The sequence below is a fragment of the Drosophila hydei genome, unplaced genomic scaffold (assembly GCF_003285905.1).
Source record: "Drosophila hydei strain 15085-1641.00,03,60 unplaced genomic scaffold, DhydRS2 tig00008139-arrow-pilon, whole genome shotgun sequence".
Lineage (NCBI taxonomy): Eukaryota > Metazoa > Arthropoda > Insecta > Diptera > Drosophilidae > Drosophila > Drosophila hydei.
This window is the reverse complement of record NW_022045847.1, coordinates 2,919,187-3,157,192: the sequence shown is the minus strand read 5'-3', so window position 1 is coordinate 3,157,192 and position 238,006 is coordinate 2,919,187. Positions and strand designations below refer to the sequence as shown.

Genomic DNA, 238,006 nt, shown 5'->3' with positions numbered 1-238,006 from the left:
ACGCCATTTATTAACTGGCTCGTCTGCTAAATACAACTCAGCGTGGGAACTAATATGCAAGCGCTACGAAAATAAGCTCGAAATATTTGCTAACGCCGTTAACCAGCTAGTGGACATGGAAAAGCTGAAGAACAATGATGAAGGTAGTATCCGCTAGTTCTTGGTCACAGGAACAGAACAGGAATTTATTTAGAAAATGGTCAATTTGGTAATGAAGCTGACTTTTCATTCGCTCAAATTATGTTGCGACGATTCTCTACGGAAGTCCTACAACTTTACGAGCAACACGTAAAAAAGGCCGGAGAAATTCAGTCCTTGGACGATGTACTAGAGTTTATTGAGCAACTGTATAGCTCAATAGACTCAGTGCAAAAAAGCGCCGCCCATACATCAAGGGAAGCAAAGACAACGAGCCACGATAGATGCCGTTTTTGCCAATTGACAGGACATGAAATAACCAGGTGTCAGAAATTTAGAGCTGAGCCGGTTAAAAAACGCAAGGAGTTTGTGTTCAAAAACTCGCTTTGCTACAAATGTCTAGCTAGCCACAGCGTTAAAGATTGCAAAAAAGAATTGGACTTGCAATCAATGCACCAAAGCACCCAACAATTTGCTTCACGAAGATGCAAATAATAAGGAGACCGTCAGCAGCAAACTGTCTAAATGAAAATAAAGGGCAAGATACGTTGCTGGCGGCTGTGCTCATTCAGATTACAAACATGTAAGAAAGCTCTAGTCGGGATGCCCGACTAGGAGATACCCTGATCCCAGTCCTCCTATCTGCGTTTTTAAATATTTTCCGTAGATTGTATCGAGTATTCAAAAAAAAAAATAAAAATATAAATTGACATTACACGCCAAGATTTTAACCCACATTTTTTACGCAATAAAACATGTCTGATTGCTGCGATTTTCGAACCCAGGGATTAACTGATTACGAGCGCCGCCTCTACCAACGCAGCCACAGCGTAAGAAGTTGCTATTTGAAGTTAGGTATCAGGTAATAATTCAGCACAATTCAATCGCAATTTGGATTCTTCGAATAGAAAAGAATACACGCATTTGAATATATGTGTGCACACGCATAGGAATAATGCGTGCGCGTGGCGCTGCTGACATGTGATTTTGCAAATTGGCCAAATAAATACAAAAGAAGCTCTTAAGACGTTCGAGATATAAATTATTTACTGCATTTCAAGAATGTTTTTATTCGATAACAATTAAATGCGAATAGTTATCGAATATTTGAAAAAAACTTGACCTGCGCGTGCTATACACGGACCTACAAGTCTCTAGCTCTTATAGATGCTGAGGTCAACGCGTTCACACATACGGACAGACGAACAGACAGACAGACAGACGGACAGGGCCAAATCGATTCAGCTTGTCGTCTTCATCAAGAATATACATATATACTTTATGGGGTCTGTCACGCCTCCTTCTGCCTGTTACATACATTTGCACAAAACCATTATACTCTGATTTCCCATTTTCAATGGGATCAGGGTATAAAAAATGTACAAGCTTATCTTTTTTCAGATAACTCATCCCATTTCCTTATTATGGATTAGTATCAGTTCAGAAAAAATTCGCAAAAATAAACCGAAAACTATGAACATATCGCAGGCTATTTAACTAGAAATGCAGATTGACCCTTAATAACAAACTGTAACCAAATATTTGTTAAACCCATTCGTAGCCACTTCTGGGGAACTACATTAATACCCAGCACTCACATAATGCAGAGGTTTCAATCGAAACTGCTAAGAAAATTAGTAAACATACAAATTACTTGGATGTCAACATAACAGTCAGAAGTACATACGTACGAAGACTAAAACGATTACACCCTCGAGATATTTCCTTCAGGTTGATTTAAACGGAATTACTTACTACATTTACAACTTTTGCAATCCCGCCCACCACTATTGTCATTAAAGAAAGTTGAAGGATAAAAAAAATGACATTGAATGCCGGAGTCAGTGCTTGCAGTGTTTGTCCATTAAGAGTATCGCTTTTCCTCCATATCGATTCGCTCTTACTATTCGCTATCCAAATGCTTAAGTGCTACTGAAATTGCCTTCCTTTATCTCAGTTCTTAATAAAAATTTAATATACCTTATTGCCGCCTGTAGGTGGCTGTATATTGTATATATCTGTATATTCCACATTCAAAGTGTCAATATTGCACTAATGGAACTTACTTAATCCTCATTTTTTATTACAGTTAGATCCTTATGAATTATTTCATTATTTATAGGCTTGATTTTTTGATGTAGAGGAGCTGGAATTTTAATTGGAAATTGGAAATTTAATTTTAAAAAATGTTCTATCCTGTGCCCCTTTTCCCCTTTGCCCCTTTGTGGACATGTTCATGGTAATGAGTTATTGTGCAAGGTGATTTTATCGAAATTATTAAATCGAAATTCATACTACCTTATTGCGACAAAACATTTTTATGAATTATTTAGCCTTTCTGTGTTTTAGTAATGATCTTAAAGATTTATAGATAAATCCATTTCTATTCCCGATGATCTACATTATTATACTTTAGAGGTTTTAATATTACACCTTTTGGAATTATTTTTTCTATAACATTTTAAACCGCATTCTGCAAAAATTTTCCTTTAGATCGCCTTGAGCCTGCTTCTAATAAGCCACGGTTGTACTCAAGACTCTTTCTAATTTGAAATAATTTGAATTAAATATTTTTGAAAGTTATAAGAGTTTAGTTCGCTTACTTATGAAAATAGTCCGAAATATTCATTTAAAAAAACGTTTCTTTAAGATGAACATTTTTAATATGTGTGTATAATACAATGAAAAATAAGCAGCAAGTACAGGGACTCGCTGGACTCGCTGTTTCTTATCGATCAATCAGCTTAGATTCAGGAGCAGAGTGTTCATTAATGAGAAATCGGCTTACAAAAAAGCGATGTGGTAAAAAAGTAATGCACTTAGCCTCAAAGCTATTGGAATATCAATCGTTTATAGCACAATACAAATCGAAAATTATGTTTTGAGATCGACGTGTTCGGATATACGGACAAACGGACGGATGGACGGTCAGGTAGACGGCCTTAACCGACTCAGCTCGTTTCCCTGACCAACATATACATATATACATCATGGAATATTGTACTCTGTAGAATATTCATAATTCCATGCCTCCCTCGGCCTGTTATCTTAACAAAAGGACAAAATATTTGTTTGTAAAATCATATTGATAAAAATGTTAATTTATTTAGTGAAAATTTGAATGTAAAAAGTATGTATATTTGGGTAGCTTTGTCACCAAAAAAGGAAACAAAAAGTTTATTTGGCAATATAATGAATTACTAATAGATGGAAAACTATATCGTGTATATCTTTCACGAAGGCATGCAATTTATCTGAATGGATGCGTCGGAGAAATACTTATTATTAGGACAGATAGGCTTGTCGATAATTATCTCAGTATTGTGTAATTCTGTTTAAGTGTGATGTAAGTGAGCATTAAAATCGAAGGCGACTCTGACGAGGTTGCCAGATCAGTGGGCTCTGAGAACGTAGTAAAAAAGTATGTAGAGTGATTTTACCAGAAATGAGGGAAGCAGGTGCAAGGAAGCGCTGCACTTAGACGATATAAGATAGAATTGAAATGCTAAATATTTTAGGTTAACCCAAATATTTATAATGTTTGGTAAATCAATAGAGGAGGTCAACAGAAAGTTAGTTGCTCAGTTGCTGAGTTTCTAAATCTGCTGATTTGCCACGTACCAGATATTTGTAATGCTTTTTGTTTATCATATATATACGCCGGTTTGATAGTGTCTAAGAGTTGCAGAATAGTTCGGTTAAAAAGCTTAACCACCAACTATGCAATAAATAGATAGGATGTTAGGATTATTGGGTCCCACTCAGTTTCGAATTTACTTCCCCTTACTTTCAGCTTCAACCCCCTTACTTTCAGCTTCAACCGGTGTGGTCGATCCCTAAATTATGTCCCAATTTTGCAATCTCTGAAATACATCTTTATATAAATATGTATGTATGTGCTGAAAATCAAATTCGTATATCTCAAGGTCCCATGTCTTCTTTTCTGAGAAAAGAGTACAGCAAAATCATGAAGGCTTGTCGTGCTCATACATTATTTTAATGTTTTCATTATTATTATGGGAAGGGTATAAAAGCGTTAATTAAAAAAAACAAATACTTTTTTGGGATGAGTAGGTACTCACACTTACCGCCCATTTTTCACATATATACAGTTTGTCAAGATACTCTTTACGCACTGAAAAAATACAAATTTTTTCTTTACATATAAATTTAAGACTTTTTATTCAACATAATGTTTTTTTTAATGCTTACCTGTTTAATAATATTTATTGAGTTAAATTATAAAAAAGATAGCAATACAAAAAATGTGTACCAAACTAAACAACTAAAACTAAAATCACCGCTGGAAGCAGCGGTCTCTTTCGTGCAACTCTTGAAGAGTACCTATGCCGTAATATGGCCGGGCTTACTGTATCATGTACTACATCTATGTAACATTCTTCCTTAGGCTTCCTTGGGTCCATGGCAAGTATCTCTTCTGATATTTGCGGGTTTTGGTCAACAAATTTTCACAGCCATATTGAAAGAAATAAAAAAAACATGAGCTATGAGACGGAAAGGGTAAAGAATCGTTCTTTCGACGAATCATATCAAAACAGAATTGAAAAACGTAAAATGTAAAGCTGTCAAGAAACAGCTTAAAGAGGAGTACTTTTAGATTTTGTTGTTTATTTTGTTACACATTTTTAATTTAGCACTCTTTTTTTATAATTTTATTTAGACCTTATTGTTAAGCAATAAAGCATTAAAAAATTTATCAAATTAAATAAAAGGTGATTAATTTTGAATCTAATGTCAAAAATTGTTTTTTTTTTTCAGTGTATAAATAGTTTCTTGATAGACTGTAAGTATCTATTGGCTTGTGTGCAAAACTCTAACTGACTTTTAAATTGTAAAAATCTACAATTATATGTTTTTACAATTTCAGAAATTGTGCTGAGCAGATATTCCAAGCATTCCTCGCTTGTTTTATACACATGCACGCAGAAGAACGCGTTCTGGTTACAGAGCAGTTCCAGTATGAGCTATTGTGGAATGAATTGTTGAATAATTTTTCTTCTAGATGGACTTTCCTAATCAGAGCGTGATAATGACATTCAAATGTATTTACTTGTTAGGTCGCAAGTCGCTAGTATTTGAATGGCAATACCGATTTCCCCAAAATCGCAAAAAACTTATTTCAAATTATTTAAAAAAATGAATATATTTAAAAATATGAATGTAATTATAACGCTCGGAAAGTTGTACTAAAAAATCGATCAAAAACAAGTTATTCAACAATTAAGATCTTATCATTATACCCATGCTGCAGACAGAGCGCAGCCGCTGCAAAGCACGTGCTAATGTGCTCGTCTGCAAATGTGAATGCAATGTTTGCTGTGTGGGTGTTAAAGAAGCATAGTTTAAGGTTTAATAATTTGTTTTCCAATTTTAAAACATAAAATATGGAACAGTTTATAAGCCATGACACAATGACACAAAAATTTCTAATAATCAATGAAAATTAACTTGGTTTGAACCAATTTGTGTATCTGCAATCGTATGTGATCAATTAAATTTTATAATCATTTGAACACATTTAAGTTTTCAGTTTATTGTTTAATACATTGACCTATTAATATATACACTTATTGCTAATAATTATTTTTTTGAAGGGTATAGCTTATCCTAGCATATAAAGCCAAAATTTCATTTTATGAAATTAAAGTTTAAAATAGCATTATCATTTTAAAAAATTTATTGTATTAGAAAATACACACATAACTGAATTGAGTACACATTTTTAGAACCGAAAGAATGTAATGATAAGATGCTTTTACCATGCTCTACCTTGCAATGGTAAGTAGCCTCCACATTGTTGTTGATGACCATTCGAAATAAAATTATTTTGGTTTCGATAGGCCATAGCTAAACTATTGGACATTAGAGCATTATTGCAGGGTTGTTGTAACATAGAAGCATTGGAACCTCCAACTGTCCCACTGTAACTTGCTATCAGAGAAGAAGATGTGTCAGGTGAATGAGAGTTAGGCGCATCTCCAGGGATCAGATTTAGGACACTTGGTACGTTGCTTGCAACTGAAGTTGTTCCAGCTACCCCATTTGCATTGCCATTACTATTATTGCTGTTGTTGCCAGACGTTGTAGAGCTGTTAGTATGCGTTTGCGGTTGTACTGAACTGCTTGCTCCAGGGCATGGTTTACCATCCTTTACTAAAACTGGAACAGCAACGCGCCTTGGCGAGCTTGCAGACTATTGAAAAATTAAAAAAGAAAATGTATTGGTTTAAAATGTAAAAGGAATATTTTGTAATATTTCAATTGCGAGACAAATTTCACAAATTAGCAACATTTTTAGACTTTAAATTTTAGACATTAAATTTCAGACCTTAATTCAATTATTTTGTACTATTTTTAAACATATTTTTATTTTTGCATGTTTATTTTCTCGAGTTATTTTCCTATGAAGTAAATAGCATACAAAAACAAGTAAGAAAGCTCTAGTCGGGGTGCCCGACTTGGAGATACTGATCCCAGTCGTATATGCGTTTTTTAATATTTTCCATAGTTTGTATCGAGTATTTAAAAAAAAAAGAAATCGATATTACGAAACCAGGATTCGAACCCACTATTTTTATGCAACTCTAATAACACTGATTTCCCATTTTCAATGGGATCAGGGTATAAAAAAATATGTTTATTAAATACCTACGGTTATCCAAAATTGTACTTGCTTTTTCAATTTTCTTTATTTTAATAATATTTAATTCAAAGTTTGTTTTTTAACACGGCGATTGGAATTGTCTTCGCACAATACCCGGTGGAATACTCTATTCAATTTGTGTTAAAATTCCATTGCAAATTTTATTTAATATTTTTTTTAATGCCTGTATAGTTAACTCTTTATTTAAAAAAAGTTGACGATAAAACAGTTTTAAATGCTTTCCGAAAAAAAAACAACAAGGAAGATTGTTCTAGTTAGGAATGACTAAGCCCTACGTAAACTTGCAATTATTGAAAATTGCTCAGTAATCTGAGCAGTGAATTTAGGTTTTTTAATTAATAATTAAGGTTCTAAAGAAATATAAGCTTTTACTTTAAATAGAATATAAATTTAAGATTTAAAATTTCTTGCTACATAACTGTTACGAGATCGTTTTGGACAATTAGATAGCAGACGGACAGCTTGTCATCCTGATCAAGAATTATTTAATTTAATTGGCTATTTCATTTAGGGGGCCTGTCACACCTTCACCATTTCGCCCATTAATTAACATTATCATATATTTTATAATTTAAAAATTAAAATCTTTAATATATTTTGCGGAATAGATTTAGTAAAATATTTAGATAATTACCTGATTGTGCTGATTTTGTTCTGCCATTGCCTTTTCTTTCGCTTGTCGTTTGCACTTATACCGATGGTTTTGAAACCAAATTTTTACCTGAAGTTATGAATGTACGAATGTTCGAATAAATAACTATAAAATTGTTTATTGTTGTTAAAAACTATAGTATATCGCATAATTGTTGTATAATACATATTTAAGAAACGCACGTATTTTTTGAAAGCAAATAAAAGCATTGCAATACGTCTCCGATTGCATAACAATAATAATAATATTATTATTATTTTGTACATTTATCTGTAGAGGAGGTCAATAGTGATGGTCCTGCAAATCTTAGTGAACCCAGATCAAAAAAAGGAAGAAGATTTTGTTTTTCCTAATTTGTCTCTCCATTGAGAGCATACCAAAAATATCTACTTTGACAACAAAAAGCAAACATGGATATATTGACGATAATTGTGGTCATGGCGAGTTGAAAAAAAAATCGAGATCTTCCATAGTGTTAGAGCTTTAAACTATAAAAGCAATCGCGTTACTATTGACCTCTTCTATCGATGCTCCAAACAACATTTTCAGTCAAAAAATGTATATTCTACATTTCTACAGTTAGAGTTTAAAATTGATATATATATATATATATATATATATTGATATATATATATATATATAACTCTTGAGGGCTTGGAAAATCGGTAACCCATATCTAAAGTTTTGAAGCTGGCAGAGTTCAGACTTACTTGGTTTTATGTTTATATGTCGGAGGTTGTCTACATGAATATGGAATACATATTTTTTAAGTCTGTAGACCCAATACCGCTAGTAATTTAAAAGAATTTATATATAATAGAATACAGTCATCCCCAATTTCCTGTACCGTCAATATATAGAGGATGTCTACATAATGTATGTACCAAATGTGGGGATCTATATCTAAAACTGTGGAAGAAATAGTTTTACGGGCTTGGTCATCCCTCAATAGGCGTAGACACACATATACAGTATACATTTTTATTTGGGGGTTGCCTACACATATATACATTCCAAGTCCAAAATTTCCGTTTCCTTACTACTTTATGTAATAACCTTTCTGTTTCAAAATATATAGTATACAAAAATATGAGCATTTGCAAAACTGGGGATATAATAGTTCTATGACTGCTTAATTATTTGTGGATCATTCAGATAGGTGGACAATGCGCAAGGCCAATTTACTTCGTGAACGGGTACCCTACATTGTTCAGTAGTCGATTGCAGTCGATGCATTGTTTTTCAGTTTCTTTATGCTAAGCATTTATTACCCAAAAACTAACAACATTTTATTATTTTGAAGCAATCATTAAACCTATATACATATTTGTGGTTTTCATCTGAAAATAGGCAATTCATTCTTAAATAGTATATGCAATTGTTTAAATATATATATATGTAGGTATAAAGTATTTATAAGAAGAATGTGTATTCCGCTTGATGAGTTAGATTATTTTACTACACAGAGCGTTTTTTCATTGAACACAATACGAACAACCTTTTATAGGAAAGAGCGTGTTCAAACAATGAGTATATTTCAATACAAAAGTTAGGGTGAGTTTAAATATATTTTTCCCCATTGTTCATTAATGCGTTTTTATCTTTCAAAAACATGCCACTGTTGTTCGCATACTTATTTCAATGTGCTCTAGAGATGCTTTATTCTAAGGTAATCAGCACTCCTGTTTAGGTGGGTAGGCATTGTATGAAATTTCCAGATAATAAAATTCAAGGGTGACAATGCACAATTCAAATATTTTTTATTGTTATAACACGTCACACCCCATATCTATTGTTAGTAAAGTAATTGCTTAACCTAATGACAATTAAATTATATTTAAAGTGTAAGGCTCTGCCATTCGCCATTCCCATCCCGGTATATTTTTAGCAACATAAACATTGTCTTATCAATTAAATTGCATTGCCTTCATCTGAAATGTTTTACCTCTTCATAAGCATGTGCTACCAGAAATAATATTACTTTTTAGCTGCTATGATATACTTTGCATATGTATTTTTTAGAGTTTTGTGTGAATTCTTTGAAGAGACTACAAAAAGATTTTGACTGAAAAAAATCATATAATAAATAAATGAATATATGAAAATAATAAAAATAATAAATATGAAGTAAGAAAGCTCTAGTCGGGGTGCCCGATTAGGAGATACCCTGATCAAATTCCTATCTGTTTTTTAATATTTTCAATAAGTGCATCGAGAATAAAAAAAAAAAAACAAATAAAAACCGACATACCGACACTAGCATTCGAACCAACATTGCCTACGCAACGCGCAACAACTCTACCAACACCGGCGGAACGAAAAGCAAAAAAGTCACTTCGCCGCCTGGAGTCAAACCCAGAGCTTGACGGCAACGAGCCCCGTACCTTCGAAAGTCGCCATTGCACAGCTTACGTAAGAATTTGCATCGTAATTTAGATTTTTGGAATAGAAGAGAATGCACGCATTTGAATGTAGGGCCTTGCTTGACATGTTCTTTTGCGTATAGGTCAAACGTTTAGTTTAATAATACACACTGGATTTTAATGAAAATTTTTCAGCATATGATCTGCATATGGTATAAATGGTATAAATGCAAACTTCTTTACTTATTGGCCATATTTCCAACTGAACTTAAATTTTAAGAATTTGGGGAAATTGAGAGCAAGTATCCAAAATCGAACACAAATCAAAATTGAATAAAAATACATAAAACAAGAAAGCTCTAGTCGGGGTGCCCGACTAGGCGAGACCCTGATATTAGTCCTATCTGCGTTTTTGAATATTTTCAATAGTTTGTATCGAGTATTAATAAAAAAAAAAATATAAACCAACATTAGGACAACAAAATTCGAACCCATTCTACACAACGTGCATCAATTCTGCCAACACCGCCACTTCATAATTAAAAAAAAAACAATAAAAAGCAACAAAAAAAGGCTCGAAACTAGGGATTACCGCTTACGAGCGCCGCCTCTACCAACACTGCCACTGCAATTTACAATAAGTTGCAAATTGGAAATTGTGAATGTTTGTGTGCACACTTATAGGAAAAATGCCTGCGCTTGGCGCTGTTTGACATGTGCTTTTGCAAATTGGCCAAACGTTTTGCTTAATAACTTCTTTTTTACTTAATAGATTTTAATACAATTTGCAGCATATGATCTAAATATTTGATTGGAGTAATTGTCAGCTTAGCAAAAATGCAACCTTATTTACATATTGGCCCTATTTTCAACTGTATTTAAATATAAAGGATTTGAGGAAATTTGGAGCCATTATCCAAAATATAACTAAAATCAAAATTATAAAAAATGTACATAATTTACTAAAAAAAATTGGAGGGTCTATGTATGTATATGTATGTATATATTTATTTTATAGAAAATACATGATTAACACAACGCCAACGCAGACTTACCTATAAAATTATGGGGTATTATTAATCTAAATTGAAATCATAGTTTCGGCAAAAAAAAAACAATTGACCCATGTATTACTTTGAAATAGAAACTGAAATGAAACGCCTATAACAATGTTTGATTTTATCGATTCTAATTTGGCTTGGAGCATAAAAAAAGTTAGTTGCAAATAATTTTCACGATTCTTCTAAACCAAATCTAAACTCAAATTTTTTTTGCGGGAGGGCTATTTGCCTCTTTAACTGATTAGTAGTTTGAATAATAATAATCTATTTGATATATGATTTATATATTACAATAATAGAATTGTAAAAATATCAGATAAAATATTTTTTTATAGTTATATTGAATCACTTACTTGTGTGGGCGTCAAGTGAATAAGACTTGCTAAATGTTCCCGTTCGGGTGCTGACAAATATCGTTGTTGCTTAAATCTTCTCTCAAGCTCATAAACCTTTAAGATACATAATTAAAAATAAGTTTTTTTTAAAACTTTTTAAGTCTTTAGTCGGAGGTCTTAACTTTAAATGGAAATTTAGCATCTTATTAAATATTAAATATTAGCATCTCATAAATACATGTACGTATATATATATATATATATATATATATATATATATGTACATGTATTTATATATATATATATGAGGATCTTAGCACTTCTCCAAATGTGTCCATCCCCAACTTCTAATAATTTTACTTTATTTCTAGGCAGCATTTACCGGCATATATGTATATATATATGTATAAGGATGACAAAAAAAAAATATATATATCAATATATATAGAAGTTGGGGATGGACACATTTGGAGAAGTGCTAAGATCCTCATTGATATATTTCTTTATTTACATATATGCATATATATACCACATAGATTTTGAATAATATATGATTATTTACCAATTTCAATAACTTCGAAATATAAAGTTTGTTATATTTTTAGATGTTTAAATATATATAATTATATATATATATATAAATGTTGGGGGCTTAGGCCTGCCTTGATATGCCATATGCCATAGACATAGATTTTTGCGGTTGCCACTCCCATTATATATTTTTTACCTTGAGTTGTCAACGCGAGTATATGTTGGACTTTAAATAATAGCGTTTTAGACATACCACATATATTTCCTTATTTGAGAATTTTTTAAAATGTATCAGACGCAGTATATATTCCAAATTTTAAGTCTCTAGCTTCAATAGCGGCGAAAGTTTTATGTTCATATAGACAGACAGACAGATAGCAAGACGGATGTTGCACAAAACCATTATACTCTTTCACTCCGTGAATGAGTATAATTTTATCAATAACTTATTCTATCTTGTTTTAGTTTAAAAGGTACGTGAACTAGTCATACAAAAAATTGGGTACATATATAGGCATATGTGTTTCACACATACAAAGATCTATTTATGCCAGACAAATACAATAAAATGCAATTCAACTATTAATAAAGGTTTAATGAAAAAGAATTTGATATTTACAATACACTTCAATACTTTACTCATCAACAAAAATAAATACCTTTTTGAGAGTATATTTGCATTGTACAAATGTGTGTTTGCATATGTCGCTCAACAAATACTACCGTTGAACATACTACATTCAAATATACACACAATTGTATGTGAGCATACATATGTATATGTATATGCATGTATGTATAAACATACATATATGTATATTTATTTTTTCTTCTGAGGAATACAATTTTGGGCATAACATTATATATAAGTATACATCCTACATATATGAACATATATGCGAATATGGAAACATTTCTTCAATATTCCGCTTTAAACGCCAAATAACAATCGGGCAGTGCAATGTTCCTTTTAGTGTTGAAAGGAATGCAATTAGACAGTTTTATCTAGATTGAACAATCTTTTGCTGTTTAGTATAGTATAAACGGCATTCGACTATATAATCTGTACATTTACAAACGCGTTCTCTCAGATTGCACCAAGTTCATAGAGGTTATATTCACCTATACGTATATATATAAGAGTTGAAAATTAAGTTGTGTTTTCCACATCTCAAGTGGACGAATCAATAAAATTTCAGACGAGAGTACACATGAATAAATATTTCAAATTTAAGGTCTCTAGATTTTTAAAGATATATTTTACTTAACTTAAAACACCTTCCGAAATAAATAAGTATGAAAGCTCTTATCGGGGGTTTCTAACTAGGTGATACCTTTTTTGCAGTCAACTCCATAGCTTCTACGTTATTACGATACTAAGATGCGAACCAACATTCTCTGCGCAACTGCGCATTAACTCTACCAACACTGCCACTTCATAATTAAAAAAAAAAACAAAAACAAGTACCTGCGCGCTGGCCTGGCATTGAACCCCGAACTTCCCGGCAATGAACGGCGCTTCTACCTATACCGCCACTGCACTGATTGGACTAAAACTGTTTAAAATATACAAAAATTGGCCAAATCCAAGTTGCGCCCTAGTGAAAGTGCACATATAGTTTACTCGATCTGTAGAGCTTCTTAACAGTAGCTCAATGGCATAGTATAGAATTCTAGCTCCAACAAGGTACCCATTTGCGACGGCCAAAATGGGTTTGTTTTGTTCACCCGAATTCATAGTTTTAAGGTACTCAAGAGCATATGTGTCCAATTTTAAGTCTCCAGCTGAAATAGCGGCTAAATAGTTTGCGTCTATACATGGTACAAAATGTATGAGTATAAAAATAAATAAATAAATACAAATACTTGAAAATAAATGAAAAAAATTGGAGACTAACTTTAAAAACTAACAAGGTAAAATTTATTAAACTAAATTTCTTTGCGTACTTCATTTTCTATAAATAGAAGAATATAGTAAAGTTATTAAGGACACCATATTTAGTGACAATTAAGTAAGAAAGCTGTAGTCGGAACTAGAAGATGTGCTTTAAGCCCTGCGATCAATTATCTATGAGTATTTTATACATACATATCAAATAGTATATGTACACAAACATATACACACACTCACACATAGTTTGCGCTTGGCCTGTTTTTTTAATAATTTTAAAAAAATATTTCATCTCCATCGGTCTCGAACCCTGGGGTTAGCTCCATACGAGCGAAGAATGTTTTTATTCGATAACAATTAAATGCGAAAAGTTATCGAATATTTCAAACAAACTCGATATGTGCGTGCTATACACGGACCTACAAAAAATTTCAAGTCTCTAGCTCTTATAGATGCTGAGATCCACGCGTTCACACATACGGACAGACAGACGGACAGGGCTCAATCGACTCGGTTTGTCGTCCTGATCAAGAATATATATACTTTATGGGGTCTGCCACGCTTCCTTCTGCCTGATACATACATTTGCACAAAACCATTATACCCTGATTTACCATTTTCAATGGGATCAGGGTATAAAAAAGAGATATTTTATAGAAAATTAATACTGGGGGAAATAAAATCGCAAAATTAGCTTGCTTGACGCCTTTAATTAAATTTGTTTTTGTATTGTATTTTTTTCTGGACTCGTACATCTTCTTGGCCAATCATTCCTAATGATATTTGGGTCGGATCAGTATGAGCGCCATTCAAAAATCTTGACAGTTTGGGTCTGAATCCTCGATTTCGCGGACCTAGCAGGGATTGGGGCATTGTTGTTCTGAAAATGCCAGTTTATATTCTGAAATAACTATTCAAAGTGCAGAAGCTGTTTTTAATTAATCATTATAGCTCATCATATATGGCTAAGATTATGTAAATAAACGTTAATTACATCTGGGACTACGAAACTTAATTTTTTCATCTCTACAAAATACGTACTTTAACTGGGAAAACCGAGTCATATGCACTTGTGCAAAATTTAGGTCTGATTTGCTACGAGTGTTATAAAGTAGAGGTTAAATGTTGTTTTTAGTTTCTGTAGATTATACGCATTGAAAGTAAATCTTTAAGAAAATTTCTGTCCTACCAATTGCCGCCAATAAAGTTTTTTCCAATAGAATTCGTAATTTCCAAGAAAATTAATAATGGATTTCCAATTTTGTCAGATGCTTTCACGATTTTATTTCCATATATTGGAGAATCGAAGTAAGGTTCAATCATTTCTCCCCTAGAGATAAACTTAAACTACTTCGTATTGTAACTTTTATCATAAATATTAATTTCTTAGCCGACCAACTTGAGCGAAATATTCATAGTTGCATTTCGAGGCTATACCCTGATGACGTAAAATAAGTCGAAGTTTTTTCGAGCTATCGAGTTTCTATTGTTATAGACATTGTTCACATATGGGGATAGCCTTTCCAAAAAAAATGAGTTTTAGTGCAATATGAATTTATAAATAAGAAGAAAAAAAAAACAGTTAAGTAAAAAGGCGCTAACATTATGTTACTGAGTACTTCATCTTCATCTATTGATTTACTAAAAACCATGTTTTTTTGTATGCTACTTGAAGCCGTGGCAGATCAGAATATAAAATATCTGCCACAGTTTACTTGTTTTTGGTCGAACATTTTTAAGAGTGTACAGGCGTACATATATGGGTTATTGTAAAAGATAATAGATACAATCTGTGGATAATAAATGCGGATTGATAAGGTTTCTCTTATTCGGGAATCAGCATTTTCTTACTTGTTTTATCTAAGCATATATACAAGCAATGGAAAATAAATGCAGACAAATCGAGGTTTAGGTTATTTCCTAGTCGAGCACAGCTGACTAGACTTTTCTAAATTGTTTTTAATATAAACTTAAACTAAAAGATTTAACTGTGAAACAAGTAATATTACTAAATCATTTTGATATTTATATATATTGTTATGAATTCAAAATAAAAAAAGCTCTGTAAAATCTGAAAAATTAAAAGATTTATAATGTAGAACAAACCTGTGCTTGTGTAAAAAGAACTCTTCTTTTTCGTCTTTGTGCCAATGGAAATTGAAGAGGTTTTGTATCACTAACGCTGCATGCAGCTAACCCAGTCATGTTGCCCATATGACCCATTGATCCACCAGCTGAGGAGCTCATAAGACGCGAAACTGTAATAACACATTCAAAATAAAAATATTTTCATATGACTTTTTTTAAAGGTTCTAAATTTCATATTAGATAAACGACAAATTACACAAACGCGAACACAATATTAACTGGGTAATGTACATTTTAATATAATTTTAAGCTAAAGAACCAATTTGTTCTTGATGATAAAATACTAGAACTAAAACTTTTCTGCCTATCTAAAATCTTTTGTTACGTGTTTATACAGACAGTAAACTGTTTGAGGGTCACCATCTATGATATTCGCTTTATAGCATTTTTTCAATATCAGGAATGTACATACTTATATGGTTTAAAAACGTCATATGCGTAAAAGTGAAAATCATCTTTTCATTTCTTAAATAAACAATGACAACAAAATAATTTAAAATCAATTATTCTCACGCAAACCTTTTTAATTTTTAGAGAAGTGTACAGTGATTGGGTGACTCAGCACAAATTGTCATTTTAAATATCTCTGCTGGTAAAGTAAAGCAAACATTTTCAAGTGTTTAGCATGAACATTTTTCTGGTTTTTTTGTTTATGTTTCGAAGTGTTCACAACAATTTCCTTAATATAAATATATTTTCATATTTGCCTGTGTATATATATATTGAAATATATAACTGATACTATATATTATAAAGTAATATATAATTTTATTCTTTGGAAAATAAAGATAGATAATGGAGTGGATAATGGAGATAACTAATTTTGAAAAATATGTATATATCTTATAGAGAATAAATTGGTAACACTTCGATATAATTTATATTGAGGTCTGGTGTTTTTTAATCAAATTTAAGAGTAAGTCGTACATATTATTGCTTATAGTCTCGTAATGGAAGCACATATTACAAAACTATTTGAGTTTCTGTCTGACAAGTCTGATTATTTGTAGCTCAGCTCCAGTGGAATTCTAATTGGACATTCCTCTCTGGAGTATTATTACTTGTCTATCCTACACATACAAGAGTGTTTCGCATATGCTATATATTGTTATATCCTGAACCAATTAAAAATGAGAAATCAGGCTATAATGGTCTTGTTAAAATGTGCAACAGGTAGATTTAGGTGAGGCAGACCCAACAAGGTATGCATATAAAAGAACTAGAGACTTGATTTTTTTGTGGTCCGTTTATAACATGCGCTTGTCGAATTTGATTCATATAATTGATAACTATGTTTTATTGTGATTGATTAAAATATTATTGAAATGCATTTCTTATATTATATTTTGTACGATTTAAGAGCTAGACTCTGCAAGTTTTGCATTTATGTATGTTTTTTACAATATTGATTTATGTTATATTTTGCATACCCCAAATTTCTTAAGCTGAAGTTCAACTTCAAATAAAGCCAATACGTCAAATAGCTTGCATTTTTGCTAAGCTGACAATTACTCCAATAGAGTATATCAATAAGAAACACACAAGTTATTAAACAAAAAATTTGGCTAATTTGCAAAACCATGTGGCAAGCAGCGCCAATAATGCAGCCCAAGGAAAGCCATCGTGTAAACTACATAGTAAGCAGAGCTCTTGCTTATGCGTGAGTGCGTGCGTTTGTATGTAATAATAAAAGAATCGTAGAATGGTTATAATATCACCTGCTCGCAGGGTTCAGTGTATCAAACACGAAATTTATAGAAGGGTTTCAAGGTTATTCATTTATATCAAATTTTGTATGTCAGATGAGTTCGGCCCCAGGCGATATCGGGCTTTTTTGTTTTTGTCACAGACATATAGTGGCGGTGTTGGTGGAGGTAATGAGTGTTGCCTACTGGAATCGTCTGTTCTGTTTTTTTTTTGTTGTACTAGATACAGACACTGGAAAATATTTAAAAATTCAGATCGGACAAGGTTGTGGGTGCTCCCGACTTAAGCTTTCTTAATTCCTTTTCACTTTGTTTTTGTTTCTTTGGCAATCTTGTCATATGATTGTGAAATTGCAATGTCTACGGCTATAACTTTATTTATTTTGGTATGTTCTTACTAACATAAAAAAATTATAAGAAAACTTTTTTAAAACTTACTTTTAAATAATCGATAAATATATATGTTTTCAAATCAAAAACAAATCGAGCCTTACTTATATCTATTATAACCAATATGTGACATAGTTCACATTATTTGAGGTACTCCACATATCAAGCAGAAAATGTAAAGTCCGCCAAATAACACACAGGTTATAAAGGAAATCCACATGTCAATGATTGGCATGTGTATACGTTTTTTCTATAATTGCATTTATTTCGTTTTTGTATTTTGTATGCATTGCAATTGAATTGTATTTAAATTGTCTGTTGCTACTTTAGTGGCGGGGTGTTGAAGGCGCAGCGTGATGTCGTTAAGAATCAGTTTTAAATCCTGGCGAAGACAATTTGCTTGTTACTATTTGATTTTGGAAAATCGAGTTAATCAATTACGTGAGCGTATACTTTTTTCTGATTTCATGTGCAACTACATCTTATATATATTTTACACAGAAAACGAAAAACACGAACTTGATTAAAACATTAATATCTTTTATATTTATATTATTATAACTAACATTGTTTTTTTGTGATGTTGTTTCATGTTATTTTATTTAATTCAATTGTTTTATTGGTGAGAAATGTTTAATACATATGTATTCATAAAGAGTGTGTGTATTAATATTTTTAATTTGGTTTCTTGTATTACGTACTTGCAAATCTGGGGTCATTTGCCGTTGATCCATACCAGGAAGCCGAGCCTCGCATATCAGTGTAATGCCCAGCCAACGATAAGTTATCTGTCGGTCCACAATAGCTTTGAACTCCTGGACTATGGTACAACGATCCCATAGCGTACGGATTCGCCATTGCTGAAGTACTTACTGTCCCCGGTGAATTAATACTACTACCACTAGAATTAGATCTGGAAAACATTTAACGTACTAAGTTAGAACATTTGAATTATTGGCGTATTCTAAATAGTCACAATAAATATTTTGTATATAATCTAAGCACTTAAGCTTTTCCGAAATGGTATTGTAGCATTTATTTATACGCTTACAGCAAATATAAGCGTCTAGTTGGATTACAAATAGTTTATTTATGCACTCATAGTAGATCATTTTTATGCATTATCATTATAATCTTATTTCAACAGACTAAAATCACTAAACAGAATCATCCTTTTTACGCGTTTTTCTTGTGATATAATTTCTTGTGATATCAATTCAATTACAATAAAACACCGTTTTCTAACAAAAATGTAATATATTTGATATTTGGGAATATATTTAATAACTCTAATAGGAAAAAAATATGCTCATTTGATTTAAAAATATGTTAGCCCTAAAATACTAAAAGAAATAATAATATAGAAATAATAAAGCAGAAAATATTTTGTGCTTCAAGAGACAATTCTGTGCAGAGCTAATGATGTAATAATTTTAGACTTCGTAGAAATTTGTGAAAACAAATGTTTGTACCCAATTACATACGCATAATTTGTTTTAAGTATTGGACTTACCGAAATGGGGATGGCGGGTTTCCGTTTATTTCCAACTTGCGGTACGATTCCTCTATTGGACTTAAAATGTCAGTCACACTAAACGGTGTTGAGTGGTTATTGTTGAATAGAGTACCTTGATGTTGGCTATGCAAGTTCTGAAGATGTTGAATACTAGACAGGCTGTGGTGGTGATGTGCAACCGCAGCAGCGGCTGCAGCAGAAACCGAGTTTTGAGCCGAGGTGTCGTTTGTATTAGGTTTAGAAAGTGGTTCCAATTGATGCTGATGAGAAGCCGTTGGTGGTATAAGTATTTCTTTTTGAGATAAACTCATAACCAAATCTGCTTCATTACCCAAACTAGTTTCCTCTTCGTCAGGTATTGCTCGAAAGCATCGCCGCTCATTAAATGAATTAATTATATATGACGCTGACATACGAGAAACTTTGGTTTATTCGTCGTTTTCAAAGTTATTGTATCTACAAGTATACAAAAATAAATATAGAGTATATGAGGTGAAACTATTTATTTTATGAATATTAGCTTATTAGCATATACAGACAAGTAAGGTGTAAGTACTTTCGGCAAGAACCTATGTTTTGATATCGAACTAAATTAAAATGTAATAAAAGCGTAAAATGTTAGTGATTTTAAACACAATCGGGTGTAAATCTTTTAATACAGTAGAGGATGTATTTTCATGAAATTATGAATTTAGATTCTGTCCGTCTGTATGAACGCAAAAGCTGGAGAATATAAATTTTAAATGTAGATTCCTGTGTATGACGCAATACGAACTCAAAAATCAATAATAATGCTGTTCTGCTCCCTGTAATGAGTAAGGAGATTTTTATGCTTCTGATTTCTGGTAACTTTTTTATTTCCACCGAATTTGTTAAAAACATTTTTCAAATACTTTGGTAAATACACATATCTGAGAATTTGATTAATAAAGTCTATCGCCATGCTGCGGCTAAAGTGCAGCCGCTTGGTTTTTTTTTATTTTTCAATGAGTGTATCTACATGCGTTACTAGTCTTCTGGCTAGATCATTACTTGATTATTAACCATTTGAGAAACTTGGAGATAGAATAAGACGAATTGAAGTCAATTCGTTATATGGAAAAACGAGGAGCACTGTTGACATGTAGACAAAATTTAACGTTATATACGTAGATATGGTAGACCTTAAGAGTATATATATACTAGATCAGCGCGATGAAATAGTAATATTCTTCTGCACATCTGTACATAAATTGTGTTCTTGTCTAACGTATGAAGTACAACACTATCTATTTTGACCATTACTGCAATTGTCATACTATTGATAAGATCACTATTTTTAATAAAATTTTAACAATTTGATACTATGTAAGCTAGATATACTGAATTTTTATTCTCAATACTTAAGTAATACAGTATATTGGCTTTGCATAATGCCCGTTTTGCAGTCCGTCAGTCTGAGTGCAAACTAAACAAACTATATCTTCTAAAGAAACTAATTTCGATTATTGAGTTACTGTTGACTGTCTCTATTGATACACCACAAAAAATTGGAAGCTATTCCCTGCATTTTTAACAGATTCGCAGTCTTAGCCGTAACATTTACACAGTTGGGTTACTATCAACCCTTCTAAGGATAAATTATATATCCACAGCTACGGGGTTACTGCAAAGTTGTACATATAAAAACTTAAAAGTAAAAACAATTTCCCTTTATTTGTAGTATTTTATAGTGCTTATCTATTTCTGCCAAAATATACTCCGAAACAATACCTGTCATAAATTTAGTTTATCAAAAGAAAAGGTAACTTAAAAATGTAACATGCATTTATCATAGAAGGAATATTGCAATATTATATTTTAAATAAATTAAGTTGTTTTAAGATTAGCACAGGTCATGCAGATTTGATTTTACCTAGTTTGGGATATGTCGACTTATCAGCATTGAGTTTAGTCAATTTAGATTACAAAGCGTTATGTATTTATTAATTATTTCTACTGATGCTCCACCTTTCTCATCTAGTGTATCTCTTCGACATCTAAACAACTTCGAAATACTTATTTAGATTGTGTATATACAAAACACGCTTGTGTTTTCTTATCACAAAACCCATAACTTTTTAACAACAATTTTGGTGCTCTATTTACAAAACGTTGGCAGATATAGTTATGTATATACAGATATAGTTACATATATATATATACAAATAAACGCGACTTCGCATGGCTTGCGCGTATGTGCGAAAAAATTACATGTAGATATGATAATTTGCCAAAGCACGATTTTCTACCGAAATAGATTTTATTTCAAATTTATGCTGCAAAATCTAAGAAACATTTTCAATCTAAGTGTAAAGATTTTAAAATCTTCAAGTTACGCTTAACAAACGAAATCATATGATATATAACTTTTGATTTAGTATCGTAAGAGATCCTTATCTTCATACAAACGGACTGAGTAAAATATAGCTAAATCGACTCGATCAGCCCAACTCTATATATATATACTTATATATGTATATATTTATATATGTATATACTTATATCATGCCTCTTTCAACATACACGCGAATACATAAGTGATTTGAGCTCCGCAGTTATACAGAAACTACGTTAAGGCTCTGCCTAAGGGCTCACTATGGGAAAGTAATATTTATATTTTAGTGTTCAAGTTACGACTAAAAAAATAAATCAAATTATGTTTCTTTTTTATCGATAGTGACCAAAAATACGATGCGTTTTTCGTATAGTATATAGGAATTTGCATTTTAAATTGCAAGTCCCTACTGCGTTCATAAGCACGAACATACTCAACTGACTCACTAACAATATATATGTATACTTTATGGGGTCTGCAAATCCTTCTTTTGCTTGCCACTAATACAAAATGTCCATTTTCGATGCGTTAATTATATAAAAGAAATATAACGAAAACTGGGCTCTTTGTAAAAGATTTCAAGAAAAAATTGTATGTTTTATTTGTATAATTGGATATACATACATACATAATTTCATAAGCCGACGACTATAAATATAAGTACATTCCCAGCATCGACTCGATTAATAATTATTTTCTATAAAAATATTCAAATAATATTAAATACTGAATATGTAATACATACAACTTTTATATATTAAAAACCAAATTTATTTCGAAGCAGTTTTAGATCTTTTATCTGTTTAATCCTTTAATTTCTCAATTATTTGTATACATCAACATTAACATTTTATAAAGCTGACAAAAATGTATGGTATGTATATAAAAATATACAAATATGTTCATCCATTGCACAATATTTGTATATTCACACAGCCATCCAATAAATTTCTTACTTTAATCATTGTTGTGCACTTGTTAATGTGCAATATTCCTTTCAGCATTGTTATAATTTCACAGCTCAAATTTTTAAATGAATAAACTAATGATATTGTATAGTATGATTGATATTTTAGCACCAGCTTTAGCATATCTCTAATCAATTGTTTAGGCCCATTATCTTATTTTGATAAAACACTAGAATATGTAACACGGAATTCGTATTTCTGCTTCACAATATATGTATAGTATGTAAATTTAAAGACATATAAGCCCACGTCAGTGAATTTATTATGAATATCCACTCGACACGATTCCGTCAAATGAAATAAGAGGTCTGAACAGTACTGACGAGTACTCCTCAGATGGCTTCTGGATAGCCCTCGAATAAGTTTTTCCTATTAACGATAACTCTGTACTGTTGGTACTGGCTACACACTTCGTTGAACAAAACAAACATCAAAATCTTGCTTATTCATTTTAATGATACTAACCAATAAGAGAGCAGAGACTACATCCATGGGCTGGAATATGAATACAGAGCTAACTGGCTTGGGACGCTTCAAATAATGCCTGCCCACTTTTAAGTATATTTGTTTCACTCACTCTTTGAAAGTCCATGTGTATTCGTATTGGTTAAAAAGAGATGTTTGTATTTACAGCAATATTCTTTGCAGCGTCACTCTTTTTATGTACGTTCACCAATGGGAAGTGACTATGTTTCAACCCTCGTGCGGCTTGAGGTCGCATTTTTGGAATTAGTTTAGGAATGTTAAATGCATTCTTAAATTGTTAAATTTCCCCTTACTGTTGTGTCAAACAATAGAATTGCTTGCTAAGCTTGTATTTTCACACAACGCAACAATGCTTCCACGTACTTTTTTTATCTCGACGTCGAAGTAATTTGGGACTGGTCTGGGTGGACTGTGCTTATATTATGTATAATAATAAAACGAGTATCTTAGACAAATTTAAGATACGCAACTGAACCATAAAATAAAAGCAGCCAATTATGAAATTTAAATACAATATTGACTCTCATGTGGATATAAAAGTTAAAAAATCAATTTTAAAATAAAAAATAAGTATTTTCCAAAATTAAACCATTTTCGGTAGATTTCGCATTTTGAATGAATTCGATGTATACAAAACAGCGTGTTATTAAAAAAGCACAGAACAATTTTCGATTAAATCTTTCTGCTTTGAGTGACCGATATTAATTAATATTGCCAGTTAGTATTCTCAAGAAATTATTGCTTCGACCTCACATACACTTATCATACTTCAATTCCCAACCCTTTCAATTACGTTTATTTTATGAGTAACAATATAATCATGTCTATAAATGCACAAACAGTGGTAATAAAACTTAGCTTAGTTCTGCTGCTGATGGTATAAACATATGTATATATGTATATGCCAGATTGGACACAATATCCAATACGGAAGAAATCGGAATAGAATCAAAATTTTAGTAACATATATACTCTACCGATAAAGATATCTATATATATTGATGAAAACATTTGTTGGAACTACAAAATCAAGTTAGATCAAAGAACTGTATTATATATATTGCATATAATACATGTGTATGTATTATTTCAATTTTATAAATAAGTGATGACAAGAAAACAAATTTAATATCTAAAAAATGTGGATGAGACTAAGATACAAACCCCAGTACCAGCAACATTTCATATAATACAACAGTACAACATCCTGATAATGTGTCCGAATGGTTCCAAAAATATCAATAAATACTTATGAAAATCAAGATCTACATTAAGGTATCTCCCACACAAATCATTTCATAATGCGTTTATCTCAGGTTTGCAATTGATCCCGCCTTCAACGCAATGATCTTGCAGTCCAGCTATAAACTATTCCGGCCATCCAAATCAAACTCAGTCAAATTTCGTAATCATTTTAGAATTAGATTCAATTTATAAAAGTACAACTATAAAATAAAACATTATTTGTTTAGTTGTTTGCTTACTTCAAAATTTAATTTATTTATTTAATTTATTGGTATTTCTCAGGTAATATAAGTACAATAAGCTTAACCATATTTTTAAATATGTTTATAAATACAATTATTATTTATATTATAATGTAATACCAGTAGTAAACAGGAAAAAATAACAAAGCCAATTTTCTTTGCAGTAATTGTATTTTCGCTTCGGCTTACGAGAAGTCCAAGTCATGTGTAATCATACAGTATCATGACAAATATTTTTTCCATATAAGTCTAAATCTAAATTCATATTAATTTATTTTTTACTACAATTTACAAATATAAATTGGAAAGCAGTTTAACTCATTATTATTTGTCCAATTTCATAATATTGCCAGTCATAAAATAACATGTTGTGGTTTGTTGAAAGGGATGAATGAATAAGTTGACTATATTGTTTATGCCATATATTTTCCAATTATTACAACAAAATAGAAATTGTATATAATGTAAAGATTTTAATTTGGAATATATACCTCTTTGTACTTAATTTATAAATATGTTTAGGATATTATTAGGTCGCGCTTAATCTGAGATTAGTAAATTTTGTTGTACATCAATATCATTACTTATCCCAATTTAGACTTAATATACATAAAATATAAACTAGCCAAATTGTAATGCCCATGGTATTTAGTATTGTAATGCCCATGGTTGTGGTTGATGGCAGACATGTTCCAATAATAAAGATTGTCAAAAATATTTTATCAAGGTCAAAGGTCTTTATCGGTTCATGAAATATTTTGGGCTTAATAGACTACAATTATTTTTATACCTTCAACCCATTGAAAATGGATATCAGGCCATATCATTATTAATATTTGCACGTGACAGTCTTCGTAAAAAAGGCATTTTTATACATACATCCAAATGTGCATTCTTTTCTTTTTTTGACTTGTTGGCTGTTACACTAGTTTTGATTTTTTTCCAGAAGTGAGTCAGTGCGCGTATCCGCGGAGTTATGGGTTCTCAACTCCAGCCAACGTCAAGTTTTTTATAATCATTTATGAAGTTAAATGTGAGTATATGGCTCTAGTGCATAGATGAGAAAGATTCTTCAATGCTTTGGAGCTTATAATGGTGCAATAATAATAATCTGTATGCGATGTTATATCATTTTGTTTATATATACATGTATGTATATTGATTTATTGACTTTTACAGAAAAGGAATGTACTATCTATATCCTTTATTTATATGAGATTGGGATGTTTCGGTTTGATTGATTATTGAGAATTTTTAAATTGTTTGCCATCTTAATCCTTTTTGTTGTCAATTTGCCTGAAATTATGCTGGTGTTGCGCGATTGATTAAGTCCTATTTGACATTTTTACAGATTGACTTAAAATGAAATGAAATAGTACTTCATTTCAAGGGAAAGCTTTGGAGTAAATTTAAAATAAGCTTGATATGTGCTTTTTATGGAGTAACCTACGAATATGAATCGAGCTCTTTTGAGATTGAGAGATGGATAAATAGGGATACTTTCACTTGTTATTGCTCCCTATCAAGAATATATATACCTTATGCCGTATCGTACGCTTCGTTGTATATGTTTTAGGGCCGGGAGTGCTTGACCAGGAGATACCCCGTCTGTTTTTAAATATACTCTATATTTTATACTTAGCATAAGCTTACAAAAATGTTCAAGTTTGATCTTTTTCAATCAAACAAAAAAGAAGAAACGCCGATATTGGGACACCAGGAGTCGTACTAAGATGTTTTCGGGCAGGTGCACCAACACTACCAACACTTCTTCGTTCAATCATAATTCTGATGAAAATTGGCGTTACTTGGCGTGGGGTTTTATAAATAGGCTAAGCGTTTTCTTAAATAACTTCTGTGTTATATAACGGACATATATGAAATATTTCACATATCTTCTTCATATTCTGTTAGAATATAGAATATTCGTTATTTTTGCAACTGATTTTCAATTTAAATAACTTGGCGAAATTTGCAGGCGATATTCAAAATATAACAAAATCCAAAATTGTTTAAGATCTGAAGCACAATTTGGAGACTAGTTCTAAAAATATACGAGATTTTATCAAATGAGAATAGTTTTCTATATTTTGAAACAGAGGACCTACAAACGAGTTAAAGTCTGTATCTATTACATATTCTGAAATCAACGCGTTGATACATACGTACCGATAGACGGGCAGGGCTAAATCGGCTCAGCTGTCCTGATAATGTTAAAACTGTAACAATGTAGTCAATAGCAAACGCAAATTGAACATAAACTATAGGATTGATTGATTGATAGGTTGAGAAAAATCTTCTGGAATTTAAGTTGGTACACAAAGAAATCACAAAATCAGTGACTGCAGCCTTTGCTGACCACCTTTTTTGCTCGATTTATAAACATGCATGTGAAGTGTAACATCAGGGGCTGCTCCTTTAAGGAGCTAGCAGTTAGTAGCTGCTATAATATTCTGAACAAACTGCAAATATCAAAGGTAATTAAGGCAGGTTTCATTCTATATTTAAAGATTTTGAATTTCCAGTATTCTATAAGAGTGTTTTAGCTGTAATAACTATTACTTGTTCGAATATCTACACAGCGTTACGAGAGAACATCGGTATTGGAACATTCTGAGATCTCAGTACACAAAGTGGCATCCAGTGGAAATGGCCTACAACAATATTGCAACTGCTCTGTTCCATTAAAGCCCTGACAGGCCTTCAAGTACTTTCGTCCCCAATTCTATTTATATCGGAACAAGTTTAATTTTATATAACTCCTTAGATCCGCGCATTGAATGACGACTCTCATACACCCTGGCATGGTCTCTCGGTTATGCATAGACTACCATGAGGATCGCTATGAGCGACTGTACACCCGCGTTGAGATAGCCGCTTGTACCCAGGATATTTCTACCCCGATCCCACTTAAAATGGGAAATCAGGGTATAATGGTTTTTTAAATGTATGTAAGAGGTAAAAGGAGACGTGGCAGACGTGGGAAAGCTCTAGTCGGGTTGCCCGACTAGGATATACCCTGATCCCAGGTCAATCTGCGTTTTTTAATATCTTCAATTTTTGAGTGTTCACAAAAAAACTAATAAAAATCGACATTACGACACCAAGATTCGAACCCATAATCTCTACGCAACACGCGTCAACTCTACTAACACCGCCACTTCTTAATTAACAAATAAAAAGCAAAAAAAAACACTTACGAGCGCCGCCTATTCCAATACCGCCACTGTACTCTTCTTACAATAAGTTGAAAATTTGAGCTTTAATAGCAGCTTTGGAGGGTCTAGCTTTTAAGACGAGATATATTTAATTGAATAATATCACTTCGATCCTGTTTTTAATTGATAACGTTGGGGGAATCGTTATCGATAATTTGAAGAAAAATTTGTATGCACGTGCACAATATTCTCTTATATATTCTGAGATCAACGCGTTCACACATACGGACAGACAGGGCTAAATCAACTTGGCTTATCATCCGTATTCAGCGGCGACATTAAATCGTTTCAAATAAAATTACTGCGTCTAACTAACGATATGCTTGTTGAAAATAAGAGATATGGCATCTAGTACTGGGTACAGGTAGCAAACCACGGCATAAACCTACCTTCATAGGCCGGGATGCAAAATATTCATCCTTGATGATGAACCGATGGGTCACATAGTGAGAACACTATTTTCAACGCATATCACCAAATGTATACTCGCGACCAGTGTTAGTAGGGTTTGATATCAAAACTGTCGTTAACAGCGTTAATTATACCGACATGGTGGTTTCTTTGGCTAAACACTTCCATTTTTGAAGTGAGAATTTCAGTGGGAACATGAAAAGAATTGAACTATCTAGGCGTTTTACGAGATAGAAAACTAATTTTTTAATTTATATATTTATTTTGAAATTTATATTGTTATATATTTACATATTTATATATTTATATATATGCTCATTTATTAATTTATTTATAAAAAGTTTTGTTTAACACATACACACGGACTGCGGCTGCGTGCGGTCTGTAATATGGGCTTCTCTATGTAAACAAAATTATTAAAAGTAAGTAAGAAAGGTCTAGTCGGAGTGCCCGACAAGGAGATACCCTGATCCCAGTCCTATCTGCGTTTATTAATATTTTAATAGTTTGTATCGACTATTTAAAAGAAAGACAAATAAAAAACAACAGTGCGAGACCAGGATCGAACCCAGATTGTTTACGCAATGTGCACCAACTCTACCAATACCGCCACTTCATAATTAGAAAATAAAAAACAATCAAAAGTGTCCCATCGCCGTAATGCTCGTACCCGGAGACTAACCGCTACCGAACGCCGCCTCTAGTTGCAAATTTGAAGTTAAGTAGCAGCACAATTCAATAGCTATTTCGATTCTTCGAATAGAAAAAAATACACGCATTTGAATGTATGTGTGCACACGCATAGGAAAAACGCGTGCGCGTGGCGCTGCTGACATTTGCTTTTGCAAATTGGCCAAACGTTTTGTTCAATAACTTCTGTTTTACTTAATGGATTTTAATGAAATTTTAGCATATGATCTAAATTTTGACCCTATTTCTAACTGAACTTAAATGTTAAGAATTTGGGGAAATTTGGAGCCGGTATTCAAAATCCAACAAAAATCAAAATTAAAATACAAAATTTGAAGGCTCTAAAGACGTCCGAAATATAATTTATTAACTGCATTTCAATCATCTTTTTATTCGATAACAATTAAATGCTAATAGTTATCGAATATTTGAAACAAACTCGATATTCGCGTGCTATACTCGGACCTACAAAAAAAATTTTTCTAGCTCTTATAGATGCTGATATCGACGGACGGACGGACAGGGCTCAACCGACTTCGCTTGTCGTCCTGATCAAGAATATATACACTTTATGGGGTCTGCCACGCCTCCTTCTGCCTGTTACATACATTTGCACAAAACCATTATACCCTGATTAATTGGGATCAAGGTATACAAATTTATAGCTAGAGGCGCGTAGCACAAGTCTCTAGTAGTTCAAGCCTGTTTTGCGCGAATTTGGTGGAAAGGGAAAAGATATATAAAATCGGGCATATGTATAAAAATATTTATTTATTCAACCTTCGCGTAAAAATTAAAGTCAAGTGATCGACCTTACGAATAGTAAGAAAATAGGATTACTTATCGAAACAAATTAATAATTCGTTCTGCGTATGATAACAGGAATATATATATATGTCTCTAGTTTTTGTTTTGCGAGATCGCTGTGGTCAGAGGGACGGACAGAAACACCGCCGGACATATAGACATAGACATTATTCTCTGACTTTCCCTTTTGAAGGGTTCTGTTTATAGCTCCATAAATATGTATGTAATAAATATTTATTGTGAGCAGGTAAAAGTCAAAATCACAAAATATTATATAATATAATATAATATGCATTTACTGTTAGGCGAAAAACTACTCATAATTAATGGTAGCAGGCGAAACAAGATTAAAAATGAAATTGTTTCTATTATTGTAATACATAACCACATAAAAACGATATCGCTTGGATATTAACAAGATTCCAATTCAGCAATTATTTGAGAGTTACAAAAAATGTTCCCATCCAGTCGAACGGATGAATTGAATTTCAAGAACTCAGCACGACATGCTTTTTCAGTTGAATGATTATGTTGGCAGCGATCTTCAGACAAATTAATATAAGCAGAAAGAGCAATCAAAATCATAACAGTCACCCCTAAATGAAAATTTGCTATAGCCCGAACATATTAAAAATGGGAATACAGGGTATAGTGGTATTCTGTAATTGCAAACCGAAAAGCTAAGGCTTATGAATGCGCCGATTTCGTAAGCTACTCGTGTTCATGTGTTCCGTTAGTTAACATAGTACAATCTCATATTTTTTCAATATCTCAACTCATAATATCATAACTTTAATAGCAATATGAATCGACTTGAGTTTTCAAGCATACAAAAACCTTAAAAGTTGGAATTACTATATTTGGTAAATAAGCTCGCTTAATGAATAATCCGATTAAGATTCTATTCTATTCTACTCTATTCTATTCTATTCTCACCCAAATTAAATGTAATAAATAAATAAAGCTGATCACGTCGGAACTGTGATCAGTTTTTCGATCTCTACGAAGAGTTGTCTTCTATATGTACATTACAAAGAACACATACATAAAGACATATATCGCTTTTGTCTTTAATAAGCAAGGTAGATGAGCCGGAAAGATGCGTCGCAGACCCCATTAAGTTTATATATTCTTGATCAAAAGCAACGAGTTCAGTCGATTTAGTAATGTCCGCTTGTCTGTCGATATGTATGAACATAAGAGTGCAACGTATTTTTAAATTGGCTTTTGAAAAAATACCAGATGTAAGATACCAAAACGTAAAAATATAAATAAATTAATTTTAAATAATTCATTCGGAAAAATAGTGAAATGATTATGGGCAAATTAGTGTAACAGACAGAAAGAGGTTCTGCTGACCAGATAAGATTAACGCAGATACGAATACTCGTTTTGAACACATAAGAGATTTAATAAATGATAGTCATGTATACGGTATGTTGACCCACATATCATTTTCATTTAATTATTTTTGTAAAACAGTAAAACAATAAAAAACTTGATCAATTTAAATAACAACTGACACTTATAATAAGGGATTTTTAATGAACATACTCGCACATGGGTTATGTGAAAATACATCCTTTCACATTTGTGATAGTAGTTCAAAAACATAGAGGAGGAAATTTGAAATTTGAAATTTGTATTTCATTGACGTCTCTTGTTGTGTTAGTTCATATAAAAGTTGATATTAATAATAAAAGTATAACTATACGAATTAACTATTAGAATTATATAGACTAAAATATTATTCTCTTATACAGGACATTAAGGAAAGCATTTTCAAAAATATGTCAGATACGGGCTTAAGGGTTTTGCTACTTTCTAAAAATTTTTTTCTATTTCATTATTTCATTTTTCTTTGTTCTTTATTGCAATTGCAATTCACTAAATTATTATATATGTGCCAAAAATGTTTTATTAAATAGTGACGCCATACATGGGCGGGTCTTCAATGTATATGGGGGAGGAGCATAAGTAAAACAGTGGTTGAGCGCTGCGATTGGTCATTTTCAAGTAACGCCTTCTTTGTAACTCACAGTTTCAAACAAATATGATGGTATGAAATAGAAACATGATGCATGAGAACACATGAAAAATTTATGCATGTATGCACACGTACACGTATATTTCTTAAATTCTATCCTAATTAAATACATGAAAATTTACACAAAAGAAAATACTTTAACACATAAACTTTCAAAAGTGAAAACGATTATATTAAAATTGTATTTAATTTAAAAATATTTTAAAAAATTTAATAAGTATATATAAAATGCGTTTGAATTGTTTAACAATAAATGTAGGAAAAATAATTTCGGATTCCATTGTATATGAGATTTACAGATTTTATGAGCTTCAAAATCCAATTTATCATTCAAGCATATTATCCATCCATTGTGATGCTACATAATGATATCTTAGAATATAAGATTTTAAATTTAAATTTAAAATTATTACCAAGTAAAAATGCACTACTGCTGAAATCAGCAATGATTGAAATATCATTGTAAGGGTCTTAGTCTTACAACATTTGTATACACACACACACAAATCAAAACAAGCTTCGCCTACTGACTATGAGAGATTAAATAACTTTTAAATAAATTGTTATACGTGTATGAACCAAAACACAAAATATTTCTTGAAATGAGGTTTCAGTTTATAGTTCACCATTTCGATTCTCTATTTTATTAAACTAAAAATTTTCGAATTAATTATCCATTAATCCGGTAGTTGAAAATATGCTCCTCCTATTGTTGTAGCAGACTCCATAGAGAATATGTATTCCTGATTAGAACGACGAGCTGGATCAATCTATATATGGCCGTAAGCCGCAGCAGCTAGAGAATTGAAATTTAAAATAAATATTCATTTTACTCATACTCAGTAAGGATTCAGCAAACTAATTTTTATTCACTAAGCTCATTAAAAATGGGAAATCAGCGTGTAATGGTTTTGTTACAATGTATGTATCTCTCAGAAGGAGGCGTGACAGACCCCATAAAGCATATATATATTTTTAATCAGGACGACGAGCTGAGTTGCCTGTTCGTCTGTTTGGAACTAGAGGTACTAAATTGTTCACTTAGTTTCATAAATATTTTATACCTTTTCGGTTTTAGCTTTATTTCGGATACCAGTTTCCAATTTCTCCAAAATGCTTTTAAAGGAATTTCAATTGTACCTATTATACCTATAGATACAACAGAATACTTTTACTCTGTTAATGAATCTTAATGAATTTTTCTGCATATGATTTAAATATTTTTTAAATATGTTATAAATATTGGCTTTATTTGGAAGTTTAATTTCTTTGAAATCATCGATTTTAAATGTGCGTGTTACATAGGGTCGGCAAAAAAAATAAAGTATGTAGGTCTTGTAAGCTCTGAGATAGAGGGGTTAATACATACGGATAGACGGACAAGCAGATCTATATCGAATTAGCTCGTCGTTCTGATCAAGAAAATATATACTTTATGAGGCCTGTTTGGCAACCCTTTGTCTGCTTCATACATTTTCACAAAACTAGTATCCCTAATTTTTCGTTTTCAATAGATTCAGGGGAAACTAACTCAAAATGCTATATTCTCTTGTAGCAAAAATTTAAGACATTGGAAAACAAATAACCAAAATATTTATTTTAGGGATTTATCAGCGATTAAAGTTCAAGTTGTCTCACCTTAACTTAAATGTTGCTTTCCGTGCACGTGTGTTTCCTGGCTTTTCTTTGTTCCTAATCTGAACGGTGCATCAAATTATTAAACAAATATTTTTCACACATTAACATCCCTTAAAATACAATTTATTTCCAACGTCTGTTAGTGTCGTTAAGTAAAATGATTGGCAAACAACAATGGCAGCATAAAAATCAAATTCGCTAGCAACGTGCTTGAAACACATACATACTTACCCTCAAAATACGCACGTGGCTCATGACACGTGTACACAATTCAGGTTGAGTCCACGATTAAATTAATCGCTGATTAGTAACGGACGACTTTACTAAGAAATTCATTTAAACATGCATAGGCTTAATGCAGAAAAGTATTCTATATGTTATTTGTATATAAATGCGAGTTTCAGTTTATAATTTAAGAGTATATATATATATATATATATATATATATATATATATATATTTATATATATATATTTCCATATATATTTATTTATATATATATATTTATATTTTATATCATTACTAGATTTTTGAACACAAGTAGTTTTGCTTCCTTCGGTACGGATCACATATTTTGTTTACCAATGTAATGCTTGGATAGTCCTGAATAAAATATGACTTTGATCTTTGATTTGATTGAAGAAAGATTAAACGTTCAGCCAACATGAACAATAATTGTGGTAGCCAAATTGTGCAATATAAGTAGAATTGAACTTGAGGCGGATTCCCGATCATGAAAATAAGTGAATTTTTTCGTCGAAAATATATATAGCATAGAAAAGAGTATATAAGGGTTCTTCAAATACAGCTTAAATCGGAATCAGCATATACTGCGCATATGCTACTAAGGTTTCATGTAGGATGGCAGTGCCTCCTGTTGTAAGCATTTGGGTAAAAAAAGTAAAGTAAGGAAAGAAAAAAGGTTCTTGCTTCAGAATCTCTCTGTTCCTATAACTGGTCAAATTAATAGTGATGGAGAGTACCAAATGATTTAGTATATTTTTATTTTCCTATAAGTTTGCAGTCAATCATCTTGAACAAGATTAAATTATAGATTGATAAGGATTCAAAATGACATAAAAGTTCGTAAAGTCTTGCGTCCCATAAAGTGAGTAAAGGTAATTCCCTACTGACATAAGAATGGAAGACCAGAAATGCTGACACTCTTTTAGATATTCTTCCAATTCTGAAATAGAGGCTTGCGGTAATTATACATATATTGAATCATTAAATGACTGTTTTATTTTTAACAACACTACTAGCAAATTCTGAAACTTGTTTGTTTTCTAATATAGCTACAAGCAATTGAATAAGCAAAGTTTTTATTTATTTTTAATGTTTATAATGTCCATAATTTAACAAGTAACAAAGCTCTAGTCGGGGTGCCCGACTAGGAGATACCCTGATCCCAGTCCTTTTTGCGTTTATTAATATTTTCCGTAGTTTGTATCAAGTATTCAAAAAAAAAAAAAGAAAACAAATAAAAAACGACATTACGAGACCAGGATTCGAACCCGGATTGTTTGTGCAACCTGCACCAACTATACCAACACCGCCGCTTCATAATTAAAAAAAAAATAAAACAATAAAATTATCTCATCTCCACCGGTCTCGAACCCTGGGGACTAGCTGCATACGAACGCCGCCTCTACCGAAGCAGTCACCGCACCACTTATAAAGAGTTGCAAATTTGAAGTTGAGTAGCAGCTGATAATTCAAGCAGTATTCAATTTCAATTTCGATTCTAGGAATAGAAAAGAATACACGCATTTGACTATATGCGGGAACACACATAGGAAAAATGCGAGCGCGTGGCGCTGTTGACATGTGCTTTTGCAAATTGGCCAAACGTTTTGTTTAATAACTTCTGTTTTACTTAATGGATTTTAATGAACTTTTCAGCATGTGATCTACATATTCTATTGACTTGGCTGAGATGCAAACGCCTAGATCCAACTGAACTTAAATTTTAAGAATTTGGAAACATGTTGAGCACGTATCCAACAAAAACCAAAATTGCATAAAATATACATAAAACTAAATACAACATTTTGAGGCTCCAGCCTTACATACATATGTTTTTAATCAATAACAATAAAACGCGAATAGTAATCGAATATTTAAAGCAAACTTGATATGCTTGGCTTGACCTACAAAAGTTAAATGTCTTCAAGTCTCTATCTCTTATAGATGGACACGAATATACATACTATTCAAGGTCTAACACGCCTCCTTCTGCCTGTTACATATATTTGCACAAAACCATTATATCCTTTTTCCCATATTTAATGGGATCAGGGTATAACAAGTAAGAAAGCTCTAGTCGGGGTGCCCGACAAGGAGATACCCTGATCCCAGTCCTATTTGCGTTTATTAATATTTTCCGTAGTTTGTATTGAGTTTTCAAAAAAAAAAGAAAACAAATAAAAAAACGACATTACGAGACCAGGATTAGAACCCGGATTATTTGCGCAATGTGCACCAACTTTACCAACACCGCCACTTCAAATTAAAAACAAGTAAGAAAACTCTAGTCGGGGTGCCCGACTAGGAGATACCCTGATCCTATCTGCGTTTTTTCATATTTTCTGTAGTTTGTATCAAGTATTCACAATAAAAAAAAACCAAATAAAAATTGAATTATGAAGTGGCGGTGTTGGTCCGGGTTCGAATCCTGGTCTCGTAATGTCGTTATTTATTTGTTTTTTTTTAATACTCGATACAAACTACAGAAAATATTAATAAACTCAAATAGGACTGGGATCAGGGTATCTCCTAGTCGGGCACCCCGACTAGAGCTTTGTTACTTGTTTACGTAATGGATTTTAATGAAATTTTCAGCATATGATCTACATATTCTATTAGCTTGGTTGACATACAAACACCTTCACATATTGGCCCTATTTCCAACTAAACTTAAATTTGAAGAATTTGGGAAAATTCGGAGCCGGTATCCAAAATCCATCAAAAACCAAAATTGCATAAAATATACATAAAACTAAATATAAAATTAGGAGGTTCTAGCTCTAGACGTCCGAGATATAATTTATTAACTGCATTTCAATCATGTTTTTATTCGATAACAATTAGATGCGAATAGTTATCGAATATTTGAACAAACTCGATATGCGCGTGCTATGTACGGACCTACAAAAAAATTTCAGTCGCTAGCTCTTATAGATGCTGAGATCGACGCGTTCACACATACGGTCAGACGGACAGGGCTCAATCGACTCGGCTTGTCGTCCTGATCAACAATATATATACTTAATGGGGTCTGCCACGTGTCCTTCTGCCTGTTACATACATTTGCACAAAACCATTATACCCTGATTTCCCATTTTAAATGGGGTCAGGGTATAAAAAATGACGATTTCGATAAGATTTTATTTTGTATTAAATAATATTCTGGATCAGGATAACGGGCTTAGTCGATCTCGAGCCCGTCGCCCTTCTGTCCGTCTGGAAACGCAGCGCTGTAAAACACAAAAGCTGAAGATTTGTACGAGCTTATCTTTTATTCGATAACTCTCATTTCGTTATTATCGATTAAAATCGACAATAGCTTAAAGACCAAAATAGCTTAAAGACCAAAATAGCTTAAAGACCAAAAAAGTGTGAAGATATATAGCTTTGTATTGTTTGGATTTTGGAAACCTGCCAACTATTTTCCTATTTTCCAAATTTGCAAAATAGAAAACATTTAAAATAAATAAACATCTGATTTGGCGAATATACACATTGAATGTCATCATCATGCTCTTAATGGTTATAAAATGCAGTATTCAAAGCGCTTGCTTATGAAATCTTGTGTAAAGATTGTAAAATCACCGTCGCTGGGAAGGTGACATTCAATTTTAATCTTGAACAAGTGAATATAAGTCCAGTATCGATTAGCTTTTAAAGTAGGATCAACTCCATTTCATAAACTTTCAACCCTTTAGGGAGTACAGAAATTGTTTCCTTAAATTGGACAAGGCAGTGTGGTAAGGAACTATACTTACTATACTTACTTACATTCATAATGGTATCGGTATTCAATGAACGATGGTCCATGTTTTAATATCCCTAGTAAAGTTAGTCATATTCGGTTTTTATGAAATTCACTTAATTTTTGTTGTTGAACTACCAATAACTTAATTTAAAATCTTCATTATTTACATGGTTATAGGTTAAACATTTGTTCTAAGCATGAGCAAGCGTCGTTGGCTAACATGCTGTTCGCTACTATATGCATGTAATTTAGTGTTATGACAAATCAGCAGTGCTGTCAGCACAGCTGAGTACAGAGCATATGAACTAATCGAACGTTAGTCAGTTTCTTGCTTATCATAATCATGATGAGAAGGAACGTATGACTGAAATCATTTGAACGTCTAGCCTTCCACAGAATCACCAGACACCGCATGTTTGTAGCTCGTCTACCTCTGCCAATTTCAGTCTTAAAGATAGAATGAGACTAAAGTTCACTCATTAAAGACAGCAGCAAGTTGGCACATAATTGTGCAAAGCCATCATAGGCAAGGTAGAAGGGCCAACAGATCGGTAGGAATGATGCTTTTCGTTTTCACTACCGTCCCCTACAAGCCACTAAAGAGATGAAAAGACATTCGGGGGATGACGAGAAACTCGAGAGAGTAAAAGGATCGTAAAAAACGATTTCAGTACCTTCAAAAACACGGCAGCCTTCGACGAGCTTCTTAAGATAATCCGCTATTATTTAATCTACTAGTCAAGGGTTGGCACGAAAGCAGGTTGCGCATTTTTGGATCACTATATCCACTGTTTTCCTACCAAAAATTTGTAAATACTGGTATCGAACGATAGCTAGTACTGATTTGCGCATCCAATTTTCACAAATGGTAATACATGATGATATTCCATGTCATTGGAAGATTAGTGTAGCATTTTTGGGCAGCTATCTATAGCACCCGCAGATTAAACTTGCTTCAAAATAAGCGATAACGATTACCAATTTATTTTTATTGACTAAAATACTATCGAATTGCAGTTATTACGACATATCTCGCACGGCAAGAGCGTCCAAATTTTATAATTAGTCTTATGTATATTTTATACAAATTCGCATAAATGTAATTTTAGACACCGGCTTCCTATATCCCCAAATTCTTCAAATTGAATGTCAGTTTAAAATAGAGCCAATATATTAAACTGGGTAATATTTGATTGAAGTCCGTTAAGTAATACAGAAGTTATTAAGCAAAACGCCGGCGTTTTCCCTTTACATATGCCCATACACATCCTATTCGAAGAATCGGAATTACAATTTAATTGTGTTTAAAATTTCAGCTTTTTTAGATTTGCAACTTTTCGCTTATCTACTACAGCGGCAGTGTTGGTTGAGGCAGTCAGCCCCTGGCGATGCCAGATTTTCTCTTGCATATATTTTTCTTCTTCAACTGATTCTTCTAAAGAGTTCAATTCATCGATCCGAGTGGGAGCGTATCCTTTTCTTCCATAGCGAGCAGGTACATCGTATGCACAGATTATAATCCCTCCGGTTTCATTCTATATATCACAGTATCAAGCAGAATGAAATCATTTCAGCACTGCAGATATTAGTGGTGAAATGATTTCATCTAAACACGGGACATATGATTCAACTCAAAACAGTCCTTCATGAATGGTGACTACGAAGACTTTAAATGCGGTAAATGATTAAACTAATTTAATTGTGAGAGAATCCTTTAGTTCTCAATTTGCCAAAAACGCCGAACGAGACTGTCTCTTAAAGACTGCTCCGATAGTAAAATATATTCACTGTGGCCTATGGGAAGCTGAATCAGCCAAACACAACAGCCAACAGCCAAGCACAACATCACAACACAACATGATGTTGCCGAGGTGCAGGAGCGATTGATGTTTGTCAATCTGCAACTGCGCTAGCCACATTGGTGAGACTGATGGCCGTTTACAAATCTTGAGCGTTTGTAAATGGTATGTTGAGGATCATTGTAAAAGATGCAAACCAGAACACTATAATCCGCTTCGAAATGTGCGGACCTGTTGGTGACAGATTTGCTGCTATGATTTAAAGGCTTATTAGATGTATAACTTGTCGCAGCAAATTCCATCAAAGGACTGCAACGAAGTATGCAGATATGTGGAATTGCATCTCACATTATTACTCCAATTGAGAAACTTCCCACTAAGCTTGTGACTCCACTGTAGTAGCACCAGAGCTATCAGACCTGAGAATTTTTCTTTTGTGCCCAGGTAGGATAGGTAGGTCGGATAGATTCGCTCTGTACCTTTTGTAGCTCCAAGATCTTAACGATGTGTGTCTGGGATATTAAACGTTGGCTATCATATTTTTGTTTATATAATATATAATAGTTAAAATGCCTTCATATAAGTATCGTCAGAAATCCAGAAAGCAGACTTTGTCCAACAAGACCGTAGATGTTGAGACTTTTCAATGTTTCAGACTCCGGGGTGGCTACCATTGTGTTCAGGCATGAACATATTAGATTTTAGGATTCTACGCACTTAAAGACTAGCAGGCAGTGCAATAGGAATAGATCAAATTACATGTTTAGAATCAAAATTAGACATACCAACACTGAGCCTTACACACTCAGCAATAGATAAACTGGATTAAAGGGATGAAATACGCATGTGTCAGGATATAAGAGCTTTAGCTCAAACGAATAAAGATCATTACAGATCTGAACACCACCACAGTCAAGTGTATTCACATTGGTCCTTCGGGACGGAGGCTACCAGGCTAAATAACATCATAGTCAACTGTATTCAAATTGGTCTTCGAGCCGGATCATACAAAACTAAATAATACCATAATCAATTGTACTCACATTGGTCCTTCGAGTACAATCTACAAAGCTAAGTTTTGTGATAAGTGTAAAAGGGAAGAGAAAAATTGCTTAAATAATTTACTTTGGCTTACCAATTTAAGCTGTGAGTAGAGGCACAGTACGATCAACCAGGCGATCAAAACAAAAACACCTCCAACGGGTCAAGTGAAAGCTTAAAGCAAGAACAAATTTACACAAACAACACAAACAAAATGCTGTCGGCAAAAACTCTAGACTTGCTTAAAAAGCAATCAGAGGTCTATGACAAGATCCGGCAGAGCATCACGAACAAGGATGCGTTACCAGAGATTGATAAATTGGCAGAAGAGTTTACTGCCAATCATCTAACGCTGATCCAAATCGGTGTCGTCGACCATCAATATATTAAGGAGAAAATATATGATGGCATAATGGAAAACATCAGGAACTACGAAGAGTCTCTAATGAAAATCGAAGTTGCCGACCACGTCATATCCATCCATCCAAAGACAACACAGGCAGCAGAAAATAATATTTTCCCAAAGAAGCTCGAGCCCAATGGATGTGATGTAGACCTTGTGGACAGACGAGCTCTAAAAGTAAGGCAACACATGCAAAAAGTGTATGCCAATCTAGAGTTCAGCAGTCAGGAAGAACTCCTTGACTACAAAAGAGTAGTTGACTACCAAAAGTGAATCTTCCTCACTTTAATGGAGGTCCCAAAGAGTGGTCAAAGTTCTTCGAACTTTTCTTGGAGGTGATACACAACAGGAAAGATATCAGCGACACAAGGAAACTGAACTACCTGAAATCATGCCTCAAAGGAGAAGCCAAAATCGTCGTAGGTCACTTATTAATTGGCTCGTCAGCTAGTTACAATTCAACGTGGGAGCTTATATGCAAGCTCTATGAAAATAAGCGCAAAATATTTGCTAACGCCGTCAACCAGCTAATGGACAGGCAACTGCCCGCATGTTCTTGGACACAGCAACAGAAAAAGGTCTATTTCGCTCAGATTATGTTGCGAAGATTCTCTACGGAAGTCTATATAACTCAATTGACTCAGTGCAAAAGAGTGCCGTCCTTACGGCGATTGAAACAAAGACAACGAGCTAAACAACATGCCGTTTTTGCCAATTGAATGGACATGAGATAACCAGGTGTCAGAGATTTAGAGCTCAACCTGCTGTGTCTAAAAACTCGCCTTGCTACAAATGTCTCGATTGCAAAAAAATTCGACTTGTAATCAATGCACCAAGGCACACAACAATTTGATTCACGAAGATATAAATGAAAACGAGACCGTCAGCAGCAATTGTCTAAAAGAAAAAGAAGTACAAGATACGTTGTTGGCGACTGCGCTCATCCAGATTAAAAATAAGTCTGGAAAATACGAGCAGCTAAGGACTCTATTAGATGGATGCTCGCAAAAAACCTTAATATCGGAAAAAGTTAAGACTGCGACGAATCTAACGAAACGTGGACATTCAAGAAATTTCGCAAAATGTGATAATTCTTAAAAATAGCGTCCATAGCCCAGGTTTACAAGCAAATTCGTTACCACAACGCATACACTTGTTATGCTAAAGCTTCAGAGAGCTCTACCGACCAAGAAAATTGACATGGATGTCAATATGGGTTGGATGGGCTACGAGGTAGCAGATCCATATTTTAACGATCCCAGTCAAATTGATGTTGTTATTGGCTTCGACTTACTTCCCCTAACTATTTTGGGAAAAGTGAAGAAAATCAACAAAACACTGGGACAAAACACTAAACTTGGATAGATTTTTCCGGCAATACAGCTGGATTATCAACAAACAAGGTGGTAAGCGCATCACTAACGATGAACGGCATGAACATACTAGATTTTAGGATTCTAAATATGCCGTCTACGCACTCAAAGCCTACATAACACCACTGAGCCTTACACACTCTGCAATACATATGATAGATTTAAAGGATGAAATACGCATAAGTCAGAATATAAGAACTCTAGCTCAAACGAATAAAGATCATTACAGAACACCACCACAGCCCAGTGTATTCACACATTGAGTACATAAAACTAACCATCACTCCAACTAATCTATTCTGTCTTGTGCTTTAATAAAGGAAAGGAATTGCTGAGCTTGTCAATTTGCTCCAACAAAACCGCCATACTGTTGTTACTATGATGAGCTAGTGCATCAGAGTCAACTTGGCCTTGAAACTTTTTAAATGATATAACACTACTTTCATTTTCAGTTCATGAAACATAACTTGCTCTACAGGAGCAACTGTAATAGTTTCTACATTTGTCACGAAGTTTAATCCGGAGAGTAAGAAGATATATCAATAGAGCTTGAATTTTTTGTTTGGCTCGGATTGACTTTCACTTTTTCCTACTTGGAAGCCCTCATATTTATACCTTAAACTCAGGACTTAATGATTTTCTGAAATTCTTGAGGGGACGACGAGCTGAATCGATATAGACGTGTCCCTCTATCCGTCCGTTCGTCTTGTAAAACGCAAAAGCTAGAGTTTTCAAAAATATATTACTGTGGATGTATCCACAATCATTGAACGCCTGATAAAAGTAAGATTGTTTATACATACCTTTAGAACTAGATCTGTTACTGTTAAGATCCTCTACCGACTATATAATACTTGATGCAGCTCAAAAACGATTAGTTCTTCCATTTATTAAGACCAATCGTTTCCCAGAGAAAGGTTGTGCTACAGTAAATGTGATTGAAAATCCTAGGATTGGGCGACTAATTGTCTGACCAAATGACGCAGGAATGCTTTGGAGATTTCAATTCATTTAAAATGCCTCGTTACGTCTGCATACGCAAGGCAAAAGGCTGCCAATTCTATAGATTTGCTGATGCGAAAACAAGAGCTTAAGGTAGTTGATAATCACCAATTCCGAGATAGCGCTATTTAAAACATAGTCGGCAGAAACTGTTAAATTGTTAAGTCCCATTAGGGATGGGGTAAATTGGATTGTTGGGTTTTGGTCGGATTCGGAAATTGTATTAAATTGATTGCTAATATATCCTTCGGATTTGACCCATTCGTTGCCAAACACGTATCAAAAATTCTGGAGTTTTCTATTAATGCGTCGTCGCTTCATGTGCCAACGAAAAAATCTGGTAAGTATAGTGTCGCAGGAATGTTCAGTTGAAGAATTTACGTAGCCTTTTTAGATTTATTATGACGATGTGATGACATTTCCTCATACGAGTTATGAAAGTAAAATAATCCTAAATAATCCTTAAATAATCAGAATAATTGTATACATGTTCCGCTTGGAAAACACATGGAAAACACAAAAAATCGTGTTTTATTGATTCCTGAAGCTTCACGTTTTCCTGCAGAATTAAATTTTTTATTTTTATAAATAAATAAATATATTGTCGGCTATTCCCAAAAAACTTCGCTTCGTCATGCATTATTTAGAACGCTTGGATCGCTGTAATTTTCACGCCATTTCAATGGACTAGATGGTACTGCTCTACCTGGTCCAATATTAGTTTCGTTTGGAATTCTTGGTAAATCCCATATTAAAATGTATATTGCCATATTTGATTATTTTGTTTCTTATTATTAAACAGGACGACATGGCCACAGCTCTTCAATTCGCGGCCATCGGTTGGCCAAGGAATTACTTTCTCAGTAAAAGATCAAATAGACCAAGCAGAGTAAAAATAGTGATGTCAGAAGTATCGTCTCCGTGTGAATGGACTACACAACAAGAACAGATGTTGAAAAGTTCATATGTACCATTTTCAACTAGTCCTCGAAAAGGAAGCGACTGCTAGATAATCAGGGCTAAAAGTATAAAGAATTAAAGAAGTAAGAAAACAGTCGGGATGCCCGACTAGGAGATACTCTGATCCAATATTCAATATTTTCCATAGTTTGTATCGAACATTAAAAACAAAAAAAAAAAGGAGATACCCTGATAGCATTTTTAATATATATATTAATTTTAAAATATATTCAATAGTTTTTATCGAATATTAAAATAAAAGATAGAAATTTGTCTCTTTAGATTTTGCCAGATACATTTTAGATATTTCCACTTACTGAGTTTTGACAGACCCTTCACCAGCTTCCCAAATTACTCGGAAATGAAGACTTTCTTTCCTAAGCTCCGTGAAGCGTCGGCAAAGTAAACTTTATTGTCAGAATAGATTTAGATATATTTGCATTTTTTCTTCATCTTGATAAATCTCTGGTTGCCTTCAAATTAAAAGCTCTAATTTCCATACAAAAGCTCTAGTCGAGTTGCCCGACTAGGAGATACCCCGATCCCAGCCATATCTGCGTATTTTAATATTTTCCATAGTTTGTATCGAGTATTCAAAAAAATAAAAAAAAACACCAAGACTCGAACCCACAATTTTTACGCAACGTGCACCAACTCCGCCAATTCATAATTAAAAAATAAAACAATAAACAATGTTCCATCGCCACCAATCTCGAACCCAGGGATTAACAGCCACTGCACCGCTTGCACAAAGAGATGCAAATTTGAACTTAAGTAGCAGCTGATAATTCAAGCACAATTCAGTCGAAATTTCGAATAAAAAAGAATACACGCATTTGAATGTATGTGTGCCCATGCATAGGAAAAATGCGTGCGCTTGGCGCTGCTGACATAAGCTTTTGCAAATTAGCCAAACGTTTTGTTTAATAACTTCTATTTTACTATGGATTTTGATTAAATTTTCAGCATATGATCTACATATTCTATTGGCTTGATAAATATGAAAACGCCTTCACAAACTGGCCCTATTTCCAACTAAACTTAAATTAATAATTTGAAATTTGAAGCCGGTATCCAAAATCCAACAAAAATTAAAATTGCATAAAATATACATAAAACTGAATACAAAATTTGAAGGCTCTAGCTCTTAAGATATAATTTATTAATCATGTTTTTATTCGATAACAAAATCTCAAGTCTCTAGCTCTTATAGATGCTGAGATCGACGCGTTCACACATACAGACAGACGGACAGAGATGTGTTTCAGCTACCGTATCTGTTTGGCCACATTCAAGTACTCTGGCGCAGTGATCTTGTTTCCAGTTGCGTGGTAGATCCTCGTTGACTGTCCTGCAGACAACTGGCAGCGCTGGTGGAGAATTCCGTCTCCATCTTCAACATCGTCTCCACGATGGTGATTATCACTTCTTTCCTTACCAGTGAACGGCGTTCATGGGTTTTTGGGATTTCGCTATCCTGAGAAAGTATTGAATCCGTCTCGCCTTCAATATTTTACATTCGTCGTTGTCTCCGCATCGCGTTTAAGATGCCTGTAAAGTTTAGTCCCAACTCGTCGCCGTAGCACCAGCTGATTTCAGTCGATTTTGTGGTCATGGCAAAAAAAACTTTATACAATGTCGCAATGTCATAAGTCTTTATATTTCGGTATTCGAGATGGTATATATTTTTTGTGAACAGTTACTATAGTTCTTCTACCTGTAGGCAAGATCTTAGTCTTAATTGTACACTTCTAGCGGCTTTAAGATTGTACGAGTGAGCTATGCTTCTCCTTTTTATACCCTGATCCCATTGAAAATGGGAAATCAGGGTATAATGGTTTTGTGCAGAAGGAGGCGTGGCAGACCCCATAAAGTATATATATTCTTGATCAGGACGACAAACCGAGTCGATTGAGCCCTGTCCGTCTGTCTGTCTGTCCGTCTGTCCGTCTGTCCGTATGTGTGAACGCGTGGATCTCAGCATCTCAGCTTAGTTGGAACTAGGAGTTGCACCTCAACCAAGCCAATAGGATATGTAGATCACACAGGTTCTAGGCTCAAGCCCAGGCGGCGAAGGGACGGTGTCATTGTTCTTCATTTTATATATTAATTATGAAGAGGCGGTGTTGGTAGAGTTGATGAGCGTTGCGTTGGTTCGAATCTCGGTGTGTCCCAGTGTTAGATTTTATAAGTAATTTTTTTAATACTTGATACAAACTATTAAAAATATTTAAAAACTAGGATCAGGGTATCTCCTAATCGGGCACCTCGACTAGATCTTTCTTACTTGTTAGCAAAGTATTCGCTTCGACTTCAAAACGAAATGCATACATACACTCTACTCTCCGGCTGTTTACTCCAATTCTCTATATTGCTAATTCTCTATATTCTCTATATGGCTAAATTCGCTGTAGCACACGCCGCAAAGCTACTTGATCGCTACTCACCTCTGCACTCGATTCGCAAAGTTCGTAACACTTTGAGCTGAGCTACAACGATGTCCTTGTTTTTGGCACTTTTTGATCCTGGATCCTTCCAGATGTATCTATATCTTCCATAGGTGTCATCATCGCGTAGTCTGCTGCAACGGCAATATCGATCGATTGCGTGGCAGCCTCCAATTGCTCGTAACACCGTTTTCTATGAAAGTGACAGCATTCACTACTGTTGCTTGGCGACAAAGAAACACGAGCCCATTGAATATTTAGGAGCAAAACCTTTCCTGTCGTGTGGGTTGCCCCTACAGTACCGTTCAGTAGCGTAATATATATTACGCTAATATATATATACATATATATATATATATATATATATATATATATATATATATATATATTTATATATATATTTATACAAATGCATACATATATGCATACCTATATCGAAAGTCGAAAAAAAATATTGCTAGATGTGCGTCATAACAAATATAGACATTGACTAAAGCAAGTGTGTCGGATATATAATATAGCCTTTGCTAGATGAAGAAAATAAACCATTCAAAGTCTTATTGGAAATATTACTAATATAAAAACGTAATATTTCCTGTAAACTGCCTACTTAAAAATATCTTCGAACACGCTTCTTCTTCTGGATATACACACTTACAGTTGGTCAAGTAACTCTTTACACACTGAAAATAATATACAATTTTTGACATTAGATGCAAAATTAATGGTTAATATATTTTATAATATTTATTGCTTTAAAAAAAAAAACGCTAACAAATCTAAAAATGTGTAAGAAAATAAAGAAGAAAAACTAAAATTACCCTTTTTTTAAGCTGTCAAGAAACTGTTTACTGAAAATGTTTGGATCATTCTTAACTTTAAATAGAAAACAAATGCTAATTTTAATATTTATTATGATCTCCTTTAGCATTTAATACATGCACGAGGCTATGTCTCATAGAATGGACCAATTTTATTAATTATTCTTGGATATCAGCTTTTTACTGTGTTCGGTTCTGTGGATCCTGTTTTTCGACTCCTTTCTTTAGGTGGGTCCGAATATGCAACGGCTTCTTTCGTGAAACTCTTGAAGAGTACCTAGGTCGTATATTGGCCTGGCGTACTATTTCATGTGACACATCTAAGTCACATACTTCCTTAGGGCCCTTGACAAGAGTCCGTAGTGATCTTTACGGGCTTAAGTCAATCTTCCGCATAATTAAGCAGTCTGCCCGACTATAAATCTTTCATTTACGCCCACCTGTGCCTTTGTCTGACTTCGATTTATAACGTTGTAAATTGTTTTCCTTCATATAGAAAATTTTTCAACCAATTCTGCAACCGATTTTCCAAAATTGTGATTATAATAAATCAATTGGACATCTTCAAAGCTTTATCTTTTCCCAGGCATTTAAAAAATAAAACTAATTCAGTTTTAGATTCGAACTCGACATAATTTCACAGCTAAAAAATTTCACAGACGAAAAAAACATATATTGACCCTATTTGCAACTGAACTTCAATTTAAAGAATTCAGGGAAGTTCAAAATATAACAAAAAATCGAAATTTTTTTTTTATTTAATAAAAGCTTACACGAAAACTTAATGCAAGAGTCTAGATCTTATGGGTTTTGAATTCGACGTTGATTTGACATTCAAACATTCGACGTTCAGACAGACCTGGCTATACCGACCTAGCTCATCGACCTGATGAAGGATACATATACTTTATGAAGCCATGCCAACCATTGTCAGATGACCGCAAAGAAAAATTAAAGTCATAGTCTCGGGGACCACAACGTCACAATAGTCAAAATGATAGTTTGCGAAGGGCTGACTAATTAATCTTCTTGAGAATGGGAAATGAGGATATAATGGGTTTCTGAAAATGTATGTAACAGGCAGAAGGAGGCGTGACAGACCCAATAAAGTATATATATTCTTGATCAGGACGACATGCCGATTGAGCCCTGTCCGCCCGTCTGTCCGTACATGTGAACGCATCAATCTCAGCATCTATAAACTTGAAATTGTTGTAGGTGAGGGTGTGGCACGCGCATATCGAGTTTATTTCAAATATTAAATTATCGCATATCGAATTATTGAAAAAAACATAATCGAAATACAGTTATTAAATTATAGCTTGTATGGCTTAAGAGCTACAGTCTCCAAATTTTGCATTTTTTTAAAGTATTATAAGAACGCTAAATTTTATGATTCTAATTGGTGATGGCTTTTGTTCTTATGTTTCGCTTTTAGTGCTGGATCACAGTCACGATATATACATATACATCAAGTATATCAAAATTCGATTATTGAATAAATCTTTCATTCGATTTGGGTAAAACAGACGTCAAACCCGCATTTATTAAAACTAAATAAAAAACTGAGTTTGTACCTACCAAGCCGCAGTCGGGTTTCGCTGAGAAAGATTGTTCTGTGACGTCTGGATATTCATGGTGTGATGTTATCGATAAGGAGGAAATCTATATAGAATCGTTTTCTGCCGTGCCCGTCGTTTATCCCATCATGAGTGCAACGAAGTGCGCCAGATATGGGATGATGTGCTAAGCACTAGCATTATTCGCTTCTGCTATAGTACCAGTCCGTAAAAAGGACACCTTAAAAACATGTGTTCATTATCGTCAGGTGAACAAAATTACTGTCGTTGATCGCTTCCCGATTCCGTTAATTGAAGATTATGTTGAACATCTGGGAAACAAATCTGTCTTTACTATCTTGAAAAATGGATTTCACTATGACAAAATGCATACTGATTCTATTAAGTTCACGGCTTTTGTAACACCTGATGGGCAATTTGAGCATGTAAGTTAAAATTAAATAAGCGAATATTTATTTTTACGTGTGGATCTGTTTATTTCAAATTTCGGACTGAATACTTCTTAAGACAATACTACCCTGGCTAGCTAGAATTTGAGTTGGCAGCGGCAGCGCTGCTAATGACGGCTGCAACGTTGCTCGCATCCGGCGACGGCTGGATTCCTAGGAATTGCAGACTGCTGAGTTGCAGACTGCTGATCAGGCGTTTTGGGCTAGTGTGCCGGTTGTTGACTGCGACGGCACTTCGGGCCTAATGATGGTTGATTCGCCGATGTCGAACTGCTGAGCGCCGATATTAACAGGTTCATTATGGAATCGGATGAGGTAAGTCCCTCTGATAAACTCTATGGTTCCATTCCACCGCCGAAGTTTTACCGCCGAAGTCGTTAAGCAGGATTAGCCCGTCGTCGATTTCCTCTATTTTTTTTCAGATGTTCTGCGTTGCTAAAATTGCAGTGCTCCCTAATACCCTTCACTAGTTTTGGTAGACAATCGGTATTACTTAAATTAACAATTTTATTTTTATGACATATTATAATATTATTAGATGTTTTAAATTTCTCTGGTATTTCATAGATGAGATTTTTTCCAATAAAAAAGTCATTACTGTTTAAATGAATAATTCTATTGTTTCTTACAACAGGTTTAATTATTATATGCTGAAAATCTTGCTTTTCTAACAAAGGTATTTTTACAAAGTAAACAAGTGTTGTACCGTTATGTAGTATGGATACATTAGAGAATTCGAGCATTTCCTCGACTGAGAGTTGGGTCAAATTTTGATCGTGAAACATGTTGTTTATTAAGATTAACTCTTCTTGGCTCAGGATTACAGAATTAATGATGTTTAACCTTGCCCACTGAATGGCGTGTCTGATATTAATAATTTCTTCTTTTATCAATCTTACTTGATTTTGGAAGCTAATTGCTATTTCATCGCTAAAAGGGCTTCCCTTTTTAATGGAATTTGTTAAATCGTTTGAGATTTTAGTTAACATGCTGATTCTTTGTTCTAACTGCCTATTTATGATTACTTGTTGGTTATTATTTGATACTAACTTATCTAGGTTTTGTGTCAACATTATTAAATCGTCGTGGTCAGGGTTTCCTGCCACGTACTTCCAAGCTGATCCTATCCAATTTATAGATCTAACCTTTCTATGATATAATAAGGATGTTGTTGCGTAAAAAATGGTAAATGTTTGGGTTATTTCATGATGTAAAGTGGGATATAGATTATTAGTTTTTAGTTCATTTTCGGTGTACTGTGCTAAAGTTTCAAGTGCGTTTTCTATTTGGTTCAAATCTATTATGTGGGCAATGGTTGTAGTAGAAGTTTGAAGTTTTCCCACCCCTTTGTTGATGGTAATGGTTTGGGCATTAGTGAAGTTAAGGATTTCCATAAAACATGTGCTCGTCCTTATGATGGTAGCCAGTAACCTGAGGAAAGAAATTTATTGATTTTTTATATTACTTTTGTGTACTATTTTTCCCGATTCAGTTAGTATAGTAGTACCCCTGTCTTCCTTCACCGTCTCTTTCTTATACCTAGCTGTTAGCTTAGACCCTAAGCATGTGTTTTGTCTGACAAAGATTTCCTGACCGATATTGTAGTCTTGTAATTTTTTACGTCCTTTGGTATGATGCTCCAAGTCTGTTGCCTGTTTTGTTCTGATTCTTTCTATGTTGTTCTGTCTGGATCTTTCGTAACATTCTGGGTCTATTGTAATATTCCTTTTTAAAAAATACATCCAAATGTCTCTTATTGGTAACTGAATGTATCGATGAGTTATACTCATATACTGCTCTATCCAGTAGTTCTTTAAAATTGTTCTGCTTCCGGTTATTTTTTAAACATCTCATTATTTCGAATAAGGTGGAATAGAATCTTTCCACTTGTCCGTTAACTGAACTATTGTTAGGGGGAGCTTTATGGATTTGGATATCTAACTGATCCTTAAGCATGAAGGTTATAGTTTCTGAATTCAGCGACTTTTCGTTGTCCATCACAATACACATTGGTAATATCCTGGATAGCTTTTGATTTGATAATTTTGGCCTGAGCTAATTTTGAGAATTTATCTAGTGCTGTTAGTACCAACGCTTTTTCCGTTGAGTAAATGTTTACATGGATGATTTGTCCTGGATACTGTGGAATAGGGGTTTCTTTTAGTTCTGGGTTCGTAGGGTGTCTATCGTACTTTTGTTCTTTACATATCCTGCACTGTTTTATAAGATTCGTGAATTTCTCCTTCATTTTGGGGAAGTAACATTTTTCCGAAAGTTGTGCCTTATTTTCTGCTATACCACGATGGGCCCTACTGTGTTCTTTAAGTATCTCTTCTTTCTGTTCGATGTCTGTTAAAATGTCTTTTACAAGTAATGACGTGAATCTGATTTTATAGTTTTTGAAGTAAAAAGAATAGATCTTTTGTATTACTAACATTATATCTTCTGATGTTATGATTCCGTTTAAAACTGATGGATTTAAAGACTCTTTTAGGATGTCCAGTATGTCCTTTTCGTTATAGTTTGGTTGTTGAATCGTATGCCTATGGAATGTTGGGAATGGGATATCGAAATTGTAGCTGGTTAAGTCATTCTTGATGAAGATTTGATTTTTGAATGCATTAATCGGGACTTCTATGCTGGGAATTAAATTATGCGCTAAACTTTCCGAACTATGTTGTGTTGACGCGACTTAATAGATCTGGCTAGGTCTTGATAACGCATCTGCGACTACGCTACTTTTACCCGGTTTGTATAGCAATTCGTAATTGTATTCCTCAAGGTATGCTTTCCATTTTTTTACTCTGGAATTTCCATTCCAGCTGCTAAGCGAATAAGTAAGAGGTTGGTGATCAGTGTAGATTTTAACTTTTGATCTACCGTATAGGTAGTTTCTGAGGGCTTTTAATGCCCAGACTATAGCTAACATCTCTTTCTGGTTAGTGGCGTAATTTTCTTCTGCTTTGCAAAGCGTTCTAGAGAGAAAGGAAATTGGTCTGTCACCTTGGGATAGTACCGCGCCTATGGCGAAATCGGAGGCATCTGTTGTTAGTTGAAATTCCTTGTTGAAATCAGGGAATTGAAGAATAACTTCATCGGACACTAGTGAATTCTTGATTTTGTTAAAAGCTTCTATTGCCTCTTGGTTCATATTAATTATTTTTTTCTTTGAATTGTTTTTGGACACTCGTCCATCTTCCCCTATTAAAAGGGAGCTAAGGGGTTTAGCTAACTTAGCAAAATCCCTTATGAACCTTCAATAGTACCCTGCTAATCCTAAAAATGCTCTTAAATCTTTTAAAGTTCTGGGTTGAGGGTAATTTGCTATTGTTAGTACTTTGATTGGGTTTGTTTCGATACCTTGGTCAGAAATAACGAACCCTAAAAATTCTACTTTATTTTTGTAAAACTCGCATTTGTCCAATTGGCATTTCATGTTGGCATCTTGCAGAGTTTGGAAAATTGTTTGAAGATTTTTTGTATGTGATTCCCTATCCTTGCTAAAAAAAATAATATCGTCGATGTAAATGTAACAGATTTTCCCGATGTGTTCTCTGAGAATATCATCGAGCGCACGTTGCAAAATGGATGGTTCCTTTTTTAAGCCGAAACTCGTACTTTCCGTTGTTCACGGAGAAGGCTGTTTTCGGTATATCGGACGTTTTTAGCGGAATTTGATGAAATCCACTCTTAAGGTCGAGGACAGAAAAGAGTTTATTGTTTCCGAGTTGGGCTAATACCTCGTTAATCTCGGGGATGGGGTATTTGTCTGCTATAGTGACATTATTGAGTTTTCTGTAGTCTATTACCATTCGAAATTTCCTTTCACCGGATGCATCTAGTTTCTTAGGAACTATCCATACTGGTGAGTTATAAGGTGACCATGAAGGTCGAGTAATGCCCTTATCTAGCAGCTCTTGGACTTGTCTATTCACTTCATCTTTCAGGGACATCGGATATTAGTAGAATTTTGAATATATTAGGGAATCGGTAGAGGTTCTTATTCGTTTGGGTCCGCAAAAAGATTAGGATATTTCAGGATTAATTCGAGGTCGAGGTCTAGTTTTTGTCTGTCGTCTAAATGTTCCGTCCTGGGTATGATTCGTCGATTACTGCTTCTAAATCAATAAGACTATCATTGCCAAGAATGGCGTCAAATGATTTAAGGGTTGGTAATAGAAAAAATTTTACGTTACATTCCGGATGGTTAAATAAATTTGCAAGTTTGTGGTGTGTTATTTCGATACTACCTCCTACAGTTATTGCTTTAAAAGGTGTTTCGTTTGGTTTTGGATTTGTTACGTGTCTTGGTTGTATGTAATTTCTGTTTGAACCAGTATCGATAAGAATTTTGAAAGTTTCGTGACCCCCCACTCTACATTCGAAATAGGGAAGCGAGGAGTCGCTCATTCTAAAAAATTCAAATCTGTATCGGGGTATTGTGTGATTTCTGGTTCGTTGTTTGCGTTTGATTGCTCCATATACTCTGTCAAGCTCATGTCGTATTCCTCCTGGTTATTAGCTTCTGTCATTTCTTGCTCGTACCTTTCATAGTCCGTCATGGTGGCGTATGCCTCAGTATATCTTTGTTCGTTTTGTTCTTGGCATTCCGCTCCCTCAGTGTTAAAGAGTCTTTGTCTTTTCCCGTCTTGGTTTGAGGGAAATGGTGGCCTTTTGACGCTCTCAAACTGAGATCTATTTAAATAGTTGACCATTTTTGTTTGCATACTACGATCAACGTCCATTGGTTCTGCTGGCTTGGCAGCACTCGGACGAGGTGGGGCTATTGGTTGGGTTTGTCGATATTGGTTGGGTTGGTTTGGTTCTGACCAGTATTGTGGTTGATAGCCAAATTGGTTTGGTGGTCTTTGGAATTGACCGGGCTGTACCTGGTTATAACTGTAGAATTGTCTGGGTTGTGGTACTGGTCTCCGTGGAGGAATTGGAGGTGGATACTGATATGGAAGATATGTCGGAAGTCTATAACTTGGATTGCTTGATGGAGTCGTTATGAACCTACGAGGTGCCGGAATTGGATTCTGGTCTATGTTTCTGAATTTTACGTTTTGCTGTCTACTGTTTGCATAAGTTGTCCTATAAGTTTGGTTTTCTAACTTTAGGCACAAATGCAAGGCTTGCGGCAAGTCAGTTGGTTCCTTGATGCCGAGAAGGCGTGATAAATTGCCACGTAGTCCGCTTACAAACGTATCTAATGCTCTATCCCTATATGATTTTGTCATAACCACCTCGGTTTGCCTGTCTAAATTCATACAGCTAACCTTATTAAGGATCAAAGATAGGTGTTTATAAATATTCTGGTGAAACTCCTCAACTGTCTGTTGTCCATTTTGCGTCATAGTAGTTAGTTGGTATTCAAGTGTACTTAGGTCCCGTTTATCCGCAAAGTGCAGAGTAAGGCATCGAGCAATTGCCTCCCAGTTCAGGGGCATATTGTAAGAGTCCAATACTTGGTCTGCGTGGTGCGTTATCTTACTACGGATCGTTTGTAAAATACCGAAGTATTTTGGTGATCCTTTAATACTAGAGTAAGCCTCTAGTATCCTGTCTACACCCTTTTTCCAGGAGCTAAACTCAACTGGATCTTCTGAAAATTCCCTCATACCTTTTACTATGTCCGGCACGCGGTCTAAGTCGCTAGCATTGCTGTTACCACTCATGTTGCTTAAAATTGATGTCAATCTATCGTTGATTATTCTGTCTATATAGTTTTCGATGGAATTTGTTTCACCACTCCTATAGTTTTGATGCATCGTCTGTCTACATACTGTTCGTTGCTGCTGTCTCTGGTTGTATTCGTCGTTATTGGCGTTGGTTGGTGCTGAAGTTGGTAATTCATCCGTGTCAACTGTATTAAGTACTGCGGGTCGTAATAGATTATTCGGGTTGGCCATAGTTAGTATTTTGTTAGTATAAGCGGATGTGTTTGCGAATGAAAGGTAATATTTAGGAAATGTTTGAATATGTAAAAAAATTGTAGTGTAAAGGTTATAAAAGAAAAATTAATTTTATATTTTAAAATTGATTGTAAAAATATTAATTTATAGTGTAATTTTAGTTTCAAAATGATAAGTTTTATTTTTAATTTGTTTTCCTCAAGTATTCTGGGATTTTTTTAATGAAATTTTTAATTAAGAGTAAAAACTAGTCGGTGTTGCCTGTTTGAGTTCTTGCAGCACGCTTGTGTTTCTCCTACTCGCGGTTCAGCTATTCACACCTTGTTTTGGAACGTACGAACGGATCGTAAATTGAACACTTAAGATTTTCTGTATCTTGTCGAGCCAATTATTCGCGGATTATTGCAAGTTCGAATTGAACACTTAAGAGTCGTTTTGTCTTATCGTGACAATTATTTGTGGCCGATACGCGTAACTTAGTTGACGTTTTGCACTGTTGTTCACGCTATCGGTCCCTGCTCGGGCGCCAGTTAAAATTAAATAAGCGAATATTTATTTTTACGTGTGGATCTGTTTATTTCAAATTTCGGACTGAATACTTCTACAATACTGCAATACTGAATACTTCAATACAACCCTGGCTAGCTAGAATATGACAGCGGCAGCGCTGCTGATGACGGCTGCAACGTTGCTCGCATCCGGCGACGGCTGGATTCCTAGGAATTGCAGACTGCTGAGTTGCAGACTGCTGATCAGGCGTTTTGGGCTAGTGTGCTCAATTTCTAGGAATTGCAGACTGCTGAGTTGCAGGCTGCTGATTAGGCGTTTTGGGCTAGTGTGCCGGTTGTTGACTGCGACGGGAAATTGTGCAATAATTTTGATGGTAACTTGTATATATGCCGTTTGTATATATGCCGCTTGTGTACGTCATCTTGATTTATATGGATGATACCCTAATTGCGTCTGAGGACTTTGAGACCCACATACAGGTATTAGAGTAGGTACTGTACAGCTGACGAGTGAATTAGTTATGCCTCAAACTGTCTAAGTGTCGCTTTGCCTAAAGAGATTTGGAATATTAAGTGAACTCATCTGGTATCACTCCTAAGCCAGCCCTCTTCAACGTCTTAGCAGAGAACAGGAACGCTATCTGCGATTGAAGAAAACTGGAACGATGTCTCTTTCTTCCGCCGGTTTGTATCCAACTTTGCCAAAATTACCTACCCGATGTCCTATCTACTGATGTCCTAACTACAATGTCCTAACTACTGATAAGTGCCTTGAATCCTATAACCCTGTGTCAAAAACTGATGTAAGCTCTGCTGGTTTTGGATTAATGCTCTTCCAAAACCAAACTGATGGCAAATTTCATCCGGTATGTTTATTTATCAAAGACTACCTGAAACTGGAACTGAACTGGAAACATTAGCTACTGTATATGCCTTAAAGCATTTTGAGGCTTATTTCAAGTTTATTCCGTTCACAGAAGTATGGTGGATCTTCCGCGAAAATTGCCCGTTGGGCATTGCGGTTCGACATTTATAATTATATGATGTTGATGCACTGACCAGATTTTATACTGTGGCATATGTGGATGATTTGGCTAATATTTTTTTTTTGGATACAGAAACATGGTAGGAAATTGTAAATCTTCGTAGTAATCTGGAGGTTCAGGATATGTCTAAAATCGATCTACGGGAATGTGATGTGTGTGGACAAGTGTGGTTTGCCGATGAAGAACACTATTGGTTCCCTTTTTCGAAATCTTATGTCAACAATAACATGAAGTACTGCCTTACACGTATCTATCGATCACTTGAGTCCACTTCCCTCTATAAAATTCAGGAAAAAATATCTGCTGTTTATTATTAACGCCTGCACTAAGTTTGTAAAACTATATCCAGCCGCTACTACTAGTTCTCTTTAATTGTATAAACCCAGTATTTTGTTAACTATAGTCGACCGCGTCGTATCATCAATGATCTTGATACGTGCTTTACTTCTGCCGAATTTCCCGATTTCCTGCATTCAAATCATATAGTTTAAGTATATAATTCCACTTCCTCTCTTCGTGGCAATGGCCAGGTTGAACTGACTAAGCCGTTAAATCATGCCGATTTGATGCAACAACTTTCGAAGACCGAAATTGTTAACCGAATGTTTGAGTCATGGGTTTGCCGATTGCGACATGCATTCAGTGGACGCTCGTACGACAGTATTGCAAAACATCGTCAATTCACAAGGGTATAACATCGAATATTATAGTGTCCTGTGAGTTTTAAAGAAGGTGATTTCGAGCTCATTAAAAATGTTGATTCGACGGTGAGTGTGAACAAAAAACTCATTAAGCGATACCGGGTTCCATATTTAATTAATAAGAAACTTCTGTATGATCGATATGTCATCGTGTTGGAAGTATCCAAACTAAAATTATGGCTAACGTCTGAAACCGAAATTGCGTTTCTGACGTCTAGACAAGGCAATACAATCCAATCGCAATAATATTGATGCCCTGATAATTATCAGCAGAATCGTGGCCGATTCCCTATTAGGATGGTCGAGCTGTAAAGTGCTTATGTTTAGTTTATATCGCTTGTCGTATATTGTTAAGTGTAAATATATATATGTTGTCCCTCTAAAGTTAAATGTCTCTAAGTATGAATAACCATTGATTGTATAATGTTAAGGAGTGTGATCGGGCTTCGCTCTTGTTTTCCGGCTAAGCTGAGATCGACAGACGTGACTGCGGTTCAGCAAAAAAAAGCGAAATTTAAGAACAAAAGCCATCACCAATTTTAGTCAGAAAATTTAGCGTTCTTATAATGAAAGTGGAGTGGGATCAGGGTATCTCCTAGTCGAGCACCCCGACTAGCGCTAACTTACTTGTTTTAAAATATGTTCGTTAATAAAAGAATCAGAGAAATATTTGGAAGAAAACGAAGACTAGAAAATCTCGGTTTTCAAAGATGGGAGTCATGGTAGCTCTTTTAATGTTAATGATATTTTGTGAAGCTTAAATGCAGATTTAAACACTATGGAAATTAAAATGTATTTTTCAAATATGCTGCAACCCCAACAAGACGTAAAAATTGATCAAAGTAGCCAATATGCAGAAAAATAGCAAATTCCTCAGAAAATCATCAAGTGAAACCTATCAAATGGAGAAAATTCAATAAAGCATACTGAAGAGTTTAACATGTGTATTCGTTGGACTGCACCTTAGAGAATGGTCATTAGAGTGGCCGTTATATAAGACAACATTGCCAATAGAAATTGCTCAATAACAACACCGACCTAATAAAAAATAAAAGCACGAAAGGAAACGATCAGTTTTGTGTATAGCAAATAGCTTTGATTCGTTGGGTTGACTATCCCCTGCTATACTTAAGAGGGAACTATGGAGTGTAGAAAAAAACAAATGAAAACCGACAATACTACACAAAGACTCAAACCACCATTGCCTACGCATCTGTACCAACACCGCCACTTCTCCTTACGATTCTTCGAGTGGATATAATATAGATAGATAGATAAAGAATAGATGGATATATATATAACATAGTATAAAATGCGTACGCTTGGAGTTGCTTGTCACGTTATTTGGCAATTTGGCCAAAGGTTTTGTTTAATAACTTCTGTTTTACTTAATCGATTTTAATTAAATTTTTAGCGTATGATCTACATATTCGATTGGGGTAATTTTCAACTTAGTAAGAATGCAAACTCCTTCACATATTAACTCTTTTCAACTAAACTTAAGTTTGAAGAATTTTGGGAAATTTGGACCGGTATCCAAAATATAACAATAAATATAACAATAATAAAAATTTTAGAAAATATACAAAAACTAATACAAAATTTGGAGCCTCTAGCTCTTAAGCCGAGGGAGGTATAATTTAATAGCTGCATTTCGATCATGTTTTTATCGATAACAATTAAATGGCAATAGTTATCGATTATTTAAAACAAGTTTGATATGCGCGTATGGACCTACAAAAAACTACTAGGCAGTTGCTGAGATTGACGCATTCACTCATTCGGACAGACGGACAGGGCTCAAACGGTTCGAATTGTCGTCCTGATCAAGAACATATATACTTTATGGGGTCAGCCACTCATCCTTCTGCCTGTTATTCATATATCATTTTCAATTCAATTACTTAAAATTATGTTAACTTTCTTAAAACTCTGACTACAGTTTGCAGTTACTAGCTGGATCTGTGTTGTTCTATATTGCTTGTCGTTCGAGTCCAGTGAGCTGGCACCAGAAAGTAAAGGTTTCTTACCCGACAATGGTGAATGTCGACGGTGGACAGCATGTCCGGTTTCGATTTCCAACAAGTTCATTATATGTTGGAAACAAGTACGTCCGGTTTATTGTCTAGTTAGTCAGGGTTCTGTTGATAAGAATACAACGAAGAGCGTTATCCCCAAGTCTGGGTCATCCTTCTTCTTGCCGTAGAAAGGTAAAAGTTAGTTTCCTCACCTGCAGTTATTCTTGACCAAGACGGCTTCACATACTTTAAAGACCCTTTTTCCCCCTTTTATATCTACTATGTCATTTTACTCGATCTAAGCTCTTGGATGTATTTTGGCGAGGCGGAATTTACATCTTTATGCTCGCTTTCGGTTACCGAATGGATGGATCCACGATCTTAGGTTTAATCACATATTTCCATAAGGGGTGGAACCACTCCACTTAGCCGTTTGATGCGCTGTAGTGTGGCGGTGAGTTTCCGATGCTTACACCATTATTTTTCGTTAGTAGAGACCATATTTTCTCACACTTCGCAATCGATATATTTTGCACAGGGTAAGACATTCATCAATAACAAAAGATGAGGTCTGAAGTGATTTGGTCAGTTTATCCACATAAGTGAGGAAGAACTTATTATCTGTTGAGAAGATTTAAGCGTGTAATATTGTGTCTACTTGTGAAAGAACTGCAGCATTATACTTTTTTTGTGCACAACCTACAGCCAAGGCCCACTTAATTGACTAACTTAGTCAGTTTGGGAACGTAATATTCCGCCATGATTTGCTTGACGTTTTCTTGAGCTACCTTGAGGACTTGGTTAAGCCAAAAAATACATACATAAGATCGTAAGATTTTTATCGACTTGTGCTGAATCATGGTCAGGGCGGTAGACTGTACTTACTACACCCTGGACACTATTTAGCTACGGAAGCAGCTTAATGGGTTTTCAGTTGGGTTAATCGTGCATGTTACAGACACCTTGCTAAGGAAAGTAGACACATCGGTCTCAGGATCCTTGTGATTGCTTTGTATGGCATACACATTTTTGCGCGTGATTTTCTTATAAAATAAAAATATTGAACGTGTTTCCCCTATTTGCGTCCTCCGGCGCTTGATTTTGTTGTTGGGGTTACTTTTGGATACTGAGAATGCTCAGGCATGAACATAGAGCATATTCAAGAATTCTAAGCATGCCGTTGACGCACTCAACCACTTGCAGGGAGTGGAATAGGAATAGATCAAATTACATGCTTAGATTCTAAAATTAAACATACGAGCGTTGACCCTTACACAGTCAGCACTTAATAAGCTAGATAGAGATGAAATACGCTTGAGTCAGATTATAAGAACTCTAGCTCAGACGAATAAAGATCATTACGCAACTGAACGCCACCACAGTCAAGTGTATTCACAGCAGCTTACGAGCTTTTAAGTCAAGTTAAGATGAGGAATCGTTCCTACTTCACGGCGGGTTTTCCATTTTTAATATTTTCCGTAGATAAGACTGCTCTGATACCGTAGGAAGAGCGTCAAATGGCTTTTTAAAATCTGGGTTGCGGAGGATTATGTGTTTTAAGGACAGAATATTTTCAAGCTTATCGAAAGCATTGAACTTAAGAGCAATAAAGTTGACGGATGTTTTCAAGGATTTACTAACCTTTATGTTTATTATGTTTACTAAACTTTCAATTTTCTCGCTTTGCTGGTGGATGGCTTGATAAAACATCTACAGTAACTTGGCTTCCCGAACTTATGGATCGCATTTGCTTTTTTCTTGTTTCTTTTGAAATCACCGCTGGATACAATAAAACCTAGAAGCTCGACATATTTTTAAAAAAAGGTCAACTTTATTGTTAAACTCTCTTATATTAGCCTATCGACATTTAAGGACCTGTTTAATGTCCGTACCGTATACGAGCCCTGATTTTTAACGATGTTATCTCGCAGCTCTTCATCAATTATCCGTTGAGAAATGCTTCCATCGTTCTCAAGGCCGAATGACTATACCACATTGATAGGAGGATATCTAAAAGCATATATTTATCTATCTATATCTATCGGAAAAGTTTCGATTTTTTTGTTTACTTTTAGGAAGTTTATTACAAGTGGAAACTTTCTGAAACATGAAAAATTTGAATTTATTTCTTAATTTAAATAATATCTTCAAAGCCTTTTCCTTCTTCATTACTTGCTCCAGAAGAATCTCCTTGGTTGATGGATACTGATTCGTACTAGCTAAGGCGCCATAAATTACACAAGTCGAGCGCTTGATATTGCAAGTCGTAAGTTGGGTGCATGTAATTCCTACACCGAGTTTAATTTTTATCGAAAACAAAATATTTTGTTTATGGGTGACAACTGCATTACAGCTTGTCTTTGCTGCACAGGTTGCTTAATTTCATAGCTCATGTCGTCAAATTCTTTTATTATTAATTTTTGTATTTTTTGGGACGTCACAATTGTAAACCGACTGTTATGAATATTTGGCCCTTCGGTTACATTAGAGGAGTTCTTAAGAATCGGTAATGGAAGTTTAAAAAAAATATAGTGTCTGCAATATATTTGGGGAATATAATCGTAAGTCATCCTTTCAACTTAAAATTCATTCACGAATTTAATATAGTTACTAACAAATCTTCTTTGCAAGCATATTTATTTTACTGTCTGTAACATTTATAGTCATTATCGGTCTATCTAAGATGAATGATAAACGTCATACAAATGAAGTGGATGGTGAATTTCGTTGGATCTATTATTCGTAGCTATAGAAAGAGTTTAATATTGAAAAACTTCCATATTGAACCTTGCCTCCTTAGTCAAAATCCAAATTGGAAAAATTTTCTAATAAATTATTTTGATTAATACAATATCAATTAAATATCGGAAAATTAGATATTTTAGTAATTTTTAATTTACGTGATTTACATGACGTAACGCATCCGATTTTACTTAAAATTATATTTGTTAATTGGTTTAATATTTATTTTGTTCCAAAATCAACTTGATACAACATATTTGTATTAAAATTACAGTTTTATTGTATATACATTTGCAAAAACAATTATTTTACTGAGTTTAAGTTGTTTTCACAAGTACTGTAAGCCACACCAACGCCAAAACCAGCACCAAGCCATGCAGGCCACAAACGTCTTCGTAAAAATAATAATGACACAACTGATCCAATAATAAGACCCCCACCTGTAAATAAAAAATTAGCTTGTTAATTTTGTAAAAAAATCGGGATTATATCATACATATTTCCTTTCTGGCAAGTCTGCTTTTGCCTGCCGCATGTATTTTAACTTGCCAACTAAGAAAATCCCTGATTACTACGAAAAGCTTCGTTTCTTCCTTGTTCAATTTTCAGAATATACATACCATTCATATGGGTATGTAATTGCCAAAGAACCAGTCTCTGGTATTTGAAATAAGTTTCTATCGGTTTCGGGAATATTTTTTTGGATATGAATGGATAATTCGAAGTATTAAATCATCGATTCTTATCGATAAAACAATAATACTATTTCTTGAGTAAAACTATAAAAAAACAAGTAAAAAAGCTCTAGTCGGGGTGCCCGACTAGGAGATACCCTGATCCCAGTCCTATTTGCGTTTATTAAGATTTTCCGTAGTTTGTATCGAGTATTAAAAAAAAAGAAAACAAATAAAAAAATATATTACGAGACCAGGATTCGAACCCGGATTGTTTGCGCAACGTGCACCAACTCTACCAACACCGCTACTTCAAAATTAAAAAATAAATAAAAAAAAAAAATATTTCATCTCCACCGGTCTCGAACACTGGGTCTAGCTGCATATGAGCGCTGCCTCTACCAACGCAGCCACTGCACCTCTTACAAGAGTTGCAAATTTGAAGTTGAGTAGCAGCTGAGGATTCAAGCAGTACTCAATCGCAACTTCGATTCTTGGAATTGAAAAGAATACACGCATTTGAATGTATTGTGCACACGCATAGGAAAAATGCGTGCGCGTAGCGCTGCTGACATGTGCTTTTGCAAATTGGCCAAACGTTTTGTTTAATAACTTGTGTTACTTAATGGATTTTAATGAAATTTCAGCATATGATCTACATATCCTATTGGCTTGGTTAAGATGCAAACGCCTTCACCTAATGGCCCTAGTTCCAACTAAACTTAAATTTTAAGAATTTGGGGGATTTTGGACCCGGTATCCAAAATCCAACAAAAAAATTAAAATTGCATAAAATATACATAAAACTAAATACAAAATTTGGAGGCTCTAGCTCTTAAGACGTTAGAGATATAATTTATTTACTGCATTTCAAGAATGTTTTTATTCGATAACAATTAAATGCGAATAATTATCGAATATTTCAAACAAACTTGACCTGCGCGGACCTATACACGGACCTACAAATGTCTCTAGCTCTTATAGATGCTGAGATCCACGCGTTCACACATACGGACAGACGGACAATCGACTCGGTTTGTCGTCCTGATCAAGAATATATATACTTTCCCATTTTCAATGCGATCAGGATATAAAAAAAAAACTAAAAATGTGTAACAAAAAGTATCTCTGAATTCATGTTTACTTCTGAATTCCTTCCAATTTAGCTGGGAAATTGTCGATTTCGAAACTAAGACTGAATTACTCTAATTTTTTAACTGCCTGGGAAAAGATAATGGTTTGCTGATATCTAATTGATTTATTATAATCACAACTTTGACAAACCGGTTGCAGAATTAGTTGAAAAGTTTTCTATATGAAGGAAAACCATTTACAATGTTATAAATCACGCGGAAAACGAAGGTAGACTTGAAGAAAAGAGCACATGTGGGCGTAAAAGAAAGATTTGCTATCGGGCAAATATCAGTACAAACAGTTGCCAAGGGCTCTAAGGAAAATGTGACTTAGATGTGTCACATGAAACAGGTCATACTCGGCATAAATACTCTTTAAGAGTTGCACGAAAGAAACCACTGCCTTTATTAGTAAATGTAAAAAAGCGCTTTAATTTTGCTGTAAACATAATTACTTAGCCGGCAAAATATTGGGAAAGCGTCATATTTTGCAACGAAACGAAATAAGGTGGGTTAATTCCATGAGCACGTAATACTACGGGAGTTCATAATTATTAAAATAAGCATTTGTTTTCTATTTTAAGTTAAGAACGATCAAAACATTTTGTGACTTTATATTAGTAATATTTCTAATAAGATCTCTAAAATCTTTGAATGGTTTATTCTCTTCATTTAGGAAAGGCTATATTATATATCCGTCAGATATTTTGACTTGTTTTAGTCAATGTCTATTTTTTTTCTACTACTTTTTCGACTTTCGACTTGTCAAATTTATGTGCAAAAACTCATTCTATTCCTTTTATGCCTATTTGCTGGCTAAAAAATTTTAATTTTTTTATATCTTGATATATTATTTTTAACCGAATCAATACAGTATATTATATAATAGTGAGCACTCACTTCCTTTAACGATTGTATCAGAGACACATCGGTCCAATTTCACGCCAACTTGTTCTTCTGAAAATCCCATCTCGTTGGCTGGCATTACTGTAAAATTTATAAATATAATTTGAAACTATTACTTTTTTCTAAATTTATATTTTTTAGGTAAGGTTCTCTAATAGAGTTGAGCGATATTTACTTAACCTGTTACTTGTAGCAAGTATTAGAAATTCACAAATTAGCAGTGACTAAGAACAAAATAGTTGGTGGTACGCAAAGATTTACTTTTGACAATTTTTACTAAAAGATTTGATTTATACGGGGAATACTGAAGTCATAGTATTGGACATCGTAAACTAGTACTAATACCTATATTCATCTATTATTGGTTACTCATTTTATTCAGTGTTGCCAAATTTCAGGGCTTCTACACCCAGATCAGCTGGTAAAAAAAGCCAGAAAAAGCTAGAATACAAATTTTAAGTCTAGCAATATAGCTTATTTTTTGTATTATGAATCAACTCATTGCTTAATTATACAATTTTTTGTCTCAACAAAAGTTTTGTATGTATCTATATACATAAATCTAAAAATTAATTTGTTTTAAATGAATATATAAATATATTACCTTATGTCTAAAATTGAATTTAAAAAAATTGAATTTGAATAAACGTATTTCTAAATATTGCCTACATAATATTCATTTGACTAAAAAGGAGATCGATCTCTGCATTATCATACAAGGAGAAATATGCAGAGCAAAAAAAATATAATAAAAACCCATTTAATGTCTATCGCTTCCAGATAGTTGTCTTATTGTATCATCTATATTTTCCCATCTAACAAATTTGATGCCAAGCGTTGTGAAATGCCTTGCTTTTTATGATCGGATGTTATTCCCGCATTCTATTTGTTGAACGCCATAACGGAAATATTAAAATTGCCAACGAAGGTTGTATTCTGGAATAGATCTGATGAGCCATGTAAGCCCTAAGCACTTATGCTATGTACCCATTGTTAATGGCAAGCCAGGGTATTTTTAGTTTGTGAAATTGGATGTATGTAGTTATGAGTCGATCTCTAAAGACATATTTCTGTATATATTATGACACACTATGAGCATATATTTTTTTCGATAACGCCTTATTATCGATAATAATCGATAATTTGACCAGGTTTTGAGTTCCTCACTTGAACACCCCATTCGTCTCGAATTTGAAAAAACGTATTTTCGAATCTAGAGACTTGTTCTTTAACAAATACGTACGTGTGTATGGTGTTATAACTTGTTCTTTAACAAATACATGCGTGCGGCTGGTATTATTACACTCTGAAAATATATTTAAGAAGGTGCATATAGAAAAAAAGTTATTCAACAACTTATAGTAAAGCCCATATTGCAGCTCAAGTGCAGTCGCTTCGTATACTGCTCTTCAAACAGAGCGCGTGTGTGTATACATGTAATCTAATAAATAATAATAATTCCCTTAAATGAGCTTAAATCTATCTGTTGTACACAATATAATTAGAAACTTTAAATTTACATTATTAAAGACAGATTGTCTACAAGATTATATTTTTTTTGTAAGACCTGTTATGATATCCTAAATTCATTCAATATATATTGAAATCCAGTTTTTCACATCGGACATCTTTTAAGCTGTGCATATAAATTAGCAGTTCATTGAATGCTTTTTAGATAAATAAGGAAATTCTCCATGCGTATAATACTTGGGTTGACTTTAAATATAAGTTAACTGAATTGGATGTGGAAACGGATGCATTCGATGAATTTTAAAAAAACATCGATTGCTGGTAATGCATGATGGCTGAATATAACTGATGAGTTACATTCACTAAACTTATAACAACAATCGATTTTTGTATAGACCTAATCTAAGTTGAACAGCATTGATAACTTTATTTCCACAATATTTATTCCAAAAGAAATATATATTTTTTATATGTATTTATAAGTATATATTTGCTTTTAAGAAGTTTGTCCACTTCTGAAATAGTTTTAATGTGTTTGCGTATGGGTACATATTATTTTAAACTAATGCAAAATGTGTACATTTGTGGTATCTACTTACATGCATACATACACATTTAAATGTGGGTGTAAATGTCTCAACTCTGAGATGCAATATTTCATATACAAAAAACGTAAATAATTGATTAGGTAACTTTTAGACTAATGTATGTAATGAATATATTTACGTCATTGTTATTTTGTGTATGAGAAAGACGTGTATATATTTTTTTGACTGAAAAGCATTGGATGTACATTGCAAATTAGAATATTGCAAAAATATATTCTACTTTGATATGAGTATGTTCAAATATAAACAAAGTCTGCGTCTATATGTTTGTAAGCAATTGTAACTATTCTTTCATATGTATATATACAAATGAGATCCCAAATGGGTATTTGATGGTTATGTATAAACATTTATTTTTATGACATAGGATTCTTATTTTAGCCATATCCATAGAAATGTGATTTAAAAACTATTGGCACAGTAAGTAATAACTTTTGCTCCATTAGGTGGAAACCAAAAAAAAAAAAACCATTGGAAAATGTGTACACTTTTATGTAAATGTATACAAATAATTTTCTTTAAGAACATTAATTTATGATCAAATTTGGAGGCAATAATTTGTTCATGAATTAATGTTAAATAAAATTGTTATATGTATACATTTCTCCATGTTGATTACCAGGATTCCGAGTCGGTTGTAGTACTCTTCCTTAGGCAGGTCGCATATAAGATTAGGGTGGGAAGCTTACACTCCTAAATTGCTGATCTTGGGTTAATAATGTTAATAATGTTATATTTAAGAACAAGTTATTCATTAAAGCTTAAGCTTGAAGCCCTTGTACAAAAACATAATTCCCAAACAGAATAGAATTGATACTTAATCCAGAGGCGGACCTAGAAAATAACTTGGATACAAGGTATATTTAGATAGGTGATAGTCAGGTCAAAGGTGACGAGGTAATTCCTTTCTATCAGAATTGTCGGACTGCCATCTATGTTAAATCTTGCGGACCACTCGTTAATGATGATAACCTCTTCATCCAATGTGGTGTACAATGCATACGACATATTGCCGTTGTTGCCAACTTGCAGAATGTTGCATAGTTAGTTGTAAATCAATTAATGTGAACTCTACCCTTAACCTTAGCATACTTAATTAGTATATGAATGGTACTATCAGACTAAAAGACTTAGCTATTCCCATTGAACTTACTTTGGTGACCTCTTTCAAACTTTAATTCCGAATCATTAAGATCGAAAATTGTGGGATTTTTAATATATGATCTAGTAAGTTTTGAGCATTCAGTTCTATATTTTTACTGTATTGAACAGTTAATTTAACTGTCTTTTTGTTTCTGTGTTGATAAGTACCTGTCTATTTTGTGGTTCTTTAAGTCTCGGACATCCAAATTTCTGCACCATTAAAGCGAAACGTTATATATCTACATCTCACAAGTTTCGCATATGCGATTGGTGAAATAAATCGGATATATTAATGATATTGTTTACAGTGCTTATAAAGATGGCTATTTTTAATGGTATTTTCTATAATGGTCGAAAAGATTATATAACTACGTTGATTATATACTAACGCGAATAGTAATTTCAAAATAGTGTGAAAAAAAGATTAAAAATTATTCCGATGAAATATATTAAATCATTTAATTCATGTAGTCATTTGATACGAAACATCTAAGAAAGTTTGTAGTCGGGCGGTCCATCTGTCTGTCTGTCCGTCTGCCCGTATGTGTAAATGCGGCGACATATATCTCGCACGGTTTCAGAGCGGGAACCTCCAAATTTTGTATTTAGTTTTATGTATATTTAATGCAATTTTGATTTTTCTTATATTTTGGTTACCGGCTTCAAATTTCCCCAAATTCTTAAAATATAAGTTCACTTGGAAGTAGGGCCAATAAGTGAAGAAGATTGCATTTCTAGGAATCCAATAGAATATGTAGATCATGTGCTGAACATTTCAATAAAATCCATTGAGTAAAACAGAAGTTATTAAACAAAACGTTTGGCCAATTTTCAAAAGTACTGTCATGCAGCGCCAAGCGGACGCATTGCACACATACAGTCAACTGCGTGTAGTCTTTTCTATCTCAACAATCCAAATTCCGATTGAATTCTCCTTGAATTGTCAGCTGCAACTTAAGTTGCGATTTGCATCTTTTTGCGGTGATGGTAGAGGCGGCGCTCCAAAGCTAAAATCTCTGGGTTCGTGCCTGGCTGGCCGCGAAGGGACATATTCTGTTTTTAAATTATGAAGTGGCGGTGTCAATAGAGTTGATGCGCGTTGCATAGACAATGTGGGCTCGCATCTTGATGTCGCAACGTCGATTTTTATTTGTTTTTTTTTTTTGTTTTCAATATTCGATACAAACCATTAATAATCGCAGATAGGACTAGGATCAGGGTATTTTCAAGTCGGGCACCCCGACTAGAGCTATCTTGTTATAGTTAGGAATGTATAAATATGAGTAAATAATACATGTAGTTGATGTTTGGTTTTACATATATATGTGCATATAGATATACTTGAAAGGGTCAGTTCCCAAACAGGAGTTTGCCTCTGTCGCTCCTACAGACTGGGCCCGAGGCCTGCGGTAGGCACAAAGAATGGCCTGCGTTAAAGCTATAAAAGCAACAGTAACACGATAGTAAACGTGGAAATTAACATAAAAGTGCCGAAAACCAACGAGGGTAAAATTATTAAACATTGAAGGACATCGATTCGTGAACCTTAGGCAATAACCGTAACCAGCAAGAATTTGATGCTGCACAGATAAAAAGGGCTAGGAGTTTGCAAATCCTATGAAGAAAAGAGCACGGAAAGAGTGCTGTGCAATCTTGGGGTTCCTCAGATGTGCTTACGAGCGAGTCCAGCCTTTGGAGAGCACTGTACCACATCCGAGTGTACCGCCGGTGTGCGTAAGCGGATTTGCTAAACAAAATCTACTACTAGATCCTGCGTACAGGTGAGTTCTGTGATAGCAGGAGTAGCTGAGGCATGGAATACTCACTTTTGTAATAGCAATTGTAACCCCAAATGTGAGGAAAATATATACCAGTTCCAATATTGAAATATTATGACTTATTGTTATGGTATGGCACGAACAGACTATCGACTGAATTCGGTCTAGCGTGAACTCAGGATAAGCCGAAAGCGAAAAAGATCTCAAGGAAGAAAGAAAAGAATAATACGTAATAATTTGTCAGGACCTTGCACGCAATGCGGAGCCAACTTGGTAAGTGTGTTGCCATAAATGAAGGAAGGATTCGTATTCCGCTCAGAGAAAAAGGAATCTGGTGTTGTGCAAGACGGCGGTCAGCATTCTGTACACCAGTGCTGTCTTCAGGATACGATCATGGGAAGCCGCATCCACCCCGCAACAACAAAGAAGTACACTTGGGCGAAGAAGCCCGACGATGGCACAATGAAGCTAGTGGAGTTTCTGAGCCAGGTTGATGGGTCAGCAGAGATCTCTATCGATTGTGTATGTGACAAACAACAATCACTAAACAGCGTGGTCAAAATTTGTGACCAAATTGCAAGAGTATTTTGAAGTCACTCAACAAAGGCCAATGGTTAGAGAGGCATTTGAGATATACACGGAGGAAATGCAAATCGTTATACGCCCATGAGGTTTTGTTGCAGCGCGCGAGACTAAAAAAAAATGCAATATATAAAGTTTGGGGGCTCTACTTTTTAAGCCGTTTGAAACATAATTTAATAGCTGGGTTTCGATCATCTGTTTAATCGATAACAATATTATGATAACTGTTATCGATTATTTTTAACAAACTTGATATGCGTGTGATAAACACGAGCGTATACATATAGGGATAGACTGACTGGGCTAAATCGACTGATGTTCTAGTTTCCCGTGATTGCCTAAGTTTTTGCTCATATAGCTGATATATCTATTCAGCAATTTGCGTCGTCTTGAAGGAATATGAAATTCTGTCATCTATTCACCAAGTTGTCACCGCATTACAATGTGCTTGTCAAGTTCAACTGAAAATTAAGTCAAGAAGTCTGCTTTGACTTTTGACAACTTTTGTTGGCGATTTAATGAACTGCTTGACAAACGTTGCATTGAGCACTCAAAAGGCCTTCACAGCACAATTGAAATGGTCAAGAGGAAGAGCAGAAAATATCGGCTGGGTTGATTTTCAGCATCTGAACAATAGATCCGTAATGTATGCATCTCCACTGCCACGACTACACGAGCCTGGAAAAGGATTGTTTCAGTGGTAAGAGTGCTCCACTCTATAGCAGTAATATTCAAAAGATTGCTGGATCGAGAAATTTGGCCCGGAGGAAATGTCGCAAGCATTTGCGTACCTTAATTGATAATACACTCCAGAAGTATAAGAACAACTGTTTAGAGGTTTTCAGGCAAGGGTTGTCGGCCACAATGCGACGGATTAATGGCATTCGTAGAGCTGAAGCCGCCAACGAACGAAGATGTGGAAGTTTCGTCGTGGTATCGCCATTTTCCGAACTTCCCAACAGTGCATACGCTCCACGCAGATGTAAGCAATTATATACTTATATTATATACTAGGGCAATCGTGACTAATTCCTCTGAGATTGGACACCGCATCATATCATATGTTAGTAGGACACTGAATACTGTGCAGCGAAACTATTAAGCTATGGAGTAGGAGTGTCTGGCTATAATCTGGATATAATATATAATATAATCTGCAAACTGACGTCATATTTTAAGGGCTACCATTTTGTGATAAATACCTACATGGCAATAAAGTGGCTCAACTCAATAGGGAACCCTTTGGGGATGATCGCCAAAAGGGCATTGGAGCTTCAACAGTTTGCCTTTGAGATCCGATCCACAAGATACCAAGATTTGACGGATCATATGCGGTGGTCAGTTTCATCTCCCCGGCTATCTTCCAGATCAGCTCAAGCTTGCAGCAAATATATTTTTTGACTTAGTAATTGAAATTTAAGCCCTCGTTTTATTCTAGGATTGAATTTTAGGAAAATATTCTTGATCAGGACGACAAGTCGAGTCGATTGAGCCCTGTCCGTCTGTCTGTCCGTATGTGTGAATGCGTCGATCTCAGCATCTATAAGAACTAAAGACTTAAAGACTGACTTGTAGGTTCGTTTATAGCATGCGCATATCTAGTTTGTTTAAAATATTAGATAACTATTCCCGTTATATTGTTATTGATCGAAATGCACTTATTAAATTATATCTCGCACGGCTTATGAGCTTGAGCCTCCAAGTTTTGTATTTAGTTTTATGTATATTTTCAACAATTTTGATTTTTGTTATATTGTGGATACCAACTGCAAATTTCCCCAAATTCTTATAATTTCAGTTCAGTTGGAAATGGGGCCAATATGTGATGGAGTTTGCAATTCTACCAAGCCAATCAAATATGTACATCATATGCTGAAAATTTCATTAAAATCCATTAAGTAAAACAGAAGTTATTAAACAAATTTGCATATTATACAATTGCATAAATACATTCAAATGCGTGTGTTCTTATCTATTTGAAGAATCGAAATTGCGATTGAATTGTGCTTGAATTGTCAGCTGCTACTTAAATTGAGATTTACAAGACAGTACACGGGCGCTCGAAAGCGAAAATCTTTGGGTTCGTGCCTGGCTGACGCCGAATGGAGATTTTTTTGTTTCTTATTTTTTTTTTATAAAGTGGCGGTGTCGGTAGAGTTGATGCGCGTTGCGTAGACACTATGGGTTCGGTTTGTATTTGTTTTTTTTAATACTCCATACAGACTATGGAAATCAGGGTATCTCCTAGTCGATCACTCCGACTAAAACTTTCTTACTTGTTATTCAGGGTAATTCTCACATCTATTATTGTTATTATGTATTTAGTTATTAGACATGATCCTTAATGAAGTAAAAGAGTAAAATGGTTTTGTGCAACGTCAGTCTTGCTGTCCGTCCGTCTGTCAGTATGAACGCAAACCATTTCGCCGCTATTGATAGAGACTTTAAATTTGAAAAACGACAACTAGGGGCATGGCAAATCGGGAAATGCTACATCTGATATGACAGAAACGCTTTTAGTTAAATTGCTAGATCTTAGAATTTAGAACAAGCATTGACAACGTGAAAAAAAATTAAAATTAAAACAATTAAAATTCCTACTATAGGCGTGATAAATCGGATCTTAGTATATATATAGAATTTTGAATAAATACAATCCATATTCAAACATAGGGGGCGTGGAACACCGGAATACGATATTCCCAAAAGTGTTAGAGTTAGAAGCCTAGTAACACGTATATTCAGTTACTTTTATCCTTCTGTACTTCTTTTCGAAATTTACAATTATATATATATATATATATATATATATATATATATGTGTGTGCAAAATCGAAAAAAAAACATTTTTTACTGTTCAATAACCATTTTTAAAAACTAGGTTTGTTTCAGCAACGCATTAAAAATGGAAATTCACGGTATAAAAGCTTAGTTAAAATGTATGTAACAGGCAGGAAGCAGAACCCATATAGGAGGGATCGAGTTGATTTTAAATACATATTCCATTACGAAGTATCTTTTTTTATCGATTAAGAACGAAAACTTTTGATTTTTGTATTGTAGCTTAAATCCCATAAAAGACGGATCATAGAATTTACTCTGGAGTTACATTACAGCATTGAATACAAAAATTTAATATATTTCAAAATTTGAATACCTCCCGTCTTTCCGAAAAATCCGCTAGAAAAAAAGCAATCCAACAATTTATTTCCGTTAAAGTGTTGTGAGAAGCGATTAAGGTATACATATATACATTTGTTTAAATACATGTATTTCTTGTATATAAATACATAAATACATTTATATATGTAGTTATAGGTGTTACATTATAGTTGCATAAAAAAATTTAATTCTTAATTTATAATGGAGTACAATTCTTTTTTGATTTGTGCTAAGTTAATAATTTTGAGTTCTATTTCTGCTTTGTCATTTTGGTCTAGGGTGCCAAAGAGATATTTATTTACTATATATATATATATATATATATATATATATATTCTTGATCAGGACGATAAGCCGAGTCGATTGAGCCCTGTCCGTCTGTCCGTCTGTCCGTATGTGTGAACGCGTGGATCTCAGCATCTATAAGAGCTAGAGAATTTGTAGGTCCATGTATAGCACGCTCATGTCAAGTTTGTTTCAAATATTCGATAACTATTCGCATTTAATTGTTATCGAATTGTGCTGAATTATTAGCTGCTACTTATGTTCAAATTTGCAACTGCTCGCGTAAGCAGAGCCCAGTGGAGATGATACATTATATTTGTTGTTTAATTTTTTTTTTAATTATCTAGTGGCGGTGTTGGTAGAGTTGGTGCACGTTGCGCAAATAATCCGGGTTCAAACTACGGAAAATTTAAAAAAACTCAGAGGACTGGGATCAGGGTATCTCCTAGTCGGGCATCCCGACTAGAGCTTTCTTACTTGTTTTAAGTTGGCTTTGCGTAATTTGTCGAATACCTTTTTTATATCTCTGAAAAGTTGTTGGGGCGTTTTTAAGTCCGAATAGCATTCGAGTGAGTTCATAGTGCCTTTCTTTTGTTGAGAATGCAGTTTTTGCAATCGATTAGGGTTCATTTGGATTTTGGCAAGGTTGATGGCATTGAAATATTGACATTTGCCTAATTTATCAAGAATTTCTTCCATGATAAGTCTATAGTAGCTTCATTTAATCCACGTTAGTCGATAACTAAGCGGTAGTTCTTTTCTTTGGAAGCGTCCCCTTTTGGGTACGATCCATATAGGTAAACAATAGGGTGAATAAGAACTTCGCATGATTCCCTGTTCTAACATTTCGTTGATTTATTTATTGACTTCCAGGTCAAGAATTTGAGGTGTTTGTATCTATTGTATGTCGTTATAGTCGTGAAGGATTTTTTTTAGTTTCTCTGTTTTTTCTGGACTTAAATGATCCAGTCTGTATTAATTTCTTTCCTCTATATAGTTATTTATCTCAGTGTTTCGTTACCGTATTGGAAATATAACGTGTAGTTCCCTATAGTTACGTTGTCTTCTGCTTAACTAATGACAGCTTTGCATACCGAGAGGTAGTTTTTACGTATTAATATATTATAAGTGGATGAGAATTGGACAATAGAATTTTTGTTTAATAGGACAAAGTTGATACGCTTTTATTCCGTTCTATTATGCATTTAATAGATTACACTTTTAGATACTCTTTAGTCTCTTATAAATTGAAATAATTTTCATTGATATGATGTGTAGAAGAGCCAGTATCTCTTATCTATCTTGAGGAGAGAGTTTATATGAGAGAGTTTTTATGATAAGTTGGATATATTGGTTTGGTTTGGATGTTTTTTGGAGTTGGTCCGAGGCAAGGGTCAACGATCGTATGTCTTATTTTAGAGTTTCAGCAGGTAATTTGATCTATTGCTATTGCACTCCCTGAAAGTGGTTGAGTGCGTAGACGGCATGCTCAGAATTCTTTAATATGCTGTATGTTCATGCCTGAACATTGATAATTTAAAGAATTCTGTTGTGTTTTTAGTAAAGTTAGCTTAAATTTGATGATTAGTTGAATTGTTTTGTCCTGGAAGGATAGGTTGTTAGTTATTCTGTCTGTAGTTGGTTTGGTTCTAGTTTGGTTTAGAGTAAGTTTGGTGATTGTTTAGATTCTTTTGGTTAGTGCTATGACTTGGTGGGGTTTGAATTGTTCTTAGGTTTATCTGTGAAGCTATTTTCATACAGATTTAAATTAGACACGGTTGAAATATCAAATTTCCTTAGGGTCATATAAAGTCTGTATGGTAATTTTCTGGTAATAACTTTTTTAACTGTGTTTTTCATGGCGTTAGTGTAAAGTGTTGTATTAGTGATGTCGCCTTCTATGGTTACCTTATTAGTAATTATAAACGTTTTTTTTTTTCTAAATCTTCGATGAACTTACGAAGGCTTTCAGTAAATTTGGTGTTGTATAGTCGTCGCAATAATTTTGCGCAAGGTGTGTGAGTCTTGCCCGTAGGTTACCCCAACCGGTAGGCTGTAAGAGTTAAGACACTCTCTGTGCATCTGCAGTTAGCTGCATCTCGATAGTCCCGAACAGCACGCTGTGTTGGCGGACGTCCCTCTTTGGGTACAATTGCATGATATAGTCAATCCGTCTGATGAATATACTCAATGTATTGGTGTCACCATTAAGCATAAGCACTTGCCGTAAAAGGGTTGGGACTTGGAGAGGAGGGCGTCTGACAATTCTAGAGTCATGTTGAAGCCGATTAATTGATTAGGAACTTGTTCACTTAAGAGTTTATATTTTTTTTTATTTAAACGAGCAGCTACGTTGGTTCTTTATCGGATACAATTTTTATCGTTTAACACAATGTTTATAGTTTGCTAGCGATTTTCCTTAGTGACACTAGTCTTAAATGTTTCTGATAATGCACTTTATTTTTATTCTACGGGCTGCGCCAATTATAGGTTTTACGTTATAACGAGTTATGCGTAAGTGGCCTGATCCCTCATCGCTTACACAGAATAGAAAATAAGTTATAAAATTGAAAATGGACAGGAGTGAGTAACGTTCACTTAGTCGTGCGAGGAAGAGCTACGCAATCTTGTGAGTACTCAAGTGTGCTTACAGCGAATCAATCCAAAGCAGAGTACTGTTTTAGTGGGGAGTACAGTGCGAGTTATTCCGGTACCAGGTGTGTTAAAAAATTATAAGATCCTGAGGACTTGTGTGTTTCTAGGAGGCGAGGCGATGATTAAAAACTTTATACTAAGGCATAAGGGAATTGTCTAAAACCCATGAGAACATGTAGCAGAAAAATTTATACTTTTTACTAACGTAGGTAACTTCAAATACAAATATTATTGGTGGGAATACGCAGTCGACTGAATTCAGCTCGAACTATTCTACCGGTCGTTACAGTGTAGGTGTGTGTATATATGTTATATATCTATAAAGAAATCGAATAAAAATTGGTATATTAACTCTTCGCAGCGTTTAGGGTATATACTAATAAATCAGTCCAGACTAGAGCGCTGTTGTTTGTTTTATCTGTAACGTCAGCTTTGTCTGCGTCTGTTTTCCAATTTAAATGATAAATCTATTTTGGGTATATTGAAGTTTCACTTATATTTTTATTGATTTTGAATAATTGAATTTGCAAGGAGTAAAGTTATCTACAAATTGTAGATTTTGTCTTCATGTTTCTTTGATATTTCGCTAACATCTGCTTAATCATAGGCTCATGCCTTGGGATCTCTCTGATAGCCAACTGCCAGCTTCAAAAATGGAAAATGTTTTCAAATGGCAAGGAATTTTCTAAGAATATCGACATGTGTCAGTCCACCACCATGGCTATACTGAACTTTTTGCTCAAGATAAAGTATAAAGAGTGCATTTTTTAAATGCAAGCTCTGGACTCTAAATAGAGGCATACCTATTACAGATCCTTGAGGACTTATCCATTCAGTTTGCGTGGCAAACAGCATAAAAATATATATACTTGATTAAGACTACGAGCTAAGACGATTAAACCATGTCCGCCTGTCCGGCTGAGTGTTTGTCCATCAACACGAACGACCGATCCCGTGAACAACTTAAATTGTATTCCTAATTCAATTTTAAATTTATATTACCATGTATCTTTATTTTGCCAATAATTAATTAGTAAGTAATAACTTGAAAAATGTTATCCCGCTCTGAAAATTTGTTTGTTTTAGAAAGTCTCTTTAGCCTCTAAAATAAAACTTATTCAAATATATTTAAACATTTTCGATGGTATGTATTTAAGACTTAAGATTAAGGTCGGCTTTCAAGAATTTCGATGTAGAGGAAATCAACAGTAAGTTATTTGTTAAATTTTAAGTTTTTAACTGAAAATTTGTAGAAGTTACAGTCTTACACATTTCCCACACACCTAGCATACATTCTTGTCCAATCCTTAGAAGAATTAAATAAGGAGGAAAACTTTAATTTTGACTTAACAAAACCTGAGTACAGAGATATTTGGGTATTAAAATTCCTAGTAAAATTTGGAAGTAAGATGATAAATTGATTTCAGTCGATGAATAAACTTCTGAGCCTATAATCATAAATGGAATATAACGACAGAAATATAGAGAAAATTAATAATAATAGGCTAAAGAATTTAAATAATTTTAATAGGTTACCCCTACACAGAAATAGTTGTCCATAAAAAATTAATATCACAATACTACGTAGGTTACCGAAAATATATTATTAACCCGCGCTTAATAATCTAATTACGTTAATGAAGATAAGAAGTTAGGCTGCTAAGTATGCTTTAATGAAAAATAATTCTGATTTACTTCTTTTAAGCATATCGTGCTATGCTTTTAATTTACTATTTGTTTGATAATAAAATGTGATTAACAATGATTCGCTGCATTAATATCGAGTTATTGGTAAGTTTGTAATGCCTATGTAATGGCGATCATCGTAATTAGATTTATATAAAAAACACCGGATGACACAGTATAAGAAGCATAATCTCCTGTCAAGATGAGAATATCCAAAAAACAGAGCCAAAGACCCAACTGAAGATAGTGGGAACCGAAAGGTAACGGCAGACGCTATCAGATATTTCTAAATGGTTAACCATTATGGTTAATTATAACCTAACTATAAGTTGTGAATTATAAAAAAAGTAAAAAAAAAGCCAAAGAGTCTGAATACAGCATTACAGCTAAAAATGCAGTATTTCAAGACGAAGCCCATTTTCCGATTTGCCACGCCCCACATAAAATCTAAAGCTCTAATACGTTGCTTACTTAAATTTTCCACACATCCAAAGAGGCTTACATTTCTACCTATTTGCCCCTAGTGCTTATCGGAAATTTGGTTGATTCCTGAACGAGCTTATATTCAATATAATTAAGGTGAAAACAAATTATATACAATTCTGAACAACTCGGTTTTCGCTGTAGCAAAGGAAAATATTAAAGATCGTTGACGAAAAACTTTGAACGTAAGTTAATCCCTTTTTGCTGGAACTTCAAACACGCAAATGGACATCACCAATTTTGGGTTCAGCCAGGAATAATTTTTTTACCCTGATTCCATAGAAAATGAGAAATCAGGGTATAAGGGGTTTGGTTGACCCCATAAAGTGTATCCCTGTCCGTCCAACCGTTCGCATGTATTACTTAAGTTTAGATTTGCAACTTAGCGTGAAAGCAATGCCGTGGCGGTGATGGTAGAGATGGTAGAGGCGGCGCTCGTAGACGGCAATCTATGAGTTCGAGCCAGACAATTGCGGTTTTGGTAGAGATGATGCGCGTTGCGTAGGCAATGTTGGTTCGACTCGTGTTGTCATAATTTCGGTTTTAATATGTGTTATTAATACTCGATACAAACTATTGAAAATATTTAAAAACACAGATGGTCTGGGATCAGTGTATCTCCTAGTCAGGCCCCCGACTAGAGCTTTCTTACTTGTTTGTATGTATATTACTACAAATTATTAAGTATTGATATTTATTTATTCCATCTTACAAAATACAAAACATATAAAATTAGTAGTAATTGATTTTGATTTGATTTTCTTTCAGTTATTTTATTATTAGTATGCTTCGGTTTCCTGACGACGGATTTTCTGAAGACAATAAAGCTTCTCCACACATGGAAAGTCATCACCAAAAGGAATTTTTAAGCAAATCTCTTTACCATATGCCAATATCTTCGGAAATTTGCACTGAAAAAATTAAAAATAATTGCTTACAAAAGGATGGTGTTCCTAATAATGCAACATATGCAACACATATTATGAAGTCTAGTTCACCAACTTCTAGCTTAGGAGAATCAGTTTACGTTCCAGAGTTGGTTAATCAAATCCCAGTATCTCATGGTCAACAAATGCATACAATGACGTCAACTACTGATATCAACTTCTATAGTTTTCCTGATTTTATATCTGACCAAGAAAAGAATATATTATCAGATTCTGAGAAACTGCTTAGATCAAAAGAAAATGATATATATAATAATGAATATAATCACATACATGATGTTTTTGCCATTCGTAAATATTATCACCCCTTATTCGCTCATGGAATATGCAGGTGGCCTGGTTGTGAAGTTGACTTGGAAGATATAGCCTCGTTCGTAAAGTAAGTAATTTTTAATTTGGATGTAACTATTATGCTATATTAAGTTAAGACCTCTTTGAAAACAACACAGCAATATATTGTGCTCAGTAATTGTACGCTTCAGAACTTGTTCAAGTTATCAGTAATATATAAATACATATTCTTCCAAAAATATATCATTGATTTTTAGTAGTTCTCAAATGTAATATTTTAATTTTTTTAAATATATATTGACCATTTACTTCGAAAGGCATGGCCTATTATTATTATAGAGCCTTCGTATATTAACTCAGATACTTCAAGTAAAGTTGGTACAAATTGACCCGAAATTCTTTAACAAACAGAGGCACTTGAACTTCACTGTCTCTCAAATTCCTCAGGAACGGTAAAACTTAAGCTCAAAAATTTTTTGCGCCATTTCCCTAAAGGATAAGTAGAAAAACTAATAAAACTCCAATGCCACGATTTTATATGGACATTGAGCTTATATTAAGCAATAAAAAATATATGAAATTAAACTACATTGCAATAACAAAGTCACAATCGAATCGTCTATCATAAATGCGTGGAATTTGGCCATACATAACGATATTGTAATAAGCATTTTAATGTCTTTCCAAGTGAATGCATAAAATCAAAATACGCAGAAGAAACCTGCCACGACGGAATATCTGGAATAAAAATTATAAATCAAATTTCAACAGGTCATTTTCACGATATGGTTTGACATCAGTACAACTATCATCCTAATTCACGAGCACACATTGAAATCGCGTTTTAAGAGATATCCAAGAATTTGCTTAACTGTAATAGCTTAATTTCTGGTCCCTGCAAGTACTAGGGACCAACCATGGAGTATATTTAAAAATATATATTAATGTTAGTTGGACGCCCCGACTATTCGTGTCTTACTCGTTTATTATTTTGTTTTAGTTTTAACAAGACGCTCGACTGTATTGTTTTCGAAAACCAAACGTCTTGGGAGGAGGCTTTTTTATCTATGAATTTAGTTACTTTTCTTTTAATTTTGAAGTAGGTTAAAAGACGTACGTATGGAAAGCAATCAACAGGTTCAGGTTTCACACATTATATGTGGACTTATTATTTTATAAGGTATTATAAGGTTGCAAAACTGTGGAAATTATAGGTTTTTTTTTGGATATGCCTTTAAAAGATGAGGTCAAGAATAGCTCAAGGATCGAATTTTTAAGTTTTGGGCCTAAACTTTAAAAGCTATATATTTTATCGTCAATCTGAGTACATACTCTTTATTTCGAGTTAATTGCTTTTATAACATACCAGACATAGTATTATCCGATAAGTCACTGTTCTAGTGGTCGTAGGGGAAAAAATTTGAAGTCCTAATAATGGCGAAAAGCCTTCGTTTATACGAACAATGTTCAAGCAATAACATAAAATTTACCACTATCTTCGACATAACCATATCAATAGGGTTAAACTATTCTAAGGAAGAGGGATGTGTATTTGTAAGTAGCATATTCCCATTAGATAAGAGTTTGTCAAAAAATTTGCTAATGGATGACTATTGATGTTTTTTGCATAACCAAAATATGCTTATTGATAGCTTGGATTTAAAAAAATCTAATTCAGTTACTAACACAGTTACTAAAATTAAAAATTCTGAATTCTGAATCAAAACTAGATCTATTTTTAGTAAGCTGGAGTGTATACGAAGTGGAAATTGAGTGAACTATCTGCCAAATTAAAATCAGCACCTAGAAAATTGAATGCTATTATACAGCGCGAACTCTGTAATTAGAAAATTCTATCGATTCTAAGGCTCGTTATGGGTAATCGATCGCAGATTATTGAGTTGGTAAACTTCAACTCTATGGCCACAATAGTTATTAATAAGGATTCCGATCTCAATTCCGTCGAGAAGTTCCAACATCAAAGAGACAAATTATGCTCTTGATGCAGTCTGCAATATCGAAAGAAGAAGTGGGAGGGCACTCAGGGGGAGGAAAGTTTTCTACTAATGAGTTTCCATCTTAAGTCAAATTGTCAGCAAACGCGGTGTCGAGGATTTTAAAATGTGGATCAACTCATTCAAGGTTAAGATGGTCAGTTTGGCAAGTCAATGAAGATCGGTAGTATACATATATTGTATATAAGAAAATCACATAACTCCAAGTGTCTCCAAGGGTTTAGAGAGATATAAATTTAGAGAGATATAAGGAAGTCGGGTCGTTCTCTCTGTAATTGAATTGCTTAAAATAGAAGCCTCTGTTCCTGCTGCACTTGTCAGTCGAAGCAACGCACTTTATTGAATTATAATCGGACATCAATGAACACTATTGTGGCACATAAAGATCTAAGCGTAAAACCAATATATTCCACTGCCATGGTTACAATGTCCCCTTTAATGTCTCAAGCCAAGTTCTAGCACTGTTATCAAAAAAGGATCAGGAGCACTCAGGCCATGCCGTGCATTTTTGGATTCAGGACCTTAACGGAACTTAATTACCAATCGCTTCGCAATATAAGATGTCAGACGATTACTCATTCCTTATCGTTCTGAAATAGCGACTTTTAGACTTACAAAGGCATAAGGATCTCTTAGACTACAGCTGGATGAAACAAACACTTCATCAGAGCTGGTCCTCTCCTCGGGTAGTAGTGATTTGGATATATTAATTTCTCACCTCGATTACCAGTATATGCCCCAAACTTTCGTCGTTTATTGCAAACATTTGGAGAAGTGATTGCTTAACTTTTACCATCATTTAGCATTTTCATCAAAAGCATCACAGTGCAGGATCGCAAGATCGCTTTGATTTCAAAAATTCGCTTACAGTTTGGGCCATTGTTGGTATTAAAACTCGAATATATTCACAATATTTAAAGTGACTGGCATATATTTACCTTTTATATATATATATATCTTTTACTACAAGCAGAACATAACTAAAATGCTACATTTGCGTGTTCCAACAAGAATGCAAGAAGAATTAAGATTGTTTAACAATACTAATATCACTTTATGGGACTTTCTATTTCTGGCTTCGACAAACTGCAAACATTCATTAGCAAAATGCAGACGATTTTCACTTCTTGTCCTCATGGTTCCCTTTTAGAAAATCCCGATGATCTTGAATTTTTCCCTCCAGCCAATAATGGAAAGCGGTTCGATCGCTGAGAGTATGCCACATATTTACAACAGATATTTTGAAATGCTGGACTGAGAAATACATACAACTACGTGGAAAATAGCGTACCCAAAAGCCTTCTATTAAAGGGCTATCGAGGGCTAATAAGCGAAATGTCAGTACAAATACCTGGTCTTTAAACGGAGGGGAGGTTATTCCGCACAGCAGCTAATAATGGTTCTTTTAATAAGCTCTACTTATGTGTCTCGCTACGCTTATATGTATTACTCATAATACATATGTAATATACTACTGGGGTCGGTACTTTTAACTTATATTGTTTGCCTTTGCTATCAGTAAAAAAATTGTCTTCAACCGATCAGTTAACGTTTTTTGCAAGTAGACATGTCAATGAATCAATAAATAATAAGCTAATTAATTGAGGGAGCTCAGCAGCTTTCGACATTATTTGACTCAAATTTTTAATTACAAAGGAATGTTTTATTTATATAGTAATATATGTAGATATTTCAGCCTTTGCATTTTCCAATATATACGGTAGAGGATTAGCGAATTTCTGGTCGATTATTTTCGATGAGAGCACAATTACATTTTATTTCATATAACATATTATTCACAATGGGATTTTTTATTAACAGGCACTTGAATTCGGAGCATGCATTAGATGACAGATCAACAGCCCAAGCTCGGGTACAAATGCAAGTTGTTTCTCAATTGGAAAGTCACCTGCAAAAAGAAAGAGATCGCCTGCAGGCTATGATGCATCATTTATACTTATCAAAGCAGCTATTGTCACCCTCGAAAATCGATCGAAAGGTACTTTTATTTATTTTAATAATTTTTTTTTTAGCATTGCGAATAAAGTGTTGATTAAGTGTATTGTGTAGTGTACTTTATTAATTTGTCGGTACGAAAGTAGTTTTTCCGTACGATGAATGAACAAATTAAATTCCAACAGAGCACCTTAATGAAACTAAATTACCCAGCATATTAGGCGATTAGGTGCCATAGATTAAAATGGAATTTGTAAAACATAAAAATACTCCTTAGTATTTGTCCAATCAAATTAAAATTAGTGTATCGGTATCATAAGCTTTTATTTAGTTGCTTATATTATAAAATGCTAAAATAAGAAAAACTTTTCATATTATATATATGCGTCGCTAAATAACTCGTCGATTTCAGAAGCTATAAGAGTAGAGACTTCAATATCTTTTGTTTATTTTAAATAATTGATAGTAATAAATTTTAATTAGAGATAGAGTCTCCGAATTTTGTATTTAGCTTATTATTTATATTTGTATTAAACTGAAAAGTACTTCAATAGAATATGTAGATAAAATACTGTAAATTAAATTGATATCGAGGGAAACAGCGCACATGTGCAAATATATATTTAAATTCGTGCGTTCTTTTCTGTTGTAATGATCGCAATTGTGATTTTATTGCGTTTGATTTGTCTGCTACTACTTTAGTTGAGTTTTGCAACCTATGATGATGTTAATAGATGGTCGTTGCCGTTCGGTGTTCAATGTCAGTCAATGAAGGAATTTCTTATATTTTTTTTAATATGAAGTGAAGTGTTGGTAGAGCTGATCCACGTTGCGTAGATGTTAGTTAGAGTTTTAGCGTTCTTATGCCGGTTTTTTAATATTGGAATCAACAGCAACAACAGCGTGTCTCCTAGTGGGTCACTACCGACTAGAGTTTTCAAACTTTCTGATGTGAAACACTGTCGGCAATCTTATTTTTCTTCCCCGGTTTTGTAAAAAGATTTGCATAATGCTCTTCGATAACTTACTTTCGCATTTGTATTAAAGTCTGACACCGCGACTCAATGACTTTTCATTTCATGTAGCAAAATGTAGTTCTTGGCCCTTTAGGTTGATGGAAATTATTATAATCGGCTTCCCTTCTTGTGACAAAGCATAGCTAGTAAGATCGAAAGCTTTTCGAAAGTATGTGTATTGCGTCCTCATCGCCTCCATCTGAAATTAATTTCTATCCTTTCATCCTCTCTATTCAGTAGATCTATTATGGGCATTGCTTTAGTAGCGAACTTTACATCTACAATAAGACGCTTGATACAATCAAATTATGCCTCCGGAATATAATACTGTGAGATTGTGTGTATTTCTCGGGAGATGTAGTTATACCACCTCTAGAAACGACATGCGTAGGAATTCCAAACTGGCTTTGAAATTTATCTTCTGAGATCCGCATATTTTCGTTATGTGAACGACGTAAAACCAGAGTCTACGTGCTCCACTGTTTTCTTGTTTTGTCTGAGAAAATTAAAACATCGTCGACATATCATAATCTTCAGATTTTCTCTCTGAAAACATCATCAATTGCTCTTTGGGCCTTTTCAGAATTCTGAAAGGGTAATTTGATAAAAAAATCTTGCGTTGTGAAATAGCTTCATCAACCAATATTAGACAAATTCATGTTGCTGTAGGGTTACCATATAATTCTTTCGATCAAAAGTTGCTTAATTTCTGAATTAATGAAATCTGCCATAGAAGTTTTAGCAGCTCAATCTCAATTTTAAGTTTGATCTTCGGTTCCTTAGAGCCATTAAATAAGTTACCTGGAAGTCCCGTCGTTAGAAGGCAAAATAATTAAATCAGATTTTATACCGAAATTTTTAATTTTATATTTTTTTGTGAATTATATTAAATCGATGAATAGACTTAACTGTAAACAGACATTCCACTGGCTGAACACCTTGTAAAAGTACACCAAATACAATATATTTTGTTGAATCACAGAGAATAGGTCTACCAACAAACGAATTGTTTCCCTGCGTACGTTCTTTCTATTAACAGGGACTGCTTCGTAAAAAAATATGGTTTTCAAAATCTTGCGCGTCGTCATAGCACTTGCTCACCCTTACTTCTGTTGCTTAACAACAAGTAAATCATTGTTACTTAAGCCCATATATCGATCTGTGCTATTGTTTGATTGTTTAAATGCCTTATCTTGGCTAAGAATTTGTAATTCTTGTACTTGGTTTGCATAAATATAGTTTTCAGTTTAATTTTATTTGCTTTTTGTCTGAGACTCTAAGACAACGGCTTTGACTACTGTTACCCTGGTTCTTAGAGAAAGGATTTTGTCTTAGGTTTCAAGCCTCTTTGCATTTTGATTCTTCATTCTTTATAATCATAATTTTTAAACTTTTGCATAAATGATTTACTATGTGAGCCAATAACAAAACGAGAACAATTAAGTCTATACCCTTCATACTTTAGGGCTAAGTTCATGTGGCAAATGAGTTACTGTTAATATGCTTTACAAATTAAAAAATATATATCTATGCGGGACAAAACTGATATATCTTAAACACTATTGGTGATAGAGATAAGAAATTTGAAATCTATGTATCAACGCATTTAGTATGCGTGAGAAACCGTAAAACACTATATTTTCTAAAGTTGTTGAGCTAGAAACTTTAAAATAGATCATTTTATCTGCGAGGCACAAAAGCCACCTAACTACGATTTTCTAATCTTAGTACAAGAAGTAACACATTTATTTGGTTTTAATTGCTGACGAGAGTTACTCAGAAGATTAAAACCATATGCTATTTACTAGCTGTGGAGTATGTATGGAGCAGATCGGACAGGATCCAAGGTATCTCATCTTATCTGTTTACATTTTACATTTTGATTTCAGGATGCCTCCGGAAATGAAATAAATGTGTGCAGTGGAACGTCTCCAATTGTGATAAATAATGTTGCTCGAGCTCTTTATCGATCGCATTCTCCGAACTCTAATAATCATCCAATTGTAAACTCCAGTTTATCTGTAATGAAAAAAAGAAGTAATGAAAAAAATACGTTTTCGGTTACTGGTGGTAAGTAAATGCTTACAAATATAAAGTATATTAATAAGCTACGTCAAATAATGTAATTTCAACATTAAGCAAAGAATTATTCTTGTTAAGAAAGGATTCCACTGCATGTATTTAGAGTATTTATTTTCATTTGTCACAAGGTGATCATCATGTAACAATTAATTATGACAAATTGGTTTCATATAATCAAAAATTCAACTGTTCACTGTAAAAGCTGCAAAATAATTTGCACCAGTTCAAATTTTAACCAGTTCAAATGAACTAGATTAAATTAAATAGTTCAAATCAAATAGTTTAAATTAGTCAGTCCAAATGAACCATTTCAAAAGAACCAGATCAGATGAACCAATTTAAATGACGCAGTTCAAATGAACTAGTTCAAATGACCCAGTTCAAATGAACCAGTTTAAATCAACTAGTTCAAATGAACCAGCTCAAATGTCTACATGGGCCAGTTTAAAAAAACCAGCTCAGATGAATCAGTTAAAATAAAAAGTTTAAATGACTCAGTTCAAACGAACCAGTTTAATTAAACCAGTTCAGATGAACTAGTTCCAATGCACTAGTTCAAATTAACCATTTCTAATGAATTAGTTTAAATGACCTGGTTCTAATGAACCAGTTCGAATGAACCAATTCAAATGAACCATTTCAAAAGAACCAGTTAACATAAACTAGTTCAAATTAACCAGCTAAATGAACAAGTTCAAACGAACCAGTTCAAATGTACCAATTCAAATGGTCCAGTATAAATGAGCCAGTTCAAATAGACTAACTCAAATGAACCAGTTCAAATAAACAAGTTCAAATGAACCAGTTCAAATAAACAAGTTCAAATGAACGGTCTCAAATAAACCAGTTCAAATGAACCAGTTCAAATGATCCAACTCAAATGAACCAGTTTAAATGAACCAGTATAAATGAGCCAGTTCAAATGAACCAGTTCAGAAGAATCAGTTCAGATGAACCAGTTAAAATAAAAATTTTAAATGAGTCAGTTCAATCGAACCAATTTAATTAAAACAAGTTCAGATGAACTAGTTCAAATGCACTAGTTCAAGTGAAGTATTTCTAATGAATTAGTTAAAATTATCTTATTCAAATGAACCGGTACAAATAAAACAGTTCAAACCGACTAGTTCAAATAAAACAGTTCAAATGAAACTTTTAAGTGAACCAGCCCAAGTAAACCAATTCAAATGAGTCCAAATGAGTCTGCTCAAATGAACTAGATTAATTGAACCAGTTGAAATGAACTTGATCAAATCAACCATTTCAAATGAACCAGTTTAAATGAACTAGTTCAATTGAACCAGTTCAAATGAACCAGTTGAGATCAAAAGAGCTAGTTCAAATAAACTAGTTGAAATGAACCTGTTCAATTGAACCAATTCAAATAAACCAATTCAAACAAACTAGTTCAAATTAACCAGCTAAATGAACTAGTTCAAATGAACCAGTGCAAATAAACTAGTTTACATGAGCCGGTTCAAAAAAATCAGTGCATATGAACGAGCTCGAATGAACCAGTCCAAATGAACCAGTTCCAATAAACTAGTTCAAATGAACCAGTTCAAAAGAACCAGTTCAAATAAACTATTTTAAATTAACCAGCTAAATGAACTAAGTCAACTGAACCATTAAAAATAAACTAGTTAAAATGAACCAGTTCAAATGAACGAGTTCAAATGAACCAGATCAAATTAACGAGTTCAAATGAACCGGTTAAAATGAACCAGTTCAAATGAACCAGTTCAAATGAACCAGTTCAAATGAACCAGTTCAAATGAACTAGTTCAAGTGAGCCAGTTCAAATAAACCACTTGGTTAGTTTCTGGTCAGAATATATAATCTCACCTGCTAGGAGTTTTAATTGTAGATTATCTTTAAGTTTGTTAAGAAAATTTAAAGTAATTTTTTAAATTTAAATTTCAACTTTTATCACTGTTAAATATTCTGAAATCCCTTTTTAGGCCTACCATATATGCTAGAAAGAGCAGGTCTTGATGTACAACATGGTGAGTAAGGTATTAAAGAGATTATTTAGATTATTTTATGTTAGAAACAAACATATATTTTTATACCCTGGTCCCATTGAAAATGGAAAATCAGGGTATAATGGTGTTGTTCTTGATCAGGGCGACAAGCCGAGTCGATTGAGCACTGTCCGTCTGTCTGTCTGTCCGTTCGTCTGTCTGTCTGTATGTGTAAATGCGTGGATCTATAAGAGCTAGAGACTTGATTTTTTTGTAGATCCGTATATAGCATGCGCATATCAAGTTTGATATCAAATAAAAACATAATTGAAATGCAGTTAATAAATTAAATCTCTTACGTCTTAAGAGCTAGAGCCTCCAAATTTTGTATTTAGTTTAATGTATATTTTATGCAATTTTGATGTTTGTTGTATTTTGGATACCGGCTCCAAATTTCCCCAAATTCTTCAAATTTTAGTTTAGTTGGAAATGTGAAGGCGTTTGCATCTCAGCCAATTTAATAAAATATGTAGATCACATGCTGAAAAGTTCATTAAAATCCATTAAGTAAAACAGAAGTTATTAAACATAACGTTTGGTCAATTTGCAAAAGCACATGTCAGCAGCGCGTGCGTGTGCACACTTACATTCAAATGCATGTATTTTTTGCGATTGAATACTGCTTGAACTATCAGCAGCTATTCAAGTTCAAATTTGCAATTATTCTGGCAAGTGGTGCAGAGGCTGCGTTGGTAGAGGCAGCGCTCGTATGCAGCTAGTCGAGACCGGTGGAGATGGAATATTATTTATTGTTTTATTTTTTAAATTATGAAGTGACGGTGTTGGTAGAGTTGGTGCGCATTGCGTAAAAATAGTGGGTTCTAATCCTCGTGTCGTACACTCGATTTTTATTTTATTTTTTTGAATACTCACTACAAACTACGGAAAATATTAAAATACTCAAAGAGGACTGGGATCATGGTATCTCCTAGTCGGGCACCCTGAGTAGAGCTGTCTTACTTGTTTTCAACATATTGGATTGATTGATTGTTGTTATCAATAAACAAGTATTGTCATATGCCAGCCCACACTTTGTGAAACAGTACGATTTCTTTAAAATCGGACAGTTCACACATAAATTAGTTGCTATCCGGCAATACTTTACATATGATCTTTATGTGTAAATAATATATGTGCGCAAAACAAACGTAAAAAAAAACAAATAGGGAATTTAGAGAGATAGATCAAGAAAACAAGTAATATTGTAATATTGCTGTATTTTGTACAAACAGTTTCTTAACAACTTTAATTTTTGTCTTGCTCCCTAGCTTAGGTCTTTTTTTTTATATACCCCGATCGCATTGAAAATGTGAAATATAATACCTTGACTTCCCATTTTCAAAGGGAATAAAGCTGGTTTTGTTAAAGCGTGGCGGACCCCATAAAGTATATATATTCTGGATCATAATGGCAAGCCGAGTCGATTGAGCCCTGTCCGTCTGTGTGAACGCTTCGATCTCAGCACTCACTGCTCAAATAATTGATAACTGTTCCCGTCTAATTGTTATCGATGTTCGAAATGCAGTTATTAAATAATATCTTGCACGGCTTAATGGCCAGACCCTCCAAACGTTGTATTTAGTTTTATTTATATTTTCTATAATTTTGACTTTTGTTAGATTGTGGATATCGGCTCCAAATTTCCACAAATTCTTTAAATTGAAGTCAGTTGAAAATAGGGCCAATATGTGAAGGATTTCGCATTTTTGCTAAGCTGACAAATACTCCAATCGAATACATAAACTAATTAAAATCCATTAAGTAAAACGTTTGGCCAATTTATTAAAGCACGTGGCAAGCAGCGCCAAGCACACGCATTTTTCTTATACATGAGAGTTTTTTAATGATTAATTGTTAAAAAAACAACTTTTAAATAAGATTATAAACAAATAAGATTATAAAACAAGTAAGATAGCTCAAGTCGTGGTGCCTGACTAGGAGATACGCTGATTCCAGTCCTATCTACGTTTTTATACTCTGATCCCATTAAAAATGGGAAATCAGGGTATAATGGTTTTGTGCAAATGTATGTAACAGGCAGAAGCAGGCGTGGCAGACCCCATAAAGTATATATATTCTTGATCAGGACGACAAGCCGAGTCGATTGAGCCCTGTCCGTCTGTCTGTCCGTCCGTCTGTCCGTCTGTCCGTATGTGTGAACGCGTGGATCTTAGCATTTATAAGAGCTAGAGACTTGAAATTTTTTTGTATAGCACGCGCAGGTCAAGTTTGTTTCAAATATTCGATAACTATTCGCATTTAATTGTTATCGAATAAAAACATTTTTGAAATGCAGTAAATAAATTATATCTCGAACGTCTTAAGAGCTAGAGCCTCCAGTCTTTAGTCTTATGTATATTTTATGCAATTTTGATTTTTGTTGGATTTTGGATACCGGCTCCAAATTCCCCCAAATTCTTAGAATTTAAGTTTAGTTGGAACTAGGGCCATTATGTGAAGGCGTATGCATCTCAACCAAGCCAATAGGATATGTAGATCATATGCTCAAAGTTCCATTAAAATCCATTAAGTAAAACAGAAGTTATTAAACAAAACGTTTGGCCAATTTGCAAAAGCACATGTCAGCAGCGCCACGCGCACGCATTTTTCCTATGCATGTGCACACATACATTCAAATGCGTGTATTCTTTTCTATTCCAAGAATTGAAATTGCGATTGAATTGTGCTGAATATTAGCTGCTACTTATGTTCAAATTTGCAACAGTTCGCGTAAGAAGGACAGTGGCTGCGTTGGTAGAGGCGCCGCTCGCATGCAGCTTGGTCCGGGTTCGAGACCAGTGGAGATGAAATGTTTTTTATTGTTTTATTTTTTTTTTAGTTATGAAGTGGCGGTGTTGGTAGAGTTTGTGCACGTTGCGTAAATAATCCGGGTTCGAATCCTGGTCTCGCAATGTCGATTTTTACTTGTTTTCTTTTTTTTTTTAATACTCGATACAAACTACGGAAAATATTACAAAACTCAAAGGACTGGGATCAGGGTATCTCCTAGTCGGGCACCCCGACTAGAGCTTTCTTACTTGTTTAGTTTGAATCGATTATTAAAAAAAAACAAATACAAACCGACATTACGACACCAAGATTTTAACCCCCAATGTCTACGCAAAGTGCATTAGCTCTAAATATAAAAAAAAATATATTGCACGCGTTTGAATGTATGTGTGAACATGTATAGAAAAAATACGCTTTTGCAAGTAGGTCAAACGTTTTGTTTAATAACTTCTGCTTACTGAACTTTTATAAAAATTCCAGCATAAGATCTTTATATTCTATTGGAGTATTTGTCTTCATAGAAAAAAGGCAAACTCCTTCATATATTGGCACAATTTTATAAAATGTACATACAACTAAATACAAAATTTGGAGGCTCTAGCTCTTAAGCCGTACAATATATAATTGAATAACTGCATTTTGATCATGTTTTTAATATATTACAAGTAAGAAAGCTCTAGTCGGAATGCCCGAGAGAGACCCTGATCCCAGTCCTATCTGCGTCTTTTAATATTTTCCGTGGTTTGTATAGAGTATTTAAAAATAAAAAAATAAATAAAAATTGACATAACGATACCAAGATTCGAACCCACAATTTATACAATTTATACGCATCAAGTCTATTAACACCGCCACTTCATAATTAAAAAGTAAGAAAGCTCTAGTCGGGGTCTCCGTCTAGAAGATACCCTGATCCCCGTCCTATTTGCGTTTTTTAATATTTTCCGTAGTTTGTATCGAGTTTCCAAAAAAAAGAAAACAAATAAAAAACGACGGATTTAAACCCAACTCTACCAACACCGTCACTTCATAATTAAAAAAAAATAATAATAAAACAATAAAAAATATTTCATCTCAACCGGTCTCGAACCCTGGGACTAGTTGCATACGAGCGCACTGCTTACTGAACTTAAATTTAAAGAATTTTGGTTAATTAGGAGCCGGTATCCAAAATCCAACAAAAATCAAAATTCACACATACGGACAGACGGACGGACAGACAGACGGCTTGTTCTGATCAATAATATATCTACTTTATGGGGTCTGCCACGCCTCTTTCTGCCTGTTTCATACATTTGTATAAAACCGATATACCGTACCGTCAGGGTATAAAAATAAAATGGGAACATTCATCGATTATATGAAGCAAACTTGATTTGCACGAACTATACACTTACAAAAAATTTCAAACATATGGTCAGACAGACAGACGGACAGGTCTCAATCGACTTGTCGTCATGATAAAGAATATACTTTATACTTTATGGGTTCTGCCACGTCTCGTTCTGCGAGTTATATACATTTTAAGATTTCTCATAATCTAATTTGTCACCTTTTTCATGATCGGCCATGATTTTAAACTTATCGTATCATTCACTCATATCTAGGAAGTGCCACCCGTAGTTTTGAATGAACTTAATGTATCATACCTATAAGTAGCCGGACTTATTGGCTTAACCGTGAAACTTGGATAGCAATAAAATACAATAAACATACATGGGCGTGATAGCGGTGAACCTACAAAAATACTGCACGTCTCTAGTTCTTATAGGTTCTGAGATTTTCGTGTTCATACATAGGTGTTGCGAACTTCGTTGCTCGCTTTTGTTTGCTGCACTACATATATTATTGAAAGTTTTGCCTCTCGTCTCATCTCACGCGCTAGCTAAGTTACGTTTGTCATGTAGCTGTTATTCTTTTTGTGCACGTTCAAAGACTGTTATAAGACGATTTAATTTATTTTTGTGCTCTGATTATTTAGTATAATTATTTAATAATTATTATTTAGGTAGTATAACATACGTGTTATGTGTAGTTACTCAAATTTGTATACTCCTTCACAAAGTGAAAAGTCTAATGTACATCTATCTGTGTAATGTACATCTATCCGTCCGTCTTTCTCAATGTTTGTACGAACTCAAACCATTTCGAGGCTTGAGACTTTAGACTTCTGATAAAGTATTAAGATTTTTCCGTAATCACAATAGAAGAAAACTGTATCCTTCACAGTTTGAAAGCTAAAGCCTCATAGATATTTAGCATGTGATCTTCTATTTTGATATTTTACGAATCGAAGGAACATTTTCTTTTCATGTCCACTAGTGGCATGAAAAGTCGGATGTGACTATATACAAATGATTTGCAAACTCTCTTATATTTTGAACAACCCGTTTCTAAGACGATATGGGTTTTATATTAACACTCATGGGGGACGTATCGAACCACAATACTCTACGTGTTCTAAAGATATTTAAAGATATATATATTATTTCTAGAAATCTTAAAATGTGTTGAGAAAACAAAAACAGCATATTGAAAATACACTGTCAGTTTCACAGCTTTGAAGATCAAACGGCGTTCCCCCTATTAGAGCTCTCGTACTCGTACTCGTACATGGCTTAAGTTGTAGCACGTGAGTCGTTGTCGTTATCTTCAGCAGTTTTGTCCATTACACGATTTGAAAACCTTTTGCCGTTAGACCTCTCCACCGGACTTTATTCTTTGTACTCGCGTTTGTGTCAGGAGTCCTGACACGTGCTCAGCTAATTCCGATATGTATTTGTGCTGTTGGCGTCAGCCTCGGTAGGGCTGAGGCCCTGATATGAGTATCAGCACCTCTGGTCATAACGCACTTCGAGTCAGTAGTACCTAGCTGCCACTTGAGCGATCGGTCTCTTGCTTCTTGGCAACATCGTGGTTCTTCTTAATGGCATGTTTGCATTTTTCGCCGATACCCAAAGCTTTCACGCAGCTTTATCCTCGTGAACGGCTTGGTCTCGAAACTTTGTCCATAGAGTCGGGAAACTTTTTCGAATTCCTTTACAGATCTGCTGTTCATTATTGTGCTTGACCATTACGATTGACACGCTGTAATCTAGCCCTCACAGCGTGTCTTTGTCCAAGAGCTCGACCATTTACTTTTTATTTTCCGCATACATCTTTGAATTCTAGGACCCACTTGTATGATGATGGCCTCCACTGATAGCCTCTCCTCCAGCTGTATGTTAAGCTGCGCATATCTTAGATCTGTTTAAAACTTTAAGTTGCCGGACTTCAATACAGTGTCCTTACTGACCAAGAAGTCCCATCCCAACACCAGATCAAAACGGAAGAGAATTAGCCGTCTACCCAGCCTTATCTTCGCCTCCTACTGAGTGTCCACAAGACTACAGCTGTCTTTTGCTAGCCTCGACGATATTCACGCTTTGTGGCTGGCGGTTTCTGGTGGTTTCCCAACTAGTACGCCAATGAACTTACATTCGAGATTTCCGAGTCGTCGTTTGACCGAAAATGCAACTGAGTTCCTCCTTTGTTTCTCAAACGGTTAGCTGGAGGAAGTGCTACAAATCCTAAATTTGACACAAACCAGAGATTAGGGGTGGGTTGTCTGTATCTGTAACGACCCTGCCGAGATCTGTTTTCTACAACCTTCCGGTGAATTGATTTTGGTATATTGAGTTCAAGATTACACGACATATTCCAGATCGGTTTTTGACTTGAGACATATGGACTTGAGACAGAGATGGTAACATTGCAACCACAGCAGTTTAATACTTTGGATATATGTGACGCAATAAATGCAGATACGGATGACCGATCTTAATCGTAATAGAGAGTGGACTAGACTTGCACTTTCTCAGCTGATGCTCCTTTTAAGGCAATTTACCCATATAATGATTTGGATTCCATAGGCTAGCCTGAGGAGCAAGAAATTTTTTTTTAACGCGCCAAATTAACCTTCATGCTCTTGCAAGACTCGATCCATATATTCTTTCTATCGCATAAATAAAAGACGTGCGCTTGTCCGTCAGCAACCTCAGCCTGCCCAAAAAACACTCTGATGTGTGCCTGTTGTGAATAAAATATGTATTATCAAAACGGCTTTTGATAATATTAAAAGCCACGCTGTAGTTAACCTAATTTATATCCAAAAATCTGATTGTGTCAAAAGCCACACTAATTAAACAGGAACTTAGATGCTGAATATTATGCTGAATTACTTATATTTGATTTTGTTTGTTCAAGAAGTAGCGGAACAAGCTAGGAAAATGGAATCAAAATCCGCTTTTTCTAAATTTGTGAGTGAGCTCAGAAGTACTTTCAGTACAGATCCATCCATCCATCTGGCAAAATGTTTCAATTTCCACTTCGGCATATACACTCCAGCTTAGCAAAATGGCTCTAGTCTTAATTTTCACGAACGATTTGCAGGCGCTTGATCAGCACTTGATTTTCAATTGTTCATTGTATATTCAAAAATTACAGATAATGACGAAACGAATATGAAGTTTTAAGGCATTATTTTTGTGAACAAATGTTTGATTTACGCCGCCCAGCTTCGTGAGTTCTGGAGCAAGTCTTGCCTACCATTCGTCTCGAAATAATGACAATATAGCGTGAACTTTTACTAAAGATGCTGCAACGGCAATATTTTGAATTCGCATAGCAGCTTGTAAGCCGAAGTACCGTTAGCCTCAAAAACGAAGTGCCGAAAAGCGTGCCGAGGAACGCAACTTCGACTAACAGTGGCCTGTATGTGTGCGACGTTAGCCCATTGTTCAATCTGTAAGTAAAAGAGGCGAACTCCTTTTCGGACTCCGACCATTTCCAAACGCGAGGGTTTCTACAATACTCGCGTCGCTCTGTGAAGCAATATATATATATTCGTACCTTCATCGATGCTCACGATCTCCTTGAGACATACATTATTACGTTGGGCCAGAACGCATCTCTTAAGTCGAAGCTTGTAATAATTTCTACTTTTCAGTGAACGGCGTAGGATATACATCCTTTACCTTGACAGTGTTAACACCCTTATTATGTAAACAGAAAAAAAAACTTTCTCTGTTTTATGCACTAACTAGAGATGACTAAGAGCTTTGTGAATCTGCAATCATCTCTAAATTAAGCATTCTGTTTGGCACTTCAAAATGTAGGCTATAAGTTATTGGTATAAGAGCATAGTATCTCTGCTTAATTAGAGATGCTAATATTATCAGAGAGGAGTTGATTGACCTAAGTCATGGTTGGCAAGCTGACTCAGCATTTCTTGCAACGCAATGCAACGCTTGAATATGAAGTGTCCGGTTACCGCTGCTTGCCGTTCTCAGCGTAGAACATAGAACTACATTTCGACGTATCAGCATTGTTTATGCAAAGCTACTTAGTTGCTAGTGTAATACGATGTGTGTGGTCTTACTTATTGTTAACTCTGTGCATTCGGTGACCGCAAACGTGTAATCCTCTCATTCTGCCAGAGATTCTTCTTTGAGCCGTAGGACAATTTGGTACTGGGATACATGGTAGACATTGACCTTCTTGCATCTGAATTTAACTTTTGGATAAGCTATTAGTATGTGAATGATATTTACCTTGATACCTTGATTTTATAGGCTTCTATTAAGCTGACTATTAGAGTATCTTGTTCAATAAGTGACTTCAGATCGGCATGATCAAGGATTGTGGGATTTACGAATTTGGCCATTAAATTTTGAGTTTCTGTGCTTAACATTATATTTATTGTCAGTTATGGTTATTTGCCTAGAGTTTTACTAGTTGAGCCTCTGCGATTCTGATATTCAAGAAATCTGCGGCGTCAGGTCTGCCTGCCATCTTCAAGGCCGTCCCTAAGAAGTGTAAAATCTATGGTGTATTTGAGTACGGCTAATGGGGTTCTTAAATGATCGACATCTAGTAACTTCCGCATATTGGACTGAAGAAAGGAGTCAGACAATTCCGAATTTTGAGAGGTTGCTTGAGTGCCTCAGGCAATCTCTCCGTTCGAACACCAATACCTCACCGTCTACGATCGGTATGTAATTGGAGTGCGAGAAGTCGGTAATCCTAGCGTTAGCCGCTGCTATGGTGATAAACAACGTGAGGAGTGCTTAACTTTTCTTAAACTGAAATACTAGCTAATTGTAAGGGGAGTACCTATTTGAGGCTGTCCTTGTGGAGCACCCTAACCTTAATTAGAGCAGACGTTCCCCGGTCTGCTTTCACTTTTTGTTCTGTACACAACGGGGTCAGTTTATTTCGTAACCTCCTAATATTTTTCTGATATCTCCTCTCCAACTTCAACAAGTAAAAAAGCTCTAGTCGGGGTGCTGGACTAGGAGATACCCTGATCCCATTCCTATTTGCGTTTGTTAATATTTTCCGTAGTTTGTATTGTGTTTTCAAAAAAAAAAAGAAAATAAAAAACGACATTACGAGACCAGAATTCGAACCCGGATTTTTTGCGCAACGTGCACCAACTCTACCAACACCGCCACTTCATATTTAAAAAAAAAATTAAACAATAAAAAATGTCTCATCGCCGAGAGGATTGAACCCAATATTAAACGCTATCGAGCGCGCCGCCTCTACCAACGCAGCCACCGTAGCAGCTAATAATTCGAATAAAAATGAATACACGTAGTTGAATGTATGTGTGCACACGCATAGAAAAATGCATGAGCAAGGCGCTGCTGACATGTGCTTTTGCAAATTGGCCAAACGTTTTGTTTAATAACTTAATGGATTTTAATGAAATTTTCAGCATATGATCTACATAGTCGATTGGCTTGGTTGAGATGCAAACGCCCTCACATAATGGCCATATTTCCAACAGAACTTAAATTTTAAGAACAAAACAAAACAACAAATATCAAAATTACATTGGAGGCTCTAGCTCTTAGGACGTCCGAGATATAATTTATTAACTGCATTACAATCATATTTTTATTCGATAACAATTAAATGCGAATAGTTATCGAACAAACTTGACCTGCGCGTGCTATGCACGGAACTACAAACAAAATTTCAAGCCTCTAGCTCTTATAGATGCTGAGATCCACGCGTTCACACATATGGACAGACGGTCAGACGGACGGACAGACGGCCAGACGGACGGACAGACAGACGAACAGGGCTCAATCGACTCGGCTTGTCGTCCTGATCAAGAATATATATACTTTATGGGGTCTGCCACGCCTCCTTCTGCCTGCTACATACACAAAACCAATATACCCTATCAGGGTATAAAAATACGGTTTTGTCTGGAAGTATTGATGATGCCCAAGCAACGCTCATTGGCCTCTGCGTGAACAATCTCCATTGGTTTCTCGTAGGTCACTGATTTTCCTGTCTAGCTTTAGACATCTTCCGATTTCTGTTAGGGTGCTATGAAACCGTTCAACTTGGCCATTTGATGAGCTATGAAGCGGGGCGCGTTTACAATGTCAATGCCGTAGTTGTTTCTGAGCATAGAAGTTATGGTTTCAGAGTTGAAAGCGGTCTCATTGTCGCAATATACCGTTCTGGTATTAGGGAAATGTTTACAAGCTGTAACAAGAGACCTGTTATGTCGACAATCGATCTGGACTGTATTGGTTATACAACTGCAAATCTGGAGGGCTTGTTAACACATGTTAAGAACTGTTTCTTATCGGTTAAGAAAATGTGTAACATTCCGCTTGTGTACCTTGGGGGTTTCCCCGAGCTCTTGTTTCTTGGGGTGCCTGTCATATTTGGCTGTGGGCGACTATGCAGTTTGCAAACACCTCTTTGCATAAGCTGCTCATATTGAGATAATAGTAGTCGTGAAGGACTTGTTTGAAATTTTCCTGAGCCGCTCTGTGCGCACGATTGTACTCAGATGTGACAATTTCTAACTGTTCACATTTATCGGTTATGTCTTGCACAACATTTTTACATGGACGATATCGGGTTTTCGGGAAATGGGCAATTAGGCAATGTTGGAAGCTTGCTAAGGTGGGTAGGTCGCAGTGAATAGCGTTTACTTCTTTACGAGCTTCTAACATGCTGCTCTTGTCGATGAAACTGATTAAGTGGCGTGTTTTGCTGCGGAACAGCATAAGATTCCGCTTTAGAGGAAAACGTTCTTCCTCGAGGGCGATTTGGTTCCTGAAGCAATTTAGAGTCTTATCAGTAGCCTCGACCGAGTCAGTGAAAGCTTGCTGTGAATGGTTGCAGCGTCCGATTGGGGCTCATCTTGCAGAGCGTTAATGGTGGCACCAAAGTTTTCTTTGCATGATTTGTTAAAAACCTTAGCATTGTGTTGGTCGATGTATTCCTTCCATCTTTTAAGTTTTGAAAGTTTTGAAAGTTCTACAATTTGCCCTGAGCCCAAACAATAGCGAGCAGTTTTCATTCAATGATAAAGTAGTTTACCTCGACCTGTTTTAGTGTACAAGATATCATTGTAATGGGCCTACCTCTTGAGATAGTACTGCACCAATGTCATTAGCTGAGGCATCGGTAGTCAAGTCAACGGCCAAGTCAAACTGGATAAATAAGTATTACATCTTCTGATATCAAAATATTGCACAGACGTTCAAATGTCTCGTTGAACTCAACAAGGATTTTATTTAACATATGTCTACTTACCTAGCCGTTTTCTCCTTTCAGTATACCTGTAATTGATAAAGACTCTGCAGTAGCTTGCTAACCCTAGGAAAGATCTAACACAGTAAACGCTTTTCAGTTCATGTTAACATGTTAACATCGATTAGACATTTCAGCACGGAATCAATGTGGTGAACGTGGTATATTTCAAGCTCAGAGAAGATTATGACGTCATCTACGTATACGTGACATATCTTTCCAATTTGTTCCCTCAGAACATCATCAAATGTTCTTTGGAAAATGCTGCTCGCATTTTTTCGACCGAACGGTAAACGACAATATTCGTATTTGCCGCTATTTACCGAGAACGAAGTCTTTACCCGGTCCGTAAGATAAATCTGGTGGTTCCCTTACTTTAGGTCAAGAGTGGTGAAAAATTTAGCCTTTCCCAGATTCGCTAGAATCATGGGGATACTAGGCATTGGGTAACGGTCTGGGATGGTTTACTCGTTCAGTTTCCTGAAATCGATGACTAACCTCTTATTTCGATTACCAAAGGCGTCTGCACTTTTTTTGTCAACTACCCAAGTTTGTCTTCTGTAGGTCGACCTCGAGGGCCTAATGATGCCGTCTTTCAGCATTTGCTTGACTTCGTTGCTTACAAAGTCCCATAGGATTTGGGTAAGCCGGTTCGTTTTCCACTGTACGAATTGTAGCAATGACAGTGGTGTTGAAAGAGAGAGCTTCGTTTGCTGTTGAAAAGGCTTTTTCCTCTTAAGGATGATGTTCTTGAACTCTTTTAGGTAGGTAGGTAGGAACTACAATTTCATTGACATCAGTGAAATTTACTGGAGTTTCTCAGCGGTACCCTGATATTTTAGAGCATTATTTGCTAAGTTTAACTTGAGCCCGACCTGTGTTAACAGGTTAACAGGTCTAATAGGAAGAATGTAACAGTACCAGAAAATGTTCATTAGGCACTTTTGTCTAATTTCGGTTGAACCGTGGATTTAGTTCACCGAGAATGGTTTGGCGACTAGCATTCTGGTTCTTAGCTCCTTTTCGGGCTTCACATACTTTTTTGCCGTGCCTGTGTCATTGAATATTCTTAGAGTTCTCACAGCCAACCGTCGTTCAATGAACGGCAACCGGGAGTGCTCTCTAAAAAATTAACAGAGTCATCATTTTGGGCGTATTCGTTGTCAATCTCAATCTCTTCAACTGCAGCCCTTTCCGCCTTTTTGTAATCTGCCTTAAGCTCCTTGGAGTCTTCCTGAACTATATTATTGAGCCTTGGCGTATTGGATCTGTTAAACGATCCGACAAATTTTTTCGCTTTGTAGCATTTGAGTTGTTGGAGTGGTTTTCATAGTGTTCCGTGTGTAGCCTAAACCTGAAGGACAAATTAATTTTCATTGACTGTGGGGCTGCCACTTGATTTTCCTTGTTGGACTGATCTTGGTAATTGCCCTTTTTGTGTTTGACAAAGTCTGGGTTCCCATCCTGATTTTGGTGTTATTTGCTAAACCTGCCTAGCTTCCCAAGGGAATGACTCTTGCTGTTTTCAACCACTTGAGCCCGCTCCTCTACAGCTTTAGCGTAAGAATTTGCGAATATGCTCCTTTCAATGCTTGCCTCCGCTTCTCTGGCCAGAGCCAGAGCAGATGGCAAATGGTTTGGGTTGTGCTGGGAAAATCACAGCTCTAAGTGGATTTTTGAGACCCGAAATGAAGGCATGCAGGGCGTCGGCTCTAACTTCAGCGTTGAGCAAATCGGCGCCCTCTTGTTCATGCGTCATTACAATCTTATTAGTCACCAGTGTCAGTTTTTTCTAGACTTCGTCGTAGTACTGCATTAAGGACACATCACCCTGCCTGAATATTTCTAAGCCTTGCCTCGGTAAACGCAAAGATTTTTTATTATAGTAGGTGCAATCCAATCTGGCAATATGGCACAGTATAGTGTGCGCCTCTGATCTTGTTTCTTACACCACGAACTCTGGCTTGATTATGTTCAGAGGAATATGGCACCTAACTTCAAGTCTAACAGATATATTTTCATATTTAATGATCTGAGGTGCGTCCACCTGCAAACTCTGCACCCGAGCAATTGACGAGTTTATTTGGGATTGTTGCTGCGCTAATGCGTGCCTGACGGCATTTTCAATGAGTGATTAGATCTAACTGGGGTCCGTTGTGTTATCTAACGGGTAACTTGTTAACGGCTTATCTATTATGTATCTATCTTGTTCCGCTTCCCAGATATCCTCAGTGTCACATTCGAGTTTTACGTCCCTATTAGCACCTGCGCATCTCGTTGGCTGTTGGTTGACACTACACAAATATACTTTCACAGATGATCAATGATCGGCAGTTTCGTAAGCTAGCAAATTTGGGTTTTGTAAGAGAAGAGAATATTTCCGTAAAGACATGCACCATTTTTTTTTTTTTAGAAGCCGCAACTTTTGCGAGGCGACTGATTTGATTCCTATTATTTTTGGGTCATGCCGAAAAATTCACTTTTCCAACTTATATGTTCCAATTACCGGTAGGTTCGTGTTGTGGTTGTGCGCCAATTATTCTACTCTAACTCTCCCTCGACGTAACTCCATCGCACCAGTTCCGGATGTAGGTGGGTTAAAGATGGTTAGGGTGGAAGGCTGACTGGTCTTCGGTGCTTGCTAGCCTTGGGCTTTGAAAACAATAAAGAATAAAGCTGTATTTATTATATTAGGACGACTTGTGTCGTCGCATATTTACTTTCAACTAAAAACTGCAAGCACATCAAAACACATCTCTACCTTGAACTGTCAATGCATCACGCCACAAAGTCATGGTCGGCAAGCCGACTCAGCATTTGTTGCAATTCAGCGCAACACTTGAATATTAATATTTCGACGTATCAACGTTGTTTATGCAAAGCTCCTTAATTGTTTGTTTATACGCGTCGATCTCAGCACCTATAAGAGTTAGTCATGAAATTATTTTTTATTTATATTTATTTTATTTATATTATTTTATTATTATTACCGTTTTATTTTTATTGATTAAAAATATGATCAAAATTCAATTTTTAAACTATATCTCGTACGGCTTAAGAGCTAGAGCAAGATCCTCCAAATTTTATATTTGGTTTTATATTTTTAAAGCATTTTTTATATGTTTTTATGTTATATTTTGGATTTAGGTAAAGCTGGAAATATTGCCAATATCTGAAGAAGTGCATTCTCGAGTCCATATAAAACGAAAAAAACATGCATATCTTATGAATCCTGCCTTTTACTTCCCAATTAGTTTGAGATTCCACTTCAAGCCTCTATCATGACATTATAGAATTAAAACTGCTTAAAAGCTAGTTCGCTTAAACACCGAGTGAACTTTGAGTTTATAAAACGCACCTTGCTTTTTTGGAGCAACTGTACTTGCTTCTACAAAAAGCAGTAGCATAAAAATCGTAGATACATTTTCGAATTTTAAGAGCGTAATATTGATATTCATATGTTTATTTTTGCCAAAGCAGAGTCTTTGAATTTGATTACTAATCCAAAATATACATAATCTGGGTATTCATCATAAAAATCAATAAATCGGATGCTTACATCTTTTGTGGTATTCAAAGTACATTTAATAACGAGGTCAATATATAACTACCGTTACCTATGCATTTTGAGTCTCTTACTTCGTGTTTATATCCTGATCCTATTAAAAATGGGAAATCAGGGTATAATGGGTTTGTGCAAATGTATGTAACATTGAGAAATAGGCGTGGCAGACCCCATAAAGTATATTCTTGATCAGGACAGTCGATTTAGCCCTGTCCGTCCGTCCGTCTGGCCGTATGAGTGAACGCGTCGATCTCATCATCTATAAGAGCTACAGAAAATTTTTTGTAGGTCCGTCTATAGCACGCGCATATCAGGTTTGGTTCAACTATCCGCATTTAATTGTTATTGAAATTGAGTTAATAAATTAGCCTTTAGTGTTATGTATATTTTATGCAATTTTGGTTTTTGTTGGATTTTGGATACCTGCTCCAATTTCTCAAAATTCGTAAGCGGCTGGTCCCTGGGTTCGAGCCTCGCGGCGATGAGACCTTTTTTATTGTTTTATTTTTTTTTAGTTATGAAGTGGTGGTGTTGGTAGAGTTGGTGCGCGTTGCGTATAAATTGTGGGTTCGAATCTTTGTGTCGTAATGTCGTTTTTGTTTTTTTATTTGAACACTCGATACAAACTACGGAAACTATATAAAAACGCAGATATGGCTGTGATCAGGGTATCTCCTAGTCGGGCACCCCGACTAGAACTTTCTTACTTGTTTTTTTTTTTTTTGTAATTTGACTCAATAAATATTATTAAACAATTTACCATTAAAAAGTTCATAGCTCCTGTAACTTTGCATCAAAAGCTAAAAATTATTTTTTTTTCCGTTTGTAAACAACTTCTTGTAAAACGGTAGATTATCAAGTTTGGTTTTATTAATGGATAACTATTCCTGTTTTATTTTGAACGATTAAAAGCATTATCTGAATTCAGTTATTAAATTATATATTCTAGAACTTAAGAGCGGGAATTTCCTAAAGTTTGCATAAAGTGTAATGTATATTTTATAAAATTTTCATTTTTTTTTTTTCGATTTTCAATACCGATTTTCAAGCCGAATTGTTAAAATGGAGGCTTATTGAAAATATAGGCAACACTTACTAATTTTCGTTTTTACGAAGCTGACAAATATTGCAATAAAATATGTAGATCATATGGCAAGCAGCACCAAGCGTATGCGTATTCTCTATAAGTGCATTCATACATGCATTTATTTCGATTCTGAAGATCGTAGTTGCGAATTGAATTTCAGTTAATACCTTTGGGTTTGCATTCAATGAATATTGAATGGAAGCAATTGACCAAATGAATTTTAGAATCTAATAGCACATATTTGACTTTCATTTAAAAATATATATATATATATTTAAAGATTATAATTTTCGCAATGAAAAAAAAGTATAAACCTCACTGTTCGACGTCAAGCTTTAGATTTTTGTTATACCCATAACCCCTTGAAATGCGATAATTCAGTGTATAATGGTTTTGTTAAAATGTTCGCAGAAGGAGCCGTAGCTAATCCTGTTTGAATGTAATGAACTAAAAATGATACCGAATTTTTGGAATTTGACTTCGATAAATTTTTTTAAAAACTTGTATTTATGTATTGCATATATCTATATGATACTGCATCACCCTTTGTAAGGAGTGTGATTGGCTGATTCAGTTGTCGCTACTAGAAAGTACCGTTTAAGTGAGGCGACAGTTACAAGAAAAAGAACTGTGTGACCAAAACTCGCTTCGCTAAGACAATGTCGCAAGATAATATTAGTGTTCTGACATATACATACATATTGAGCTTCCCTTTAAAGGTGGGTTTTTGAACCGGATTTAAAACAATGAATAATGTATAAGACTAAATGAAAATATTAAATATAAAATGTCAGACATAGAGAAAAGTATCAGCTGACACAAAATTCATTCTTAATTGCTAGTCTGAGAAATAAAAAAATTCACACATTTGTATGTATGTGTACACGTGTATAGGAAAAATGGGTACGCTAGGAGCTGCTTTTCACGTGGTTTTATGTTATGGTTTACATGTTATATTTAAATATACATTCTTTCATATTTTCATTTTCTAATGAATGAAATGTAATTTTCAGTTTAATAAAGTTGATCAAATTCAGAGCTGGTATTCAAAATATAACAAAACACAAACACTCTAACACCAAACACGTACGAGATATAATTTAATAAGTTAAGTTCGACACTGTTCTCAGTCGATAACATCAAAACGAGAATAGTTATCGATTATTTGAAACAAACTTGATGTACGCTTTCTATATAGGGACCTACAAATTTTAAATATCTAGCTCTTAAAAGTTCATATACTCGGACAGATTGACGAACAAGCCGACGGACAACACTATGTGTATATACTTTTAAGTTTCATATATTATTCTAAATATAATGATTATGAACTTATAATAAACCTAATCAAAAATAAGTAAGAAAGCTCTAGTCGCGGTGCTCGACTAGGAGATACCCTGATCCCAGTCCTATTTGCGTTTATTAATATTTTCCGTAGTTTGCATCGAGTATTAAAAAAAAGAAAACAACGCAACGTGCACCAACTCTACCAATAATTAAAACAAAAAATAAAACAATAAAAACTATTTCATCTCCACCGGTCTCGAACTCTGGGTGTAGATACATATGAGCTCTGCCTCTACCAACGCACCCACTGCACCTCTTGCAAGAAGAGTTGCTAACTTAAAGTTGAGTAGCAGCTGAGGATTCAAGCAGTATTCAATCGCAATTTCGATTCTTGGAATAGGAAAAATGCGTGCGCGTGGCGCTGCTGTGCTTTTGCAAATTGGCCAAACGTTTTGTTTAATAACTTCTGTTTTACTTAATGGATTTTAATGAAATTTTCAGCATATATCCTATTGGCTTGGTTGAGATGCAAACGCTTTCACATAATGGCCCCAGTTCCAACTAAACTTAAATTTCAAGAATTTGGGGAAATTTGGAGCCAAGAAAAAACCATTATTCCCTGATTTCCCATTTTCAGTGGGATCAGGGTATAACAAGTAATAAAGCCCTAGTCGGGGTGCCCGACTAGGAGATACCCTGATCCCAGTCATATCTGCGTATTTTAATATTTTCCGTAGTTTATATCGAGTATTCAAAAAAAAAAAAAAAACATATAAAAAACAAAAATTGACATTACGACATCAAGATTCGAACCCACAATTTCTAAGCAACGCTCATTAACTCTACCAACACAACTTCATACTTAGCAATAAAAAATGTTCCATCGACGCCAGGCTCGAACCCAGGAACTAACCGCTTATGAGCGCCGCCCCTACCAACACAGCCACTGTGCTGCTTGGAAAGACAGTTGCATGTTTGAAGTTAAGTAGAAATAGAATAGAAAAGAATTCACGCATTTGAGTGGATGTGTGAACGCGTATAGGAAAAGTCCATGAGCTTGGCGCTGTTTTCATGTGCTTTTGCTAATTGGCCAAACGTTTTGTTTAATAACTTCTGTTTTACTTAATGGATTTTAATGAAATGTTCAGCATATGATTTACATATTCTCTTGTCTTGGTAGAGATTCAAACGCCTTCACATAATAGCCCTCTTTTCAACTGAACTTAAGTTTTAAGAATTTGGGGAAATTTGGAACAGGTATCCAAAATCTAACAAAAATAAAAATTGCATAAAATACAACATAAAACTAGACACAAAATTTGGAGGCTCTAGCACTTAAGCCGTTCGAGATATAATTTATTAACAGAATTTCAATAATGGTTTTATTCGAAAACAAACTTAATATGCGCGTGCTATACACGGACCCACACAAAAGGTCCTAGCTCTTATAGATGCTGAGATCGACGCGTTCACACATACGGACAGATGGACAGGGCTCAATCGACTCGGCTTGTCGTCCTGATCATTTTCAATGGGATCAGGGTATAAAAAGATGTTGAAAATAAAGTAGTAATATTGCATTCGGGTGGTACCGGTAACAAAATACTTATACATGGTTTGAACGTTGCAAGATCTAAGACGAAGATATAGTTATTCCCCGCCCAAAACCGTACAGTTTAAATGACGTCGAAACCACTTTCTGCTGATCGTCGCCATAAACTAAAACTAGTCTGTGGAAACCATGTTGAGTCCGAAAGATATATATACGGTCCTAAAGATAAATAATTTGTCATGATATGCGCTAAAGAAGCTATCATATGCTTTACATTTTTTTACTTATATTTTTGTATTAATTTTCAGAAATTCAACGGAACAGAGAGTTTTACAAAAATGCAGATGTTCGTCCACCGTTTACATATGCGTCGCTTATCAGACAGGTGAGCAAACATTAACGTTTATTATAACCTGTCTATAAAATGAATATGGTATATTAAGTTAACCAAGGCTCACCAAATTCTATATGTTTGTACGTAATAAAACTTCATTCAAGCTACAGTGACTGCATAATCCTCGTTAACGATTCAATAACAACTAAATTTATTATAGTTGTCTTTAAACCTGCTCTTTATGACAGGAAGCAGTAGCAAAAGTACTTCAAATTTGAGCTTTCGTACTTTAAAATTTAAATTTAAAAAATGATATTCGACGCCTCAAGAATCGGACAACGTAATTTATAGGTCAATCTATAGTTTTTCTTAGACATAACATTTTTATACTCATTTACGAAGTACGATAAACGTAATTTAGATTTTAAGCTCGTTGATGCCCAATCTGATAAAGCCTTAAGATTTTCCCACTACGTCCACTAGGGGCGTGGTAGATTGGTAGGGATTTCAAAATTAAAACAGATACTCGCGTAGATAACCCAAGATCAAAAAGATGTTGCGGATACATTAAGAGTTTTAGAGCTAGAGTCGAAATTTTGCACATTTGTTACTGTTAAAATCCTCTACAGATAGACGAAAGAAGTATATACCTACGTCCACAAGGGAGTCGACATATTATAATGTGTTTTGCATAAATGTAATATTTTAAACACTATTATTGCTAAAGACTTGAAGATATACACGTGTTTGTAACCGGCATCTTAAAAGATATATAATATATATATATATATATATATATATAATATATACATATATATAGATATATATATATAATATATACATATATATATATATATATATATATATATATATATACAATATATTATAATTTAACAACTACAATATTATTAACCACCTCTATTGACTTACCAAAAATTAAATAAACATATTTGTCGCTTTAGAGGTGGCAAATCGAAAAAAAAAATATGTTTTGCAAAATGTTGGAGCCAGCAGCGTTTAGATCGTAAATGAGTATTATGCAGACTTCAGCGTCCGGTTGCACCATTCCTACTTGTTGTTTAGTGACCTAAAGATTAATATTAAAATTTTCTTTCTTTAACAAAAGGCTATCATTGACTCTCCAGACAAGCAGTTGACGTTGAACGAAATATATAATTGGTTTCAAAATACATTTTGTTATTTCCGGAGAAATGCAGCAACATGGAAGGTACATACTGTAAAATATAGCTATATCAACTTAACAAAAAATATATATTTATTTAATATATTTTTACGTTCGAGATTGTAATTTTTTAAAGCAAAATAATCCATAGAAACTTCAATTATTAAAACATATAAATAAACAGATATAAAGGGGAATATATAATCTATCATGCTTAAATTTATATATTTTTAGTTATTAAAAAGAGTTAAAAATTAATGAAAGTTGGCTTTTTGTCTAAGCATAGGTTATGCTCGAGTCGTGATATTCCAATCATTCAAAGATTATTTTATACATACATTGCAAACAACACAACACGAGCTCCGCTTACTTTGGCTTCGAATATTGTCTTTACTATTGGAACTTAATTGTCGCAAAAGTTCTCTTCTAGATGAACTTTCATAATGAAATAATTATGGCATCCAAATGCATGTATTTGCCAAATCACAAAACGCCTTTTTTGTAAGTTTGTGAAGGGGAGAGGTATATTAAATCCAAAATATACATTTCTGTATTTTGATAAACCTAAATTCAAGCTACGAGTAAAAAACAAATACAAATCATCGATTAAATGCGATGAGTTATCCAAATAAAAATACGAGATTGCTGCGAACATTCAGTCAGACGAACAAGGCTAAATCGGCTCAACTCATCGTCCTGAAAATAATATATAATATTTATTGGCTGTGCCATACCTCCTTCTGACTATTACATACATATTAATAAAACTATTATAACGTAATTTTCCATTTTCAATGGATCCAGGGCCTACAAGATTTACGCCCATTTTAGAATCTTTAATTTACATAACATTTATAGTTATTTAACCACATATTGCATTAATTTTTAATGATAGGTAATTAAGATCATTTGGATCTTTTATTTCCATGTTCATGTCCTGAAAATGTAATTCCAAACACGAAACTTCAAATAATGGGTGGCTTACTCAGGAGAATTTTCTGGAAAACGTGGTCGTTCGTCATCCAATTGGTCAATTATTGCCGTATTGGCTACACACGTGTGCTTTCGTGAATTGTCTTTGAATAATCTTCAGTCTTTCGATCTTTTTTAAGGTAATCAGTATAAATAATACAGCGTTTATCTCATACTATGATCCAAATTGTTCACGATTATCCTTTGTCAAGGAAAGCTTCTATTTTGATTGTTCTTTGTTGTTTGGTGAAAAATAAATTTCAATAAAAGCTATTTTTGCCATTGCGTATGGAAACATCATGAAACATCATTCATATAACCGCTCAAGCTCTTCTAAATTCGTAGATCAGAGAATATTATCCAGGTGTGCCAAATCGCATTGTCCTGGAAACCAATTGATGACGGTTTTCTGCAATTTTTCACATTGAAAGCCATATTTTGTTCAATTCTTACAATGTAATAAAGCCGCTTATATGTAAGATGCCTATTTAATCAAGTATAGCCGATCATCCAATAGTGTTATGTAAAATGTTTTGATGATTTTTTACATGATGCCCTCTTATGGGCGAAATGATCGCCATCTGCACAAGTTAATTCAGTCGTTGTGAAATTCACTTATTTACACTTATTAGAAGTGAAGGTGCTCAGTTAACATATTATTTATCAATATTTTCCCTTTCTTTTGGCGTTTTTTTATACCCTAATCCCATTGAAAATGGGAAATTAGAGTATAACGATTTTGTGCAAATGTATGTAACAGGCAGAAGGAGGAGTGGCAGACCCCATAAAATAAATATATTCTTGATCAGGACGACAAGTCGAGTCGATTGAGCCGGTGTGGCAGACCCCATTAAGTATATATATATATATTCACGCATGTCTGCCTTATAAACACAGTAACCAAGTAAATCACAAAAGCTACCGACTTGAAATTTTATATATATACTCGTGTGTAACATACGCTGTAGAAGTTTGTATTTTTTCGGTAATATCGTAAAAGTTGGATACTTTAGACTGTGTAGGTCTCAATAATGAATACACAGACTTTACGTCTTTCGAATTTTGGTTGTCTTCTTCTATTCCCTCATATTTGCAGAAATTGATTTTAAATGCTAGAAGTGTGTATTAGCAAATATAAACATCGGGATGCTATCTTTTAGCGCAGAAAATGGAACTGATGGAACGCACTAAAAAAAAGTTATTCAACTATTGATTTCCCATATACACAGCCACTGCGCTAACTGTGTAACAAGTAGAGCGCGTGAGTATGTGAGTGTGTCTGTGTCGGTTGTCATTTATGTAGAAAAGAATCAGAATGATTGGAATACCAGCTTTTCGTAGGGTTCAGGATATCACATACTCGGCCAGTTTCGACTAGACCATTTTTGCTTATTCATGAGACAGGGTTTAACTGAATTGAAATTAGATAGCATTATGCATTATTAGATCATTTTTCCAGCATTTGCTTCAGCTTACTGATCTTTTATTATAACATAGTTCTAAAACTTGTGATTATTATGCTTTACAATTTTGATTCATAGGTTTTACACATACTACTGTCATCAATTGGACAACTTTTATTCTGTTGTCGAAAATGTCCCTTTCTGGGTTACGATATAAATTTATGTTCCTTCTCTATGTATGGTTTTATTTCTGATTATTAATCAGACGACGTATTAATCTAATGTGTCTATATCTCTCTGTCTATCTTTCCGTCGATCCGTCCGTAAGCATGTCCGTTTTCATGGACGTGACTAATTTGAATTTATAATATTCGAATAGCTTGTAATTATACATAATATAATAATGCATATCTTACTAAATAATGGATTTAAATTGATGCATATGAATAACTCTAGAATGCAGTACGTCACAATCTGTCTCTGCATAAATGCTTCATGCGCGTTGAGAATGTTAAAGGCGCTGTATGGACAGTAGATGAAATAGAATTCTATAAAAGACGACCACAACGTACAACTGCTGCTGCTGGTAATTTAGCAGGAGTGAAAAACTCAATGGATAATAATTTTTATATAGCATTAAACTTTGGGTAGGTGGGACACTCGTCAACTACATTTTTCATCATAAACTTTTTTCTCACGTTATTCTTTTTTCTAAAAATTTCTCTCTAGAAACGTATATTTAAGTCAAAAAAAATATATCATATTTTTAAACAATAAATAAATACGTTATAAAATAAAACAAAATATGGCAAGTTTGTGCGAATAACTACATTGATAGTAGCCTTAATTGCAGTAGGATATGTCCAGTTTCTTTTGCTTGTCCTTGTGTTTAACATATATGCAAAGTAAATCAACTTTAGTTGCAGTGTTGCTGTACAAATGCACTATGCCTACCAATGAATAGGGTAAATAACTTGTTTTTTTACTTGAGATACAATTTATTAGGATCTCATTACCTGTTATTGAAATGTAAAAAGATATCGAAGAAAAGTAACAAACACCTTCAGCATATCCCACGGGGCTATCAAATAATATAAAATGGTACGGTAAAGTTAATTTAGATGATACTAAATTATTAAGCCGTATGTATTTATTCTTTCCCAAGAATTGAGAGTAGTCTACATCCGAAAGCTCATGCTGGAATCCGCTGAATCCATCCGGGCTTCGATCAACAACGTAAATACTGTCATGCTCATTTTCGTATTATGTCGCCCACTACACTACAATACCAGACTGTTGCTGAACATATTCTAATGACTGCTAAGCAACCGTAAACACTATCTGTAAAGAAAAAATTAAAATTAATGAAATGAAATTACTAAAAAAAAAATAAAAAAAAATAATTCACACTAGTGTTTTTTAAAAACGGCGTAAACTGACTCAATTTAAGAATGAGGTATAAGAAAGGGAAGTATAAATGTTGACACATTTATATATTCACTAAATATTAAATATTATATTGAATGGGACATCCTTACAGAACAAACAAAACTCTACCTGCGATTATATAGCAGTTAACTGCAAAAGTCTGATAGAAATCGATAACGTTGTTAAAACTGTGGAAAGCAATCTGCAATTACATCATGTGTAAATCAACTGTTCATTTGGAAATCAGTATATGGATCTCGGATAGCGTTGTTTGTGATTATATACCAAAGTGCTCAAACTGTATCGGACTAATCTGCCGATATTACATTGTTAGGCATATATCAGGCGAAGACCGACTACATCTCAAGAAGATGATCCAACGTCCTTGCCAATGATGATGAAGCTATTGGAGCTATTGGAATATTTACCGTGTCAGTCGGCATCGTTGGCAACAAACTTATTTTGAACTCAGTTGGAAGAGATTCTTTTATAACCTTAATTATAGTCATTCAGGAAGTGATCGAGAATATTTTTTTTGTTCAATGTCCGTCATGCTATCCGCCCGTCTGTTCTCCTATTCGCATGAGCACAAACCATTTCGCGGCTGTTGAAGCTAGAGACTTGTAATTTTTTTAATATACTCATGAGTACCCTCGTGTCATAAAGTGTTAACATTTCCTCGATACGCCCACAAAAGTCATGGCAAAGTAGGACATACTTTATCTGTTAAGTCAGACACACAATTAGTTAAAGAGCTAGAGACTTAAAATTTGGAACATAAACGCGATCAAAATGATACCCAAGATCGTGGATATTGTCAGATATGAATATATAGTGATTTTAAACATTCTATTATATTTCGATCACTATTATTGCTAGTGACTTAAAAGTAAGCGTATATGCTCTGAAAGAAAAAATCGTAATTCAAAGGCATACCAATTTGTGATTGAGAAATTAGAAGTTTTTTTTTTTAAATTATTAAATATTCAGTGTGCCTATTTTAATATTTGTCTGAGTTGTTAATTGTATTTCCTCCGTATTCCTCCAATATGTGAGTGAAGTCGAGGACGTCCAACAATATATTATATATTAATATATTAATATTCTTGCGATATTGTGATATTTGCATTTGAAATGAATCTGCCCCTTCTGTTTTACTATCGGATAACATTCAACATAAACAATGTTAGTGAAGTTTTATCATTTATAATATCGAAATATACGGATTATATGGATCTCCTTTTTAGCTTCAAAGCGAATTCAAGAAAAAATATAGAAAAAGCTTATTAAAAGAAAGAGAAAATACAAGTTGAATTTTGTGCAAAAATGAGCTAATAATGTTTGAAATTTAAATTACTACAACTTATTGTATTAGGCTATAAGATTGATGTAGAAAAATTGTAGATGTATGTAGCACTGCCAAGTAAATTATATATTATTATATCTATCTTTCAATTGGGGAGGTGTGTAAAGATTTATGAATGTATAAGAGTCAGCACACATAAAAAATAGCATGTGAATACTAAGTTAATAAACAGACTACTTACAAATTGTATTCATTTATAACCGCGCGGAGAAAAACTAAGGCTGCTAATGATTTATTGAAACCTAATTTTTTTATATATTTATTTTTACTGTTTTGTTCTCATTCACGAAGTGAAAGAGTATATTAGTTTTGTATAATGGACTTCTTGCTCTTAATCCATTCTTGAAGGTAAATTAGTATATTGTCTTGCTGTCCGGCCGACTGTCCATATGAATACAAACTATTTCGCCGATATTGAAGCTAGTGTGTAGCCGCATTAAAATATAAATTTTTTACCCTCGCCCATAGGCGGAGCTGTAAAAGCAAATGTCAACATCTTCTAAAGTTGTGGTGTTAGAAAATAATAAATAATAATAATTATATTATTGAGTTACTGTATTGAGGCATTGATGCAACTTTTTGGAGCTTTAGCCCCAAAATTGCTAGTTACGTTAGTATTGACTCCTAAAATATCATGTCCACGCCTACTTGGGGCGTGCCAATTGTTGAAATATGTATAGCGCGTACAACGCTTGAATTCTTGAAAGCTAGTCAGAGCTAGTTTTGTAATCCTACTTTCGTTCGATGCAGTCACTCAGAAACAGACTCATAATAAATATTTCTTTCTAAAAGTAACGTGCCGCTCCTATTCTTTCACAAGCGCTTAAATTAAATATCCAACAGGTTATGGGTCAACGATATTGTTATAAAATGAAAAAGTTAATTTTAATTACTAAATCTGAGTCCGTGAGAAAATTAACTATGATGAGTCGACTGGAGCTGTATTCCATCGATAAGTTGGATGACGCAAATTGCGCATTGACCTCAATGAATTTTAAACTGCGATAAAAATTTTTACTTGCAAGAAAAACCACATATATGCTGAAAGCATTGGAACAATTATTGAGTATTAATTACAAAAATTAATTAATAAATGTGCTTTATGTTAAGGAGCTGCAAGGTAATTCTGTCTCAATATCCAAAACTGTTGATTTATTTTTTAAAAAATCGCCACTTAGTAAAAGATAACAAAAATTTTGAAACATTTATTGATGACTGTTGGCAATATACTTTTTTGTATTTTTTAAAATCGCTGTATTAGTATAAAGTACGCTGAAAGACTATGTGGAAGGAAACGAAAGGCAGTTCGAACCGATAACGATTATGAATATTTAAGATGTATCTATCTGACAGTGGATTATAGAGATAACGGACAGATCAGAATGGGGTTAGCGAACGGGCGCACCGCACTTTGGTAGAAATGGCAAGAAGTATGTTGTTGTACTCTGATACCAGTGAATCACTTTACAGTGAAGGAGTAACAACGGCAGCATATTTACTTAATCGGTCAAAAATTAAAGCTTTAAGCAGCAGACTCCTGTTTCAGGTTCAAAGACAATCGCTCTGGATAAAACGAATGAATAACAGTTTACATAAAAAGGTACCAAATACACAATGATAGACTACTCGTCTTCAGCAAAGTATACATTCTCGAAAATCAAATAGAAAATCGAAAGCAGAGAAAATATTTTTGGTGGTTATAAAAAGGAAATACATTTGTTTAACGAGAAGAGATCGTGTCATCAGCGGCAAGCGATCGATTTATGCACTGAAAACATCAAAACTGAGGATGGTCTGCAAGCAAACCAGGTCGACCAAGGAAAGTTTATATGTTACAGGCGGATGACATATTTATACCAGGATCTATGATATAAGTTAACGAATTAAAAATTAGGGTGGATTCAGATTCAGAGGGATTCAGAGGGAGATTGATTGATTGAAGCAAACAACACTTGGGAGCTTATAAATTTACCAAACGGCAAAAAGGCTATAGGCAGCAAATGGCTGTATGGCATCAAGGTTGACATAAATTTCTACGTCGTTAACTTTAAATCTAGCTTAATGGCAAAATAAGTCTTATAAAAAGGATCATTATGTCGTCTTTTTTTTATTATCGTCAGTAAGATTTATCATAGCTTGGGTTGTGATATGATAAGTTGTTTCTGCATAAAATGGATATATCATCTGCTTACTTAAGCAGTGAAGCAACGAATAAGCTGAAGAAATCGCTGTACGACTTGAAACAGAGCGGAAGAGGGTATAACGCCAAACTGGCGTTCCGAGACTTGTGTCAATACGCGCAATAGGAAAGGTAGAATTAATACAACTGCAGTTCATATCAACGATCTAATGACTGGCTCAAGTAGATATGATAAAAAGATATAAAGGCCTCAATTGCAAAATTTTTGAAGTAGTTAACATCGGCCTGATCAATCACTTCTTAGACATAGAAGTTGAGCATGAGGCATGCATCATATGTATTGGTCACAAGTAATACATCGAGCAGATGCTACATACTTTGGGAATGTCAGCATGCATGCATATGCATGATCAAAGGTGATGACCCCAATTGTGAAGGTATTAATGAATCAATGTCATATTCTGCTTAATATATTTAGCAATAACAACTAGGCCAGACATATTGCACTTTGTTAGAAAGCCAATGAAATGATTTCCGATGTGTTAACTGAGAATTCGCAAGAGATCGAACATGTTAAACGTATAAATGAGATTTTAGTAACCTATCAAGTATATAATCGTTGAAATGTTGAAAAGCAGTGTTGAAGTATGTAACAGACTCACAATAAATATTTCTTTCTATAACTATCGTCTCTCTTATTCTTGCTCAAACGCTTAAATCAAATATTTAATAAATATAATCATATTTTATTCATTTCTATTTAATAGCTTAAGCCTTTTCTAATTATTTTTCTTCTTATATTTTTAAATTTTTACAATATTATAATTGTATGGAACTTTAGAACGCTATTCGAACAAATTTATCACTACATAAATGTTTCGTCCGTTACGAAGATGACTTCGGCTCTTTTTGGATGGTGGATGATAATGAGTTCATTAAGAGACGACATTTGTCTCGGGGTCGCCCTCGCAAATATGAACCTTCATCGTCACCCAATTCAAATCACTCAGACTGCGCTAATAATAAAGACTCTTGTGATAATTGCTATCAATCTTGCAATAATACACTTATTGATCCAGAAAATAAAATAGAAAATAATGACATAACTCAAAAAACATGCTTTAACTCATGCAACCGTCACCGTAGTAAAAGACAAAAACAAAATATTGACGAGAGTACATATAGGAGTGAATGCATGGGCCAAGTTTCAAAAACAATTGTCAATTCGGAGGAACTTCCTTTGTCAAGTAATGACTTTATTAATATCGATGATGATTCAGGGACTATGTTTCAAAAAAATATTAATCATTTTTACCATTAGTGCAAATAGTTATGTAACATATTTATGAAGTGTGCATTGCTGTTATTTATATATATATAGATATATAGATATATATATATATATATATATAGATATATAGATATATATATATATATATATATATATATATATATATATATATTCATTAGGATTCGGCAAAAATTGGACATATGATAAATGTAGAGTTATTAATAAGATAATCACAATCAATAATTAATAAATTGTTTCTATATTGGGTATTTACCATTATACGTGTCCTAACATTGCATAAATTGAAGATAATTACCAACAGCAAAAATAAATACACATTAAAAAGTACGTATCGTTTACTTTTCCTAACTGCGAGAATATAGGGGATGCGCCTTGGCCTACAATAAGAGTTATATGAAATATAATTTGTGTATAAACTGTTCATATTTGTCTCCCAACTTGAGCACTTTTACTTTTGTTTTGCCCGTTAATCTGAACTTTAAACGGTCTGATAGTATGAATAAACGTGTCGATCTCAAATCCAATAAAATCGAAAGATTTAAATTTTAAAGATGTAGCAAAATTGATCAGTTTAATCAATTCAAATTTACTGTGTAATAATAATAATTTTTAAAAATAATAGAATATTAAAATAATATTTATATATTTCACAATTTTGATGCCTCTCTTATTTCCACTAACCCTTTAAAACACCAATCATTTCAAATAATTGTACATACAAACATATCTTTTATTTTCCATACGGCACATTCACCTTTAAATATTTATAAGAACTGATTGGTAATCTTTAGAAAAAAGAAATCCGACTTAAATTAGTAATAAAATTAAAATCGTTTGACTTTTCTAAGCAATCAACCTTTAGTCATTATGAAAACGCCAGCAATTGTTAGTCAATGAACGATTTAAAATAAAGGCTTAAAGTCCGACTGAAGCAAATTTCACGAAGTTAAATGAATATATTGGTTTTGTACAATGTCCGACTTGCTGTCCGTCTGTTTTCCGTCAGTCCGTATGAAAGCACTATTCTTGTACTCGGGAGTACAACCCACAAAAAAAAAAATATATATATATATATAAAAATTGTATATGTCTACGCTGATAGGTTGAGTGGCAAACCTATAGCAAAACTACAAGCTTCTGAATTCGATTATTGAATTACTGTTGAACTCTTCTCTCGATGGGCCAAAAATAAATGTTGCGTGCTTTGGAAAACACGACTGCAAGGGCCGCAGTTACAAACTAAAATTTTAACAACCAAGATTTACATTAATATGCCTCTTAAGGTCGTGGCCAATCGGAGAAGTGAATGAATAATATGCTGCGTATATCGCCCAAGTACACAGTTCTTACTTATTTGTTTTTGAGCTAATGATAGATACAAGCTAAATTTGTGATGTAGCCTTAAAACGTTTTTATTCAACTCCAAGCGGTGCAGGAGGATGATTACAATATCACCTCTGTGCGGGGTTCAGAGTATCTCGTCTCGGGATATCTATTCGAGACTGTTCGACTAGGAGAGATCCTGAGTAAGTAATATTCTTATTATTGAGTTTCTTTTCTAACTATGTACATTAGCAAAACGTCAGCAAAAGCATTAGCATTGGTTGAAGGAAAACGGTCACATCCCATAAAGTATATATTCTTAATCTGGACAACGAGTTGAGTAAATCTGACAATGTCCATTAGTTCATATGCCTCATCCCATTTTCTTATATTCAATCAATGTCGATAGATTGGCTTTGTTTTTTTAAGCGTAAATTGAATACCACAAATGCTGGACACTTTAAATTTACTGTTTAGGTTCATCATTATGCACAGATTTTGTATATTTTTAATTTTTGATATGTCCCCACCATTTCCCAAAAAAAACCTCTAATAGAGATTTGAGCTTTGCAAATAAAAAAATTTGGATGAAAAGAAAGTATTTAAAAATTAAGTTCCGGTAGTAATGCACATACCCGTGCATGTGTTGCTCGCAATGCTTATATAAAAGAAACGTGGTATGATTAGTGTACCACCGCTTCGCCGAGTTCAGGCTCTCTTTTTGTAGAGCCATCCCGACCCAAGAGAGGTCTTGAGTCAACTGGGCTAACTTATTTATTGAAACCCTTTCTTTATACCCATTGAAAATGAGAAATCAGTGTATAATGGTTTCGTGCAACTGTATGTAACAAACAGAAGAGGGCGTGACAGACCCCATAACGCGTATAGATTCTTGATCAGGACGACAAGCTGAATCAATTGAGCCCTATCCGTCTGTATGTTCGACCGTCTGTCTGCATAATTGAATAACTTTATTGAAACCCTTTCTTTTATACCCTGATCCCATTGAAAATGAGAAATCAGTGTACAATGGTTTAGTACAATTGTATGTAACAGACAAAAGGAGACTGTCACAACTCCTTGAAGATTCTTGATCAGGACGACAAGCTGAGTCGATTGAGCACTGGCCGTCTGTCTGTCCGTATGTGTGAACGCGTCGATTTCAGCATCTCTAAGAGCTAAAGATTTGAAATTTTTCGGTGTACAGCACGCGCAAATCCAGTTTGTTTCAAATAATCGATAACTATTCCCGTTTTATTGTTATCGATTAAAAACATGATCGAAAGGCAGTTATTAAATTATAGCCCGGCTTAAGAGTTAGAACTAGAGCCTCCAAATGTTGTATTTATTTTTATGTATATTCTTTACAATTTCGATTTTTGTTATATTTTCTATACCGGCTTCAAATTGCCCCATATTCATTTAAGTTAAGTTGGAAATGTGGCCAATATGTGAAGGAGTTTGCATTTCTACTAAACCAATAGAATATCATAGATCATATGCTGAACATTTCATTAAAATCCATTAAGTAAAACAGAAGTTTTAAACAAAACGTAAGCAACGCCAAGCTCTCGCATGCGTGAATTCTTGTTTATTCCAAATATCTAAATTGCAATTGAATTGTGCTGGAACTATCAGGTGTTACGTATGTTGAGATTTGCAACTTGTTGTACTAGCGCAAGGCGGCGCGCGTTGGCGACAATAACTGGGTTCGAGCCAGGCGAAAAGACGTTTTTTTTTATTTTTATAATTAATCTTGGTGTCCCAATGTCGGCTTTTATGTTTTTTAGTTTTTTTAGTACTCTATACAAACTATTGCAAACATTAAAAAACCCAGATAGGACTGGGATCAGGTATCTCTTATTCGGGCACCCCAACTAGAGCTTTGTTACTTTTGTACTATACTTGGATCATTTTTCTTGTATATAAACATTCTAACTTAGCATAGCCCACAGCCTAGACCTTTCATCAATAAAACTTTACCGTAAGTGGAACTATACATATAAGATATTTATTTTAGTCTGGCTAGAGTTAGCCTTTAAAATTTATTCTGCAACAATAAAATAAAAATAATTCAATAAACCTTCCATTATCTTAATAATCATTCAATCATTCGCCCACCTTCTCTCCTCTTTCTATTTACAAGCGTCGCTGATCATACAATAAATGTTTTTTTCTTTTCATAATTAAGTCAACTAATATTCCTTTATATTATGAGCGGCATTATAATGAAAACATGTACAGCGACAAACTTCCATTATATCTGCATTTAGCCAATTAATAAAATAATGGAAAGCGATAATTGATCCATTTAAATATGTATAACACACACTATACTTATAATGAATTTATTTACTAGGCAAAAATCCTCTTCGATTCCAGACATGCACAGTCCTCAGCTATACTATTTATCCAATCAAATGCGTGTATTCTTGTCTATCCCAAACATCGAAATTACGATTGAATTGATTTGCAACTTCTGGCACAAATAGTACAGTGGCGGTTTAGTAGAAGTTGTATTCCTTGCCGAGACGTTTTTTTATATTTTTTTTTATTTTCAAGTGGCGGTGTTGGTAGAGTTGATGCGCGTTGAATAAGCGGTGGTTCGAATCTTGGTGTCCTAATATCGGCTTTTATTTATTTATTTTTTTTTTGCTAGATAGAAACTATGCAAAATATTACAAAAAAAGCAGATAGGACTGGAAGCAGAGTATCTCTTAGTCGGGCATTCCGACTAGAGGTGTATGTCTCATTTATGTACACAGCATCGGGGCTTTAGGCATTTAAATTTGTGTTGATGCTTAAGCGTTCCTGAAGTGTTAGATTACCCTGAACTGACGTTTTTACAAAATAATAAAAACTCAACTTAACGTATGTAATTGTAAATGGTAAATTATGTTGAATTTACAGTAGAATTAATTATTTTGGGACCACGCGACGCAGCCATTTAAGAATGCAGTAGTACCCAAGCTGTGAAAATACATTGCAATGGGAAATACAATAAGCGGAAAGTGATTATGGAACGATGGGCAAAGGCAACCGTTTTCATATATCTATGGTCGGCAACACGCCCTCATTGGGTTGTGATAACCCCCGCTTGGAGACAGGTATGTTTGTGTACTTCATGTTTTATTTTATCTTTCTTATTTCTCAGCATTTCTCCGACCGATGTCATATGCTTTCGTATGCATTTGTATACTCTGTAGTCACTGAAAATGGGAATTCAAAGTAAAACGGTTCTTTTTTAAATGTATATAACAAGCAGAAACAGTCGTAACAGATTCCATAATGTTCTTGATCAGGTCGACGAACTGAATCGATTTGTCCATGTCCGTCTGTCTGTCTGTACGTCCGTCTGTCGGTCCGTACGTCAATCCATCCCTCGGTTCGTCCGTCTATTCACATGTGTGCACGCGCCAATCTCAAAGCCTTAAACTGCTACAACTTTATTTTGTATTTTTATATTTTTCCTGTTAACGTTTTAATCCTATCAATTAAAAACAATTTAGAGATTCAGTTATTAAATTCTATCTCATACTCCCTAATTTTACATATAAATTCTTCAAGTCTCCTCCAGGTAATATGTTTGATCAATGGCTGGCAAAGCCGAATCATTAATGTGGGTCTTATTAAATAGAATTTGTAGATCATATGATGAAAATCCATCGAAATTTGAGTAAAATCCGTTCTTTTTTATACCTTAAACCCATTGAAAATCTGAATTCAGCGTATGCTTTTGTGACACACCATAAAAAGTCTATGTGTTCTTGATCGGGATGAATAGATCGAATTTTTTACAATTTTTCTTCGATAAATCATGACATTTCCGTATTATAGGTACAAATTGATAATTTGCAGTCATTCTTTAAGAACAGCTTGAATATCGTAGAATCTGGCGACTTCAGGCTTACAGTGTAGGTTCTTGTTAAAAAAACGCAGATTTCCCTCATTTTCGATTTGGTATTGTATGGCTTGTGTTTTGACTGAAACAATCATCTAGATGGCATAACTATGTCTCAAAAGATTTATTAAGAAAGTCCATCTAGAAGGAAAATTATCCAATATTAAAGGCTCTATAGTCAAACCTGTACTGCAAGCCCAAGAGAGTATGTGATTGTCCATGTGCTATTTGTTATGTGTGTGTGAAGAAAAAACGCGGTATATCACCGATAGTCAGAGTTATGCCCTGAACGCATTGAAAATGAGAAATCAGGAGGTATTAGTTTTGATAACATGTATATAACATATAGAAGGAGGAGTGGCAGACCCAATTAAATATATATATTCTTCATCAGGACGACAAGCCGAGTCGATATAGCCCTTTCCGTCTGTCGGTTTCTCCGTCTGTCAGTATGTGTGAACGTGTCGATCTCAGCATCTATAACAGGTACAGACTTGTCAATTTTGTAAGTCAGTGCATGGCATGCTGAAGCTTCCAAATTTTGTATCTAGTTTTATGTATATTTTATACAATTTTGATTTTTGGTATGTTTTGGACACCAGCTCTAATTTCCTAAATTATTTAAATATAAGTTTAGTTGAAAATAGGAACATTCTTGCATTCTTAAACCAAAAAAAAAAAACAGCACACACAACAAACCAGCAAGAACAACAATCAGTAAGCAGCGGTCCCCTGTTCTAAAAATAGAAATAATGATAATGTGTCTTTAGGACATATTGGCGAAAATAATAATTCTGCGTGGCAAAATGTACCAACAAATAAACTCTTAATTAAACGGAAAAATGAACAGTCTCGATCTGTGAGAAGGAAAAGTCTCTGCACTGGCCCATCTACATCTCGACAGGCTAATCCCTTTGCCCTAAGGGCAGATCAGGAAGATAAATAATAAAGCAACAAATGCAACAACAGCGAAAAATGAAAAACCACCTCCAATTTTTTTCCCAATGTGAGTGACATACATGGATTCCTTCAATTCCTCAACCCCTACATTGACGCTACTGAATGGTAAAAACTTTGAAAAATATAGGAGCTTAGTTAAACTACTTTTGGATAAAAAAGTAGACTACCATACATTTCAACTTAAGCAGGAAAAGGCATTTAGAGTTGTAGTTAATTACTTGCATTACTCGGCACCCATCGATACAGAAAAGCGTGCAATAGAAAAGCAAGGCCACGCAGTCAGAGGTATTCATAACATCAAGAGTCGTATTACCAAGGAGCCACTTCCAATGTTTTTCGTGGACCTGTAACCAAATAAAAACAACGTGGACATCTACAAAATAAATCATATTGAGAATGCCATAGCAACAATCGAGCCGCCAAGGAAAGTGAGCGATATGGTACAATGCTTTTGATGCCACGAATTCGGGCACACTAAAGCATATTGCAACAAAAGATTTAAGTATGTTAAATGTGCTGATAACCACCCAAGCATCAATTGTCCTAAATCGAAAGATGCACCAAGCACCTGTGCCAACTGCCTTGACAGCCATGCTGCTAGCTACAAAGAGTGCAGAGTCTATCAGTCTATTACCAAAAACAGATATATCAATAACAAAACAGCAATGGCTATTGAACGACGAAGATTGACAACAAACATTCCAACAAGCAATGTTAATTAATTTTCAAATAATGCAAGCTATGCCAAATACTACGAGGTGACCCTGTCATACAAGAAAACTGTTCTCTAGAAAGAATTGAAAAACTACTAGTAAAACAATCTGAACTAACAAATAATCTACTTAATATGATAATGTTCCTTGTTAATAAGTTATGCAATTAGATCTCCGCATGGAATGCTAAAGGACTTTCCAATCATCGTAATGAAATAACCTTATTTATTAAAGTCAACAAAATTGATATATAAGTTAACAACAAAGTTGTTTCACAATTCTCACTGCGCTCAAGAACCACTACAATAGCCCAAAAATACTCCAACTCCGCAGTCTGGAATTCCTAACAACAAAGTTGGCGCGCGATTCTCTCTGCGATAAAGAACCGCTGCAATAGTGAACTACCGTTATTCAGAAAATTGTCGAAGTCTTTAGCTAGCTAAGGTACAGTCGTCTTCAGAATAGAGTAATCTTAAATCTGGGATCAAGCTGATCACATGTAAAAATAAAACTCAAGATCTTTTATTTTAACTGGCTCCCGAGCAGGGACCGATCGCGAATACGACAGTGCAAAAAGTCATCTAAGTACGCGAATCGACCACGATTAACCACGATATAACAAAATGTTTCTAAGTGCGTGTAATCATTACTTGACACGATAAGGTCAAAACAAATCGCATCCACAGTTTGCGCAACGTGGACTCACGCTTTGTAAGATCCGTTCTCAGAGCACATCTTGGATACCAAAAGGGATTAATTCGGCGTCATCGAAGATGGAGCACGCACCAACAATAGTTTTGTAAGAGAATGAAAATTAGTGATTAAGTGAAGGTAAATTGGAAAAAATATATAAGTGAAATAATTAATAAAAAATTAAGAAAAAAACAGCGATTCAAATTAAAAACTAGTTACAAATATAAACTAAGAAAATTAATAAAGAAAATATATCGAAGTAATATTAAAATTTGAAATTCTATGAAGCAACAAAGAAAAATAGTAATAAGAATATCAAAAGAAACAAAAGCAAATATAAGCTTAGTGTACCGGATTTGTAGCTGCGCAATGTAACCTGAAACGAAAAAAATAAGAAAAAGTAAAAAACAAACGCTCTGCAAAAATTCGCCGATTCATTTTTACTCTCAATTTAAATCTTCCACTTGCAAAATTTAATACTTAAGCGAAGCAAATTAAAGATTAATCTTATCATTTTGAAACCAAAATTTCACAAATTAATATGTTCACAATTTCATATAATATATGAAACTCATTTTGCTTTTACAATTTTTACACTACAAAATTTGTTTACATATATATGTTTATCAAGCATTTCTTTAATATTACATTTTATCCATAAACACTTTCGTTTATACTAACAAAAATTAAGTAACCATGGCCAACCCGAAGTACTTAATACAGTTGACACAAACGAATTACCAACTTCAGCACCAACCAACGCCAATAACGACGAATACAACCAGAGACAGCAGCAACGAACAGTATGTAGACAGACGATGCATCAAAACTATAGGAGTGGTGAAACAAATTCTATCGAAAACTATATAGACCGAATAATCAATGATAAGCAACAATACTAAACAACATGAGTGTTAACAGTAATTTTGTTAAGGCAGCCATCTATAGCATAGATCCCGACTCTAGAGGCAACACTTCTGACTTAGACCGTGTGCCGGACATAGTTTTCAGGAGATCCAGCTGAGTTTAGAGACATACTTTAGTATTAAAGGGTCACCTAAATATTTTGGTATTTGGTATTCAAGTACTAGACTCTTACAGTATGCCCCTAAACTGAAAGGCAATTGCTCGATGCCACTCTACCAACTAGAGTACCAACTAACCACTATGATACAAAACGGACAACAGACAGTTGAGGAATTTTACCAGAATATCTACAAAAACCTGTCTTTAATCCTCAATAAGGTTAGTTGTATGAATTTAGACCGATAAACTGAAGTGGTTATAACAAAATCCTATAGGAATAGGGCATTTGATGCGTTTAGAAGAGGCCTACGTGGTGATTTACCACGCCTTCTCGGCATCAAGGAACCAACTGACTTGCCGCAAGCATTGCATTTGTGTCTAAAATTAGAAAACCAATCCTAAAGGACAACCCACGCAAACAATAGACAACAAAACGTAAAATTCAGAAACATAGACCAGAACCCAATTTCGGCACCTCGTAGGTTCATACCGACTCCATCAAACAACCCAACTTATTTACTTCCAACATATTTACCACTCCAGAATCCACCTCCAGTTCCGCCTCGTACACTAATATCACAACCCAGACAATTCTACAGTTATAAGCAGGTACAGCCCGGTCAATTCCAAAGACCACCAAACCAATTTGGTCACCAACAACAATATTGGCACAACTCACCCAGACCCAACCAGTAGCCCCAGTCCGTCCGACTGCTGTCAAGCCAGCAGAACCAATGAACGTCGTCCGTAGTATGCAAACAAAAATGGTCAGCTTTACGAACAGACCTCAGTTTGAGATCGGTAAAAGGCCAACATTCCCCATAAACCAAAACGGGAAGAGACAAAGACTCTTTAACACTGAGGGAGCAGAATGTCAGGGACAAATCGAACCAGGCTATACCGAGGCATATGAACCACCATGACGGATTATGAAAGATACGAGCAAGCAATCATAGAAGTTCACAACCAGGAAGAATATGACATGAGCTAGGTAGGGTTTATTGAGCAAGCGAACGCCAACAGCGAATCAGAAACCACACAATAGTCCAATACAGATTTGAATTTTTTAGAATGAGCGACTCCTCGCTACCCTATTTCGACTGTCGAGGTGGGGGTCACAAAATTTTCAAAATTCTTATCGGTACAGGTTCAAACAGAAACTATATACAACCGAAGCATGTTACAAATCCAAAACCAATCGAAACACCTTTTAAAGAATTAACTGTAGGAGGTAGCATCGAAATAATACACCACAAACTTGCCAATTTATTCAATTATCCAGAATGTAACATTAAGTTTTTTCTTTTACCAACTCTAAAATCATTTAATGCCATTCTTGGCAACGAAAGCATTAAAGATTTAGAAGCAGTAATTAACGTAGCAAATAAAGTAATGACAATTAAAGGAGAAAAGATACAGATAAAAGAAAAAAATACGAAGCAGTTAACACAATCATGCCCAGGACAGAACATTTAGACGATGGACAAAAACGAGACCTTGACCAATTAATCCAGATATATCCTAATCTTTTTGCGGACCCAAACGATAAATGTTGAAGCAGGAATAAGAACCTCTACCGATTCTCCAATATATTCAAAATTCTACCAATATCCGATGTCTCTAAAAGATGAAGTGAATAGACAAGTCCAAGAGCTGCTAGATAAGGGCATTATTCGACCTTCACGGTCACCTTATAACTCACCAGTATGGATAGTTCCTAAGGTTTAGATGCATCCGGTGAAAGGAAATAATTAAAGCCACTATATCATACAAATACCTCATTCCCGAGATTAATGAGGTATTAGCCCAACTCTTTTCTGTCCTCGACCTGAAGAGTGGAGTTCATCAAATCCTGCTAAAAACGTCCGATATACCGAAAACAGCCTTCTCCGTGAACAACGGAAAGTACGAGTTTACACGACTCCCATTCGGCTTAAAAAACGCACCATCCATTTTGCAACGTGCGCTCGATGAAATTCTCAGAGAACACATCGGGAAAATCTGTTACATTTACATCGACGAAATCATTATTTTTAGTAAGGATAGGGAATCACATACAAAAAAAACCTTCAAACAATTTTCCAAATGCCAATTGGATAAATACGAGTTCTACAAAAATAAGGTAGAATTTTTAGGGTTCGTTATTGCTGACCAAGGTATTGAAACAAACCCAAACTACTAGGAATAGCCAATTACCCACAACCCAGAACTTTAAAGGATTTAAGAGCCTTTTTAGGACTAGCAGGTTACTATTGAAGGTTCATAATGGATTTCGCTAAGTTAGCTAAACCACTTCGCTCCCTTTTAAGAGGGGAAGATGGACGAGTGTCTAAAAACAATTCAAAGAAAAAAATAATATGAACCAAGACGCAATAGAAGCTTTTAACAAAATCAAGAATTCACTAATGTCCGATGAAGTTATTCTTCAATTCCCTGATTTCAACGAGGAATTTCAACTAACAACATATGCCTAAGATTTCGCCATAGGTGCAGTACTATCCCAAGGTGACAGACCAATTTCCTTTCTCTCTAGAACGCTTTCCAAAGCAGAAGAAAATTACGCCACAAACCAGAAAGAGATGTCTGGGCATTAAAAGCCCTCAGAAACTACCTATACGGTAGATCAAAAGTTAAAATCTACACTGATCACCAACCTCTTACTTATTCGCTTAGCAGCTGGAATGGAAATTCCAGAGTAAAAAGATGAGAAGCATACCTTGAGGAATAAAACTACGGTAAAATTAACGTAGTCGCAGATGTGTTATCAAGACCTAGCCAAATCAATTCAATTGCGTCAACATAGCATAGTTCGGAAAGTTCAGCAGATAATTTAATTCCCAGCATAGAAGTCCCTATTAATGCATTCCAAAATTAAATCTTCATCAAGAAAGATGACTCAACCTTCTACAATTTCGATATCCCATTCCCAACATTCCATAGGCATACGATTCAACAACCAAACTATAATGAAAAGGACATATTAAATCCATCAGTTTTAAACGGAATCATAACATCAGAAGATATAATGTTAATAATACAAAAGATCTATCCTTTACTGTGAATACAAATAACTGTGGTGGTGTTCAGTTGTGTAATGATCTTTATTCGTCTGAGCAAGAGTTGTAATGTAATGAGTTCTGCGGTTGAGTGGAGCTCCAAGTGGGGAACATTCTTTGCTCTCCGCTATGTAGTTTCATATATATAGCTTGTATATACTTATTTGCATATGGCATAAACATTAGGCAAGCGGCATAGACCTTAGGCAAAGTGCGTACGCGGCATCTCCCACGCTGCTGGTCAGACCACACTTAAGTGGCTGATCATATTCCTATTGTTTATCTTTGCGCTCGCCCTATGTTTATGAGTAGGGACAAATGTCACTATATGCGTATTTTGTATACACTATCATATGTTAGGCATATGAGGCATTTATATGTAGAATACTCTACATTGCTTCGGGACTTATTAATATGTTATTAAATATACTACAGTATGTTCATGCCTAAACATTCTGCGGGGGGCCAGAAAATGCGACAGCTAGCAATTGCTGCCTCTGGTTTTTCCTCTTAATCCGTGGCCTGTGTCTCCGTCTGTATAGCAACCCAATTTTTCGATGCTTCCCAGAGTTCTCTGGGACGTCCAGGCACATCGTTGTTGATGCGCTGATTACCTTGTTCCATAATCCATAATAATGCCAGAAACAATCCATCCAAGTTCGGTCTTGTCCCAGGGTTTCGTTGATTTTCTTTACTTTTCCCAACATTATTAAGGGAAGTAAATCAACGCAAATGACAACGTCAATTCGACTGGGCTCGTTAAAATGTTGGTCAGCTAGCTCGCAGCCCATCCAATCCTTATTGACATCCATGTCAATTTTCTTGGTCGGTAGAGCTCTCTGAAGTTTTGGCATAACAAGTGCCTGCGTTGTGGTGATGAATTTGCTTTTAAACCGGGGTTTGATTGTTAAGCAAACACTATTCTTAAGAATTTCTACATTTTGCGAAATTCCTTGAACTTCCACGTTCCGTTTAGTTCGGCGCAGTTTTAACTGTTGTGCAGCTTCTTCAGATATTAGGGTTTTTTGCTTTGGTGCAATGATTACAAGTCCAATTCTTTATGCAATCTTTAACGCTGTGGCTGCCTAGACATTTGTAGCAAAGCGAGTTTTTGAACACAAACTCCTTGCGTTTTTTAACCGGCTCAGCTTTAAATTTCTGACACCTGGTTATTTCATGTCCAGTCAATTGGCAAAAACGGTATCTATCGTGGCTCGTTGTCTTTGCTTCCCTTGAGGTATGGGCGGCGCTTTTTTGCACTGAGTCTATTGAGCTATACAGTTGCTTAATAAACTCTAGTACATCGTCCAAGGACTGAATTTCTCTGGCCTTTTTTACGTGTTGCTCGTAAAGTTGTAGGACTTCCGTAGAGAATCGTCGCAACAGAATTTGAGCGATTAGAGCGTCAACTTCATTACCAAATTTACCCTTTTCTTTGATAATGAGAATGCATTCTGTTGCTGTGTCCAAGAACTTGCGGATACTGCCTTCATCATTGTTCTTCAGCAGTTCCATGTATTTTTGCGCGTATTTTCGTAGCGCTTGCATATTAGTTCCCAGGCCGAGTTGTAGTTAGCAGACGAGCCAATTAATAAAGGGCCTACGACCATTTTGGCTTCTCCCTTAAGGCATGACTTCAGGTAATTAAGCTTCCTTGTGTCCCTGATATCTCTCCTGTTGTGAATCACCTCAGATAATAACTCGAAGAACGTCGGCCACTCTTTGGGACTTCTATTGAAGTGAGGAAGATCCACTTTTGGTAGCTCTGAAACGTCTTCTTGTGTATTTTGCAAGCCAGCTACTCTTCTGTTTAGTTTGTTTGTGAGTAAGCTGACATTGCATTCCAGCTCATCGATCTCATCGATGTCGAAGGCAAATTTGTCGTATTTTGCCTCTTAATCCGTGAGCGTTGACTGGACTTTGTTCCACAGGATCGCCTGGTTGATCGTGCTGTGCCTCTACTCACAGCTTGAATTGGCAAGCCAAAGGTATTTTGTAGTATGTATTGTTATTACGTCTATTTTCCCTATTCGATCATCGCAGTGATCTTCCTACCTATTCGTTGTACGGCTTTACGGGCCACACTACTATCGGGCAGAAAGGGTTCCGCTCGATTTAACAATATTTTACTTATATTTAAATAAAATTTTTGTTCGCCTCGGAAGAATTTCCTTATTACATCAGCTGGTCGTCATCGAGTGGCTCGCTGATGCTCCCTCGTATGTGCAAAAGACGGCCTGTCTTTCACACTTGTCGTCCAAACGTAGCCTTGTAGATCAAAATGTCACAAACGAAGTCTTGTGGAGTTTACTCGAAGAACCAAAATGTCACAAACGAAGCCTTGTGGAGTTTACTCGAAGGACCAAAATGTCACAAACGAAGCCTTGTGGAGTTTACTCGAAGGAACAAAAAATGTGAATACAAATAACTGTGGTGGTGTTCAGTTGTGTAATGATCTTTATTCGTCTGAGCAAGAGTTCTTATACCCTGGCTCATGCGTATTTCATCTCTAAGCCTAAGTACATTATGTAATGAGTTCTGCGGTTGAGTGGAGCTCCAAGTGGGGAACATACTATGCTCTCCGCTATGTAGTTTCATATATATAGCTTGTATATACTTATTTGCATATGGCATAAACATTAGGCAAGCGGCATAGACCTTAGGCAAAGTGCGTACGCGGCATCTCCCACGCTGCTGGTCAGACCACACTTAAGTGGCTGATCATATTCCTATTGTTTATCTTTGCGCTCACCCTATGTTTATGCGTAGGGAAAAATGGGACTATATGCGTATTTGGTATACACTATCATATGTTAGGCATATGACGCATTTATATGTAGAATACTCTACACTGCTTCGGGACTTATCTATATGTTATTAAATATACTACAGTATGTTCATGCCTGAACATTTACACTTCAAAAACTATAAAATCAGATTCACGTCATTACTTGTAAAAGACATTTTAACAGACATCGAGCAAGCAGAAATACTTAAAGAACACAATAGGGCCTATCGTGGCATAGCAAAAAATAAGGCACAATTTTCAAAAAAATGTTACTTCTCCAAAATCAAGGAGAAAATTATGAATCTTATCAAACAGTGCAGGATATGTAAAGAACACAAATACGATAGACATCCTACGATTCCAGAATTAAAAGAAACCCCCAATCCACAGAATCCAGGACAAATCATCCATGTAGACATTTACTCAACGGAAAAAGTATTGGTACTAACAGCACTAGATAAATTCTCAAAATTAGCTCAGGCCAAAATTATCAAATCAAAAGCTATCCAGGATATTAAAGAATTCTATTACGGAATACCAAAGTGTATTGTGATGGACAACGAAAAGTCGCTAAATTCGGAAACGGACAAGTGGAAAGATTCAGAGATCAATGACGTCCCGTACTTCAAAAAAAATATAATAAAGAGAAACCAACTTGGAGACATGTCGGACTTAAAGAAGGAAAAGTTAACAACAATGTTGTTACATAATTCTCGCTGCGCTCAAGAACCCCAACAATAGCCCAAAAATACTTCAATTCCGCAGTCTGAAATTCCCAACAACAAGAGCTTTCTTAGAGACTAGAGCTTTCTTTGTTGTTTTTTTCTTTATAATAGTCAGTTTACCATTCTTGGCCATTCTGCTGCAAGGAAACTTAGTTTAACATTTATACTATTGAAATCTAGTAGGGAAAATTTCTCTTCCTGACGAACCTCGTTACTTAAAATACAGTTACTGAAAACAATTGCAAGCCCACCGTGTGAAAACACTAAAGTAGTCTACACAATCTGCAATCAATCATTGCGGCTACCGTGTGGTGAAATCAGCCACAATACATTGATTGATATCTAATGACTACACTCCCCCACCTAACGTGGCTTCCATAGCAGCACCACCTGCCTTTTTAGGCTTAGTGTTTATATTATTAAAGAACGAACTTATCCGAGCTTCTCTCGATAGGCGTAAGCTGAAAAATAGACGAAACCTATTAAACAATTGTTTCACTTTCTGGCAAGCTTTCGAGCCATTGATTGCATTAGTTACCCACCTGCTCCGTACAAATTTACTCTAAGAGATACAACACGAGATTTTTCGATTTAGCCTTGTTCTTAAATAAATTAGCGTCATTGTGAAACCGAAAGGCTCAACTCGCACACTGGGCCTCACCACATAAAATAAAATAAAAAATAACATAATAAAATAAAGCTCCACGCTATCAACAAGTTTCGAGTTCTGTTGGGGCAGCAAAATCATAACAGTCACGTGCAAACCAAAAAGTTGCAGACGTCGGCTAGAGAAGTGTTTAAAATGGGGTCATCAGAATTTAATTTTCAAGGTGGTGCATTAATTTGCCCTGGATATTCTAACCATTTCGTGTCAACAGAGTAGACAGTATAAAAATACGTAAATACCTAAAAAATTACGTCACTTGTTACAAAGTGGTGTGATTTATGTAAGTTAACACGTTTAATCAGCAATAAGCCAAACTTCTCAAGGGCTAGCTTCATATAAGAATCTTATTGTATTTTTAGTTTTAGTTTGATTTGAACATTAAACCGGCACAGAACAAAAATACATTTGTCTTCATTTCGTAAAACTAAACAAGTGAAGACGAGAAACATTAACTGGATCGCGGGAACTGCAACAGAAGAAAACAAAACAACGCAAACAAAAAAAAATAATTATTTAAGCTAACAACAAAACAGGCAAAAGCTGAGAAAGTCATGTAAGTGGAGTACTCATCTAAAAAATAATAATAAAATATACTAAATATAAAGTAAATCCACTTCAAGTGTTTAAGATTTGAATCTTTGCATGCAACATTTTAAATATAGAAACAGTGAAAATCTTATGAGTAATCGTAAAGTTGAGGAAGTTGACACCGAGTTAGAAGAACTAATAGGAGATTTAAAAGACAGATTAACACTAAATCAAGTAAAAACAAAAATGCATTTTGACGAAACAACTATTAGAAGTCTGCTTGAGTATGCCGTAAATTCTGCACTTGAAACCCAAGCAGCAATATTTAAAAGACAGATGGAAGAGATGAAAAAAGAATTACAGAAAACAGCAGTGTCCGTACCTGAGGTCAAAGTTTTTGAAGATGCAGTAATAGATTGCAATGTTAAGTGTGAGGAAAGTCTAGATATGGTAAAATCTGTACCCAACGACGGAAAAATCGAAGCATATGTTTCATGGCGTACAGCCGCACACACAGCATATAAAGTTTTTGAGGGCTATGTAGGCAGCTCAAGACATTACCAGGCATTAGGCATAATTAGGAATAAAGTATGGGGTCCTGCCGATATGGTATTATCTTCATATAGCACACCATTAAATTTCAAGGCGATTATCAACAGACTCGACTTTACATACGCCGATAAGCGGCCTGTCTATATAATTGAACAAGAACCTTACGATAATCCAATATTATGGGGAAATAGAAAAAAGTTAACACTTCTAACAAATAAGACAATAATCACTTATGAATATCAGTTGCCTACTTCAATGAACGAGAAATATAGATCTGACGCATTGAGAGTATTTATTTCAGGGGCTAAGAAATCCCTTAGTGGTATTCTTTTTTCGGCAAGACCAAAAGATTTACCATCTGCTCTGGCTTTAGCCCAAGAAGTAGAATCTAATCACGAACGGTTCCAGTTTGCAAGTAGTTTTTCAAGAAACAGTAAGGAAAAGCTCAACGTTACGGGCAAAGACATCAAAAAAATTTTACTCCAGAAAATAGCTTGCATCTAGGGAAAAATCCTTTCTATAAACAAAAGCCACAATTTAATAACCGAGGTCAAAAACAAGAACCGCCACAATGGAAATTGATACTTCTTCTAGATTCAGACAACCAACCCAAGCAAATCAAGGTAACTTCCCTAATGTCTCTTATCAAAACCAATTTCTGAAAAGAACAAATAGTGGAACAGCTAGATACTCAGGCCCAAAGCAACAGAGAGTAAATCATATCTCTCAAGAAGGAAACTCAGAAAATGTAGAGCAGGAATACCAAGCAGTTGCAGAATCCGAGGTACCAGACATTAATGACGAGGATCAACTACAAGAGCTGATTTTTTTAGACACAGTTCCCTGCTACTGTTCGTAAAGCGAACGATATCAGGTAAAACGATAAAACTACTCATTGACACAGGCGCTTCTAAAAATTACATTAAACCTATTCCGGAATTAAAAGGTGTAACGAAAGTAAAAGACATATTTCAGGTCAAGTCACTTCATAGCTTTACTTCAATTCAAAATAAATGTCGCATGTACCTCTTTAATACCACAACCACATTTTTTTTGCTTCCAAATCTAAGCTTTGATGGAATAATGGGACTGGATCTTCTTAATAAAGGAAACGCAACACTAGTTTTCAAAAATAAAATTCTGAAATTCTGAAACTGAATCTGGATCTGAGAAAATTCAATTTCAAAAATGCGCAAATGTCAACTTTACAGAAATAGAAAACATAGTAGTTCCTCAAGAGATCGAAAAAAAATTCAAAAGCATGTTGAAAGAGAAAATAGGCGTTTTTGCTGATCCTAACGAAGCTCTTCCGTACAATACTAACGTCATTGCTACAATTCGAACTGAAAAAATTTTATCCGTACTCATTAGGAGTAACTGAGTTCGTTAATAATGAAACAAGCAACATATTAAAGGAATAATATTATTAGACCATCCAGTTCACCGTATAACAATCCGGTGTGGGTAGTCGATAAAAAAGTAACTGATGAACAGGGAAACAAAAAAAAACGTCTTGTCATTGATTTTAAAAAACTAAATTCGAAAACGTTTGATGACAAATATCCGATACCGAACATAGTAGCTATTCTCTCAAACCTATGAAAGGCAAAGTACTTCACAACTCTTGACTTAAAATCGAGATATCACCAAATCCTTCTCGCGGAGAAAGATAGAAAAAACCCCGCATTTTCGATAGGAAACGGGAAGAATGAATTCTGCAGACTTCCCTTCGGTCTAAAAAATGATCCTGGAATATTCCAACGAGCAATTGACGTACTTCGGGAACAGATCGACAAGTCGTGCTACGTTCACGTGGATGACGAGATTATATTCTCAGAAGACATGGAAAACCACGTATATCACATTGCCTGGGTATTAGACAAATTATTTAATGCTAACATGAGGGTATCACGAGAAAAGTCTCATTTTTTCAAAGAAAAAGTAGAGTATCTTGGATTCGTAGTTTCCCGTGGCGGCATTACAACCAATCCCGGCAAAGTAGTAGCAATCGGCAAATTCGAGCAGCCAACTACTTTGTTCCATCTTAGATCATTCCTTGGCTTAGCAAGCTATTGCAGATGTTTTATACAAGATTTTGCGTCTTTAGCCAAACCACTAACGGACATATTAAAAGGCGACAAAGTAAGCGCCAGACAGTCAAAGAAAATCCCTGTGAACCTCAATGAAAAACAAAAGTTGACCTTTGAGAAACTCAAGAGCATACTAGTTTCTGAAGACGTTATGCTCCTTTAACCTCATTACCAGAAACCTTGACTTGACAACTGACGCTTCATCGTCTGGACTCGGTGCAGTCTTATCACAAGATAAGAAGCCAATTACCATGATCTCTAGGACATTAAGGGACAATGAATTAAATTTCGCAACAAATGAACGTGAGCTTCTTCCGATAGTATGGGCTTTGAAAACTCTGAGAAACTATCTGTATGGGGTAAAAAATTTAAGCATTTATACCGATCACCAGCCACTAACATTTGCAGTATCAGATAAGAATCCGAATGCGAAAATAAAGAGATGGAAATCATTCATCGATGAGCATAATGCTCACATTTTCTTTAAGCCGGGAAAGGAAAATTTTGTCGCTGAAGCTCTCTCAAGGCAAAACCTTTATGCCCTAGAAGAAAATGCTCCATCTGACCTGGCCACTATACATAGCGAATTGTCGCTAACATACACCATTGAGTCTACAGACAAACCGGTGAACTGCTTTCGAAATCAAATAATTATCGAAGAAGGCACTACGACCTTTGAGAAAATTATTGTTATGTTCGGACAAAAAACACGACACCTCATATGCTACACTAGTAGAGAAAACTTAGTGGAAAAAGTGTGCGATGCAGTTAAAAAGGACGTGCGATTAAACGCGATTTACCAACACAAGCATTTATCCAAAACACATTAATCGAAACCTTCCCTTCAACCAAATTTTGGCATTCCAACAAGTTGGTCATAGATGTCCTCGATAAAACCGAGCAGAAACAAATAATAATTGCAGAACATTGCAGAGATCATAGAGCAGTTCAGGAAAATGTAAAGCAAATCCTCCAAGATTATTTTTTCCCTAAAATGACTCGTTTGGCAAGTGAAATAGTTGCAAATTGCAAGATTTGTAATAAGTCAAAATATGGGCATCCGAAAAAAAAGCTTATTAGTGAAACGCTAATTCCCAATCGAGTAGGCGAAATCCTCCACATAGACATTTTTTCAACAGACAAGAAATATTTCTTAACTTGTATTGATAAATTTTCAAAATTTGCAATTGGACATTGAACCACTTATTCTACAACTCATGAACTTTTGCCCCCACACCAAAACTGTATATTGCGACAATGAACCATCACTAAATTCAAGAAAGATTCATTCACTATTAAAAAATCATTTTAACGTTGACATTGTAAATTCCCCTCCGCTCCATAGTACATCAAATGGTCAAGTAGAGAGAATCCATAGTACTCTCGCAGAAATTGCCAGATGCTTAAAACTTGAAAAACAATAAGGGGATACAACCAAGTTAATTTTACAAGCTACAATAAAATATAACAGAACAATTCATTCTGTTATAAAGGAAAAGCCAATAAATATAATACATTCATCTTCACCACAATTTGAAGCAGAAATAAGGAAAAGACTCAATATAGCACAGAAATTACTATTACAAAGACAACACTGACAGAAAAAACAGAACCTTCCAAGTAGGTGACAAGGTCCTCTTTAAATTAAATGATCAAAAATAATTAAATAATGAATCAGACATAGGTCATATCAAAAAACTTTTAGATACAGTTAACATCCATCATAGACAGACAAGGAGTATAAATATTCTGGGAACAGCTCTGAAGATTGAAGACTTTAAAGAATTAAAATTCAATCAACAAAAACTAAGAGAATCCATTAATAGACAGGCACTAATAAATACTAAAATCCAAGAGAGAATTAATAATTTAACAGAATCTATAAACACTATAGTTAAATTTGCAAAAGAAAAACAGATTGACTCAGGTCGCCTTTACGAAACATTACTCGCAAGAAATAGAATTGTAATTTCAGAGCTTGAGACAATAATGTTGTCTATTACACTCGGAAAGATTCAAATAATAAACCCAGCAATTCTCGATTTGAAAGACCTAAACGAAATTTTAAATGAGCACTGTTCAATTATAACTGTAACAGATTTAATGGAATTAGCAGATTTAATTAATTATGTAAACGTTTTGTTAGATCATAAGTTTGTACACTTTATAATCAAATATCCTAATCCTAATTTAGTATGTAAAAAGATAATAATTTTTCCTGTTCAACATAATGGCACAATATTAAATTGCAATGGCGACAACAACGTTGCAGACTGTGTTAATACAATTTTACCAATTGGAAATTGCACTGCTACGCTCACTTCAACATTCTGCAAGGAGTTGCCTTCAGCGACATGCGCACAACAATTACACTCTGGAGGCATTGCACATTGTAGTACTCGTCCCAGTCCCCTTCAGTCACTAGAATTGATAGATGATGGGATCATCATACTAAATGAGGAAACGGCTACAATAAAAATGAACAGCGGAGCAGATCAAATTCTCCATGGCACGTTTTTGCTGACATTCGATGCAACATCGACTCTCATTTACATTACTGGTCATCAAGAAATTTTGAGCTTACCTTCAAAGACTAAATTTCGAAAACTTACAACACATTGACAACGTTGAGAAAAAGCTAATAACATGGCCTACGGGGTTCATCGTACTTACTATCATTCTCCTGGTCGCAGAATTCTTCCTTTCAAAAAAAATATATTAAAAATGGACAGCAAATAGGCTACAAGCCACTCTCAGAGCTGTCATTGACTCTTTAAGGAAATCCGAGGACGGCCTTCACTTTAATGAGGGAGAAGTTAACACGTCCAATCAGCAATAAGCCAATAATAAGTCAAACGTCTCAAATATCTTTTTGTGCATAAGCAAGTTCCCAACTCGATCGTTCCACAGAATAATGCTGCAACGATGTTGCAGTCAGCGAATTCCAAGAACCCTTGGGTAAGCGGTCAACGTACCATATACGAATCACATGATCCGTTGGCGAAATCGCTGTGTCAGCGAATATAGGGCAGGGCTAGCTTCATATAAGAATCTTATTGTATTTTTAGTTTTAGTTTGACTTGAACATTAATCCGGCACAGAACAAAAATACACTTGTCTTCATTTCGTAAAACTAAACAAGTGAAGACGAGAAACATTAACTTGTATATCGAATGTTCATAGCAGACGTGATGTGAGAAGTTTCTGATTACTTCAATCATCTTCAACTGAATGAAAACACAACTGCTGAAAAGCATCAAATATCAAGATGGCGTGTTTAGAATATATAGAGTACGAAGGAAAGACGGTCGAGAATCATCGCAACTAGCAAAAGTTCAGGTCGTAACTATATGGCCAATTCCCAGGCTCTTTACCATGTTAAACCTATTTATAGCATTGACCTCGTATTATTGTCCGTCCGTCTGTTCATTTGTGCGTATGAATGAAACCATTTCGCCACTTCGGAGTAAAATTTGGTGTTAAGATTCACTTGAAGCTTGAGACCTGAAATTTAGTGTTAAGATACGGCTACTAGACGAGTAGCAAATCGTGAAATACTATTGACTTGAAATTTGAAACATGTACTCATGTTGCCAACCCAAGATCACGAATTATAAGGCAAATATCACGTCCTTCAAATCATTTAAAATTGTATCTTATGGAATGAGTATTATACAGTAGGTCACGCCACTGCATAATAAGATCTATGCATATACCAAAAAAAACAGTCATAGCCGGGAAACCTAATTCTCATCGACAATGCGCATCACCTCCAAAGTAAAGCAGATAACAATTCAAACACAATTGTAATTGCACTTTTGAGAATTGAGAAGAATTCACGCATTTGAATGGATTGTGAATATGAATAATCCAAATACAGAAAAAATGTTTTATTTAATAACTTTTATTACGAAATAAATTTTAATGTAATTTTAAGCACATGATCTATATAGGCTATTGGATATGTGATATCTTAGTAAAAATGGAAACTCTTTCATATTTTGGATATAGTTGCAACTGATCTTTTTGCACATGATATTGAATTCTACTTGAGTAATTATAAATTAAGCTGTCAACTAAAACAGAAGAAATAAATTATGTGTTAATTCTAATGCTTAATCCAGTAAAGATTATAACACCTGCTTGAACATACAGTCTGCAATGAGGCATATGCCTTTAACTGCGAAATCAAAAAGTATGCGTAGAGCACCGGCCTATATAAAGGCACAACGGTTGGTATTCAAAAAAAAAAAAAAAACGAAATAATAATGAAATGATTTTCTTGTATATGAAAAATAGCGAACAACCACAAATCCATGTTACCAAATCGGACTACGCAACGCAGAACTGTTCCAAAAGCGCATTCTAAAATTTAACAAGTAAGAAAGCTCTATTCGGGGTGCCCGACTAGGAGATACCCTGATCCCAGTCCTATCTGCGTTTCTTAATGTTTACTATAGTTAGAATCGAGCAATAAGAAAAATACAAACTAAAATAAATAAAAACCGAAATTAGATCAACAAGATACGAACCAAAATTGCATACGGAAATAAAAATTCTCAACAGCTAGCGCCACCTATACTACCACCATCACTGCTTGTTCGAGAAGTTGCAAATCTCAGCTAAATTAGCAGCTGACAATTCAATCGCAATTTCGACTCTTCTAACAGAAAAGAGTACATGAATTTGAATGTATGTGTGCACATGTATAGAAAAAATGCGAGCGCTTGGTGCAGCTTGTCACGTGCTTTTTTAAATTGGCCAAACGTTTTCCTTAGTAACTTCGGTTTTACTTAATGGATTTCAATGAAATTTTCAGAATATAATCTACATATTCTATGAGAGTAGTTGACAGCTTCGTAAATATGCAAACTACTTTACTTATTGGTATACAAAAAAATGTCAAGTCTATAGCTCTCATAGATAGATGCTGAGTTCGACGCGTTCACACTTACGGACAGGCAAACTGGCGGATCAATCAACTCAGCTTACCGTCCTGATCAAGAATATATACGATACAGATTATGGGGTCTGCCACAGCTCGTTCTGCCTGTTACATACATTTTAACAAAACCATTATACCCAAATTTTCCATTTTCAATGGGATCAGAATATAAAAATAACATGAGAAGATCAATTAAAATAGATGGAACACAAATGATAAACTAATACATATTAATGTCGGACTTGAAACCCTAATAGTTGTGTCCATCATGGCACAATATTATATATATAAGAGCACAATACAATATATATAAAGGGTATTTTTTTTTGAGAGATTCACATTAACATTTTCAACACTGCTTTATTTGAAATATTTATCATTATTTTGATTTGGTGCTGTTCGAGAAACTTACTGTGTAAATAAGCAGAGTTGTTTAGAGTTAGGATAATCCCAAGCTATTGTCGAATCACGATTACAACTTTCGAAAATTACGGCTTGGTGATGATAAAACAATTTATAAATTAAAGGACATACACACAACATGCTTAAAAACAAGGAAGAGCGCTGGAGGCGGGCACAACCGACTGCAGAACACTCATTTACGGTCAACACGCTGTCAACTCTAAAACATTGGAACATATGGTTATTTTCGATCTGACACGATCCAAGAGGCATCATTTTTGGCGAGGAATAGGAGGTCAAGAGAGAGGAGGAGAGGAGGTCAACTATAACTTATTCGATCAATTTCAAATTTTAACTGTAAAGGTATAAACGATACAGTTTTTGTTGTCCCCTTAGGGGTTTCGCCATGTCCCCAAACATTCGTAAAAATTACTTTTCGGCTAAAGATTGCGCTTCTAGATCTAAAAGAATAAAAGTTACTTTATAGTCAGATTTAACTTTCCACTCACATAAACTCTAAAATTAATAAATTATATCTTGTACGTCTATGGAGCTACAAATGTAGCCAATATATGAAAGAATTTGCATTTTTACTAAACGGCCAAATATTCCAATATACTAATAATGTAGACCTTATGCTGACAATTTCATTAGAATTCGTTAAGTGACCCTGAAGTCACTAAACAAAATCTGTGACCAATTGACAAAAGCACGTATCAAGGCAAACAGCAATTAACGTGCCCATAACCCTATGCATACGTCATTTTAAATATGTATTTTTGTCCATCTTAAAAATTGATATTACGATTGAAATGTGTTTGTGTTGTTGGTTGTTACTTTAGCTAGACATACTACTTTATGTTCATTGGTAGAACCGATGTGCGTCAGGCAGAATGCACTTTTTTGGTTCGAGTCTCGTGGACTCGAAAATTAGGGTTTTCTTACTTTAAAGTTTTCTTAACTTTCATATTGCCTTATCCAATTTACTTTCATTTTACTGCCATTGTACTAAGCTGCGGGTGCGTTTTATAGCTCATAAGCAGGCTCATAGATAATAAGTAGGTTCATAAAGCCTGCACGACTTTGGAGCGGGCCACCCCTGGCGCTCGTGCCGAAATAACGGAAACATCGTCTGATCTGCTGCAACGGTAAAATCGCAGGCTTACGTGACAGCCTCTCATTGGTCAAAGCACCGTGTGTTACAAAAGCATCTATGTGAGCGAAATAGACGAACCTTGCATAAGCGCGTCGCTGTGTTAAGCGATAATATATATATATATATATATATTATCGCTTGATATATACAGCAAATATATGTACTTATTCATATTTATACATCCATGCCTACATCGCTCCTCACACTCGCCTCTTCCTTCGTGGATACACGAAGCAGTTGTGCTTACTCTTTCTTTAGATTTGGCGCCCATTTACTTACATTGCTTGCCTCTTTCTCAACAGGAATCCGCTGTTTCACAGCACTACCTGGAGATGATCGCTACAGTTTTTGGTTTTAATTTTCTTAATTTTTGGTTTCACACAACTTTTCCCTCTAACTTGCAGGGCTGTAAGTGTGCCTTTACTACTTTTTTCTCAATATATATTTTTTAAAGCCTTTATTCTATTACAGACACAAACACTCGGCAACCCGGCCATCAGTGGCGTACTCGATAACAAAGACCACTAGACTTCGAAGTGTGGCCGGCACATGTGCCATTCATTCGGGTTGTCTGCATCTACCTGCGGCTCACCTCGTAAATGTGAGTACGCCTGCTATATAACTGGATCCATTACCTTTCCCGCCGTCACCATTATTTCACGGGAACCTATTCCAGCTCTGAATCTGAGGAGATACTTATAACATCCCCATGAGCATCGGTGGTATCGGCGGCATCGCAGGAATGTATACCTCTCGTCTTGGTATCCCAAAGCGTCGGCGGAGGGGCGACACAGCCACCAAGGATAGCAGACGAGCTCCACTCTGGCGGTCTCCATCACCCCACTCACTGACCGAATTGGCTGGTGACTAGGACCCCGACCCGGTGTCAGACTGTTACAAAATTGTGATTGTTTATATATATTGTATACTTTGAACCAATTGAAAATGGGAATTCAGTATATAATGGTTTTATAAAAATGTATGTAACAGTCAAAAGAATACATAGCAGACTCCAAAAGTATATATATATAATATAAGTAGTATATAAAACGTCGAGTAGACTGTCTATCCGTCCGTATGAATGCAGCCCATCCCATCTGCCTTTAATTATTTTACATTCCATTGAATAAACGAAAAGTTGCAAATCTTAAGAAAAGTGCTAGCTGACAATTTAAAAATTCATGAAAATAAATAACAAATTTGGAAAAATTTGGAAACCATATCCAAAATATAACAAGAATCAAAATTACATAAAGTAAACATAAAACTAAATGCAAAATTTAAAAACTAGCTCCAAAGCTAACTTTCATACCTAAATGTCCATAACGTTTTTAATCAACCACATTAAAACTGAAATATTTATTAATTATTTACAACAATACAACAATCTGCATGCTCTAAAGGCAGCCCTATACAAATTTCACATTTCATGGTATTATAGATCGACTTTTACGTCGACCTGATCAAGAAAATATATACTTCATGGGGTCTGTATAGCTTGCTTCGAGCTGTTACGACCATCAATATAATTAAAATACCAATTACATAAACCATAAGATATTGTTACTCAACAAAAAATATTGAAAATTATAATCAGTATATCTGACTAACGAGCTTGTAAGTTTTTTTTGTATTTTTTTTTTACTTTTATTTCTGGAGATAACACTGATCTGGCACTCGATCTTGCGATTGAAGAAACCCGGTGCAACCCAACGCAGGTTAATAAAAATGAATAAAATAAATTTCAAGTAACAAATATAATATAAAATAATATAATACATTTCTATCTTCGATTCCATAAAGTTATAGATTGAGAATAAAGCTCAAGACTTAAAATAACTTTTTAAATTAAATTATCAAAAGAAACTTTTAACTTTATATAAGAATACAATTACTTCAAGAATAGATTCAGGTATCCAGTTTCTTATGATGAATAAAAAGTTGGTTCTTCAAAATGATGACTAGTGCAGCTTGTGGCTACCAGGATTGGCAATACTCCTATACCTTGGATGTGTTTAACAATATCTATTGGATCAATTACCCCATTTGCAAAAATGTTATATACGAATTCAGTAATACTTCTACTATTAGTCTTATTCCCAGACCAATCCGAATCAACAACAACATAAGAATTCTATTAATATTTATAGTATTGTTAAATGTCAATTTCTAATGAACAATACCTTTTAGGTACCTTAGAACACGACTAACATTGACAGAGTTCGTTATTTTTGTTATTTTCGAATCAAGTTAGAATGATTATTGATGTACTTAAGTCGATACTCCTGAGTCCAAATGCGCATACTATAGTTTGCTTGGGATGGGTGTACTAAATCAGAACCTTCCTTATAACAATATTTCAGAACATTGTTACATTTTATACCAATAAAGAATCAAATATCCTGGAAGTCAGACATTTGCTATATTCTTACTTAATCATCATCAAACCTTTAGAAACTATTATGTAAATTTAATCTTTGAAAGTTCCATTGAAAAGGCGGATTTTGCATCCATTTGATAAACTAGTAAGTCATATGGTCTTGACAGTGCTGAAATTTGAAATTCGTGCAACTGGTGCCAGCGTGTCATTATAATCTGTCATATATTCCCGAGTGAAACCCTTCGCATCAAGACTTCCTTTATACTTTAATATATATATATACTAAGCATCCACTTGCAATCTACTATCTTTTTGATTCAGCCTTCAAAACTGAACAAGTATTTTTTGAAAATGATAGTTAAGCTCACCTATTACTTTCACGAAATTAAAATTCGTCAAAAATATTAAAATTGTCATTTAATCATATTTGCATTCATTATTGTTATCGATTTTCAAAAACTACGAATAATAAAAACCTGAATCAAATTATATGGACTGGACCAAGAGTTGTTATAATATTGAAATGGAGCATTATGTATTATGGTATGGGAGTTAGAAGTATTAGAATTTCCCACTATTGTATAGAAAAATTCTTCAAGTAAAAAATTAAGGAACAGCAAACATTCACATCTCTGGTACTACATCAGATTCATATTCAGTACCTAAATTTATTTTAAATATAGCCAACAATAATAAAAAAACAATTAAATAAAAATTTTTAATTTTTTTGACATGCACGATCTTATGATGGGAGTGGAATCTAAGCAAAACTGTAGAGAAATGTTAACATATTTAACGTTGTAGAATTCAATCTCAAGCAATTGATTTCGAGCAGCAAATCAGTAATTATAGAAAAACAAGTAAATCTGAGGAAAATAATGCAATAGCAACTGAAGAAAATAAATTAGTAACAGCTTCAAGGCTTCAGTGGAAACCCCTTCAAAATGAATTGAAATCCAGTATTGAAGCAATAATCTCAAAACAATAACTTTACAAGACTAGAAGATATCGTAATCCTAGTCCTATATCACTTCTTAATATTTTCCAAAATTGGAAAACTCTAGTCGGGTTTTTTCGCCGCCAGGCTCGAATCCAGGGATTACCCGCTTGCGAGAGCCGCCTCTACTAACACCGCCACCGCACTGCTTGTAAACGGAGTTGCAAATTGAACTTAAGTAGCAGCCGATAATGCAAGTACAAGTATTCTTAGAATAAAAAAGAATACTCATATTTGAATGCATATGTGCACATGTATAGGAAAAATGCGGCGAAAAATTGGCGATGCTTGACGAGTGCTTTTGAAACGTTTTGTTTAATTTCTGTTTAACTTAATGAATTTTACTGAAATTTTCAGCATATGAAAGGCCTTCCCATAATGACCCTATCTCCAAATTTTAAGAATTAGATAACATAAGCATAAAGCTAAATACAAAATTTTAAGGCTCTAGCTGTTAAGGTGTACGAGATAAAATTTATTAACTGCATTTCAATCATGTTTTTATTCGATAAGAATTAAATGGGATTAGCTATCGAATATATGAAACAAACTTGATATGCCCGTGCTATACACCGACCTGCTCAGATAGATGCGTTCACACATATGGACAGACGGACAGGGCTCAATCGACTCGGTTTGTAGTCTTGATCAAGGATATATATACTTGATGGGGTCTGCCACGCCTCCTTCTGCCTGTTACATACATTTGCATAAAACCATTATACTCCGATTTCCCATTTTCAATAGGATCAGCGTATACAAACATATATATATATAATGCACACGAATAGGAAAAATGTGTACGCTTGGCGCTGGCTGCCATGTGCTTTTGCAAATTGGCCAAACATTTTGAATAATAACTTCGGTTTTACCTAATGGATTTTAATGAAATTTTCGGCATATGATCTACATGTACGATTGGAGAAATTAACGGCTTAGGATAAATACCAACTTCTTCACATATTGACCCTATCTCCAACTGAATTTAAATTGAATTCAACGCAAAAAACGAAATCAAATTAAATGGTATGAAAACGTTCGAACATTGTATCCATTGATTAGACAATATTATCATTGTATTTGATTTTCTTTGTATCATTTTTATTTATTTTTTTTTTAATGTGCAAGCTTTAGGAACTAATTCATCGTTAATATCTTATCTTCTATATGTCGAACTGTCGAAAAAAAAACTTATGTATGTTAGAGTATAAGAAATGATTAGCTTTCATTAAGAATTTGTTTATTTAAATAAAAGCACATTATCTAAGATAATGTTGAAGGTCCTCAAAGGATAATGCTGGATCGTTATTTTCACACCGTTCGTTTTCATCATTCAATATATATCCTTTAAATTTTGAACATTGTTTAATTCTTACATCTGACATCAAAATAAATTGGACTTTTTGGTTTGATAAGCCGAAAAATACTTCTCCCTTTGCTTTAAAATCAGCTTTTAAGGATTCATGTATAAATCCCTGTATGCAATTAAGTAGTTCTTGATGACATTTATTAGCCGTTTCCCCGAAGAATACTCCATCTAAATCATTGTCCGGAATTAATTGAAATTGAGGAACTCCAGCATTGTTAAGTATTTTACATGTAAATACACATTTTTTTCGCGGATCTCGGGGATGGGCATATATTCGTGTTGCTACATATCCAACTGGATATATCCAATGCGCCGTATGAAAATTAGGATTTGCTGCAATTATTTCACCAATTGAGTGTACTAAAATGTTATTTAATTTTAAGGGAAATATTTTCTGATTTAATGTTGGCATTTCATGGAATATATTTTCGCATCCCTTATAAACCATATCACTTTGATTTTGCTCAACGTGTTTACTAGAGTGTTCCTGAATGTGTCCAACATTTAAGTATTGATCATGCCCTACAGCACCTTTTTCAAGTCCTTCATAAAACATAAGTCTTTCTATTAGCGCTAGTCTTTCCGATCGAGCGGCGGCCAGCTCTTTTTGTAAAATGCAAACCTCATCCACAATAGATGCGTTTTCCTAAAACAACAAAATTTTTAATTATAAATATATTAGACAACATGTAACCAAGATTCAGACTTATAATACCTTACGACATTTAGAAAATGTAAAACCGACATGCCAGTTTTTCACGTTTTAGACTAAAGTTCAACCGATAGGAAACAGAAAAGTGTAATCATGGTTGCTGTTTAATTAAAAAAGAACGTAGCCATTCCTTCCAAGTACTAATTTGATTAAAATTTACTGCTATCTAATGTATTTTGTATAATTTATTACAAAACAATCATTTTTATATTTCACTACTTAATAATAATTGAATAGCAACAGCTGATATTCCAAGTTATCAAAAAAGTATGATGGCTCGTACTAATTCTGGTATGCAGCTATCTGTTTTTTAAATCGGTGACAGACCCACATACAATGGAGTCAATGACAATTCAGCCTGTTATTTTCGCAAAAACATTCCGTGAATTCCCATCTTCAACGGGATCAGGGTAAAAAATATGTATCCTGATCAGCACTTCTCATGTTCTATTTCATAATTACATAGTTTAAACTTACTAATACGTAGCTTTTAATACGCTGTTTTAACTTTTTAAAAGATTTTTTATAATCTACTTTCTTTACTTTCATGCTTAATAGTAAAAAAAATGTTTTATCAAGATGTTAATTCGGAGCGTCAAATTTTGTTGTTTACAGACAATACGTATAGATTAATAGGGTTGCAACTTTTAAAAAAATCGATAGCAAAATATTCTTTTGAAATAAAAATAAATAAATAAATCAAAATAAGATAAATCTGATCTAAAATGTCCTAACTGATCAAATTCAAAAAGCATAATTCTCAGTCTGTATTTTGCAATACAAATTAAATGGTGCATTTGCTGTTTATGCAGTATTCAGTTAACAGTTTGCGGTAATGGAAAACTCAATTGCAGCTGGTACAATTGTCGATATATACAATGTTATGCTATCAGCTATCAGCTATAACATTTGCTAATGTTAATATCGATAGTTTGTGTCATTCCTAATTCAAAGTATATCTGTAAATAAAAAATGGATCAGAGTAATAAAACACATAAATTGATTTGCAAAAATCGGAGGAAGACTGATTTGAAAAGAAAATTAACTAGAATTGACTCGCCCATAGCAAAATATCCTTTTTAAAATATTTGTATTTATATACACATGTGTACATTTATACAATAATGGACATGATTGCCAAAACCCACATCAAATAACTAAAACATTTTTATATTATATTGGTTTACTTAATTACTATTTTACATATGACTCCATAGGTAATTTATCATGTATAATATGCAGGATGCCCATCAAGCCAAATATATGGCGGGTACATCTCAACTCAAAACAACACAAGCAGAATGTTGAGCTCGCTAAACGATGCACTGAAATTGAGAATAGTTCGGAAATCTTAAACACAGCTAAATCAATAGAAATACCGCGTAAAGTCGAATGCATTTCTAATATAGATATTCAGATACAGTCCAATGATGATCAAGCGACACAAATATCTCAATATAATAAATCACAGGTATTACCTGAGAAATTCTTTGATCATGAAAACTCTGTAGCTGTCTGTGGAAGTGAACAAGATCCAGAGGCGGAATGGATAAAGTTTCAAAAGGAAATAAGAGAAGCAGCCACAATTTCGAATAATATTGTATCTGAGGAGCAGGAAAGCTTAAATATTAAACGGCATTTAAAAGAAATTGACGAACAAATTGAAAACTGGAAAAGGTTCATAAAAATAAATGATAAAAAAACAGCGCTTTCCAAAAATAAGCGTAGAGACCCAAAGGGATTTCAGTTTGACTTGGAATCCAGCTCCAGTGAAGAAGACAATGTAGATAATTTGTTAGATTGGAGAATGAAAAGTGTTCACAAATAATATAGATGACACTTTTAAACTTCTTTAAGGAAAATACCATATTAAAACATATGCGCTTAGAAAAGATAAAATATTTAATACATTTTTTATTCAATGTCAAGATGCACAACCATTATATTGTAAATAAAAGTATATTGCAAATCATTTAAATGATTTATTTTATGCTAATTAACTGTGAAAAATTTCCGTTCATGCAGCTCTTGAAACTGTCCAATCATAAGTTTCCGCTTCCCTAATTTCCACCCCAGTGCCTAACCCTATTCGACGTATTTCTTAAGGTATTCAAAAGTACTGCACACAGAGACGGTTTCAGAAAATCAATCAAATAAAAACTGTGTGTGTTTCACGCATATTAATTAAGTAGTTAATATTGTCCAACATCATACTTTAAATAATTTGTTTTTAAAGCATTACAAAATGAACAGTAATGTGTTAAGAACTATCAGTAAAAAATATTTAATGTACTGAGAATGCGATAAGAGCATTTCACAGATATATTTAAGATCTGTAAGTCTTTATATGTTTACACGGGCAAACATCTTACAAAATATTAACAAAAGCATAAAAGAAAATATATATTATTAGCATTCCTTAAATTAGATTAGATAAAACCTGCGAACCTATGAAATTTTCTTATATAACTATTTGTACAAACACCACCATATGACTTTCTATGCAAGGTAACATGTAATTCGGATTTCCCGTTTTTCAAGCGTAAGAAATAATAACAATTAAGTCGAGGATGCCCGATTCGGAGATGCCCTGACCCCGACTGATCTGTATTTTTAAATATACTCCATAGCTTGTATATATAGCATGCTTTTAAAATAAATAAAAAAGGAAAGAAAACGACGATGAGCATCGTGTTTATTAACACAGCTGCTTCACTGCTTGATCATACAATGACAAATTTAATTTAAATTAAAGTATTTAGTAAAGTACTTCTTAGATACAGCACTATATTTGAATAAAGTGGAATCTACATATTCTATTAGAATATTTGCTAGCTTTAAAAAAATATAAAAATATTGGCTACATTTGAAACTGAACCTCAAAGAGTTTGGAGTTGAAGCCGATATTCAAAATATAAAATACACCAAATTGTATAAAATTAAAAATTAAATTAATTGAAATTACATGAAACTAAAAATGCTAAATTTGGAGACTTTTCCTTAAAAGATGTATCAATTTAAAAAGGGATTTTGTCTACAAATTTTAATATTATTATTCTATATTTTCCATTTATTTTATTTTTTAAAATGATCTAAAGATATATTCTGAATAGTGTGTATTTTTTAGCGGAATACCTGTCTTTTTATTACAGACTACAAAATACTCAAACCCTACAAATTACTCGATAACAATATTATGGGTAATAGTTACTTTGTAATCGCCGGTATATTTCAGGCTACGTGTCTTAGTTGTTTTTCGTTGATAGTAAAGGGTGTGTAAAACCACACATTTAAAATGAACCGGGGATCAAAAATATTAAATAGTAAGGTTGCAGGTTACAGCAGTCTTATAACATTTGCTGTCTTACTAATTGCTTGGATAGCCGGATTTTCATCCCGTTTATTTGCCGTCATAAGATTTGAATCGATAATACACGAATTTGATCCATGGTTCAATTACCGAGCAACTGCCTACATGGTGCAACATGGCTGGTATAAATTTCTTAATTGGTTTGATGAACGTGCCTGGTATCCTCTCGGTCGCATCGTTGGTGGCACTGTATACCCTGGACTAATGATAACATCTGGTGGCATCCATTACGTTTTACACATACTGAATATTCCCGTACATATACGTGACATATGTGTTTTTTTGGCACCGGTTTTCAGTGGCCTCACATCCATTTCAACGTATCTACTAACAAAGGAGCTTTGGTCGCCCGGCGCTGGATTATTTGCTGCGAGCTTTATCGCTATAGTACCCGGTTATATTAGCCGCTCTGTAGCAGGCTCTTATGACAATGAAGGCATTGCAATATTTGCTCTACAGTTCACATACTTCTTATGGGTACGATCTATTAAGACTGGATCCGTATTTTGGTCAGCTGGCGCAGCGATATCATATTTTTATATGGTTTCAGCTTGGGGTGGATATGTGTTTATAATCAACTTGATCCCGTTGCATGTTTTTGTGCTCCTCATAATGGGTCGCTACTCTCCGCGACTTCTCACAAGCTACAGCACATTCTACATTCTCGGACTGCTATTCTCCATGCAAATACCTTTTGTTGGATTCCAGCCAATTCGCACAAGTGAACATATGGCTGCAATGGGCGTCTTTGTGCTACTGATGGCTGTTGCTACCCTGCGACACTTGCAAACAGTATTATCAAGAAATGAGTTCAAGAAATTGTTCATTGTTGGCGGATTGCTGGCAGCCGTCGTAGTTTTCGTCGCCGTCGTTGTGTTAACAATGATGGGTGTTGTTGCTCCATGGAGTGGACGATTTTATTCACTTTGGGATACTGGCTATGCTAAAATTCATATTCCCATTATTGCTTCTGTGTCGGAACATCAGCCCACCACATGGTTTTCCTTCTTCTTTGATCTGCATATTCTCGTCTGCGCATTTCCCGTTGGCCTTTGGTATTGCGTAAAGCAGGTTAATGACGAACGCGTTTTTGTGATACTATACGCTATAAGCGCTGTCTACTTCGCCGGTGTGATGGTTCGATTGATGTTAACCCTAACCCCTGTAGTGTGTATGCTTGCTGGTGTTGCATTTTCCGGCTTATTGGATGTGTTCCTTCAAGAAGACTCATCGAAACGATTGGCGAATACTGTTAACTCTGTACAAGAAATTGATGATCAGGAGGAATCATTAGAAAGGAAAAGCTTATATGATAAGGTAAATAAACATTAATAGCAATAAGTTAACTACTAATTATTCATTAATAGTCAATCGCATATGTTTTGAATTGAAAATTTATTTTTTTTTTCAATTTGTTTTATCATGAATTATATTTTCTCATCGTTCAATATATTTCGCTTAACTATTAAGATAAGGTTATAATGAAATTTGTAGGCTAACATATTTTGAATTTGTATATATATATATATTTTATAACGTAATATTAAATCAATTTAATATTTACAGGCCGGAAAGTTAAGGCACCGTACCAAGCACGATTCCACCCACGAGAATGGCATAAGCTCAAATTTAAAGAGTATCGTAATTTTGGCGGTTTTAATGATACTAATGATGTTCGCTGTACATTGTACATGGGTAACAAGTAATGCCTATTCAAGCCCGTCTATTGTACTTGCTTTCCATAATAGCCAGGATGGGTAGGTGCAAATTTTATTTTTATTTTATATATATAACAGCACATTTTGAATAGGTTTTTCAAGAATTTGGTGCTAAAGTCATGTCCTTAAATACTATTTTTAATTTTTTTCGTTATTTGAAAATAGTGCAGGGAAATAAATATAGTCAGTGTACATTCCGATCAATAATCTATATCAAAATAGTTTTTAAACTATTTTTTTAAATATCAAGTGAAAATATCGATCAAGAAATTGAAGATATCGATAAAAATAACATTTACTTTTCTGTGTATAGTTTATGATAGTATATATTTCAAATTCAAATTTTCTAGTTTGGTAGTAGCCTAGTAATTGGTTTATGCACGAAAAAGCTCGTTTCCCATGAGTAGGTCCAATTTGCTTAAAGTCGTTAGTCTTTTTTTTTTTATTAAGCTTATCAAATTGGAGATTGGAATTGGCAAATCAAATCAAACAAGTAAGAAAGCTGGATTGAGGAACAAAACGCTGAATTTATTATATAAAATACCCCAATAAATAAGTTATTTTAGTCTGTGTGTAGAAGAAACAGCAATTTATCTATCAAATTTTGGAGCCTTACCAATAAAAATATGGAACAGACGTATATACTATACTCATTTATTTAAGGACTGTTAATACGGTTACATATTCAAATTAAAAATTTCTAGTAAAAAAACTCAAAGGAAATGACTAAATAATATATATAAAACATTTACATATTCAAATTAAAAATTTCTAGTAGAAAAATCAAAGGAAATGACTAAATAATGTATAAAAAAAATTGAATTCGAAGTTACAAATATTTACAGTTATTATATAAAAAAAACTTACTACGAAGTTACAAATATCAACAATTATTTATTCCAAAATTAACGGACAACACGAAACACATTGTATAAAAACACACTCTTTTCACTTTGTAATCGAGTTATAATTTATATATGGGCTCAGTGACATGCTTTTACTCAAAATTTTATTTTTGGACTTTAAAAATTCATATATAAAATAGTGTAAATATATTAATTTTTATTTATTTCTATAATTTTAGGTCACGAAACATATTAGACGACTTTAGAGAAGCGTATTACTGGCTCTCTCAAAATACAGCAGATGACGCTCGCATAATGTCGTGGTGGGATTATGGTTACCAAATTGCTGGGATGGCTAACAGAACAACGTTAGTCGATAATAATACGTGGAATAATAGTCATATAGCCTTAGTAGGCAAAGCAATGTCATCAACTGAAGAAAAATCCTATGAAATCATGACATCTCTAGACGTGGACTATGTTCTAGTAATATTTGGAGGTGTGATTGGATATTCTGGTGATGATATAAATAAATTCCTTTGGATGGTCCGTATTGCGGAAGGAGAGCATCCAAAAGATATCAAGGAAAGCGATTTCTTTACGGATCGTGGTGAATTCAGAGTAGATGCCGAGGGTGCTCCGGCTTTGCTGAATTGTCTGATGTACAAATTGAGCTACTATCGTTTTGGGGAATTAAAATTGGACTACAGGTAAAAATAGTGTATTTTATGTATTGCATTTTTTTTTTCAAAATATATTACTTAATAATTAATTATGCTATAGTCGGGGTGACCGACTAGAACCCAGTCCTATCTGCGTTTTTATATATTTTGCATGGCATGTATCTAGCATAAAAAAAAAAAATAAAAACAAAAATCGGCATTAGGAGACCAAACAAAAAAAGTCCCTTCGCTCCCTGGCATTGAGCCCAGAACCACTCGACGAAGAGTTGTATTAAAATATAATAGTTTAAAATATGTATATGATATGCTTTTTTTGTAACCCAAGATCTATGAATGAACACTTCGTTTTTTTTTAATAATTTAATAATATTAAACTCTCATGTATTTTTAGGGGACCTTCTGGATATGATCGGACTCGTAATGCAGTAATTGGCAATAAAGATTTTGAATTAACATATTTGGAAGAAGCTTATACTACAGAACATTGGCTGGTTCGGATCTACAGAGTGAAAAAGCCATTTGAATTCAATAGACCATCGTTGAAAGCCAAAGATAGACTTATTCCACCAACCAACTTTATATCTCGAAAGGTATCTATTTTTTATAATTTTAAAAATGTTATATTTCTGAATAACATTTTTCTTTTAGAACTTGAAGAGGCGCAAGGGTCTAATTCGCAATCGACCAATTGTTGTCAAGGGAAAAAGAACTTTAAAATAAATTGCACTGATATAAATTTGACTACAATAAAAAATCCAATAAATAAAAATTAATAAAACATTTTATAAATAGTAAAATAGTGTTGCATCTAAAGCAGTACTCAAACGAACATAATTTATTTATAATCGTATTTTTATACCCTGATTAAAAATATACCCCCATTAAAATTGGGAAATCAGGGTATAATGGTTTTGTGAAAATGTATGTAACAGGCAGAAGGAGGCGTACATATATTCTTTATCAGTACGACAAGCCAAGTCGATTGAGCCTTATCCGTGTGGTCTCAATATCTATAAGAGCTGGAGACTGAATTTTTTTTGGTAGATCCGTGAATATCAAGTTTGTTTCATATATTCGATAACTATTCCCATTTAATTGTTATCGAATATAAACATGATCAAAATGCAGTTATTAAATTATATGCCGTACGGCTTAAGAGCTAGAGCCTTCAAATTTTTTTTTAATTTTATGTATATGTTCTGCATTTCTATTTTTCTGGATTTTTGATCCTATTCCAAATTTCCCCAAATTCTTAAAATTTAAGTTCAGTTGGAAATAGGGCCAATAAGTGAAGTTTGCATTTCTACAAATCCAATGGAATATGTATAGATCATATGCTAAAAATTTCAGTAAAATCCATAAGGTAAAAAACAAAAGTTATGAAACAAAACGTTTGGCCAATTGGAAAAATCACATATCAAGTAGCGCCAGGGGCATGCATTTTTCCTATACATGTGCACACATACATTCAAATGCTATTCCTTTCTATTCGAAGTATAGAAATTGCGATTGAATTGTGCTTGAATTGTTAACATAGGTTGGGATTTTTCTTGCGCAAGCAATGCAGCAATAATATCTAGGTTCGAGCCTGGCGGCGAAGTGACATTTTTTATTGTTTTTTATTTTTTAATTATGAAGTGGCAATGTTGGTAGAATTGATGCAAGTGGGTTATAATCGTGGTGCCGTAATGTCGAATTTTATTTTTTTTTATACTCGATACACCTCGACTAGGGATCGAAGAATATTTTTCATTTTTGTTTTATATGCAATAAAAAATACATTTGATACGCAAACAGTAGGCTTGGACACATTATTTTTGGTCAACAATGTATAGCAAATAGTTATCAAAAGTAATGTAGCTGTCAAGCTTTAAGATTCCAACGCTGTGCGAATTTCGAAGTGGCACTTTCAAAGTGGGCTACATTTTTTAAAGCGTTGTAACGAACCTTAGGTTTATCCATATTCCAACCCCAGGTGAATTCAGACGACTACAAAGTGTAGTATTTATGTATTTAATTTTAACTTACAGGAATTGTTGCCTAAAAAACCATGTTCCCTGCATTAAGTGAATTCGCAAAAACAAAAATAAAACAAAAAGTTAGATTATTGAACCCACTTCTCCTTGACAACTCCCATTCTTTCTATCAACTCCGTCGCTTCACTGCTTGAATGGAAAGTTGGAAATCTAAACTAAAATAGATGACAATTCTAACACAATTCAATCGCAATTGTAATTCGTTGATTAGAAAATAACGCACGCACTTGAGTGGATATGTCCACATGTTGCTGGGCATGTGATTTTGAATATTTTCCAAACGTTTTGCTTCATAACTTCTGTGTTTACTAAGCTTTTAGTTATTTTTTTAGTATATTATTTATTTTCAGCGAAGTAAGACTACAGATATATTCTTATTTTGAAACTGAATTTCAATATAAGAATTCAGTAAAATTTTGAGCCCGCTTTCCAAATATAACAAATATTGTTTAAAATATACATGACGCTAAATAGAAAATTTGACAATTCTAGCTCAAAAGTTGTTCGAGTTATAATTTCATAGCTGAAATTCGATAAGGGTATTCATCAAAAATATTAAAATAGTTGTCGATTATTGGAAACAAACTTGATATGCACGTGCTATTTAAAGATCTACGATAAAAATTAGCTCTTATATGGAGAGAACTCGTCATGCTGGGCACGAATACATATTTTTTGTGTGGTCTGCTACGCATCCATCTGCTTGTTCACACATTTTAACAAAAACAAATGTGAGTACAATTGACTTTGGTGTTGTTCATTTATGTAATGATCTTTATTTGTTTGAGCTAGGGTTTTTATACCCCGACTCAAATATGATGTATGTTCATGCCTGAAAAATATATAAAAACTGATCATTCTGGAGTAAGATCCCTACTGATAAATTCATCAATAATCATAGATGATAGAAGTAAGAGACTTTAAACTTAATATTTGGTATTTATATACAAAAATACACCAATTATGAATATTTAAGCCAATTTGAAGCCCGATATTTGTTTTAAATGTACCTTTTATGTGCTGCATGATTTGTGATAATACCCAGTTAGGTTTGGGCATTTCTATCCTTATTTAAAATCTTCTCTATAGAAAACGTATGGAAATTTTATACCCTGATCCCATTGTTAGCAATGCAACTTATTTAAATTGGTAGTCAGAAATTGTATCAAGCAGGTGTCTATTTTTATACCCTGATCCCATTAAAAATGGGAAATCAGGGTATAATGGTTTTGTGCAAATGTATGTAACAGGCAGAAGGAGGCGTGGCAGACCCCATAAAGTATATATATTCTTGATCAGGACGACAAGCCGAGTCGATTGAGCCCTGTCCGTCTGTCTGTCCGTCCGTCTGTCCGTCTGTCCGTATGTGTGAACGCGTGGATCTCAGCATCTATAAGAGCTAGAGACTTGAAAAATTTTTTGTAGGTCCGTGTATAGCACGCGCAGGTCAAGTTTGTTTCAAATATTCGATAACTATTCGCATTTAATTGTTATCGAATAAAAACATTATTGAAATGCAGTAAATAAATTATATCTCAAAAGTCTTAAGAGCTAGAGCCTCCAAATTTTGTATTTAGTCTTATGTATATTTTATGCAATTTTGATTTTTGTTAGATTTTGGATACCGGCTCCAAATTCCCCCAAATTCGTAGAATTTAAGTTTAGTTGGAACTAGGGCCATTATGTCAAGGCGTTTGCATCTCAACCAAGCCAATAGAATATGTAGATCATATGCTGAAAATTTCATTAAAATCCATTAAGTAAAACAGAAGTTATTAAACAAAACGTTTGGCCAATTTGCAAAAGCACATGTCAGCAGCGCCACGCGCACGCATTTTTCCTATGCATGTGCACACATACATTCAAATGCGTGTATTCTTTTCTATTCCAAGAATTGAAATTGCGATTGAATTGTGCTGAATATTAGCTGCTACTTATGTTCAAATTTGCAACAGAAGGGCAGTGGCTGCGTTGGTAGAGGCGCCGCTCGCATGCAGGTTGGTCCGGGTTCGAGGCCAGTGGAGATGAAATGTTTTTTATTGTTTTATTTTTTTTTTAGTTATAAAGTGGCGGTGTTGGTAGAGTTTGTGCACGTTGCGTAAATAATCCGGGTTCGAATCCTGGTCTCGCAATGTCGATTTTTATTTGTTTTCTTTTTTTTTTTTAATACTCGATACAAACTACGGAAAATATTACAAATCTCAAAGGACTGGGATCAGGGTATCTCCTAGTCGGGCACCCCGACTAGAGCTTTCTTACTTGTTGTAAAGTATTATTTAAATAAAGTACAACCGCATAAAGTTAATTATCCTTAGAACTCTGAGGTCCATATTGATGAAATTATTTTTATCCTGATTTAACTCACATCAGATATCGAATGGAATGAATGGAGGTGATTCCCAGTTTACCAAGGGTGGTATTTTCTAGAATATTGAAAAAAATGTAAGAGTGCTCTTGTCAATACTGCTCAACTCTGAATTTAACAATGAGCTAATATTCCAATCATTTTTAACTTATGTTATTTGACGAGCAAAACTGTAACACATGTTCAATGTTCTCACTTCAACGGTCTGTATTATCTTTTCTACTTTATGCATGCTTAAGATCATAGTCTTGTTTTGTTAGTGAAATATTTGGCTCTCTTATCTACAAATTTGAAGACATTTGATAAGCGATAAATACAAAGAGTAAAAAAGTCACATATTACAGTTTTGCACTGCAAATATTTTTAAACAAATATTTTTATTAAATTTTTTATAATATAAAGTCCACAGCCCTTCTGATTTTTTGAGGTTGTTTATGCGGCTTGGCATACTTTGCGTGTAGCGTCGCACCATTTCAGGTGGAATCGAGTACCAAACGTCCTTCGTTCTCTCCACCGTCATGCCATTTAGAGGGGCCGCATATTTCGCAAGCTGCGATTTCACATGGCTCCATAAATTTTCATGTCTGGGGATTGCGGTGGCCACTTCATAGTTTGAAACTTTTTGTTCAATAACCAATTTTTCACCAAATGGGATGTGCTTTGTGTCATTGTCTTGCTGAAAAATGCATTTTTCAACAGCAAGACCCATGTTGCCAATGACTCCTCCCAAATTTTCTTGTAGAATTTTTAGGTATTGCTCCTTACGCATTATCCCATCGATTAACACTAAGGGCCCAACTCCATTTTTACAAATACAGCCCCAAACCATTATGTACCCGCCACTGTGCTTTACTTTGTGCCGCACTGTATTTGCCGATTGGACTGTGGGATCCATAGTCCAATACCACGATCGTTCGTCTGACTCAAAATTGTTCATTTTTAGTTTCGTCTGACCAAATAACCTTGAAAAAATGTTTAGCATTGTTTAAACTTTTTATTTGTAACTTACGGCTTCCCAATCAGGTAAAGTCTAATTCTCATTGTAGCAAAGTTTCTACGCAATCTAGCTAGCTAGAAATGGTATTTTTTTTTCTTTCTTTGGCCTTAAGGCCCAATCTGCCGAGGCTGCGACGGACTGTCCACTCAGTGGCATTTAAATTTAACACATTGCGATTGCTTGTATTTAAGTTAGCCAGGTGGCGCGTGTCACGTTCGCTTAAAACTCGCGGTCGGCCTCCTTTATTGATTTTAATGTTTTCTGAACTGTTTTTTTAAACACATTTTTCAATCCCTTCCCACAAACAATAAAAAAAGCTAAAAGCGCAAGCAATAAAAAAAGCTAAAATGTTGCATGAACACGCATATACATATCTGTATATATATATATTTTCCCATATTTTTGTTCCTCAAACCTAAAAGCAAGAGCAAATACGTAGTTGAGTGGGACCTAACGAATAGATTTTATGCGTTGAAAAAGTTTGTATTTGAGATATCTCATCTTTGTTTGCGAGTGGTAATACAGAAGTTGTTAAATAAAACGTGAGCATAAAACAGCTGGGAATCAACGCTAAAAGAATGAATATTTTCTATACATACACTGCGTGCATTCATTTTCGAATTATATCAAATTATATCTGACTTGCGATTGAACTCGCAGCTGGTAAGTCAGTTTTACACTTCTACTGGTTCTATAATTAAATTTGTAAAAAACATTATATTCTCATTATCGATAAATATCTGGCTAGAGTTATTTAAAAGGGCCCGGTGGACGTTTAATTATGTTCATTTCGTTAATCTGTAAAAATCATATATATAACATTGTGACAAAAATAAATTTGGCTGTAGTTCGAAATTACAATGCGTTTAGAGGTGTATTTAGAAGATGTCAAGTTTTTACTGGGATTTCACATAGATAACACTGTTTACCTACCACATGCATACTTCTACACACACATATTTTTATACACATATGAACATTAATCTCCACGAATACTCATACGCATGTATGTATAGTGTATGTACATATTTATACAAATATATACATATATTATTATTTTTTAACTTTGGAAAAGGTTATATTACGGCGCAAAGCAGAATTAGTTGAAACATTAGTGTTTAACCTAGCGGCATGACGTTCAAATTTTCTGCAAACTTAAACTTTCTTTTTACTGAAACTGCATCAACTATATCACATAGAATTAAGTTAGCGCATCAGCATGGCTTTCGAGCAGTGGAAATACCATATCCTGATGGAGAACTTCTTAATGTTTCACAAGTAATACAAGAAACTGGAATATTAGTTAGTCTAGTAAATATTTCACTTGGTAAGTCTCCACACAAGCATAATAAAATGCACATATGCATATGTTTGTATGCATGTACGTATGAAAAAAGTGTCTTCAACATACATATGCATGTACATAAGCATGTACATGTTTACTTACATACATTGATTGTTTTGAATTAGAGCTATAATTCCTAGAACTGGGTATTATTATATATGAAGTATTCTGCATGAGCAAATTTTCGTGTATTCAGTAAATATATATGTATGTATATGTCGGAGAGTAGGTAGTAGAAATGTATAGGCGCCTTGCAGGCGCGTGCTGGTAATATGTTTGAAGGTCACACTTCATATATGTATGTATGTATATTGGTGCGTCTTTTGCATGACTTTGTTTTGTTTTATAGACAATAAAGATCCAGATTCATCCAAAAATGTACTAACTATTAGGTAAGATATTTATTTCAACTTTAATTGCGTGTACATTCACATTCACATTTCCATCGACTTCTAAAATGCACAGATGTGTAGATATTTTGGGCGTTTTCAAGGTCTCAATGCGCGGATCATATAAGACAGGTCCACAATGTTTCGCCTGAAAAACTTGTTCATCATAGTCGTAGTAAACATTGTCATAAATTCAAATTTCAAGCAATCTACAATATCGGAAAATATTTCGCAGTTTTGCAATCCCGCGAATGGGTAAATAATTTTATAGAATGTGTAGAAGTGGATTTTAAATTGAATCCGTGATGTATTTTCTAAACTCTCAAACGTTAGTTAAATAAATTTCCTGTTTTTCATTACAAGTACAGATTCAAACAACTAATATATTAATGGGAAATATTTAATTTTTAGATACTTTTTCTGAAAAAATTTTATAAAATTAAATAATAGCTATTAATAAATATAAAATACTCAAGCAGAATTGACTCCATAATATACATATATTTTGTCAAGTATGAAACGAACCATGTGCGAGAATTTATCAATCAAATATAACAATTCGACATATTTATTCCAGACAAAACGAGGAATGAGCTAAAATATGGTTCTACAAGCATTCCGGGAGAGGAAAAACTTTTTCAGAAACAGCTTGACGAAACAATAGAATTTGCAAAAACGGTTAATTGCAAGAAGTAAGTTAAATAAATAATCCAATTATAAGATGTTATATTATAAGACATGTATGTATGTATATATTGATATAAATATATATGGTTATCTATTTTATCTAATGTTAAGCTTTAAAAACCTACATTAATGTTTTTAAAGCTTATAGCTTAATTATTATGTTGAAGGTACTTTTATTTATTGGATAAACAACTATTAAAAAAGTTAACAGATGATTTTCTTTTTATAGAGCATCTAAAGTTTTACTCCTAAGGTCAGTTCAAATATCCCGTACATTGGGACACACCCAATTGATCTTAGCTTTTTTTAATTGTAGAAAATAATTGTACTATTTGCGAAAGCAATTAATAATTAATAAAATAATAAAGAATAAAAATCAGAATATGTTTGGGACCTGTCCACTTCAATATTTAATTGTATTTCTTTTGTAATTTTCATTAAGTTACCTTTGCTGACCGAACCAGTAAATTCAGAATATCTCCTGCGTAGAAATGCTGCTACATGCACAACCAAATCCCATTGTTTCCAAGTATACAAAGACGACTAACCGTATCTAATTTCGTTCCAGAATTCATTTGATGGCAGGTGTGATGAATAAAAAATTAGAGTGCGAACATTATGAGACATATGTGTCTAATTTAAAAAAGGCTGCCGACATCTTACTGGCCAATAATATTATGGGCGTAATTGAACCGATAAATAAATATGCTGTTCCATCATACTTTATGGACTCTTTCGTCAAAGGTACAGCATTTATTTATATTGTATTCATTTAATATAAGCATTCATATTATTTAACCATTAATAAGGTAACATACAATCGATAAGAAATGAATATTCCAGAATATCAATTACTTGACTATAGTTTTGTGGCAATTTAAGCATTATTACTATGCTTGATGGAAGCTCCTTGAATTACTTTAAACTTTCCATTAAGTTCCATACGAATTCTTAATACACAACTCATTATTTGCACCGTGATAAATTGTGTTCAGAAAGACAAATACATTTACTAGGCCTTTTATACAATGAGTTGAGTCAGTCAACCTAGACTGAGTGTAATCAGGATTGTTAACCACTTGAATCCGAAGTTGCTCAATGTATGAACGGTATTTGAAAGACTCCATTCATTAGTAGCTTGCGACCTTTTGTGTTGAAAACCTTGTCTAAGTGAATGTAAAAGGAACAAATTTAATTAAAATTGTTAAAATTTACTCTTAATTATTAAATTGTGTACTTTAAATATTTATATTTACAGCTTCAACTGTACTGAAGGAACTTAAATCTAATAGTATAAAACTTTTAGTTGATGTATACCATCTGCAGCATATATGTGGAAACTTTACTAAGACCCTAGAAGAAAATAGGGATGTAATTGGTCATTTTCAAATTGCACAGGTACCCAACCGAAATGAGCCTGATAGCGCTGGCGAGCTCAACTATGATTATATTTTAAAAGAAATACATTCCGTTGGCTATGATGATTGGATTGGTTGTGAATACAAACCCAAAACAACAACAGTCGCCGGATTAAATTGGATTTCTAAATATGATTCAAAGTTTTAATTATTATCATATAAAAACTTACATTTAATTTTATAAATTTTGTACTGTCTACAAAACTGAGAAATGTTAAGTAATAAAGATTATTTTTTGAAAAATAAGCGGTGATTGGTTGGGCTTCGGCAGTGTGTGTCGTCTTGTTAAAACCACATGTTCTCTATGCCCAGTTCGCGTGCGCCGTCCACCGCATCAAAGAAAAATAGCCCAATTACTCCTACAGCTTGAACGCTTAAGAGTGTCTGAGGACACTTATTACATTAATAACTATAGCGAGTAAACTTAAAGCTTTTATATTGCTAAAATATTTTTTGGGAGTTTGTAATGAACACCAAATTACGTACCAAAGCTTCAAAAGCTTTCAACGGTTATTTTTATTTCTGTCCACTCAGAAAAGTTGACCATTCGCATGTTGTGTTTTGTTTTGCTTAAAAAACTAAGTATATGAAACTAATTGATCGCATTTTATTTTTTATTTGTGAAAGTTTTGTTTATTTACTAAAATAAAGTTACAGAACAGCAAACACATACAAGATGTACGTTTTAGCACCGAAATAGTGATAAGTGCTTTGGGACACCTTTGGGGCTTAACGCCAACTTTTGTTGCTAGCATCTATTTCACAGCTGCTTGCAATTTTTAAGTTGGTTGTTGCTTATTGTGTGATTTTGTTGACTAGAAATTAAAATAGTGAATGAAATGGCAGCGCGTATTCGTTTTAAATTATCCGAATTGTCTAATGAACAGTTGCTGGAACTTTTTGAGTCAGTCCCATCGGATGAGGAAGTCTCATGCCCATCAAGTGACGGCGAGGGCGGAGAAGAAGCTCTGACCACTGCATTAGCGTATGTAGACACTTTAGTACAGGAGTCTCCATCGCCAACTATTGAGGATTCAGCGTGTATTTCTTCGCCAACTGCTGGTGGTTTTAATGGGTTTGCTAAGCAAACGTACTTGACTTTTGGCAAAAAATTACTAAATAATGTATGTATATATAGGTGTTGCATCAATATCAAAAGAGCCGAGTAAGATTACGTGGTGACAGCAAAATAGGCAGTTACATGTCAACAACATAACCTTTCGAGGAAATTCTTTGCTTCCAGCTGAAATAAGTCAGCTCAAAAGACCATTGCAGATATTTTGCTATTTGATCAATTCTGAAATCATGAATATGATTGTCGAGGAAACAATGTGCTCAGCTTTAAACGATAATATTGGATCCCAGTTCAAAGTTAACATTAATGATATCTACCATTACATCGGCGGATATCTACCATTTATCGCTACCCAAATCTGAAAAGCAATTGGGGAAAAAATGCATTTGAGCATATACAAGCCAGCAAGACACGAGGAAAATTCAATGCAATTAGGCAGTACTGAGCCCTGCGTGATGAGAGCAAGCGGATCAAAAAGGGTTAACCAGATCACGATCCATCCGCACTCGAAATTTTCCGACTGCCTTTGCGTTGATAAACAAATGTGTAGCACAAAAATGAAGCATCACCTTCGTCAGTATATACCTAATAAGCCACACAAATGAGGAATCAAGTTATTTGTTTTATGTGATTCTTTTGGTTATTCATACCGCTTTGAGATGTTCAGCGGGGCAGGTGACAACGTGACCCTGGGCACGGGGTCCTGGATACCTCGATTTTGGTGCTGCCGCCAAGTTTCAAGCACCACATTGTTTACTTTCACAATTTTTATACTTCTCTGCCTTTGATGGTCTATTTGCGAGTAAAAGGTATTCATACCCTTGGAACAGTGCGGGTAAATCGTAATTGCAAGCTGCCTACCGATAGCACCATCAACAAAAAGCCAAGAGATTATTCGACAGAGTACGTTGGCACCTCATATGGGATCAAAGTTAGTAATGTGCTGTGGAAACCATTTGCAAAGGCAAATTCGCTTGAAGGAACACCTAAAGGTCCTCGGTATGATAGGAAATCCAAGCGACAGATCGGAGTTGATTGCCCACAAATTATTCGAAAATACAACGCTCATATGGGCGACGTAGATCTAATGGATGGTCTAAAACTCGTGATGCCACAACCTTGATTTTTTACCGATCGATATGGCAGCCATAAATTCATATCAAACTTGGTCAAAAATCTAAGCATCCAATATCAGACGTACGGTTTGACCAACTAAATCATATGCCAGAATAGTTGGATCGAAATAATGGAAAAAATTGTGTAAACACTGTAAAACTTCGCAAACAGTCAATATCATACAAAACAATAACATTTTAGTTAGATTATTGAAAATGATTTTTGTATACTGAAAGCCCCATAAGTACCATTCTCACCTCACAGGTAAAAGAAAACGGCTACAATATTTTTGATTCTATATTCTATAAAAAAAGGTTCTTAGTATTTTCTTCAATTATTGTAGAAAATAGTGTTAGAGGGTTAAGCAGTAGCGGGAGTATTGTTTCTTTGTAGGCAATTTACGGATTTTTAGTGCCCTAGAAAAAAATTTTTTTGTGTGTGAGTACATAATTTTTAAGATGGAAATTAGTCTCATCGTTCATGATAATTTTCGATAAAAATCGTTCTTTACATTGAAAGCCAGGGTTCAATTCTTGTGGAGTAAACCCATTCATTGGTTGTCGATTTCTATTCTTTGTCTGCTTACTTCACAAATGTCAAACTCGAATTAACATTTGGTGCCGTTTGGTTTAATTATTGTGTTCTCCAATGTGGTGCCTGCTTTGGCCCTCTTTGTAGATATATTGTACCTGTCACATTCAAGAAAGGGCTTGGCAGATATAGAGTTGTGTAAGTTATTAAAATGTTCAATAGAATTTTAATAAGAATGGGAGCACTATTAACAAAGTAAAATCTTTAAAATATGATATGTTGATCAATCATATTCTTACTGTTCAGCTAATGTATACTCTTGCTAAACTGAAAGCGGAGAATTGCATAGCTGCAGCTTTCGAAAAGAGAGCCTGTAAAGTATCCGTTTTTTGTCTGTTTACCCAATGGCATGGAATTGTACAGCGAAAGTGTCTGATAACGCGGCTAAATTGCTAATTACCAATTTGAATTAGAGATTAAATTAGATAACTCCTTCCGATGATAAATACTTAATTGTTACTTGCTTTTGTTATTTCACGAATGGACGCCTTTATACGGAAGATCGAGTTAACTCGTAGTTGTTATCATGAAAAGAGATATACATATGTATCTTTCCGTTTAGTAAGCTTATTTACATATGTATATGCATAATTACAAATACAATGCAATGTTATAATAGGGTATGGAAATAAACACTTCCTGCAGCACGTATAGAAAATTGTTGGTCTGAAGCTTACTAATTTAAGAATGTACGCGGTTGTATTATCGATCGACATTAGTTTCGCCATTATGTAAATCACATATGTTTCCAATAATGTATATTATAGTATTATATATCTGTCTATTTTATTATAATATGTATCTATTATATATAGTTTTTATTATTTATTTTATTTTTATAAAATTGTGTATATATGTACGTATGTCACATAAAGAACGAAAGTGCTAAACAATCGGTTATATAGGGTTGCAAAACTTGTTATTTTTGAAAATCTAGCAAATTACATTAAGAACAAAGATAAATAATATACGTAAACTGTAACATCTTATTGAAACAGATATATCCAACCATAAACCATTATAGTATGATATCTCATGTGGGATATGGGATATAAGAGTCTTTTCCCTGTTCTATTCCATTGTTTTAAAAAATTGGCTTGCTTATGAAATGTTGGTTCGATTAAATTTCTAAAAAAAATCGATAACTAAAGTGTTTCACGAACTAAATGGAATGGGAGCGTCACAACTTGCATATGTATAATATATGTACGGGCATTACACTTACTATTTGTTGTGACAGTGATTAAACTAAAATAACATATGAGAATGCTCATCTTATAACGCTTGAATCTTACACCTGTAATTATTATATATGTTTTCATTGTATAATTAAATGGTTCAATCAGTAAATCTGGAACATTTTAAATAAATTTACTTTATGAAAAACGTTTGCTGCAAGTTCGACAGAAGTGAAGTAAAGTGTAGATCTTAACATTCCCTTGTGAGCTAAATATATTGAGTATGTTTAGCATTAGTGAACTGTGTTGCATGTTCTGCTGCCCACCGTGTCCTGGACCAATAGCTGCTAAACTAGCTTTTCAGCCGCCTGAGCCAACATACAAATTAACTGCTGCCGATGACACGAATATTAAATACAATTTGCAGCTATATGATCGTGCGGAGTGGCAGTACTCGGAACGTGAAAAATCGAAAATTGAGGCATTTTTTACCCGTACATCGCGTGGCAATTTGATCACTTGCACATATATTCGTTGCAGCAAAAATGCAAAATACACACTACTCTTTTCCCATGGAAATGCAGTTGATTTAGGACAAATGAGTAGCTTTTATCTGACCCTTGGATCTCAAATCAATTGTAATATATTTGGCTATGATTATTCGGGATATGGGATGAGTGGTGGAAAACCTTCTGAAAAAAACTTATACGCAGATATTGAAGCTGCTTGGCAAGCAATGCGTACCAGGTAACAGATATGCAAATTAAGTTTAAATGTGTAGATATATTAAATCCATTTGTTTCAAAGGTTAAATATTAGTCCAGAAACTATAATTTTATATGGCCAGAGTATAGGAACAGTTCCAACTGTTGATTTAGCATCACGTTACGAAGTTGGTGCTGTTATACTGCATTCACCGTTGATGTCGGGCCTAAGAGTTGTTTTTAGGAACACAAAGAGAACTTGGTTTTTCGATGCTTTTCCGAGGTAAATACAAAAAAAATATTATTTGCAAATAAACTAAGTTGATTATTTTATGATAAAACAGTATTGATAAAGTCGCTAAAGTAAAATCACCAGTTTTGGTTATTCATGGAACTGACGACGAGGTCATCGACTTTTCCCATGGAATTGGTATTTATGAGCGTTGTCCTAAAACTGTGGAGCCGTTTTGGGTAGAGGTAAAATTAAATAATATATATATATTTTCTAGCTTAAGCTTGTTTTAAAAATTAAAAATACTCATTTTACATTAGTCATAAATAAAAAAGTAAGAATGCTCTAGTCAAGATTTTAATATGGCTTTCTTTCAAATCCTATTGAAAGTTATATTGAATAATTTCAACTTTCAGAAGATGGATATAAAATTCGATTAATTTATGCCAAAATTCGAAACTTGGGAAACTGTCCAGCTTTGTGGCTTTATACCATATTAATTGACTGTGCTCATTCATTCATTAGTTTAAAAATTGCGATATTGTGTGTAATTTTAAACGCAGCCGTATGAGAATAAATTTAATTTTATTCTAACTGTATTATTTTTTTTCAGGGAGCGGGTCATAATGATGTCGAACTGCACCCGCAATATTACGAACGATTGAGGAAGTTTCTTTCTGTGGAATTAATTAAATGACAATTAAAGATAAATGTCGATGGAAGTATTTGTAATAATACTTCTGAAGGAGCAACTAATTCGAATCCTATGGCAGCAAGCTTAAAATTTTGTGAAAAGCCTCAAACGACTCCAGCAGCGACAGAATACGAATCTAATAACAAAAAAAATAGGCATGATGATAATGATGGTTAGTAACAATAATAAAAGCCTTATATTTAATAGGTTTATTAGTTTATTACTCAAGATCCAGATTTTTAAGTATAGCTTTCCGCAAAAATTTTTTCCGATCCATAATATATATTTAACAATAATTTCCTAAATAGTGTATGCTGCTTAACAATAAAAAGAAGTTAACATGTTCCACAAGTATAGCTAGAAAAAATCATGTAAATGATCTTAGCTAATATTACCGATCATAAATATATATATGTTTTAGAGTAGCACATATTACATTTCTTTGAATTCTAAGATATTAATGGGGCTATCTTGCCTTTCTTAAAATTTGTCTAGTGATTATTTTTTGGATGCATTTCCCTATTTATCTTAAAAACACAAACAACATACATATTTAAAGATGGGACAACAAACACCAGAGTTATTCTTTAACACATTTTTCTGGGAAGAAGAAGCGTAAAATAAGCAGCTATCGTAGATTTGTATACGGGGCATGGAAAATTTTTGACTCGAGCTCTCCTGACCTCAATTTTTTAAATTTTGAATAAGTCAAACATCGATAATGTAAATTTCTTTTTGATACCCTCCCTCTAGACTTCGAACTGATTTAAAAGAATATATATATATCAAAAAATAATAAAGATAGATCTTGTGTATATCATTATTTATTCAAAATGAATTTAAGTCACTATTCAACGCATCTATGCTTGTATTTATGTTTATGTATATTAGATATTATATTATTATATGAGCATTATTTTAGTCTAGACTGTTCTTTTTAAGTTGTTTACAATTATCTATAATCTTCAGACATTTGTTTCGACTTCATTAAGCTTATTATCAAATTGTTAAATCTTTCCTGTTCGCTTAAAATAAATATATATTTTTTCATTAAAGATATTTTAGAAACGCTTCATTCTTCCGTTCCCTATCTTTTAATTTATTAAATAATGTAGTTTTTGTTTTGAACAAATCTATATTTCACTTTTATAGTCCCATAGCTTCCATATTTCATTAAATTTAAAAAGGTATTGTTTTTAATTAATTAATTCATACATCAAACAGGTGTCACAGAATCCATTCCACATATCTATATATACAATTTGGAATATATATATATATATATATATATATATATATATATATATATATATACGTATATCAGTATTTTCAGTATATGAACTACATATTCTATTGGAATATTAGTCAGGCGCACTCATTTTACGAAGTTTCCAAATTGTTAGTTGCTTATTTAGTTTAGATTTTCGCTTTACTGCACGATCAGTGAACTGGCGATGTTGGTAAGGGCGACGCACGTCGTCGAGCAGAAGTCAGTCTAATTCCTGAACACATCGGGTTTTCCATTCATACAAATATTATATATTATTAGAAAGTGCGAGTTTCAAAGATGCATGAACTACGTGAGTTTTGTGTATCTCAGCTTAGAAAAAAGTGTATATAAAAACGCAGATCGGTCGCAGTTCAGGGTATCTCCAAGTCCGGCACAAAAAATAATATTACTTTAGATAATAGACTATTAGGACACCCTATTAGCCCATCAACGGAAAAATTAATAACAATTTCTAGCCTTCGAACTTACTTCTTATATACATACGCAAAGACATATCTATTTAATGTAGTTGCATATTTTATACTGTCATATTTGTCCAGTGTAGGGAAAAAATGTTTAGATGTCCGGTCATTATCACCGAGGAAAATAATAATATTTGCAATTATTTTTAGTGTCACTATTTAATTGCATTTTTTAGAGCTCTGCAATAAAATCCATTCCACACATTCTACGTATCCAATTTCCGCATATTGCTTTCTTTTCCCTTTTTTATTTGTAGATATGTCAAATATGAAGAGTAAACAGTGACATGAAATGTGCTAAATTACTTATTCTTTAAATAATCTTAAGTAATTTACAGGCTCATAAGATCCAGTATTAAGATAAGCATTTAACAAAAAATTAACAGTATAGGTGTTTTACAATATTGGTTATAATAATTTTAATTAGAATTAGATGGATTTCGCAATATCTAGGTTAAACTGATTCTACAAACATATATTGAAAATATATTATCGTTTCAGGTCTTTCAGCATCCAATTCGACTACATCAAAACTTGTAGCAGAAAAATTTCTCTAGCAAAAAAAATTGGGCTGCACTTCCGCCTTGGCCCTTAGCATGTGTTCTTCACAACAATCAAATATTACTTTTTCAAAAGAATATGAAAAAATAGATACTAAACAACTTGGAAATAGCTCACTATATGTCATTAAAAATACAGATGATATGATTGTGACTCCATTTAAGCAACTTTATAATCCTGCTCCTACACTTCCAATACACTCTCCACATTCTCCCGGGCATCTAAATTCCTATCCTAATATTCATCAAAGAAAACTTTCCGGTCGGTACATAGATAATAAAATGGTCAATCAAAAGTCTGCTAAAAAACTACTTAGTGCTAAACAAATGACTGAAAACCCGGGTTTTTTCAGTGAAGGAGAAAAATTAACAGCCACAACAACTCGTCCAAGCAAAGTGTGTAGATGTACAAAACCACTAAATCAGCATGATTGTATACGAAATTCTGCAATAAATTCTATTGTTAAGGATGACCAGAAATGCGATTTGGTAAATTCGATGCATGGAAACGTCTCGAATCAAAAAGATAAGAATGTTGATGGAGATGAATTGCACATACGCAAAAATGAAATAAGTGATTTTAAATTTAAAAAAATAAATAAAATTGCGTCAAAGGTAAATCCGCAACCTAGATATTCTCTTGGGGCTCAAGACAACCATAATAGACCTGAATGTATAATTAAAACTAGTAAATCTGAGCAGACATCTCCAAACATTGTCGATTATAAAAGATCAATTTTTGACTATGTTTATAATAAGAGTACAGATTCGTTGCTGCGAGTTTCTAGTATGGACCCATGGATAAAAAAAAATGAGTTGCTGGAGTATGGCGTAAATGAAGTAAAAACAAGTTCAGCAGACCCTTGGATTAAACGTCCAAGTAGTGATCACAAAAAATCACCGTGCTCTAAAGAAAGATTTAAGAATGGGCAATTAATATCGGGTTGTGCAAAATCAGATTTCCTTCTGGAAGCAAAACAAAAATCTTACTTAAAACCAGATATGCCGCAACAAAAAATACTTCGAAATGGTGAATCTATACTGTCAGCACCTCCTTCCCCTAATTCTAAAAATGCATATAATAGTACTATAAATTATTCACAAAGCAAAAGTTTTCCGACAAAATCAGCCAGTTTTTCACCAGCTAGAGGTAAGCCTTTACTTAGTTCATTTGAAGATTCCTTATACGTCAATTTAACATCACTTCAATCAACACCAATAAAATCCAATTATGTTAAAAATCAAAAACAATTAAGATTCACAGAAAATATCACTTCCAATCATTTAAATGTATACACTTCCAATAATTTGCAGTGTAGGCACAGCTTTTCTTCATTATCTAAACCAAAAGATGAACTGCAACTAAATATCCGTCGTCTATCGGAACAAATGAGTCAAATGGACTATGTACAATTTTTATTGACTAATAATAGCAATGTTAATAATAAAGAGTATGATGTGACGAGAACTGTTGTCCAAAATGCACAAACTTACGAATTTCCAATGTCACCTACTGAATTGAATATAACGGATAACATCGGTTTTAAAAAGATATTGAAATTTCAAGAAAATTGTCACACTGCTAAAAACAACCCTAAATTTTCAACAGTTCTAGATAAAACAAAACTGTATATTAGCCAGCAAGAGCCAAATCCAATGCCAGAAACCACCTGTTAAACTATTGTTCGAAATTGGATTCGTAAGATGTGCTTATGTACTTCTGTATGTCTATATATACAAATCAAAATAAGTTAAATTAGAATATATAATACATAAACATAATTTTTATTTAAGCCTGCAAGTTTTACAGTGAAAATGCATTTATATAAAAAATTCGGAGTGCTTCTACATTCCTAATAAAAAAAAACATATTTTAAGTTGTAGGCTTAACAATATTTGCAAATACACAATACTTTTGTTCTTATGTATTATTTTATCATAAGTCTAATTTTTGTAAATCTATTTAATTCATTGTAATAAAGATCTATATAAGCAATTATACATTTCAATATTGCTACGTATTTACTTTCTTAACTGTTTCTACTAAAATATTTTCCGACAATCTGAAAAGATTGTGTCAGTTAATTAATCGTTATTTCAAAAATTTGTAACCTTTATTTCTGAGGACTAGTTGCCTTGTTAGATATATATACACATCGAATTCCGAAGATCACACGGTATACCAATTATATTATACAGTAACAATAAATTCTAATTATATTTGGAAGCAAACAATACTATTCGCTGGCTTCCATTACTGTGAAGCAAGCAGTGTGGCACCATCGCTACTATATTAGTTTGAAAAAAAATAATAATTTAAAATATCACTAGTAAGAAGGATAACACAGTAGTTGGATGAGAAAACGAAAAGAAACCAATTAGATCAGAAGCTTTGCGTATACTTAAATATTTATAGTCAATCGATCTTCAAGGCAATCTAACACTAAATTTCTCAGATACAAAATTTATCCTTTTCATAATTAGTATAGGCCTTTATACATATTACTTTTATTTGGCGCTTGTTGTCTACCACCACCTTCGGTAACAGTTGAAATGCCTTCTCTTGATGTCATAAAACACATATGCAAATAACGTCAATATTAAACAAGTAAGAAAGCTCTAGTTGGGGTGCCCGACTAGGAGATACCCAATCCTATCTTTTAATATTTTTTTAATATTTTCCGTAGTTTGTATCGAGTATGAAAAAAAATAAATAGATAAAAAACGACGTTACGGCACCAAGACTCGAACCGACAGTTATTACGCAAGGCGCACCAACTCTACCAAAAAAATAACATAAATGTCACGAGGCTCGAACCCAGGGTCTAACCGCTTTTGAGCGCCGCCTCCACCAACGCAGCCACCGCACTGCTTGCGTAAAAAACTGCAGATTTGAACTTAAGTAACAGCTAATAATTCAGCACAATTTTCAGCATATGATCTACAACAAAAATCAAAATTGCAGAAAATATACATAAAACTAAATATAAAATTGGAGGCTCTAGCTCTTCAGACGTACGAGATATAATTTATTAACTGCATTTCGATCATGTTTTGATTCGATAACAGTTAAATGGGAATAGGTATAGAATATATGAAACAAACTTGTTATGCGCGTGCTATACGCAGACTTACAAAAAAGTCCATAGCTCTTATAGATGCTGACGCGTTCACACATACGGACAGACAGACAGACGGATAGGGCTCAACATTTCAAATTTCCGTCTTCAGTCTGCAGCCTTCAGTCTGCTCCGTCTCCTTCCTGTGGAAAGTGTTGTACAGAAACGTGCTGAAAATTAAAAATAAGTTATAAATACGCTTACATTTATATATGTGTGCATTTATATATAATGTGGTGTCTACCTATCGAATATCCAGTGATGTGATTGTCCTTTATCTCGAGATCTAAAGCACGTTGATCTCGAGATAATGGACAATCAATTCACTGGATATTCGAAAAGTTAGTTTGTTTAATGGTGGGACTTAATGTACATATTTGTAAGTTTTTGTATGCTCTAAATGCCGCATCTAGTTAGTGACTGTATAAATTTAGGCTTATGTGGCTGCGCTACAATGCTATGGCCGGCAAGTCAACTCGGTATGCTACACATGCAAGGGTTGGGGTTACCGCCGCTGACCGTTACAATCAGAACTAGACAATTTGGTGCTAGTGTAAAAGGTACAACGCTGTGAGAGGAGAACACATTAATGTGAATAATAAAGCTAAACAGAGCCAATCGTTTGCCAATAAATGAATACAATCACATTATTTTGGAACAATTTAATTAAAATGATACTCCCAAATCGCTGGCCTTGAGGCTAAGCATAGGAACATGTGAATTACGGCCTAGTGTCAGGGAAAATATTATTGTAGTTCTATAGAGCGCTTACTCAAGGCTGAATCTAAATCTAAAGGTAAAGCCAGATGCATAAGCAACTTAGTATAAGTAATGACGTGATGTGATGATGTTACAGTCGTTGACCATGGTGGGTGAAGGCACTGATTAGGAAAAATAAGGATCGCCCTCGGTTTAAGTAATGTATCTGGCATGACTTTCGGGACCTTCCTTGAGGCTCGAGCTTTCCTCAGAAGCTAACGAAAGAAGAATGAGCTACTAATGACTACTCTGGCTGTGAACAAAGTCTTGGGCGAAAAGGCGTCACCAGTTTTTGTTTAAACCCAGGACAACATACAAGTTCAACCTGTTTAGTTGTGGCAGGCATTACATCGGATCGTGGCCAGTCTACGTGATGACCCAGTGCTCGAAGTTGGCGAGGTGTCGTATCATTTGTTATAATTTCTGGGCTCTATGACAACATCTAATAATTTGCGTATGTGCGACTAATTTGGACAACTTTGTTGTTTCGTCCAATAAAATACTTGTGTGTATCAACTATTGCGAGTATAAAGGTAATTGAATTGTTGTGTATTTTAATTCCTTTCTTTAATAGTTTGACTCCATTTTTGCTTCTGAAAAAGGTGGTCTTAATTTATCAGCATGTCTTTTATTTTAGTTAGTTAAGCTTTGCTATATCGTTAAACTCATCAGAGCTACCATGTATTACCTTAATATGAATTTTATCTGTGACCGCTGATCGATAATGTCTACTTATTCTTTTATTCTTCCTGATTTTTTCGTGGTCTAGCTTGCCTAAATGGAACTGGTACCCCGTCTTTAAGTCTGGGGTTGTAAAGAGTTTTGAATTTCTTAAATTTACTTGAATCTATGAATCCTTGGCATTGAGCTAAATCGGTAATTTTTTTATACTTGGTTTCCTAAAGTTGATCACCAATTGCTTTTTCATTTGTCAGTCCCTTTTTTTATAAACAACCTAGTTTTCACCAGACATTTAGTGTGAAAAAGAGTTTTAACAATTAATTTCTTTAGCTCCGTGGCGCTCCAATATTTTTTAATATTTTTAATGACCAATACAAATGCCGATGATTTTATTATATCCAGTAGAACGTTAGAGCTAATTTTTGGGTTAACAACTAGTCTTTAATAAACTTCAACTTATAGAATTTCAATGTACAAACCTTTACCCTTTGTCCTCATTTCATTAAGTTGAAGTTTTTTATACGCATTAACTGTCGTCACCAATGTGAACTTCTATCTTCTGGTATATAATCTTAAGCTAACTATTTAAATAAGGGTTTGAATCCTTTGGTGTTGTTTAGTAGCCCCGCCGGGGATGTTGATGACCTGTTGTTGTTTTCTTTGGCAGTTGATTAGTGTGGAAAGTTCTTACTCCCTTGTGGCTCAGCAATATGTAATTCATAAGACTATGCATTTTTGCCGAATGCCGGGGCACATATCATTTATCGTAGTTCAATAAAGTTATTATACAACATTGAATCTATATAATAACTATATAAGCTAAATCTAAACCTAGCAGCATAAGTTACAAAGTCGTTTCCTGCAAGCAGACTCAGTATAAGTGTTGTTTTTTATACTTGGGACATTGGACATTGTATCTGAGGGCATTTATCTAAGAGTTTGATGTGTTTATATATATAAATCATCATCAATATTGAGACAGTTACTTCTCTTAAAATTCAATTTTAGATGTTGCGACTATTGTCGGGCCCACCAGTAAGAAGCTCGTTAAGGTTAAAAATAAATAAGGTTAAAAATTGAAATGTTGAATATCATCATATGTAACGTAATGTGGAGTATACAGTTATGGAAATAAGAACTCTGAATGTAATGGAATGGAATGAAAAAACTTTGTTGAAACCGATAAGTCGGGGATGCATTAGCACAATGCTTAGAAGTGGAAACTTGAAAGCATATCGATACTATCGTTAGACCTTCAGTTTTTAACTCTGAATATTTTTCCGGTTTTCAATATATAACAGGTCTTCACTAACAACTCACTTATTTGGGATACTAAGTTCGCAGGTTCTGGTTGATCGACATAATAATATCAAGAATGGGAGTACCAGCTTTTTTTCGCTGGCTAAGCAAAAAATATCCATGTGTTATTATAGAATGTAATGAAAATAAGGTAAGTATGTTTTTTTGGGTATGTTTTGAATCCGTATTTATAAACAAATTTAGCAAACAGATGCGGAAACGGGCAAGACTATTTACGAGGATTCTACTTTACCTAATCCAAATGGCGTGGAGTTTGATAATTTATACCTAGATATGAATGGCATAATACATCCTTGCACGCACCCTGAAGACAAGCCAGCTCCTAAAAATGAAGAAGAAATGATGGTGGCTATATTTGAATGCATTGACCGACTTTTTGGTATTGTACGACCAAGAAAATTATTATATATGGCCATCGATGGAGTAGCACCCAGAGCTAAAATGAATCAACAGAGATCCCGAAGATTTCGAGCTGCAAAAGAAACCATTGAAAAGCGAATAGAAATTGAACGCATTCGAAATGAACTGTTGACACGAGGTAAGAATATTGTATGCACTGGCATACATACATACATAGATTGATGCACACATGTATGTAGATAAATAAATTGATGTACACATACATATGTACATAAATAAATGAATGCACACATACATACGTATATACATACTCACATACATAAATACACATACATAAATACACATACATACGTACACATATATACATACACATACATACACATAAATACTAACATACATACATACACATACATACACAACATACATACATACACATACATACATACATACACATACATACATACATACACATACATACATACATACATATACATACGACTTTAATGAAATTTTCCGCATATCTTCAAATTCAAAAGGAGTAGTGATTGTATGGTCGTGTATGGTGTATGGTAGCTGTTGGGTGGCGTCCGAAATTTACAAATTATTGATACATATTAAATACATGTATTTTAAAAAATTTTGAAATTTTCGTAAATTATATCTCGAAATTTGGTTATAAAAAATTTTCCAGTTAAAGCAAGTAGAGCAGGCTTTCAATTGGGATTAATTGTCAACTGCTATGTAAGTTTGGATTGAAGTAAAGTGGTGTTGTATGACGTCCATATGCGCGTGGTATATATTCTAGATCAGGGCGATGAGCTCAGTCGATCGAACCATATCAGTCTGTTTATCTTTCCGTCCGTATGAGCACAGCAATCTCGCATATGCTCTTGAGTACCATACGCAGTACAAATTTATTTTTTCCGTAACTCGTATATTGTTTTATTTTGCCGATAAAAATCGATAACATTTTCGTTTTTAAAGCGTAGCTTGAATGTTGTAATTAATATTTCACATATACAATACTAATTAAAACAAATTTTTTGGCTTTTAGGCTGCAAACTTCCGCCGGAAAAAGAAAAAGGCGAGCACTTTGACTCAAACTGCATAACTCCAGGAACACCTTTTATGGATCGATTAAGTAAATGCTTACACTATTATATACATCATCGACTGAATAACAATCCAGCATGGAAAGGAATACAAGTTATTTTATCCGACGCAAACGTTCCCGGCGAAGGAGAACACAAAATTATGGACTATATTCGGAAGCAACGTGCACAGCCTGATCATGATCCGAATACCCATCATGTTCTTTGTGGAGCTGATGCAGATCTTATAATGCTAGGGCTCGCAACACACGAGCCAAACTTTACTATAATTCGCGAGGAATTTCTTCCAAATAAGCCACGACCTTGTGACATTTGTAATCAATTTGGCCACGAAATGGACAAATGTGTTGGCCTGAATGCAGTTAGCTCAACTAATAGCAACTTTGCACCAGATATTCCCATTGGAGCAGAAGTGAAATTTATATTTGTTCGATTAAGTGTGCTAAGAGAATATCTTAAAAAAACATTGCAAATGCCCAATTTGCCATTCAGTTATGATTTTGAGAGAGTGCTAGATGACTGGGTGTTCATGTGTTTTTTTGTTGGAAATGATTTTCTACCTCATTTACCAAGCTTAGAAATTCGTGAAGGAGCAGTTGATCGACTGGTTGAGTTGTATAAAAAATGTGTTTATAAGACTAAAGGATATTTGACGGATTCAGGTGAAGTTAATTTGGATAGAGTTCAATTAATCATGACAGACTTAGGAAATGTTGAGGATCAAATATTCAAGGATAGACAACGCAGAGAGTTGCAATACAAGGCCAGGCAGAAAAGGGAGAATAATAACTTTAAACAGTTGGAACAATCTGTCTTTGGACCGTCGGCTGTTGGACCAAGCGCTAAAGCTCAAATTATCACAAACTATAAACAGGAAGCTGCTTCTGTAAGAATGGGGTCAAAGCGTTCTAGTACAGCAGCAAATTTAGATGATGATGAAGAAAACAATGATGAAGTGCGATTATGGGAAGATGGCTTTAAAGACAGATATTACGAGTCCAAATTTGATGTATCGCCTGATAATCTTCAATTTCGTTATGCTGTTGCACTGCAATACGTTAGGGGACTTTGTTGGGTTTTAAAATATTATTATCAAGGCTGTGCTTCCTGGAATTGGTATTTTCCTTACCATTATGCTCCATTCGCTTCGGATTTTGTAAATATACAAGGACTATCCACTATATTCGAAAAGGGAACAAAGCCGGTAAGTCCAATAAATTTAAGAAAAGTGAAAAGTTAATTTTTACAATGACTTTTACATAGCTTCTTGGCTCAACTGAATATATTTGAATACTAAAACTATTTAAAGAAATTAGAAAATGCTAAATTTCGAGGAGCTGGTTAAGTCAAATAATAAAAGGCACTATTCTTTTCAATATTTAACATTTAGTGTGTCCTATATTCCCAATAATATCAAGTTATAAAATTAACGTATAGGTTTTTTTCATGTTTGTTGAATATCGCTTTACATACAGTTATTTCCCTAATACACGGATTTATTAAACTGATATATAATTTTCTATATTTTAGTTTAATCCCTTGGAACAGCTTATGGGTGTTTTTCCAGCGGCCAGCAGTTCCCATGTTCCAGAACCGTGGGCAGAGCTAATGTCTAGACCTGTAAGTAATAATCTTATTTGCAACACTATATCATAATAAAATAGTAAAAAAGCTCTAGTCGCCGCTTCTATTAAGGCCGCCACAGCACTACTTGTCCAAGAGATTGCAAATCTCAAGTTAAGTTAACAATTCAAGTACAACTCAATCGCAATTTCATATTCTATTGGTTTGGTAGAAATCCAATCATCTTCACTTTTTGACCCTATTTCCAACTGAACTTAAATTTTAAGAATTTGGAAATTGCCAAAATCCAACAAAAAACAAAATCGCATAAAATATACATAAAACCAAATACAAATTTTGGAGGCTTTAGCTCGTAAGACGTACGAAATATAATTTATTAACTGAATTTAGATCATGTTTCTATTCGATAACAATAAAACTTGAATAGTTATCGAATATTTGAAACAAACTTGATATGCGGTGTTATACACGGATATACAAAAAAGTATGTAGCTCTTATAGATGCAGAGATCGACGCGTTCACGCATTCCGACAGACGGGCGGACGGACAGACAGACAGACGGATAGGGCTCAATCGACTTGACTTGTCGTCCTGATCAAGAATATATGTTCTTTATGGGGTCTGCCATGCCTCCTTCTGCCTGTTACATTTTCACAAAACTATTATACCCTGATTTCCCATCTTCAATGAGATCAGGGTATAAATAGTCAGGACATGAATTAACCGTGTAATTAGTAATTTCAGGATATTTTAACGTTCATTCATTTTTATATCTTGAACTCATTGAAAATGGGAAATCAGGGTATAATGGTTTTGTTTAATAAAACGTGTTGCCAATTTGCAAAAGCACGTGGCAAGCAGTGAAAATTGCTATTGAATTGTGCTTGAATTGTCAGCTGGCTACTTTAGTTAAGATTTGCAACGTCTTCTGCGGTACAGTGGCGGTGTTGTTAAGAAGTTCTAGGTTCAATGCCAGGTGGCGAAGGGACTTTTTTTTCTTTCATTTTTTTTTTAATTATTAATTGGGTATGTTGGTAGAGTTCCCCATTACGTAGACGATGTTGGGTTTCGTAACGTCGATTTTTATATATTTTTTTTAATGCTCAATACAAACTATGGAAATTATCAAGTTAGGACTGGGATGAGGGTATCTCCTAGTCGGGACTCCCCGACTACGGCGTTCTTGTTTTTATTGTATTGGACGCACAGCAAACCTTCTTTGGGGTATTTTATACTGATTCGAAACGCTGGTCAGTTTGTGTTTTCTTGACCATGACGTTTTATTATTCAATTTAAATTAAGTTGCTGATGTCTAATGCAGGTAAATTTTTTTTGCATTTCGATAGTTCCGCTTATCTAAACTTGATGATTTTTGCTTATAATAAATTTAAAATTTATGTTATAATAACCATAATTTAATATTTATTTCATTTACATTCCAGGACTCAACAATTATTGACTTTTATCCCGAGGATTTTAAAATCGATCTGAATGGAAAAAAGTTTGCGTGGCAAGGAGTAGCTTTACTACCATTTGTTGATGAGAACAGGCTATTTAAAGCACTTATACCTCTTCATAGCCATTTAACTGACGAAGAAAGTAAGTTTTTGCTATAGCCTGAAAGCATACAAAATAGACTGACAAGGTATAATGGATCATGCAGTTTAATGTAAATTAATGTATACGGCCAATTATTATGGACTGCATCTGTCACTTTTTTATAACTACAAGTGGGTGTATAATCACGAATTTAATTGATTCTTCTGTTTATTTTGTTTTCATTTTGAAATAAACTAATAAATTGTTGTGGTTTTCATATAATATAATATATTTATGTATTTATTTTCAGTCAAGCGTAATAAAAGAGGAGAAAATAATTTATACATTAGTAAATTCAGTCCACATTATGAAACGGTTCAGAAACTGTATAAAAAAGGCGAAAAATCCCAATTTAACTGTTCTATATCATTTAATGGAATGTGCGGAACTATATCTATATCTGAGATAAATACAGCTTTAAACGGGTAAGTATACACACATATACAATACAAATATATATATATATATATACAAATACATAAATGGCGCTGAAACAAGCATGCTGTGATGGAAATAATTCCTTAAATATTTCTGGAAAACTAACATTTTGTAAAAAACTATATTAAATTGAACCCAGTTAAAATGGGAACGCAGGGTGTTATGCTTTTGTTAAAGTGTATGTAAATTGTGTATGTTATTGATCAGGCCGCCGAACTGACTCGATCAGCCATATCCATGTGTTCATCTGAACGTATCGATTTCGTAAATCACAAAAGCTTGATATGATATATGTATATTCGTGTATACTATACTAACTATAAATTTATAAATTTCTATCTTATTTCCTTATCATAATATCTTAAGCGTAGTTTGGCAGACTAAGCGCTGTCACTATATGCACTATATATATATATATATATATATATATATATATATATATATATATATATATATATATATATATATCTTTAAATCTAAAAACTACGCGTACGCGTAGCTTGAAGACCAACGCGTAAAAACACGTCAAATTATCGATTTTTATCTATTAATATCTTTTAATTTAGTTTTGTGAAATCTCCAATTCCTGGTTTACCCGATATAATTAAAAATGAAGTTACAACTACTGTGTACAAGGATCCGGAATATGATGAGAACTTTACATTTTTAGCAAGAAGGCTTCCAAACGCTGTGGACCCTCCTCAAGTCATACAATCGGATAATAACACAAATGGACCTATCATAGGTAACGCCCATATGAATACTTCATTTGTATTTAATTTAAAACTGATTTTCTATTTACGATCGATAATCTTTTTACATCTGTATGTAATTATGTTATGTATGTCCCACTGTCCGTATATTCGCAATCCATTTTGCAGTTATAGAAGCTAGAGGCTGGAAATTTTGAATATTTACTCGTGGGTAATGCTATTTGTTATAAAAGAAACGATATATAAAGTGCTAGTATTGAAATTAGTCTGTTGACAACCCTCAAACAAACCTCAAGTTTGGTTAATGAGTTACTGTAAACTGTTTACTAAAGATTGACGAAAGTCAAATCCTGTTTTATTTTGAACACCATTGGTGCTAGACATGAAGTTTTGAGTATTTATTTTTTTCGTAACTTTTATTTTAAATTAAATTTTCACCTTGTCTCTTCGTATTGCTTTCATCCTTTGTATACTTTCCGAAGGCATCCTCAGTCATTTTTAATTATATTAAGGTCTTCCGAATATGTTTTCACTCGCAACAAATGTTATTATACCTTGATCCCATTGAAAATGGGAAATCAGGGTATATCTCGAACGTCTTAAGAGCTAAAGCCAAATTTTGTATTTCTTTTAATGTATATTTTATGCAATTTTGATTTTTGTTGGCGGTGTTGGTAGAGTTGGTGCACGTTGCGCAAACAATTCGGGTTCGAATCCTGGTATCGTAATGCCGTTTTTTATTTGTTTTCTTTTTTTTAATACTTGATACAAACTACGGAAAATATTAATAAACCCAAATAGGACTGGAATCAGGGTATCTCCTTGTCGGGCACCCCGACTAGAGCTTTCTTACCTGTTATTACTCGAGGGTTATGGATAGGAGAATAATCTTGTTATAAAACTCATGTCAATCGTCCGAAGAGGTGATTTAGCTTTGGAAATACGGACGACACTCTTCAACAGCTTCTGATATTTTAAAATTAAATCTATTGTTTTCACCTAGTTGCTTCTATGGGCTCTTGACCAGCTGTAGACTTGTACAATAATATTTATCGTTAACTTAAATATACGTATTATTTTTGTGAAGTCAGTTGAGGTCAAAACTAACAAAAAAAAAATTTTTATAATTTATATATATATATATTTTTTTTGCTTGTTTTCAATTGTTTATTTATATATATAGGTTGACCAATTTCGATAATTTATTAAACATTTATGAAGTATAAAAAGGAAGACGCTAACCGTGCCGAGCAATGTATATATAAATATCTTATATTTTACCTATTTTATACTTTAGGTTTTGAAAAACATGCGCAAAGGGCTTATATTCCCCCTGGCGGACATCGATTAGTATCATCCACTATAAGAAATCAAAGAATCGACAATGGACAAAGCATGTCTTACCAAAGTAATGGAAGAAATTGTGTAAATTATAATTATCCAATGCAAGGTAAGAAAAAGCCAGTAACAGTGATCTTGATCTAATCGTGAGTACACACGTGTTGGTACTTTATAAAATGTTCACAAAATAATAAAATTCAGACTGCAACAAAGTTGGAGTAATGTTCCACTCAAGAAAATCGTGGGGAAGGCTAGGTTAATATTGGAAGTAGATGAATATGTAAAGTAGGTAAATATATAGATTGATCTGATGGAAGCTCAAGCCATCCGGTTACGTAATATTATTGTTAACAAATTTGTTTATTGTCTAGTATAAGACAGATTGCGAATAAAAACAGCAGTTAACAAAAAAGAAAAAATATCAGTATCTATTTTGTACTCCGCCGTCACTTTTTATTTAATATATTAATATTAATTTTTGATTGGAATTAATTTCCAACATAAACTTTTCTGAAGTCCGCCAACCACTGGAGGATACACAGGGGACGCAGGAAGAAACTATTAACTTATGTATATTTCTGTGAAATTTGGCAGTAAGGGTATGGAAAATTTGAAATATACAAAATCTGTACCTTCATTTTGTACAACTTTTGTATTATTTAGGCTACGGTTAAATGACGAAATTAATGGGAAATCGGATCAGAAACCCGTATATCTTATGGTAACCCAGTATACACATTTAAAAAATGAAAATCCCTTAATTTTCTGGTTTTTGAGATCACTGAACTTATATGGAAGGATAGACGAATAGATTCATCTCTTTGTCATTATCAAGAGTATATATGCTTTGTTTGTATTCTATAATACATAATGCTCATAGTAAAGAATTTTCCCAACTGCAACTTATAATAGCATAATAGTAATTATGTGAGAATGTTAGTTTAAAATTATAATTTCTTCACTTGTTCAAGTGGATGTAAAAGCCATCGCCGCCTTCCTTTGACAATAAATATTTAATTAACCAAGTTGCATTCATTCCCAGCGATTTCGCGGCAATTGAGAAACTCGTTATCCGAACACACGTCGATTAGTGTAGCGGCCGAACGTAGTGTATGAGTAAGCTCATATGTGGATACTTATGTATTCTGTGTGAGAGTGGGCTTAACTTTAGCTGACACGTGTTTTCCTCCCATGTACCATAAGGCGCAAGATTTTAAGCAAATGATTGTGTTTTTCAAAACATTAAATACGATGTTTTATTTTATTTAGTTCATATTTAATATAAATAATTTGATATATTTTCAGTTGATATACTAAATATTAAGTAGATATTTAGTATAAATGTATATATCTCATTTAAGTATCTTGATATTTATTATATATATTGTAAATATATATAAGTGTTTCATGAATTCAATGTGAGAATATAAACATGCCTAGAATTCAACAAATTATATTTATAAAAATTTAAGCTTCTAATAGGTTTCAGGAACAACGAAAGCATGCTTAATAGGTCAAATGTTAAATATTTATCGAATTCACATTTACGGGTTTTCCTGTGGATGATTTCAATTTCAATCAGACTGTATAAGGTCAACATTTTACGAATTCTTTGGAGATGCAGCTGGCGTCGAAGAGTCGACTAACCACCATTTTTCAAGCACTGTCTCATATATGTAATATTAGGCTTGAGTGTAATGAGTCAGCAAAATCTAGTTAATATATCAAGTTTATTGCAAATAATCGATAACTATAGCTGGCAGAACTGCAGTTGGAGGCTACAGCCTCCAAATAGTATTTAGTTTAAAGTATATTTTTTAAAATTATGATTCTTATATTTTGGATACCGACTCGAAATGTTCCCAATAACTACTCCCATAGAATATAAAGATATGTTGAAAATTTCATTAAAATCTATTAAAGAAAACGAAAGTTGTGAAACAAAACGTTTGGCCAATTGGCAAAAGCAAGTAGCAAGCAGCGCCTCTTATGTACTGTAATGGCGGTTTAGTAGGCGCGAGACTCGTTGCCAAGACCTTCTGGGTTCCATGCGAGGTGGCGCAGGGACGTTTTTCTTTTTTTTAAATTATGATGCACGTTGCTTAGGCAATATTGGTTCGAATCTTAGTGTCGTAATGTCAGTTTTTATGTGTTTTTTTAATACTCGATACAAGTTATTGAAAATATGAACAAACGCAATTAGCACTGGGACCATGGAATTTCCTAGTCGGGCACCCCGTCTAGAGCTTTCTTACTTGTTATAATAAGTTTTGCGGCTTAACCAATTTTAATATTTTTATTTTTGTATATTGCAGGTTATAATACAAATCAGCAGAGATCATACGAACAAAGGTATAACGATTCGAATTATCAACATCGTTATAATAATAACAATAATGGATCAAGGCATCCTTATAACCGACCACCGCATAGAGGAAATCATCAACAGCACTCAAATTATAGACGATTCTAATTTTACTTTAAGTTTTCAATCGTTTTAATATTTAAAAAAAAATATGTATGAATGTGCAGCTTGTCCACATGTATTTGTTTAATAGAGCCACCAAAAGTTTGTTCTAATGAAATAATATTCACGTTGAAATTTGCCTTTCAAACATATGTAATAAACTTGCTAAGGAATAAAAAGTAAATAAAGTAAATTCTTATACACATTGAAACGTTTTATATCTCTTATTTCCTCTTAAAATATCTATGTATCTGCTCTGTGTATATATGCTCTAGAAGTGAAATAGTATGGCCTAATAATCTATTTATGTGAAAGAAATAAAAAAAATAAAGAATGTCACAATAGGGGCATAGTCAACGAAGAAATCATATTGAGCCAAAGTTAATTGATTCTGTTTTGTGCTTATTTCCACATGGTAAAAACAAATTTATAGCCTGTTGAATTGGTCACTGTACTATTCTCCAACAGTATAACATACTTTTAGCTGTTCTTACTTGTTTAAGCTATGTTGATGTATGTAAATAGAAATCTCTTCCAACTTTTTATAAGGACTAAAAAATTGAGTAAAGAAAAAAAGTCATAAGCAGCACTCAGGGCACTACGAGATTCCCAAATATTTTAGAGTTTCTCTATCCAGCGACCACCAACATACTCGTATCTTGAATCATTAAAATATATTACTGCTTGTTGAGAAATATCGTATTGCACGTCTTACTTCTCACTTGACGTAATCTTAATCAAAACAAGTAAGCCAATCGGGGTGCCCGACTAGCAGATATTCTGATCCCAGTCCTATCTGCGTGTCTTAATATTTTCTTATATCTCAAGTTAAGTTAACGATTTAAGCACAATTCAATCGCAATTTCGATTCTTGGAATGGAAAAGAATACACGCATATGAATGCATGTGTGCACATGTGCTTTTGCAAATTGGCTAAACGATTTGTTTAATAACTTCCGTTTTACTTCACATATTGACCCTATTTTTAATATAACTTAAATATAAAGAACCCGGCGAAATATGGAGCCGCTATCCAAAATATAACATTAATCAAAATTGTATAAAATTTTCAATCAGCCATATACAACATTTGGAAGCTCTAGTTCTTAAAGCGTAAGAGCTATAATTTAGTAACAGCATTTCGATTATGTTCTTAATTGATAACAATAAAGTCTAGACAGACAGACGGACAGGGCCAAATCGATTCAGCTTGTCGTCTTGATCAAGAATATATATACTTTATGCAGTCTGTCACGCCTCCATCTGTCTGTTACATAAATTTTAACAAAAACAATTTATCCTGATTTATCATTTTTAATGGGTTCATGGTATAGCAATATACTATCGCCACCCCACTGGACAAATTTAAAACGCGGAATTTAATACGGATAGAAAAAAAGGATACAGCACAAAAAAAGGTAAGCTTACTTTAAGTAGTCCGATGAGTATGTCAAATGCAGGCAATTATCGCAAAAATGGAAATTAAGTTTATGTTATTAGTTATAAAGTCCGATTGGATCAATTTATCTCATTTTAATAGTTTTCCTACTTTACCTTTTGCAAACATGTTAGTTGGGCTGTTTGCCCTATTGAACCTTATGAATAAACCCATACAAAATTGAAATATATACTGTGGGTAGCTTCGTCAGATAAAGCGTTAAGATTTCTCTAATACGCCCCTAGTGACATAGCAACTCTTGAAATACTATATCTGATATGAGAAACGCTATTAGTTAAGGAGCACATCTGTTGTAGGTTTTGAGTTGGGTACCTTTAGATCGTGAAAGCGTATTATCCAATGGGTACCGCACGATTGCTTAATTCTTACTTGTTATACCCCGAATTCATTAAAAACAAGTAAGAATGCTCTAGTCGGGGTGCTCGCTAATAGATAGTCTGATCCCAGTCCTATCTGCGTTTTTAAATATTTTTCGTAGTTTGTATCGAGTATTATAAAAAAACAAAAACTGAAATTACCATACCAACTCTACCAACACCGCCACTTCATATCCAAAATCCAACAAAAATCAAAATTGCAAAAAATATACATAAAACTAAATGCAAAATGTTGAACTGCATTTCAATGATGTTTTTATTCGATAACAATTAAATACGTTAGTTATCGAATATTTGAAACAAATTCGAAGGACAGGCACAGGACAAACAGACAGAAGGACAGGGCTCAATCGACTCGGCTTGTCGACCTGATCAAGAATATATATACGCCTCCTTCTGCCTGTTACATACATTTGCACAAAACCATTATACCCTGATTTCCCATTTTCAATTGGATAAAGGTATAATGAGATATCAGACAGTAATGGGTTTGTTAAAAGTGAATGCAACAGGCAGCGTAAGGCAGGCAGACCTTATAAAGTAATATATTCTTGATTTTTCATATTTTGGATTTTGGATAACTGTATCCTTTCCTCTATATTAACAAAATCGTATATAAGACTTGTGAAAATATGAATGTCATTATCATATTCTGAAACTTTTTCAGCAATTAACTTCCATAGTAAAGCCCATGCTATAGCGCTGAGTTCAGGGTATATCCAAGTCGAGTAGTCTAAAGTACTCTTAGTTGGTTGTTTTTTAATTTATGGATTGGATAATGTATTATTAATATTCTAATAACCGCTTTCCACAATCTTACGCTCTCGTTCTTAAAATGTGAGAGCTTTACTCAAAGAATATTAGTTTGATTACAATTTTTATTGACATACTGAATGAAGAAATGTCAAAAAATTGATATCTATAAATGTACATACAGCAGCAAATATATAAATTAAGTACAGATGAATTGCCAATATCACGTTTAAAAATTGATTAAGCCAAAATAATAAGCTCGTATCCTCTAAGCCTTAGTTGAATTGAACAGTATCAAGGAAGAGGGTAGTACTAAGAAATATTTATATTTTTAAAATTTTCAGCGTTTATATAACTGCTCCCACACATATGTTTGAATAAATATGCGTCAACAATTAACATACTTACTTACTTACTAATAACATACTTATATACCATATTTGTGTTAGCCCATGCATTGTTGAATACATGCGCAAAGAAAACATTACTTATGATCATCTCAATTTTTATATTGCTTATAAAAATTATAAAATTTATTTACAACGCAAATGCAACATGACGACCGTTAAACATTTTTAGAAGTTGAAGAGAAAAGAATTACATGACGTAAACCAAAAAATAAATGGTCAGTAAGTCTTCTTTGCCCGATTCAGATCGGATGCTCAAGGCAGTCACACTTAACCTTTCGACTGTAAACTTCAGTTATTAATCTGTGAAAAATACTCGATTTTGTAGAATCAGCATATAATAATACGTATGGGAAATATTTATCAACAAATGGTCTGAAAGCCAATATGCCTTTATTGTTAATATAATGTAATTTGCAGTTAATATAATGTAGACAACTTATTATAAAAGTATTATCACAAAACAAGCTTAATGCATTATGTTGGCAATTTACTAGCTAATTTCTTCTATTCATATAATATACATACATTTTTTATAGTTGTGCAGCCGACTTATTAATAAATGACCGAGGGTATCAGAAAAATTTTCATGTTATACTGATTAAATTTATTTTATTGATAAATAAAATCATCATAAAATCATAAATAAAATCATATAAGTGACTCCGGTGTTAAAGGGAGCCTAAATACTGTTGGCTGCGGCTAGTATAATTAAGTCTGCCAGGGTATTTAATATTTAACACTTTTTTCTTGGGCTTATTAAGAATATTAATTATTAATATTAAATTAAATAATAAACGAAATAATATTAATACACTGGTAAAGGTCCATATAAATGGTATCGAAGTTCATATACTGCTTTTTGCTTATAATTATAGAAATCATTTATTGTATGTTGTTGGTTATAAAATGGATATGATAATGTTGGCATATATAGGCTTTCTTGTAGTGTCATAAATTGATTAAGATTTAGTAGAAGTAACTGTTCTGCACCGCTATCATCTGTGTGGAGCTTATCGTATCCTTGAGTTGGAGCAACTGATTGATCCAATCTTTTTTCATAGTTAGTTCTTATGTCTGGAGCAATAAGACTGTCAATGGTGAATGCTCGCTTGGGGCGTGTTAGAATAGTTTCCACGCGCAAACTTTCAATTTCATTTGCCTTTGATGAATCTAAAATTGATTGTGATCCATCTGCTTTTTTAGTTTTGAAATTGTTGTTTTCGGTTGATGCTTTATTAATAATCCAAGGCTCATTAGCTTGTCCTTCGTATTTTCGATATGTAGTTATTGATGTCAGCTTTGAGTTAAATAAATCTTTTTCTAGTTGCTTCAGTCGAAATCGTTTGCGTCGTCTCAGCAAGCTGCCGTTTTCAAACATGTTAATCGCTTTTGGATGGAGAGTCCAGTAAGAGCCTTTTCCGGCTTTGGTTATGTTACGTGGCACTTTTATAAAACAATCGTTAAAACTTAAATTATGCCGCAAAGAATTTTGCCATTTTTGCATGTTATTTCGGTAATACGGAAATTGTTCCATAATAAAGCGATAGATATCACTAAGAGGCAACATTTTTTGCGGAGAATGCATAATGGCCATGGCAGTCAAAGATATATATGAATACGGAGGTTTCTGGTCGCCATAAGTTACTTTCAATGGACGTGGCATTCCGACGGTGTTTTATATTTGTGTTCACTTTATTTTCACTAATAATTAACGATGTTCTCTCGACGGACTCGACTTTTCAACTGACAAGACTGTATTCGAAATACAATACAAATGCTGGTCCTCAGACACCATATACCTAATTTGGTGTTTCGCTGTTGTGTGAGCTGGAAAGCAAACCTCATGCATTGAAGTATTATTTGTCTCTTTCGTGAGCGTGCTTCGGTTAAATATGACTGAATACTTGCCATCTCGCTCTAAAATTCAGACCAATACGATTATGAGGTGGGATTAAGTGAGTAAGTGTTGTAAGCAGCAATTGTCCAATCGTTACTAATATATAATTCCTGAATAATTTATAAATTTCATCAAATTAAGCCATTTTAAATTAATTTTGTGATTTTATTGTAAGTAACTAAAATTCGTTTGTATATTTTATATAATATATTTTTATTTATATTATAAATATAAGCAACATATTTCCATTTTATAAAAGGGAAATTAGGGTATAATGGCTTTGTGCAAATGTATGTAACATGCATGTATTTAGTTTAATGTATATTTTATACAATTTTTATTGTTGTTATATTTTGGATACCGGCTCCAAATTTCCCCAAATTCTTTAAATTTAAGTTCAGTTGAAAAAGCGCCAATATGTGAATATATAAGATACATTGAAATGCGTGTATTATTTTCTTTTCGAAGAATTGAAATTGCAATTGAATTCAGCTTGCATTATCAACTGCTACTTGAATTATCAACTTACTACATTAGATTTGTAACTTCTTATACAAGCAACAACCGAAACGTGTTGGTGTTGGTAGATTTGATGCGCCTTGTGTACTCAATGTTCGAATCTTGATGTCGGAATGTCGGTTATTATTTGTTTTTTTTTTAATGCTCGGTACAAACAATGGAAAATATTAAACACAAATAGGATTGGGATGAGGGTATCTCCTAGTCGAGCACCCCGATAACAGCTTTCTTACTTACTTACTTGTTTAAAATGTATTTATTGTATATTTTTCTTGTACTTTTCACTTTCTTTTAAATTCTAATATATCAATTCATAGCACAAATGAAACAATTTCCGTATCAGATCAGATATGTATGTATGTGTATGGTTGCCATTGGAAAAATGTTTCAAAATATATATTTTGATGTTTGTCTATCTACATGTATTTGTATATATGCACAAGATGCTTAGCAACAACAGCTTTGCGCAGAGTTTAGAGTATGTCATAGTCAGGCATTTTAACAACATTTTTTATACTTGTTTCAATTGTATGAAATGTGATAATAAATCAATATCATTGTATTTAATATGACAAGTATATTCATATATTATTTATTAAAGGTATTTATCAAGTAACCAACAAGCTTTTGCAGGTTAATCATTGTACAATTTCTCTATTGATAGACTTATAAATTATATTATATATCAAAGAACCCATTTTTTTCTAAAGCTTAAAAGTAATTTCACGGATAGTTAAATGATGAGCTCTTTTAAAGATAAACTCCAAATCGTAGTTTCAGTTGTAATTTGTATACAGTCTATTGAGGCCAACAGGCAGGTTCTTAGCCTGCCTAAATAGTAATATATTTAACATTATATAGTTTAACGTCGTTTCTTTCTACTATTTTATTCATTGTACTCTTTAAAAATGAGTAATCCAGTACAGTTTCATGCTCATACATATATGTATGCATGTTTATGTATATATATATATATATATATATATATATATATATATATATATATATATATATATAGTCTCACGTTATGGAGCAGATAAACTTCTACTATTCTTAACTTTAATAAAATTTAATAATATTTTGAATTGCATATGTACATATATACATTTATATATTAATATTTAATTTTATTTAACTTTATTATTTTTGTTAACATTCATGTGAGCGTGTTTACTTAAAATTTCATTTTGAAAATAATAATTGTAAAAATAATTGATAAACAGAACATCAACATATTGTGAACTTTATATTGAATAATATGATATATGCATACATATACATATCTCTTTTGGAATTTACTGTCTGTCATATTATTAAGTATTAAAGTTCTGCTCCGGGGTGACCGACTATAGCTTGTATCTATACATAGACATACTAAACACACGCAGTTTTACATGCACCCTCATACAAATATGCGTCTATTAAAGCATAACAAAGTGTAAAGTTAAAGAAATGTTCGATTATGAAAAAACGTGTTCTTCGCATGATTCAATGTCAATGAAAATAAAAATAAAGAAGAAGTAAAAATGTTGCAGCCGGCTATCGAGTAAGGCTCCAAAACTGTGGAAATTATAAGTTATTTTCAATAAAGGGTCGTATATCGACTAAGGACTTCAAAGGTTTTTAACCAAATTTTTGTGTCTAGCTCTATAACTTCAGAATATATAGAGTTTTTTAGTTTGCCACTCCCCCAATCGCCGCAGATAGAGGTTGCATATCTTCTATATCCTTCATAGCTCTTTAACATGCGAGCATCTATTTAAAATTTAACGTTTCTAACACTTTAACCAATATCGTTTCTGACATACCAGAAATAGTATTTATCGATTCAACATGCCTCCAATGGGCGTATCGGGAAAATCTGAACACTCTATAAGATGTGGTACCCACGAGTAAATATTTAAAATTACCAGTCTCTGACTGCAAAATGGGTTGTGTATATACTGATAGTGGGACAGTCGGACATACGGACGGACTGCAAGACTGACATTGCACAAAACTAGAGTATATTAGTTCACCCCGTGGATAAGTATTAAATTAAATTCGCTCCTATAATGTTTCATGTAAATAATAATAAAAATAAAAATTATTATTATTGTCTGATCCCTATTGAAGTTTGACTAAAACTTTTAAATATTTTAATATAACTTTAACAATCATATTCAGAAAGACGAGTGGAATTTACACTGTACGTAATATAAGTTAATAATTTTTTTGCTTCTTTCTTCCATTAATTTAAAATTGATATATGTTTATATCTAAGCCTTTTGAGGGCAATTCAAATCGAAAATATTGATATTTTCGAAAGTTTTGATGTTTGCAGCATTCAGACCATTAATGAGTATTATGCAGTGGGTAGAGCCCGACTGCGACATTCGTAAATGTTAGTCCATTGAAGATTTGATTTCAGAATTCAATAGTTCTGGAAAACGTATGTAATGTATTTTTCAGCAGGACGATGGCTGACTCGATGTAGACCGATGTAGCGATGTCACCCCGTCTGTACGCATTAAGGATTTATATTTTATTCGATATTATTTCCACATATATGTATTACCATATAATTGATTTTTGATTGATTTTGTTTTATGAATAGTTTCAATACATTAATTGAATATGCACAATTCCATCTCAACTTGCCCATTTGACTACTTCAAATTTACTTGTGTATATAATAAATTGTAAAAGGATTTGCTATAATTGGATGCAGCGCAAAAAATATCTTCTAGTCAGTTACTTATATAGCAGCTCGGTCTTTGAAACGTGAACATAATGTTCTGTCTGTTTGGCATCATTTAGCATTGATTTAATGCTCCAAAATGCATTAAGATCGGACAATAAAAACCGAGTTATTCAGTAATGCTATTCCATAGGGATTTCATAATGACGAAAAAGCTGATCCATATACCCAAATACAAAAAAAAACGAAACAGTAGCTCGGTACTCAGGGATTCAGGGATTCGGGATTCAGAATATATTTTCGTCGGTTAGTGCCGACTAGAGTACTCTTACTTGTTTTAATTTGTGTTTCGCCTGCATTGAATCGCTTTATAAGAAATAAATATTTGAAAGAAACAAGCCGCCAATTTATTGAAGGGTAACACACTAATTTCAGAAGTTGAGTTGTATCTCCCCTGAGGTTGTATGCATGTGTATTTGTATGTGTTTAGGTATAGGTGCGAAGCATATTTCAGGTGTCTACCTACTGCATAAAAATGCTACAAACAGTTGCCCAGTTGGAACTTGGCATTATTGTTTATCCGCAAATATTTTTACTTGGTGTTTTTTGAGGCAAACAAATTTTAAAGTAAGCCAACAAGTCAGGTATCTATATACATAGACAATTGAATAACTTATTTTTATTAATGTTATTATTTAATTACATTTTTATTTTTATATTATATATATTATGTTTTGTTATGTATTATATTGTATTATGATTGAATATTTAAAATAATATTTTTTTAGTTTATAAAATATAATATGTAAGCAGCTAGCTTTTAAGCTTACATTCGTTCTTTTTTTCCTACAGTCCCTTTCAATCAGCCTTGGGCACTGCATCAAACCATGTGGATCGTTTTAGTGTCGACGAGGTGAGAACGATCACCGCCAACTCGTCCCTACTGCCAACATCATGTACCAATGTTTTTTAAAAATATTTTAACAACAACCTCACATATTGGCCATTAAAGAGGCTGCCTTTCACATATGAATGAGGAGTAAATGATATAAGTATCAAGATAGTCCAAGGATCTCATTTTTTCTTATTTCACCTCACATTGAATCGAAATCAAATTAAAGTTGGTGGTGTATCTTTGTATATGACGAAGGCGGAACACATTGTGTATTTTGCGATTTTAACATCCACAACTTGCGGCATCCAGTCCTTTATGGTATGTTAATGTGTATGTACCATATGAGTGGATATACTTATATAAAATAAGAAGAGTTTTTGGGTATCCGACTAACAAACAGACGGTGGACAAACAGCATTCAGTGAAATCGCTTCGATGGAAGCCATAATGACTTTAGCTTCTTTCTACGAACCAAGAAATGACTACCAATTTGGAAATGCCGCTTTTGACTTGCGAGACAGAGTGGCGATTGCTGGCATATACACACATATGAAGATGATGTACGTATAAAGAAACATCGAACTGAAGCTCGAGGTTTATAGCTATTTGGTTAGTTAACTAAAGAATTCGACCTGCATTGAATGAGTAACTCTGATTAATTTCATTTCTAGATTTTTGATATACTTTTTAATTTTAATAATAATCTAAGCATTTTACTATAGTTTTCCCCCTATATATTATTTTAACGGAGTTCACGGTGCTGTGAAGAGCTGATACATTAATAGCAAAAGACTCATGTACACACACACAAGCACGTAAGCAGGCGATCTGCTTGCTGCGCATTTTGCGCATAGGCTTAGCTAGTACTGTTTTATGTGCTTTACTATGGGAACTATGTCAAAGAACAAGTCGGTAAGATTATATTGGTGACGTGAAAGATTATATTGGTTTTTGTTCAATGTTTCCCTTGCTTTCCACTCATTTGCCCGCCTGCTCGTACGAACGCAAGCCATTTCATCACATTTAAAGATAGAGATTCGATATTTGAAATATATACTCGAGTGGACAACAAAAAACCAAAAATATATACTGGATATGTCAACTGGCGTTTTAGTGCTATAAAATCCCAATATCAATGACACGCGAGTTACCGTTAAGATCCTCTACAAATCAACAAACATTATATGTCGATGTTCACTGTTGGCGTTGCAAATCGGATCTGGCAACAGAATGTTGTGTACAAATTCTGTTAAAATTTGGAGTATACAAAATCAATTTAGATTGTGCTAGTCGAGACTGCTTGAATAGGGACATCAAGAATCCTGGAAAGAAGTGATATTCCAATCATTATAAGCCTCTTTTTACGTACATTACGAACAACACGTACACACGCATGCAAACTTAATTGTTGAAACAATTTTCTTTGAAATGGCACATTTATGTGTATCTAAATCTGTGTATTCATTACGTATGTACATTTTCCCATTATCAATAGTCTCAGTATAAGTTCAAAAGCAACAAAACTGTGAAAAATAACTATTTTTCGATTTTGCATGCCTTTAAAGGGGCTAAATTTTTTTTAAGAACACTGATCGAGGAAGTCAAATTTGTAACTCTATAATCTAATGTGTAAGTTTTTTCTTTTAAAATTTTCGATTTGCCGCCGCCCCTATAGTTATATATATATATATATATATATATATATATATGTATACATATATATATATTTGACTTCCTCGATCAGTGTTCTTAAAAAAAATTTAGCCCCTTTAAAGGCATGCAAAATATATATATATATATTTTTTTTTTTTTTTTTTACAGGCAGAAGGAGGCCTGGCAGACTCCATAAAGTAGATGTGTCTGCCTGTCTGTCTGTTTATCATGTATGTTTTAAACACTTGATAACTATTTCCGTTTTGTTTTTGTTATTATATTTTTCGTACGTCTTTGCAGCTGGAAACTTTAACACATACTTTAAGCTTTAACAATTTGTGATAGAATTAAAATTTTTAACTAATCTGGCAAATTTTTAGATGGAATATAATGGTCATATTCTGAATATTATTAAACCAAACTTTTGACAATTAGCAAAATCCGATGGCCATCAGCGCCAAGCGTTTGAGGTTTTTCTATACATGTGCACAAATGCATTTAAATTCGCTCGTTCTTTTCTATTGGAAACATCTTTAGTTTAGATTTGAAACTTTTTGTTCAAGCGATGAAGTGACGATTATGATAGAGGTGATGCGCGTTGTGAGAGGAAATATTGGTTCGATGACAAGGGTCTACTATTCCTGGCTACTTATTTTTTTGTTTTTGGTTTTTGTTGACATGTTATTTGATTGTGTGAAGGTCAAGATATAGGATATAAGATTAATAAAGAATAGAGTTTTATTTATTTTAATAATGTTCCAAATATAACAGAATTGGTATGAGACATCATGTAGTTAAATTTGCCACGATCCTGGTGGGATACTTAATTGTCTAATCTGAAAAGAATCTTAACAGTACCTAACGTGCCACATGTTCGAAATGTTCCAGCTCTGCGGAAGTTAGAGTTTTTAAAGTATACTCTATAGCTTGTATCTGTGCACAAATGTATGTAAGTATGTATGTTTGTATGCAAAGTTATATAAGTAAGGCCCGATTAGGAAATTTGAATACATGCGCTTGGCGCTGATTGTCCCATGTTTTTGCAAATTGGTCTAAAGTTAGTTTAATAACTTCTGTTATACTTAATGGAGTTATATGAAATTTTCACTATATGATCTACATATTTGATCTACATAACTGTCAACTTAATAAAAATCTAAACCCTCATGGCCATATTCCAAAGTAAACTAAATATTTAAAGAATTTGCGGGTATTTGGAGCTCTTGCTCTTAAGCCGTTCGAGATATAATTTAAAAACTGTATTTCGATCATGTTTTTAATTGTTAACAATATCGATTATTTGAAACCAACTTAATATGCGCGTGCTAAACACAGACCTACAAATAGGTCAAAAAATTGCTAGCCTCTAGCTATTATAGATGCTGAGATCGACGCGTTCACACACAGACTGGGGTCTGATAGGCTTCTTTCTCTGCCTGTTACATATCCTGATTTCTCATTTTCAATGGGATTAGAGTAGAATGGTTTTGCTAAAATGTATTATTTGACCAAATTGACATATCTCGCGTTTGATTGTGTGCATAGATTTGATTTAAAACTTGGGCAAAGGCCCCACTGTTTAATTGACCATTTTTCGGCAAACTTAAACTCTGTAGTTTAAGTACTTTTACTAACTGAAAATTCAAACGTATTTTAGGGCTAGAGCATTGAATTAATGTGTGCACATTGTCACTTGTTTTGTCAATTAGTCAAACGTTTTATTTAATAATAAATATACTGACTATATTTGCAATTGAATTTAAAGAATTTGGTCAAATTTTAAGCAAAAGATAATCAAAAGTCTGATCAAATGTTGAGGATCTAGATTCAAAGAGGTACGATGTATAATTAAATAACAGAATCTCGATAGCGCTTTTAATTGATGTGTGCTTTATAGGAACAAAAAAAAAACAATTAATACATAAGGACAGAAGAAAGACTAACGGACTGACAGAGAGACATGCGGACATGATTATTGGGCCTGCAGTATCTTCTTCTGCCAGTTACATACCGGCAGATATATAAAATATAAAAATTTCTGTACCAACAAGTAGAGATTTCAGTGGCTCCAAAATAAAATAAAAAAATCAAATCAAAAATATTTTTCATAAAAGAGATTTTTTTATATACAAAGAACAGGCAATGACTCTGAAATAGGAACAGGGTTATTATTTTATTATTTATTATAAATTACCAAATCAAATAATCCTAAAATTGCAGACTTATGACTTGTAATGGTATAATAAATCAATTGCAAACATTCCGATATTTTACTTTTAAAAGGGTCGTCATGACGGGGAGGCTTTTGTATGTTGCTAAGAAAATTATTGCTCAATATAAGTACAATTAGGGGAGGATGTTGATAAATTTAGCTGCAGTACAAGCACTACAACACTTCCTATTGTTGTTTTTGGAGAAACACAAGCTTTTAAAAATACGATACACTTCAACGGGACAATATCAAGAGTTAATGAGCCGCAATAGGTTTATGCAATTTGTTACTTAGTATTCGCATTCCCTTAAATAATTCAAAACCACAAGTGTCACGTGTTCACTTTATTGTGGTTATCAGAGCATTACTTGCACATATGTTATAAAGTGGTAAGTACGAGTATTAAATGAAAATTATATGAGTATCAAATTACTAAAAGAGATTTCAAGATAATATACATAGACAATAACAGTTATAGTCGGGTTTTCTGCATAGTTTCTTAAAACCTTATAGAGTTATTATATCATATAGAGTTATTACATCAACTAGATTATTATATGTATATGACATATAAAAATCTTCTTATGTTTGAAAACCTTTAGTTTTCTAACATAAAATAACATATAACATAAAATCTAACGATAAACACCGAAGCTTATCATGTCTAGCTTAAATATTTAATCTATAGATAGAGGTGGATATCTATATTCAATGGAATAGGCTTATATAGGTAATTGTGAAAATAATTTTGCTGACATCGTAATTAAAAGCTTAAAATCTGGAACATACCATATACCATATAATTATGTAGGCTAATACTAATAATAATAAATACTAATAATATTAAATAATAATACTAATAATAAGCAAGTAAGAAAGCTCTAGTCGGGGTGCCCGACTAGGAGATACACTGATCTCAGTCCTATTTGCGTTTATTAATATTTTCCGTAGTTTATATCGAGTATTCAAAAAAAAAAAGAAAACAAATAAAAAATGACATTACGAGAACAGGATTTAATGAAACTTTTAGCGTATGATCTACATATCTTCTTGGCTTGGTTGAGATGTAAACGCCTTCACATAATGGCCCTAGTTCCAACTAAATTTAAATTTTAAGAATTTGGGGAAATTCGGAGCCAATATCCAAAATCCAACAAAAATCAAAATATACATAAAACTAAAGGCTCTAGCTCTTAAGACGTCCGAGATATAATTTATTAACTGCATTTCAATCATGTTTTTATTCGATAACAATTAAATGCGAATAGCTATCAAATACGGACCTACAAAAAAATTTCAAGTCTCTAGCTCTTATAGATGCTGAGATCCACGCGTTCACGTATACGGACAGACGGACGGACGGACGGACAGACAGACGGACAGGGCTCAATCGACTCGGCTTGTCGTCCTGATCAAGAATATATATACTTTATGGGGTCTGCCACGCCTTCTTCTGCCTGTTACATACATGTGTACAAACCCAGTATACCCTGATTTCCCATTTTCAATGGGATCAGGGTATAAAAAGTGTTAAAGTTGAATTTTTTTAAAACATAAGCGCTATTCTTGCATTGAATTTTTCAATGGGACAAAGCCAATTTGAAGAAGAACGGATAGATATATAAATAGATTGCACATTCCGGGGCGAAAATGTAAAAATCATCCGTATGATGATATATTATGCCATACGCAGTACAGACTTATGTTTTTGTTACTTTTTGATAACTCATCCCATTTTTATGTTATTATATATTATTATTATCTATTAAAGAATATATAATTAGATGTTCTGGTTTATGAGTACTGTGTATACCTAAAAAACAAAAACATTTATTTTATTGTGGGGTCTGCTATATCGAATAGACAGATTTAGTATACTTTGAAATAGAGATACTACACCTTCCTCACAAATTTACAAAGTCATATTTTAAATACTAGAGGCTTTGTTTTAGCAAATTAACACACGCGAGATTTCATTATTACAGTCTACAAATGTGATAAGTAAAGTTTCTTCTAGAAACCTAATTAAATATTTAAGTTTTCATAATAAAATCCATTCTGCAGCCCAAGCGCAGGCGGTGCGTTAACTGCACAGTAAGCAGAGCAAGTGCTTATCCATAAGTGTGATTATGTATATGTGCGTAGAATGATTGGAATATCAGCTCGTTGCACCGTTCACGGTATCTCCTAGTCGATCAGTCCCGACAAGAGCATTCTCACACGTTTACGTACAAGTTATAAGAAATGTATGTTATTCAGCAATTATAACAAATAAAAAGAAACATCACTTTTATTCTTGACGGGGGGTCAGAGTAGACGCTGAGCTGAAATCTTTCATCTCACCGCTAATATCCTATTCCGACTGGTTATAATGGTTATGGATGAATTTATAGTGTATATGCCAAAACAAATACAATTATATAATGAAGCGTTAAAAACTGAATTAATTTGTGTGCGGCATGTTTCATCATTATTTATCCAAATTATGTTTGAACGCCGACAAAACGATTAAAATACATTTTTAGGTTGCTATGTTAGACATACCTGTATGTATGTGTAGCAGGTATCGCGTATAAGTAAGAAAATATCCCAAACAAGCTTAGCACAAATATTAACGTATGGCTTGGTATGCTTAGCTCAACCAGTTTATAGACCAGATTGTAATGACAGTTAATGGTAGTATCGTCTAGAGTGTATACCTAATCGGACTTAACTTTATGACTTAACTTTATGATAAAATATGATAAATCAATATAATAAATAAACTATAATTTTTATTATTTATTAATTATTTACAAAGTTCTTTTATGGTGTTATTTATATCTTTTAAATTCATCTCTTAAGTTCGGAACAATATATTACACTACATTTTTTGACAGATTAATATTATATACTTATGATAGTCGCTACCCATTTTGTTATTACTTGGTTTTGTTTAGTTCAGCGGATAATCAATGGGCAAATCATGGTGGAATTAGTCAGTAAAATATATATATATATTACGTTCAACTTATGTTCAAGCCCGAAACTTTAATGGAGGGACAATTCCACTAGCTTAATTTTTAGCATAATATTATATTGATTTATAACGGAAGGGGAAATTAATTATAACTTTTACGATAGTTTGTTTATGGTACGGTTAGTTTAAAGCGTTGAATATGTTCTTTGCGGTGCGATGGTGTAGATGAACATACATAATTGGATCGAGGCAGTAATAACATATTTCGGCTGTCTTAAAAAGAATAAGCAGATGAACGGCCACGCGAAGTCTTCCCTTTTTCCAACATCAACAAATTGGGCGGTGTATAAGCAAAGCTGAAAACAAAGTGAAATAAAGAAAAAAAGGTAGAATACCTGAATTTAAATAACCGAAGATTCGATTCTCTTACGTACAAGTCTTTTAGTCAATATTTAGCTGAAATAAATGTATTATAATACATTTTGCAAAACATCCAAAGAATATTGATTTTTCTCTTTTAAGAATTTTTAATATTTAGTATTTAATATTTTTATATTTAATAATATAATATAATAATTAATAATATATTATTATGAGAGTTTATCGAGAATACGAAAGAGTGTACGCATGTGAGAAGTATATCCTGAGTGGCATTAGGCAGGTTTTCTGAGTGGCGACGGAATGTCTTTCGGTTAAAGCAATTTGGTGAATAAGGCTGGTTATCGCTGACGGCTGCTTGGGTTCAACTGAGCAAGTAACTCATTGCTTCGCTAAGGTGTTGGGTTCAGCTATAAAAGTCAATTATTGTAGAGATATTATTCATGGAACGTTTACGTTTCCGCTGCATCCGTAGTTTTTTCTTCGTTCTTAATCAATATCAAGGCTGGTAGCGAAACTTACACTTAAACCTGTTCTTTTACTTATCAGTCAATAATTAAATATGAGTACATACTTACTATTCTGTGCATAATGTACACAATGATATATCAAACAAGTAATTATGTTGGAGTCGGACGGTACCGACTGTATAATACTTATTCACGATCCGCAAAACTTTAGAAGATATGGTTTTCCATATGTTTGGTAAATTATAAGGGGATGTCAATAGGAACTTAAAATTGTAGAGTGCACAAAACCAATATACTCCCTAGTCTCAAAGTTAATAAGAAATTTTTTTTCGGGAACGCCCGACTAGGAGATACCCTGAACCTCGAATGATCTGAGTTTTTAAACTGCATACATTGTATCTATGAATACATACGCAGTTACATGTGTACTTGCACACATATAGAAATATTTATCCTTGAGCTTACAAAAGTGTACGCTTTTAAAATTTTTGTTAAAAAAATCACAATCAAATAGAATGTCTTTTACTAAAAAATTTGTTTGGTAAACTTGTGTCACACGCATTGCTCTACCACCACAAAAAATGAACCTGGAAGTGCACGGCAAGGATGTCAACTCAAAATTTGAAAATTACGGGTGGCTCCAAAATCTGCGTGTTTTTCCGTAGCACGATTTTGCTTAATTACGTAGATCTACGTACATTTTAAAAACCATAAAAAAATGAATAAAACAATAAATTTGTAAATTAACGGTCTTTGTACTTCATTGTTATTTCTGTTGACGTTTTAAAAAGAAAATTACATTGTTCAAATTACAAAATTGTATATATATTTTTATTACAGTACTTAAGGTGGTTTTCAGAAGGCTCTAAGTTTTCCTTTAACCCACTTTTTGTGTGAAGTAAACCTTTCTAACCGTTTCTAACTTATTTCCATTATTCATTTTAATTAAATTTATTTCAAAAAAATAATCGATCAACATTAGCACTGCTATGTGGCAAAATAAGAAAATTTTGAGTAAGCGCCTTCAAAATCGGAAACATCTGGTTTAAATTTCCCTTTATAACATTTGAAATATAACGCCAAAAATCGTCTGGCGGTACCCCTTCCTCATAGTTTAGTTAGTCTTTACGGTATTTTGCAATTTTTTTATAAAGTACGCAGTTCTAATTTCTTTACACGTAGACACGTACATCCCCTTTAAAATACGGAGATCTACGTAAAAAGACGGAGTGTAGGCATCCCTGGTGCACGGCCGAACGGCTTTGTGAAATTCTATGTATCACGTAGACCCCATAAACCCCATAGCTATCCATGATCACTCCGGATAACTGAGTCAATTTAGTCTTGTCTGTTCGTTCGTCCTACTGCCCGTATGTATAAATAAACGTATAAATGGTTAATTACAATCAACAGCCAAGTTTATTTAGCCCTATCCGTCCGTATATCAGGTGATTTAAATGCGATTCTGTGTTCAACGCTTTGGATTTGTTAAAATGTAGGTAACAGGCGTGGCAAACCCAATAAAGTATATATATTCTTCAGGACGACAACTGGAGCCAATCTCATATCTATAAGAGCTGAAAACTTGCAATTGTTTTTGTATGTCCGTGAATAGCATGCGCATATCAAGTTGGTTTCAATGAATCGATAACGGTTTATGTGAAAGAGTTTGCACTTTTAATAAACTAACAATTATTCCAATGTAGATCATATGCTGAAAATTTAATTAAAATCCGTTACGTAATATAACCAACGCCAAGCGCACACATTTTCCTATACATTTTCGTAAATTCTTCTCTATTCGAGGAATCCAAAAATGCGATTGAATTGTTTTTAAATTATCAGCGACTTCTCTAATTGAAATTTGCTTTTTACTTTCTTGACCGAGCAGTGCCGTGGCAGTGTTGGCAGAGGCGACGCTCGTTGCTCAGATCTGGGTTCCAGTCCACGCAACGTTTGATTTTCTTTGTTTATTTTTTGAATATGAAATGAAGGTTCGAGTCCTGTTCTCGTAATGTTGGTTTAACTTTATTTTTAATTCTATGGAAAATATTTAAGAACATAGGATATCTCCTAGTTGGGCACTCCAACTACAGCGTTTTTACTTGTTTTTATTTTTATTTTCCCACCATTAAGTGTCCTTATATCAGCATTTCTTATTTTTTATGCGAGATATAAGCTATGGGACGGGATATAAGCTAATTGGACACCCCCGACTAGAGCTTTTTTGTTTTTTTATTTTATACTCATTTTATTTGAGTCGGAAGTTTCAAGTTCGAATGACGCTGGTGCATGTTTCTTTGTAGTCAGTCGACCGAGCTGTGTTTTGCAGTTTACATATGTATGTTTAAATACCTCAAATTGCTGCAATATGTTTTGCGTTCACAGACATTACACAAATAATGTCTTTTTACTTCGTGAACGATTCTAATATTAATAAATATAATTTGATTTTATTACTGCATATTATTTGTATTAAAAAAAAACTGGAATAAATTACCATAAACTCAGCCTGTTTTAACCTATCATGGTTATTGAATATAAGACTATATACTTGAAATTTCAAGTCGTTGGCATATTAGAAATCGACATTTCATAGGGTTGCTGACGGACGGATATAGCTATATCGACTGGTAAGTTTGATCAAAAATTGAATATACGTATATATTTCTGGAAGATATCTATTTGAGACCTTCGACTTGCATATTGGCTGTAAGTAATTACTCTCTTTAGAACCTATGTTAATTCTATATTAAGTAATTTAGGTTATCCTAAAAACTATTCAATACCTCTGTATATTTGGCAATATTCGGTTAAAGTAGCTCTAACTAATAGTCTTGGTGGTATAAAATTTAAAAACGTTTAATACAAAATTATGAGCACCTTCTACTTATAAGTAAAAAATATTATAAATTTTAATGCTTAAAGCTTTTAATGTATATATACCAATTATATATGTACATAAGGTTTTATGATACATATTTATGTAAGGAGAAAATATAATTTTAATGCTTAAAGCTTTTAATGTATATATACCAATTATATATGTACATAAGTTTTTATGATACATATTTATGTAAGGAGAATTTTCACCAATTTCTTGTAAATGTTTTTAAAAAAGTAATCCAGTTCATAACTCATAATTCAAAGGTAGCGAAAAATCGTTTAAATAACAATTTTTTTAAATGTTATAATGTTTATTAACTAAAATATTAAAGGCTCATAGAGATAATTAAAAAAACAGACAATTAAATGTTCTGTTTTGTCTTAATATTAGCAAAATTTATTAAAAGATGATAAATAAAATATTATTTTTATTTTATTAATCATTATAGGATTCATTTTTATTATAAATTGTATTCCACAAATATTTTTCTAGCGTTAAAGTAGACAGAGTTTTTGAAATCTATGTAAAATGTATATATGTAGATATATATTATATTTATTTTACACAAACGTTCCATATTAATATATGAACTTTTTTATTATCATTAAGAGTTACAAAGTTCAGATTACACCAATAGAGGATGGTGTTCAGAAACTGAAATATCAAATTTGATGGTTTTAGTTCGATATCTAAATTAATATATTTTTTCAAATTTTCAGATGTACTTTTTATTGAAGGACGCATACTAAAATATTCAAGTCTCTCTAGCTTTTAAAGTTTCATTATTCTGAGAAACATTTTTATTTTCATTTTGAGGAAATAGTTGCTGAGGAATAGTTGTTACAAAATATTCAAATGTATTTAATTATATAACAATACATTTAAAACATTGTAAAAATTGTTGATTGCTGCTTTAGGATATAAACTAATTTGAATTTAAATTAAAGTTCATAAATATCAAAGAACAGCTCCCATTTTGAAAATCCAAGAAGAAAATAAATAATAGTGATCTAGTCCGACGTTCCCAACTGAAAGATATCCAGAATCCCATGATATTTCGATCATTAGCTTTCAGTATACATATATCCTCAAAAAAAATAAACAAACAAGCTCCTGCAGTGTGTGTATGTACTAATGCCCAATACTAATATTTAAAATTAGTTTTTGAATTTTGGATGGAATGCGAAAACCAAGTCGAAAGTTAGCAAATATAATGATATATGAAATTAATATGATAAGCTTCTATTGCATATAATGAATATACAATATATATATATATATATATATATATAATTTGTAAATTCATTGTATACAGTTTTTGATGAAGATCGAAGATCACCAGACCAATATACTGAATATGCAAATTATGCTGATAGCAAACTGTCCGTTACCTACAACATACATTTACACTAAGAAAATATACTCTAAAATCCCAATATCACTGCTGACCTTTTGTGCTTTACAGCGATCGACTTAAGATCACCATTTCGAAGACAGACTACTTTTTCATGGATATGGATTCAAAGATTGCTGGGACTAAATTGAAAAAATGGCTTTCGAACCATATAGGAGTATTATCAAATCGGGATGTGTCTGACTATCGTAGTATCAAATAAGCCACTAAATTAACATGTTCTTACAAATATCATAAAAAGAGGATTTTTTATTATAACTTTTACGATTATTTCTCTTGAACATTAGCCTTGTTTTTTATTAAATACTTATATTCGATTTGATATACTACTTAACCTGTCTACGTTTACATAAAGCATATAATAATATAATGTGATTTTTAATTTTTGGACATGATATTTATAATAATTTATGAAAATAATTCATCTAAATATCTAAGTCTGTCTATACAGTTATTAGTTCTATTTAAACTTGAATTTTCTAAAACAGAAAAGTAAATGAAATTATTTTGAATATATAATTACTCTTAAATTTTAATGAAGTTAAATTTTTTCTTCATTGATCTTATGATCCATTATTTGGAATAGGAGTTTATATTTTGTTTATAAACAGTTAGTAATTAATTAAATATGAAAGGAACTATTAGTATGTACATCAACAGTATGGTTGCACAGATTTTTCATAGTGTTGTAGACTTATTTTAAGTAATAACTTTCATATAGTTCGCATACCGGCGCTTATTCTATTTTGAGCTTCCGATCCTCGGTATGCCTGCGGTGGTGGTACTATTGCAAAATTGTTACAATAACTACTGTTAATATTTCCAATAGGTGCTGACATCATTAATAGCGGATGAGCCATAGCTAAGTCATAAGTCATAGTGGGAACTCCTGACGACTGGATGCTGCTAGAATTTAAACTAGATCCATTGACACCAGCGGCATAATGAAGGAAAGGTAAATGAGCAGAAGCTGTTATTGTATGCAGAGGAGGTAATGGGCGTTGACGTTGATCTTCAGTTCGAGTAGAGATAGTTATTGGCAGACATTCAGCGGATAATCTTCGTGGGTAATCAGTAACTTTGCTGTAAGAATTTTCGCATTCCACCACATCTATATCAGCGCGATCGTCGTCATCCTCCTCCTCCTCGGATATTTGTTCTGGCTTATCGGGGGTAATTAGGCTTTCTATTGTAAAAGACCGTTTCGGTCGATAGCTACTGATACCCTCCAGATCCAAATTTGTTGACGAACGTAAGTTTCGTAGTGTTCCTTCGGTTAAATTAGTGTTTTCGACAGCAGCTAATGAAATATTTCTACATTGCGGTAATGTAGTACTATGTCCATGTGGCAATGCGATGTGTTGTACCTTAGTTGATGATAAGCTAATTGTAGATTGTGACAATCCCGTAGTAGACTCCATATTCATAGTTGTGCTGCTTATATCCAACATCGGCATTTGGGTTATAGGGTTCCCGGATCGTGCGGTGAAGAAAAATCGATTGATATTCGCCAGAGCAGTCAATTCTTCATTGAGCAAATTCTTATCATTCTTATGTAACTTAAAACGTTTTCTTCGCCGCAACAAACTGCCGTTCTCAAACATATCAAACGCTTGTGGGTGTAGAGCCCAATAAGCGCCCTTTCCAGGTCTGTCTGGTAGTCGCGGAACTTTAATGAAGCAATCGTTGAAACTTAAATTGTGCCTAAGTGAGTTTTGCCAGCGTTGTGTATTTTTTCGATAGTATGGAAACCTGTCAGTTATAAATTTATATATATCGCTTAAAGGTAGCATTTTTTCTGGGGAGCTCCAAATAGCCATTGCTGTCAACGATATGTATGAATATGGAGGCTTCTGATCACCATAGGATTCGCGCGAAGGCCTTGGCATTATTTTAATACTGTGAATATTTCGTTATAATTCAAATAAACTAGTGCAATTCCGTATCAAATATGTTATTTCGATATTAGTAAATTTCATTTGATGATACACGCCATCTTTTAATTGAATTGCTTTTTCACCGGTTAACACAAAATATTTATATTGAATATACGGTGTACGGTCATAACATTATCTTAGCCGCGTAACGTATTTTTGTAAGTAAATAGTCCGACATAGCAATAGTTTAGCGACGGTAGATTAGGTATGTGACCTCGCGTTAATAATCGTCTCAAAAATACTACACTTCCGATAAGCTTCAGCAAAAGTAACAACACAGAATGTAAAAGCGCTCTCCAAGGTTTGACCGGTCTGGCGAATTACCATCTAAAGCTGAATACGAATACGTGAGCAGCAGTGGCAACTTTGCAGTGAGGTTGAAGCGAAGATAACAACAGACCCGAAGCAAAACAAACGAAGAACCCGACTCACATAAAACAAAATCACTCTTACAGCAGACTAACAGACGGCGTGTCGGTTATTGTACTAAGTGAGCAATGCAGTACAACCAACCACAGTGAGCAATGCAATCAAAATATAATCACTCACATCATTGCCCCCGTGCTCTCTCCCAATCACCGCCATGCCAATGTATCATCCCTCTGAAACGGCAAAACTTCAAAGAGAGAGCCGAGAAAAGAGTCAGAGATTTACTAAACGAACCAAACCAGTTTGGTCAGACCACACTACGCCAATACTATGGCAAACAAGACGATATATAGTAGTGGGGAGTGTCTACAGAAATGGCTTAGCGACTACAATAAACGACTACACACAAAAAAGACCAGCCGCCCGGCAGCTGACGACCCAATATGAGCGCGAGGTGTTGAAAAAGAAAATTACATCCACTTTAGCGATTTACTGATTTTACGTTTTCATAATCTTGTTAGTTAATTTGGCTGGTTTGCATGGATTATCCTTAGTTTTGGCGCTCTTCCAGTGTACTTAAGCAATATATTCTACGCTTTTTAAAACATTTATATATTTCCATGTATGCACTTATGGATTTCTGTTTGTATATATGTATGTATGTATAAAAACAACATATTTCGTTAAAATGTACATATTTGCAAAACCTGTTTTGTTTATTAGTAATTCCGTGTTGTATATATATATATATATATATGTATATGTATATATATATATATATATACTAATTATATTGTAACATATTAATATTATATTAATTTTAATATATGTAAAATATTCATCGTTATGTATATATATATCTTTGTTTTTACTTATAAATACAAACAAATTCAATTTCTTGTTAATTTGAGTGTTAGTAGAGATAACAAGGTACTCATCATCCAAAAAAAAAACAAAAACAAAAAAAAACATGACTACTGACCCAAGAGTCAAAGAGTATAACAAAAGTGAGAGAGCGATTGTTGTTAGTCTATACATGCTCTCAGGCCGAGAGTGAAAGAAATAGACAGAGAAAGAGATACTTAGAGAACGAGACAAATAATATGGTTTTGCACGACCAACACATAGTGCTTTTTATATAAATTGAAAGGAGATAGCAATATGTTGCTCAACATTGTGGCATTTGCTTGCTTGCTTCCTATTTGCTCAAAATAAATGCCTTCCTTCATTGGTCCGTATTTATTTTATTGGTGGGACGACATACATTAAATTTATAACAAAAAAAATATACTATTTTATTTTTAAAAAATATTAATTAAATGTGAAAAAATAATGTTTAATGTAATTAATATATTATTAAAGTAGTAAGGGAATATATTTAAATAAATTAATGAAAAAATAAACTAATTATATATGTTACTACCAAATATTATTTACTTTTTATATCAAATTATAATGGTTACAATAATTTAACTTATCTATAAAATATTTAATTAAGATGGAGCTTATTATTTTTTGCCTTTTTTTATGTTTCCTTATTTTTGTAAAATCATCTTCATGTAATTTTTCTAAAATATAATTAATCTAAAAATCATCTTATTTCGAATTTCAACCATCTGGACTCCTGAGTATGTGATGCATAAAAATATGTGTGTATGTATGTAGTTATAGAAAGATTATTGTTAGTAATTGCCTATATCTGTACAATTTTTTATAGTGCTTTACCTAATGCCAAATATTTAGTTTAATTTTTTATTATTTATTATTTTTTTTTTTTAACTAAATGTTTTGAGTATGCCATCTACATATTTAGGTGCCAAATATTTACTATTAAGATAATAGAATAAATTATATTTTATTAAAATATATATTGCAGAAATATTAGCTTCGGCTTGGTAGTATAAATTAGCTTCGCTAGTTTTTAGACAAGAATACAGTATCACGTTAATCAGCCACAAAATTTCGAATTACAAAAAATTGATTAAAAGAATTTTGGTTAAAACTTAAATTGGGAGACAAACCGCAAACAGCATAAATGCTGTATAAATAGATACATATGAACAATGGCTAAGGTAATCTAAATTATGAATAACCAGAGCTTTATGTAAAACTGATATCTACAATACTATTTCGTTAAGCATGATAACGGCGAAAATAGTGTCCCATTTAATGGGATACATCAAGAGTACTGAGTGATTGATTAAATTTTGAACCTATAAGAGTAGAATAATTGATAACTTTTTCGTTTTATATAATTAATATAAAATGTAACTTAAGTCTGGCCATCGTTTTAAGACCTACAATCAAGAATGGTAAAATATACACAAAAGTTGACTCAATTAAATGATAATTCCCAATTTTGTAAAAATCTAAAAAATTAAAGAGTTATAAACTCGTAATGTGACAGAACAGCGCGGTTTACAATATTCGCCTAGTCGGAAACTTAATTAAAATATTTGAGCAATAATGAAAAGGAATATAAACCTATGGTAAACCTTTACCTATGGTTTGCGGTCAAGAAACAGTGAAATTTTAAAATATATTTCGGGGCGTATGTATTTTTTGATTTTCTAAATCTTTGTTGTTGCAAAGCATAATGAAGAATTAAACCATTTAAAAGGTTTTTCACATCATAAAAAATAAGCACATCAAGAAATTCTTGTATATTCTTTTATATATTCAATATTTCAGTGTATGTACATTTTATTTGACGTGATGTTTCTAATTTGTACATAGCTACGGAAGGCACCATTACAAACGCTTAACAGAAAATTCATTTTTGTATAAAATAAAGTTTAAAAAAACATTTTCATTGACAATGAGATATGCTTCATTAATGGAATTATATATTTTATGGTAATATGATGTAATCACATCCACAATCACAACAAATTTCACGGTAAGCAGTTTTAACACAACATGAGATATTTCTTAACTGAGGGTTGGGCATTTCTGTTTAAGCTAGGCGGTCATAAATCTCTTTCGTATTTACCGCCTTATTGTTACACTTACTATGAATACCCACCCAGTCGTTTTGACATTTGCTTGTAATAATCAGGATTTCCGATACTGTGTGAGCATACAGACGAAAAATAAACGCTTTAATGTTATTTGGTTCGGTACACGGTTTACAGTTGTTACAATTATCTATTGTTTGCAATTCAGGAGCGAAACCCAAATTAACCCCGCAAATATAAACACAAATTCAACCTCCATCGGAAGTAAAACAGAAAACCGTTAAATTATATATATATATATATATATATATATATATAACACTTTTATTCCTAATTAATTTTACTACATTGATATAACAGAATTATTCTAAATTGTTTCTGTTATTATATTTAAACATTAACTCTTATCTTAATGTTAATCATATTCATTAGAAAGTATTAAAAGTGATCCTTGTTACTAAGTGCGCAATTAGTACAACCATAAACAACAGTGCTTGTAATGCGAAGCAAAGAAGTAAGAAATCTCTAGACGGGAGTGCCAGACTAAGACATAACCTGAACCCCGGCCGTTCCTCCTTTTTCAAAGATATTACATAACTTGCATCTATGCATTCATATACAAAATACACTTCTGCATTTATAGATGTCAACACTTAGTTATAAAAAACGGTAAGCTTATGAAAATAGTAGAGAATAAAAATGTTTCATCGCATCTGCATAATCAGGTCAGTAGGCTTGCGCTGAAAAACAATAAAATAAAAGTAATTTTGATTTTAATTAAATTTTCGGCGTATAGTCTACATTCTCTATTGAATTGTTAAATTTGGAGCTGCTGACTAAACAAAAAATGTCAAGGCAGTTACAGGCTCTTCGATGGATGCATTCATACATACATACAGATTAGATTCAAGATCGACTCAGCTTGTCGTCTTGATCAGGAATATATATACTATAGCTGGTATATAAGAAATTAAAGTGCTAGAAACTTGAAATTTGCAACATGTCCAAGATTAAAAAGGTGGGATATCAGGTAAAACTGCATCTTCCTCAGTGGTAAGAGCCTCTAGAGATAGTCTAAAAAATGATATGTTTTATACAAATTTTGGTTTATCTTAAACTCTATTAGTATTAGGGACTTTAAATTTGTAATACATAGATACTTGTTAGTAAAAAATAGATAAAAATAGAAAAAAAGCTAATAGGTGGCTTGGCGAGCCGCACTTCAAACTCAGTCTTCTAACGTTCACGAGCTAGAAACGATTTCTGACTTAACAAAGAAAATACCCTCTAATTTCCACATTTTTTGAGCCTAAGCTGCACAATTTGACAGTTACGTTACGTAAGCTCCCTTCAAGGTTTGAAGCGTGCCAATAAGGGCGTGGTAAGTTGGAAAAAGCCATAGGTTTCGTTAGGCTTGGAAGTTTCAAGTCTCTTTTGACATTCTTATTTGTTTGCTTTGTTTTACTTTCTCCATAAAAAGTTAAAAGATATTATTCTTTGTATTTAATGCGTAATTATTTACATTTGGTACCTTTTTGAATGCTTACCCAAATAAACTGTGACGGTGACCTGCTGCTCCACCACCTGTCGCAGTTTGGGAAAACAATATCTTTCGATAATATAACTAACCCATAAATTTCAAGAGGAAACTGTTGTATTTGAGGGAAGCAGAGGTGTAAAGATAATTAGGGATATTGCCTTTTAAATGCAGGGGCACACGTTTCTTTACTTTTTACATGCCGACAGCACAGCGGCACGCCTCTTTTTTCACTGAACCGCAAAAAATGTGTTAGAAGAGGCTATCCTTGGCAGGTATGCTGGAAAACACAAAACAATTAATTTTCTTAAATGTGCATATATACGTTTTTGTACGTATACATATATGTGTTCGACATCTAGAAAGAAATTGTACATGTATTCTCTAGCTGTATCTTAATATACATGGATATATACATATAGGTAGATATGTTGCTAATTAGATTTGTAGATGTTGATAGTCCATACTTATGGCATATAATATGCAACTACACTTTAAAACAAGTTAGAATGTTGCAGTCAGAGGATAGGACTCTGTTTAACTTAACATTAAGTCAATAATAAAATATATAAATTTCTAGCTCTATAAATTAGGAAAATATAGATTTGGTGTGACTTGCTACTTTATCAGACGAGTGTACCCACTAGTAAGTGTTCAAAGTTTGGTCAGACAGATAGACATTGCACAGACGGACGGACGTTGCACAAAACCAAAGTACTCTTTCGTGAATGAGTATAAAAGTCAGCAAGAAATTTCTTATGGTGAGTGCCCGACTAGGAGTTATCCTGAACATTAAGTGGTCTGCCTTTGTAAGCTCTATACATTGTTTCTATGAATATATACACAATATAAACGCAGTTACATGTGTATAAACATTTATCATTAAGACAAAAAAAATTTTAAGCTTTTAAAATTACAATCAAATAGCATGTCTATTACTAAAAAATTTGTTTGGAAAATTTGTTTCACACGCATTGCTCTACCACCGCAAAAAATATTCTAGTGGTAAAAGCACATGGCAAGCCGTACGCATTTTCTCTATAGATGTGTATACTTACATTGAAACGCAGCATTGTTTTATATTCAAAGAATGGCAATTGTGAATCAATGAAAATGAAAATTTCAGATGCTGTTTGGATTGGATGAAGCGGTGATGATGAAGGCGATTCGCGAGTTTGAGGAGTTGTAGTTTCAAGTGCTGGCGAAATTGAGAACTATCTTATACCCTGAACACATTGAAAATGTGAATTCAGGGTATAACGGCTTAGTGAAATTCAGGTGGAAGAATGCGTGGAATTATATATATATTCTTGTTATAAATATTTAAGCTATGTCTGTCCACCTGTCTAAATGCAGCGATCTCGTCAAACAAAAATGGGAAAGACTTTATATTAGAATCGCATATCACATCGATCACTTTACTTCGTTTACATACCGTAAAACTCGGTAGACTTCAAATACTGAAGTCACTATAATAAATACAAAGATTTTGCACACTTCGAAATATACAAAAACGAATTTCAAAAACTTTGGCACATATATACAAATGAAATCCATTATCCCGCTCTGAATTTGATTAAAAGTCCATGTAAAAGAAAAGAGCAACCCAACTGCAACTGCGCAGTAAGCAAAAGTGGAGCGCGTATATTTATAATATATATATAAGCCTACGAGCAGAGTATATCTATCAATGGGATCCCCTAAGCCCGATGTTTGAGTTCTGTTGTTGTGATTTCACTTTGTGAATGAGTATATTAGTTTTGTGCAATATTCTCCATTCTATCTGTCCGCCTGCCCATATGGACACAATCTATTTGGCCGATCTTGCAGCTAAATTGGAAAATGAAATTTTGAATATAACCCTCGTCATATAAGATTTGGACACTAGCGGCGTGGCAAATCGGGAATTAACATATATATGTCGCAGCAACGCTATAAGATAAAGAGCTAGTCTTCAAATAAACATATAACTAGCAATCTAAGATAAAATAAAAACTGACATTACGACACCAAGACTCAAACAAATATTGCTTACGCAATGCGCATCAACTCTACTAACACCGCATAATTAAAAAATAAAAATATAATAGAAAATCTCCCTTCGCCGCAAGATTCGAATGCAGAGATTACTGCTTACATGCGCCGCCCTTACCAACAACGCCACTGCACTGCTTACACAAGAAGTTGCAAACTTGAAGTAGCAACACAATTCAATCGCAATTATTCGAATAGAAAAGAATACATTGTGTATGAATGTGTCTACATGATTGTTTGGTGCTGCTTGTCGGCTGCTTTTGCAAATGTTTTGTTTAATAATTTCTGTTTTAGTTAATGGATTTCAATGAAATGTTTAGCATATGATCTACATATTCTATTGGCTTGATATAAATTCAAACTCCTTCACTTATTGTCCCCATTTCCAATTGAACTTAAATTTTAAGAATCTGGGGAACTTTGGAACAGGTATTGAGATAACCAAGATCAAAATTGTAAAAAATATACATAAACATAATTACAAAATTTGGAGGTTCCAGCTCTTAAGCCGTACGAGACATAATGCAATAACTGCATTTCAATCATGTTCGATACCATAAAACGGTTAGTTATCGAATATTTGAAACAAACTTGATATGCCCGTGCTATACACGGACCTACAAAACAAATTTCAAGTCTCTAGCTCTTATAGATGCTGAGATCGACGCGTTCACACATACCGACAGACGGGCGGACAGACAGACAGACGGACAGGGCTTAACCGACCGATCAAGGATATATATACTTTATGGGGTCTGCCACGCCCATTTCTGCCTGTTACATACATTTGCACAAAACCATTGTATATGGGATCAGGGTATACAAACCGGGTAAAACTTTGTATACCACAGCTTTAGAGCTAGAACCCCCTTAGATCGTCTATAGATCAACGAAATCAACTAGAATCGTATATCGGATCTGACTATAAAGTTTTTGTACTTCACTGTGGGAACTTAAGTGTTGAATAACGTTTCTTCTAGATGAACTTCTTGAATCATATTTATAGAACGTGTTAATGACATTCTGATGTGTGTATATTCCAACGAGTAAGGCTATAGTATTTGAATTAGATTTTTAACGATTTACGGAGGGGAAATCAAAATCCAAAAAATATCCTGAAATATTCCTTAATTTATATTTTCAATGGGTTCAGGTATGACAAGTTAGAAAGCTCTAATGCTATCTGAGATTTTTAATATCCTCCATAATTTGTATCTAGAATTAAAATAGACAAATAAAAGCCATTAGGACCCCAAGACTTGAACAATCATCTCCTACTCAACGAGCATAAACTCACCCAATATCGCCACTTCATAGTAAAAATGTCCGATAGCCCTTGGCTTGTAGGTAGCATTAAAAAGACAAATAAAAACCGACATTAGGACTCCAAGATTCGAACCACCATTGTCTAAGCAACGCGCATCAACTCTACCAACACCACCGCCGCCTGGCAGTAAGCACAGAACTTCCTCTAAGACTACCACCTCTACCGCCACTGCACTGCTTGTAAAAGAAGTTACAAATCTCAACAAAAGTAGTCGCTGACAATTCAAACACAATTGAACCGTAACTGTAATTCTTCGAAGAATGCACGGATTTTAATGTATATGTATACACGTGTAGGAAAACTGAGCGCGCTTGACGGTGCCTGCCTCGTGCTTTTGCTAATTGACCAAACGTTTTGCTTAATACCTTCTGTGTGACTTAACGGATTTGATTGAAATTTGTAGTACATTATTAAAAAATTCTATTAGAATATTTGATAATTTATTAAAAATACAAACTTATTGGCATATATATATTCTATACTTACAGCTTAACTTCAAAGTGAAGAATTTGGCTAAATTGGGAGCCAGTGTCTAATATATATCGAAAATCGAAATTGAATAAAAAGAATGAAACAGCGTGCACAATTTAAAGACTTGCTTTAAAGATGTAAGATATATAATGTAATAGCAATAATATAAATAGTTGATGAAATCACGCCTCTTTGGACTGTTACACACATATTGGCAAAGCCAATATATACTGAATTTACAGATTATATTTTTACTTCCATATTGGGTATGGAAAACCTCACATACCTGAAAAATTATATGAGGTACTGGTGACCTTCGCTATTGCTGCAAGAAAAAAATTGTACGCTCCTTTGGGGCGCAGCAAATTAAAAAGACCTCGTATTCTCAATGTCGGCCATCTGAGTGTCGTCCACCTGGCAGAAGTCTTTCTGAGTTACACACTTCTTTTAAAGTAATAAGACGAGTACACGGTTTACGCGATAGCATGGGCGGACAGACAGACTGATGGACAGCTTGTCGTCCTGACTAAGAATATTTATAAACGTTATCAGGGGTATATATACTAAATTGTGAGCTTATCGATTTATAAATATAAACGTTATCAGGAGTATATATACTTAATTCTGAGCTTCTCGATGATTCCTGGCCGGATTTCTGTTTGAAGATGAAGATGAAATGTCTGCAATATGTAAAGACTCAGTGCTCAATATTCATGGAGTATTCTGAACTGGGTCACGTGTTTCGCCCAAACTACACTTCAAGCCTTACAGGAGCTCCATCGTGTCTTACATTGTTTGGTTTTATGGTGTCCTGATCAGTCTACTAAAAACAATGGCTAAAATCATCTTTTATCAGCTGTGGATGCATAAGTTTAATTGGGACGAGTCTTTATCGGAACTTCATTCAGGTCTTGACATCTGCAATAAAATTTGGAACGGTCTTAGTAAGGTAAATTCGTGATTGACGGTAGCTCCAGGAGAGAATGTTGAGTTTCCTGGCTTATAGGGCCTGTGGTTAAATTGTATACAAAGGACAAGATAACATTATCAGGTTACTTTATTGAAAGTGTCGGATAGCTTTAAGTATTGGTTCTAATTCGCTTAATCGCTATACGGAATCTCACATCGACATTGAGAGTGACACTATGTACCTACACTGCGAAGTCCTGCTGGCATATTAAGTCGAGGTTTACTGCCTATTGAGTTGAACGCATCATCACTTTGATTCAGCGGTCCACAGTTCATATGTAAGCCCTAGTTCAAATGGCCAATATCAGCGCTATGCCTCAGTCGAAGTCAAATGATCATGAGCTGGAAGTATGCGAACTTCGCTGGTCGACTGTAGCATGTTTTGCTCGGAGGTCATTTTCCAAAAAGCATGGTCCCGCAATTATTCTCATAGACGTCCGCATCGGCCGCATATACTATATATTAATACGCTTCGAACTAAAGGAACGAGGAAGGAAAGTTTTGCAGTCTGCTAGCTGATGCAAGCTCTGTCTATCTGTATGTGACTTATGCCAAAGATCATATTGAAGGCTGCAGTGGTTTTGCACTGACTGGAATAGATTTTTACGAACTTTTCTTTTAAAAGCCTGCTGTTTAATTTGCATCGCTACGAAGGCTGTCTGGTTAGAAATAGTCAATGATGTACTGTACTGCATTTTTCTGTGCTCTCCACGTCTTATATGCATAAACTATCTTGGTACCCGCAATCTTAACTTCCGATTGAGGGTACCAAGAAAGTTTATGCATCTAGCGTCTATTTCTTTTAAATAATCAGAATGCAGTGATGGCTTCCTCACTTGTTGGAAATGGGACTTGCCTATGACGAGCTACTCACTCTAGTCTGCCACATTGAATCTGTTATAATTTCGGACCCTTCGTTCTTGATTTTTTAGCAAGCCTAAGATTATAAAATCAAATTCCAATTGCTCGTATCCCTGGCAGCGTGAATCTATCTTCAGCATTTGTTCTTGTTACGTTGGTGGGAAGAAGATAAACCTTCTGCAACAGAGAGCAAAATTGAGAACATTTCATTATGGATGACATCTCGCCGCCACTTAAATGGCCACTAACCAGGATAATTGAGCACATCCCTGTATGTGACGACGTCAACCGAGTAGCCGCCCTAGAAAATGCAGCTGGTGAACTTAGATGAGTTACAAACCATACGTATCTGCTGCCGCTTTGGCTCAACAACCGCCGCTACGTTTCATATTTTAATTTAAGAGCTGTAGTTTGGCCTATATTCTAACTTTTGTAAAAGTTAATCTGGCTAGCTCACGTTAGCAAATGCACTACAACGGCCTTTCGTAAAGCCTAAAATTAGTTTGTTCGACTCTTCACGGAAATGTTGCCTGTATTAATTAGTACTAGTTTCGTTGGAAGCATTCAGACTATTGGTGTTGGCCTGTTTAATGACCTTGATAAGCTGTACTTTGGCCATCAATTCAGACGAATATTAAAGACTTTTTGCCCACCTCACGAATAGAACCTACGCCTCATCGCTCACACGGATCAGCCATAGTCACTCGGCCACTTTGTTTCATAAGCGCCACATTGCTAAAAAGCGCAAATCCGAAACTAAAGTAATCAGTGACCGTGTGCTTCATTGAATAGAAAAGCATACATGCGTTTTAATGTATGTGAGCATATATGTATAAAAAAACAAGTAAGAAAGTTCTAGTTGGGCTGCGTTATTCAATATTTTCAGCAGCTTATATCTAGCATGAAATAAGGACACACATCTGCTACGCAACGCGCGTCACCTTTACCATTTCCGTCACTTAGTATTTGTAACATGGAAAGAAAAATCAAAAAACCCCTCGCGTTCCCTGGATTTAAGCACTGAACCTCTCGGTAACAAGCGCCGTCTATAAAATCACTCTCACTGCAGTGCTTCTTCGAAAATGTTCCAGATACAAACTAAAGCAGCAGCTGACAATTCAAACATAATTTAATTCTTCGACTAGAAAAGAATGCTCACATTTGAAAAATGCGTACGCTTGGCGCTCTTTGCGTCGTGCTTTATAAATTGACCAAACGTTTTCCTTAATAATTTCTGTGTTACTTTACGGATTTTAGCCGCTTAGTAAAAATACAAACTTAGCCCTATGTCCGACTGAACTTAAATTTAAAGAATTTGGCGAAATATGGAGCCGGTATCCAAAATATAACAAAAATTAAAGTTGTACAAAATATACATAAAATTAAATAAATTTGGTGGCTCTCTCTAGCTATTAAGTCGTATGAGGTATAATTTAATAATCGATAACAAAAAAATGGGAGCAGATATCATTTACACATACAGACAGCATACGCTGAATTCACATTTTCAATTTCATTTGCAATTAAACTTTAATTTGAAGAACTTTGTAATATTGAGGACAGTATTCAATATATAAAAATAAGTCTATGTTACTTTAATTATACTGCTGTTAACTAAATGCATATTCTAAAAGGCTTTCTATCGTTTACATACGATTGCGGTAAAATGTATCGATGTTTGGTTGAAATGGCCTGAACAAAATCAATCTGCCTTAATTTTTCATTTTCATGGGGTTCAGGCTATAAAATTAAAAAAATTTAATGGCTAAGATACATCTATCTGATCAAAAAAGAACCAAAATATAAATGTTCTCTAAATGATCTTTAAGTCCAAAACAGTGCTGTAAAATGGACTTATGTGAAAATGAAGGCAACCCTATAAAGGCATGACATTTTCATACAAACGTGACGTCATCTCGTTTTTACGTTTAGTGAGAGAAAATAAATTGATATGTGTGAGTGCTTAGGCGTAGTAGCACAGTAAGAAATAATTAGGTGATTTTAGTAGTTCTATATGCCTTACAAAAGAAGTGAGAATAAATGATTATTTTACAGACTGAAGTAAAAATTGATGTATTACATATTGATTAGAGAAACGTATAAGCAACAAGAGGGAAAGTTTATTTGTGTGTGTATACCGAGAGTTTCTTTAATAACTTAGATTCAGTGTACGGAAGTGTGTACATTATTTTGTATTCCCCCTGGGTTTTCCGTAGTAAAAGAGCAAAAAAATGAGAAAATAAGAGAATACCAATGTATTATAGTATTGGTGCATCGTGTGGCATTAAGAATACGTGACGATTATTATTTTGCTTTTATTCAGATACATTCTGTGTAAACTAAAGTGAAGTCAATTATTTTGCACCTCATGTTCAGAGTGACTACAATATCATAGTTGAATATCATAATTACATTTATACATACATATGTATATATATCAGTTGAGGAAATGCTTAAGTACCAGCAACATAAAAATTGTGACAAAAGATTGTGAAAGTTATCTTTAAAACAATAATTATATGGTGAACTGAAGAAAAAAATAAATTATAAAATAGGAAGAACAAAATTGCTAAACCAAATGTACTATCTCGTAGCGTACAGTTAGCAATTATTACAGCCGAAAGGCTGTAGCAATCATAAAAAATATAAGACGGAAATATAAATTAAATAACCATATCAATATCAGTATAGCTTGCTGAATAACCAACACAAACTTGCAGCATAAACCACCCAAAAATTTCAGCCCACGTTTAGAAAATCAATATTAATTCTAGTCTAACTGAATTTTGTATGGTGGCATTTTGTAGCTGTCAGTATAACTTTGATTATATACAAATGGCGAGTCTTCGATTTTTTTAATTTTTATCGTGGATTGTACTACGAAATTCTACAGAAAAATTATATAATTGCCTATAGCGGGGTTCCTGCTACAGAGGTTAGTTTAATTATACAAGCTGATTCTGAAATGGTAAAAGGTCACACTGGGACATTTACAATGCGCTTAGTTCGAAGTAAATTACGCAAACGAGACGAATCCCGTTCTGAATACACAAATGGTGAAGTCAAGGATCATCAGGACAGAGAAGATGATTATCCAGCTCCAAAAAATTTTGAAAATTCTGAAACACAGGCCAATAAAACTTGTAACACTTTTATTAAAGACAACCAACATGTAACGTTCCTTCGAACTAGTGGCGTTACTGCTGAAGTTGTTGAACACGCAGATGTAACAGAAAATCCGGAGTGGACGTTTCCCCCAAAAGCACCAGTACCTCATATCTATCATATAAATCAGGTACGTTTTTGTCTTAAGAAAAATATTTATATTTGGTCAATATATTAACATATATTCTCATATATTATATAAATACATGGAAATGTTTGCAAATATTAATGGACAATAGTTTTAAAGAACTTTAAACCCTGGTTATATCAATAGGGATAGGGATGTAAGGATTCGATATATTGGTCTTTGGCAAAATGCATGTAATAGGCATTTCCTCCCTACATACCCCAACCTAAAATGAACGCATTCTTGAGAAGTTTTTTTTACCATGATCCCGAATATGGGAAATCAGGGTATAATAGAATTATGCAAATGAAGGGAACATCCAGAAAGAGGCGTGGCAGATCCCATAAAGTATATATATTGTTGATCAGGATAACAAGTCAAATCAATTGATCGCGTCGATCTCAGCATCTATAAGAGCTAGATAGTTGGAAATTTTTGTAGGTCCGTGTATAGCACGTGCATATCAGGTTTGTTTAAAAAAAATGAAAATTTTATCAAAATCGATTAACTAAATCAGAAATCATTAAACAAAACGTTTGACCAATTTGCAAAAGCATTTACTTACTTATTTTTTTGTGTACGTTAGTCGCCATAAAGAATGTGTGGAATACTCATTTCTTATGGAGGAGGTAATAAAAAATATATGATGTTTAGCATAAATATAATCTTTGGGGTAAAGGTGAAATAGATGCTCTTATAAATATAATTATATGAAGAAAATTTTTAAAATAAGAGTTTGGCATGGAGCTTGGGGTTTTTCTAGATACATGTTACGTTAAAATGAGTATGGGGAGGTAGCAACAGTAAAATATTTATAATTATTTAATGTGAAAATATGAATATTTAACCAAATATAGATCGATCTGCCGCTTATTTGAATTTTAACAATGGTTTCAATACAAGAAACTACTATTTTGAACAAAATCATAGGCTCAAATATACTTTTTCTATTTATTTAATTTCAATAATATCGCCAAATTATAGAATCCACCCACAAAGCGAACTGACATTGTAAACAATGCATAAAGTAAATATGCAATTTACCGACCTTTAATTTATAGCATATTATTTTATATTTATTTAGATAATAGTCACTTTTTATATAATAATGTAATAATATAATAATAATAATAGATATTTTTATTATAATTTCAGGAGATGTTGGTAGCTAACGAAAAATTAGGCTTTAGAGGATTTCGCAAACAGTTCAGTGGTCGGTTTAAACGTTTAGTTGCTCGAAAGCTTGAGCCTGCACCAGTGATACCCCCAGAACTAAAACCGCAACTAAAAACAATATATGTATATTAAAAAATGTATATAAATATGTATGCATATGTATTTAATATAGTTAAACTGGTGACAGCCGAAAAATAAATTTTTAAAATTGTAATTCAATAGAATACAAAATGGTACCATTTGGAACTCAAATACAATTTAAATTAATCTGTTCTTGCTGATATTCGTAGGCTAGAGTCTTCTCGCATCATCATTAAAAAGAATAGTTACCCACGCCCACTTTAGTACCCAAAAACTAAAATATTCATCATATGGCTTTCAAACATGAAAAACGGGACTTACGCACATTTATGCTATATGCTTATACATACATATATGTGAATGGATTTCGGATTTTTAGATACCATAACTGTATTTAACAAAAAAGAGGTTGAATCTCGAATCTTAATCACTTTAAGGTTAGAATATTTTGAAGACGTAATATACTGGTGATATTCGAGTTATGGATTTAAATTCAGCGTGTGGAAAGTAGTTTGATTCATCTAATGTATGTGTCATGCTTAAATTAAATAGACTCACTTCGCCATTAGCGAACATAAGCCTTGCGAAAAAGGACTTGGGAAACACAATTGAAGTTGAGAATTGAAGTGACGATTTTATCGATTATGGCTTTACAGAGAATGATACGATATTCATAATACTTTTCACTTTTCCCCCTTGTGCTGCTTTATCTACTTTTTTGGTTTTACTTGAGCGTCATCATTTTCCAAATATTGCTCTCAGACAGAACTTTAATCACAAGTTATGTTAGGCTCATTAATTTAGTCAGTTAAGTTTCCCGGGAGTACTGTTTTTCAAACATTAGTGAAGTAGAAAATGGTTGTGGCAAAGCCAAATTTTTCCCAAACCGAAAATGTAAGTATCCTATACTAAGAAATTGAATCATATGTGCCTAAGCTGTGGTGTGTGAGATAATAAGATTATGGTTATTTTTAGTTGGTTTTCCGGTTGAGTCTTAATAACATATGATTTAGCAATGATATAATATTTCTTAACACAAATTTTACAATAGCTTTATTCGATTCTAATTCACTTTTAACTTTTAACATATTAACCATTGAGTACCTTCACGTGAGGCTTTCATATTCCACTTTTCTTTTCGTTCTTTGTATAAGCTAACTTTAATAACGAGGCATTAACTTTCCAGTTGGCATCGTCACCTGCTTATGATGAATAGTGATTGAGTTAACTAAATTGTTTTATCTAACTTAAGCTAATTTTTTTATTGCCAATTTGATGACTTATGGGAGCACTGTTATATTCGGTATCTTTTTAAGCAATAGATAGATTATACTTTAAAGATAACCTGAATAGATTTATCAATTAGTTAACATATTTAGCTTTCTACTGGCACAAACGGGTCAGAGGTTTTCATCCGTGGCTTTGAAATAAATTCATGTGTAATAATAAAATTATAAACTGTATTCTTTTCTTTAAAAGCGAGAAAGTCATTGCTTGAGCACTTTTTTCCCCTTCATACTTGATCAATTTTTCCCCCACATTGTAAATAATTGAATCGTTAAAAAGTAATGTAATAAAATAAAATCTTAATTGACAATATATATTTGCACATTATTGTTTGACCACAAATATTTAATATAACCTGAGAGTAGTAAAAATATATGTTATGGGAATTTATTCATGTAAGTGTCCGAACCCGCATAGCTCAAGGCAAACTTTAGAGAGCCTCAATTATAGCTATCGTTTTTAATAGCTCAAAAAGGTACCAACCAATCGTATCTGCATTTTTTAATATTTTCAATATTTTCGAGCACTTAGAAAAGGACTTATAAAAACCGACATAATTTTATTGAAATTTTGAGCAGAATATGTAAATATTAACATATTCTGTTGGAGTGCTTTCCAGCTTAGTACTTAGTACCAGCTCAGTGACAAGTAAGAAAGCTCTAGTCGGGGTGCCCGACTAGGAGATACCCTGATCCCAGTCCTAACTGAGTTTTTTTTAATATTTTCCGTGGTTTGTAACGAGTATTCAAAAAATAAATAAATAAATAAATAAAAATCAACATTACGACACCAGGATTCGCTGCTGACATGTGCTTTTGCAAATTGGCCAAACTTTTTGGTTAATAACTTCTGTTTTACTTAATGGATTTTAATGAAATTTTCTATGCTCTATCTATTGGCTTTATATGGCCCTATTTCCAACTAATCTTAAATTTTAAGAATTTGGGGAAATTTAGAAACGGTATCCAAAATCCAACAAAAATCAAAGTTGCATAAAATACACCAAACTAAATACAAAATGTTGAGTCTCTAGCTCTTCAGACGTACGAGATAATAATTTATTAACTACATTTCAATCATGTTTTTATTCGATAACCATTAAGTGTGAATATTTATCGCATATTTGAAACAAACTCGATATGCACATACGGACAGACGGACGGACAGGGCTCAATCGACTCGGCTTGTAGTCCTGATCAAGAATATTTATACTTGAATGCCACGCCTCCTTCTGCCTGTTACATACATTTGCACAAACTATTATACGCGGATTTCCCATTTTCAATAGGATCAGCGAATAAAAATGCAAACTCTTTTACATGTAGGACCTATGTGAATCTGAACTTAAATTTAAAGAATTTTACGAAATTTGGAGTCGAAATCCAAAATATAACAAAAATAAAATTGTATAATATATATGTTGGAACGTCACTCATATTATTATTGTTAGGTATTGCTTTAGCGCAGCGAGTTTCGATTACACTTAGATCTCAAATACAACTGAACATTGTCAGTCTCTTATTCCTTATGCCTTCCATGGAACCACACTCGGCGACAGTTTCTGTAGCTGTCGCCTCGCTAAAACGGTACTTTACCAAACTACAAAACACAGGAAACCAATCACATAATGTTGCAATTATGTTTCTACAAAAATGCTCGAAGACGCACCAATACATTGTAGTGTGACCTTCAAACATATTACCAGCACGCGCCAGCAAGGCCTCTGTACATTTAGACTACCTACACTCCGACACGGCCATCCTGACCATAACACGACCTCGTGTAATTCCACAAAAATGTTTTACTGCAGAAATCATTTTATTCATAAATTATCGTAGAATTTAATATTAACAGTTTCAATACAACTTTATCAATTACAACTACCCAATTTTAGCTTCAACTTTTATTTTCTTCCAGAATTTTAATTTCACCTTCATATAAAATTCATCTTTAAATTAATTTAAGTTTCTTTATCATTTTTTTCATTACCATAAACCCAACTGGTTTCGATTTCCACCATCTTATGCGCCACACGCCATGATCAAACATTTGTTATGCACTTGTGCTTGCATTATTCTCTTTCAACAGTTTCGATTATATCAATACTGTTTCTTTCAAAAGTTTCTTTTCCAATCATTTCATTACTGTCTTCTTCAACAGTTTCTATTTCAATCATTTCATTACTGTCTCTTGCAACGGTTTCTGTTTCATTCATTTCATAACTGTCTCTTCCAAAAGTTTCTATTTCATTCATTTCATTTCACTTTCAACAGTTTCTGTTTCAATATCATTTAAAGCCTCTTCCCTGCTTTCTAGTTCAATTGGTACATACTCCTCAGGTAATTTTCTTATAACTTCGTGAGCATATTTGTACTTTCTATTATTTGTCAATGATCTATCTATATATATATATCTATCTGCGTCTAACAATTCAGCTATTTACTCTAAACATTGGGCTGAACTTTATTTGATGCCTTTCTTCATTCTTCAACAACACAAAATCTCATACCTTGTATCCTGAAAAAGCCCTGGTTCTATCAAAGTGCGTTTTTCTATATGCTGCAGCTGCTGATATATTTTGCACCGCTCGAGCTGTTGATTCTGCCAAATCAACTTCTTCTGCCATGTCACATGGTGGAAGCAACCTTTTCAATAAACAATTCCAAAGGACTTGCCTTTGTCACTCGACATACTGTACAATTTAAGGCTAACTGTACTTCGCCCAATGCGTCTTGCTAAGATCTGTTGCTAGTCTTAACTGCCGTTAGTAAGTTTTTTAAAGTGCTCATTATGCGTTCTACCTGTCCGTTGGCCCTCCTTGCACATGTCTCAATTAAATGCAAATTTATTTTTTGCTAAGAACAAAACTCTCTAAATTTAGAGCTGGCAAAACACATTCCCTGATCTGCTATAATGCGGTTTGGTACTCCAAGCAAAGATACAGCCAATTTCACCGCACCTATACAATTGTCAGCAACGATCTTGAGTGTGTCCTAAATAAACAAATTTAGTAAAAGTGTGGATGAAATCTAGCTTGAATTTCACCTGACGATGACTTTGACATCTTGCAAGTAACACAGTTATCAACAAACTTTCGTATGTACATTTGATCGAACCAGTAATAATCATATGCCTTATCTAAGGTCTTCTCGCAACCCAAGTGCATGATTGATTCGTGAATCTGATTTATTTCAGACCATCTAAATGCTATGGGAACAATTGGCAAACATCGAGTTCTACCATTTCTCTGAATTTTCCGATAAATTATTCCTGCTATTAGCTTGTAAGTTTTTGCAATGTCTTCGGCAAGAGAGTTATCTTTTAGTTTATTCACAATATTAATAATATCGAAATCTTTGCGCTGTTCAGCCATAAGCCATTCACTAGATATCTCCGCCAGATTGACTCGTTTCTCAGAAATTTTACAAGTATCAATCGCATCCGAGGATGGGACATTTCTGGAAAAGAAATCTGCATGAGCCATTCGTTTACCCTCCCTATACTGTAAATCAAATGAGACTGTAAATAAGCCCACCATCTTTGGGCCCTGGGAGATAGGTCACATTTGGTTCTTGATGCTTTAAGAGAATTACAATCGGTAAAAACAACGAATTCTCTACCTGTTAATTAATGAAGAAAATGCTTTATAGCCATGACAACCGCAAGAGTCTCCAATCCATAAGAATAGTATCTTGACTCAGCAGATGAAGCAGCCTTAATGAAAAGCTCAACAACATTATTGATTTTATGTAATAGGAAATCACCGTAACCACGAGAACTTGCATCAGCATGCAATTCGATGGGATATTGCGGGTCAAAAATAACTAAAACTGGCTTCTATGTAAGGATGGAAATAACTTTCTGTCTTATTTGTGCATGTTCTGGCTTCCAAACAAAATCGTTCTTTTCCGATATTACAAGATACAAAGGCTTCATGAAACAAGAAAATCCGTGCGTAAATTGCCGAAAATATGACGTCGATCCAATAAATTGTATTAAAGCAGAGACTGATTGAGGAGGCGGCAGAGCAGTTAACGCTGAAATTTTTAGTGAATTCGGACGAATTTGACCTGCGCTTACCTCATATCCCAAGTATTGAACTGTCGACTTTAGAAACGAACACTTTTTTAAATTAAACAAAAATCCAGCTTTCGTTAGAATGTCAAGAGTAACCTGTAGTCTTTCCAAAGCCTTACTCTTTGTTGCAGCCACCACCAATACGTCATCCATATAGACAACCACAAATGTATTTACAAGTTCATCAAGTGTATGAATCACTGAACGGTGAAAAACTAAAGGTGCATTTTTGAGTCCAAACGGCATTGAACTCGTACTGACCATCTGGGGTGACAAAAGCCGTACACTCTATCGATTCTTCATGCATGGGTATTTGGTAATACGCACTTGCCATATCTAAACATGTGAAATAATTAGCTCCATGAAGTCTAGCTATCTGATCTGCTATAAGAGGTAGAGGATATCTGTCTGAAACTGTATTGGCATTCAGTTCACGGTAATCGACGCACAAACGATGAGAACCATCCTTTTTGTTCACCAACATCATAGCTCTTTTATCTTGTCGCGCACTAACTTCCTTTCATTTGGTTCAAGTCTTTATGGACTTCTTCGAACAACTTTTCTGGGGTCTGCTTATTTAATTTCCATTACCCCTGTACTGACTGTAGAAGAAGGAGTTTCCCTTGTGAAATAGTTTGAGTAGCTTTCCAATAAATTGTTTACTTTATCTTCATCGCCCAAAATATGGAATAGCATTTCAATACAATGATCGTTAGTTTTTACCTTGCTAAGTTATTGCAATGTACTAAAAATGCTGTCATTGCCAATACTTTCAATAGCACTACATTGTTAACTAACCAACTAACTTAGCACTTATCTTTTGTTTAATTAAGGAACATTCCGCTCCAGCGTCAAACGTTTTCGTGAAGACCACGCCATGAGGAGTCATCTCTCCTTTGGGCTTGTCCATCTTGGACTTACTGCCATGGGTTGAAATGTGTCCAACTTCGCCGCACTTGAAACAGGTTACATTTGATTGCTGCTGGCGACTAAACACACTCTTGCCACTATGCTCTGCAACACGGGAAGAAGGACTTTGTTGCTGTCTAGCTTTACATTCAGCCACAAATGACATTTTATTGTTGAAAATTTCTTCCGGTTTAATGTCATATGGAGCTGTTTCTTCTTGTAAAGATTTCTTCCGTTTGTTGATTGTGAAAGCTTTAAGCTCGGTCTGTAACTCACTCCTGGTGCGCACGTTTGAAGTAAAGGTTAGGCGTTGCAATTTGGTATCAATATGAGCCAACTGAGCACGCGTCACAGAAACAGCAATCTCCTCCACATCCATATCACGCTATTTAGTGATGAGTGACGTCACCATGCGACTAGTACAATTGGAGAGACAATCTCCGTCGGACGGGCTAGTTGATAACATTGTCAAAAACATAGCTGCTGGTGTTTCTACACTGGTAAAGAGCCACTGCCTTCCAACACTGCATTCAAAGCCATCACCAACGCACTGCCTTGTATGTTATTTTCAGCCAAAATTATATTCACGCTGTTAACATGAGGTGTAATCCTTAATGCAGTTAAGGCTGCCTTACAGGCCCAGTAAGCAGTTTTTAAAAAAAGATTACAGGAATTTACAAGCAAGGTGACAGTAACGCACTAAATTGTACGATGTTTCAAAAAAACCTGTTAGGAGTTGTGACGAACCGCTAGACGGAGTCAAGTCTGTCCTGGAGTTTAATGGCACACCAGAACAATATGTATCTTGGCGCCAAGATGCAAAGGCTGCCTACAAACTGTTAGTCTTAAGAAATAAGGTCAGGGGCCAAACAAACCTTACGCTGTCGTCATTTAACACAATAATAGATAGACTGCGGACAAGCGTCCCGTATATTTAGCGAGCAACAGATGGGAACCCTTAGACAAGGTAACATGAAAATATCACACTCCTCACCAACAAAACTGCTATCTCATATGACCGATAGTCGCCAAACACATGAATGGAAAATACATGTCGGACGGACTCCGTGTTTTCATCTCAGGACTTAGGAAAAGTTTAACCGATGTCCCTTTGCAGCTCACCCCAGTAATTTTCCGGCTGCACTTGCTTTTATTACGAATTACGCCAGGAGCCTGGAGGAAAAAGGTAAGATGAGGTATCAGCAACAACAGTCTCAGACACGAAACAATCGTAGAGATAGAGCTGGAAATAAAGGAAAGAAGAAAGAAGGGTCTTGACAAGACGAAGATGAGCAGATGGATGTCGACCCGTCATCATCTAAATTAAGACATCCCACAAAATACCAACAGAGGCAACATCAAGGCCAGTTTAGCTAGAATGGGGGTCAGCAAAATTTTAAAAAGTCGAACACATCTGATAGACATTCAGACCAAAGAAGTCAAAGGATAAACCTACATACAAAAAGAAGCAGTAGGGATACCATTGACATTTGTCGTCGATACAGGGACATCAAAGAACTACAGCTAACAGATATAGTCGGCAAACCGTTCACAGTTAATTCCAAAAAATGCTTATTGACCATGTTTGATCAAATAACTCCATTCTTTTTATTAGACAGCCTATCGACCTTCGAGGGGATAATTGTTCTCGATCTGCTAACGCAGATTGAAGCATTCCTATACCTAAAGGCTAATCGAATCAAGTTTCGAAGTGGGCCAACGTCACTTTCACTAAGATAGACGCGCCAGACGCACCTTCTTACTCAAGACCCTTTTGAGAGAATACTACAAAAGGCTTTTGCAGACCCTAATGAGTCCTTTCCATACAATACGGCAATTGTTGGTACAATTAAAACCATTCCAGCGAGTGTGGCAAATTTTGTCAATAAAGAGATTTATGATCTCTTAAAAAACGGTGCCATCAGAAAATCCAACAATCAGAAAATCCAACAGCCCCATATGGGTGGTTGACAACAAAGGCACCGACGAGTTTGGCGAAAAGAAAAAATACCCGGTCATTGATTTCAGGAATTTAATTGAACAAACGGCAGTTGATAGGTATCCCATGTCGAATATCTCGATGATATTAACAACCTTGAGACAAGCCAAATACTTGACGACACTAGACTGGCAATCAGGATCAGACCACGAAGAACAGGTAGTAAGAGTATATAAAAAATTATATATATAAACAAGTAAGAAAGATCTAATCGGGGTGCCCGACTAGGAGAAACTCTGATCCCAGTCCTATCTGAGTATTTTAATCCATAGTTTGTATAGAGTATTCAAAAAATAAAACTAAAAATCGACATTGTGAGACACCAATACATCCACATCATAATTAAAAAATAAAACAATAAAAATGATCCCATAGACGCCAGTCTCGAACCCAGGGACTAACCTCTTACAAGCACCGCATCTACCAACGCAGCCACTGCACTGCAAATAATTCAACACAACTCAATCGCAATTTCGATTCTTCGGATAGAAAAGAATACACGCATTTGAATGTATGTGTGCACACGCATAGGAAAATGAGTGCGCGTGGCGCTGCTGACATGTGCTTTTGCAAATTGGCCAAACGTTTTGTTAATGACTTATTGTATAATAAATTGCTTTTAATTAAATTTTCACCATCTAAATACAAAATTTGGAATCTCAGCTTTTAAGACGTACGAGATATAATTTATTAACTGCACATCGATCATGCTTTTAGTCGATAACAATTAAACGGGAATAGTAAGAGAATATTTGAAACAAACTTGATATGTGCGTGGTATACACGGACCTACAAAATTACAAGATTTCCTGATTAAGAATATATATAATTTATGGGGTCTGCCACGCCTCCTGCTGCCTGTTACATACATTTGCACAAAACCATTATACACTAATTTCCCATTTTCAATGGGATCAGGGTATAGAAAGAAGATGAAAAATTTAGAAGGACAAATAGAATTAATATAAGGTGGAAATTGTCACACAGCTAGATGGCTACTACGGTAAATAAAAAAGTTCACATAGATAATAAAGTTAGAGTTGTAAAAATTAAATCACAAGAAGAGTTAGTTAAATAACTTATTAATAAATTATGCCCGCTGGGCTAACTAAAAAATGACTACATAGACACAGACCAAAGAATCACGAAAGAAACTAGCAGAGGGTGGTAAGAATCAAGACTAGATGGTTATACTAAAGTTAGCATTACTCTGCCAAGTATCCAGTGCAAAGGTAAATAAAATCGACAAGATAACGATTTCAAAATTAAGTAACAATTCTGCAATTTTTGTAGACCCAAAAACATGATATAGATATAGATAACATGATAGAACTACTAAAAGAGACGTATTATGTGTATAAGGAATAAATCATGATAACGAATTAGCCAAATGCCTTGATTCAAGAATGCGACAAGATTCAAATTGAGGTAAAAAGTATGCTAATTGATTTCAATCATTTCGACACATATATTTTGCCAATATCACATGTAGGGGTATCCAAAGGCGTAGCTTAAATAGTCGTCCCAGCAATGTGATTCAATGGAGCATCGATAAGTTTGTAGACACCAAATAACTATTCATTAGTAAGCCTTTGTCTATTTCTGCAGTAATGTTAGAACGATGAGACAACTACCAACTTTTTCTTTATATGCTGTAAAAATATGAGCAGGAATCTAATCAACATCTAAGCACAGCCCGACCAGAGATACATCAGCTTTTTAGGACAAATATCGTTCTGATCTAATAGAAAAAGTCTTTTATCAATACTTTTTTTTTGAATATTAAGTGCAACTCTGTAGTTAGTTATTTTACCCCTAACAAACTGATGGTCTCCAAATCAACACCACTTCAACTGGATTGGATCTTGAACTTCTCAATAGAATTGAGATCACAGTCCTTCTTAATAACTGTTGTACACATTGAATCACCATACATACATTCCCGTACATTTTTATAACGCCAACTGCAGCAAAGCTAATTGATTTATAATAACGATTGATTTAGAATTACTTGGACCTGAATTGTGAGTCAAGCTAATTTAGATTTTACCGACTGTCAATTTCTTTACCTTCATAGCAGTACTTCGATCAGTACTGTGTTCTAGAAGCGACGGGATGAAGACAAATTAGACTTCTAGCTTCGCAGCAAATGTTCGAACCTATGACTATTAGCTGTGACCAAATAATAATAATAAACGTGTAATAATTGGATTATAGAGAAAACGAATGGACGCATTTTTAAGTCACTGCATTAACGATGCAAGTGTTATAAATAGAGCATAATAAAGTGACACATTTTTCGAAGCGAAAAGGGGCCCTTGTAATTGTGTGGTAAATGCGCTTTCAAATATTGACCTCCAACATATAATAACTATAATTCACCATTCAATGGGTGTCAGACTTTGTATGTTGATTTGAGACATAGGCGAATGCGGAGACGAAATTTTCATATTGTATTGGATTCACATATCCTTCATATATTGACCCTATTTCCTACTGAACTTAAATTTTAAGAAGTTGGGGAACAAAAACCAAAATTGTATAAGATATACCAAAGACTTAATACAAAATTTGGAGGGCTTAGCTCATAAGACGTACGATATATAATTTAATAACTGAATTTCGATTATATTCTTAATCGATAATAATAATATGGGAATAGTTATCGTGCTATACACGGACCTACAAAAAAAATTGCATCGACGCGATCACACATATGGACCCACGGACAGACAGATAGACGGACAGGGCTCAATCGACTCGGCTTGTAGTCAAGAATATATATACTTTATGTGGTCTCCCACGCCTCCTTCTGCTTATTACATACATTTGCACAAAACCACTATACCCTGATTTCCCATTTTTAATGGGATCAGGGTATAAGAAGGGAACAACCGGGCTTGCATAATTAGTTTTTTTACAACCTTATTCTTTAACGAACTGAAAGAGTACATTAGTTTTGTGCACTGTCCTGATCACAAGCCATATCGCTGCTATTGAAGGTAGAGTCTTGAAATCTGTAATATATATGGTATACATATATTCCCTACTAACGGTGGTATATCGGAACTGACTATATAGTGTTTTGAACAAATTATGCATTATTTTGAACACTATTATTGCAAAAAATATTCCATATTTCCAGAAAATTTGGGAGATAGAGAACAAAAGATAAAGAAATTTATAAATTTGGTTTTGAGTTATTGATGACCTCTATTACAAAAAATTTGACAGTTTCGCTACTGTAAAATCCATCAAAGGATTGGTCAAAAATGTTACAAT

At 34.0% G+C, this 238,006-nt stretch overlaps 11 protein-coding genes across 16 annotated transcripts; 7 read left to right on the top strand and 4 right to left on the bottom strand.

The window, feature by feature from the left end:
• Positions 1-5,873: 5,873 nt before the first annotated feature.
• Positions 5,874-23,087, bottom strand: LOC111600815 (homeobox protein Nkx-2.4). Of its 3 annotated transcripts, XM_023317116.2 has the most exons (9): positions 22,729-23,087; positions 21,311-21,442; positions 19,748-19,872; positions 19,414-19,676; positions 18,602-18,813; positions 15,763-15,914; positions 11,253-11,348; positions 7,458-7,544; positions 5,874-6,352 (listed from the first exon to the last, which is right to left on the bottom strand). In XM_023317116.2, exons 3-9 carry the CDS (start codon positions 19,796-19,798, stop codon positions 5,915-5,917), a joined length of 1,299 nt encoding a protein of 432 aa, XP_023172884.1. In that variant the 5' UTR covers positions 19,799-19,872; positions 21,311-21,442; positions 22,729-23,087; the 3' UTR covers positions 5,874-5,914. The 3 variants fall into 3 exon arrangements, with proteins under 3 accessions (XP_023172884.1, XP_023172883.2, XP_023172882.2); XM_023317115.2 differs by having other exon boundaries at positions 19,414-19,872; XM_023317114.2 differs by lacking the exon at positions 21,311-21,442 and having other exon boundaries at positions 19,414-19,872.
• A 39,516-nt stretch (positions 23,088-62,603) lies between these two features.
• On the bottom strand, positions 62,604-65,382 carry LOC111600846 (MICOS complex subunit Mic10-like). Of its 2 annotated transcripts, none has more exons than XM_023317150.2 (3): positions 65,213-65,382; positions 65,032-65,118; positions 62,604-62,764 (listed from the first exon to the last, which is right to left on the bottom strand). In XM_023317150.2, exons 2-3 carry the CDS (start codon positions 65,114-65,116, stop codon positions 62,628-62,630), a joined length of 222 nt encoding a protein of 73 aa, XP_023172918.1. In that variant the 5' UTR covers positions 65,117-65,118; positions 65,213-65,382; the 3' UTR covers positions 62,604-62,627. The 2 variants fall into 2 exon arrangements, with proteins under 2 accessions (XP_023172918.1, XP_023172919.1); XM_023317151.2 differs by having other exon boundaries at positions 65,218-65,382.
• Positions 65,383-67,020: 1,638 nt separating this feature from the next.
• LOC111600841 (forkhead box protein P1) lies at positions 67,021-144,669 on the top strand. The gene is made up of 11 exons (XM_023317146.2): positions 67,021-67,179; positions 79,658-80,215; positions 83,964-84,141; positions 87,004-87,184; positions 89,158-89,202; positions 108,417-108,493; positions 109,569-109,670; positions 122,480-122,676; positions 144,074-144,179; positions 144,243-144,372; positions 144,448-144,669. Exons 2-8 carry the CDS (start codon positions 79,674-79,676, stop codon positions 122,480-122,482), a joined length of 1,128 nt encoding a protein of 375 aa, XP_023172914.1. The 5' UTR covers positions 67,021-67,179; positions 79,658-79,673; the 3' UTR covers positions 122,483-122,676; positions 144,074-144,179; positions 144,243-144,372; positions 144,448-144,669.
• A 3,700-nt stretch (positions 144,670-148,369) lies between these two features.
• LOC111600840 (transforming growth factor beta regulator 1) lies at positions 148,370-149,861 on the bottom strand. Its single transcript, XM_023317145.2, has 2 exons — positions 149,707-149,861; positions 148,370-149,163 (listed from the first exon to the last, which is right to left on the bottom strand). The coding sequence occupies exons 1-2, from the start codon at positions 149,776-149,778 to the stop codon at positions 148,408-148,410; spliced, it is 828 nt and encodes a 275-aa protein (XP_023172913.1). The 5' UTR covers positions 149,779-149,861; the 3' UTR covers positions 148,370-148,407.
• A 291-nt stretch (positions 149,862-150,152) lies between these two features.
• On the top strand, positions 150,153-151,171 carry LOC111600843 (zinc finger protein 830). The gene is made up of 2 exons (XM_023317148.1): positions 150,153-150,299; positions 150,433-151,171. Exons 1-2 carry the CDS (start codon positions 150,202-150,204, stop codon positions 151,055-151,057), a joined length of 723 nt encoding a protein of 240 aa, XP_023172916.1. The 5' UTR covers positions 150,153-150,201; the 3' UTR covers positions 151,058-151,171.
• A 1,269-nt stretch (positions 151,172-152,440) lies between these two features.
• LOC111600814 (dolichyl-diphosphooligosaccharide--protein glycosyltransferase subunit STT3B) lies at positions 152,441-156,623 on the top strand. The gene is made up of 5 exons (XM_023317113.2): positions 152,441-153,916; positions 154,166-154,356; positions 155,402-155,872; positions 156,237-156,435; positions 156,494-156,623. The coding sequence occupies exons 1-5, from the start codon at positions 152,525-152,527 to the stop codon at positions 156,563-156,565; spliced, it is 2,325 nt and encodes a 774-aa protein (XP_023172881.1). The 5' UTR covers positions 152,441-152,524; the 3' UTR covers positions 156,566-156,623.
• Positions 156,624-162,333: 5,710 nt separating this feature from the next.
• Positions 162,334-165,245, top strand: LOC111600866 (putative hydroxypyruvate isomerase). Its single transcript, XM_023317188.1, has 4 exons — positions 162,334-162,570; positions 163,555-163,669; positions 164,233-164,408; positions 164,923-165,245. The coding sequence occupies exons 1-4, from the start codon at positions 162,375-162,377 to the stop codon at positions 165,228-165,230; spliced, it is 795 nt and encodes a 264-aa protein (XP_023172956.1). The 5' UTR covers positions 162,334-162,374; the 3' UTR covers positions 165,231-165,245.
• Positions 165,246-169,125: 3,880 nt separating this feature from the next.
• On the top strand, positions 169,126-174,760 carry LOC111600865 (alpha/beta hydrolase domain-containing protein 17B-like). Of its 3 annotated transcripts, XM_023317187.2 has the most exons (5): positions 169,126-169,789; positions 169,850-170,029; positions 170,091-170,223; positions 170,592-170,844; positions 172,926-173,211. In XM_023317187.2, the coding sequence occupies exons 1-4, from the start codon at positions 169,326-169,328 to the stop codon at positions 170,673-170,675; spliced, it is 861 nt and encodes a 286-aa protein (XP_023172955.1). In that variant the 5' UTR covers positions 169,126-169,325; the 3' UTR covers positions 170,676-170,844; positions 172,926-173,211. The 3 variants fall into 3 exon arrangements, with proteins under 3 accessions (XP_023172955.1, XP_023172954.1, XP_023172953.2); XM_023317186.2 differs by lacking the exons at positions 169,126-169,789; positions 169,850-170,029; positions 170,091-170,223 and adding an exon at positions 174,299-174,379 and having other exon boundaries at positions 170,672-170,844; positions 172,926-174,134; XM_023317185.2 differs by lacking the exons at positions 169,126-169,789; positions 169,850-170,029; positions 170,091-170,223 and having other exon boundaries at positions 170,672-170,844; positions 172,926-174,760.
• A 4,049-nt stretch (positions 174,761-178,809) lies between these two features.
• LOC111600864 (5'-3' exoribonuclease 2 homolog) lies at positions 178,810-188,643 on the top strand. Its single transcript, XM_023317184.2, has 9 exons — positions 178,810-178,993; positions 179,047-179,401; positions 180,278-181,539; positions 181,866-181,955; positions 183,363-183,519; positions 183,770-183,944; positions 184,524-184,702; positions 185,968-186,120; positions 188,327-188,643. Exons 1-9 carry the CDS (start codon positions 178,919-178,921, stop codon positions 188,482-188,484), a joined length of 2,604 nt encoding a protein of 867 aa, XP_023172952.2. The 5' UTR covers positions 178,810-178,918; the 3' UTR covers positions 188,485-188,643.
• Positions 188,644-210,116: 21,473 nt separating this feature from the next.
• Positions 210,117-211,365, bottom strand: LOC111600842 (fork head domain-containing protein FD4-like). Its single transcript, XM_023317147.2, has one exon. It carries the CDS (start codon positions 211,328-211,330, stop codon positions 210,155-210,157), a length of 1,176 nt encoding a protein of 391 aa, XP_023172915.1. The 5' UTR covers positions 211,331-211,365; the 3' UTR covers positions 210,117-210,154.
• Positions 211,366-224,247: 12,882 nt separating this feature from the next.
• LOC111600837 lies at positions 224,248-226,518 on the top strand. Its single transcript, XM_023317141.1, has 2 exons — positions 224,248-225,198; positions 226,351-226,518. Exons 1-2 carry the CDS (start codon positions 224,869-224,871, stop codon positions 226,501-226,503), a joined length of 483 nt encoding a protein of 160 aa, XP_023172909.1. The 5' UTR covers positions 224,248-224,868; the 3' UTR covers positions 226,504-226,518.
• Positions 226,519-238,006: the final 11,488 nt, after the last annotated feature.

Excerpts from the sequence above, each read along its gene's own strand:
- LOC111600843 (XM_023317148.1), top strand. The coding sequence starts at position 150,202 with ATGGATCAGAGTAATAAAACACATAAATTGATTTGCAAAAATCGGAGG. Across the intron at positions 150,300-150,432 it reads ATTGACTCGCCCATAGCAAA|ATATGACTCCATAGGTAATT; the intron begins ATATCCTTTTTA and ends TTACTATTTTAC.
- LOC111600846 (XM_023317150.2), bottom strand. The coding sequence starts at position 65,116 with ATGCCAGCCAACGAGATGGGATTTTCAGAAGAACAAGTTGGCGTGAAA. Across the intron at positions 62,765-65,031 it reads TGATACAATCGTTAAAGGAA|GTGGGGGTCTTATTATTGGA; the intron begins GTGAGTGCTCAC and ends TTTTATTTACAG.
- LOC111600865 (XM_023317185.2), top strand. The coding sequence starts at position 173,021 with ATGTGTTCTTCACAACAATCAAATATTACTTTTTCAAAAGAATATGAA.
- LOC111600866 (XM_023317188.1), top strand. The coding sequence starts at position 162,375 with ATGACGTTCAAATTTTCTGCAAACTTAAACTTTCTTTTTACTGAAACT. Across the intron at positions 162,571-163,554 it reads TCTAGTAAATATTTCACTTG|ACAAAACGAGGAATGAGCTA; the intron begins GTAAGTCTCCAC and ends TATTTATTCCAG. Across the intron at positions 163,670-164,232 it reads AAAACGGTTAATTGCAAGAA|AATTCATTTGATGGCAGGTG; the intron begins GTAAGTTAAATA and ends ATTTCGTTCCAG.
- LOC111600815 (XM_023317115.2), bottom strand. The coding sequence starts at position 19,829 with ATGTCAGCGTCATATATAATTAATTCATTTAATGAGCGGCGATGCTTT. Across the intron at positions 18,814-19,413 it reads AACCCGCCATCCCCATTTCG|ATCTAATTCTAGTGGTAGTA; the intron begins GTAAGTCCAATA and ends AATGTTTTCCAG. Across the intron at positions 7,545-11,252 it reads TTCACTTGACGCCCACACAA|GTAAAAATTTGGTTTCAAAA; the intron begins GTAAGTGATTCA and ends TCATAACTTCAG.
- LOC111600841 (XM_023317146.2), top strand. The coding sequence starts at position 79,674 with ATGCTTCGGTTTCCTGACGACGGATTTTCTGAAGACAATAAAGCTTCT. Across the intron at positions 84,142-87,003 it reads CCTCGAAAATCGATCGAAAG|GATGCCTCCGGAAATGAAAT; the intron begins GTACTTTTATTT and ends TTTTGATTTCAG. Across the intron at positions 89,203-108,416 it reads AGGTCTTGATGTACAACATG|AAATTCAACGGAACAGAGAG; the intron begins GTGAGTAAGGTA and ends ATTAATTTTCAG.
- LOC111600864 (XM_023317184.2), top strand. The coding sequence starts at position 178,919 with ATGGGAGTACCAGCTTTTTTTCGCTGGCTAAGCAAAAAATATCCATGT. Across the intron at positions 181,956-183,362 it reads CAGAGCTAATGTCTAGACCT|GACTCAACAATTATTGACTT; the intron begins GTAAGTAATAAT and ends TTTACATTCCAG. Across the intron at positions 183,945-184,523 it reads ATAAATACAGCTTTAAACGG|TTTTGTGAAATCTCCAATTC; the intron begins GTAAGTATACAC and ends CTTTTAATTTAG.
- LOC111600814 (XM_023317113.2), top strand. The coding sequence starts at position 152,525 with ATGAACCGGGGATCAAAAATATTAAATAGTAAGGTTGCAGGTTACAGC. Across the intron at positions 153,917-154,165 it reads GGAAAAGCTTATATGATAAG|GCCGGAAAGTTAAGGCACCG; the intron begins GTAAATAAACAT and ends TAATATTTACAG. Across the intron at positions 155,873-156,236 it reads GAATTAAAATTGGACTACAG|GGGACCTTCTGGATATGATC; the intron begins GTAAAAATAGTG and ends ATGTATTTTTAG.
- LOC111600837 (XM_023317141.1), top strand. The coding sequence starts at position 224,869 with ATGGTAAAAGGTCACACTGGGACATTTACAATGCGCTTAGTTCGAAGT. Across the intron at positions 225,199-226,350 it reads ATATCTATCATATAAATCAG|GAGATGTTGGTAGCTAACGA; the intron begins GTACGTTTTTGT and ends TTATAATTTCAG.
- LOC111600842 (XM_023317147.2), bottom strand. The coding sequence starts at position 211,330 with ATGCCAAGGCCTTCGCGCGAATCCTATGGTGATCAGAAGCCTCCATAT.
- LOC111600840 (XM_023317145.2), bottom strand. The coding sequence starts at position 149,778 with ATGAAAGTAAAGAAAGTAGATTATAAAAAATCTTTTAAAAAGTTAAAA. Across the intron at positions 149,164-149,706 it reads GTATTAAAAGCTACGTATTA|GAAAACGCATCTATTGTGGA; the intron begins GTAAGTTTAAAC and ends TTGTTGTTTTAG.